Source organism: Carassius gibelio, chromosome B3 (assembly GCF_023724105.1).
Source record: "Carassius gibelio isolate Cgi1373 ecotype wild population from Czech Republic chromosome B3, carGib1.2-hapl.c, whole genome shotgun sequence".
Taxonomy (NCBI): domain Eukaryota; kingdom Metazoa; phylum Chordata; class Actinopteri; order Cypriniformes; family Cyprinidae; genus Carassius; species Carassius gibelio.
Window position 1 is genome coordinate 14,782,640 of NC_068398.1, and position 288,358 is coordinate 15,070,997.

The 288,358-nt window shown below is 37.6% G+C and overlaps 17 protein-coding genes and 1 long non-coding RNA gene across 27 annotated transcripts; 9 read left to right on the forward strand and 9 right to left on the reverse strand.

The window, feature by feature from the left end:
* Positions 1-7,901: 7,901 nt before the first annotated feature.
* On the reverse strand, positions 7,902-18,715 carry slc29a4a (solute carrier family 29 member 4a). 2 transcript variants are annotated; one of them, XM_052549847.1, is made up of 11 exons: positions 18,517-18,715; positions 16,072-16,297; positions 15,282-15,413; positions 14,720-14,833; positions 12,984-13,112; positions 12,773-12,847; positions 12,432-12,688; positions 10,286-10,409; positions 9,121-9,308; positions 8,790-9,030; positions 7,902-8,624 (listed from the first exon to the last, which is right to left on the reverse strand). In XM_052549847.1, the coding sequence occupies exons 2-11, from the start codon at positions 16,232-16,234 to the stop codon at positions 8,491-8,493; spliced, it is 1,557 nt and encodes a 518-aa protein (XP_052405807.1). In that variant the 5' UTR covers positions 16,235-16,297; positions 18,517-18,715; the 3' UTR covers positions 7,902-8,490. The 2 variants fall into 2 exon arrangements, with proteins under 2 accessions (XP_052405807.1, XP_052405806.1); XM_052549846.1 differs by having other exon boundaries at positions 12,423-12,688.
* An 8,106-nt stretch (positions 18,716-26,821) lies between these two features.
* Positions 26,822-28,693, forward strand: atp5mf (ATP synthase membrane subunit f). Its single transcript, XM_052553042.1, has 4 exons — positions 26,822-26,963; positions 28,150-28,257; positions 28,368-28,484; positions 28,565-28,693. Exons 1-4 carry the CDS (start codon positions 26,948-26,950, stop codon positions 28,591-28,593), a joined length of 270 nt encoding a protein of 89 aa, XP_052409002.1. The 5' UTR covers positions 26,822-26,947; the 3' UTR covers positions 28,594-28,693.
* Positions 28,694-28,978: 285 nt separating this feature from the next.
* cpsf4 (cleavage and polyadenylation specific factor 4) lies at positions 28,979-31,751 on the reverse strand. Of its 2 annotated transcripts, none has more exons than XM_052553041.1 (8): positions 31,264-31,751; positions 31,130-31,180; positions 30,881-31,033; positions 30,684-30,779; positions 30,439-30,532; positions 30,284-30,356; positions 30,023-30,187; positions 28,979-29,917 (listed from the first exon to the last, which is right to left on the reverse strand). In XM_052553041.1, the coding sequence occupies exons 1-8, from the start codon at positions 31,364-31,366 to the stop codon at positions 29,849-29,851; spliced, it is 804 nt and encodes a 267-aa protein (XP_052409001.1). In that variant the 5' UTR covers positions 31,367-31,751; the 3' UTR covers positions 28,979-29,848. The 2 variants fall into 2 exon arrangements, with proteins under 2 accessions (XP_052409001.1, XP_052409000.1); XM_052553040.1 differs by having other exon boundaries at positions 30,023-30,190; positions 31,264-31,734.
* A 1,620-nt stretch (positions 31,752-33,371) lies between these two features.
* Positions 33,372-34,983, reverse strand: bud31 (BUD31 homolog). The gene is made up of 4 exons (XM_052550831.1): positions 34,583-34,983; positions 34,252-34,374; positions 34,010-34,176; positions 33,372-33,592 (listed from the first exon to the last, which is right to left on the reverse strand). Exons 1-4 carry the CDS (start codon positions 34,674-34,676, stop codon positions 33,542-33,544), a joined length of 435 nt encoding a protein of 144 aa, XP_052406791.1. The 5' UTR covers positions 34,677-34,983; the 3' UTR covers positions 33,372-33,541.
* Positions 34,984-35,036: 53 nt separating this feature from the next.
* Positions 35,037-38,727, forward strand: pdap1b (pdgfa associated protein 1b). Of its 2 annotated transcripts, XM_052550828.1 has the most exons (6): positions 35,037-35,315; positions 35,502-35,593; positions 36,177-36,272; positions 37,652-37,770; positions 37,939-38,090; positions 38,188-38,727. In XM_052550828.1, exons 1-6 carry the CDS (start codon positions 35,303-35,305, stop codon positions 38,250-38,252), a joined length of 537 nt encoding a protein of 178 aa, XP_052406788.1. In that variant the 5' UTR covers positions 35,037-35,302; the 3' UTR covers positions 38,253-38,727. The 2 variants fall into 2 exon arrangements, with proteins under 2 accessions (XP_052406788.1, XP_052406789.1); XM_052550829.1 differs by lacking the exons at positions 35,037-35,315; positions 35,502-35,593; positions 36,177-36,272 and adding an exon at positions 37,136-37,439.
* Positions 38,728-39,136: 409 nt separating this feature from the next.
* On the forward strand, positions 39,137-45,604 carry shmt1 (serine hydroxymethyltransferase 1 (soluble)). 2 transcript variants are annotated; one of them, XM_052550826.1, is made up of 12 exons: positions 39,137-39,273; positions 40,051-40,149; positions 40,359-40,504; positions 40,650-40,765; positions 40,877-41,037; positions 41,472-41,553; positions 42,189-42,401; positions 42,479-42,595; positions 44,482-44,604; positions 44,714-44,830; positions 44,934-45,044; positions 45,126-45,604. In XM_052550826.1, exons 2-12 carry the CDS (start codon positions 40,063-40,065, stop codon positions 45,296-45,298), a joined length of 1,446 nt encoding a protein of 481 aa, XP_052406786.1. In that variant the 5' UTR covers positions 39,137-39,273; positions 40,051-40,062; the 3' UTR covers positions 45,299-45,604. The 2 variants fall into 2 exon arrangements, with proteins under 2 accessions (XP_052406786.1, XP_052406787.1); XM_052550827.1 differs by lacking the exon at positions 39,137-39,273 and adding an exon at positions 39,475-39,632.
* A 205-nt stretch (positions 45,605-45,809) lies between these two features.
* smcr8a (Smith-Magenis syndrome chromosome region, candidate 8a) lies at positions 45,810-50,761 on the reverse strand. The gene is made up of 2 exons (XM_052550825.1): positions 48,052-50,761; positions 45,810-47,911 (listed from the first exon to the last, which is right to left on the reverse strand). The coding sequence occupies exons 1-2, from the start codon at positions 50,178-50,180 to the stop codon at positions 47,464-47,466; spliced, it is 2,577 nt and encodes an 858-aa protein (XP_052406785.1). The 5' UTR covers positions 50,181-50,761; the 3' UTR covers positions 45,810-47,463.
* An 871-nt stretch (positions 50,762-51,632) lies between these two features.
* On the forward strand, positions 51,633-60,546 carry top3a (DNA topoisomerase III alpha). The gene is made up of 19 exons (XM_052553299.1): positions 51,633-52,055; positions 52,164-52,223; positions 52,300-52,373; positions 52,465-52,540; positions 52,651-52,759; positions 52,851-52,994; positions 53,084-53,254; positions 53,374-53,477; positions 53,591-53,665; positions 54,223-54,305; positions 54,391-54,598; positions 54,951-55,136; positions 56,741-56,870; positions 56,953-57,066; positions 57,159-57,324; positions 57,447-57,593; positions 57,701-57,823; positions 58,946-59,661; positions 60,241-60,546. The coding sequence occupies exons 1-19, from the start codon at positions 51,885-51,887 to the stop codon at positions 60,393-60,395; spliced, it is 3,012 nt and encodes a 1,003-aa protein (XP_052409259.1). The 5' UTR covers positions 51,633-51,884; the 3' UTR covers positions 60,396-60,546.
* A 527-nt stretch (positions 60,547-61,073) lies between these two features.
* Positions 61,074-73,948, forward strand: flii (FLII actin remodeling protein). The gene is made up of 30 exons (XM_052551565.1): positions 61,074-61,387; positions 62,154-62,264; positions 62,382-62,453; positions 63,209-63,289; positions 63,477-63,562; positions 64,013-64,174; positions 64,307-64,410; positions 64,516-64,691; positions 64,896-65,053; positions 65,156-65,240; positions 65,659-65,806; positions 65,943-66,076; positions 66,165-66,377; positions 66,504-66,683; positions 66,771-66,853; positions 66,945-67,019; positions 67,110-67,193; positions 67,272-67,443; positions 67,527-67,631; positions 67,992-68,183; positions 68,315-68,503; positions 68,595-68,734; positions 70,284-70,485; positions 70,635-70,789; positions 70,871-70,931; positions 71,037-71,165; positions 71,238-71,344; positions 71,896-72,001; positions 72,083-72,148; positions 72,256-73,948. The coding sequence occupies exons 1-30, from the start codon at positions 61,325-61,327 to the stop codon at positions 72,388-72,390; spliced, it is 3,774 nt and encodes a 1,257-aa protein (XP_052407525.1). The 5' UTR covers positions 61,074-61,324; the 3' UTR covers positions 72,391-73,948.
* An 818-nt stretch (positions 73,949-74,766) lies between these two features.
* On the forward strand, positions 74,767-84,203 carry znf598 (zinc finger protein 598). 2 transcript variants are annotated; one of them, XM_052552189.1, is made up of 13 exons: positions 74,767-75,113; positions 76,197-76,309; positions 76,886-77,015; positions 77,097-77,308; positions 78,327-78,547; positions 78,634-78,751; positions 78,825-79,000; positions 79,081-79,165; positions 79,929-80,764; positions 80,839-80,983; positions 81,451-81,501; positions 81,911-82,055; positions 82,404-84,203. In XM_052552189.1, exons 1-13 carry the CDS (start codon positions 74,796-74,798, stop codon positions 82,761-82,763), a joined length of 2,910 nt encoding a protein of 969 aa, XP_052408149.1. In that variant the 5' UTR covers positions 74,767-74,795; the 3' UTR covers positions 82,764-84,203. The 2 variants fall into 2 exon arrangements, with proteins under 2 accessions (XP_052408149.1, XP_052408151.1); XM_052552191.1 differs by lacking the exon at positions 81,451-81,501.
* Positions 84,204-84,949: 746 nt separating this feature from the next.
* On the reverse strand, positions 84,950-90,104 carry syngr3a (synaptogyrin 3a). Its single transcript, XM_052552192.1, has 4 exons — positions 89,917-90,104; positions 88,492-88,726; positions 88,096-88,241; positions 84,950-86,958 (listed from the first exon to the last, which is right to left on the reverse strand). Exons 1-4 carry the CDS (start codon positions 90,016-90,018, stop codon positions 86,755-86,757), a joined length of 687 nt encoding a protein of 228 aa, XP_052408152.1. The 5' UTR covers positions 90,019-90,104; the 3' UTR covers positions 84,950-86,754.
* Positions 90,105-91,179: 1,075 nt separating this feature from the next.
* gfer (growth factor, augmenter of liver regeneration (ERV1 homolog, S. cerevisiae)) lies at positions 91,180-94,637 on the reverse strand. Its single transcript, XM_052549861.1, has 3 exons — positions 94,386-94,637; positions 91,884-92,077; positions 91,180-91,765 (listed from the first exon to the last, which is right to left on the reverse strand). Exons 1-3 carry the CDS (start codon positions 94,596-94,598, stop codon positions 91,603-91,605), a joined length of 570 nt encoding a protein of 189 aa, XP_052405821.1. The 5' UTR covers positions 94,599-94,637; the 3' UTR covers positions 91,180-91,602.
* Positions 94,638-97,884: 3,247 nt separating this feature from the next.
* On the forward strand, positions 97,885-101,635 carry drg2 (developmentally regulated GTP binding protein 2). Its single transcript, XM_052552339.1, has 13 exons — positions 97,885-98,039; positions 98,285-98,383; positions 98,513-98,673; positions 99,118-99,207; positions 99,335-99,395; positions 99,482-99,572; positions 99,644-99,716; positions 99,933-100,023; positions 100,106-100,203; positions 100,289-100,454; positions 100,901-100,959; positions 101,211-101,264; positions 101,351-101,635. The coding sequence occupies exons 2-13, from the start codon at positions 98,320-98,322 to the stop codon at positions 101,435-101,437; spliced, it is 1,095 nt and encodes a 364-aa protein (XP_052408299.1). The 5' UTR covers positions 97,885-98,039; positions 98,285-98,319; the 3' UTR covers positions 101,438-101,635.
* A 904-nt stretch (positions 101,636-102,539) lies between these two features.
* Positions 102,540-142,836, forward strand: myo15aa (myosin XVAa). Of its 3 annotated transcripts, XM_052552336.1 has the most exons (64): positions 107,946-113,569; positions 114,365-114,447; positions 114,581-114,644; positions 114,904-115,013; positions 115,173-115,247; positions 115,954-116,044; positions 116,694-116,797; positions 117,000-117,063; positions 117,168-117,281; positions 117,361-117,522; positions 117,644-117,757; positions 121,474-121,532; positions 122,540-122,663; positions 122,777-122,872; positions 122,983-123,114; positions 123,214-123,339; positions 123,440-123,517; positions 123,602-123,756; positions 123,879-123,924; positions 124,012-124,136; positions 124,203-124,320; positions 124,727-124,902; positions 124,982-125,066; positions 125,155-125,208; positions 125,365-125,446; positions 126,400-126,530; positions 126,690-126,785; positions 126,991-127,226; positions 127,310-127,488; positions 128,010-128,082; positions 128,330-128,521; positions 129,191-129,297; positions 129,418-129,506; positions 130,165-130,288; positions 131,401-131,601; positions 131,719-131,783; positions 131,867-131,977; positions 132,514-132,592; positions 132,682-132,823; positions 133,017-133,107; positions 133,208-133,358; positions 133,443-133,558; positions 133,664-133,723; positions 134,362-134,437; positions 134,536-134,651; positions 134,939-135,057; positions 135,157-135,298; positions 135,383-135,494; positions 136,764-136,969; positions 137,065-137,207; positions 137,317-137,389; positions 137,861-137,933; positions 138,049-138,122; positions 138,255-138,337; positions 138,412-138,542; positions 138,628-138,722; positions 138,812-138,889; positions 138,982-139,078; positions 139,748-139,908; positions 140,066-140,199; positions 141,143-141,276; positions 141,367-141,500; positions 142,019-142,159; positions 142,308-142,836. In XM_052552336.1, exons 1-64 carry the CDS (start codon positions 108,035-108,037, stop codon positions 142,407-142,409), a joined length of 12,639 nt encoding a protein of 4,212 aa, XP_052408296.1. In that variant the 5' UTR covers positions 107,946-108,034; the 3' UTR covers positions 142,410-142,836. The 3 variants fall into 3 exon arrangements, with proteins under 3 accessions (XP_052408298.1, XP_052408296.1, XP_052408297.1); XM_052552338.1 differs by lacking the exons at positions 107,946-113,569; positions 131,401-131,601 and adding an exon at positions 102,540-102,881; XM_052552337.1 differs by lacking the exon at positions 131,401-131,601.
* A 512-nt stretch (positions 142,837-143,348) lies between these two features.
* On the forward strand, positions 143,349-178,947 carry llgl1 (LLGL scribble cell polarity complex component 1). 2 transcript variants are annotated; one of them, XM_052551915.1, is made up of 23 exons: positions 143,349-143,627; positions 145,066-145,163; positions 156,793-156,874; positions 156,996-157,126; positions 157,239-157,382; positions 160,537-160,699; positions 161,008-161,143; positions 162,261-162,315; positions 162,398-162,552; positions 163,195-163,412; positions 163,963-164,030; positions 164,296-164,449; positions 165,203-165,307; positions 166,196-166,488; positions 169,857-170,010; positions 170,123-170,264; positions 173,347-173,630; positions 173,708-173,972; positions 174,069-174,183; positions 175,199-175,275; positions 175,573-175,696; positions 175,775-175,880; positions 177,384-178,947. In XM_052551915.1, the coding sequence occupies exons 1-22, from the start codon at positions 143,547-143,549 to the stop codon at positions 175,851-175,853; spliced, it is 3,123 nt and encodes a 1,040-aa protein (XP_052407875.1). In that variant the 5' UTR covers positions 143,349-143,546; the 3' UTR covers positions 175,854-175,880; positions 177,384-178,947. The 2 variants fall into 2 exon arrangements, with proteins under 2 accessions (XP_052407875.1, XP_052407876.1); XM_052551916.1 differs by having other exon boundaries at positions 143,391-143,627; positions 161,011-161,143.
* On the reverse strand, positions 155,487-158,650 carry LOC127953021 (uncharacterized). The gene is made up of 2 exons (XR_008153093.1): positions 158,411-158,650; positions 155,487-157,453 (listed from the first exon to the last, which is right to left on the reverse strand). It is a non-coding gene; the product is annotated as an uncharacterized LOC127953021 (long non-coding RNA).
* Positions 178,948-179,636: 689 nt separating the features above from the next.
* Positions 179,637-184,014, reverse strand: ccdc97 (coiled-coil domain containing 97). 2 transcript variants are annotated; one of them, XM_052549766.1, is made up of 6 exons: positions 183,631-184,014; positions 182,502-182,654; positions 182,108-182,435; positions 180,529-180,768; positions 180,336-180,459; positions 179,637-180,108 (listed from the first exon to the last, which is right to left on the reverse strand). In XM_052549766.1, the coding sequence occupies exons 1-6, from the start codon at positions 183,727-183,729 to the stop codon at positions 179,970-179,972; spliced, it is 1,083 nt and encodes a 360-aa protein (XP_052405726.1). In that variant the 5' UTR covers positions 183,730-184,014; the 3' UTR covers positions 179,637-179,969. The 2 variants fall into 2 exon arrangements, with proteins under 2 accessions (XP_052405726.1, XP_052405727.1); XM_052549767.1 differs by having other exon boundaries at positions 182,502-182,651; positions 183,631-184,002.
* Positions 184,015-185,575: 1,561 nt separating this feature from the next.
* On the reverse strand, positions 185,576-242,145 carry cacna1ha (calcium channel, voltage-dependent, T type, alpha 1H subunit a). The gene is made up of 33 exons (XM_052552775.1): positions 242,015-242,145; positions 239,852-239,985; positions 239,385-239,482; positions 233,605-233,764; positions 232,177-232,489; positions 229,102-229,194; positions 227,388-228,183; positions 224,789-225,144; positions 210,133-210,284; positions 209,482-209,667; positions 209,163-209,280; positions 207,835-207,990; positions 206,414-206,501; positions 205,891-206,099; positions 204,427-204,804; positions 202,947-203,047; positions 202,736-202,853; positions 202,564-202,632; positions 202,295-202,479; positions 201,849-201,975; positions 201,640-201,765; positions 199,597-199,686; positions 199,298-199,490; positions 195,077-195,228; positions 194,654-194,763; positions 192,845-192,978; positions 192,672-192,742; positions 191,752-191,830; positions 191,062-191,183; positions 190,677-190,982; positions 188,868-189,036; positions 188,613-188,767; positions 185,576-188,525 (listed from the first exon to the last, which is right to left on the reverse strand). Exons 1-33 carry the CDS (start codon positions 242,105-242,107, stop codon positions 187,536-187,538), a joined length of 6,627 nt encoding a protein of 2,208 aa, XP_052408735.1. The 5' UTR covers positions 242,108-242,145; the 3' UTR covers positions 185,576-187,535.
* Between the last annotated feature and the right edge of the window lie 46,213 nt (positions 242,146-288,358).

A 288,358-nucleotide genomic window follows, 5' to 3' on the forward strand; every position in this document is an offset into this window, starting at 1 on the left:
TTTTTGTTGTAAAGTTGTAAATAAATCCGTATTGGAGTATGTTCTACTTTTTTTTTTTTTTTCTACCTCAAAATTTCATCTCCAATGTGTTACTTTGCAGTTGTGAAATTATGTTAAATTAAGTGAAAACTGTTCCTACACCAATTTATTTCCTTATATTGGTTCCAAAATATGACACATTCTGAATTGATTTATTTGGGATTTTCTGAGTAAGGTCAAGTTTTTTTTTATATTTATATTTTTACTATAACTATATATACATTTGATAAATATTTTAATGTAAAATATTTCATGTCAGAGCTGTGTTAGAATGTTTCAGTAACCAGACCAATTTCCCTTTGTGCAGAGTAGTTTCTAATAATAAAACAGCACATTTGTTACCTCAGCATCTGAGTCATTCAATAGAAATTAAATACATTGAGTTTTCCTACAATACATAGTGCAGTCCATTTCAAAGCATGAACACTGTGACAGACGTTAGTGGAACAGGAGAACAGTGACAAACCAGGTTTATAGAACAATAAAACCCACTTGTACTCAGCTGTGAAGCCTGACTGGAGAAGAGTTACAGCACAGCTTCGATTCATAAAATGACTTTCATTGAATTGTGGCTTACCAAAAGTGACGTCACAAGGTTTATATGCTCTCCTCTTCAATACAATGCAGTAATCCTACCAGCAGCCATTTCAGTGGACTCATGCTGGGTAGCTGTAAAATGGAGAACGACCATATATTGAGAGCTGATGGGAAACCAATTTTCTTTTCCTCGAGGGAACATATTTGATGTGGTTCTGGTGCCACGAAATGCTTTGAAAATTGTCTTGAAAATAATAAGCAGATAAAAAAGTTGTCCTAGAGAACCTGAGGTTTTATGGGCATGGTCAGTAGTGCTGTGAACACCAGTGCCTTCATTCAGTACTGTTAGACACTCCCTGGCTCAGATTTAAAAAAGCCACCTGATCTGAAATTCAATCCCATATTGAGTGCATGTGTAAGTGAAAATTGAGGTCACGCTAATCTGTGACTGTCAAATCATAATCCAATCCATAACCTGCCACTGAAGCCATATAAAAGTAAATGTATAATCCCATATAAGCCTGGGTTTTCACCAAAAGCCGGTAAACTACAGCTAATGCTTTGTGTGTTATAAAAAAGGAGTTCATAAGTGATATCCCAAATCAAGGTTGTACCACTTTTAACCGTAACAGAGGTTTAGCATGCAAATGCATGAATGGGACCTGAATTGTAATCATGACACTCAATTTGTATTCAGGACCATACAACACAATCATAATCCTGATTGCATTTGCTGCTCAAAATGGATCTTTTGCCTGCGCTTATCTCCTAATCCAGAAGTAAAAAGACAGGACGTGACGCGCTGAGAAAAAAAGAACAAAAAAGAGAAAAGAAAACAGAACCAGCATGTGGTCTCTGGAGTGATTCCTCTGTTACTTCTGTCACTATGAAATCAAAGAGCAAAAACGCAATGTCAATCACATTCTGGAATATCTCTAAAGCTACAAACTCATTTTTATCAATGTCTTGGAAATTGCCTTTACTATTTTAGGTTTTAATCATGGGGGATACATTTAGTGTGTTTTATTTATTTATTTTATTTTTGTATATAATAAATGAACAGTTCCCCCCATAATGAAAATCCTTAAAATGTACTCTTTCAGGCCATCCAAGATGTAGAGTTTGTTTCTTCATCGCAACAGATTTGGAGAAATGTATCATTACATCACTGGGTCACAAATGGATCCTGTGCAGTGAATGGGTGCCATCAGAATGAGAGTCCAAACAGCTGATAAAAACATCGCAGTAATCAACAAGTCATCCACATCACTCCTGCATGTGCATGATTTTTTTTTTAACTTCAAAAAGTTGCTTCAAGTACTCCATAACATCTACAATATTCCTTTTATCCAGTGAAAAAGTTCACTCCCTGTTGTCCACTCACATCAAAATCCACTGTTCTGTATTGTTTTTTGCTTAATCTGTACATAAAATTATTTCCTGATTCAGACAAGACGACTTTGTATTCCTTTCATTTTAAAAGAAATCCTGAAATGAAAAAAAAATTTGCCAAGTTTTGCAGATAACCACCTTGTCTTTTTGATGTTCGTTGCATAAAATGCTGGTTTGTTTCAAAATAAGCAATAACCAGCATAAACTAGCTTGGACCAGCATGGAAATTCATGCTAAGCTCAGCGGGGAAAACCTGTCTGATAACATTACACCCTAAGCTTTGTGCAAAACAGGATGACGTTAAGTTATACTTCTAGTTCTTAAACAATCTGTTTTTGTCTTGTTTCAGCCGCATCTGTCCTTCCAGTGTTTCTTTCTCCTGCTCTCCGAGTCATCTAGTGTAGCCACATTAGCACCTTCACAGTCAAATCCGACACTAAGCACTGTCTGGAGCAACTGTTTCAAATGTAACCTTCCCAGTCTGCTGATTACAGTCCCTGTATCCCTGCCATCAACTGGGTCATGGTAATTCAGACACCCACAAGTGGCTATTACAAGAGCCTTGACTGCACGATAACTTGAAACCAGCCGACATGGAAATGAATGAATGTGCTGCTACAGAACAGAACCTACAACATGAGCACCCCATCTGCTGGCCGAGGCGAAAATGACCCTGTTACTGCATACTATTCAGCATGAAAGATTAGAATTTGTGTGTCCAATTACATCACAGGAAAGCAACTATACGCAACATTTTTTTTTTTTTTACATTTATTAACAGTTGTAAATATAAATGTTTTAAAATCATTCTGACTATCTTCTGATAAGGCAAATGGCTTCTGTTTCTTTCCTGTACTTTCCCCAGTCGTCTGTTCTGGGAGTATGTAAATTTGGTGAGCAGGTAGAAATATTCCGCAAAAATAACATGAGCAATATCACACGTGTAGCTGTGTCACAGTCGTGCTGATATAGATCGATATAACATGGCTATGAGTGTGATATTGCATTTATACAACCATTTGATGCCACAAGTGTATAAATAAATAAGAAGCAACCATGGAGTGTCTAAAAACAACAACAACAACAAAAACAAAAAACATTTTGAGTGGGGAACAACTTCCTTAAACCACTGATTCAAATCTTAAACTGACAGTTTATCAGTTGAGCCAAGCCTAAGTTACTAATTTGAAAACATAATTTTGGAACTAGTCAGGGGTTTTTGAAACATAAAATAAAGTCCTTGCTTAAAATAAATAAATACATACATTTAAAAAATATTCGTTTTCTCACCTTCGGTACAGCGGTTGTAAGCCTCATGGTGAAAACTTCTGCACCTCTCTCATCAACATAGTTCATAGTTACGATAAAAAATATTTAGATTTTTCTTGTGGTTTTCCCCCAATCTAACCTTCTTAAAACCTGAGAGGTTTCTGTCACTCCATTGAAAGTCCAGGTAACCAAAACATCCAAAAAAGGCAATCCATATAAATCTAGCAGTTTAATCCAAGTATGCCTGTTGATTATTGTTTAGGTGTAAATAAAATCTAAATCAAATGAGTTAATTATATAAAAAATATAAAAAAAACGTAGGTTTTTTTTTTTTTTACCCAACCATTGGGTTACACATACTGGGTCACTATGTTGAGTTGTCTTAAAATTTGTTGGGTCATTTTTATTTTTATACTCAACTGGTGGATCAAATATGTTTCCCGCCTCAATGTTTCGGTCCAGTCAGCGACTCGCGGACATCAGCAGCAGCCTGCATGATTATGAAAGGTAAGTAACACCGTTGTTGCCATGGAAAATAAGGTGAATAAAGCATTAATGTTTTTTTTTTTAATCATCTGGTTACCTGAACTTGGGACAATATGAGGGTGAGTAGCCTAAACGATGACAGAATTCTTGAGTATCTGAGTGAACTTTAAATGGAAACAGTCTTGTCTTTTTGCAATTTTATTCCCAGCTTACTGTCTTATTAATTACAGACTTTTCACCAGCAATGTACATAGTTTAGAAATATACATGCTAGTAAAATTGTTTTATTGCAATGCAGCGTAAATACATAATAAATAAGAAAGTGTAAAACAACATGATCTTACAAGTAATTTTTTTAATTTGGTCAATATAAATAGTTTGAATATGTAATTTGTTGTTGAATTAGTCCCTTATATGATGATCATTAGAAATCTATCAATATAAAATGGGACTTGTCAGTACACATGCTGGCTAAAAGAAGTCATAAGTCATAAGACTGGGGCCTCAGTGTCTGGCATGCCATTAAACATTCAGCACTGTCTCGATTAGAAGTCTCACAGCGGGAAATCATTGTATTACGATGGTATGATGTTCACGATCTGCTCCATTCCTTAATAGTGCACCTCCTTGTAATCAGAGCATGTCTTTCAATGCTGAGACTCTCGCTCTGACATAGGCCTACTCACTGTATAAACAATTCACATGTCTTTTTCATGAGTAAAATAACTCTATTGTCTGTGTACATATTTCTTGGACCGTCCCTGGTGGAAAGTAACACATACACATCTCGTATTTGCTTGAGTGCTCTGACACTTGTGAAAATGAAACCGCTATCAGATATGTGCAGCCACGAGTATGTGTGTGTCAGAGAAAGTGTATGAATGCAACCTTGCCGATGTCCTTGACTCGCTGAGAAGCTCGCTATAAAGAACAGGAATATTCCAGCACAGCCGGCATGGGAACACAAATGAAGTCCCATACTTTCCCAAGGGAAGAGCTCTTAACAAGCACATTTAGAGACAATGTTGTGATTTTAGCTAAGAAACATAGTAAACTAGACAGCTAGTCAAAACAGTGATAACAGGACTTTGACAACAATCAAAGTCCTGTCCAGGGAGACAGACGGCAGTTTTCGAACTGTAACAGTGTGGAAAAGAGTTATTTCACTGCTGTGGAATACTTGATTCTGATTGGTCAGTTGTGGACTTCATTAGAGGACTTCATTTGCAAAAACAAAATCATGTTTTTTATTGTGTTATGATGTTTTATTGTGTTAGTTAGCTGTATTCTTTGTTATTGTTAGTTATTATTATTTAATCAACCCAACCGCAGCTTGACTGATATTATTTGAAATGTTGGAATGCAGGATAAAATGTAAAAAAAAACATTTTTAACATTTATAGTTATGTTATCTATTTTTACAAATGAATTCTTTATATAAATATATATATATATATATATATATATATATATATGGATTATTTTTTTAAATAAATTAATACCTTTATTTAGCAAGGATGCATTAAATCAAAATTAAAATTGAAATTGAAAGAAAAGATTAAAATGTGTCATGGTTTCCACAAAAGTATTAAGCAGCACAGCACTGACAATGGGAAATGTTTCTTGAGCAGATCAGCATATTACAATCATTTCTTAAGGATCATGTGACACTGAACACTGTAGTAATGATGTTGAAAATTTAGCTTTACCATCACAGGAATAAATTATATTTAAACTAAAAGGTAGAAAACAGTTTAAATTGTACTTTTATTTTATTGGTTTCACATTATCACTATTTTTTATTGTATTTTTGATCAACTAAATGCAGCCTTGGTGAGCATTAGAGAAAACATTTAAAAACTCTTAACTGACCCCAGACTTTTGAATAGTTGTGTAAAATTTTGAGTCAAACCAACGTTTCATTTAAACATTATATGTACTTGTGGGACGCTGTGTAATTAGGCCAATAACCACTCAAGGTGAGTCCAAAGAGACAAAGTTACCTGTCTGACTTTGTTCTATTGGTGTATACCCAGTTTAGAGGACAGCGAGCAAAGTGGGATTATAACAAAAGATAGAAGATGATTCCCAGTGATGAATTGGATGTCAGTTGGCACATCCTGGCCCGTTTAACTTTCACCGAGTTGATCCATCTCCTCTCCAGTTTTGGAGGCTGCTCAAAATACAGCGGCAGAGAACTAGAGCAGAGTGAAAAATGTTCAGGAACCGTATTAGACACCAGAAACCCTCCAGCGGCTAAACCAAAATAAGAAGCCTCACTGTGACCGAGACTACACCCTGTTTTAATTCTCGATGGAGTTAATTAGGCCAGCGTGCTTACAACACTTCTATACATAATGATTCCACAGTCCTTTACTCATGTGGGGATGGGACAACTGGGGTGTGTGGGAAAACGATAGCAGATAAATCCTCACACACTACAAATTCTTGTTATTTTATACTTGAGGGAAAGTCAGATTGTGGTGTTATAGCATTGTAATAACAGTAATAATAGCATAATAGCATGGCATTATTATTTTCTATGCATATACACATTTTATATTTCACATAGACTGAGGTAACTGCATTTAAAATATATATTTTGTGCAAAATACTACAAAAATATATTGTGTGTCTGTATAAGATGTTTGTGTGTGTGTGTGTGTGTGTGTGTGTGTGTGTGCGTGTCTAGATTGTGGTACTTAACTGGAGTCTATAGAGTAGTGGTTAATACATAATATAGACTACAGTATATATAAATTAAAATGCATTCCATAATATGAACAGAAATAGTTTTATATGTCTATGCACAATTTGATATAATGAACAGGTTAATGATTAATGCATGTTTAAACACAGTGAACTTTGTTGTAATTTGTGTGACACAAGTTTGACTTTCGTCTGGTCCATATTATATAGTCTTTTCTCTACAATGCCTGTCAATAAAACATTAAAGGCTCTGATTTGAAACCTCAGTAGAGTCAATTTATGAACTGGGGAGGGATGTGATCTCCCATCACCATCATGCCCTTGAGCAGCCTCAGGTCGCCCCCGGGTGACTGTCCATATAGTTAAAGTACTGCTAGTGACTAAAATATTTTAAAAATATGAAAATTAGCCCTTCCTGCTGCATGCAATTAAAACCTAATAATGTCACTGCTGTCATTATATTCAGTAGAATTAATTGGGTGAGGGCTAATACCAACCCAGCAGTTTCTCTATGAATGTATTAACTAAGAATAGGTCAGATAAATTGTCGACTGCCTAGAATTTGATTGCCTATTGCATTGCTATTCTCACAGAGTAGCTGTAAATTGTCTGGTGCCTTAATGGATTTGGGTGTTTGCTGATTAGCCCACCATCCTCGTGTGTTTACTGCTCATAGCAGCATATCACCGCGGTACAGAGCATCTCCAGAATCTTCTTCCGTTAAAACATCGTCAGTCGTCTGCTCTATGCATTGGTCCGAGGGATAAATTCGAAAAGACCATTGCACAGTAAAAAAAAAAAAAAAAAAAAAAAAAAAAACGCCGTGCAGCAGCGCCATCTGCTGTCTTGACAATGTTACTTTTTCCTTACACCATAGAAGGTACAAAATGTCCCCGCTATCTAAATCACTAATGACTGAAATAAGTCTTGAGAAATCTTATGTCTTTTGGAAAACTCTAGGCTCTATAAGTGGGAATAACTGCGGCCTGCATCTTTAAGGTAGGTATCAGCCAATTTTGTATAATCCTAATAGTATTTGGGAGACTATATCTATGTTTGGGAGTATTAATAAATGTTGGGTGTACTTTGAGTGTACATTTCCGTTTGATGCGGAATATAGGGCAGAAATCGCTCTAGGAATAGTTAAGATATAAATCAATGGGAATGACTGGTTTTAAACTAATTTGTGAACTAAAAAGTTAAACTCAAAGTTTATTTATGATTTATTATTTTTCAGCATGTACATTGTGTGGAAATATGCTTTCTTAATAACATTTTCATAATTTAAGTTGCTGCAGTTGCAAGATCAGGTTCATTAAATATCACAACTGATCTTTTCATATAAGGATACTTAATTGAAAATGGATTTCTGTTTCAGTGAAGGCGTATAGCAGTTTTAAATCAGACCTAATAGCTGTCATACACCCTAAAAGATAACCTCATTGAAAATGCGAAAGGAAAAAGGCAGGAACCTTTACAAAAGAGTCTTTATTTAGAGACGTTTACATTCAGTCGCCTTAGCAAAAAGGTCCAGAATCCATATTGCACGCAAAAGATTAAAGTTTTCTTTTTGGCAAATCCCTTTTACATGCATCTAGACATAAATGACCCTCATTTAGTACAGTTCAGAATATAGGCCGACTCATAAACGTTCATGTTTGTCTGTCATACCATATACAGCAGCACAGAATGTGGAGTCAGTCATTAAACCAGGAGAAACATTAAACTTACTCACTCCAGCTTAATCACAACACAGCTGACGTTTGGCATCTTAACGAACGCGCCACAGAACTTTTGGCAACATGAAAAAACACTCCCGGAGAACAAGAAGAGGCAACACAACTAAGCACACACATAACTCTTTACAGTGTCAAAGCTTGTTTCTTCATCCTTTTGACTACATTCACAGGCACACAGCAGTGCAGGTGGGCCAAAAGAAGCCTGCAGCAGAGGTCTGATTTATGGGAACTGCAGAGTTGCTACACAGAGTGGCAAAGGCGCCACCCGATGAGATTGATGACAGGAACAGACATGTTTTTTTTGGCTTGGACTAGGGTACTAGTACCCCTGGGTAAAGTTATAGCCAGTCTCTGAGTGGAGGCTGGAGCCTGAAGCAGTAAAACTGTAGGCAGCATAGGCGACCACAGAGCCCAACATCAGCCCAGACATGTAGGACACAGTCATTATGTTCCCTGTGTGAAATAAAAATCACACAAACTCAAGTTAATGACTGCATCTCTAGAGAAGAGATTATAAATGCATGCTTCTCAAGGTTTAGGCTTACATACAAGCAACTGTTCATCTGCATAGACTTGTGCATATATACTCTATGAATCTAAATGGGGTGATAGATTTACCTGCTAGTTCCCTCTGCTCAGGTGCCACCTTGCCTGCGGCATGAATCATGGGAACACTGCCAAAATAGCCATTAGTGATGCCCATGAGGAGAGAGAAGATGCAAGGCCATGCCGGGTGGCTAAAGGTGGGCTTCTGAGCCGGATACACACACATGATGAACAGAGGGATGAAAACTACTCGCACACACGAGCAGAAGAGAAGACGGGTCCCGTTCCATTCATACGGCACGGCTGCCACGATCTAGACACAAAGGAGAGACAAAGTTAGGTGTCAAAGTACGTCAAAGAATGTAGAAGATGATCCGTAATGTCATAATGTCAGTGAACATACTTTGCCCACAAAGTCGGATATGTTGAAGATGGCCATGATCAGGATGGGCAGCCATTCCCCCAGTGTGACATTCCTGATCTCCGACTCCAGTCCAGGAAAAAGACACAGCGTGATGAAGTAAGTGACGGCAATAGACAGCATGTAGGTCCAAATCACACGGGCCACCACATATCGATGCAGGATCATGTCTGCAACAGAAGGGGTCACTGCTTGATTAACCAATGATATGACTTTTTCAAAGAAATGAAAACTTTACTTCAGGAAGGATGCACCAAAAACAACATTTTACAGAAAATCCATTTTTCACATGAATGTGTTCTTTTGAAATTTCCATTAATCAAAGAAAAAGATGTATAATGGGTTATACAAACATATTAAGCAAAACAAATGTTTTTGACACTGGTAATAATTATAAATGTTTCTTGAGCAGCAAATCAGCATGATATCTGAAGGATCATTCGACACTGAAGACTGGAGAAATGATTTCACTGTGATTTCATTTTCATATTATTGTGTATTATATATTTTTTATATTTACATATTATATAATTGCATTTTGTATATATTTTTAAATATGCATCGTGTGTTATATTTTATATGTATATTTTATATAATTTATTAATATTATCAAACTCAAACCTTTGAATGGCAATGTTCATACAAAATCTTGATTATTAGGAATGCGAGGTAACTTATTATTTGAAAATAAACAGCACAATAATTTTATAATTCATAAAAATTTCATTGTGTGATTTCATTTTAATACAATTGTGTATTATATAAATTTTTTAGGTATATATAATATAGTTTAATTTATTTTTTTAAATATAAATGATGTATTATATTTTATATTAGTATATTATATAATTATTAATAATACAATTTTCAACCTTAAATGCTAATGCATGGTAACTGACTATTATCTGAGAATAAACAAAGCACAAAAGAAATAACACTATTAATGTATAATTTTGCAGATCTTCAGAAAAAAAAAATATATACATTTTGTATCGAAATAAAATATCAAGGATATTTAATAATATCAATGATAATCACTGATTTATTGGTATCAGCTAGAATTGTAATATTGATGCATTGCTAAATCATAATTAATTTGTTAATATGGATTGAGATAGGAAATACTGTTTTCTAAATGAAAACACACCTTTGATGCCTGGCCAGCTCTGTTTAATCTTTGGTTTGGGCACATCAAACCTTACGTAAGTGTTTCCTCCAGCAAAATCTGTGCAGCCGTCTTCAGCAGGCGAAGAGCCCACTGCGCCGTTACCCTTGAAAACAGACAGGACATCTGAACTATTCATACTGAATACATTATATATCCGTATAAGACAAGGGAGTGACTATCAATATTTTTCAGTTCAATACAGCAAAAACCTTGCATTTTTTGATGTAGCAAAAGAAAAAAACACACATCAGAAGCAGTGACCGTATCAAGCAGGTCACTGTGACTTTATAAGAGCGTGCAGTGCATTCAGATATTGTAATGCTTTTCTTGATGAACTAGCATTTCTGCAGGGCTTGCTTGAGAAGGGCCATTACTTGATTAAGTGTTTGGCTGAGCTAGTAAAACCACTCTCCTTAATTTGCTGAGAATAAAACAAGAGCATTCGGGTCTCACGAAAGTACAGACGAGGAACTGCTCAGGAGAAATACACCCTCAGAATAAAGCTCCAGCATAAACAAGCATTCGATAAATAAAAAAAATAAACAGACAACAATGAACAGTAAGAGTCTCTCATTCTAAGGTATTTTGTCTTTGCTAGAATAAAGCGCAGTCTTTAGTCCAAAAATCTTAAAGCAAATTGTACTGGATTGCTGATCTTCTTCACATTTTTGGGGTTCTCATAATTTGGGTAAACTTCTATAGTGGGGAATTTCTTCCCAATAGCATAATCCATGATCAGATTTCTATTTGAATTTCTGGAAGAAGATAAAGAAATCTTGAGAGGAGGAACGACTGAGTGCTTAGTCTGTCAGCCACAGGAAAAACACGAGGTTTATCAGAAGTGCTCTCATATATTACTCCACCCAAACTGTGTGTGTCTGAGTGAGCACTTCTCTCCCGCTCTCCCCGTGTCCTTCTCAGGGCCGCTGAAAGCACTGACCAGCACAAATGAAATGGAGTTATGGGAGAATTTCGAGAAAACACAGCTGAGTATGCGTAACTAAAACAGTCTTTTCACAGTCCAGCTAAATGAAAGAGCTTTACAATTTGTGTTTCCAATGAATTTCCTCACACATTTCCAACAGAGCGTGATAATGCTGCTGATTTATTTAATTAGAAATGGATTTCTAAACCATATAGCAGGGAGAAAAACGATGAGGACATATTTCTGCAAAAACTGACTACACATGTTGGTCTTGGCAACATAATGCAAAAGTATGAGACAGCTAGAGCATATTTACTATTCTAGACACCCTAGTAACATATGACTGGGTAACTTGGTAACCCTTTAATATAAGGAACAATTCTCATTATTAACTAGTTGCTTATTAGCATGCCTATTATTAACATATTGACTCTTTATTAGTAATTATAAAGCACATATTCTGCACGAGCATATTCTAAATCCCTCAGTGCCTACACTTAAAAGCTACCTTACTAACTATTAATAAGTAGCAAATAAGGAGTTTTAGTGAGAATTGGATCTTAAAATAAAGTGTTTCCTGTAATTCTTCTACTGCGCGACTTAGGAAGCTGAATTTCTCTTTTTGGATATTTTTCAGGTATAGATTTAATTGTTTTACCCTTGGTCAAGATTTTCAATATTAGAATAATTAGTGTACTTGATTACGAGAAGGAGCATGCTTAGAATAAAAAATTCTTAGAAACGTAATACTATTTATATAAATTATCTACATATTATTAGTGTATTATATATATTTTTTATATTGAGATATTGTATAACTGCATTTTTTATAATTTCTCGAACTATACTGTATTATGGATTATATATTTTATATTTGTATATTATATAATTAACAATAATAATAGTAATGTTTAATAAATACAATCATAATTGTATTATTCTATTTATATTGTGCATCACTGCAAATCAAGCTGTAATTTTGTCCAATTATGCAAAAAGAGAGAAACAGCTATTTAACTGTATGCACCAGAATTCATCAAATACTTTCTTCCCAAGATATTTTAGACGATTTTGAAATGATGAGAAAATTCAATTTGTTTCTTCATAAAAATGATGGTATCAGTATTGGAGAAGGACCATCAATGGTTTCATAATGACATGCACTTCTCACATCTGGCATGCAAAACTTACAAATCTTACTTCTTCTGTAATGACATCATGGTGGACCTGGTACTGGGTCCCGTTTTGTGAGTGGTCTTTGGCGTGGGACAGGCCCTGTCGTGCCAGACCCGTGTAGTACTTGACAAAGCGTGTCCTACGCACCAGGACGTGCAGGACAAAACACAGTAGCACCATACAGATGGAAATGAGGAAGAAGATGATGGTGTTCTTCCTCTCGTTTTTGATCAATATTTTGGTGAAGATACGACTGAGTGAAATGATCACTCCTGCCGTGCCTATACAGAAAAAAAACCACAGAATGAGAATCTTGGGTTTTGCATTTCACCCACACACCATGGATTTTCATGACCACATCTTACTCTCTCCGGTCATCACGCCCTGTGTGTAGTGCTTGGGAAGCATCCCCATGTATCCATAGAAACTGGACTGCTGCACTGGAGACACAATAGGATGAAAAACTGTTATGGCTGGAAATGTTTAACAACACAATGTGAGCCTAAACGGAGGACAGTCTCCCCAACATGCTTCTGCAGTCATGATGGCTTTGGAAAGAAAAGTATGAACAAATACCTGTACATCCAAAGGCCACAGTACCCATAGACATCAGATTGATGACGTACGACTGCTTCGTGGTGAACCTCTCCAGCCACAAGTCAAAAATGGTGACAAAAAGCAGAGGTCCAAGTGCAAAGAGGTAACCTACAAGAGATGAACTTGGATGTCAACAAATTTGAGATATCATAACTAAAGGCTGGAAAATACTACACAACTTTTAAACACTGGGCATCATACACTTACAGGGTTTGTAATAGTGACGGTATCTTACACTACACAACTGAGGATCTCACACTACCACACTAACAGACTTGCACCTTGTTGCTAGGAGACGCATGACAAACGAAAACAATGTGAGTTCTAAAATCAGTGTTCTAAAACACGTTTGATATCCTCTGACTGGATGGAATCAAAGTCAGAGTCTGTGACTATCATACACTATGTGATTTTCTATGAAATCTGCAGACTGGCTCTGATTTCTGGCAACTAGCATTGATCAAAACAGTAAATAATAGGATAATTGAAGCAAAAATTGTGTAGTGTATTCTGGCCTTAAAGCTGCAGTAGGGAACTTTTGTAAATATACATTTTTTACATATTTGTTAAACCTGTCATTATGTCCTGACAGTAGAATATGAGACAGATAATATGTGAAAAAAATCAAGCTCATCTAGCTCCTCCCAGTGGTCCTATTGCCATTTGCAGAAAGCCATCCACTGCCGGTAAGAAAACAACCAATCAGAGCTGCGGTCCGTAACTTTGTTTGTGTTTAAAATTTAGAAAAATTTATATAATAAGCGAGTAAACCTTGAATCCGTTTTCCAAACTGTGTTTTTAGCTTGTCCTGAATCACCAGGGTACATCTATAATAAGTGTTTATATTCGGACTATTTTAGATTGCTTCGGGGGTACCGCGGCGGAGTAACCCAGTACCTTTGTGATTCTTCATAGACATAAACAGAGAGAAGTAGTTCCGGCTACGATGTTCTTCCGCAAGACGCAAGCAGTTCTGTTTATTAACCGCTAGAGCGTCAAAAGTTCCCTACCGCAGCTTTAATAAATAATCTATGCACTAAAGAAAGTCTGCAGGACTGGTATAGAATTTAATCTGAAACAATTTTCACTCAGAAATTACTAGTAAATTGCACAAATAATTAGAAAGCAATGCAAAGCAACACTGAATTAAACACAATATATTTTTAAGTATAAACACTGAAATAGTATTTTCTTTTAATTTGCTTGCAAACAATATCATATTTGATTAAATCATAGAATTTGCTTTGTTTTTGGAAGGTATAATTAAAATATACCACTGATTACCACTGTACTCAAAATATATTTGGAATGATTATCTTTTCGACAGACAAAAGAAAGTCATCCAGGTCAGCATGAGGTTGAGTAAATTATTTATATTTTTGGGTGAAATATCCCTTTAAAAGGAAATTCCGTTTGCTGCTTTTCACATCACAGTGCGTGATGGTTGCCATTGAAGGGTTTGGGGCTGTGTGTGTTTTTGTGTGTCATCCGTCAGTCGGTATTGTCGTGGTGTAATTTTCCTGTGTTTATCTGCTGTTTGGGTTAGGCCTGAATGTATGCCGCCTCCGCAGTGTTTGGTGAGTGTTATTCCTCAGGTTGTCAGACTGGACTGTGGCCCCTCCTCCCTCTCCCTCTCCCTCCCCTCAGGTCAATCAGGGGATCCTCCCCCATCTCTTTGTGCTTACTGTCTGTCTGCTCTAAATAAACCCACTCACCTACAGTGATCCTGGTGTGCAGGCTCAGCATCTCCACCAGGACATTGTTTAGGATCACAGCTACTAGGGCCACAAGTATATATGTTAAACCCATGTCAAACACAATGGATGTTCCTAAAAGACACAGAAGACATGGAGGAAATGACCATAACGTTTTCTTACCATCATACAGGGACCATAAGATCAATCAAACTGATTTTGACATTTTTCATAAAAACACAAATGTCAAAACTGATTATCGTTATTCAATGAAAGTGCATGATGATCACTGGTCCAAAAAACTTTATTGAGCACAAAGTCACCCAATTAGAGATCTATCTATCTATGTATATATATATATATATATATATATATATATATATATATATATATATATATATATATATATATATATATATATATATATCAAAATATAACATTATAATGAGCAATTCTGGCAAGCACCATGAAAACACCAGTATGAATTTTTTTTTTTACTCTCAATCTTTAACAGATATTTCAACCATATTTTGTTTCATGTAAATGCTCCTGAAAATGTAGATCCATGAATATAATGGAGTACCTTCAAATTTATGGTGCAGGTAGTCAACATCTGTAATGAAGCTATTGTAAGGCAGCAGGAAGCCCACTCCGGCCAGGAGCATGGCAAAATAGATCCCATGGTAACGGTCGTCTGGAACAGGCTCTTCAAACGCTATGCACAGAAATAACACGCATTTGTATTCACAAACCACGAGTGAGAGTTATAAACACAAGTCCTGTCTGTGTTATATTTGTATGACATTTCAAAATATGTGCCTTTTAAATATTTGTCTCTCAGCCTGTGTGCTGTCTCTTTGAACTATATTTATGCATATTTATGAGACATTTGACATTTTGCTCTCTCTCTCTCTTTCTGGATGAGGAACTGATTGATGGAAGCACTTCTGTGTCTCTTGCTGGCTTCCTAATGGTTATAAAGCTCGAGTCCTTTAACACTGCATGCCTAATTTAAGAGATGGAAGAAACTAAATCATGACTAAAAATGTTAAACGTATATTTGACCAGAAGCTGAATATATCTATAAGCTTATAATCGAGCCTAGCAAACTCTAAAGATCAATGTGTATGTTCTCCTACTCCACTGATTTAATAAGCATGACCTTTGTAAGCAGGCAACATGAGGGGACAGACTCTCCAGCCTACATGATTACACATAGCTAGTACATGCCAAGTATTGTAACCCTTTAAACCAAGGCCGGTCGTTGCCAAACCAAAATCTGTATTATTGTACGAGCACAACTCATAGGTAACAGTGACTCAAATGACATTTTGTAGTTGCATTGAGGCTCATGGTATGCAGCAGAGACTCACCCGGTTCTGAAAGGGCCAGCACTCCTTTATCAGATATGTCTTTCACCTGACAGTCCTCTTCCTCCAGCTGATAGCTCTCGAAACTGAAGCTCATCACCACATTGCCCTCGGGAGTATGGCCAGGGGTAGCCTGTTTACGTCTCTCTACTCCTTTTGAGCCCATGGTCGCTCTTTTAAGGGCTGGAATATCTGAAAGGGCCTTCTTTAACAGTGTCGGAAATGTGAGCTGTAAGAGGATGAAAATGAGGAATGTGTGTGTAAGCAACTTACAAAACAGACTAGATGCAACAGATTACATTTAAAATATCTTGACAATCAACCTCAAACTTTAAAGTGTACTTAAGATGTTTCTTTTTTAAGTGTCATCATCACAGAAGAAAAACGTTAATATATATACACTACCAGTCAAAATATATTCCACAAAAATATTAGTCAGCAAAACTGTTTTCAACATTGCATTGATAGAAATAAGAACAACCAATCAGCATATTAGAATGATTTCTGAAGGATCATGTGACACTGAATCTTTGAAATCACAAGACAAAATATTATAATTATTTTAGTTAAATAATATATGTTAAGTCATCCTTTTGCTACAGTGTAATTATAGATTTAAGTACTGAGCAACATTAATTATGCATGTACTTACTATATGGTTAGGGTTTGGCTTAGGGCTACATGCATTTAATTATGCATAATCTATTGTTATTATGATAGTAAATAATGTGTGAAACATGGACAGTAAAATAAAGGGTTACCAAAATAATTTGTATTTTAAATATATATCATTTACATTTCATAATATTAAAATATATTCATATTTTTTGATCGAGCATTTCTTAATACAGTTTCAAATCAATAACACCATTATTACCGTAATCACATGATATAATGACAGTCTTAACAATCTTAAACAACTAAAACGACATCTAAAGATATTTCCATGTAAGTCTATTTTATGTATTAATCTGCATGTATCTCTGATGTTCATAAAGTTCAATATACTCACTATAAGCATTATGGCAAATTTGAGTTTTTCATATTAGTTCACTGAGATGAAAGGGGCCTGTGATGTCCAATTGGCTCTAGTGACTGAACAGTGAAGTGTAATAAAAGCATGAAGAGCAGCCTCAAGCCACTTTCTGTTAAATCAGCCGTGCCATGTGACATTTCACTTTTGGCTATATAGGCTCTATATGCCTTTGTGCAAGTAATGTCCTTTTTTGCTTTATTTGCATACGTATAAATGTGCATCACTAGTAGCCTAATGTATTGCCAAGGGATATATTGCATCCCTGTGTGATATTTTAGCACAGAGCAATGAGACAATCTAAAATAAATCTATATTCTCAATGCAAATCAGGTGCTTCTAGCGAGAAAAGCCTTAGCCAAGATGCCACGGTTGGACATGCTATTGATATTTTCCTCATCTTGGAAATCTGCCAATGTGTCCTTTGAAGAGGCTGGGGCTGGGAATGCACGAGTGGTTCAAAAGAAACGCAATCTTTGATATCAGTGTTACGTCACTGACTGGAGACTTGTTGGGCACATTTTGTGCCTTATCCGACTGTGTTGCATCGTGATGATTAAAAACCAAATGGAATAGTTTATTTTTTTGTAACCAAACACAAATACATACTGTACAAAAACATATTCACAAAGCTGTCATGTAGCCCATATTATCATAGTGGCTGATGTTGTGTACCTAAGACAGGCTACAGTGAACAGTGTTGAGACATGGGAATAACAAAGCACACCTGCTGAATGAACTGTCAAGATGTGTCACTTGATTATATGTGGTAATTTTCTATAGATTATCATTATAATATGCACTGGAAAGGAAGTCAATATATTATAGATATATTATAAAATATAATAACATGTATAAAGGCTTTCTAAAAAATGATGCAATGAGCCAATGATACAGGAGAATGGCTGATGAATGCAGATGAACAATAAGAGGACCTGATGCTCGCGATGATTAAGATGATTATATAGAGCTGTTGTGTGTTTAATATAAGTTAAAGTATAAATTTGTGGAAAATGTTAGTTAAAAAACAAGATGCTGTAAGACGGAATAAGTCTAAATTCAAACGATTTGCGAAAACTTTCGTATGAAAAAAACCAAACTAATCTCATGCGCTTTTCGCTAAACTGCTGTTTAATCAGCAGTAATCCAAAAAGAGCTCTGTACATATCAAGACGTTTTTAAGAGCGTTTAATCACTCTCTTCTTTTCTAAACACACCATCCCTGCGAGAAAATGTCACCTAATGTTATCTGCTATATCTGTAGGGTGCTTTGTTGCTCTCACTGGACTTGTTTTTGCTAGTCATACGATCAGATCGCAGCATATATTTCCATTATTCATCTAGCAGCGCTCATGCATCATTTTAAAGAGACAAACGCGACACAGTCATCCGAAAGACAACAGGTTAAATCTTACCCCCGAACAATTAAATGCGTCTTTCCTCCCTTATTCGCATGTTACTCCGGGTAACCACAAACCTTCTTTACATTGAAATCATTTTCATCGTAGGTGCGATGTTGTTTGGGTTCTCCGGTGTAAATATCCTCCCGCACATACACGGTGAAGAGGCACAGAGCAGCTGTCACACGCACACACGCACACACACACACACACACACACACACACACACAGGTCTGAAGCATCCTCCAGCTGTCTGCCAGGCTTTCATTATCGCTTTAAAGGAAACCTGCATTAGTGCACTTCATGAACAGCACTTATTTCCATAGCCTACTGCAATGAATAATAGATGAAAAACAAATCAATGATTACAGTGTCACACATGAAATATTTAAAAAGAAACTAAAACAAACCGTTACGTAGGCCTATAGATTATGGCAAGCCGTTTTATCTTAAAATATTCCCAGCTTTACTCGTAAAAATATCTTACTGGCCCCAATATGCATTCTAGGGAATTTGTGATTGGCATTGTGGTCTGCGTGATGGCAGTGTGTGTACACAACCACACAACCACCCTACAACGATAAAAATCCACCCAAATTTTTATCTACTAAAATCTTTACCACTTTCTCAAATCGAGCAAATCTGTCTGTGTTGAAGTCTTCAAATACAAGGCCCTCCCACGATAGTTTGATTGACAGAAGTGTTTCGGCACAGACTGGACTGGCATCTTACCTTATGCTGGGTACACACCAAAAGATTTTTTACATCTTATAAGATTTTCAAAAATGTGATAGACCACAAAAAGGAGGATTAAAAAATCCTATAGGTTTAACCGTTTTGCTCCTATAGTGTGTGGTGTACCATGATGTGACAAAGACATCACAGATCACACCACACACGAGCAGATTTTCAACCAGAGTCTCGACTGTGAACACAGGAAATCTCACAAAATCTCGCGAGACTTCAGAATAAGCATAGCAGACGATATGCAGGAAGAAATTGCAATGATAGTGTTTGGAATGATTTTCACAGAAAATTCACGGGGAAGAAAAAGAAAAGGGTTTGGGTGACGTCGTGGAGACAGCGGGAACACTGTCTGTACAAGTACAGAGTGAGCAAGACACCATGACTTCTTCCGTCTTCCATCATCTCGCTTGCTGATTGGATATTGTTTCGCTTTACGTGATAATCTCCAGAGCATGTGTGCCTTTTTGCTCGGGGTTCCCCCCACACATCAGGATTTCTGATCGTAAATATCAAACATGTTGAAAATTTTAGATTCGCGATCGAGGAGGCTCCGATGTTCTTCCGATCAGGTTCGGACACTCTTAACACACCTCACACCAAGGGACCATCTGATAAGACAATCCATGTCGCTTCCATTATGAGCGTGCATACCGCGCACCTACACCGGGTTTACAAACGTGATACAGACGTGATATGTGAACGGCCCCTTAAACAGAATAATAAACTCTAAGCACTGCATGCACCTTTTTTATTTGGTCTATTACATTAGTTTCAATCAATAGCTTTTGGGGGAAAAAACATACATTGGCTCCAGATTGAAACAAGTGGAATCCAGTGCAAACATTGTAGGTTAATTTTGTCGTTATTAAAACTTCTTAAAATCGTTTGGATAATCAGTGCGTTGTACTCGTCAGTACATGGTTGGGGATTGGATGTCCAGACAGCATTCTTGGAAAATATCAATGCTCAATCACGACTCACAATGAGGAAGGAGCATATGATAGATTGCTTTATTTGCATTTTAGAGAAATCAGTGGGACACCTTTGCATTTTGAATGTACTTGTGGGAAGGTCTATACACAGGAAGTTACAATGCTGCTGTTATATATCTGGCATCACTTACAGAATGAGAATGCAACAAAAACAAGGTGAACATGCAGTGTTCATCTGTCAAATGACCTGCCAAGGCAACGATGCCCTATTAAGGGTCCTCTGTGTGAAGAAGAAATGGACTTTATGTTTCCTGATAAATGGCATATCACACACTTATTCTGTATCTAAGAAAATGTCAGCTTTATGTTTTTTTCTTTTCAGGCCTTCTATTCAATCAATATTTAAAAAAGTCACCAAAAATACACATCAGGATGCTTTATTATTTAGCATTTACCAAGAAAAAAAAATACATGTTGTGCATGGCTGAGCTCAGAAATATTTAACACCAATCTAATTTAGTGAACTGGAAAATCATATTTTTATGTGTAAGTAATAAATCCCTTGATGGTGTTCCACTTTTATTTGCACTTGTTCATCAATTAGCATAGTTTTTGACTGATCACTTCCCACTTGTATTTTGCTGTCCCAGTTAGTATAATAAGAAACCATTGGTCATTAAACAATGTTTTTCTAGCTCTGCCTTTCAACGATGTAAGGTTGCTATCTTGTTCGCATTCAGAATGATTGATTTTGGATATCTTGTATCCAAAAATAAATAAATAAAAATAAATAAATAAAACAAATAGCTAATGTTCTGTTTGGCTGATTGATATTGATGAAGAAGCAATTCAATATCATTCAATCAATGAATCATCAGTTTATATATTTGTTTTCTCAGCAACATGTCTAAACACAAGGAACTGGCAAAATCAACCCTTTTACATGAGTTAAATGAGTTCGTTCTTTGTCTGGATGTTCTGTTTATCCAGTGGAAATTTCATTTCCTTCCCAATGTCATTTCCCCAGAAGGCCTCTGTGCGTGTGTATTCAGAAAGCTGACTGGGCTGTTTCATTACCTCCTCTATCACCTGCTCTGTTTTGCTATACTGTGCAGTTACAAAATGGCTCAAAGGCATTTGCCCAAAGCCAAATGGTAATAGCAGTCTTTATCATGTGTGTGTGTAATTTGACAGGATGGATGTTATGTGTATATTTTACATACTATATTTCAAATCCCTGGCATAACAATCTTGTAAAGGCTTTAAAACAAGTTATTCATAGTCAAATCCACATTCTCATACTCACCCAGTGCATTATTGACAAAGATATATACAGTGTTTATAATTCCTGACATAATTATCTGTAATGTCAAGCATTTACAAGTGCACTCAGTATTTTATCCTCAATAAAAGGTTTTAAATATAAAGAAATAACAACAAAAGACAGGATTACCAAAAAAGCTTTAGCTGACAAGGTCCTGAGTTTATCTCTGATCCTTCCAGTTGAGTTTTGAGTTGATCTCTTTTTATTCAGTTAAGTGCTACTATTAGGGCTGCTGTTTCAGCATATGTTGCTGCGGGAGACGAGTGATGAACCAGATCATGCAGGAACAAGTTCAGACCTGCTGGAGAGTAATGAGATACGGCTCAAACACTGGCCTATCATTAATCGTGTCTACTGCTGGGATTTGTAGCATATCGTCAGCTACATACTTCTTTGACAAACTGGTGGAAATGTTCTCACATATAGCATGCTGTGGAGCAACTGCTATAATAAATCAATGTAAGTTTTAAAGATTCAAGTTGTTATTCCAAAACGTTATTCAGTGAGAATACTAAGCAAAAACCCCAAATACAGTGCAAATTTAATGTATGAATTATAAAGCTGAAATGCAGATTTAAATCTGATATATAAGCAGTGTTTAAATGTGTGTGAGTAACTCTTTACATAAAGTGAAATAAATTAAGAAATAAGAATTTGTATCCTAGACCCAATAGGGAACATTTTCTAACATTGCAGCCAAGTTCTTTCAAATTTAGCTCAAAGTTATCTGATCTTTAATTAGCACAATTTGTTTTTCTGAAACATTGTCGCTGGACGTCTAACATTTTTTAATGTTACTAATTGTTTTAGAATGTTTAAAGAACATTCAAAAGTAAAATTGTTGTGATGGTTAACATTCACATAACCAAGAGAATTTTGTTAAAAAACATTTAAAATACTGGACATTTTGAACGTTCAGAGAACATTCAGAAATAACATTTTCATAATGTAATGGGAACATTACCAAAACATTCTTACATATTTGTGTCAGCTGGGATAGTGCCTTCTGAGCATAATCTTATTTGCAATGCATCCTGAACTGCTTATAACTGCAACTTTATTTCATGATTTTGAAACATGTCATACAACTGTGATTTTGTTTTTCATATTTGCATTATTATGTCTCATTCTCTAAACAGTAAATCTCATTATGATATCAGGAGGTGGTCTCCAAACAGACCTGTACCCTAGGGCCTCGCAGGACCATAATCCATCCTGGATGGATGTGAACAGTGACGTGCAAGTTGACTTCAACAGAACAGCAGAAACACTGCAGGGAATTAAAGTTAAATTATTTTCTTAGAATTGGAATTAGGTATGAGGGTGTTAAGGAGTCTAACAGCCTCAGGGAAAACGTTTGAGAGTCTAATAGAGTTAGTCTGTGTACTATAATATCATTTGTGAGCTTGTGGGAGGGTGAAGAGTTTACACGAGGTGGCGTTTGTTGTACCACAGGCCTTGTGCATGCCATATTTGTAGTATAGGTCTTTATAACAATTATTTTCTGTATATGTAATGAGATTGGACATTGTAAATTAAAAATCATTATATATGTTAATTCCCATCATGACAGTTATTGCAGGTATCAATGTATAATGCAAAACATAATAGCCTCTCGTCTCTGCCAGACAGATTTTTTAAATTAGCTTGTGAGACATGCGATGAGGAAAAATTTCTTGGACACACTGCAATGCCTTAACTTTATTAATACAATCTTCCTTGACTACTCTTATAAGATTAAAACAAGGGCTGTGTTCCGAATGCAATACTAGCACACAAAATGCTGCACTCCATGCCCTTTATTTTGTTATTTTTTAAAACAGTGAATTGAACAGTGTTATAAAAAAAATAAAATACATTTTTAATGTATAATAAAGCAAGTCGAGTTCTTAAAAATAAAATGTGTTATTGTGCATTTTTATACAAATTGCATAGAAATATATTTACATTATTATTTAAATTTGGCAGTCTAAATAATTCTAAAGAAAGAGTTGTTGTAAATAAATAAATAAATAATATATATATATATATATATATATATATATATATATATAACTAAACTAGTTTTAGTAAAATAAAACTTAAACAATACATTTTTTAAATAAAATAATATATACATTTCTCATTTAGATTTTAACTACTTTGTACTAAAATAAAAAAAATCTATTCAGACACGTTTTTAAAAAAAAAATTTAAACTAATAAAAAGAACAGAAATACACAATAAAATTAGCACAACTGTAACTAATTTTTAATTAAAATAGAATATCTAAAAAAAAAACTAATTCAAAAAATTAAAATAAAACTATGATCCTAAAATAATGCTGGATATTAGTTGTGGTTCAACCATCAAATGGCAGGTCAAGTTAAGTGCATTGCATTGTGGGATACAGAACTTAATACAGTAAGGTCAACATTACACTACTTGTTTTGGCAAATACAGTAGGTCATGGGTATCCTCTTTATAAAGTAAAAAAAAAACATTGTATATGATGCAGAAACAGAATGAGTAGTAAGGTATAGTATTCAATATGGAACCCAGGCAAATAAATAAAAAAGCAGGCATTTGATTGCATTAAAAAAAGAACAAAAAATGTGTAAGTCAAGGAAGGACAGATAGAATCCACTGGCACACGGGGAATTTAAATATTCTCTATCCTTCACACAGCAGATAAATGAGCTAGAACAATAACATTCTTTCCATTACATCATTTTCCTAATCACGAGGATTATTAACTTATTCAATTAGAGTGTGGAACTGAGATTGGCCTGATCTTCCATCTGTCAGCAGACATTACAGATGAACTAATAAACCTGGTTCTCTGAAAACCAGATCCAGATTAGAAATAATAGTATTATAAAATGTGATAACCCTGCTATCATATGTCCTACAGCAACGAAAGAATAAAATCTGCAGAGTAAACATATGGCCAGTGAAAATCAGAGCAGATATGTGAATAATGAAAATCAGTATAAGGTAACGGCACGCTGGACAGTGTAACTGCTGAAAGACTATGAACTGATGTCTCCTCTGATGTGCCTGCTGCACCATCTTAATTAAAATCTCAACATTAGAATTCTGCCTGGGATTTTTATGGCAGAGCGGAGTAATGAATGGCACTTATGCCTTTGACCTCCTGTCTAATGCGTCCATCCACCACATCTGTGTCTCTCATACATCCTAATGAGTTCCCCATGACAGCCTCTTCTCTTTCTCATTTATTGAATGTTACAGAATAGTTAGATTTGCACCACCATTTTGATTGTAAAAAATACCTAGCATTTATTTGTTGTAGCCTATGATTCTCCCTAATAAATGCACTTACGCAGACTGCACTTACATTGGTGGCCAAAATGATTAGACCACTAGTATTTTCATCTGCAGCTAAAAAATGTTTTTCAGTCAGTTATTTCTATCTTTTGCTGATGCTTTAAGAAACCTACCTGCAAAGCTACAGTATATTGTTAAAAGTTTTAGACACTTAAAAATGATGTAAATTGAGGATGCTGTCAAAAATAATGGCAGAGATAAAGATTCTTTATCAGTTAACTTCTTGGAGACGTTGCCACAGTTCTTCTGGATTGAGTCTGTCTCAGTTTGTTCTGTTTCTTCATGTTATTCCAGACAGACTGATGATGATGATGAGATCAGATCTCTGTGTGCAGCACTGGCTGCTGTCAGACTCCTCGTGCAAACAAACATTTCACTGGATTATTACAATTACTGGCAAAATGAATGTTTGAAAATGTAAACTGATATTTCCTACTGACACACTACAGCAAAATATAGAAAAAAAACGGACTTAAAACCATTTTTACTGATGAAAATACTAGTTTTCTAATAATTTTGCCCACCGCTGTATGCTGTATGGAATATTGTATATTGTATAGTATATAGACTGTAAATACATTATCTAAGATCTATCTATCCACTCAAAAGCTTTCAGATTCCAATACAGTTTTGGATTTCAGCCACATGCATGTAAAGATCTATGTGCACCTGAATGCAAATGGTAGTGGAAAAGACTTGGATTAAGGTTTACTCAGGGCCTTCAATGAAGTAAAGCTGTTTTTGTCACGTGTACTGTATGACTTTGAAAACTGACAGAAGATGAATCATAACATTTTGTAATGCTGCAAAATGAATTTTATTTGAAGGTACTGACCTATAGATATCCCCAAAACAGTTACCTAATTTTACAACAATCAATTCAATGACTAAAAGGATGTAGTTCGGTTGCTCAGAGAAGGTGATGTTTTACCACAAACCACATAAAAAGCTAAAGTTCTCTCTAGCAAAAAACAACAACAACAACATTATGATCTGCATCATGTAAAGACAAATGCAAATGTTCACATTATATATATATATATATATATATATATATATATATATATATATATATATATATATATATATATATATATATATATAAGGTCTTTATTTTGATTACTTACCACAAAGAACATGTCTTTTTTTAATTGAATTAATTACAAGGTGCTGTGATTAAATAATCTAACCAGTCGTGAACTAAATTTGGCTGTGAAAATACCCCCAAAAGGTCATTCAAACCTGTTATTGTGTTCAATGTTTAGGCTACAATGGCCTAACATAAAGTATGGGGCATAAAAGAAGATGATTCGAAAAACATCTCAGTATTTTTGTGTTTATGCAATGAAAGTAACTTGTGACCAAAACAGCTTAGTTACCAGCAGTCTTCAAAATACCTTCTTTTATGTTGTGCAAAAGAGAATAAATCATTCATGTTTGAAACAACATGAGGGTGAGTCATTTATGACATAATTTTCATTTTTGGGTGAACTATCCCATTAAAATAGGCTTTTTTTTTAGAACAAAAATAAAAACGTTCATTTAAAAATAAAAAAGTCAGAGAGGAAAACTACCCAAAACACCCCAATCCAGGTGAATTGATTAAATTGACTAAAGCTGTAAATGCTCCATAAAGCTGAACCTGCTGCTGTTCATTATTCTCCATCTGCACTCCTGCACTGCAGTGAATCTCCGTCACACACATAGACAGGTCACACACACAGCTCTTCAGACGCCATTTCCACAGAGATGAGCCTCCTTTGAAAACAAATGAATCAAACCGATGGTCCGTCACAGAAGCCTAATTATCCGAGCATAAAAAAATACAAAATAGATTGCAAATTGCAACCAATTGCAAGAAAACGTAGTTGTATTTATTAGCGTATATTTACTTTTGTGTAGCCCTGTATGTAACTTTGCTAAAAGTAACAGGTGATTAAAACAGATAAAACCAATTAAACAGGTTGTTTCTTTACATTAATATCAAAGTCAAAGAGCGACGTCTGGTGGTCACGTGATTTATAAGCCCCGCCCCACTTGTTTCTCGTTTACGTCACTCCATTTCACTCCCAGCGTCCTCCGCTGCAGCCCTCATCTTGAAGTTCAGAGCAAGATGGCGGATAAACCAGGTATGGTTGAATGGGACACGTAAAGCCGAGTATTATTGACTGTTGGATAGGAAAGCTGTAGCTGAATCGCTCTCTGTGATATATGTCTGTGTCTGAAGGCCTGCATGGAGTGAGTTTTTGTTGTGTGGTTTGTGCGCCGCTCAAGGCCTCGACGCGGACAGACGCGAGTCATGTCAAGGACTTTCATTAACATTGACCACACGGGCTTTCAAATTACATTCATGACTGATTATATTGTTCAGGACATGTATGTTCCTCTGTAGTGTTCTGTGAAGTATTCGTTAGGGAAGCATGTTTGTTAGTTAATGTCACAAAACATAAGTGAACTACTGCCTGACGGCTTTCATTTAAGACCAATGACTTCTATATAAATATAGCGTCAGTGTATGTTTTTGTAGGTTAACAATTCTATTATCAATGTGCTGTAAGTCTAGGATGTGACCAAATAAATTTAGTAAACTATAAAAATAACAACCATAAATATTGTGCAGTGGAAACGTTCTTGCAATAAGTATTTATCTTCTATATGTATAACATCGTGGTGCTCAGTAGTTATCAAATAATACTAACGTAGTACTGAAAATTATTCTAATATGTGTCAAGAGCAAACAAACATAACTCCATGGTGCATTTTCTGTCTGTTTGGAGCGACTTGAAACAAGTGCATTTTGCATAAAATTGACATTCTTTAGATTAGATTATGTAGATTCAATTTTATTGTCACTGCACATGTAAGGTACTAGGCAAGGAAATGTTGTAGTTAGCATCTAACCAGAAGTGAAATAAGCAGTAGGTACAGGATCTACAGTGTCTACAATGTTACAAATGTACAATAAATATACAGATAAGGCTGGGTACATAATTTAGAGATTTTTAAATACTATCTGCATGATGTACAGATAGTTGTACTATGAGCATATTATACAGATGGATTATGTGAAAGTGTATGTACACTGTAAACAGAAACTATGAACATAGTCAGAGGGCAGAATTCAGGAAGGAGACAGCTGTAGGGAAAAATCTTTACCTTTCTAATCCATGCATGCAACTATTATTCTTGCATTTTTACAACTATTTATTTCTCAGTTTTATAATGCACAGGAGACCTTGCTTACTGATTATCAAATAAAATCCAGTGAAATGTCTTTATCTAGAAGTGTGTTTATTTCGTGCATTTTTCCCCTAGTGGCCCTGGCCCAGAAGAAGCTCATGGACGTCAAGCTCGGACAGCTGCCATCGTGGCTGGGAACAAGAGACTTCACCCCAAATGGACTTCTTGGTAGTGTTCGTGGAGGTAACGACCAGTGTATTCAATATTAGAAAAGCATCTCTAATCAATATTGTAATGGTTTCTGTTTTTATATTAGCTGTTGCATAATATTTTCCCCAATCAAAACTTTTTAGGATACGAGAGATACTACAACAAATACATCAATGTGAGGAAAGGTGGCATTGGTGGAGTTGCCATGTTCCTTGCTGGTTACATTGCCCTGAGCTACCTCTGGGAATACGATCACATCAGTAAGTACAAACTCAGTGTATTAAAGAATCAGTTGTAGTGTGTCCTTCACTGTTGACTGAGTAAGTGTTTTCTTGTCCAGAGCACGACCGGTGGAGGAAGTACCACTGAAAGCCACTGGACCACTCAAACCTTGGCAGTGTGATCATCACACCTCTCAGCTTTCTCTGTATGTGACTGTTGTGACCAAGAATAAAATTACAGTTATTTACTTTGGACTCTTTATTCAAAGCATACACCGTGTTGGCTGTATGTATAAGAGCTTGATTATTATTCACATTTCTTGTGAAAAATTAAACGTGTATTAAATTGGGGTTTTAATACAGTTTTTGTATGTCATTCCTCAAGCGTTGGGATGGTTTCACTTGTTTTATAACAGATTCAGTAGTTGGCAAACAAAGGTGGTCAGTAACGCTTCAGCCATTCAAAAGCAAAAACCACATGAATAGTTGATATGTGCTACTTGTAATGTTTTATAATATTGATAAACTACTGGTTTCATAAATCCGGTAAATCTTTATTGTAAGAAGTACAACTCAACAATCAGTTTCATTTAATATAAACAAGTATCTTGATTGACTACAAAGCGGTGTCCTTTCTGCCTTGATACTTTTGGTTGTTAACAGAACATTTTCTCTAAAAACATACTTCGATCTAATTTTAGCATTGCTTTAGAGTTTAAGCAGTCAAGATGCTTGTTGCTCCAATACAAAAGACTATAAGGTTTCATGTGAAAGTAAAAGAAAAATCTATCTCATTGTGTACTAACGAAGATGCACTTGGCACATGGACAGTGAGGTAGAGCCACGTTTATGTAGCTTTTGCAGTGAAGAGTTAAAGAAATGGTTCACCCCAAAATTAAAATGTTCTTACCTTCGACCATCCAAGATGAGAATGAGTTTTTTCTTCATTGGAACAGATTTGGAGAAGTTTAACATCACTTGCTCACCAATGGATCGTCTGCAGTGAATGGGTGCCGTCAGAATGACCAAACAACTGATAAAACATTTTAAAAATCCATCTGCGTTAATGACAGATTTGTTTCTTAAAAACATGCAGCTTTTCACTTCACATTATGAAAATTGATACAAGTCATGTGTATTATTGTGATGCTTTTCTCAGCTGTTTTGACTCTCATTCTGACGGCACCCATTCACTGCACAGGATCCATTGGTGAACAAGTGATGCAATGCTAAATTACTCCAAATCTGTTCTGATGAAGAAAAACTTGTGGGTGGCCTGAGGCAGAGTCAGTTTACAGCAAATTTTCATCTTTGGGTGAACTATTTCTTTAATGTACCAGGAATTAAATATGTCCCTTTGCAAGTTATAGTCGCATTTATTGGAGATCCTTTTGTAGAAAACTTTACTGTCCACTCAAAAACGCCAGGTGTCCTTTTGAGCATTTGTTTGCATAATGGCCCTTCTCACCGCACTGGAAAAAGAAAAACATACTGAATGTGACTACATTTGTGGGCATCATAGTAGTATGCGGAGAGGAAAAAAAAGTTTTTATGCATAAATTCAAATGACGCCCCACCTTGTAACACGTAACTTGATCCAGTGGACGGGGACCACGAGGTCCACCCATGTTGTTAGAGTGCATTATCCCAACAGCATTCGGCATTCTCTGGTTGTTGTTGACATTGGTATTGGTTAACTGGATGAGGGAGTGTGAGGACCGGTTTGTGGGCTGCATGTTTTGCTGCTGGAGATTAAAATGAAGATGAAACATTAGTATTAAGGTAAACATTAAATTCTTTTGAGTCTAAAAATGTAAAAAAAAAAAAAAATCACAAACCTTTTGCTGAGACTGAGCCTGTTGTGGTAATGGTGGCTGTTCAGTTGCACCCATAGGGAGTTCAAATCTTGGGCTAGGAATTACATAATAAAAATGCATATGCTCAGAATTAATGCAGAAATGTGTATGCATAAATTGCAAACACAGATACTCACTGCATAAATTTGCATGACTTGCCCTCCGGGCAGAAGCCAACAAGGTAATTTACACAGATGACTCTTCTTGTGTGTCTGTGCCTGCAATCCGGACCTAAAGGGAAGGTGAAGATTTAAATTAAGTTACATTATTTAAGATTTACATTACCATTAGTAGAAAATGATTTATTTTCTTCCTATTACAATCAATTTTGAAATATTTGTAAAAAAATGTAACTTAAAAAAAAACACTGCAAAAGACTTACCATGCTTACAAAAGCCCCTATCATACCAGGGGCAATCTTTAATCTTAGATTCTGGGTCAATGTGCAAAAATGGACACTCTTTATTACTGCACTCCCCTGCAAAAACAAAAATACATTATTAAGACTAACTACACACAGACAGATAGATAGATAGATAGATAGATAGATAGATAGATAGATAGATATAAAATACTAACCAAATTTAGAGTAGAAATAACATTCAGGCATCTTTGTCATATCATATTCATGTAAAAATTCACATTGGTCTCCTTTCTTGCATAAGCCCCTCAGCCAGTGTTTGCACACCACGCTCTTTTCTCCACTGATGTGTCTGAAAGGACACATTCCACCTGTCAAAAGAGAAAGAGCTGTAAGAGTCTGACCGAATCAATAAACCTGATTAACACATGAAGTCCTTAAAGCAGTGTTTGGTTTGTCCCACATGCCTTTCATACAGGCGGCTCTCATGAAGAACTCGCACACAGCTGCTCCAGACTCTGAAACACAGCAAGAACAATCTGTGTCATTATCAACTGAACATTTAAAATACACATGAATCATAATGCTCATAATAACTTACTGTCCATTCCTGGGAAAGGCAGGGGCTGAGCGCCCAACTGTTGTTCGACAGCGATTTCAAGATCAAACTTGATGTGGTCGACACACGCGATTAATTCCTGCATGTTGATAGTATATTCTGCATATGCTTCTGACAAGCAGTTGAAACTCTTCTCTTTATAACACCTGATCAGAAAACTAAAACAAGTCTTAGTGGCTAACAACTTATCAGTTTGCCGTTGGTCAGGTTTAATTCTGGACGTAAAAAGAGAGAATAGCGAAACGGTATACAGATTTATTAGTTGGGTAAGCCGTTTTTAATGTAGCTCATGAGTAAATCGGTAAAGATAAAGAGAAACATTGTAAATAAACAGATGCTTTTAGAACCGTCTCCTTCCACAGCGCTGTTCGAGAGTGACCCCTGAACTCCAGGATCTACAACCGATTACCATCGCATCGATTTTCAGAGAACGCCCGAATGCGGCGTTTTAAATTGTATTTCTTATAAAGGGTGATACGTTTAGTCTTATTAATATCAAAAGGTGTGTCAATTATCTTCTAATTATTAGTCGTTGGATGGCAACTTTGACTGCACAAAGAATCTCCGAAAGGGCTGGTAATGATCGGGGTGTTGGTTGTTGATTAAAAGGTCTGCTGTGTAGTCACTAGCGCCATTTGCAGATTTGCAGCTCCTGACAAAGGCACTGTGACGAGTGCTGGCTGTATACCTGGGATTAACAAAATCTATTTAACAAAAAAAGATAAGATAACTGATTGAGGCTTACATTTCGTAGGTGTAAACTACCAGCAGAATCTGTTTTTGTCCCTTATTCTTAAAGAAATCCAAAACTTTAAAGATTATATTATGTCCAGGATACCAAGACTCCATAAAACTAACTTATTAAAACTAAACTGAATATTTTTGTGAAATGACAAAGCCTATTATGATTCTACAAGTATTTTCTGCTTATTATTAAACGTCTGGTTAGTTTGTTATATTGTTAGTGTTAGATTAGTCACTGTGTTTTAAAAGAACAATAATAATCAGTGTAACGTGAGTACCGTAATGATTACTTTTTTCAAGTAAGTAGTAAAGTAACGCATTACTTTTTAATTGACAAGAGAATATCTGAGTTTTCGAATAAGTAACACCAGTTACTTTTTTCCCCCATTTATTAATTGAAAGCTCTCCTGCCCCCATGTTGATAGAAATCGGGAGTGAGATGTTATTTTAGTTCTAGAATAAATGTGAACATGCATTAATTCTACAAAATTAAATTCAGTCACACACACACACACAAACAGATTTAATTTTTCCCCTCAGAACTAATAAAAGCAATTAAAAGCAGCTTAGAATAGGATTCAAAGCTGCATTAGTTAAATATGTTAAATAATACAGATATCCTTTATGTATTTAATCCCATTTTATTAACCAATTTACTGCTGAACTACGATGGTCCACTTACACAAAATAAACTAACATTTGTTCTTTTTTATTGCTAAAGGGTGTTGTACTTTCTTCTGCTTTCTATTGTACAGTAGTTTAAACAGAACACATTAAATTATTTCAAATATTCTCATTATTTGGTTCTGATGTGTTGGATTGTTTGAAATGACTGAATACACACAGATTTGTCCAGCAGTTATTAAGATGGTGAAATTCAGTTTCAATCTTTTGTAATAATTGAATAGACATGTAATTCTATATGTCATTTTAGTAAAGAAAATACAGACAAAAGTTGATGAATCGGGGAGATTTTCTCTTTTGACCCGGAGTTTTTTTTTCATCTTTGTTTTAAAAAAGAAAGTGGTAATTCTGAAAAGGTCAGGATATGGAGATGTACCCTCGTTCCTTCCAAGATAAAACTGATACCACCTAACTTAACGTTTCTAACATTAGTCTCATTAAAATATTATTCATAAACCTGCTAGTAGGGAGGGACTGATCTGAAAACTGATATAACACATAAAATAACTAATTGGAAGATTCATACAAAATCTTTTTCTACAAACACAAAAATTCTGATTTGTATCGGATGAAATATTCTGCCTTACTCCCTTTACCAGAACCTGCTTATACAACACACATCATGGAAGCACACACTCAAAGCACGAGACTGGACAGTGTAACCCAGAATAAGACCCACGGTTTAATACAAATAATGAAAGAAAAATAATAAAAATACAAAAATCAAAGCATACACATACAATCCGTTTCGAAATTGTAATGACAACCCAATAAATGTATTAAAAATACAAATCAACAATCAGTAAGTTCAAAACGTTGTTGCCCTCTTGACTCATCCAGAACATCCTCTGCATCCACAGTGAGTGCACTCAATGATACGACCCTAAGAAAACAAAACCACAAATTAGGAACAGTGGCACATTTACATTTAGTCATTTAGCAGACGCTTTTATCCAAAGTGATTTAACAATGGAAGCAATCAAAATCAATAAAAGAGCAATGATACACAAGTGCTATAACAAGCCTCAGTTAACTAAGCCTGTACACATAGCAAGGTTTTTTTTAATTATTATTAAAACAGAAAAAAAAATAGAAAAATAGTAGTGCAAGCTAGTTAGAGTCTTTTTTGCTTTTGTTAATTGAATAATAAATAGATAAATAGAATACAAAATATTAGAGAAGCTAGTGTTAGTTTCTTTTTATCAAGCAAATATATATATATATTTATTTTATTTTTTATTTTTTTACATGTGACGGATGTATTCGACTTTGAGTAATTAAAACTACTTGCATGACTTACCACTTCCAGCTTGCTCTTGGGAACTCTGCAGATGCAGTTTGTCCCGAAGTTTGTGTCGCGCGTCTGAATGCACCGCAGACAGCACAGATTTTCATAGCCCTGTTTTTTCCATTTGGCAATCAGATTCTTGTCTGCATAGCCCTCTCTGATGCAATATTCATAAAGCTCTGCGAAAGAAACTCATAAAAGTTAACAACTCACCTAGAAACAAACGTTACAAAAGATTGCACCCACCCCCACACCTCGACTGATGGCCTTCCTCTTGTAGAAGAGGTCGAAGATGTAGCGGCTGCGCTGGTGATGAAGTCTGAAGATCGGCCAGAGAGACTCGACCTTCCGCTTGCCCTCGTGAGGATCGGTCTCAACTGAAAACACCGCAGCAGTTTATAAACATCGGAACACATTCACAATAAAAGTTAAATAAAAACAGTACATTTTCTCATTCTAAATAAACGAATTACACGTGTGAATATTGATGTTAACTACACTAACATTCTTCCTGACGGATTAACCATCCCAAACAAACAATCGCCTCGTTAGCTTTATAGCTAGTTTGTAGCTTGCTGAACGAACCTTCGCGCATTTTCTGGTCCAGCTCGTCAAGAGTCGGCTCTATGAGCTCCCAGCCATCTGGAGGTGGTTTCCTACTCCTTTTCACCTTAGGCATTATGTTGTTTAAACAATAAACGATTGCCTTGGTTATTTATCAACAGCGAGCCGCTTCACGAAGAACTGCCACTGCCCGATGTCTGTCGCCGAGCGGGTGACGTAACTCCGAGGGTCCTTTCAGTGTGAATCGTCACGTCAACGAGCTGTCTTTGTTCTCACACATAAAACACTAACTATAATTATTTCCAGCCTTGTTTTTAATTGCTAAAGCGGAATGCATTAAATCATGACTATTTCACATATCAGCGATGGTTTTATTATGGTGAAACTGTGGCGTTATTCTCTCTTCCAGCATATTGCATCAGGCTAGGTGTCCGATCGAGTGCCTGAATTTAAATATAGGACCAGCTGGCTATATGCTAATCGATGACTGTACCTACTTAATCGTGGGATTTTGTATTTGCTTTATTTACTGTATCGCCCCAGAGCCAAATCAAACCACGTAACTATAATTAATTGCTGCCGTTCAGTCCGTTATCTACAGAGCTGGATACGCGCGCGTGTGGCGAAGTGTGGCAACCTGATATGACATAATTCATAACTCTACCACGTTTTTGTTGTGACTTTGAGTGTGCTTTAGTCGACTGTTTTTGTTTTCATATCCAGTCAAGTTTAATCGTCATCATGCCTAAAGGGGGTAAGGGATCGTTTGTTGTGTATGTTGTGGCTGTCAGAGCCTGGTCTTATGATTGACATTATATACTGTCTGGATGTTTGTACGTTTAAACTACGTCTTCTGTGTTATCAGCATATTTTCATTGATAACAATGTTATTAGAAAGTGATCTGCTTTTATTTTGTTTTTATTCATTTTTATTTTTTAGGGAAAAAAGGTGGCCATAAAGGTCGCATGAGAACTTACACAAGTCCCGATGAAATAGATGCTCAAATGAAAGAAGAAAAAGAACGAAAAAAGGTACGTTTTTTGCAGATTCACACAGAAATATAACAAATATTAATTAACATCAACCAACAGCATTTAAGTTGGGCTTTAGAATTTTTTTTTTTAACAAAATGAAAATTCACTTACTTTTTTCATTAATCCCACTGTCAACAATTAATTAATGTATATGTTTAATTTCTTTAAAAGTAATAGCATTTTTAATCAACAAGATCATAACAGTGATAATTCATACCACTCCAGTGAAACAACATTTCTCTGCCAACGAAAGGCAGACGTCTCCAATCATTAAGTCCACTTAATTAAACCCTGTCCTTTTGTTACAGTCAGCTGCACACTCGCATTCAGACAGCTCTCCATCCAGTCAATATATATATTTTTTTCAATAATCGGTTTTACTTAAATCACAACAGTGCGGAAGAAAATCTCTACTTCCATTACATCGCAGTTTTATGTAACAGTGGTCAAAAGCAGATGGTGACTGATTCTCAAGAGCGCCACTCACTTCAACCACTTTCTGATTCAGTGCCTATCCGCATGTCAAATTAGCTAAACAGATTCATCGCTGCATGTGCTGATGGTTTATTTTACACTGTAGAAGGAAGAAGAAGAAGGTGCAGCAGTGAACGACAACCAGAGCGAGGACAAACTGACAGCGTCAGGTTCAGAGGACAGTGACGATGAGGGGTCTGAGGTAAGTTTTCTTTTAGACTGATGACGAGTCCATGTTCCTGCAGAGCTGTCAACCTACTTATAGATCCATTCATCCGAGACGACTGTGGCGGGACAGAGACATTCAGCCAAGTGTCAGACACGCTCTCACTCAGTCTAATGGGTCTGACATGCTCTTACTCAGTCTCATTAATGTGGAATCTTATTGAGTGGAGCAGAGCATTGCTTTTTGATTAGTCACTGTGTTTGTAATGTAGGAAGTATATATAAATATATATGTGGGATGTCACACTCGCTGAGATCTGATGAATGTACTGTAGGCTGGCGGCACTTCAGCAGATGTTGTATCAAATAATGCGGTCAAGTTTCAGCATGAGCTTTTGTATAAATGCACAAAATGCCTATATGAAAACAAACTGATCTCGTCTCCATCAGTTTAATTTCATTATTATTATTTACTTGTATAGTATTTATTAATGTTTTGAATTAGCTTCTTATCTTTAAATTAAAATGTGTCTACGTTTTAGTAATTTTGTCATGTTTCTTTGTTGTATTTATTAGGTTTTTCTATATTTCTATTTAGCTTTTTTTTACTTTAGTTTTTATCACTTGTAGTACTTCAACTTAAACCTATTTTATTTCGGTTAGTTACAAGAGCATTTCTCATTTTCATTTCAAGTTTCATTTCAAATTTTTCATTTAATATTTGTTATTTTTGAAAATGTTTTAATGGGGTCACGAACTGAAAAACCTAAATTCCCTTGATCGTTCCTTGACACATAAGAGGAAATTTAACTTTAAAAACATCCAGTAAGTTTTAGAACTTGAAATGTTCCCGTTAGTTTAAAAACAGTTGTTATTGAAGGCCAAAACATCAGCTTGTGGAATGTTCTACTCTTTGATATAATAGTGTGGATAAGCTCCGCCTCTGCAGAAGATGATCAACACCTGCTTCTACATCGCTCCCTGTTTAGCCCCGCCCACTGATTAATGCATGTAGTGTTTACAAGAGAGGTGAAAGCGCAGGTCTATGCAGAAACCAAACAATTAAAAAGGCTGTGATGATGAAAACAAGACGATGTGCAGTGCCAAGCTGTGGAAAAACTGTATTTGCATTGCCTTCCTTCTGATCCCAACATTAGGAAAGAGTGGAAGAACTTTATGTTTAATGAAGATCAGGACGGCATCAGTAAGAAATTCACTTCATCACAGCAGCATCCATCTGTGAAAGACACACAACTGTTAGCCAATCACAGCAGTGAGAGTTTACTTCTGAGAGTCTACAATCTGTCACACCTGTTCAAACAGAGCGTTCTGATGAGGGAGGTTAAAAACAGGAAGGAACCCTTTAAGTTTTAGTTTCAGTTAACAATAACAACACTGATCTCTGTTTTGTCACAGAAAAGGAAGGGAGTTGAGGGCTTGATAGAGATTGAAAATCCCAACCGAGTCGCCCAAAAAGCAAAGAAAGTCACAGACATAGAACTTGAGGCTCCCAAACAGCTTTCCCGAAGAGAAAGGTAAGAGACACTGGGGTGAGTCCAGCTAACAACATTTTCCTTCAGCTACTGCATACCATCTCATTATTTACCTTCATGTTATGTCACAGTTCTTGTCACTGCTAGACATCTAGACACGTGAATCTGTCCCTTCTCCACTCTTTCAATAAGTTTCTTTTCATATTTCAGAGAAGAGATTGAAAAGCAAAAGGCCAAGGAGAGGTATATGAAAATGCATTTAGCAGGAAAGACAGATCAAGCTAAAGCTGACCTCGCTCGACTCGCCATTATCAGAAAGCAACGTGAGGACGCTGCACGGAAAAAAGAGGAGGAACGTAAAGGTAAATTGTCTGCATTAGTTGATGATGTTGAGCAACTTGTGTAAATGTATCGCTGGCAATCAGAGATTCATTATTGTATTCTTCTTTGTCACTGCAGCAAAAGAAGCAACGCAGGCGGCAGCAGCAGCGGCTAAAGGACTACATACGTTGTCTCTCAAATAATCCAAATAGTGGATTCTTAGAGGTTTTGATGCATTTGTGGACAGTATACAATGATATTGACAATGTTATTTTTGAAGACGAAGCAAAAGATAATGTGGTATGCTATAACACCGTGTTCCATTGAACAGGAATATATCAGAGTATATTAACCCAGAAAGCAGCCTTTTAATTGTCCAAATAAAATGCCTTTGTGAGAGCCCTGATGCTATCACTGAAGTGGCTAAATCTTAATGCTTGCATTCACTCAGTGATATTAGAAATATATACATATTTATTAATATATTAACATATTGCCACATGTAGCTGAGTCAGATTTGCAGTCTCAGTTTAAATGATTATTGTAAGGATAAACATGTAATAATCTGTCCTCAGTCAGATGTAAAGGACCTGGTGTATTTAGAGTGATGTTCTGATGGTATTCTCTTCTTCAAATAATGTAAAGAATAACATGCACCAATAAAATGTCAGAACCTTTTTTTTTTGAAAATGTATTTGCATTATATTGTCAATTGTTTTGTGTATCTCACTAGTATTCTTGTAAACCTTAAGAACTGTTTAGATTTTTAAGGTGCAGTTTTGTACTTCAGCACATTTTTTTTTCAAAATGTTGTAGTTGTTAAACATACTGACAGTCGGCATTTTTTTAATGCATAAGAAACATTTGGTCAAGTTAAAAAAATATCTATATATATATATTGTTACATATATTAGTATTATCGTATTGGACACTCCATACCGTTGCTTTCCACGTCCTAGAAAAGCCCAGGGTGACTGTAGCATGTATTATATGAGATATGAACAAAAATGGTACGTAATTTTTTTTTTGACGAAACAGAAGAAAAAGGAAAATGTGCTCTCTGTTTGTATCACGCCTTTCGTTGTGGGAGGGGCAGGATATCGATAAGCCACGCCCCGCATCGTGCTGATTGGTCTACAAATTTCGCGGACTTTGACACGAGGAAACCTAAAAAAGTTTTCACACAAAGCAATTTGGGTCGAACCATTAACCACATTTGTAAAGGTAAGTAAAAAAAGATTTTCATTCTATATATCATATATATATATATATATATATATATATATATATATATATATATATATATATATATATATATATATATATAGATAAACACTGTTTAAAGCTCAGGTAACGTAAAGCAAACGGTAGTGGATCAAATCCAAACCTTGTGACTGTCTGCATATTGCATTCGTCCCTTAGCCACACGTTGTTTGATATGTAACAGTTAACGTTACATGATGTATTTCGCGGGAAATAAAATTTAACCCTAAAGGCAGTAGTTCCGGTTTGTTTGTCAATAGCTGCAGATCTAAATTTACCTTTTCAAAGTTCTCTAACAGACGTGGAAAAACTTCTGCTAGGTCAGTGAGAGAAACATAATCAAACTTTGTTTGGTAATCTGCGCTGGTAGCTACTGTTGCATCACTTGATGGTCAGCTGAGCACTGTTGTTTACATACTGTTACAGTTTTTATTAATATTCTCCACTACCACTACCGTGTGTTTTTAATTTGCGTTTTAACCATTTTTGTTTTTAAATATATTTACCTTTCATTAATTTTAGTTTTTAGTAACTTTTTAACGTTTTATTTAAGCGTTAGTTGACTAAAAACCGATGACTGGATATCAGTCTAAACAAATTCATACTCCGCATTTGATACAAGGATACTCTGTTAAAGAGCTCAACTACATTAATACTATTATTACAAATTATGTAACCCAGTGTATACAGTTTGTTTTGCACATGGGGGAGTCTTCTAACTGTTTTTTTTTCCTCTAGAGATCATAAACTATGGCACAGATCAACGGCCATAACAATAAAACATGGGAATCTCATAACAAGATGATGCTGGAGCCTCTGAGCACAAATGATCCTGAGGTAAGTCAGCCTCTAGACTCCATCCAGTGAACCATGAATGATATTCTGTTGTGCAAACCTTTTTGTTTTGACTAGTTGTGGGGGTTATGATGAAATCTGCTCTCCTAGACTCTGATCTGCCTTGTGACATGCAGCTTTAGCCTAGCTTTTGCTTGGCTGAAGTTTGATTCATATCACAATGAATATAGAAATATTTCTGTGTGCACTAGGTCTTTAACATAATAAAGAAGGAAAAGAAGCGGCAGACGTATGGATTAGAGCTCATTGCCTCTGAGAACTTCACTAGTCGGGCTGTTTTGGAGGCTCTGGGCTCCTGCATGAACAACAAGTACTCTGAAGGGTATCCTGGTCAGAGGTGACTATTGTGTAATTACATTTTATGTACTGGTACAGTACAATTTTATGTTGTTGCATATGCCAATAAGATTTACACTGTGCACATAGACCTTGTGCATTAAAAAATGCTTCTTTTAAATTCAGACTTTGTTTGATGTTATCAGGTATTACGGAGGCACGGAGCATGTGGATGAACTGGAGCGTTTGTGTCAGGAACGAGCTCTCAAGGTGTACGGCCTGGACCCGGAGAAATGGGGAGTCAATGTTCAGCCGTACTCTGGTGGGTTTGTTTCTGTGTCACTAGACTGTTGCTGAAAGAGATGTTGAAACATATGAAACATTAACTCAAGCGCACGTTGTTGTTGTTGTTGTTGTTGTTGTTTTTCCTCAGGGTCACCTGCAAACTTTGCCGTATACACAGCCATAGTGGAACCTCATGGGCGCATCATGGGCCTCGATCTTCCTGATGGGGGCCATCTCACCCACGGCTTCATGACTGACAAAAAGAAAATCTCAGCCACTTCCATCTTCTTTGAGTCCATGCCGTATAAGGTGACCTCGCCAGAATCAACTGAAGTCATGTGAAAACGGACATATTTGTAATTTGGCTAGAGGGTCATAGTTGAGGGTTAAACATTTAAGAATTTTTTTTCTGTTATCTACATAATGGCAAACTTGTTACCACTGTCTAATTGAATTTCTGTAACCAGACAAGTAACATGGGCAGAATTTGCAGCATGCCGAGTGATTTGGTGAATGATGCCTTTTGTTAAAAATGATTCCAGGACTACTTTAATGTTTAACAGTACCGCCTTCAGTATGTGTGACCATTCCACAGTTTAAGTGGTGCGTTCTAATAGATGATCCTAGTGACAAATTGATCAACCTGCCCCACTACATGTTTAGAGTAAATACTAGGGCACAGAAAACCCTAATGCTGAGACAGCACTGGTGTGTTATACCTGTATTTCTTTGTTTTTGTTCAGGTCAATCCAGAAACAGGGATCATCGATTATGACAGACTTGAGGAAAATGCTCGTCTTTTCCACCCGAGACTAATCATTGCAGGTCAGTGCTGTTTCTTAGAACATCTGAGGATTTTTTTAAAAAAAAATCTGCAATGTGTAAAGCATTTATAATTTAATTAATATCATTAATAAAAATAAATAAATAAAATCTTACTTGAAAACCCTTTGTTCAACTATCTGTTGTTGTAATAGTGCTTCCTAAATTATTTTGAGGAAAAAAAATGAATGCCAACAACAACGGGAACTGATTTTATTTGAAGTTATTACATTTTATAACCACCAGTTATACCTGAAAATGTACCTCTTAATCTGATTTCATAATTTTTTTTCCTACCAAATGGGCTTTTTTTATTTATTTTTTTTTATAGAAAAATAAAGAAAAGTAGCAGTTAATATTTGTTCATTTATTTAATTTAATTCAAATGAATGCTAATGTTATCACTTGAATTAATAATCCAGTTTTATGACTTATAAAAAAAATTTGTTTTCTTTACATTTTCTACAGCACTTTGTTCAACTATCTGATGTGCTTTGTAAATCATTAAGCAAAAATAAGAGAGTCATTGCTGCTCTGATGGGCTTGTTAGAGAATAATATAAGTAATAAAAAAATGTAATTCAACATCAAAAGAAATGACAAACATCATGATTAAGGTTTCTGTGCACCATTGTCAAGGCACCAGCTGTTATTCCCGTAACCTGGACTACAGTCGCCTGAGGAAGATTGCAGATGAGAATGGAGCGTATCTTCTGGCAGACATGGCTCACATCAGTGGTTTGGTGGCAGCAGGAGTCGTGCCGTCTCCGTTTGAGTACAGTGACGTTGTTTCCACCACCACTCATAAGACCCTGAGGGGCTGCAGGGCAGGGGTCATTTTCTTCAGGAAGGGTGAGTTCAGTGTGAGATCACCTGCTGTTAAACTCAATCTAGGCCATTGACAGCACTGTCACTCCTGTGAATTTCAGGAGTTCGTAGTGTTGATGCAAAGACAGGCAAGGAGACCCTGTATAACCTGGAGAGTCTGATTAACCAGGCAGTGTTTCCTGGACTGCAGGGCGGCCCTCACAACCATGCCATTGCAGGTAAGAACTGACGTCCTCCTTGTCTTTAGATAAGGTTAGCTGAGATAAGATAAGTTGAGATAGTTATGAGGTCAGATAAGGTTAGGTAAGTTTGCATTTAAAGGGGTCATATTATGCTTTTTGAAAGAAATTTTGTGTATTTGTTGACATGCTTTAATATTCAAAAGCACAAAAAATGTTTAAAATACTGTACATTATTGTAGGTTCTCTATGCCCCCGCCTCTTTTCAAATGTGTTATTAAGTCCCTCCTTCTGACTAGTGCGGTCTGCTCTGATTGGCCAAATGACCCAGTGCATTGTGATTGGCTGAACACTGCAAGCACTCGTTGGAAATGTAACGCCACTTTCAATAATCGCAAGCTTCATCTATCAAAATTTTAAATGTAAAGACAGTTAATAATGTCTTTAGTGGCGTTACAGACACAGTCATGAAGCTCGTATGTGTTTGTAGTACACAAGCCAACTTGACTTTTTAAATTTGATAAAGAATATCTCTATGGATTTGAAACTTCAGTCTTTGCAACATTATAGATCTTCTTCATGCACCAAGAGCTTGTTACCCTCCAAGGAGAAAAGAAAAATTGAAATCGCATCGTATGCCCCCTTTAAACTAGGAATGTTCATGATTAATCCATGATCTGTTAATTTACATGTCAATTGAATAACCTTGCTGTTTAATTTAGTTCAGTTACCATCCAAAAATCCTGAACACAGCCAAGGAAGCACTTTATTCTGCCCTACAAAGGCAAAAGACCTGAATTCGCTAGAGTGAGAAACTTAGAAAAATTACTTTAACGTTTTTTTACTTGTCCAGCCAAATTAATTATAGGTAAGACGCTGGAAATTTTGCAATAATATGTTTTAGTCATGAAAATTATCTGCATTAAAAAATTGTGAGCTCAAACTTGATTTTTCCACCTATTTTGAAGTGAATGTACTCTGCATTTGCATTGTCTGCCAAACATGAGAAGACACACAAAGCCAAAAGGCAGTAACTTCCACATTATCAATATTTGGTTGCTGATCTACATTTACAAAATGGTTATTGTAACACCAGTATAAAATCTAGTGATCATGGGCCGTCTCATATCGGCTATTGCATATAGAAATGTGACTGTATTTAAGGTTGTTTTTTTTTGTGTGTGTTTTTTGACCATAACAAGCAGACTAAAAGTTAAACTGAGTGGATACTAATAATGTAATGTAAAATAATGCTAGACATAGTATAATTGCTTTTATATTGCCTAAACTAAAAGAACAAGACTTGAGGATTTATGTGAAATATATTTACTGAGAAAAATTTAGATGTTCAATACTTATTTTACCCGCTTTATATATAATGTACTGATTTTACCCTGAGAGTTAGTACTTGACTTAAATTCAAAGACGAAAGTAATATTTGTAATAAAGTCTTATTTAAATTAGACCGCAAATGTAATTAATTATAAATTACATGATTTTTAATAAGTGTTTATTAATATTATCACTAAATTTACTCATTAAAAAAAACTAATGTTGACCAATGATTATAAATATTTATAAAAATGGATTTAAAACACGTTTTATTTAACTGAAACCAGTATTAATATGTATTAATTTGATAAATTATTTACATTTATTAATGTTTCTACTTTAAAAAAAAAAAAAGACTAATTCAATTTTATGACAATTGATTGTTAATATTCCTGCCAGTTGACATCCTTAAACTGATTGCAAGTTTTTTTTCTACCCAATATATGTCGTTTAAATATTGTTTATTATTCTATAATTATTTACATTGTTTATTTATGTTATCACCTAAAATTATTATTTTTTTACTTTATGACAACTGATTATCAGTATTCTTGGTTCTGTGCTCTATTTGATTTGTCTGATGTGATGTGCAGGGGTTGCTGTTGCTTTAAAGCAGGCTCTGACTCCAGAGTTCAAGACCTATCAATTGCAAGTTCTAGCAAACTGCAGGGCTTTAGCAGCCACCCTAATGGAAAAGGGCTACAAAGTTGTTACAGGTGAGTTCCTTAAGGATTCAGTAAGGAATTCATAAATTATTCTTGAATTAAACCGTTGGCTGAGGGCGAAAGAGACCGGAATCACTTTATCTATTGTTTTTATATGTAGGTGGCTCAGATAATCATCTCATCTTGGTTGATCTGCGTTCAAATGGAACCGATGGAGGAAGAGCAGAGAAAGTCCTGGAGGCTTGTGCCATTGCCTGCAACAAGAACACCTGCCCAGGTGCAGTGGAAAAAAACATCATGTTAGACTTATTTTTGTATGTTTTACTACAACAGTCTAATCCGTTATTTCACTGATTCTTTTCCCAAAATTTGTAATGAAGGTGATAAAAGTGCCTTGCGCCCCAGCGGCCTTCGTCTAGGGTCTCCTGCTCTTACATCTCGAGGACTATTGGAGGATGATTTCCGTAAAGTCGCGGAGTTCATTCACCAGGGTGAGCTTTATGCAATAATGTAACATTTAAAGAATATTGTTCTTGATATTATAATTGACAATGTGTGTTATCTGCACTCAGGCATTGAGTTGACATTGGAGATCCAAAGAAACATGAATCCTAAAGCAACTTTGAAGGAGTTCAAGGATGAACTGGCTCGAAATGAGAAGTACCAACTGAAAATAGGTCAAATTCGAAAGGAAGTTGAAGACTTTTCTGGAAAGTTCCCAATGCCTGGGCTGCCAGAGTTATAATTGGGGTCTTTCTGACTGTTTGCTAAGATTACTATTGATTTAATGGACACAAAGGTCTGAATACCACTCAGCAGTCCACTGCAATCATCATGCACCTCAATGTGATGACTTCCCTTTCATATAAATCACCAAATGATCTATTTTGGCTATAGATTTCATTGGTTTTTCTAGTGTGTTCATCACGTTTTCTCTCACTTCTGTGGTTGCACCGGTTGTAAACTGAAGTGATCTATGAAAAGTTTTACTGTACACTTAAGTAATCTGTACATGCAGTGCAAATAAAGCCTGAACTATTGTAAATGTGAACATTTTCTTGCTGATTAAGTGTAAAATGTACATCTCACTGTTACTATTTACTCTAATAAGCTGACATGCGGAAGTCATTACAAATTCAGACAGAGACAAATCATGTGCCTTTTACTATATAATAAAGGAAAGTCTGTTTTTGCTGAAGGCACAGACTTGTGTGGCATGATAGGTATGATGCCATTTAATAATGATGCAAAACAGCTAAATCAGAAATAATTTAATGAAATTGAAGGCAGAGGAATTTCACAGTGGGCACCAACTCAAAGCACACAGATGACCCTCATGATTTACTCGACTTAACATCCATAAATATTTTAGCTTGAAGAAAATACCTCACCTTAAACCAGGACAAGCTCACAATACAGTCTTAAAATAGATTTGTGTAAAGTAGCAACAAAAATGCATGATTTAGACATTTATAGCAAACAGAAACGGCAAAAAGAAGTAACCTTGTGCGTATAATGGTATGGCTTATTCTCAATTCACATTCAACAGAATCTGCAATTAAATGCTGAGAAATCGGTCTCTGACAAATCGTTACAAAGGCCAATGATTACTGGGTAGCCAACACAACTTGCTATTAAGACACGTGTGATGAAACACAATGGTGGCAGTCAAGATCTGTAATTGTGGAGTACAACTGCTATCATGCAGTACTGGGAATAACAATTACAGACAATGTATTTTGGCCACAACCACCATTATTGTTCATTTCACATCACTGCAACAGCCATTAGAATGAAGTGCCACTTCATCCACACAGTTACTCATGCTGACGTTGACAATTTATATCCATTTTAAATATACCAGAAAGGCTGAACAGCACAACACATGAGATACAATGGAAGGGTCTCAAAATTGCCACCATATTTTGCAGTCTTTACATTTTTGTGTTCTTCAAACATGCAGAAAAGTTGTGTAACAGTTCTTCACAATGTGACAACTTGCATGCAGTGGTACATTCGTTCACCTCCTCACACAATTACATTAAAACACGAAGGGCAGCTGGCTCCATTTTTGTTTAACCATGCCTTTAACCTTTGTTCATTTTGGTATAGTAAAAAAAAAAAAAACATTAAGTTTTCCCCTCAGATTTTACGTCCCCTTAAGAGGGCAGAAAGAAAAAGGATAAATCGACAAATTTGCATGTTTTCCCCGTATGTTATTAATCAGTTTAGTGTATTAATCCTTTCTTAAGCTCAGAAAGCAAGTATCAAAAAGCTTATTACTGACCAATACATGAATTAACATTAAATTATCACTTAACTGAAATACATATAATGCTAATTCATTTTATAAAGGCTGCATATTGAGAAGAATGTGTATATAATAAAATACTGTTCTGTCGCCACGCAATTTACTTGCATGAAATTATGCTTGTGATTTTCATGCAGAAACAGTTGCTTTGCTTGTGAAGACAAAAAAGCATTAATTACGAAATGGGATACCAGGACCAGATTCATTAAATGGTTATTAGTAGTAGCAGTCAATGAAAACAAGCTTTTGACTACACACATTTAAACAAGCCATTTCATATGGCTTCTTTCAAAACAACTACTTGTGCTTAAACAACAGTGAAATTTTACAGAGTGTTCGTTTTATTTCATAGCTTTCTGTAAGGTCTTCAGACCTCAAGGGGAACCATTTTCTCCATTCTACTGAAGACGGATTGGCAATAGATTTACGCATGCAACCTCTACACTAAACAAACAGTCAAGACCACATTTTGTAACACCAGACGTTCAACCTGCTGCTTCCTCGAATGCTATGAAAAAAAAAAAAAGAAGGTGATTACATTCAATTCATTTGGTCTCCTGATTTTATCGGGGTTAATGTAGAACAGATAGTGGACACATTCAGATTTTGTACAAATAGCTGGTGGTGTAATTAAAACAAAAAGACTGGTTGGCCCCCTTCGAGGACCCCTGAATGTAATGCCGCTTGATGAGCTCACTCAGGTACTGGACGATTTTGCTCTCCTCCACAGTGTAGCCGAGCTGCAACAAGAAGTTAGTCCTGCGTGATGTTACCGAGCCCTGGTGGTTGATGTCCATGGGAAGGTGAATGTGATGGCAGAATGTGTAAAGGAAGGCCTTGGCTGTGAGCTGAGTCAACATACCCTGAACATGGAGGAAGTAGGTACTGCCACGTTTGATCTGAGTCCTGTGGTCTGCCAAATGGCTTACTAGTGTTCCTTTGTATGGCGGACACCGGAGGGTCTTGCTGTCACAGTCCAAAATGCTTATGTAACGGCTGTATCGATTCAGAGAATGGAGAATGCTGGATCCAGCCGGGGAGGCAGCTCTGGGGAAAAAGAGAGGAAATAACAAAAATAATTAACACTGCACTTTTGGTCACTGATTTAAAGCATTGAAAGCAACAAAACTGGCAGCTTTTGAAACCATGATACAGAGTTATCGATTGACTACAGGTCCGCCACATACCTCTGCAATCCAATGAGTTTCCATCTCTGCAGGTCGGTGAGCTGAAATGGCGATGAAAGCCATGGTTGGACGGTTTCACCGTACTTGCCGAGATTGGGAATGAAAATGAACAACGCATTGACTAGCTTCCTCACCGTGCCCTCGTCCACCCCTAAAATAACGAGCGTCCGGCCACTCAGAAGGCAGGAAATGGCTTGCTGCGCAAACGGATATTGCCTGATGAATCGAAGAGCGCTGTGACCAGCTTTCTTCTTCTGCTTCAGCGTCGCCGCATTGCCGTAGGTGAACGGAGACACAGCACGGTCAGAACTTGTGGAGGTGCTCATGAAGCTCGTACTATCGGAGACATCTTCGATTGTAATTTTTGCCACCTCCTCAGTGTTCAGTTCAGAAAAAGTCAGTCCCATGTTTGGGCTCTCTGCGAGGGCTGACTCTTCCAAAATGTAGTCCATCTGTAAGGCAGGGTCTCCCTGAAGAAGAGACAGAGGTTCTCGGTTCACCACGGTGTCGCCATAGCACTCCTGTGCAAGCTCAAGTAAAGGTTCCTCAAAAACGAAACCGTCCTGTCCAATACAGCAGGTGGGATCCACCGGGACTAGATTCCCGTCAGACGTCCTTTGTGGGACAGCAAGAGAGCTGGATGCGTTTTCAGATGGTGATGCAATGGACACCTTGCTCTTTCGTTCCAGGCCATCAAAGTAATTTGTCTGTAGACTAGAAGGACTGACACCTCCAAAAGCCTCGATGCTCTTGTCGCTACTAAAACTCCCTTTGGTCTCCGTGTCAGCAGCCTCTGAGGTTTCCTGCGTAATGTCAGATGTACTGGAGTCGGGACGCCCTTCCATAGACTCCACACCGGGCTTAATGTGATCTACATCTATGCAGGTGGTGTACGAGTCGAGACTCTGCGGCTCGCCAGAGAAGTTCAGTATAGGGACAGTTGGATTGTTGGAAGAAACACTGAAGTTCTTTGAGGTTCCTCCGAACTCCGAGTCGCATTCAGCTTCGAAGAGGAAACTAGTAATTCTCTGTTTGCTCAGAAGGGCCCTGTCAATCTGGCTAGTGTAAATAAGGCACAGATCTCCTCGGTATGACTTCTCAATTGTGTTTAGTTGCTCTAGAGTTTGGTGGAAAAAGCTGGCGTTGCAGAGTTCTTCCATCGTTTTCAAGCGTTTATCAAAGCATTTTGCAGATTTGGCCTTTATGAGCTGAGGCGTGTAAGAGGACTTTCTACTCTCGCATTCAGTTTCCACAGTCTTATCTGCAACCTCAGAATGATTACTGTTTAGTGAATCGTCTATTACACTCGTCTCAGCCGGTTTCTCGGTCTCGTGTTGTACAAAATCCCCATCTTTCTTTTTCCTGGAAGGATAAGATGTGATTTGCCTCAGCAGATCTCTGTGTTCATAGATGGACTTCTCCATATTGGCCAATTCATTCGCCTTGTCAATAGCTTGTGTGGAATAACAGCCATTGTTCTTTTTCTGTAGTTCAGCCTCTTTGTGCAGCACCGATCTGGTGTACTCCAAGTCTCTCAGTTTCTTTTCCAGCTCGTTTGCAAAAGCCTTCCTGTTGCCTGATTTTAAAAATTCGGAAGCCTTGGAAAACTCAGATGACAGTTCTTGAAACTGATGCATGATCTTCCTCTCGTCCGCGGAAATGTAGGCCATGCAGAAGGGGCGCACAAATCCGCGAGCCTCCAAATCGTACAGCGTCAGATGATGAACGTAAGCGAACGCCCCTTCCTTGGAATCACCCAGGACAACTTTTGAGTCCTCCACAAAATTGAGCTTTGGGTAGTTACTGCCGGGAGGATGCCCAACGAAGGACGCCTGGTAGTCCACAGACATGATGCGAAGGGAGAAGTAGTTAAGGTCAAATGTCCCACACACCTTGGGGTCATTGGGAATGGTGAGTAAAGGCTGTGGACCGACCTGTTCCGAAAATTCAGAGACGAGTATGAAATCTTTTGCGAATTTTGCATAGGATGTCTTCGTCCAGGGATTTGCACTGGCAGCGTGAGCAAACAAAGGCACAGTAAACTCCTCTGGAAGTGAGTACGGGTCCGTGAAAGAGTCCCCAAAGTCATCTTCTTTGGTAAAAGCCACCACATCTGGCGAGCCAATCATGTTCTCTGAGTATATAGAGACATCAGCAGAAATAGCCCTACCTACCTTTCCATGATCCGTGTCTGAATCGATGGAAACATAATATTTCACAAAGACTTCATTTTAAAAACACAAATCATAAAAACAGTGTGCACTGAGGACTCTGTCTTTGCAGCAGAGCTGGTTAGTCCACTGAGCCAGATCACGATCTGAAATAGATGAGCTTGAAGACCTTTGATGTCACCTGCCATAAATCTCACACATCTACGCTGCTTACATAAGCCTGTTTATAACCGGGCATCTATATAAGAGATCAAAACGAAGACCCCGCTGTTACAGTGCACTGCAGCTGCTCAATAAACCGACATCCTCTGACAGCAGCCATATTTAAACGATCGTAACCCTCCCATGTGACTGTCCCGACGAGGAAGCAGAGGTGTCTCAAAACCTAGAGGGCTCACTAGCTAGACAGCAGTTTGGGCACACAATGTGAGCGGACTCGGGAAGCTCTCATGCTGCCCAAATATGCGCCCTACGTAGGAATCTAACTGGGTTTTGAGTCACAGTCTGTTGCATTTGTTATGATGCGCTGTCTCCTTGTTCAAGGGGAGACTTTATATTAATCGTAACGTATGACACATACATGCAGATTCACGGATTTTAACGTATTATTATTTGTTTTTGATTAATTTAATTTCGTTGGAGAAATACAGAACACAGCAGATTACTGACCAGATTGCTTTACGGTATTTTTACGACAATTCTCCGCGTCAGGCGAGATATCGCTATCGAGATTGAAGTCCCTTTAGGAAGAGGAGAAATTAAGTTAATTATTACATGAAATACTCAAAAAGAGTGCTAGAGGAAGTGGGACATAGCTGATACAGGAAGATTGCATTATAAAATTAATTCATCAGTTAAAAGAACTATACAATTTTGGAAGATCTAGGAAAGATGAGGTTATTTTAAAAAGATTTGGGCACACAGGACTAAATGCTCCACTATACAAAATAGATAAACATATTGCAGTTGAATGTGTTTTTTCTTTCTTTTCTTTTGTGGGGTGATAGAAACAGTTAAAATGTCGGAAATGTAATATACAGAGATTTAAATTGATAATGAACTAAAAGGTAATAATAAAGAAAAGATAGCATAAATCGGATATTAGGAAAATGATTAAAAGAAGGTATCGATCAAATAACACTCATTGAATATATGATAGAAACAGGATTTAAAAAATACATTTAATAGTTAAATTAATAAATAAAGCAATGAACAGGGGAACACACGCAAGCTGGGTTTTTTGTGATGGGAGCTAAACACGCAGCAGCCAGAAATCAGCTTGGGTGAACCCGAAATAAAATGAACAATAATTAATATGAATAAAATATCACATAATAAAAATAAATAAAATAATATATGAATAGAGACGAGTGAATATTAACAGTTGGTGGCGGTATGGAGCGGAATACGCCAAAAAAAAAAAAAAAAATCCAAAGAAGAAGAAGACGACTACGGCGCCACAATCAGAAGTTTTTACCGAGTTGATTCATCTGCTGTGTTCATACTTTATTAATAACATTTACACAGATTCTTTTCCGTTTACACTGATATGGCTTATCTCAGTTAACGTATAGTTTGTCAGGGTTTTATGCTATTGAACAGTTTGTTATTTTGATGTGATGTCCGGAGTGTACAGTGATCATGCGCCGCTAGATCACAGTTATGAACGTTGTGTTTAGATCTCTAAGAGTGACAGTTGACCGTCGAGTTTATAGACACATATCTGTAAGCATGATAAGACGCACACAGATTAAGAAAGTGCTCTGTGTTGCTGAGAAAAACGACGCAGCTAAGGGCATCGCAGAGATCATGTCCAACGGTAGATCGAGAAGAGTGAGTGACCTTATAGTTATTAAACGAGTTGTTATTTTTGTCTGTCTAATGTTGTTCGTATGTGCATGTCATGATCATCACTGGTTATGAATCTTGTTTTCTTGACAGAGAGAAGGCTACTCTGTTTACAACAAAATATATGAGTACGAGTACCACCTCTTTGGACAAGTGAGTCGTTTTCTTTTGGTTAATTACTACATATAAGTAGTAGTACATATTGATCATAGTGTTTATTTGTTCACAGAATGTAACCGTAAGCATGACATCTGTGTCAGGACATCTCTTGAGTCTTGAATTCAAAGCTCCCTTTCAGAAATGGTAAAAAAAAAAAGTGATATTTCTCAACACATCTCTTTGATTATACAGGTAAAATATTCAGTTAAACTTTGTCATGTGATCTCTTTCACAGGCATAGTTGTAATCCAGTCCTGTTGTTTGATGCTGAGGTGGAAAAGTACTGCCCTGAAAACTTTATACCTATCAAAGTAATAATTTTCGTGCATGCATTTCAAGATTTTTTTTTTTTTTTTTTTTTTTTTTTTGTAGAATATGAGCATGCACTTTATATTTTAATATATGTATGTGCATTTTCCAGAGGACTCTGGAGAGAGAGGTGAGACAGTGCCAAGCTCTGGTCATTTGGACTGATTGTGACAGAGAAGGGGAAAATATCGGCTTTGAGGTCATTAATGTTTGCAAAGCAGGTAAGTTCAGTGCATCATGGTTCTAGCTATTCACTGTACTGGTGCTGTGTATCTCTAACACCCATTTAACATGGGATATCTTTTAATGAAGTGAAGCCAAACCTTCAGGTCTTCCGTGCACGGTTCTCTGAGATCACCCCCAACTCCATAAGGAGATCCTGTGAGACCCTTACTGAGCCGGACATCAACGTCAGCGATGCGGTGGACGTGAGACAGGAGCTGGATCTCCGCATTGGTAGGCAGTTCAAAATAGAGGAGAACATAAACGCAAACCACTGCATTTCAGACCATGTTGACCAGCATATGTACTTTGTGTTTCTTCAGGGGCTTCATTTACCAGGTTCCAGACTTTACGCTTGCAGAAGATTTTCCCACAATCCCTCTCTGATCAGCTCATCAGTTATGGCAGTTGTCAGTTCCCGACCCTTGGCTTCGTGGTAGAGCGGTTTAAAGCCATTCAAGCCTTCGTCCCTGAAACTTTCTTTAAAATCAAAGGTATTCTTGTTTTTTTTTTTTTTTATTTACACACTTCACATTTAATATTTTTGAACCAAGTACAAGAAGTGCTTTGCAATGTCGTTACTTGTGCTGTCTGTGAAATATCTCTTTGACAGTTGTCCATGAGCCTAATGAAGAGGAATCGGTTGAATTCAGCTGGAAAAGACATCGTCTTTTCAATCACACGGCATGCCTTGTGCTGTATCAGATGTGCATGGAGGTGTGCGCTTCTGCTCGACTTGTTAAAAATGTTTTTTAAAACCATACCTAAGCTTTGTAGTTCATCATTAAGTCATCATACGTTTCCTGTGTCTGGTTTGAATCTATTCGTAGGATCCGATGGCGAAAGTGATATCTGTAACAAGTAAACCAAAAAGCAAATGGCGACCTTTACCTCTTGACACTGTGGTAAGTCATTGAAAACTTGACAGATTTTAGACATTAAAATATTTGAAGATATGGAAAAAAAGTATGTATGTGGACACTCAGACATCACATCCACACACTACCATTCAAAAATGTGAGTTTAGTACAATCTTTTGAATGTTTCTGAGAGAAATCTCTTATGCTTGCCCAGGCTGCATTTATTTGGTAGTAAAAACTGTTATTACTGTGAAATATATTAGTATTTTAAATAACTGTTTTCTATTTTAATCTGTCTTAAACTGTAATTTATACCTAATTTATTCTTACAGTCCCCAAATTTTTGAATGGTATTGTACTTTTGGTCATATAGTATATGTTATTCAACTTCACGCATAATGGTAAATATAGACAAATCTGACAGATTTGTGTACACAATGATCATTAGCTACTGAAGTTAGTATAGCTTGTAAATTGGCTTATACCCATTAAGACCCAAAAATGAGTACTAGTGCTGCTGAGTGAGTTAAATGTGATCAACAACTGAATTAATGAGAAATAATGTAATATATTTGTTCATGGGTTTTAATTTCTTTCTCCAGGAACTTGAAAAACTGGCTTCAAGAAAACTGAGGATAAGTGCCAAAGAAACCATGAAAATCGCAGAAAAGCTGTACACCCAAGGGTATGATAAAGCGAATTTCATCCACATGTCTCAACAGCATGTCTGTTGTGTCCCTTCCCAAATCAGCCTGTCTGTTTCCCTCCAGGTTCATCAGTTATCCTCGTACTGAGACCAACATGTTTCCACAGAACCTGAACCTAACCACGCTGGTTGAGCAACAGACACAAGATAATGAATGGGGAAATTTTGCTCAGCGCATTTTGGAAAGCGGTGGGCCCACACCTCGAAATGGAAACAAATCTGATCAGGCCCATCCCCCCATTCACCCCACCAAATACACCAACAGTTTACAGGTAAGCAGCCTCTCTGTAGGGCTGTCGCGGTGAAGGAATTTCCCTTGCATTAATTTTGAGTGGCTCAATAGCGCGATATGTAGTATTATCCCCATATAGTCTATATACATATATATATTAGTGCTGTCAAACAATTAATTCTGATTAATCGCATCCAAAATAAAAGTTTTTGTTTACATAATATATGTGTATATACTGTGTATATTTATTATGTGTATATAAATACAAACACATGCATGTATATATTTAAGAAAAATCTGTTATGTTTATAAATTAAATGTACTGCGGTTATCATAACAACGACCAAAGATTTGAACACGACAGTGTTGTAATTATTTTTCTTTTTTTAAAGGGAAATGAAAAGCGGCTGTATGAGTTCATAGTACGTCACTTCCTGGCCTGTTGCTCCAAAGATGCTCAGGGACAAGAGGTGACGGTCGAGATTGAAATAGCTGAAGAGAGATTCTCAGCGAGTGGATTGACGATCATTGCTCGCAATTATCTGGAAGTGTACCCTTACGACAAGTGGTACAATAAGGTGGATGCCGCTCAAAACAGAACACATTTTAAAGCTTAGCATATTGTTTTCAGTTAAGAAACCATCTGATCATATTTATATTGCACTTACTAGAGAGACTGGAAAACTGGGTCGGGCTTTCTGGGATGGTACTCAAATGGTTCAGGTCATACTTAGAAGGGAGAGGTTATTATGTGAGTCTAGGAGAGCATAAATCTAAGTGGACGTCCATGATATGTGGAGTCCCACAAGGCTCAATTCTTGCACCACTCTTGTTTAGCCTGTATATGCTTCCACTAAGTCAACTAATGAGAAAGAACCAAATCGCCTACCACAGCTATCCTGATGATACCCAGATTTACCTAGACTTATCTCCAAATGACTACAGCCCCATTGACTCCCTCTGCCAATGCATTGATGAAATTAATAGTTGGATGTGCCAGAACTTTCTTCAGGTAAACAAGGAAAAAACTGAAGTCATTTTATTTGGAAACAAAGATGAAGTTTTCAAGGTGAATGCATAACTTGACTCTAGGGGTCAAACAACTAAAAAAATCAAGTCAGGAATCTTGGTGTGATTCTGGAGACAGACCTTAGTTTCAGTAGTCATGTCAAAGCAGTAACTAAATCAGCATACTATCATTTAAAAAACATTGCAAGAATTAGATGTTTTTTTTTCAAGTCAAGACTTGGAGAAACTAGTTCATGCCTTCATCACTAGCAGGGTGGACTATTGAGATGGGCTTCTCACCGGCCTTCCCAAAAAGACCATTAGACAGCTGCAGCTCATCCAGAACGCTGCTGCCAGGATTCTGACTAGAACCAGAAAATCTTAGCATATCACACCAGTCCTCAGGTCCTTACACTGGCTTCCATTTAGGATTGATTTTAAAGTACTTTTACTCGTATATAAGTCACTAAATGACCTAGGACCGAAATACATTGCAGATATGCTCACTGAATATAAACCTAACAGACCACTCAGTTCACTAGGATCAAGTCAGTTAGAAATACCAAGGGAGTCTTCCTTTAGTTACTATGCCACCCGCAGTTGGAATCAGTTTCCAGAAGAGATCAGATGTGCTAAAACATTAGTCACATTTAAATCTAGACATAAAACTCATCTGTTTAGCTGTGCATTTATTGAATGAGCACTGTGCAATGTCCGAACTGATTGCACTGTATTGTTACTGTTTATTATTTAAAATCATTTTCTATTTCTAACTGTTTTTAAATTCATTTTAAATAAGTAAATGATTTAATCATTTTCAAAGTTTTAAAATTGCTTGTTTTATTTTTGTTATTATTTTTCTTCATGATTACACTTTGAATTACCATTGTGTACGAAATGTGCTATATAAATAAACTTGCCTTGCCTTATATTGTAATACAAGCAGTTTTACTGTATTAAACATGAAAAAAACAGTGTCGGCAATGCATCAGTTAGAATTAGAACTTCAGTTTCTACTGTGAAGCAGCTCTTGTTAGTTCATCTGACCTCGATGGACTGACACGCTTTGGCAAGCTCTTTTTTGCCTAACTTTGTTTCAAATGATGTCACATCAGTTTCACTTTAAATGCCTTTTCTGTCATTAATTACTCACCTTCATGTCTTTTCCCCACAGGTTATTCCATTATATACGGCTGACACCACGTTCCAGCCCACAGCGATTGAGATGGTGGAAGGACAGACCAGTCCACCACAGCTTCTGACCGAGGCTGATCTGATCTCGCTAATGGAGAAACATGGCATTGGTACTAAAAATCTGTCAGTCCAGTTTTGTTCCTTATTTTACAACATGAGGTACGTGACACTCAATTTGAGTTGTTGCTGCAGGTACCGATGCAACACATGCTGAGCACATCGAGACCATAAAGAGTCGCATGTACGTGGGGCTGACGGCGGACCAGAGGTTCCTTCCTGGAGAACTTGGCATGGGTCTCGTTGAAGGTAGCAAGATCAGCATATCGCTAGTACTGAAGTCTTTACAGAATGGTTAGATATCTGTGATTTGTGTGAAACTGAGTGTAACATTGTTTCAGGGTATAATTCAATGGGGTATGAGATGTCTAAACCAGACCTGAGAGCGGAGCTGGAGGCTGACCTTAAGCTTGTATCAGAGGGCCGAAAGGACAAAGCCTCTGTCCTCAGTTATCATGTGGCCAAATACAAGGCTGTTTTTATCGAGTCTGTGAGGAAGGCAAAGAAGTGAGTCTGAATGTAGCACTGCAAAGGTCAATGAGATCTACAGCTAAACTTTAGTTCGTTCCTACTGTACTCTGTGTAGTGGGCAATTACATTTCACATACTAATTTGAAACTTTTCTACAGGTTGGATGAGGCTTTGTCAAATTATCTGGGCCCTGCTCAGGAGATTACTGAACAGGAGCAAGGAGATATGGAGATACCCTTACCAGTGCGAAAGTGTCCACAGTGTAACCGTGACATGGTCCTGAAGAAGAAGAAAGACAGCACCAGGTGAGACAACACCGTGTGTTAATACCTGGAATGGAAATAATTGTAGTTTATTCATTTGTTTTTTGTGCCTCCTCTTCTGATCACACTTTTTATGTCACTCTGTGCAGGATGTTTCTTTCATGTATGGGATATCCTGCCTGTAAAGCAGCTGTCTGGTTTCCAGACACCGTTCTGGAGGTCAGCAGAGATGAGAGCATCTGTCCAACTTGCCATCCACATCCAGTGCATATGTAAGGATTGTGCTTCTCACGTCACTTTGTAATCTTTTTAATATCTTGAAGCATTTATAGTACTGTTCAAAAGTTTGTACTCAGTAAGGTATTTTTTGTAAAAGGTGGGCTAAGCAAGTTTGAACGCTCTTGTTTTGACCACAGCATCAGATCGAGTCCCAAACACACTTTTAGCCAATCAGCAGTAAGGGGGCGTGTCTTGATGCAATGATAGAGAGAAGAGAGGACGGATATTAGCAGATTGACTATACATAGAGAGAGATGGCAGATACAAAAAAAGAGAGGAAAATATCAGAGAAATTTGTTTTGGTGCTCTCAAATATAGTTTGGCAAAAATTCCTAAGTGCACCTATTTTTGTGCAGCAGGGATTCACTAAATTGATCAGAAGTGACAGTAAAGACATTCACAAAGTTACAAAAAAATAATTTTTTAAATAAATGCTTTTCTTTTGAAATTTCTGTTTATCAGAGAATCGTGATGCATCAGGTATCTAATGATCTCTGAAAGCCTAGCTGATTTGAAATCTGCTTTGTCATCACAGAAATATATTAAAAGAGGAACCAGTTCTTTTAAATAGAAATAATATTTCCCGATATTACTATTTTTACTGTATTTTCAATGAAAAAAAAAACAGCCTTGATGTGCATAAGACACTTCTTTTAAAACAAAAGAAATCATGCTGACCCCAAACTTTGAACAGTGTTGTATTTTTGGTAACATGTTTACAATAAGGTTTTTATGTTAGAGTTAGTTTATGCAGTAACTAATATAAAAAAAAACATTGGATAATACTTTAACAGCATTTAATATGTATTTATATCTATATTAATTGTGTAAATTAACTTAAATTGTAATATCTTTTTTTTTGGTACTATAAACAAACTTGAATTATCAACATAAATCAATGTATTTGTAAGCTAACATTAACCTAGATTCAGAAATGTAAAAAAAAAAAATCTTATCTAAAGAATGTTCTAAATTTGTTAGTTCATGGTTTCTACTGTATTGACTAATGCAAAAAAAACTTACACTAGAGAATCGTGGACAATGAGGGTGAATTAACAAAGTAAATATGGTCATTTTAAATAATGTTTTGGTTATATTCATAAAATCCTTGACAGGCTGAAACTTAAATTCAAGAGGGGAAGTTTGCCACCTATGATGCCCCTTGAGTTTGTTGGATGCATTGGAGGATGTGATGAGACTCTCAGAGAGGTCCTAAACTTGAGATATATCCGAGGAGGAGAAGCAGATTCTGTCTCTCGGGCACATAACGGCTCTGGATCAAATCAGCATCAAGTACCTAGAACCAACTCAGCACCTCCATCCAGGGTTACACCTCCAGCACCCGGAGCCAACGGCAGCCGCCCCCCGGCCAGTCTGCCTCCTCCACGGGCAACACATCCACCAGCTCCAGCCCAGGGTGGTGCGATTGTGTGTAACTGTGGTCAGGATGCCCTTCTTCTCACTGTTCGCAAAGAGGGTCCTAATCAAGGCCGTCAGTTTTACAAGTGTAACACAGGAGACTGCAAGTTCTTCCTGTGGGCTGATCTGCCGGCTGAGCAGCCAGCGTCCGGAGGAAACAGGGGACCCATGACTCAAAATCCCCAACCTCCCAGGCCCTCAATTGGCTTTGGGAATGTACCTCAGCAGAGGCAAAATAACAGAGGATCTGGAGGTGAAGATGGTGAAACTATGTGTAACTGTAATGAGCCTGCAGTGACCAGGACCGTCATGAAAGATGGGCCAAACAAAGGGCGAATGTTCCACACCTGCGGGAAACCACGTGATCAGCAGTGTGGGTTCTTCCAGTGGGCCAACGAAAATGTGGCTCCAGGTATAATGCATATCTGTAATGTTTTGCACTGAAGATTTTATATACATAGGCAAAATATGATCAGAATATGCTGAATAGGATCATTCATACATGGACTGCTGTTCAGATATTTAGGGTCAGTAAGATTTGTTTTAAAGAGATTCATACTTTTTATTCAGTGGTCAAAAAGTTGGACAGTAAAAACATTTATGTTAAAAAAGTTTTTTTTTTTTTTTAAAGTTGTTTTTAAGCTTTCTATTAATCAGAAAATTGATCTTCAGCACCAAATCAGCATATGATAATGATTTTTGAAGGAGCATTTGGCACTAAAGACTGGAATAATGATGCTGAAAATACAGTTTGCCAACACAAGAATACATTAGATTTTACATTAAATCATACAATAAATTTAAATCAAGTGACCACATATTAAACATCAAGTATGTTCCAAATTGCTCTGATTGTACCACATTTTGTGGTGGAAAAAAAACAACAGGCATTGTTTTATATGGTTATTATATTTCAGTTGCCAATAATTCTTCAATATTGTCTTTTTTTTTTTTTTTTTAATAATCATTTCCATTTCCTGTCACTTTTTAGCCACAGTTTTCTCTGGAGGAAGTGGTGCCCGACCTCCTGGGAACAAAAAGGCCAGTACTTCTTCAAACAAACCTCCCACGGCCAAAAGGCCAAGAACCTGTGGAATATGTCATGAGCCGGGTCATACACGGGTCACCTGTCCACAGGGCAAATGAAAAAAGAAAAAAAGAAAAAAAAGGTTCCTGCTATTTTTGTAAAATAAAAAAAATACTTGTAAATGAAATTATTCTTATCATACGTTTAATTATTTTTATGTGTATAATACATTGTATTGTGTAAAATAAAGTTATTTTAAGTAAAACATGACTAATCTTTTGTCTTCATTTATTCTCATTAAACGAGTAAATTGTTTAACACAGCAATGTGTTACACAGTCTGACATTTACTGTACACTACATGTAAAATGCTGAACTAAAAGGTTTATCAGAAAAGGTTAATAATGCATTCTAAATACCATAACTGGTCACTTTTTACATTATTGTCTCAGTACAGTAAGTAGTTTGAAGTGAGTAGTGAGGAATACTAAAGAACAATATGTATTTCATGCAGTTGTTTTCTGTTGTTAAGTAATTGTTAAAATGCAGTATGTGTTGTTAATATACGTTAGGCATTTATAACATCTGTAAGTATATATAGTTGAGGAAGTTGCTTTGTGTAAGTGTTTGTTAAATGCATACATGTAACGTCAGTGTAATTGTTTTATGGACTCGGTAGTTTAAAATGCTTAAAATAAAAATAATTACACATATAAAAATCCCCAAAATAATCAGTGCCGGAGTCGAGGTTGAACTGGGGATGTTACGATGGACCCATTGTCCCAGAAGAGGCATGTAACCAACCCTTCAAATCTTTGGTCTCAGGCCTGTCAGTGAGTCTGTAGCACTGCAAATGATTCACTACAGAATCAGCACGGACGGGTTTAACTAACAGTTGTTATTGTATCGAAACAGAAAGAAGTATTTCCGTGGGTGTCTGGTAAGGATGAGCAGATGGGCTGTACTTGTGTTGAGTGTGTTTGCTCCACCAGCAGCCGCTGCTGAACAGAAATAGGCTGAGACTGCTGCCATATCTTCCTAAATTAGACATGGCCGCGACCGGAGTTCTCCCCTTCATCAGGGGAGTAGACCTCAGTGGGAATGACTTTAAGGTAAGAGCTCTGCTTCGAGACGTCTACATGTACTGTGTATTGTACATAAATCACTCGCTCAAGCGAGGAAAGTGTTGTTAGGTTCGTCAGGGTTTCAAAACAGGTTGAGCTAGCTGTGCTAACTCTGTTAGCTTTAGTAGATACCCTGGGCGTTAGCCGGCGACTTGACCAAATGTGTCGCCGTCAATCAAACTGTGCGACAGCAAGGAAACGACTAGAAGTCTGTCGGCGAGTCAGATGTGTTGGTTGAGGCTTTGTACTGCGTCTGGCCTCGATAAATAAACAGCTGCTGACATGGGCTTTCAAAACATGCTGGAGCTTCTTTTAGATTAGATAGAGAGTACAACATACCATATCAGTAATGTATATGAAAAATAAGATTTTAGTAAAATATGTTCAATGAGAATTATTTTACATGAGTGCCTTAAGCGGTATTACACAAGCTCTCAAGTGTCAGTTCACTTGAGTAAATATTGCACTGATTCTCTGTGAGTCTCTGTCTTGTATGAAGCCACTTCAGTCAGATCTGCTCATCTTGAGATGACTGTCAACAGCATGCAAGTCTCATGTTGTTGCTATAGTGAGCACCTCCCATAATCTCTCTGATGAGTTTTTGAAATGACATCATTGCACCAGGTTTAGCTTGATTTAGGCTCCAGACTGACATCAGTGCAGCAGATCCATCAAAAACTGCCAAATCACTCGTATGACTCATGGTGGTCAGATCTGAGACTGTAATGCTTTTTGTCTCTTCTGTTGAACGCAGGGGGGTTATTTCCCGGAGCATGTCAAGTCTATGACCAGCTTGCGATGGCTGAAGCTCAACAGAACGGGGCTTTGCTATCTTCCAGAGGAACTGGCCTCCCTACAGAAACTGGTGATTGGCAACTGAAACACTTGAGTCATAATTTCATATTTTGCGATTAGACTGTTAATGCTCATTCTTGGGTCTTTTTTTATTTTATTTATTTTTTGCTCTTTTGTGTGAAATCAGGAACATTTGTCTGTGAGTCACAACAGCCTGACGACGCTGCATGGAGAGTTATCAAGTCTTCCCAATCTAAGGGTAATGTGAAATATCTCGTTCACATGTTCCTCTGTCTACTTTTCACATAAGTATGTATATATATATATATATATATATATATATATATATATATATATATATATCTATATATATATATATATATCAAATAATTAATGTAACTGTTTACATGCACTTACTTTCATAAGTTGGGGGTCTGAAGGTTTTGTCGTTGTTCTTTGAAAAGAAGTTAATACATTTTATTCAGCAAGGATGCATTAAAAGTAAGGACATTTATGACATTACAAAATATTTCTATGCATGTTTTTTTTTTTTTAAGTTTTAAAGTATTACATTTTAAATAAAAGCTGTTCTTTTGGACTTTCTGTTCTTTAAAGACTCATGAAAGGTATATCATGGTAAAGTGTTAAACTGATGATAATAATAAACATGTTCTTGAGCACTTAAAATCAACATATTGGGATGATCTCTGAAGGATCATTTGACTATGAAGACTGGAATAATGGAGCAATTCAATTTCGCAATAACCAGGAATAAATAAAAAATATTTTATTTTATAAAATATATTTTATCTAATGTAAAATATTTAAATACATTTTGTTAAATAAATGTAGCCTTGGTGCGCATAAGACATCTTTTAATGTCCCAGAATCTTACTGACCCCAAATCTTTGAAACTGTATTTTAAATCACCACAGCATTATTTTCCACAATGTCTCTGTATTCATTTTCAATGCACAGACCAGCATTTAATCTGCTGTTGTTGTTCTGCTGCAGGCGGTTGTGGCCAGAGCAAATAACCTGAAGAACTCTGGCGTTCCTGATGATATTTTTCAGCTGGATGATCTTTCTGTGCTGGTATGTGCAGAATTACTTTGTGTTTATGTCTCTCTTGGGTGGATGAGGTATATATCTCAGCTAAGTGCAAAATCATTTCATTTTATGTAAACCGGTGTGTGTCTCGATTAGTGTAACTATGTGAATTTGTCATGGATTATGCGCTGTATTATGTGTGTTCAGATGTGTTCTTCCCTCTTCTGTTCAGGATCTGAGCTACAACCAACTAACAGAAATCCCTCGGGATTTGGAGAACTCCAGAAACATGTTGGTCTTAAACCTCAGTCACAATAGGTATGGAAGTGAGGAATAATGTTCATGTTTTCTTTTATATTTTGATCTGCTATCATGGTGTTTTTAGGAGGATGATTTGGGGGGCTAGACTGAGTGCTTCTGAAGGAATGGAAAAGAATACAGGGATCCTGAGACGTTTTTAAAAGTTGGAACTATTTTTAACTTCACACACCTTCTTAGAAATTCTATGCACATGGCACAAGATGCTGAAAACCCAATGGAGCGTCCATCTATATCAATGGTTTTCAGCCGTTTTACCTTCAAGGCCCTCACATTGTCCACAACTGAGTTTGAAGGGCCCATGACTTTTCTAAGTGTTTGTGATTTACTAGATAAGAATCGATGCTAATGATTTTTGAATCAAAACGATTTCAACCGTGGATTTCTGCGAAGACACAAATATAATCGGATACTCGCTCATCTCTGATGTTTGCTCTCTCTCTCTCGCAGCATTGATAACATCTCAAATCAGCTGTTCATTAACCTCACTGATCTGCTGTACCTGGACCTGAGTGACAATAATTTGGACAGTCTTCCTCCTCAGATGAGACGCTTGGTCCATTTGCAGACCCTCATACTCAATAATAATCCGCTTATGCACGCGCAGCTGAGGTAAGACAGATGGTTTTTATGACTAGTTTTATTTCCATCTACGTATACTGCCAGGCTACGTTCATTTCAGATGAGCTCATTGTGGTATCAGCATTGCCTCTGATAAACTCTTGTGTGCCTCTGTGGTAACAGGCAGTTACCTGCTATGGTGGCCCTTCAAACCCTTCATTTAAGAAACACTCAGCGTACTCAAAATAACATGCCCACGAGTCTGGAGGGCCTCACTAACCTAGCAGGTAGAGATCCAGGGGTGTTACTGTGCTCTCTGTAAAACAGTGTATCATCAGAGTCTGTAATGGCTGTTGCTCCATGTATAATGAATCTTGTGTGTTTCTGTGCAGACGTGGATCTGTCCTGCAATGATCTGACTCGAGTACCAGAATGCTTGTATTCGCTGGCTAATCTCAAACGGCTGAATCTGAGCAGCAATCAGATATCTGAACTGTCACTGTGTATAGATCAGTGGACTAAACTCGAGACGCTCAACCTTTCTAGGAATCAGCTCACATCCCTGCCTGTAAGTCCCTCAGTGCCATAAAAAGTCAAACAGAGGAACGTAGCACTTATCCGATGTTGTTTGGCTTTGAAAGTGTTTTTGTGCATGTGCAGGAGATAATGCTTCATCACGTTAATAGTATCGTCATTCAGCTTGCATTGATATATTTGATGGCTTGATGCTAATCTTGTCTTTTTTTCTCTCTCTTTTTGATGTGATATGCAGTCTACCATTTGCAAGCTGTCTAAGCTGAAGAAGCTGTATGTGAACTCAAACAAAATAGATTTTGATGGGCTTCCATCTGGTGTTGGAAAATTGTCCAACCTGGTTGAGTTCATGGCTGCAAATAATAATTTGGAGCTTGTTCCAGAGGGGCTTTGCAGGTGAGAACTGACACAGTTTATTGCTAATTTGACTTTTATAAAAGCCAGTGTATATGAAGTTAATGATGATGATGATAATATGTGGCTCTTTGATTTGCTCAGGTGTGGAAAATTGAAAAAGCTGGTTTTGAACAAGAACCGGCTTGTGACATTACCAGAGGCCATTCATTTCCTCACTGACCTGCAGGTAAGAACACTTCACTGAAAAAGGAAAAGACCTCTTCTTCTCATTACCTACACTACCATTTGGGGCCGGTACAATTGATTTCCTTACCTTTTTATAATGTTACAAAAGATTACTATTTTAAACAAACGCTGTTCTTTAGAACTTTCCGTTCATCAAAGAATCCCGAATGATCACAGGTTCCACAAAAATATTTACCAATTTTCATAGGAACTTTTTCCTGAGCACCAAATCAGCATATTAGAATAATTTCTTAAAACATAGAAACCTGTTATTTTAAGAGATTTCTCAAAATAAAACAAAAAACGTTTAATTATATTGCCAACGCCAAACGTTTTTTTTTAATACTTATAAGAGTAAAGAAAAAAATAGTTAATAAATGCTGAATAGAGTTGTTATTGTGACACTTATTGTTTTTTAGGTTTTGGATGTCCGTGAGAATCCAAATCTAGTAATGCCCCCTAAACCAGTGGACAGGACGGCCGAGTGGTACAACATAGACTTCTCTTTGCAGAACCAACTGCGATTGGCTGGTGCGTCTCCAGCCACTGTGGCAGCAGCTGGTGGAGGTACAATACATCTTTCTCTCTCTCTCTCTCTCTCTCTCTAAGAGTTGTGGTGGTGTTGCTGTGTGTATGTGCTTAATTGTTGTTAGCTCAATATCCGTGTCTCAGTGTCTTATCTTAATCTTTGTGTATTATGCAGGAAATAACCCAAGAGACCATATGGCCAGAAAAATGAGGCTAAGGAGACGCAAGGACTCGACCCAGGATGATCAGGCTAAACAGGTGCTGAAGGGAATGTCAGACGTGGCTCAGGAGAAGAACAAATCCATCGAGGTAAGAGAACAACATAGCTCATGGGGGAAGCTTTACAATGGTGCAGGTCATAACATTCCTGGTCTTCTTGTGTCTCACAATATTTTAGGAGAATGGAGACTTAAAACACTCTGATCTGAAAACCAAACGATGGGACAAGAACCTGGAGAAACCGCAGCTGGATTACTCGGAGTTCTTCATGGAGGATGTGGGCCAGATCCCTGGTGTCACCGTTTGGCAGATCGAAAACTTTATTCCCATCCAGGTGGACGAGGCCTTTCTTGGGAAGTTCTACGAGGCAGACTGTTACATTGTTCTCAAGGTCAGGCCTGTGCTTTTTTTTATTTTCTTGTTTCTTAAATGTACTGTAAATTACGTTTTTTTTTATTTTTTTTTATGAGATTTCCAACCCTTTTTTCAATGTATGCTTTGTAATGCACGTTTGCAGACGTTCTTAGATGACAACGGAGCCCTGAACTGGCACATCTATTACTGGATCGGGCAGGAAGCTACCCTTGATAAGAAAGCCGGCTCTGCCATCCATGCTGTCAACCTCCGTAATTATTTGGGAGCTGAGTGCAGGACTATCAGAGAGGAGATGGGAGACGAGAGTGAAGAATTCACTGCAGTCAGTAAAACAAACACTGTTTTCTACACAAAACGATGTGTTTTTGCATTATCAGCATATATTTGTTTCTGTACTGTGTCATTTTAGGTGTTCAACAATGAGATTTCTTATATTGAGGGTGGAACTGCAAGTGGATTTTACACAGTAGAGGACACTCAATACCAAACCAGGTGCCCCACCCAAAACAACACCCAGCACAGCCTCTCCAGTACATCCCTGATCTGACGTGCCCTAATCCCGTTTGTTTTGTGTTTTGGGCAGGTTGTACAGGGTTTATGGGAAAAAGAACATCAGATTAGAATCTGTGCCTCTGAAAGCGTCCTCACTCGACCCCCGGTGAGTTTAACTTGATGTCTTATGTATTTTGATGGGATTGATTTAGTCTGATAATGTTTTTTTTTTTCTCTCTCTTTCTCTGATTTCAAGGTTTGTCTTTTTGTTGGACACTGGTCTTGAGATATTTGTTTGGAGAGGAGGCAATGCAACACTTGGTGGTACTACAAAAGCGAGGTAAGATGCCAACAAATAAGTCGTTTCCCCCCTTTCTGTGGTTCAGATTTGTAGCTTTATAGGTTATGTTATTTATAGGTTATTTGCTGAGAAGATCAACAAAAATGAGCGAAAAGGCAAAGCAGAGATTACAACTTTGATGCAGAATCAGGAACCTCCAGAGTTTTGGGAAATTCTTGGGGGACAGCCCGAGGAAATCAAGAAACATGTCCCAGATGACTTCACTCCTGTCCGACCCAAGCTCTATAAGGTCAGGGAATGGTTTATTATTTGTCGTGTATTCCTTTCCAAAACAACTTTGTTTTTATATTTTGTGCTGTTTTGGTCTGTTAGGTTGGTTTGGGCTTGGGATACCTTGAACTTCCTCAGATCAACTACAAACTCTCTGTGGAGCACAAGGACAAGCTCAAGCTAGATGTGGTTCCCGAGCAAAGACTGGTAATGCGGAGATTTTCACACTGCTATGGTTTGTCATTTACATAATGATTTTAGCAGAATAAAAATTGAATATGTACACTACCTTTCAAATTTTGGGGTTGATGAGATTTCTTTAAAAAACAAATGAATACTTTCATTTAGCAACAAAGTTTGGTGACAAATTTGTGTAACAGTTTGAACTTTTTCAAATAAATGCTGTTCTTCTGAACTTTGTTTTAATAAAGGAAATTGAATAAAATAAATGAAATAAAATATTTAAAAAATATATTTAAATAGACAATAGTTCATTTGAAGTTTTAAAACCTGCTGATTATTAGTGTTGTACTTTTTTTTTAATTGCCCCTGAAAATCTTGTTTTAGGTCCAAGGCCTTTTAGACACTAAAGGAGTCTACATCGTAGATTGCTGGTCGGATGTCTTCATTTGGATCGGCCGTAAGTCCCCACGTCTTGTGCGGGCAGCTGCATTGAAGCTGGGCCAAGAGGTGTGCAGTTTGCTCCATCGGCCAAAACACGCCGTGGTCATCCGCAATCTGGAGGGCACAGAGTGCCAGGTAAAACTGACAAAGTAAAAGAATAAAAAAAACTCTTTGACCCTTTTATTTACAGTCATTCTTTTTTAACCAAAACCACTTTATTACAGAGTGGTCTAATTCCTGTTATATTACCATGTTCCACTCAACAGGTCTTCAAATCCAAGTTCAAGAATTGGGATGACGTGTTGAAGGTGGATTATACCAGGAACGCAGAGAGTGTGAAGCAAAATGAGGGCTTGAGTGGAAAGGTGAAGAAGGATGCAGAGCAGAAGGATCAGATGAAAGCCGACCTGACAGCTCTGTTCCTTCCTAGACAGCCAGCAATGCCTCTCACAGAGGTAAGACCTGAATGAACCGCTCTTTAAACAGCCCAAACTTTCATATTCTGCTACTGAAATTCATTGTCTTTTTGGGTTGTAACTGTGACAGGCGGAACAGATGATGGAGGAGTGGAACGAGGATTTGGACGGCATGGAGGGATTCGTTCTGGAGGGGAAGAAGTTTGCCCGTTTACCAGAGGAGGAGTTTGGGCACTTTTATACTCAGGATTGCTACGTCTTTCTCTGCAGGTTGGTCAGAGGGTTTCATTAAAATTAACTGCAAGAATCCACCAATTCTGAGATGGAAACAATAATGATTGCTAACTAGATTAAATAATAAGACGCCAAAAAAAGACATATCACAGCCTTTCCATTAAATCTCATCCTCTTTGTGCTGGCATCAGTTTATATAAATAGTAATATATTTTATTTAAAGGCACCTTTCAAGGCACTCAAGGACACCATACAGTTTAGTGGTGATGATAAAATCAAGACAAGAATACAACAATTATATTACAGTAAATAGTTTAAAATTGATCAGAAAAAGCTAATTTAAACAGGTGAGTTTTAAGACATGATTTAAACATAGTCAGACAGACATTGTCGTATAGATTGTGGAAGAGAATTCCAGAGATTAGGAGCAGCACAACTAAATGCCCTAGACCCCATATTGGCTAAACAAGCAGAAGTTACAACAAGTGAAAAAGATGAAGAAGATCTGAGGGTACGCTTTGGGGTGTGAATATGAAGCAGATCAGAGAGATTTAGGAATTATGAAGATGGTAGAGAACTGGAGTGATATGCTCAATGGAGGAGGTTCCAGTAATTATACGGGCAGCTGAATTCTGTACCAATTGAAGTTTGTGAAGAAGTTTGTTAGGCAGACCAAAAAGAAGAGAGTTACAGTAATGAATGCGTGAGGTAACTAGAGCATGTACAAGAACATCTGTGGAATTTGGGGTGAGAAATGGACGAAGGCGGCTGATGTTCCGTAAATGGAGATACGCAGACTGAGTAATATTGTTCACATGCTTTTAAAAAGATAATGTACTATCAAAGACCATTCCCAGACCTTTTAACCTATGCATATTAAGCCCTGAATCCACTGCACGATTTTCGGCTGTCCCAGATGAAAGATGGGGTTTGTAAAACAGTCCTAACTGGTGGTCCTGTGTCGTCCAGTGAGAGAGGTTCAAAGTCAAGACCAAAGACTGACAACAATACAGCATGATCACCACACAGTGTGTTTGCTGGTACAATGCACACTTACTGACCAACCAATAAAAATGCGTCATGAAATCAACGCAACATGGCGCTAAAACATAAAACGGCTTAACTCAAGCTCTTATCCCTTCCTCTTTTGCCGCTTCCACTTTTTTCTGCACACATAAAAACTACAACTGCTAAAGTGTGATTTACCCTGCTCTTTTTGTTTCCCATTATCACATGCTGATGACGTTGTATTCTTCTATAATAATAATAATGTCGTAGTGTATGAGTCAAAAGGTGTCATCATCGTACAAGTTTTTTAAATCCATTTCACACAGTGTGACATGCAATGATCTTATAGGAGTGCTAAAATAGTGCGGTGTGTTTTGAGCTTTACTGATTTGTACTAACTAAACAAAAAATTACTTCATTGTTTTAGATCATTGGTCTCAATTCCCGGAGGTCCACAGCTCTGCACAGTTTAGCTCCAACCTTAATCAAACACACCTGAATGAGCGAATCAAGGTCTTCTGGATCACTAGAAACTTCCAAGCAGGTGTTCCGAGCAGGATATTTGTGTGTGTTTTAGGTACTGGGTGCCAGTGGAGTATGAGGATGATCAGGAGAAAGACAAAGACAAAGAGGCAGACGATGAGGACAAACAGCCTGAAGAAGACTTCCAGTGTGTGGTTTACTTCTGGCAGGGCCGTGAGGCCTCCAACATGGGCTGGCTGACCTTCACTTTCAGCCTGCAGAAGAAGTTTGAGAGCTTGTTCCCAGGCAAACTGGAGGTACCACATGTTTGCATGGTTAATCTACATGTTATGAAATGAAACTTCATAGTGTTCATCCTGTTGCCTTGATTGTGTAATCCTCATATGATTCATGAATGTTGTGACTTTTGTTTTAAGCAGACATCATCATCTTGGGTATATTTCAGGTTGTGAGGATGACCCAGCAGCAGGAGAATCTTAAGTTCCTGTCACATTTCAAGAGGAAGTTCATCATCCACAAAGGCAAGAGGAAGCTAAAAGTGGACAGTGTGCAGCCAAGCTTATACCACATCAGAACAAACGGAAGTGCGCTGTGCACCAGGTAACTATATGATATGTCCAGTTAGCATCTCTTCATCTGCTGCTTCTAAAGTAAATTAATTTACATGTGTGGTGTTTTTAGGACTATTCAAATAGCCACAGATTCCAGTAACCTCAACTCTGAATTCTGCTTCATACTGAAGGTAAACAGCAGTGTACTTTATACAAACTGTTCATGTGATGTAAATCATCCAAGCTAATTTGCAGTGGTTTACAAACCATTAATAACTGAAACATTATTTGTGTAGGTGCCGTTTGAAAGTACAGACAACCAGGGAATCGTGTACACGTGGGTGGGCCGAGCAGCAGACCCAGACGAAGCTAAACTGGCAGAGGACATCATGAACACCATGTTCGACGACACCTACAGCAAGCAGGTTCATACAGTGTTTACAAAAATCAAGACATGCATATAATACCTCAAACTTTTCATTTTCCCTTTTCTTCAGGTGATAAATGAAGGAGAAGAGCCAGAAAATTTCTTCTGGGTTGGCATCGGCTCACAGAAGCCATACGATGAAGATGCAGAGTACATGAAATATGCTAGACTCTTTAGGTGAGTATTTCATTTCAGTTTAGTTTATTAATACGCTATTTGATACGCTACTGTTTAAAAGTTTGGAGTCAGAAACAAATGGCTTTTATTCAGCAAGGATGCATTAAATCGATCAAGAGAGCAGAGAAATTTATAATGTTCCACTGTACGTCAAATAAATGCTGTTCTTTTGAACTTTTGATCAAAGGATTAAAAAAGTATCATGGTTTCCACAAAAATATTGAGCAGCACAACTGATTTAAGCATTGATTATTATTATAATTAATGTTTCTTGAGCAGCAATTCTGCATATGAGAATGATTTCTGAAGGTTGTATGATGCTGACAATTCAGCTTTTACATCACAGGAATAAATTATAATTTTAAAAAGAAATTCAAATAGAAAAAAATATATATAAAATATATATATGGTACTGAGATTTAACAATATTATGGCTTTTTGATCATTTGTAGCCATTGTGAGAATAACCATATCATAAATTTCTTACCAAACCCATATGAAATACATTCACATATTTCTGAGGTATTAATGGAGTGGTCCTTTTGTCTCAGGTGCTCCAATGAGAAGGGTTACTTTGCTGTATCAGAGAAGTGCTCCGACTTCTGTCAAGATGACCTGGCCGATGACGACATCATGCTTTTGGACAATGGGAAAGAGGTAGAGCTCGATGTTTGCAGCCGAACAGATTCTCTAAGCAGTGATTTCTGTTACTGAGCTGTTTGTTTGCTTGTTTGGCAGGTTTACATGTGGGTTGGCACACAGACTAGCCAGGTGGAGATTAAACTGAGCTTGAAGGCTTGTCAGGTCAGTTTTATTGTACACCAGCACTCATTTTTATCTTTGCATAGATACACGCTTGTCCTCAGGCCTTTCCCGTGCCTGCTTAACATTGGTGTCACCCCTTCAATCAGGTCTATATTCAGCACATGAGGTCCAAGGATGCAGAGCACCCCAGAAAACTGCGCCTGGTGCGCAAGGGCAACGAACCTCACTGTTTCACCCGCTGTTTCCACGCATGGAGCACCTTCAAGACTGCACCTGCATAAATCAGCCTCACACCTCACACACAGCCTGTCTGAATACAGTTTGAGCAAACAGCACTACTCACAACAGACCATACATTATTAATGTGCACTGCATCACTCTCTTTAAAAAGCTCAAATATATATATTTGCTAATTGAATTTTATATTTATGTGTAGATTTTAGGGGTGCTCCGATCACGATCGGCCGATCGTTAATGTGCATCTCGTCAGTAAAGCCGGTTTTCTAATCAGCGGTTAATTCCATCAGGTGCGTGATTTCACATAGAACAGCTGTTACTACACAGAGCCGTTGTTAATAGAGAGGATGCGCAAATCACGTTAATTTTCAGCGTTTTTCGGCGCATCCTCTCTATTAACAACGGCTCTGTGTAGTATCAGCTGCTCTATGTGAAATCACGCACCTGATGGAATTAACCGCTGATTTGAAAACCGGCTTTACTGACGAAATGCGCATTAACGATCGGCCGATCGTGATCGGAGCACCCCTAGTAGATTTCAAATCAAAGGAAGAGTGTAAACGCTACAGCACTTGGGTAGGCGTTACCTCAAGAGATCAGATGCTGTATTCCTTAAGGGATGTTTTCAAGAAGAACATATCTGTTGAGGGAGAGTCTACAGTCTACATTTTTAACCATCTGGCTGCACAAGTGTTGTGAATTGTCATATCTGTTTACATTTTCTACATTTGAAGCAGTTATTTTAAAGACGTCTCCTTACATAATTTGTTTGGATTACACTTTTCATGTTTTATTCTGTAGATGCATATCACATACTGCCAAAACTCTCCATTATTGAAAGCACAACACCTATGTCTGTTTCAGATATCACCTAAACAGCTTTTCTTTTCTTTTTTGGCCTTTGAATGTGTCTTTCCATTAGTTTGATTTGTTTTACCTTTGGGATGTTGACTCTAAAGCCAATGCTGATGGAATAATGAAGTGCACAGTTTATGTGGGATGTATTTTCAGTTATTTACATGTCCGAATGAGAATGTGTTTTTATGCCCTTTAACCCCCCCGTACAGCTATACCAATGAAGCAGATAACTGAGTGGAACCCAGTGATTTTAATGAAAAATGCAGTCTGTAACCAGCAATCTAGTGGTAGCAGAACAACAGTGTTACCATGATTTGGTCTTCACATATCGAGGCTCTTTGAGCTATTTAGCTGACAGTTTCATACATCACAGATTGTGCTTTTAAAAATAAATAATTTTTAAAAAAAAAGTTGAAAAAGTTATGGTCCTTATTGCTACTTGATAGTTTCTTTTGAATTTTGAATATTTGTTGAACTTGGACAGGGAAATTTTAGTCAATAAAATAAATATTCTTATTTTAATTATGCTGATTGAATTCATTATGGCTGTCATGAAAGGGATTGGGAGAGGTAGAATAGCTCTTTGATCTATTTTGTTTCCTTCTGTCACCGCAGTTTTTTTTTTTTTTTGTCTGCATATATAAATGTATTTCTATGTGTAGAAATATTTTCTGCCACTGATTTCATCTGCAGATGCTCTATTTATGTATTTTGTATTGAATAAAGTTTCATCGCACATCTGTAGCTGACTCTTATGGAGTATTTGTCATTGTATACATGCATGTATGGTGTTAAAATATTAGTGGTATCACATTCACTGCATATATACAAGTAGGGGCGAGTTAATTTGGGTTGTTATTGATAAAGATTTTACCAATTATGAGGTGACTGCAGTCAATACTGCAATTTTTATAAAAAAATTATTATTTTTCATCTAGTCGTGCTGAACAGGAAAAAAGTTTCGCAGTTTTTAGGACTGCTCTAATTTGTGTTATGAAGGAAATTAATACAGAATAACAGCTGAGAGCAAAATGTGAGAGTAAAATTTTTTATATTATTAAATAATATTATTTTGGTAATTAAAATTTGTATTTTTTCTCGTGAAATTATTTTTTCTATATAATGAATATCAAGTGAATATATTATTTAAAAAAATATTTTATATTTTTTTTATGAGAAGAAATATGCCAAAAGCCAAATTATACTATAACTGTATTTATTAGTAATATGTATAATTCCTATTATTTTTATAAATATTTTTTGTTTATTAACATTTAATAAAGCCATGTTAATACAGTGTTAATATCATATTTTGATTTAAATATAATTTACATATTCCTATTGTTATCAAAACTACATTTTTATTTATAAAGCATCATATTGTTTATCATATTAGCATTCAATCGTGTTGATATAATAATATTCTAATATTAATATAATTACATGTTTACTAATATTTATACTAATCAATCATATAACTATAATTATTATATTATTATCATGTAATCCACGCAAAAGCTATGCGGTATAAAAGTCCGGTGTATCATAATCAAAGCTCTTCCTGTCTACGTCCAGCCTGTCGCTCCCCACAATGCACTGCGCTGAACGATCACGCGCACAGGAGCGCGCATCACCCGGCCTCGCCGCCCGTACCGTCGTTTACCAGCCGTCCAGATTCCGGCGGACTACAGCGAGAACACTCCCGCAGCACAACCGGCCAGTGCCTCCCGACAGTATGAGGTCGAGCGCAAGGAGAGACGCGGAAAACAGCTGCGTGCTGTGCTGCCAGGACATCGAGCTGTTCGCGGTGGGGAAGTGCGATCACCCCGTGTGTTACCGCTGCTCCACCAAGATGCGCGTGCTGTGCGAGCAGAACTACTGCGCCGTGTGCCGCGAGCAGCTCGACAAGGTGAGAGACAAGGCCGCTCCACACACACACAGGGAGCGGCCGTGTTTGTCGCGTCGCTAGCCCGCCGTGTGGAGAACTGGTCAGGAAAGCGTTAAGATCCGGTGTCATCTTACACAAGTGAAACTGTGTGACTAACTGTTGTTATGACTTCTGTTTTTGGTTGTAGACACACGTGGAACCTTGTTTTTGGTTTAGAAGTGAGCTGGTTTAGCGTACTAGCAGGGCTCGTTTATTTATCGCCTGACGGTTCCCGTGCCAACCGAGCGGCTCGCTGACGTCAGCTGGCTACAGTCGGTCCTTCACGCGGGTTAACACAGGAGTTGAGTTCTAAACCATCTGAAACGTAAATAAATACGCTTTCTGTTGATGCGTGGTTTGTTAGGATATGACAATATTTGGCAGAGATACAACTATTTGAAATCTGAAAATATTGAGAAAATCGCCTTTAAAGTTAGCAGAGTCCTTCGCAATCCAAAATAAATTTGGATATATTTACGGTAGGAATTGACTACATATATTCATAGAACATGATCTTTACTTTATATTAATGATTTCTGGCATAAAATAAAAATGGATAATTTTGACCCATACAATGTACTGTTGGCTATAGCTACAAATATCCCCGTGCTTCTTATGACATATAATATATGATATATGAGAGGCAAGGATATATCTGGAACAAAGTTCAAAACAAAAAAATTTATGTATATAATTAGACGTGATTTTGGGACAGCTCAGCTGAATTGTGCTGTTGTGTAATCAGCTTGAGATAACTCTGAATCTACTGGTCAACGTGTGCTTTCTGACAGCTGTCAGCGTGCGACGTCATGCTGACTTGCGTGACTCACGTGTCAATCAGTCGCGAGAGCGCGCATCTAATTTGCCTGTTAAGCTCAAGTTACATTAATCAGCGAGTCTGAAAGTGTAAGCATTTAGTGTTTAGTCCTTTGTGATTAATTGACAACGTTGTTCATGCTCTAGGAGGAGTGTTGTATTCTTTAAAAAAAAAAAAAAATTTCTTCAATTCTGTAAATTCTGTAAAAAAAATAAATGTTATTATTTTTTATTTTTCTGATTTTCCAGGTGGTCTTCATAAAAAAGCTTGAACCCTTTGCCGCTCTGAACATTCATCAGTACCAGTTTGAGAAGAAATATGACGTATACTTTGCAGATGGAAAGATATATGCACAGTTCAGGTATGAACCTTTTTTTTTTCAGCAGCGATGAGGAAAAACGATCCTGTTGACTAATCTAAATATGAATGCATTTGTTAGGTAATTGTTTCAACTGAACATTCATTGTAGATTGAGAAGTTTTAATGTAAGAATAAATTGGATGACATATGTTCTGAAAATAATCAAGGCAGGTTTCCCACGTTTTTTTATTTATTTTTTATAACCTCAAAGGAAAATGTATTTAAAAACTATGCTTATGTTCCTGAACATATTGTATTAAAACAATAATGTAACACTGCACAATAATTAACTCTGATATTTACTGAAATGTGTTGTGAAAATACCTAAACCTATTAAAAATATGGCACAGACTTTGATATTTTTTAACTTGACATTAGTTGAACTAGTTTTACATGAACTCATTACAAGTCAGTGTCAACTCTGACGTCATCTTTCGGCAGTTTGTTTTGCCAAATAAAAAGTGCATTTAAGTCTTGACCATATCACGTCATTGCAAGTCCTGTTCTTAGGCTAAAAATCAACAATATTTGAAATATGTTCCTTAAAAGCTCTTTTTACCTTTTGCAACAATTGCAGGAAGATTTTGTTACATGAATGTCCACAGTGCCCAGAACCAAAAGTGTTCTTCAAATTTGAAGAGCTAGAACAGCATATGCGGAAACAACATGAACTCTTCTGCTGCAAGTTATGTGCAAAGCATCTGAAGGTAAAGTATTGCATTTTAATGAATTATTATTTTGTTTGCACACTCCTTATTCCTTCAATGGATCATTTGCTCTGTGTACAGATATTCTCATACGAGCGGAAGTGGTACAATCGGAAAGAGCTGGCTCGACATCGAACGCAAGGGGACCCGGATAATACTTCACATCGTGGCCATCCACTGTGTAAATTCTGTGACGATCGATACCTGGACAACGATGAACTATTGAAGCACCTGCGGCGAGATCATTACTTCTGCCATTTCTGTGACGCTGATGGAGCTCAGGAGTATTACAGGTAAAAGACCACTTCTGTTTCACAAATTTTTTGCTTTTTTACTAAACTGGTTTATTTCCAGCTGCAACTCATTGTAGCTATGTTTACTTGAGCTTGCACTCAATTGAACTGAAAAAAATTTCATATAAACCCCTCAATTGTTTTAATTGAGCTCATCTTCAATAAAATTTCAATCAGATTGATAGGGGTGGTGTAGACCTGAAAACATCCAAAAAGTTAAGGAGAATGAAAAAAATAAAAAGGAAAAATTAAGCATGTACATGAAAATGAGTGGATGTAAACTTACCTAGTGTAGGGACTATATAAAATCTGTTTAGTTTTTCCTCAAATCCTGTTTAAATTTTCTTGATTTCTGATTGTTTTTTTTTTGTTGTTGTTTTAATTTTTTTTGTTAATGTTTTAATGTCCCACTTTAATGGTTACACTTTTTTTTTTGTTTTTTTTTTTTTGTTTAAATTATTATTCATTGAAATAATGACCTATACAACGTAACCATTTTAAAGCCCCTGTTTCTCAAATGAGGTGTTGAAGTTTCATGTTTTTTGGTATAATTTTTCTGGATTAATTTTTATGATTTATTTATTAATTTATTTTTTTCTAATAATAGGCCATGAGCAAAATGTATGTGTGTCTGTGTTGTCTGTTTTAATTGTTCTGGATTTATGGTATAACACATGTATTATTGGTGATTAACAGGCAATATAAGGCATAAAACGTTACCATTTTAGAAATTAATTCTCATTTAATAAAAATATTCAACAATATGGGACTATTCAAAATAGGTGAAATGCTCGTAAATTGATTCTCAGAGCAGCTTTGGAGATGAAGTTTATGTCCTCATATAGTGATGTGGCAAATGCTAAAAAACAAACCACGAGCATCACTCATGCTTCAGTGTGTGTACTAACTAGGGCACTCATTTAGACTGAGACATGCAGACTTCATAGCAGTCTTTTTGCACTGTAATATTCACAGAATTGTTAATTCACTTAATTTAAGTATAATTTTTGTCCTATAGCGATTACCAGTACCTCAGCGAGCACTTCAGAGAGAGCCATTATCTCTGCCAGGAGGGCCACTGTAGTACAGAGCAGTTCACTCATGCTTTCCGCACAGAGATCGACTATAAGGCTCACAAAGCTGCTGCCCACAGCAAAAACCGGGCCGAGGCACGGCAGAATCGGCAAATCGACATTCAGTTCAACTATGCATCCAGACAACAACAACGACGAAATGACGGTAAAGCTGAATTTGCTCTTTCTGAGACTTTGATATAAATCATGGGTGGCATGCCTTAATCAAGTCCAGCTGGATGTCTGTTTTAGGTCTGATAGTTGGTGGCGATGACTATGAGGAAGGGGATCGCTTCAGCAGACAGGGCAGACCAGGAAGAGCACGAGCTCCAGGAGGACAGCAGAATGTCAGGAGCTGGAGATATAGTCGGTAGGTCCTCATCAGTGCTGCATTCTGACATATGAGCGAGCTCATGGAAGACTGAGAGAGATGTTATCCTCAGAGAGGAAGAGAACCGAGAGATCGCAGCTGCTTTGCGAGCTTCGATAGTCAGCCACCAGGAAGAGAGAAGTCATGTGCAAGAGAGAAGCAGTGTGAAGCCACGCAAAGAGGAAAAGATGGAGCCTGATGACATGAGAAACAACAGAAGCACTGCCAAGCAGACGAACGAAATGCAAGGTATGGCAAACCAAAATGTGTCTGTTTGTTTGTTCATTTATTTGCAAGTTGATGAAATGGCAGATTTGAATATATTTCAGCTCGACCAGTGAGGAGTAATCCCCCTTCGGCTGCTCAGGACTTCCCTGTTTTAGGGGCAGCTGCACCTCCAGCCCCAATTCAAAGGTACGTTTGACCCATTTTTAGAAAGATGGGTCTCTTATGTATTTTTTCCTGCATTTAGGAATAGTAAGATTGCTTGCTTTCTTGATCATTTATTTTGTCCAGATATGAATTAATTCACATTTGTTCAGTGACATAAATACACTGCTTTCTGTGATGGTTTTTAATGTCTGTGTTGAAATTTAGATTTGTGGGGGACATAGTCAAAAACGTCGGGCTGATATAACGGTCTTGCAATTTTTAATTCAAATTAAGCTAAAAATATTTTTAAATGTTAGAAAAACTTAAGCCTAAAAGAAAATTAGATATGTTTCCTTGGCTTTTAAAGTTAATTAAATCAAAGCTAATTTAAAGAAAAAAAAAATACTTAAACCTCAAAATAAAAACATAAAATGTAACAAATGTTTTTAAAATAAATGCCAATTCAAAAATGTATTCATTTTAAACTAACACTAGCTTAGATCGTTATTTTATAAAAATTGCTTTTTTCCCTCCAAATAATAGTCACGTGGTGCAAACGACATGCAAAACATACACCACTTACAAATTTTTTTTTTTTTTTTTTAAATGTCTCTCTGATTTGTTTAGATATTTTTATTACATTTTTTTTTTATTATTATTATTTATTTATTTATTTTTTTAACCCAAGCAATTTCTGCAGGGTGGGATCACAGTTGTGGGTATATGCAACAGCAAAGAATTTGCTATTAAACATTGAGCTTAATTTAATAAAATCACCGTAATGTCTGTCTCCCGATCATTGCAGCAAGATCAAACAAGCGTCTGTCCCTCTGAAGGAAGATGATTTTCCAAGCTTGTCTGGCTCCGTAGTTTCCTCTCCAATGACACCTGCATACACAAATCAACCCAAGAAACATTCGTCCTTCCAGGAGGAGGACTTTCCTGCACTGGTCTCCAAGATCAAACCACTGAAGCCGCAATCAAACACAACGTCAGCCTGGTCTCAAGCAGGAAGTAAACCTGTGGTGGTTTCCAATAAACCTGTGGTTCTGCCCACCAAAACAGCTCCTACGGTCTCTTCATCCATACTGTCCGCCAGTGACCCACCGCCCAGTGGAAGTGTGCCTCAGCCTCTCACTGCCTCCTCATCTCGCCGCAAAAAGAAGCTCACATCTGCTGAAACCCACAGAGCTCCACCTAAAGTCAAATGTCCGTCCTCATCGGATGACGAGGACCCCCAAACCGGTAAAACGGCTCAGGAAATCCGCACGGTACCGACTATGCTTGACATCTCCACTTTGTTGACCGTAAAAGATGGCTCCTCTCAGCCCAACCCCAAAACCAATAAGAAAAAGAAACCAGCCACAGCTTCATCTCTGGGTTCCCCCTCACACACTTTTGAGTCCGTCTCCAAAATGGCTCACAAAGAGAACGTTCCCGAGACGAAGCCACCAGACAACAGTCTCCCCTCCAAAACAAACTCTTTTATAAATGGACTCGTGGAGAAACCAACAGAGGCACTGTCCCCTACATCATTTCCTGAAAATATTCCTTCCCCATTAAAGCAGTCGGTCACCGACCAGCCTCCTCCACCCAAAGAAGAGGAATTTCCAGCACTTATCTCCAAAAAACCTCCACCTGGTAAGCTGGTTCCTTTCCTTAAAGAGGCCGTGCCCAAAATGACACTGTTTCTAAGTGCGTATTTGTGTTTTCAGGCTTTAAAAGTGCATTTCCGTTGAAGAGCACTCCGAATGTGCTGCCACCGCCTCCTCCTGGCCTTGGGCCTGTTGTCAGCAAACCTCCTCCAGGATTCACCGGCGTCCCGCTCAACAGTAATGTGGAGGAATCAGCTGTTAACAGGTCAGAGACTGTGACATGTGCTGTTATACGTGTGTGTGGTTTCCCCTGTTTTGAGTCACTGTTGTATTTTGAGCACATGAAAGTTGACTGTTTTGCAGGCAAGTAGTGTTTTTAAAAGTCTTAGGCCTGGTATTACAGACAGGGCTTAGGTTAAGTCAGGATTAGGCCATAGATCAGTTAGGACATTTAAGTTTATAAACATGCCTTAAATAAAAACACTATTGGCATGCATCTTAAGACAAAAAAGGGTCAGAGCAGGTTTCTTTCAGTTAAAATGGCTCAGACATGCATTTTAGTCTGGGTCTATGAAACGGAGGGTTGTTTTTTATAAAGCCAGAATATGAGAGAATGTTGATCTAATGCTATGTTAATCTAATTCATACTTTTTGTAAGTATTAGTTGTTGTTGTTTTTTGTCCACAGGCCAAAATTCCCTTTTTTGAGCTTTTTCTTTTGGTCTTTTTGCAGTTCTCCTGAAGTGTCATATCAGTGTAACCACAGTTATGAGGAACTTATGAGGTTCATCTTGTTAGGAACTTTCTTTGACGACCAGATGATGTTCAAATATTTTTAATTACTCCTATTCTTTTCTGTATTGCAAATTTGATGTACTTTTTTTACATTACACTCCTATTAAATAATAAGAACAATACAAGATATCACAAGATGATAATCACAAATGTTGTCAAATCATCATATCAGAATGATTTCTGATCATCATGTGACACTGAAGTCTGGAGTAATGATGCTGAAAAAATCAGCTTTGATCACAGGAATAAATTACATTTTAAAATGTATTCAGATTTAACAATAGATAATAGTTTAAAAATTCACCAAAATTCTACTTTTCTAATTTTACATTTAATTAATGATAAATTATTAAAGTGGTTTAAGTGCTTTATCTCATTAGGTGTTGTTTTTCTTTCAGAGTGACACCTGCTATTGGATCCTACCTCATACCTGACAATTTCCAGCAAAGAAACATGGACCTTATTCAGTCTATTAAGAATTATCTTCAAAACGATGAAACCAAGTTCAATGAGTTCAAGAACTATTCAGGCCAATTTAGACAGGTAACTATCCAACCAAGACCATTTAAATTCAGTTAATATTACTCCAACATATTATTATTATTATTATTATTATTATATATATGAGTTTTGCTAGTTGAAGCAAATTGTTCTAATTCCTTTGTAATTATTATGTATTTCTATGAGCTTGTTAATTTCGACGTTGTTATATATTTTTAATATATTATTTCCTAAATACACTTGTTACATACTGCAAGATCCTTTTAAATTAACTAGTGAAGGAAAAAAATGTTTCAAAAAAGTGGAAACTAAAGAACCTGATACACGCTGCCTTACACATACATTGAGTCGTTGATATTTTCATTGATCTCTAATTTTCCTCCTGAGCAGGGTATAATCCCTGCTGTCCAGTACTACAAAAGCTGCCAGGAGCTGCTAGGAGAGAATTTCAACGGGGTCTTCAACGAGCTGCTGGTTCTCCTACCAGACACTCGCAAGCAACAGGAGCTTCTCACTGCCCACGGAGACTTTAAGGCTCTCGAGAAACAGCAGCAAGGCTCCAAGCCCAAAAAAACCAAAAAGAAAGCCTGGCAGACAGGCACCACCAGCATCAGTCTGGATCTGGACTGCCAAGTGTGTCCCACCTGTAAGCAGGTGCTGGCTCTGAAAGACTTCAACACCCATAAAACCCTACACATCGGCGATGAGGACTTCCCCTCTTTACAGGCCATAAGCAAGATCATCAGCTAGCTGCTAGCAGACGCACATCCACGGCTCTCTGTGACACAGCACCTAATGTTAAGATGCTTGTCTGGGCTGCAGTGCTAATGTTTACTCCGATTGTTCATTATTCAGAAAGTTTAGATGACACTTTTTTTCGAAGGGGAAGGATCAACCCCAAAAAAAGCAAGTGTAACGGTTTTGAAGAGAAAACAGTTTAATCTACTTGAAAGCTTGAGTTCTAATGTTGATTCATTTATTACTCCTCCAGTTCATCTTTTCCATCAGGTTTTCCAGTGCTGTTAGCATGCTCTTTTTTTTCTTTTATATGTGTATATATATAAATTGTAAGGTTGGTTGCCTTTGAAAGATAACCTATTTATTTCAGAACGCTCCTTCTGTTTGATTGAAATTGATTATTTCTCACTTCGGTTTACAAACTCTACAGTACGGAAAAATAAAATGGGTAATGTATAGCATTTCTTACAGTAAGCTGCAGTGATCTGTCTACTGACTTTTGACAAATTGACATTTTTTGAATGATTGTTTGTGTAAATAATTTGCAATTAAACAATCAAACCAAGGAACGAAATGCACAGCTCCATACTCTTTAGGCCACATGTGATTGTCTTTACACAATTAAATCGGTGTGAGGATATTTCACCTGCCTTAAAATATACAGGAAGATCCAGAGGGACATTTTGAAAGTTGGTCCGATGGGATCAGACTGGAATGTTTTGTATAAAATACAGAATTGGTACAGATGGATAATTCTTTAAATAATTTTTTTGGTTAGATTTTTGTCTAATACCATAGTGCTTGTGCCTCTTAAATACTACTTCACAGTCCAACAGGGTTGATGTATGGCCACCTTTTCTCATCTCTCTTTCAGGAACTGCTGTTTGTGCCACAACCTTGTGGTCAACAATTTGCAATGTGTCAGGACATATCTGCAGAAACAATGCTGGTCAAACATCATCTACCTTTAGATTAAGTTGTTCAAGTTTGTGTATTTCATCTGTTTGTTTTGTGCTAAATATTCGAAAATGTTAACTACAGAGATATTTAGAGAAAACGTTCGCGCAAAAATGAAAATTCTGTCATTTTTAAGAGGCCTTTTATTACATGGGGTGCATAAGGAGATATTCGGCTGTTAGGGACTGAGGACCTTATTAAACATTCACTTTCATTTTTCAATTCACTGCCAAACATCTCCTTTTGTTCCACAGGAGAAAGAAATTCATAGAGGTTTGAACAACAGGAGGGTGAGTGGGTCATATTTGAGTCTTAACTGACATATGTTTTGATTGTTAGATTGGATCTTAAGGTATATTAATTTTATTTTCACAAACTCAAGTTTTCTTTTTAAAACTGTTAAAACTTCTTAAACTTTTGGATATATCTGTATGATGAACTACTTCAAGCAATTAAAGGAATAGGTCTCCCAAAAATAAAAATGTTTAATATTTATCCCCAGGCTATTTATCTGGCTCACCAATGGATCCTCTGCAGTGAATGGGTGCCGTCAGTAAGAAACAGCTGATAAAAACATCACAATAATCCACAAGTGAGCCACACTCCTCCAGATGTTCATTTTACAACTTTAAACCATTGTTTCTGGTCAAAATAATAAGTACGTAATCCAGAATCACTTTTCAGAGAATCAAAAGTCTAGCTCCGTATAGTCTATCTTTGTCCTCTCATATCAATCCCCAATCATATCAATTGGGTTGGGTTTGTTTAGGACTGTGTATGTATGTAAAGCAGGCTTGACCTGTGCATATTTCTCTCCTGATTCAGATTGAGAAGACTTTTTCTTTGAAGCAAGAAATACAGTATAATGGATAGAGGACTTGTATTTTAGCTGAAATCAACAGTTTGAAGTGAAAAACATTTAAAAATGTAGCTTTTCAATTCACAAGTCATTAATTTATGACTGGGGTCATGTGATTTACTTGTGGATTGTGATGTTTTTATCAGCTGTTTGTATTTTCATTCTGATGGCACCCATTCACTGCAAAGGATCCGTTTGTGAGAAAGTGATGTAATAAAATGTCTCCAAATCTGTTGTGGTTGGATGGAGATTGAGTCGATTTTCAGCAAATGTGTGAACTATTTCTAATGTAGAAAGTTCAAAATATTACAGGGTCTTGATTTCAGAACAGAATGATCTCTTAATGGTGTGTGAGAGTCTGTAAAGAGCACATTACAGGTGATCCACTCATGAAAAACATGTCTTTATTTTCATAATGTCTGGCAACCGCAGGCTGAAGACATTCTGACTGACAACGACAAATCTTTTGTGTACATCTTTCAATCACAAGATGGGATATATTGCCAAAATTTTACAAAAATGAAATAAGGCTTTTATTTTCACATCTCTTTATCATCTATAATACTTTTTTAGAGGTGCAAATTATGATCCAGCAACACATAACTCAGTGAATCGCTCCAAAACTGTGCCATGATATTGGTCCGTGAAGAATTTTAACAGGAGTGCAGACTTAAGTACAGGAAACACAAGACCCAGACCACTTTCACAAACATACTCCATTTACATGTTCTGAAATACAATCACTAGCATTTGTGTGTGTTGCTCTATCTCTGAACACAGAAACATTACCAAAATCTACCACATGTCAGACAAAGCACTGATGATCACCAAACAGCTGAAAAAAAAAAAAAACAAGCCAACTGATGAATATCTAAAGGGTGTCTCAAACTAATTACTTTGCAAACCACTGCCATATGCATTGCTGTTCAAAAGCTTGAGGTTGGTAAGGTTTTTTAAGTCTCGTTTGCTCCCAAAGCTGAATTTATTTGAAAAATACACTAAAAACTAATATTCTGAAATATTATTGGGATTTAATATTCTATTTTAATGTTACTTAAAATGTAATTTACTCTTGTGATGTCAAATCTGAATGTTCAGCATCATTACTCTAGTCTTCAGGGTTACAGAAGATCCTTGAGAATTCATTCTGATATGTTTATTTGCTGCTCAATAAACATTTCTTATTAATATCAATGTTAAAAACAGTTGTGCTGCTTAATATTTTTTTTTTTCAGGAATCTTTGATGAATAGAAAGTGCCAAAGAACAGCACTCATTTGAAATAGAAATCTTCTGTAACATTACTGATGTCTTTACTGTCACTTTTGATTGTAAATATGTCTCATTGCTGAATAAAAGCATTCATTTCTTTTAAAAAATGACATTTTACTTACTTGCTAGCAATTTGTAATGTAAAAAAAAAACACACAAAAGTGAAGTAATTGTCCGAGGTTGTAACTGTATTAATAAAGCATTTATATTAAATGGCAGTTTTTATGTTTGTATAACCTCAGTTTTAAAATGCCAACTGATTGTGGCTCTGAAAAAAACTAAAACATTTGTTTGAAATCTTTTTAGTGGGATTCATTACATTTTTATATTCTGATATAGTCAGAAGTATTCACTCACTGTAAGCTACAAAACTCCTTTTAAAATAAAATCTGACTTTGTCGTAACACTTTTAATGGCTTCACTACATCAAACACTGAGTCAACAACATTTTGATAAACCTTATCTACAGCAAAAGTCTTACCCTCTTTTAGGAAAACCACCTCTGGGAAGCTTTTAGTTGGAGAACATGTAAATGTGTCAAAAATGTTTTGGTGATTCCATGTTTCAGATATTGCACTTTATATACAGTACCCAACAGCATTATGGAAACTCAATATATAAGGTATTGTTTGTGATGCATGGCACTTCATAGCTCTCTAAATATAACACATGCAACCTAACCTTTTTCATTTTTAAACAACACTGATAAACCTCAAACGGTTTCTTTCCAGCTGACAAATAAACACGTAATATTCTGAACGAAAGTGAATTCACAATCAACATATTCTTGTACAGAAGTTCTACCTATGAACATTGTCACACCACTTCAGTGTGAAGACCAGTGCCAGACATCAACACTGACTCCGACACACCAAAGACATCGCATGTGGACTTTTGTTAGGCACCAGTACAATTTTCAGTAAATTGGCACCTGGTAGGCTGGGGCGCTGGAGTCCAGGTTTTCGGTGAAGGGTGGGCTCTGGTATGTGTCGCTGGGCTCGGTGCTCGGGCCGGTGGGGTAGGGCTGGATGGGTGGGATGCCGTCCACGTGCTCTGTGGTGAAGAGGGTCATGTCGGTCCCTAGCATGTACTTCTGCACCGCTCTCACGGTCAGACCTGCCTGAAATACAGAGAGGAAGCACATGGTTAGTATCGAAGTCTTCTTAAAAATAACTACTCTCAACTCGGACCACTTGTACTGAAGAACCCGGGAGTTTTTTTGTTGTTGTTGTTTTTTTACCTGAAGGCACTGCACTTTTATTGGTGCCAGAAAATTTCTAGTACTTAGCATTTAGTTTTGTAGTTTTGTCACATGGCTAAATGTGTATCCTTAGCAAACATGCTGAAACATTATCACAAAACTTTCAAAACATTATATCAATTTAAGGTCTTTCTGAAGAAAATATGTGTTGAGTATCTATCTTTCAAATTTTTGCGGTTTGTAAGATATTTAAAAAGAAAAATTAAAACAACTTCAGCAAGAGCTCAATAATTTAATTAATCAAACTTGACAGCAAAAACTTGTATAATGTTGCTAAATGTAATGTTGCTGTTCTATTAGTACAACTTAAAATAACTTAAAATAGTTTTCTGTTTTAATGTTAAAATGTAATTTGTTCCTGTGATGTGCAGCCGTATTTTCAGCATCATAACTCTGATGTGCTGCTTAATATTTGTGTGTAATTGTTTTTCTTAGGATTCCTTGATGAATAGAAAGCTCAAAAGAACAGCATTTATTTGAAATAGAAATTTTTGTAGCATCATAAAATGACCTCACTGTCACATTTGATCAATTTAATGGGTCATTGCTAAATAGTAAAAATATTCAAAATCTTACCCCAAACCTTTAAATGTTACTGTATCACGGTTTACACAAAGACATAATAAATTAATAAATTATTCTAAATGGTAGTGCTTGTGTGTATTTCTAAAGATGAATCGATGCAACAATTGCTCAAGATCAAGACAAGTCCTACATTTCACTCTTGTTCAGTAACTGTAACAAACAGCTCGGTTTCGTTCACATCAGGACACGCCACCAAACACTATTCTCATCCTCATCCACGACGGCAAGGGAAAAGGAAGTAATTCTATTATATGTTCCCCTGAGTGCTGAAACCAGTATGTAGAGCAAGCTAATGTCACTGAGATAGGTCATGATATAACAACTGAAATCTGCACATCCTGCCATTTCAGCTTGCACAAAGTGACAATACAATGTGTTTTCATTTGTGTGTAGAGAGTTCTGCTCATTTACCCAGGTGAAGATGGAGAAGAAGGAGAAGGTGATGGCAGCTCTGGCAGCATCCACTCCCTGATTTAAGGGCAGCTCATCTGGTGTGGTGCGCTGCCATTGGTTGGCCAAGAAGCAGAAACAAACAAACCACAAAAACGCCCAGAAACCTGTAATCATGCGCAAAACACAACTATAAGAATATATTACAGCAATAATTTCAATAAAATTTACTATACTGCCCCCCCCCCCAATGTTGTTTACATAAATGAATACAAAAATCATCTTAAGGCAATATAGTATCCTGCTGTTCAGTTTTGTGATCATGAATCATTGCCAGACCCTTTGAATGATTCACAGCTTAGAAACAGCAGTCACAGAGACAGTGTCAGTCTGTTTTGGCATGCTCTTATTGTTCACCTGAAAATCCAATGTCCAGCATCACTGCCTTCTTCCTGTCTTTAATACTGCTGATTTGTTGGAACTTCATGTCAAGGATAATGAAGAAAATGCATGCAAGAAATGCTATGAGCCCAATCGTGGTTCCATAGTTGCAGGCATTGTTGTTCTTGTTGAAAACACAATAGAGCCTCTGACTGCCATGGTTGACATAGCCTTCATTTATTATGGATCCGAACACTACCATTGAGAAGATCTGCAAGGGAAAAGATACACCAGTTTTATTGATGTTCTTTTTTTATGATAACACTGTTAAAGCCAGTATAAATGACAATAAATAATTAAATACCATTACAATAATTAATATTATTCTATTTTCTGGCAGTTGACATGAAGTGTCATCTAGGAAAATCTATCAATCAATATTTTCCACTTGTAATATTTTCCAAATATTGTTCTGTACACTCACAGAAAAAATGTACAAGCTGTCATTGGGGCTAATATGTACTTTTAATGTACTGATACTTTTACATTAGGCCTACTAATTTAAGGTATACATATTTTTGTATTTTATTTTTATATTTGAGAAGATTTTGATGCTTTTTTATTTTACAAGAAACAAAAGCTTTTGACTGAAAGAGAACTGTATTGCAGAAAGCTATGCTCCACTGGATGTGTTTGTCTGACGCAAATAACATCAAATGGAAGTAACAGTACATGCGCGTATAGTAATGAATCAACCAATCAGAATCGAGGAGCCGGCCAGAAGATGACTGTGGCTGCGGTTCAAAACACTAGTGAGCTGCCTAAGTAGTAGACAGCATTTCTGAGCAACATAGAGTGATGCTCAAACACATGCGATGCTCAAAATGAGGCGGCTGCGCTGACTATGCTTTGAGACACTATAATTATGATCTTACTGAAAAACCTTATGCCATAATAGAAACGTTCATCCATGATATTAGATTAACTCGTTTTGCTTTAATATAGGTAACTAGCCTCATATTTAAAATAGACTATTATGTCTTGTTTCGATGTCACGTCTAGTGATAGACCTATGGATGAAATCATACATAATAATACGTTATAACGGTATTACAAACGAATTCATCCTGCCACAATAAACCAAACAAGAGCGCCTATGTTTCTAAACATGCTTTTCATTCTAATCGAATTCGAATTCATTCTAAGTCATCATTCTAAAAGGAATCACATCGGTGATCGTCACCAGAGGCAAATAACGCTTCATGGCATCAAAACGTCCATAGTTTCAATATAAACTAATAACCGTATACAAGCGTCGTATTTCCCAGTGACCTAATTTAATTATTAAATGAGCGCGTGATGAAAATGTTATGATTATGATACGTTCTGGGTTATTCTCACAGAGCAGATTTGTCTCTTCTAGAGCAGATGTTATTATTTGTAGGTAAATAAACGTCTCACCCATGATAATATTCTGAGGATGGTCTGCGGCTGTTGGATAAAGGCAATAGGGTCGAACGCAGCCCCGGCTCTCCCAGCACCAAACGAACCCACTCCGTCCATTTTCGTCCTACTGTTCTTCAGGCTCTGGGCTGTGGGTCGAGGTAGGCATACACACACACACACACACACACACACACACACACACACACACACACCACTGCCTGTCAGAGGCGTGCGCAATCTCTCTGTGATTCTGTGTGTTACATTGTCTCAACAGCAACATCTACCGACGACATCGGTTCCTCAGCTTGGGGACCGTTAACTTCTTAATAGAGCAGGGCTTCAACTTCAACTGTTGGAACATTTTGGGGAAGCATGCAGATATTTAGTCATGGAAAGGGTACTATTTGAAGATAACAGTTCCATAACCCAAACAATATCATATAAATCTATATGACTTTCTTTCTTCAGTATAACATGTTTATAAACTGCGTATGATTAAAGTCAATGGAGACACAAGAAAGTGTTGAAGAACATTAGGGTCCTGTCAACAAATAGTGTCATTCGGGATTGAAATGACATTGTTTTGACTATCACAACATACTTCAAATGAATGAGTGTTATTCCTAAACAATCATGCACTCTGTCTTTATAATTCTCATCATAGTCTTAACACAAATGATAATGCATAAATAAAATTAACATTTTCATGATAAGGAAAGCAATGTGAGAAAACTAAGCTATAGCATTCGGGACATAATACTATAGCCTATTCTTGCCACATTTGTTAACAGCAAATAAGGATGCAAATGTTTTCTTGATTCAACTGAGTATGACCATTTTTTTTTTTTTATTTGTATAATTTATTAAGACCTCTAAACCATTAGTATTCAACTAGGAAACCCCATAGCACACATTCATGGAGACCATAAGATGGCTTGAAATTATTACTAACACAAACAACATTACTCTTCACTGGAAAAGGTAATATTATATAGAGGACTATAATTTTTTCAGTTTGACATGAATGTCTTGATGTATTTGTTTATTACAGACACACCTCTTTTTAGTACACAAGACATTCATTTAAAGTCTGGTGTGGTGTGGATTATTGTGTTTTTATCAGCTGTTTGGACTCTTCTTCTGATGGCACCCATTCACTGCAGAGGATCTATTGGTGAGCAACCAATTTAACGCTGAATTTCTCTAAATCTTTTCAAATGAAGAAACAAACTCAGCTATATTTTGAATAGCATGATGGTAAATGAATTTTCAGCAATCTTTCATTCTTAATCTATTCCTTTAATTGCCACTCAACATTTCTGTCAATAACATATTCTAGCAGAGGAATAGTCAGTTATTGTTTTACAATGAGGGAGTTAAACTTGAAGTTAGAAATACTGAGAACCACTGCTCTAAACAAAGCTCATCCAGTTGCCTCTGGGTTGTTCACATCCACAGAGAGCTCAATAATTACAAAATAACATGGGCCATAATGCCATACTCTTGTAAACAGCAATGCTCTTGATTAGACGCACAATACAGAAAACTATATATGAATAAATCACTCCATCAATTAGTGCAAAGTCAAAATGTATCATGTTTATGCATGGCTCCTGAATGGCACTTGCAACGAAAAGGACAGGTCCACAGAATCAGTGTATGGCTGCATATTGCTCATGTCCATGATTGTGTTGGAGGTTTTTAGTCACAAGATCCATCTTTCCAGCCATCTCGCCATCGCTCATCCACCTTGCTGCAGTCAAACTCTGGCTTGCCTAATCGGATGTTGATGTCATTATGGAGGCGACACATCCACTGTGAGAGGTTGTGCCGGCTGCTAGCATCTGGTTGATTTGTTTTCAATCTGACAAGAGACAAGATCATTGAAACATATGCAACCAAACACAAATGATAACAATGCAATGCTTCTGGTGAAATGCTAAAGGACAAACATAAAAACCTAAACAATAAATGATGACAACCTTGATCGCAGGTCCTCTGCACATTCATCACATGGGAAAACCTTTGAGAAGAGGTTGATGAACTGTGTCATCTCCCCCTGTTGTTCTGTGGTCGGTGCGTCTGGATAATACGCAGCCATAGTGTGAAGAAAAGACCATGAGCTCCTGCCCAGTTCCTCTCTGTCCAGAGGGCATTCGACAGCCGCCCTGCTCTCCTGTTCAAAATATCACATGACTGTTTACTGTTAAAGCACAACATTATTGCGTGAGAGCCATTTACATTTACACACTTATATTTATGCATAAGGTATACATTTAAATCAGACTGTGTGTTTCCTAAGAATCAAACCTATGACTCTGGGTTGATGCAATGCTCTGGCAGCGGAGCTATAGCTCTTGAAAAGTAACCATAACCATGATTGCATCTTTGTTTTTAAACATAATATTCCGCAATCTATTTTTCTTAACAGAAATTAGGAGTACTGATTGATATGAATTACCACAATTGATTGTCTGATGTGTGTACATCCCTAAATGAAAACAATAAAGAAATATGTTTTCAGTTTTCATCTCGATTTTGTATTTGTTTAGCATTTATATAAAATATATATTTTAATATAAAGAATTTATGTAAAAGTTATTTTATTATTCTATTTATGTTATTAAATTATACACTTATTATAATTATTAATAATGTATTAAGGTAATTAATTGAAAGTTATCCTGAGGCCCCCTTGAAAGTATGTTGTGGACCCTGGTTGAGATCCACTGTAACAAATTATGGCATTTTATTTTAGTAACCATTATTTTTAAAGAGTATGACCTATATATATATATATATATATATATATATATACATACGAGACCCACGCATTTCAACCCGTTCAACCGCTCACACGCCACACCTTGTATTTCTCACGCAGAGACATTACGAGGATAACGCCCACCAAGTTGCGGTGCTATTTTTTAAACCGTGAAGTGAGTTCCCCGGAGGCCCTGCCACGCACCAGCTAATCAAATAAAATAAAAAATAGCTACCGATCAGCCAATCAGAAAAAAGCATTGCTGTAACTGGGTAAGATTTTCACAGGCTCGTGCGCAACACAGATTCAGACGCTCGCTGAAGTATGTAACGTAACGGTTACAGAAGAGGACAGCGGCTGTCACATTTTAAATTATTTACATCTCGCCGAACTAATTTCTACAGACTTTTTGTCCAACTCCATTGATTTGCCAAGACAATGACCCCGATTTTCACTATATACATTTTTTTTTCAATATATGAATTTAAAATTTTTTCAAAACAGTCTAAGATATTTTTTGGTCTGATGGTTATTATGACCTCGACACTAACGCAATTTTGACAATCGGCAGTAGCTTTTGCGCCTATTATAGCCCACTATTATTTTTTTTTATAGCTAACGTTACAGTTTGAAGAGGATGCGGGGCTACTCTGCAGTTTTATATAATAGACTTCTATAATAGGCCTATCCATAATACTTGTATGCCAGTACACATAATAGTTTGAATTATTTTAGTTTTTTCTTTCCTTTTATTTTTACTGCACAACATCCTGTCCCCATTTTGAAAACGTTTTGACTAGGCTATTTCATTATATTTTATCCAATGTATAATACTGATTATTGCATTCGTCTATTTCAAAGATGTCAGGGAAGAGGCAAAGGAGCATTCTTTCATGCTTTGCTCTAAAAGATCAGCTCCCTAAAAAGGTGGCTGGGTCAGAAGAGGAGACTATGGAGAAGACAGTAGTGGAGGCAGTGGAGGTGGCAGTTAGGGTGCCAGTAGAAGATGGGTCCATGGAAGAGACTGTGGAGGATACCGTAGAGGAAACAGTGGAGAACCCACTGGAAACAGGGGAAAAGGGAGGGTTAAGTAGAGCAGCCACCTATAGGTGTTCCTGAAGGAGTGGTCAACCCGATGGCCATTCATCACAATGGGAACCACCAGCTATTTTTACTGGTGCTTAGTCTGCAGACAAGAGAACTCCTGTGTCCATCAAGGTGTGAGGGACATAAGCAGGGAGGCTTTCTAAAATAGCTGCATTGGTTTTAGTGCTCCCTCATTCAAATGCATATACTGAGAGGGTTTTCTGCATGGTGGGATTAAACAAGACCAAAACCAGGAACAGTTTAGCACTTGATGGAACACTGTCATCCATCATGACAGAAAAATGGCTGGCCTGGAACCAGGGCTTCAAATGGGAGCCACCAACCCCTGGCCTCAAAACCAGCTACCAACACCTACAATAAAAAAACACTGACCATTATATATATATATAAACCATTAACTTACAGTTAAGCTATAGAACAAGGCAGGAAAAGTAAAATTACATAATTTGAAATGTCAAAAATCTAAACCTTTGCATATACACATTTCAAAGCAAGTTCAGAAATGATTATGATTTCATTCAGTCTAATTGTGTTATCACATATATTTGACTTCTCCCGACTCTGGGATGTCGTAGATTTATAGTTTTATATTTTGACAGTAAGATCTGTTCACCTGCGCCACTGAAGCGGAGGACGTCTGTTTCTGCAACTTCATCCATGATTTAAAATCCGTACAAGCTCGGCACGGTTTCTTTTTCAGCTCTCCGGTAGTGGTCTGATCCTTAGTCGTGCTGTCCTCGGGCGGTCTTCCAGCCACGGGGAACGGGAAGCCCTCCATACGCGAAGTGTTATGCGTTGAGGACCGCGACCCGGCAGGAGTTGCCATGTGGTTTAAACTCGGACAACGTGTTATCAGAGCCTGTCCACGGAGAGCCTTCCCACTCCCTATTAATTCCTATTGTATCGAATTTTAAAGTACCACCAGAGCTCCACTGGGGGCGATCGCCATGAGTGCAAAATGAATGGGAGTCTATGGGGCTAGACGGCTAAATGTGTCCCTTTCACCCGAATGCCGTTGAGAAATATCAGATCTGATTGTAGGTTTTGCAAGTTCAACATGGGTTATAGGTCGAAAGTTGAATGAACGAGTACTTATGTCTTTCGATTTCTTACAGGTTGAGTTGTTGTTGCCCATAACACCTAGCATTCTGCTAATGAATGTGAATGTGTATGACGTCATTGACATTTTAAAAGACTTTTTAAAGCAAATAAGTGACTCTAAAAAATCTAACACCCAGCAATGTGTAATTTCTTTGCATCTCCTTTCGAATGCAACATTCAAATTACTAGACAAAAAAATCTTGAGAAAAGAGGATTTTGACCTCCATTCATTCTGCACTCGTCCTGTGAGCGCCCTCATATGGAATCAGAGTGGAACTGCAACCAGTTCAGAAGCCGGAAGTGTAGTGAGAGTGAAACTCTCCATATTAGACATTCTCTGGTGTTATGTACTACCAGGGTTGCCAGATCTCCACTAAGAAATCCACCATCAACAAAACAGGCCTGAAAGCAAACTTGTTTTTACATGTTTTTATTGGCGCTGTCGCAGTCACAAATTGAGCATTACAGCCATCTACTAAGGCAATGGATCGGAGACTTAAATCCCCTTTTCCCCAGACCAAACCTATCATGGCTCGAGCTTTCGATGCTGTTCAGCTCCTTCATCTACAGCCCAAGTCCCTCCCAGCCCAGAGAAGGGGAATAGCAATAATAATAATAATTTATATTCTATTAATTAACTGAGTTCTTTTCAGAAATTTCATTAATAGACTATCGCTGCCTGTATTGGATTCAAAATAAATTTTTAATGTTAATTGTTGCTTGCTGTTCTTCTGGAGGTCATGGATTAGTTTACTTCTGTCCTCACTGAATAGTAGATGTTCTACTGTTTCTCTGACTCCACACCAGTCACATATTCCTCTTGGATGTTTTCCTATAGTCCTGGAGTTTAGATGACTACTTGGATCTTAACCTGGTTTCTTTATAGGGATAATTAACACCTGTTTGCAACCCTGGGGTAAACAAAATTTCAAAATGTACAAAATTTCAGAATAATTCTCAATGAATCATCACTTAACTTTTTTCATATAAAATAGCTAATTCCGTCTTGTCCAGGGGTTGAACTAGTTCTGGAAATAGTTCTTTTTATTTCCCTCATATATGGATGCTCTATTTCTCTCTCATATCCACAGTTTTCTTTGTCAAGTTGACCTTTCCTCCATTTGCACCTGTTTTTAAGCCTGGCCAATTTAAACGTTCAAAAAGAGTTTAAAGCATTCAAACACAAGACGAGGAAAACTCAACTGAGTACTTGCGCTATGTTTGGTGCACAAACAGAGAGCCTAAACAGCAACATGCACAGAGCTCTTCTTTGCGTCCTCCTGCACCTGAATGAACAAATGCAAATCGCAGTTTAATCATGCAAACAGAAAAATATGTGAAAGAGCCTAATTCAGCAGCCCTGTGGTGTTCTGTGCACACAGGGCACACGCAGAGAGATGCGTCTCAAAGCACTTGAAAGCCGAAATTCGCCTCTTCTTCTTTGTACAGACAGATACATACACTCACTGCTCTTGACTGAATTACTTTGTACTTTTAACAATAATTAATCCACAGTCAAACCAAAAATTATTTGGACACCAGATTACATTTTTTATATATATTTTTTTTACTTGTGGTTGCAGGACACTATAGTTCATTCATGTGAGTGAGTAGCAAAATAAAATAAACTGTGACATATTATACTCAAAAATTCTTCATACAGTGGACTACCAGTAAAAATTATAAAAAAAAAATATAGGACCAAAAATAATTCAGGCACTTCAACCTGACCATGTTTTGCTTATTTTGTTTTCTTTTTCTTTAATTGCTAATGCGACCTTTTTACAGACTGAGCAAAATTAATTTCTTGGTAATTGGCCAACAAAGTATTGATTGAAATTCATGTTTTATTGTTTCTGTTTTATCTGTTTATGGTTTGATTTTAATGTTCAGCACTTTGGTTAGTGAGTCTGTTTTTAAAAGTGCTTTATAAATAAATGAACCTAAACTTTCTGAATTTTTGGTTGATTGTTATGCATTACATACCTTTCTATAAAAGTTATCTGTCATTAAGATTCATTTGTTCTGACACAGTTTAACTCTTGAGTTCTTTTGAGTCATATTTTATTACCATTTTCTAAACTGTTTGCAAATAAACTGTGATAATGTGAGAAATGTTGAAGGTGTCTCAATAAATAAGAGAAGACATGTAGTGCTATTTTACATTTGGTTATTCGATTTCTGTAATTAGACACCTAAGAACTTTAATAAACATTGTTTATTAACACAAAGTGCCCACTGGTACAACCTAAACCCCAGCTGTTGCCCTGCACACAGTACAAACTTGACTTCTGTCCAACAATCTTAAAGCTCATCACTGTCTGCTTTCCCACTGTTTTTTGTTTTATAGCTTTGTTTTTCTGTTCTTCATTTTACAAAGTCCGTTTTCATACATAAAATTAATATTAAAAGCGGGGTGAATCAAATTATTTGGTGTGGTGGTAAACTCTTATTTCTTAACTACTTAAAAATAACTATTTACAACTATTTACAGTTTTAAATATACATATTACACATATTTCTGCACACAGTCTCTTTGCCAGTCATATGAATTGTCTGGTGTTAAATATTTGAATACAAGCAAGTTTGAGCTCTCCATATTTTGTTGTAAAACCAGGGACTTGGCAACCCTGTGTTGAATGAATCGTTATGTTGAGCCGGATCTTCTGACTGAGCGTGCTAACTTAAGCGATTCACACGAACTGATCTAAATTATACATAAACAGCTGATCTGAATTATTCAGAAATAGCCAGATTTGCCATCATTTAGCTTTATTAGAACAACCAAATGGATAATATGAAGACGTAAATTATCGGCTGAGGTAAAAGATTAATTAAAACTATTCTTTGAAACGACCGTTCGATTGAATCGATTCGCTGAAATGAGTCAGAATTGAAATCCAACCACTGTTATACGCATCATAGGAACGTTTGTTGTTGATGTAATTGACCTTATGTCAATTATCCAGAGTATGTCAACAACGGGTAGAGATATCATAACTGGCATTTAACACCAAATTTATGTACTATATATAAAAAAACGTGTTCTGGAATTAAATATTAAAGAATTGTTTTCACATCGGAACAATTTCTCCGCAGCACTGTCGGCCAGCGGAGGGTGACGTCAGCAGCAGTCCATGCAGCAGAGCTCGTGCCGCTTAAAACTGTAACTATCAACAGATTAACTTCTACAGATACACGAATGACAATATCTAATACTTTCTGTAGAGTGACATTTATATAAGTAGTCGTTTGACATGATATGTGAATGACAGCTCAATCAATGCACAGTGTTTGATAAGTTTGATAGAAGTGCCTGCTAGCTTAGCCTACCACTGACTACGTAGCCAGAGAGCAGATGCTCTGGACACTATGACTGACATGCTTTCTGTCACACTGTAATGTTCACAGGATTCACATAAGCAAAACATCACACTCGAGTGAAAATGGGGATCTTGGAGAAGATCGCAGAGATAGAGAGAGAAATCTCTCGAACACAGAAGAATAAAGGCAAGCCAAGATTTTTCTATAAAAGTACCGTCATAGGCTTTTTGTTGTAGTTGTTGTTGCTGCTGTTGCTTTCTATCTGTTTACTCCTAACCAATTAAATCCTGAGTGGTTACAAACTTGTTTTTGCAGCAACTGAGTACCATCTGGGTTTATTGAAAGCCAAGCTAGCCAAGTACAGAGCCCAGCTCCTGGAGCCCTCGAAGTCTGCTGGAGCCAAAGGAGAAGGCTTCGATGTGATGAAGTCTGGGGATGCGAGAGTGGCTCTGATCGGGTTCCCCTCAGTCGGCAAGGTACCAAACAACATCTGCAGTGCAACATGTCACAGTACTACTGAACAACACTTGAAAAGTATTGTCACATTTATAAATGATAATATCCTACAAGATAGAACTTTTATCCTTGAAAGACATTATTTTACGACACTATGCAGGTGACTTTACTAAAGACAATGATAAACAAGAAAGCAAGAAAGCAAAGAGAATGACTTGAATGCATTTAATTTATATAGACTTACTTTAAATACATCTCTTGCTTTCATGTTTTTTCCCTTTCTCCCTCCTATTTGTGTCTTATGCAAATGATTAACTCTTATTTTTCTCTCTATTCTGTTGACAATGTGTGTACTACTGTTGTTAAATTTTGTGTTAAATCTGCAAACATTTTTTTAAATATGTCAATACTATATTTTTTGCACTAAAATCAGAGACCTGCTCTAATTGATGGTGTTTTTGCAGTCTACATTTCTCAGTTTAATGACAGCCACAGAAAGTGAAGCAGCTTCGTATGAATTCACCACCCTGACCTGCATCCCCGGTGTCATTTCGGTATTATTTATTCCAAAATATTTTTCCTTGCTCTCTGTTTTTATGTATATCTTATTTCTGCGTGTTGTTTTTTGTTAATATATTAACCAGCATGATATTGGATTCATTATTACATTTTTAATTCTAGTACAAAGGTGCCAACATACAGCTGCTGGATTTGCCTGGTATCATTGAGGGGGCTGCACAAGGTACGTTCATGTGTGTTTTAGAGAGTAATGCACATTTTGCATATGTATTATGGCCTATCCTTGTTCTGTGTGGGTTTGTTTTAAAGGCAAGGGCCGAGGTAGACAGGTCATTGCTGTGGCCAGAACTGCAGATGTGGTCATCATGATGTTGGATGCGACTAAAGGAGATGTTCAGAGGTGAGTTGGAGCAGCGGAGAATGTTTGCATTATTGCTCTGATTCTTTGACGATTGTGGTTTTGTTTTTTAGGGAACTTCTGGAAAAAGAACTTGAATCTGTTGGCATCAGACTCAACCGCCCAAAACCAAATATCTATTTTAAGGTCAGTGTTTCAGTTTTTATTTTTAATGTCAGAGTTTGTCTAATAACCAAAATGTCTTTTTAAGTTCATATCCATTTTACTCTCTTCAAAATAACATTTTTCTTAACAAAAATAACTGTTTAGTTGAGAAGGTCCACGAAGCAGTTCATTTTAAGTAGATCTTAAGGTGTTTTTAAAAGAAATGTATTCCTCACTTGTGAAATATCTGTTTTTCAGCCTAAAAAAGGAGGTGGGCTATCGTACAATTCAACGGTTCCCCTCACACACTGCTCTGAGAAGCTTGTTCAGCTCATTCTTCATGAGTACAGTATCCTTTGGCATTGTTTATTCACGGTTTCATTCATTTTCCTCTAATAATGAGTGACACATTAACCTTAACATGACTGCAGAAATCTTCAACGCTGAGGTTTTGTTCAGAGAGGACAGCACTCCTGATGAATTTATTGATGTGATAGTGGGCAACAGAGTGTACATGCCTTGCTTATATGTGAGTGTATATTTCAGCCTGATGCAAAGCGTCTCCGTTTTAATTATGTCAGCAAATGATATAATGAATATCTGTCTTATTACAGGTGTACAACAAAGTGGATCAGATTTCTATAGAGGAAGTGGATCGTCTTGCTCATAGACCCAACAGTGTAGTGATCAGCTGCGGCATGAAGCTGAATCTAGATTATCTCCTGGAGCAGTTATGGGAGGACCTGGCTCTGATCTGCATATACACCAAGAAAAGAGGAGGTAAGCTTTTTTTTTGGTCCCAAATTTATAGTAATTTAAGATGCTTTCATGCGTTTTAGCCTCTTGTTGTCCAACACAATACAGGTGAATATATCTACGAGATTTGTGCTCTATGACAAAGCTGCTTGTTTTGTATTAATACATTCGATTAATTCATTATTTGTTGTAAAGTATTTTAATTTTGTTAATTATTTATTAGAGCTTTTAGTATAAGCCATGTCTGTTTGGCGTCAAACAGATTTTGGTTAGTTTTCATTTTTTTGTAAAGTTGTCTGGCGAAAGGTTCACATTTGAATCCATTTTAAATTTAGATCATAATTTAATTTGTTGCATTTCTTTTCAAAGCTTGTCTTAAAAACTGAAAAAAAGAGCGTATGTTTGAATTTAGTGTTTTTATTCTTTGCTCTTTTTTTTTTATTAATATTATTATTTTTATTGTTGTTAAGAACGCCCAGATTTCGGTGACCCTATAATCATGAGACGAGGAGCATCAGTTGAACATGTGGTATGTCTCTGTTTTGTTGTCCTGTGACACCTGCAAAAAAAAAAAAAAAAAAAAAAAAAAATTATATATATATATATATATATATATATATATATATATATAACTATAGACAGTAAATGCTGAAGTGTTGTCTAAAAATATATTTATACCTGAACATGTTTATTTCTATTTGATTGTGCTCTCTAACTAAATCCTATATATTTTTAGCGTATCAAGATCAGATTCATGATTGTGTTTCTTATTTCTTCCAGTGTCACAGAATCCACAGGACGTTAGCTAGCCAGTTCAAGTACGCACTTGTCTGGGTAAGATCCTTCTCCTCCTGAAGTGAAATATACTCTTGCTTTTGTTCCATGCTTTTGAGTAGCACTGCTGTGTTTTTGGATTACAGGGAACAAGCACAAAGTACAGTCCTCAGAGAGTAGGACTGACTCACATCATGGAACATGAGGATGTCATTCAGATTGTGAAGAAATAAAACCCAGTCCTCGGATCCACTACAGCATCAACAGGACTTTTGATACATGCATAACAGAACATTTGTTTTTTTGTTGACAGCTACATCGCTTCATGAAACTTCTCTGAAAAAACTGTGATCAACAATTAATAAGCGATTATTTTCTTTAAGAAAATCATCTCCCTGGCAAAATTCATTCTAATAAATAATATTCAGATCTTTTGTTTTACTTTTTTTCTTCGTAATACGGAAAATGGTTCTTTCTTACTAAACTAAATGCTACATGTACAGTGTTTGAGACTAAATGAAAATTTTAGTTGTAATTTAATACACAGAAAGTGAAGATTTGTCTTAATAAACTGAACTTAAAATATTTAACATTACGTTTTAGATATTTTATAGGGTGCTAACCACATTTTGCGAACTCTTTTGTACAGACGTTCAGAGGAAGCTCGATGGGTTAAGATGCATAAGAAACGGCGAATGTGTATGAAATCACTAGGGTCAGATGAGAAGGAAGCAATGACCATCATAAAGATAGCACAAAACTTAACATTTGTAGATGTATTCCACCAATCCTGGGTCTGCCGTATTTTACAATCCTCTAAAACCAACATGTCATAGTCTAAAAAGATCAGAGTTCACTCTTACTCTTACCTGAAGCACTTAGACAACAGCTCTTGTCCAGCCGATCCGTACTAGTTGAGGATAGTTCAAGAAGATACATCAGGTTCCTCTTAAGGAGCAGCAGCTTGTTGAATTTAAACACACTACAGATCTCAACAGGTATGTTAATTATTTGATCTTTTTCTTGGTTTATGGTGTTTTAGTTAATCATTTAAATCATGCAGGGTTTGGTTCATCAGTAATGACCCGGGTGGAGAGCTGATGAGGTGATGTTTTACTGCACATATCCAAGGGTCATTAACACGTACACTCACTCTCATCGAAAGACATGAAACTCAGTATATTTAACTTTCTGAGAGAGTTTTAAATGAAGGGTTCCCAGCATGAATCATTAATAAATGCATACTGTTTTGATAAAGTATGGTTATATGGTGAGGACTTTCTCTGATTACAGCAGAGCACACTGTTAAAGTCCAGCTCAGAGGTGACTCAAGAAACACTCTACAAGATGTGAACGGTTAGCTTTCTGTGTTCATCTGAAAACCTAGAGCTGCCCACTCTATTCATTACAGAAAACTAGTATAATAGACGACATTAAATATGCATGCTGAGGCGCTCGGGCTGTAGACACACACAACGGACAAGTGTGGAGCGGGGAAATATCAAGCCGTTGGAAGGCTGTTCCACTTCAGGCTTGATGGGTCCTAATGTGTAATTAGCCTACATTTCACATCGCTAAAATGATGAGCAGGATGGCAAGAAACTGTTTTGGAATAACTTGAGAAGTGACATTTCTTCGCTGGAGTTGCTTTGAATGAGTTCGGCTGGAAAGATAATGGTAAGAAGGACGAGTGAAGTGCCAAAGCGCTACGCTTGTGAACATGACACTTGATGCTGGGGCCATATGGTGCTGTGTGTGTGTGTGTGTGCTCTCAGAGCCCGTGTGTTCCAGCTTTTAACTCTCCATTCTGAATCATTCACTGCTTATGAGGTTTTTAGAACCATAAAATAATGTTTTTAGTATTGCAATCTGACGTTGCATTCCTTAGCTTTTATTGAGCAAATGTATTTTGCTACTAGTAATAACCTGCACGATCTCTCATTAAGTTATTGGTCACAGCAGCTACGAAGAAGGAAAGAGACTGAAAATTGTGGTGTTTATAATTTGGGAGTATGTGCCTTTCTGTAGGGAGTGTATTTCTTGTGTGGTATTTCAAACAGAATTATGTAAAACTTACATTGTATTTATATTGTCCACACGGTTGCTTAATTGTGAAGTGGAAAGCATGGAGCAACAGATTATGTGATCTGATGCCATGAATTTTAAATATGACATTCATTTCTCGTCTTCTGAAGAGCTCTTGCTGCCCCCTGCTGATTCATCAGTACAATGTCAGGGAAAATGGTCAAATACAGAGGTACAACAGCTTGTCAGTGGGGAAGCAGCACTCAGATATACACCTGCTGTTCCTTTAGTGCTCCTTAAAGGTTCACCTCAAAATGACAATTTGATCAAAATGTACTACCATCCAAGATGTAGATGAGTTGGTTTCTTTCTCAAAACAGATTTGGAGAGATTTAGCATTACATCACTTGCTTATCACTTGGGGAAGTTGTGGCCTAGTGGTTTGAGAGTTTGACTCCTAACCCTAATGTTGTGGGTTTGAGTCTGAGGCCGGCAATACCACGACTGAGGTGCCCTTGAGCAAGGCACTGAACCCCCAACTGCTCCCTGGGTGCCCCACTGCTCTAGGTGTGTGTTCACGGTTTGTGTGTGTTCACTGCTGTGTGTGTGCACTTTGGATGGGTTAAATGCAGAGCATTTCTGAGTATGGGTCACCATACTTGGCTGAATATCATGTCACTTTTGCTCACTAATTGATCCTATGTATGGAATGGGTGCCGTCAGAATGAGAGTCCAAACAGTTGATAAAAACATCACAATCATCCACAAGTGATCCACATGACTCCTGTCTATCAATTAATGAGCTAGTTTAAGATGGTCCTGAGCTGGTTATAAGCTGGTTATGAGCTGGTCCAAAGATGGTTATAGGATGGTCATGTGCTGGTCCTAAACCACTAGCTCCTGCTCAACAACGGACCATCTTAAACCAGTTCAAAGCAGCTGCCATGCTTCAAAACATACACGACCAGCATATGCAACAGAGAAATCGATCGTTAAAGTGTTTAACTTTAAACTCAAACTTCTGGCCAAAATAGCTTAGTCCATAATCCATAATAGTGCTTTTTTTCAGTTAAAAAGTATGTCTGCTGTTGTGTTCTCACATCAAAATCCACTGATATAATTGCTTATAACTGTTTCACTGTTTTTATCTGTGCATATTTCTCTCCTGATTCAGACAAGACTTTTTTTAATGGAGAAAGCAATATGCATAGAGAACTCATATTTACAACCAAGCAAAGACACGTACAAAAACATGTAGCTTTTCATTTCACAAGAAATTATCTGATGGACAGTAGTCCATGTGGATTACCTGTGTATTATTGTGATGTTTTTATCAGCTGTTTGGACTCTCAATCTGACGGCACCCATTCACTGCAAAGGATCTGTTGGTGAGCAAGTGATGCAATGCTTAATTACTCCAAATCTATTATGATGATGAAACAAATTAATTTACAACCTGTGAAGCTGCAGTTTTATATACTGGTACTTTATTGAACAATTATTGGCATTACAAATACTGAGAAAGAAGGAGCTTTAATAAACTATTTTTTGAACTTTTTGTAGATGGACCCTTATTCAAGGCAAGAACAACATCTCTGCAGCCACTGCCTGTTAGCCATTAGCTTGTAATTGGGCTCAGCTGGTTTGTTTACATAAAGAGCCAGACCTTTGGTTTCTAGAATAATAGAAACTGTATACCTGCCAGTTTCTTAGATGTATATAATGATGCTTTTTTTTTTGTCATGTAATGCATATTGTCCAAATCAGGAAACACGCAAGTCGGATTACCATTGCTTTTGTTCCATCATAGCACTTTGAGAAGATGACTGTTTGTATGCGGGCAGTTTTTGCATCTGAAAGAGGGCAATTAGGGAGAGGAACCACATAATAGATCAGCCCTCATATGAACATACAATGAATTGGTCAAGCATAGTTAAACGCAGCACACTGAGAATGGATGTTATATGTCAGAACATTATATTGCGATGGATAACTTTGAGCACCTCTTTTGGAAAAGGGTTCGGATGTAATAATTATTGAAAGCAATTTTTAAGGTAAGTGTTGCATCTATTGGCATGATTGTGACAATACTTTTTTGAGACTTGTTATGCTTTAATGATCTATGTTTCTTGTTAAATGGTAGTTTGGACTACAATTTACTTTACTAAAATATTATAAATATACATAAAAAATTTAATAAATGGAGTTGAATAATTTGATGGTCTTATATGAAAACCACAAGCTTATATTGAAAATAGGCCTACTTTTTATTTAAAGCCTTTATATTTTTATGTATACTTATATATTACTTTCATTATGTCTTTATACAAACTTTATACAAACAATATATCTTGGTCATTTGACCACTATTCTATAGACCCCAGATGCCCTCTTTAGGATTTCCCTTCATCATTTATTGATTAATGGCTGGTATTGCCAAGCAGGAGGAGGTTCATTTCGCTAATCTAACACTTTGTTTGCTTGTGCATGATAAAAAAACTGCACTTGTGTGGTGTAGCTTTATTGCACTAATTTAGATAAATCACTGACACAATAAAAAGACAGTTTAAAAAGCCATAGTTTATTGTTGTTGCTTTTACTATTACAGAGTAAAAAAACAAAAACAAAGCGTATTTTCTTCAGTGACTCTGAAGTGTCACTTACCACAAGACAATCAATAATTAATTGAACATTAAAATGAACAGCAATTTAAAGGTTGGTGGATTTTACAGTAGATACTGGCATCTTTTAGAGGCTGTTGTTGCAGTCATTTCATGTGAAAAAGATGATGTTTGGCATTTATCTGTTTGGTGTGAGACAATGCATTGGTTTAGTCACTTAGATAGCTTGTTTCTAACCATTTATAACAACACTGAAATTTAATCTAGTCCTCCCCTGAGCCTCTTGATTGTAACCTTACCCAGCACTTACCCTAGGCTTCGATTTAAACCGGTTCATTTAGGGTTTGTGGTATGCATTACGTCTCGTCAGGGACACAAAGCTATGCGTCTACACCAATATTTTGTTTAGCTTCTCTTTATATTTACCCTTATATAGTTCCTAATGAAAGTAATGCTGGATATATCCTGCTGAAAAATAATCTGACTTTTAGGAGTGCCATTTAATAATGAAACAAAACAAACCAACTTGTTATATCTTTTATTTTGCATGTTATTAATTACATTGATTGTCATAACTAATGTGCATTGAAAATGGATTGGAAAAGCCATAACCTCTTCTTGGACTTGTTTCAATGCATAACCGCTGAATAGCTGATGCACTGTAAGAGGCCAAATTACTCAACTTAAATTACACTGATAACCATCTCTTCTAGCAAGGAAAATGACAACCAAATTAAATCATAAAAAAATATGTTAAGTGCAAATTTCACCTACATGTAATATCATAAACATATGCAATAATTGCATGGGATAGTGAATGTATGAAGTTAACAATGAATGGGGTCACTCTATATTTAGAACTTTTCCGATTAATATTTCATTATTTCTTAGTGAACTGAATACAGTCCAGCCATTAAGAATTAATCCCTACCAGTGTCATGAACTCTGGAATATTAAGTAGTCAACAGAGAAATAATCATGCAGTTTAGTAGATAAATTTGTGATTTTAATCCATGATAAAAACTGCATTTTCTAAGAGCGGACATATTAAGGTACATATGTACCAGACGGTTGATCGCATCATAATAACGTATGCTGATACTCGTTTGAATTTTCTCCTGCTCAAAAAAATATATTTAGACGTGCTAATTACTCTCCAAAGTCATCCAGCCAATAAAGTACAACATTAAAAAACATATATCATGTCTGTCTAGACATGCAAGTGAAAATATACTTTGCACATATAATATATTACAATTTTATTTATTCTAAATAATCCTTTCATTCAAATGATTTCCATCTCCAATAGTTCTGTTGGATGGTTGATAATTTTGCTTTAAATTAAAATAACATTCTGCAAGTCACTGCTCAATCAAAAAACTGAAAGTAAACTTGTCTGGCACAACAATAAAAAAATTACAAGGTAAAATTGAAATTGGTTTGGTACTCTAATAATATTAAACATTTAACCCACCTCAGATATGATGGAGGAGACATTCCACTTCGGTCAGTATCATTACCATACTTAGGTTCTATTTGGAAATGTCCTCAGACACAGTTTAGTAACAGCTCAGCCAACGTGCATTATTTATATAGGAATGAGCCAAACAGATAATGTTACCCCAAGTCAGTGTAGTTGATACATTTAAGGTGCCCTTCACAACTATCACGGGGAGCCCTCGCATACTTTCAGAGACATGCATCTGGAGCTCTTGAAGGACACTACCTGCAAAACTCAAAAGGACTAAAAGTGTAACTGGAGTACTTTTCCCAAGGCACGAAAAAGCTTGTAGCACATGACATTCACGGATGCCTGTTTCGTCTGTGGGAAATCTCTTGCCAAAATTAGCACTACAGCCAAGGGCACAACTCTGTCGGACATTTCTGAAATGTAAGGAATTCACCTGTAAGGTAGAGTCCTGAACAAAAGAGCTATCAGCATTTGTGTTGGCCACAAAATGGCTTGTGTGTTAAGTGGCAATGCTTTTTCTTATACTCAAAAGACAAAATTAGACATATAATTAATAACTTTTTTGTGATGTAAGTGATCTACTTGCACTTCATTCTCATTTACGCTATGTTGAAGCTGTATTACACATTTGTATAACAGTTTGAGTTTTCTGTCACTGACCACCCATTTTTGGCAAAGTGGCATATATTGCATGATTCTTGGAGAAGGACAAAATGCCACCAAAGAAAGCAGACAAAGCTGCACCTAAGAAAGGTGCAAAGGAAGATACAAAGGCAGCAAAAGATGATAAGAAAGGGGGTAAAGGAGGCAAAGGGAAAGAGGATCCAAAGAAAGGAAAAGGAAAGGGCAAACAAGCTCCTAGTGAATCTGAGGAGGCCTCTGAGGTGGAAAGGAGTGAGGCTGAGGACAGTGAAGCAGTGGATGAAGAGGATGTGCAAAGTGAGGATGATGGTGGTAAAAAGGGAAAAGGAAAAGCTGCTCTGAAGGGAGCGTCCAAAGCTATTGCTGTAAAGGCTGTAGCTAAGCCAAAGCGTGGCCAGGCAGCAGAGGAAGGTGTTGATCCAAAAACTGGTAAGCGTGCCAATATTAAGGCTGCATCCAAAGCTGTGACAGGATTCCAACCTGAAGAGAAGAAGCCACAACTTCAGCTAGGTAAAATGAAGGACATAAACCTGAAAGGGGCCTCTTCAGCTATGATGGGCTTTGCTGTTCAGGGTCAGCAGAATGTTCAAAAGACAGAGGATGCAAAAGCTCATTTAAAAGGTGCTTCTAAGGTTCTCTCAGGTCTGACAGGAAAGTCCCCATTTTTTTCAAAGCCTGCCCCCAAACAGTCTAAAAAGCTAAAAAGCACATCTAGGCTTTTCATGGGACTATCTGGCAGCAAGAAGAAAAAAGGTATGACACCAAAGGCATTACAAAGTACATCAAAGTTGTTTTCAGGTTTTGGAAAGTCCAAAGCTACAGAAGATAAAAAAGAGGAGGGAGGAAGAACACTCTTATTACTCACTATTGGTGGAAAGGCAAATAAAAATGCAGCAGCCACCTCTGGACTGGGAGGCAAATTCAAAGGCTTTTTTGGTAAAAAGAAAACTGGAGCTGCACAATTCAAGAGTAAAGGATGGGCTCTGGGGAAGATAGCAGGAGCAACAAACTGGCTAACTAACAAATTCATCTCATCCAAAGCATCTAAACGACTCGGTCGCTCTGTTCGTTATGACAGGTCAAGTGTGGGGCAATATCACGGCTATCAGAATGGAGGTTATGAATATGATGAGGATGAGTTCAGCTATGAGGAAGATGACTATGTTCAAAGCAGTTATAGCAGAAATAATCCCCGGGGACGATATAGAAGCAGAAATCATGACAGCTATGGTCAGGGGCGCTACATCAGAGGACCACATCAGTATGACTACTTTGAAGATGACCAGGAGTATTATGATTATCCTGAAGATGAGTATGGATTCTATGATGAGGAGAATGAATACTATGATCCAGTGTATGAGGATGAGTATGGAGATGTGTATACTGATGAAGATTATTATGATCAGTATCAGTATGACGGAAGACAACCTTATGGTTATTATGATGATAGAATTGACTATGGTTACAGGCAACAGAGAATCGATGAATTTGGATACCCTGTTGATGGTATGGAATACTATGATGAAATGGGTTATGCTATGGAAGATGAAATTGGCTACGTTGGTAATGATGGGGAATATTATGACTATGGATACTATCCAGAACAGTTTGACTATTATGGTGACCAACAAAATTATTATAGTCCCTACGATGGTGTTTCAGAGGCCTACATGATCTATCCAGGTTATCAAAATGCATACAATCCAAACCAGTACATGTACAGTGGAGAAAACGCTGCAGTTTACATTGATCCTCAGATGGCTGTTAACCAGCCATTTATGTACACGGTGGAGGACGTCATGGAACAACCAGAACCCCCAGAAATGTACGGTAATGAATATGTTCAAATACCAACCCAGGGTATATTGACTGAGGATTCATTCAGATTTCCAAGACCACAAGTTAGACTTTTTGGAAAGGAAAAACTTGAAATTTCAAGTCCAGTTTCTCAGATTCCCAGGAGTGACCATGAGATGTTTCCAGACCAATATGAACACCAGCCACTTGTTTCACCTATGAGCTTTCCTCTATATACTCCACAGCAACCAGAAGCTGTACAAAGGTCATTTTCTCCCACCCCTATATTAATTCAGCAAGGGCCAGCACAAATGATACCACCTAATAGTCCCATTTTAACCCGATCACTCCAAATACCATCCTCGCCTGTTCTTCAAGCAAGACCTTTTTCATCTACAATGCCAGTGTCACCTGTCCTAAGTAGACATTCTTTTGGACCTGTTGGAACCGTACCACTCTCAACACCAGCATCTCCAGTTCTGTCCGCAAGGAGATTTGATCCAACTATGGGTGATCCAGTCTCTCCCTATTTAGTCTATACAGATCCCATGTTTCAGAGACTTGATTTTCCACATGAAAATATTCAACCAGTAACAATGAGACAATTTAATCATCTCCCCTCACCACAGCTCTCCTTAAGACAAAGCAATTTTTCAACTCGAAGCAGTCCTATACCTCACCAAAGATCTGATATGTTTGAGGAAATGAGTCCGAGGTTCTCACCAAGGCAGTCTAGAATGTTTGGCCCACCATCATACAATAATAATGCACAAAGGCAGTTCTCTCCTATCCAAAGGAGAAAATTTAGCCCACCTTCTTCTCCACAACCATCCAGAAGAGCGCCATCACCATTAGCTTCTGTAAGGGGAAGATCTCCAACTCCCCAGAGAAAGCCATTTGGTTCTAGAGCACCATCCCCTCTTGTTAATGGAAGAGAGAGCCCACCAATGTCTCCACGAGGCTCAATGAGAAGAAGAAGTCCTCCTTCTTCACCTAGAGCAACCCTGAGGAAAAGTGCTAGTCCTACCCCTCCAATAAAATCTCGTTTCAGGCCTATTGGTAGAAGCAATCAGGAGTCTTTCATATCATCAAGATCTATGAGGAAAAGCTCTCTTTCACCACAACCATCATTACGGAGGAGGAGCCCTCCACTGTCTCCAACAATAGACCGACAGTCACCAGAGGAGAGGTCTCCATACCCACACCGCAGAGCCACATCTCCCATCCAAAGACCCCTGTCTCCAAGACCAATATCTCCATTCGCTTCTAGACCTCAGAGACCTCTTTCACCATCACCCTCAGCATTTTCTGGCAGAATCCAACATGACCCACAACATCTGCCTACTCGTTCATCCACACGTAGATTCAGAGGATTTGGTGGGAACAAAGTGCCAATGGGAACAGTTAAGCCATCTCCTGTCAATCCAATTTTTCAAAGAAAAGGTCATCATGGTACTACTCAAATGCAAAATGTTGCTCCATTTAGATCATCCATCCATAATGCATCCATGGGTTCAGGAGCTTTAAATCAAAGTGCTAGATCCTCCCCCATCATGTTGGCAAGACAAGGTTCCAGACCAGCAGGGTTTCAAGACTCGAAGAGATACTTTCTACCTGGAACACCAAATCCACAAAGGGTTTTTCATAGACCTGTTGGGAGAGGGCGTCCTGTTGTGAGAGTACCAATAAGTCCTGTTTCTCTCAGGCAATCAATAAGAGGCCAGAGCCATCCTCTTGTAATGAATGCTCAACCATCTTTTCCTCAACGGGTTCCAATAAAACAGCCTGGAATACCTTCACCGCAACTCTCTGTGAGACATGTTACAACCCCATGTCCATCACCTCAGCTTTCAGTGAGAGCTGGTTCACCAATGTCTGTACATTCACCAATGTCTGTACGATCTCCATCGCCGATCCTCTCATCCTCTATACAGAGAAATGCTATGCATAATGAATTAATCAATCGTGCCTCACTCAGATCACAATTTTCTTCGAGTATCACTCCTCAGCCTCAAGTAATAAATGAATTTGCCCAGACAGTTCAACAAGGCTCATCTCCTCTACTAACAAATGCTTTACAGAACCCAAATCTTGCTGCTGCTTCATTCAGTTCACCTTTTCCAAGGTTTAAATCTCCAATGTCGCAGGTTAACCAAAATTTATCTCAGAGATCTTCTCCAGCCTTAACAAATGCATTACAAAATCCACTTCTCCGTAATGCCACTTACCGCTCACCTCTACAAATGTCTGCATCTCCTCATTCTATAGTGGCACCTCAGGAGGTTCAGGTAACCAGTCAGATTTCTTCTTCAATGCTCTCTAATGCACTGCAAAACCCTTACCTACGTAATGCGTCTCTCATTTCCCCACTGCAAAGAAGCACATCTCCTTATTCTTCTGCGGCTGCTCAGCCGGAACCGCAAAACATTTTGCAGTCATCTTCAGTGCTAACCAATGCACTAAAAAATCCTCAGTTACGCGGTGCATCATACATCTCACCTCTTCAGCGGAATACATCTTTATATGCTCCAGTGATGTCACAACCCGAACAGCAAGCATCTGTTTTATCAAATGCCCTTAAGAATCCTAATTTAAGAAATGCATCCTATTCATCTCCTTTACAGAGAAGTCCTTCTCCTTTCCAGCAAGCACAGGATTATTCTTCTCCTTTGTCAAATGCATTAAAGAACCCAAGCCTTCAAGGTGCCTCCTTTCGACTACCTGATACATCAATAATAAATAGGAATTTTGGAGGCAAAAAAGAGGAGACTACTACATCTGTTCTGTCAAGTGCTTTGCAAAACCCTAATCTCCGGAAAGCAACTTATAGGCTCCCAGATGGTACAATAATATCAAGAAATGAGCCAGCACAACCAGCTCCATCTCCCTCAATGTTATCCAATGCTCTTCAGAATCCTAACATTCGAAAAGCAAGTTACAGGCTTCCAGATGGAACACTTGTATCCTCCAGCACTGATGAAGCTGCGGACACAACAAATTCCTCACCATACCTGGGAAGTGCTCTACAGAATATTAACCTACGTAAAGCATCCTATAAACTACCTGATGGTTCTCTCTTTTCTCGAAACCAACCAGCAGAACAGTCATCCTCTCCACTTCTTTCAAGTGCTCTTCTGAATTCAAACCTTCGTAAAGCTTCCTACAGACTTCCTGACGGAACCCTTTTGACTAAGAGCTCTGAACAAGAACCAGAGAAATCTATTTCATCTAATTTGTCAAGTGCACTACAAAATGTTGGTAAGGCCAACTATCGCTTACCTAGTACCGCTGGCCTGTTTAGAAATCCAAAACAAGAGCAAGCTCCCCCTTCAATGCTGTCCAATGCCCTTCAGAACCAAAACCTTCGTAAAGCATCTTACAGATTGCCTGATGGATCAATCATGACAAGAGGTCAACCAGCTCAAAGTGAATCTCCCACATCACCCTTTCTGGGAAAAGCCTTGACGAATATTAACATACGCAAAGCATCCTACAAGTTGCCGTCGACACTGGGACGTTCTCCAGAGGACTCAAGGTACGCAGTAGTGACCCCTCAGATTCAGGGCCAGTCTGGTGAACACTGGGCTCAAAATCAAATACTAGATCTTCATGAGCCAGATGATGTCTGGTCTTCAGAAAGAGTCCTCCCTCATCATACTGTTCAGAACCTCACAAAATGGTCCATGTATAGGGATGAAGAACTGGAGAATTTTGTCATCCCTGTGTTTCCTGGCCAAGAGACAGATAGCACAGAACCTGCATGGCTCCCAGATAGAGAAGGCGAACCTCAAGGGAACTGGTATGACAAGGTAACAACTGGCATATGGTTGCTGTTTATAAGAAATTGTTGCTTATTTTGTAATTTTTTTGTTGCTATCTAGACTTTACCTGCGAAATTGTTGTATGCTAGGAACAACTTCATTAGAAAAATATCTGTGCCATTAAATTGATGCTATAGGATGACTGATTTAAAGCTTCAGATTAAATTATTAGATTAGAAAGACTGAAATTATGGTTAAAACTATGGGTCAAAAATAATGCCAGGCAAATATACAAAATATTATGACTTGTTTATTTATTGGATATTAGACAATATAGACTATGGATAACTGCATGGATGGATGGATATTTTTAATATAAAAAAATCAACTTAAAATATAAATGACTAGGCAAACTCAAAACAATAACCACAATGTACCAAAATACACCTGCTATGCCAGCTATATTACAACAGCATACAGGTATCAACAGACCTTAGTCTGACCTTAGCAGCATATTATCTTTTTTTGATGGGAATAAAAACAATTATACGAGAGACAGTAATACACTGTGTTCAATTGATTGTGCATGCCAGTTGTTGATGAAATATCTTACAAAAAATCTTTCAGTTGACAAAAACTCAATAAATCCATGCATGCCATTGCAAAGACTATACAACTTGTAAGCCTGTAACTCACAACTTTATTTCCATCTTTGTAAAATTCAATATGACATCAACCCTGAAATATAGGGTAAGGAAATATAGTGAGAAATATTGGCCTTATATCATGATTGGTTTACACATTGTTTACACAATATTTGTCTTTTACTGGAATGCTTTTTAGATGTACTCAATTCGAAGTCTGCCCACAATGTTGTACCGTGAATGTGCAGAGGAGGATGGCTTTGAGGACATGACACAGCTTGAGTATGAAATTACTGAATATGATGAATGCTATTTAACTACACACACACACACACATACACAGAATATATTATAACTGAAATTTTTCTTTCATCTTTAAAAAAAATGCTTCCATTAAGAATAAATCTCTTTCCAGGGAGCTACACGAAGGTGCTGTGTTACTAAATTTGAAGAAAAGGTTTGACCGCAATTTGATATATGTAAGTAACTTGGGAAGTCCACTGCATATTTGCATATCTTAGTTATAAAGAAACACATTAATGTACTATTCATGTGTTTCGTTAGAACAATGAAGTATGTTTAATAAAACCACTGGTTAAATAAAATTGAAATGCAATTATACTGTAAAATGTGTATTGCTAAAAAAAGAACTTTAAAATAAAAAAAATTCTAATTAAATGAATTAATGAACTGTTATCAAAAACTGATTATAAACAAATAATTTTCATTTCTTCCAAGACTTACATTGGAAGCATCCTGGTGTCTGTTAACCCATACAAGATGTTCAACATCTATGGAACAGACATGGTTCTGCAACACAAAGGACATGCACTTGGAGAGAATCCTCCGTAAGTTCATTCATTTATTCAAACAGAAACTGAACAAATTAATTAATTTATATTTTTTGCACCACTTTTTTAAAATGAAATTTCTTATCAATGCTAGACTAGTTTGTTATATTTCTACTTTTTTCTAATGTTTTGTGCTTCTCCAATTTTTGTCTGCAGACATCTATTTGCTATTGCAAATGCCTCATACACAAAAATGATGGATGCCAAAGAAAACCAGTGCATTATTATCAGGTAGGATTTAGGTAAACATTTGATTACCGCACAGAATGTACAGTAAGTGAACACTGTTGAACTAACCTAACTCATAATAATCTGGTATGTTAAGATCAAACAAAGGAACTGTCAGAATTCAAATGGCTAATCTATGTCAGAGTGTTCCTGTGGCTCAAGTGGAAGAGCATTGCGTTAGCAGCACAAGGTTTTGGGTTTGATTCCCAGGGAACAACTGTTAGGTAAAAATAGCCTGAATGCGCTGTAAGTCGCTTTGGATAAAAGCGTCTGCTTAATGCAAAGGCATGCAATGCATGTCCTGTCACCTCAAGTAGTCTTTTACACTGATGAATCCATCAGTGTCAGTTCTACTTGACACAACTGATCGCCTGGAACACTTTAAACCTAGCTCTGACGGAGACAGCTGTAAGGAAAGACTACTGATGTCTAGGCCATGATTGCACCAGCAGATCATGTCTCTGTGAAATGCACCCATGGCTGTTCAGAGTAGCTGGAACGACAGTCAAACTCAAGCATTCGATTTCACCTCTGTCTGATGATCAGACACCTAGCTCATTACTTAAGTGCATAGCAAAAGACAAGGAAATTCGTTTCTCATGTGCCAAGCCGCATTCAGTGCCAATTTAAAGTGCAACTAAGTAGTTAAACTTGTAATTTAGGGGGGTTACAGTCATCATGTGATTTAAATGTGCTTATTGCCTTTCAGTGGGGAGAGTGGCTCTGGTAAAACAGAGACCACGAAGCTAGTTCTCCGGTACTTAGCCGCAATACATCACAAACAGAACATCACACAGCAGGTATGAGTCATGCTTATAAACTCTTTAAAACTCTTAAAACTGTTCATATACAATTTATAACTCATCTTTTCTTCTTTTTTTTTACTTTTATGCAACAATACAGATTGAGGTATTGTACTTCTGTATGGCCTTCTGTTGTTTGCACCCTATATGTCGCATGGGTCGTTGCACTTTGTGATATGCAACTTGTGCAAATGTAATAGAGTATTAAAAAAGGATGAAAAATGTACCAGAAGTTGTGAATCATTTATAGAAATTTAATTAAAAGGACAACGCAACAGGAGAACGTGTGTTGTTCATATTGTTCAAGTCATCATATGCACATTTTGCTATATAGAAATAGTAAATATTAAGACTTGTCAAAAAGATTGTATCTTTAAAAAAAAGTGTATTTTGTCTTATCGCACTAGCAGATTTTTTGACATGTTATAAACAAGCTCAAAAACAAGTGAAAAATGCAGTATGCAGTAATACAAAATACACTCACATTCAAGATATAATCTAGGAACGCATGTCTCAAGCATTGTTGTATTTTAGATAGTTTTAGGTCATTTAACAGGAATTGACAGGATAGTACTTTGCAATGGTGTGCAAACTACAGCAGTTTATTGCTAAATCCTTCACACAGTTTTGTGTTTATGGCTTACAGATTCTTGAAGCAACTCCTCTTTTAGAGTCTTTTGGAAATGCCAAAACCGTACGGAACGATAACTCCAGTCGATTTGGGAAATACATGGAAATATTTATGGAAGAGTAAGTTCATCAACATCACATTTCTTTACTGTGTTATGGATACACCTAAGAGGAAGCACTTCTTTGGAGTGCCTTTACAACTGAAAGAGGACAACGGGGTAAAGATTAACACGAGGCTAGTTAAAAGGCCTGTATGTTGGCGTACATGGGTTAAGTTGTAAATGACATTTTAATGCTTGTCTGATTTTCCTGCTTCAAACAGAGGGGTAATCAGCGGTGCCATAACCTCACAGTATCTACTTGAAAAGTCCAGGATTGTGTTTCAGGTATTCTTCATAACGCTCTAATGGACATTTAAAAGTTCATCATTCAATAAACCAATTCTTTGCAGAAATCTGAAACGTTAATTTCCTTCGTTTTTATCTCTCAGGCCAAAGATGAAAGAAACTATCACATTTTCTATGAGATGCTTGCTGGCCTTCCTTCACAGCAGAAACAGTCTTTATACCTTCAAGACGCAGAGACGTATTATTACCTCAATCAAGTGAGGCCTGGTCCTTGTAGGAATAAACGCCTCAGAAATTCAAAAGTGCTGCTGTTTGACTGCTCTTTTTGGTTGCAAGGGTGGAGACTGTGAGATTGTTGGCAAAAGTGATGGCGAGGACTTCCGCAGGCTCCTCAGCGCCATGGAAATACTTCACTTCAGCGCCGAAGACCAGAGCGCTATCTTCAGGATCCTGTCTTCCATCCTCCACTTAGGAAATGTCTTCTTTGAGAGATATGAGGTACAATGAAACTCAGTCTAATGTGTCCTGCTCAGTTGGATTTCCCTCATGGTGCTGTGTTATGATGCTCTTTTTCAGTGGTGCCATAAGTTGAATATTTTTTTACTCCATATCTTGGCAGACTGAATCTCAGGAAGTGGCATCAGTTGTGAGCGCTCAGGAGATCCGAGTGGTGGCTGAAATTCTACAGATTTCCCCCGAGGGTCTACAGAAGTCCATTACTTTTAAAGTCACGGTAAGAAAAAACCATCTTGGTAATGGATTCAGTACTAAACAAAACATTATCATCTGTTGTATAACACAGATGCTTCTGTTTTTGGATGTGCTTTATACTTAATTATAATTTCTGCATGATATCCATTCATCCTTGGCACTAAAAAACTGATGTAAAGGTTTGAACCTTATTTGATATACTGTATGTAAATTGCAAAATCCAATGCATATTAATATCTCTTATGTATAAAGAAGCATATGTGTTTCTTTAGAACTTCGAAGTATTGTTTTGAAACCACTGGTTTAATAAAATGAAAATGCTATTACACTGTAAATATATTATTAATAAGAATTATTTCTGAAAAATATTAATAAATTAATTACATTGATGAACTGTTATCAAAAGTTGATAATAAACTTTTGTTTCATTTCAAGACTTGCAATGTCAGTAATAAAACAAAAACAAAAAAACCATCCCAAACTCACATTTAACCACTTTTACATATTTGCCCATGTCATATCATTACTATTATTATTGACTGAATACATTTCATAGCATACGCCAGCACTGCTAAAGATGCACCTGTATTTCAGTAGCAATGTAACACAGTATCCTTATACATTATCATTATTTAATTGCATTGGATAATAAAATAAAAGATCAATATAAAATAGATTTTGTTTTCTCAGAACTAGCATTATTTTTCGGAACCATTTTTGTGTTACCTTTTACAGATTATTTTTACTGGATGTAGGAAGTCAGTTTCCCTCAAGCACACACAGGCGTGGTTCATCAAGTGAACATGTTACACTAATATTTCACCACAAACAATAGATTTTGAACAAATGTTTTGTTTTTAAATGTTTATTTAAAAAGCCATGCTGTCTCTCTCTATAACAGAGGAACTGTTTCGTCATAATGACATTCATACAGTTTAAGTGTGACTTCATGACTTAGTGTCTTTATACCCCGGTTTCATAGGCTTAAGCCAAGTCCCAGAATACAATGCATGCCTGAGCTGTTTTAACTGAAAGAAACTGGCATTGACTGATCTTAAAATATGTCCGTTCCATTGTTATGTATCAAGATGCACAACAGCAGTGTATTTATCTAAGGCATGTTTATAAAAGCTAATTGAACTATGGCCTAATCCTGGTTTAACCTATCAAAACAATCCTAAAAATTTTTGCAGCCATTGCATATTGTGTTTCTCACGAACTGGCACTGTTTAAGATAGACTGGACCCGAGGATATTAACAGGAAGAGTCAGTGACTCAGCTCTAGACCTTACATGACCTCTAGGGAGACCTTACGTCAAGGTCCCGTACCAAGTATCAACATACTGTTAGTGAAGGATTTATCATTACATCGTTTTATTCTTGGAAACAAAACCATCCAAATGCCAAGACTGTTCAATTAGCTAGCAACACAAGACACCAAGAGAAAGCCGCAAATGGTGCGTATAAGCCCTGAATCCCTCAGATAGTATAACGTGCCAAGTTGATTATGCAAGCCATATCACTGTTGTGGGAGCCGGTGTAACCCAGTCAGGGAAAACCCTGGGCAGAAACAGACAAGGGGCCCTTAAGCCACATCAGCCTCCCATCATAGACTGTGTTACAGTCTTGTGTGTAGCAAATACCATTCAAACCTCTGCAGGGGTGCCATCAAGAGGTCTGAAGCAGTATTAACGCTGCCAGACCAGCCACCGCAAACACATGCAGCTTAGTGCTTTTACAGGAATTACAGCATCTCCAAAACCTAAAAGGCTATTCTACTGTGATCAAAAGGGCTGTGTACAAAGTTTTACTTTCTGGAGTGCAACAGTGCTCACCCACTTTTTCAGCAGACTTAGTTTCAGAAGTATTTTTCTCATTCATTTTTTCCCCATAAGGGTTTTAAATGAGGCTTTGTTATAACTAAGTTACATAAGTTAAACTTACAAGCCAGAATAACAACATAACAATTATAACAAAAAAGTGTAAAAATTTGACAAAAAGACAAAAGTATAAGACTGTACTAAATAGCTTTGATTAAGAAAAAATACAATCCCATGAAGCATTGCGAATGACATAATCAAATAAAAAACTATGAAGAAACAAAAATTGATTCAAAGATAAAGAATATGCTTTACATTCATTGCAAAATATGCATATTATGCATATAAATATTAAAATACTTTTAGAGCATGGGGAAAATGTCTCATCATCCGTCATCATTTGCAGTGCTTCATGGGACTGGGCTGTGTGCGATTTGGTGGTCATGATTCTCTGATTGGTAGAAATTTCTCTGAAGAATCATGGGTAATGTTGTTTTCCATCAGAAACTGCTTTTGAACATTATTATTTAAATATGTTGAAATAATGTGGGCTAAAGGCATCACAGTAAAGTCCCCTATGAAGAAAACACATGGAATTTTAGCTTCTGGAGCCCCATTTTTGCACTCTGTCCAGATCTAGTAGTTATGGTATTGACCAACAGGGTCTAAATCAACCATGCTAACTAGCCAAACCTTGACAATGTTATGACAAAGACAGTGTGAATGAGGGATGGGACAAAAAGATTTAGCTGTTTACATAAGATGATACGATGACAGAAAGCAGCTACAATTACATGCTACATATAAAGCTCCTGTTTAACAAAACAAACAGAGAACATATTTAAATGACTGCTCCTAGTCAAACCTGAGGTATGTTTGAAACTATCCAAAGTTCCGCACAGACAAAAGGAAAAGTCTTTAAAGTTCCAGCGTTCCTTATCCAGTAAAGGGTCTGGAAATGAAGGAGCATCCAAGTTTTTTAAAATAACAAGTTGTTCCCTTATGAACTCCATATATCATTTTCCATCTGAGGCATCTAGAGTTGATTCTTCCACCTTCCTCTGATGGAGACCATCAACATATAAGTATTTTGTTTCAGCATCTTTCCTCACATCAGAGCCACACCAGTTCCTGATTTCAGATGTATCATCGAAAAACCTTTCATATGATCCTTCACACAGCATCTTGTTTCAGATCGGCCTTTGTCTCAGTTGGTCTTGGATAGAGCCAGTGCTCATCAGTGTTCACAGTCCCACTGCCATGTTGAAATGTGCAAAGTCATTTAGACTACTACTCATGGCTGCTACTGTGACACCTCTAAAGGCTCCTCAAAGTAATTTAGCTAATTCTTTTCATTAGAGAAACAGCTACTACCTATGTAACAGGAGAGGACCATACTCAAAGTCATTTCGCTTTGTCCGACTGAATTGCTCGGTGATCTCACGCTACCGGGTTTTCTTATCTGATGAAACCATTAAAGCCCTGCTTTCAGACATCGACACCAGAATTTTATCCCGCTAAGAGACGGATATATCCAAGTAAAGTGAACGAGAAGGGGAATTTTTCTACCACAACGTTAAACTATTTAAGGAAGGATTTTTTATTTAAAGGCCTTAATGTCATCAGTTGAAGGGGATTAGTATTGTCTTGCCACAGATGCCGGGGTGTGTTTACATTTACCGACACTAGCGCTGTGGGCTGCTCCTCGTAACGGCCATATCAATTTCACCTGCCTACTGATGATAGTGCCTTAGTAACATCTCATCTCAAAGAGATCAGCAACATTTGAATAAAGCTGGTCTCCAATGAAAGTGGTGTGTTTTAATATAACAGATCATGTAAGTTTACTTCTTTCAGAGACGTTGCTACAAGTATTTCTGATTATTCTATACTTTTTATATTTGTATTTGCTTTATAGGAAACAATGAGGGAAAAGATCTTCACCCCCTTGACTGTTGAGAGTGCAATTGATGCCAGGTAGAAAAACTACAATGCATTTCTATATGCTAGCCTAGACATTCCTACTTGCCATAAATAAAATATTGCTTTATTTATTTATTTATTTATTTATTTATTTATTTATTAGTTGTATATTATCTAAAGCTTCAGCCAATTCCTTACAAATGAAACAATTGGCTTTATGATGATTTTACAACTTCTGCCAGTCATGGAATATGCCATGCCCCTCTTTCCATAAACCGGCTTGGCGTATCCGGGGTACAGTGTTGCCAAGACCAAGGTTGAAGCAACCTCAGTAATGTTATATTTAGCCCCTGGAATAAAGCAATAAGCCCAGTGAAGCCATGGTTTACTGTGAATTTATAACAGCTAAGGGGCGTTATATAAATTCACTGTAAATCATGGCTTCACAGGGCTTATTGCTTTTATAGTGGAATTTACATCAGCTTTGAACACGTCTCAACCAATCAGAATCAAGGACCGGAACTATTGTTTCATAATGTGAATTTAACAAGGGAAACCCTGCCAAAAAAACCCCATGTATTTTATCCCCAGCATGCAAATTTTACCGGGGGACCCCCAAATGATTGACAGGCAGAAATCCTTCTGATTGGCTACATGAGACTATAGGGCCATCACAGATAGCGTCTCGTTATGACATGATCATTTTCTGCATAAAATCACCTAAAGCAACTTTAAGTGAAGTTGTGTGTGAAGGCACATTTACTAAAATTAAATAAAAATGAAAAAGAATGCAATTTAGAGAAAAAAATGGTTAATAAATAATACAGAGAATTAATTAATTAAAGGCTATGAAGAAATAAGAAATATGTAATTGAATAACTGAACAGATGTATTAGTTTTAGCATCGCTGTCATGAAAAGTTCCCTTCAGGCAGACATTCAGAGAGCGTCATGCTTAGAGATGAAATGGACAAGCTGCATGTAGGGATCTTCAGATTGGATTGTATAACTACTGAGCACTGAGGTAATCAAAAGATGGTTATTTTCCCTCTCAAACAACAGAGATGCTGTTGCCAAGATCCTGTATTCCCTTCTGTTCAGCTGGCTAACAGACAGAATAAATACGCAGGTTTATCCTCGGAATGAAGCACTTTCTATCTCCATCCTTGATATCTATGGATTTGAGGTATGGCGCTGTAACTGGTTTGCTCGCCCCAGTAAAAGCGTTTGCTAATACTCTATGTTGCTGTAAAATGTGAATTTAGTTTGACTGAATTACACCATTTTTGTGCTTTCTAGGACCTTACCTTCAACAGCTTTGAACAGCTTTGCATAAATTATGCAAATGAGTACCTTCAGTTCTTTTTCAACAGGGTCATTTTCAAAGAAGAACAAGTGAGCTGTCTTTATTCACTCTAATCCTCTGAGAACTGTAGATGAGTAAATTGCCTGCGGTATGCATCTGAAAAGCTTTTTTTCTGAAAATTTTCTTTTGAATATCCAAGGAGGAATATAACAGAGAGCAAATCAGCTGGGAAGATGTGCCTTTCTCTGACAACCAGGCCTGTATTGACCTTATTGCAGCAAAGCCACATGGGATACTCCGAATTCTCGATGACCAGAGCGGGTTTCCCCAGGTGTCGTTTCTTCTTAATGTTCAGTGTTTATTTCTTCAGCACTACTAGTTTGCATCATTTGCATTTGAATTGTCCTGCTTTTGAATGCATTTCTTCTAGGCTACAGACCACACCTTCCTTCAGAAATGCCACTACCACCATGGCAACAATCCACTGTATTCCAAGCCAAAAATGCCTCTCCCTGAATTTACTATCAAGCATTATGCTGGGAAGGTCACATATCAGGTGCATTTAAACTACTTGCCTTGAGCCATCGAGTATTTGAATTATTCCCTAATAAAGTATAAGTGGAGGAAAGGACCAAACTTTCTGTGATGCTTCACAGGTTCATAAATTTCTGGATAAGAATTACGATCAAGTTCGCCAGGATGTTCTTGACCTTTTTATTCAGAGCAAAAACAAGGTGAGAAAAATGATTCAGCTACCATTAGCTGGGAATTACATGACCATAATAAACCTTATGAACCTTGCCCCACTGTGGTTTTAGATGGTTGCATATCTCTTTATGAGCTATGCTGAGGCCCTCAACCAACAGAAATCCCATGTTGGGAAGAACAGCACAGTAACGCGGCGCCATCAGGCCTCAACGGTGGCGGCAAAGTTCCAGCTTTCCCTCATGGAGCTCATTGAAAAGATGGAGAGGTAGACCACCTAAACTGTGCATTACGCTGTCTACATGAATCTCTTCTTGTTGTCTTTGATTGGTTCCAGACCCATGTAAGTTATTCATCACCAAGTACTTCCTTCTCCTTTCATACTGACAGAGCCAACCCATATTTTGTGAGGTGCATAAAGCCAAACCAAAACAAGGTAAGGAGCAGCAATCACAGAGGTATTAAGCTATTTGCATCTTGGCAGGAATTGAAGTTGACTGAGAGGATGTGTGCAACCCTGCAGGAGCCTGGTGTGTTTGACATGGAGCTGGTCAGTTCCCAACTCAACTATTCGGGGATTCTGGAAACAATTCGAATCAGGAGAGAGGGCTATCCGATCAGAATACCATTTGATGTCTTCCTTTTCAGGTAAGAGCTAGGGTTCTCGAAATAAAATGAGGCAGTTTGACTCAAATTGAATTAATTTGTGTTTAGATACAAGTCCCTGCTAGGCCTCAAACAGCCTCCTCCTGCCAATGGTGAAAACTGTGTCATCATGTTGGGGAAGCTTTGTCCCGTTAGACCAGGAGCATTTCAAGTTGGTGTCACCAAGGTGAGCATGGTTATGATAAGCACACCTAGTCTCAGCTGCATCTGAAATCGCATACTTCCCTAGTACTATATAGCAGGGTTAAATCTGTATTTGAAAAGAGTGTTGTGTTCATAAAACACTGGGCGAAAAGTACCTGGATGACTTACTATTTCTGGTGAGATTCTGCATATCTGATGGACACTTTAACATCCCACGAGGCCATGGTAGATGAGTTATGAATGTCAGTGAAGCTGTAAAGTAGGTACTAATTCAGAATAAGTACCTACTCATGAGGGATGCAATTTTGGACAGACCACCCGCAGGTAGTCCTTGGCCATGGTATTTTACATCATACACCACACTGTGAAATGTCTGGTTACATGAGGCTACTCTACATGTCTTTGTTTTTTTGCAAATTGCGCATTAGTTGTTCATGAAAGAGGACATATACTTCCTGTTGGAGAGCAAGAGGGACCGAGTAAGGCATGTAGCCGCACTGACTCTGCAGCGTTACGTCAGGATGTTCTTTGTGAGAAAACGTTATACGGCCTTCCGCATGAAGATCATACGCCTGCAGGCCCACTGCCGAGGCTTTCTCACAAGGTACAAGCTATCATTAATCACTCAAAATGCTTAGGGCTGCCCCTTTTGTAAAAATATTAATTTTACATGCTTTGCACAGGAAACGGTACGTGAAAATGAGAGCTAGCCTGGTCAAATTCCGCTCTCTGATCCATATGTACGTTGATCGCAAGAGATACATCAAGGTAAGAGCAATGCAGTTTCAGTGCGTGGTGATCAGGCTGAGCAATAATCCCACATTTAATAATTTTACTTCTTTCTCTTTTATTTTAGCTGAGATACGAGGCCAGGAGAAAGGCAGAAGAGGAGCAAAGGAGAATAGAAATGGTTAAAATGATTATCACTGTCTAAATGGACCATATTTTAGTGTATTTCTTATGCCTACAGTATATAGGGGAAATTAGTCTAAAATTATTTTCACTGAAAAAAACTTATACTGATCAAAATCTGTTCTGAATATTACATTATATATTTTATTTGCAGGAGCTGTCTAAGCGGGAAGTGGTCAACGTCACTCATCTGGTCATTCCAGCTGAACTCGGAGCATTGCTGCAAGCAGCTGCCGGTACTGGCTTTTCTTATGCTGAGATACAATAATATAATATAATATAAGTGATATTGAACTTTCTGTTATCAAAGAATCCAAAAAATATATCAAGGTTTCCACGTAGAATCTTAAACAGCAAAAACTGTTTTCAACATTGATAATAATAAGAAATGTTTCTTTAGCATCAAACCAGCATGATAGAATGATTTCTTACGGAGCATGTGACTGTAAAGGCTGGAGTAATGATGCTGAAAATTACGCTTTGCCATCACATGATTAAAATGTATTTTAAAATGTATAAAAATAGAAAAAAGCTATTTTAAACATTAATAATATTTCACTATTTATGCTGTTTTTACTGTATTTTTTTTATCAAATAGAAACAGATTTTTGGGCATAAAACATAAAAACTCTTACAGAACCCAAACTTACAGTACTGAACAGTATTGTGCAGATTTGTGAAGGTTACTTTGGAAATGTAATAGGTTACAGATTACAAGATAGCCTTTTTAAAATACAGTAAAATGTCAAATGTAATTTTAAATGTTATAAGTAGTGTAAATATTGTATACTGTCATGTAAACGTTTACATTTGATTACTCATTGATAACTTTTCAACTGTTATTCATTTTGAAACATTTAAAGCAGTCACGGTTAACCTTTCAGTAGTGCTCAACACTGACTACTGTCAGACTTTCGAAATCCTTCATCACTTGAATTAACATTATTTATGTGATGTAAGATTATTATTGTGTGAAAATATTCAGATGTAACCGCTGACCTTTGTAATCGCTGACATTTTCATAATTAACTTTAATTTAATTAGCATCTATTTATAGATGCATCTATTAAGTAATTAAATGACTTAACTCTGTTTCATGTCAGTAGTTTTTCCAACACTGGAAGTGAATATACGTATATAGCATGCACTGCCTGTCTAACTTCTCACCTCTGTGTTTTGTTTTTTTTAGGTGGTAGAGAGTTCCATTCTGATTGCTTGGCTTTAGTGCAGGCTCCCACAGTTCAGGTGGAGTCACAGCTCACGCTACCTCTTGATATCAACAACTACACCATCTCCAAATTTGTCCAGATTAACTTCAAAGTAAGACCTGCCTAAGCAATATATTCCAAATTCGCAAATAAGCTACAATAAGCAGACAATTAATAAAATAAGGAGACTTTAATTTTTTCTGGACTAACTAACTGGATTAATTTATAAACTGTATACTAAGTATGTTTTTATATTTGTATTAATAAATAGGAGGCAAAGTTTGGAATGTTAACTGCACCTTTGAAGACACCACTAACCCACATCGATGAGGATCTTACACATGACGCTCTAGATGTCTTTGTCATGGTACACTGCATTATATTTTGCTGAAGATTTGGCCATTGTCATCTATAATCCATGCTGTAAAGCTCGAATGTTAGATCTGGATGTGAAAATACCATATGTTTTCTCTATTGTGAAACTGATTTTTAACAGTAAACCCTTCAACACATGTGCCATAAGTAAGAGTGATTTCAACTTTATTAGCATTGTTGTATCTTACACTTTGTAGATCTTGAGGTTTATGGGTGACCCACATTTAAATGGTGCTCAGGAGAATTTATTTGGAAACTACATCATCCAGAAGGGGCTTAGCAACCCTGGCCTGCGGGATGAAATCTTATGTCAAACTGCCAATCAGGTTTGGAGAAACCCCAATCCAGATAACTCAGAGAGAGGCTGGCTGCTGCTGCTAGCCTGCCTGAGTGCGTTTGCACCTTCAGCCAAAATGGAGAAATACCTTCTGAAGTAAGCAACACACCAATATTTACATTGAACATGTCACAAACTACATTTAAGCCTTCACTGCGTTCTGGCTTTGTATGTTTTAGGTTTGTCTCAGATCATGCCTATAATGGATTCAAAGCTGTCGGCCAACACAAGCTCATTCAAGCCATGCAAAAGTCCCTGTATGGACCGGAGACAGCTAGGACTTACCCATTGTCCCTTCTGGAATGGACAGCCAATAGGAAGAAAGCAAACATGGTTTTGCAAGTGCACTGTTTTGATGGTGAGTGTCAGTTTCACTTGCATTGTTCCTGCAACCTTGAATCAGTGTTGGCCATTTAAAACCCTTATCAGTCAAGGCCCATTTCAGTTGCATTTACCTTTAAACCTTGACCAAACTTTAAAGGCCCTATTTTAATGATCTTAGCATATCGTCTAAAGTGCATGGCGCAGGTGCACTCAGGGCGTGTCTGAATCCACTTTTGCTAGTTTAATGACGGGAAAATGGTCTAAACGAGTTGTACCTATTCTCTTAATGAGTTGGGCACACTTATATAAGACAAACTCAATAGATAGCTTACAACACCTGACAGGGTCTTCCATCATCGTAATCCCTTAAATCAACCAGGCAGGTTCCTTTGTTTCTTTAAACCCTCTAGAGACAATTGTGCAAAGCGCATCTACAGTATATCAGGTGATACCTGATCTGTAGTGATGTGCAGAATAGAGCAGTCATTTGTGTGTAGTCTTCACTCATGCATGCCTATCAAACCACAGCTCTTAAGAGTCATGTTGTATTGACAGGGACATCTTTCCTTTGCCCTGTGCACTCCTGGACGAGTGGGGAGGAGCTGGCTGGAGATATTCTACAGCACAGGTACACAAACTATCTGTATTATGTTCCTTCTGTTGTTTCACTTTGCTCGGTTTCAGTCAATGCAAGTGTTGTAATCTTACCATCTATTCATCATAAGGAGCTTTTTAATATGCTGCATGCCATGTCATTAGTGCATGGCTCTTTCTTTCGAGCGTGTTGGGATATGTACAGTCCATAATGAGGCCTTCATTATCTCTGCCATCTGTAATTTGCCTGAAATGAATAGTCCCATTAATTGGATCCGCAGGGGTGTGACGGAGGCCTGGAAGGGGTGTTCTGTCATCATGAAGGAGCACGGACAGTGGGCGGAGCTCGCAGGGCACGATTATGTAATGGATTTGATCGCAGACATGGAACTGATGAGAAATTTTCCCAAGCAAAAATCCTACTTCATCATCTCCGCTGAGAGTCCCACCAGAACTAGGCCCAATGCCAGCCTGTCAGTATCTATATGAAATTCTTGCATGTTTACTGTACTTCAGGAATGGATTATGTATGCTAATATGAGACATGATCAGAAATATGAATGATATTTTAATAGATCTGTTTTGCATGTAGTTTAAAAGTGAGTGTGCAATTTCTGTGGCATTAGAGGCTAATGACTTAACAAGTGCCACTAGTTGCACAGAAATTACAAAAAGTACATATTTATGTTATGATTAGTTTAAATAATTTCTGTTGCTTTGCTAGCTGATTTGTCAGTTGTCTTGGACTTTATAATGACATTCAGTGGATGGTTTTTAGTTACAGATGCCATAGTAGAAATTCAAAGCAATGAGTTATTAATTCCCCTAGTAAAATTGTCCAATAACAGGGAGAATTTTGGGATACAATGAATATCATGCATAGCTCAGCATCCTGTGGTCCTAATAAACTGTCAGTGTGCTATCTTAGAAACAACCTGCTCCATGTAGAATTAAAAAGTATTAAATAAAAATATACAAATATTTGTTTTGCATAAACTTTTTTAATGAGCAAAAATTACTTTTTTTTCAAGTAAAGTAAACGGCTAAGTATGTTTTATGTATAGTTATTTTCAGGGGAAATATTTTTGCAGTGTTATTGTATTGTTTTTTTAATATTTTGTCCTCAATATGAACTTTGACAGGGCTCTGTTTGGAAGCGGGTTTGATTCTGATGATGACAGCTCACTTCTGCTCCCCCAGACAATGCCAAGCTCCAGTCTGCCAGATTTAGATGGATATTACAGCCACGGTCAGCTGTTTTGTGTGTGTGTGTGTGTGTGTGTGTGTGTGTTTTTTGGCTAGTTTTTAAAATGCTTTTACATATTCTGTTCTGACCCCCCCCCCCAATAACTGTCATATAAATATATAGAAACAGACTTCAGTGAAGCACCCACTCAGAAAGGCATGGACAGATACCTGGACAGCTTGTTTGACCCAGTTCTGTCTGATGGTAATGGGGTAAGTGTCTCATGCTCATTTATGCCTAATTCAAATAAATGTAAATGTTATAGAAAACTATATTATTTGGAAGTTAAATGTAGCTATTTAAGGAAAGAAGCTTAAAAATATAACATGAAATCATGAAGAAAACAACTGGCCACTTGATCCTCATAGTGTAAGTGATTGAGTGGATCAAATTTGCTCTGTGGGCGCCAGGTCCCCTGCACTGGAGGTGATTAAGTTACCACTTTACCGTATTTCTCACAGCATTGAGCATACTTTATTTTTTGCCTTTAGATTTATTATTTTGGCGTTTATATATATATATATATATTACCTTTTGTTTGTTTGTTTTTTTATGAGGGGGGGCACTTGTAAATGAGGGGGGGCACTTGTAAAAAAAAATAAGCATGGTAATTTTTCCGTCAAAAGGACTAGGTAGTTTAAAAATAATAATTCTTTGCTCACTTAAAGATCCTAGACTGGTATTGGTAAACAAGACTCCTGTGGTCTAGGCAAGCATGGCTCTGTCTCCGTTGCACTATTAAATGGGCCATGCCCCTCTCAGAGAGTATAAGGTACTCCCATGGGGAGATTGATTTCTCGTATGACTGAGCTGGGAATGATCCAGCCCTGAGTTGAGAGCCTGTTTTGCTTTGCCTTATCTCTTCTGCAGGATTTTGAGAAGTCATCCAGCATGTCCAGCCGTATGAAGGGAGCCGGTGGGATTGGAGGGCAGGATGGGGACATAGAGAAGCCCCTCTCCAGCAGGCCTTATCCCCCCGGACTGCAGCCCGGTGGTGAGCTCTGCATCTGTTTTCTTTCTGCTCTCTCCTTACCACACATCAATGATGCATGGGTACCCTAGGGTCAATTGGTACCTGAAAGCAATCAATTGCCGGATAAACATTCAGACATGCAAATTATTGTAAACCGCACATTTGCAAATGCTTTGCATGATAAATAATCAATGTACAATTTAGATTGATTTAATGCTTTGGTGATTTTAAGGGACTGTGGCTTTTGGTGATGGGTGTTCCATGGGTCATTCTACATGATGGGTGCTATTTGTGTTCCTTAAATTTGTATGTGTAAAAAAATACAAGAAAAAAAAAAAAAAATCTTTTCAAAGCATATGGCATCTTTTGCTACTTGTACATTTTTTTAACAAAAAATCCAGAAGCTTTATTTATAAATATGATTATTAACTTATATTAAGATTAAAAGTTATTTAGTTACCTTAAGGTTTGTTTTGTTTTACTAATTCAACTGTAAAATTGTCAATAGTCTACTGTTACATTTCTGAAGACATAATTATGTAATATGTTTCCCATTTGTGTTATTTGAATCAAATAAATGCTAATGGAAATAAATTATAAAAACGTATTCCATTTTTAGCAACATTTGTCGTTGTTGCTTAGTTTAATTGGACGTACTAAAAAAACTACAACTAAATAATAAACTAAAACTTAAAATAAATAAAAATGACTAAAGATAGTATAGACATATAAAAAAACCAAAACGTAATAAAAATGTCATGCCAAAAAAAGCTAAACAAAATGACTAAAACAGAAAATATAATTAATAAAAAAATAAACAATATTTATAACAGTATCATGCATAGTCAGTGATATTTAAACATGCATATTGTTGAGAGTCTGTTCTGTGTGACATTTGTGCAACTTAATTGAATTCAAATATCTTTTGAAATATCAAAATAAAACACAGAGTGTTCAGTTCGCTTTCAGCTATACTGGTCATATTTATTTTTAATAGGGGTTGGTACAGCTAATTGGGCTTTGTCTAACCTCAAAACTTTATAGCCAAGCCAAACCTTGCATTAACTCGTTTGATCAAGACATGTTAAAGGGGTAATTACGTACTGATCCTTAGCCATATTTACTATCCTCAGCGGTGCCAGTTCTACCTGTTATGGGAGGAACAATGATGCCACCTATACCTATGCCAGCTATGTCTTCTGTGCCTCATGCACACGCCTCTACCGCCGTACCTTCAGTACCCTCAATGCCAGCTATGCCTTCTATGCCAGCTTTCCCTGCTATGCCATCTTTGCCGGCTGTGCCTAATGTGCCACCATTGCCTGATATGTCAGGTATGAATGCTGCATAAATGACGCTTTCTGCTGATTTGTTCTCTGGGATCATTTTGTGAAAGACAGCGCTGTTATTATAATCACAGTTATTAGAATACATCTGCTTTGTCTCTAAAGGTGTAGATCCAGCTGTGTTAGCACAGCAGCAGCAAGCCATCATCAACCAGCAAGCGATTATACTGGTGAGCACATACAGCATGACTTCAACTTGTAGTTAGCTACAGCTAAATGCGTTTGACTACTGAGCTAATGTGATGTACCACAGGCTCAGCAGATGACAATGCAAGCCATGGCCCTCCAGCAGCAGATGTATAATTCAGCGCAGCACACACACAGCGAGCATGTGCCAGCTCCCCGTTCCAGCCAGTACAGCCCTGTGAGTATCTCGGAGTACTGATTACAATATAGTTGATAAAAGATTAGATATGAAGTGTACTTTTTGAAAAAAATAACATTATAATGGCATATACTATCGAAGCCATATTAGCACCAAATTCCCACATACACTATTGTTCAAAGGTTTGAGGTTGGCAGGATTTTGTTTATTTTTTTTAAAGACGTCTGTTATGGTCTCCAAGAGTGGATTTATTAAATAAAAAATACTGTAAAACGGTATAATTGTGAGCCAAAATTGCAATTTAAAATAACAATGTTGAAGGCAGCATTTGTTCTCAGGATTCTGAATAGAAAGTTAAAAAGAGCAGCATTTATTTGAATTGAAATCTTTTTGTAATATTATAAACTTGTCGTCAGGTAATGCATTCTCGCTAAATAAAAGTATTAATTTATTTAAAAAAAAATAACTGACCAAAAAATTTTGATCAGTAGTGAACAGTTGTTAAAATAAACAGTTAGAAAATTCAAAAACTGGTTGTCATCATTTTTAATCATTACATGTCTTTTATTTTGAAGATTAAACAAGAATCTGGACCTGTTTCCTACAAACCAACCCCGGCTTCTCCACCACAGAAATCTTCACCGCGACAGTACAGTATGTCATTAAATCAATCCACATACCTTCATGCTTAATTTTACTCATTAAAATGTCTATTTCATTAGTATGTTGATATGTTTCCGAAGGCCCGACTAGAAGGGATCCACCAGCGGGAGATGTGGTGCGAGCCACGGTCTCAAACTCTGAACACTTAGAGCCAAGTCACAACATCAAAGACATTATCAAGCAGTACCAAACAAACCCTGTCAAACCAGCCGAGACAGCCAGGTGAGACATCCACATTTTCAGATCCAAAAGCCAGTTCCACGTCTTTAATAATGAATGACCCGAACTGAAAACCGATCCACATGTTCTCCTTGACCTCGCAACAAAACATTCATAAAATATTAACCAAAAGAGATCTTTAAATTAGAACGGAACAAAGGCCAAAGCTCTAAATGTGTGCTGGACTTCAATGCAGGAGGGAAGCCAAAGTGTTTCTGAAGAAACCAGACCCCCATGATCAAGCGATGATGATTCTTAAGGACCAGATGAGTGCTCCACCTCCACAGGTAGATCGCTTATAGATTGTTTACAGATAATGATAAAGTCATATGTTTTGGTGTTGCCAATGCGGGAAATGCTTAGTATGTTGGTATCCCACACAACCAGCGAAAGAAAACCTACACGCCAGTCTCTCCGTCATCCTCTGCTAAGGAGTTGGATTATGACGGTGGGGCACTGAAACCAGCAAAGAGCATCAAGATGCAGCGATCACCTCCTGTGCCAGCTGTTAGTCAGAGATTCCCAGCACCTGCACCTGGTAAACTTAGTCCATCTAAGTATGTCAGTTAATTTCCGTTCAACGTAGAGGCCGTATTAGCATGGCTGTTATGTTGCATTACAGTATCAAGGGAACTTCCGGTAGAGGAGGAGAATATTCAGACTCAGCTACACAGGAGGAGCAGTGAAGAGCACTACACCTACACCAATGTCCCATGGAAGATCTACTTGAGGAAAGAGGCCAGTGTCATTTGTGTTGGGATGGGTTAATGGACACAGTGCCTTTGCTCGGGAATATGGAAGTGATTGATTATGAAACTTACAATTTTTGTCATCTGTTTTTAGGTTTTTTATCCCAAAGACAGCTTCAACCACCCGCTGATGTTAGACCTGTTGTTCAAGCAGGTTTGATACGTTTTTTTTTTTTCAGTTCACTTTGGTATTAGGGCTGTGAAATCAATACGGTTCCTCTTGTCATTTTATAGTTGACAATAAAACATTCAGTTCCTGAAGATTAAATAATAGGTCAACGTGTAACTTTGTTTGGATGGATGAAGTGTGCATGAAACGTGAGGCATAAATATTTACTTGTATTACAACAATCAATAATACATCAATGATAAATAATAAATGAACACCCCATAATGAAGTAATGAAACCCACTTTAGGGACGTAATCTGTATAAAGAGATTTAACTTTGATATTTATTTAACAGCCATAATTTAAGCACGCTACTATTAAAAATATTGGGATCAGTACGTTTTGTTTGTTTTTGAAAGAAGTCAGAAGTTTAAAAAAAGATAAAAAGCATTTATTTTTACTTTGACTTTACTGTCGATCAATTTACTTGTTGAATAAAAGTTGTTGAATAATTATGGATAATGAAAGGTTCATATTTTGGTTTTGGGGGTCCCCAACAACAGGTTGTCGTGTCAATTTTCAAAAATCTATAATAGGGTAAATTTATTTGACTAGTGTTTGTAAAGGGAATTGTGCTGGTTTTACTCTTATTAACCATATTCACTATTAAACTTTCATCTTAGATTGTCCATGACACTTTCTCAGAGGCTTGCATTCGCATTACAACAGAAGAAAGGCAGAAGATGAAATCCCTTTTTGGTATGATTTATGTTCTTTATCTTACATACACATTTGTCTCGTGTAATATGTGAGCACTTCCTGCTGAGAGGAACATTTTGTCTTCTGTATCGTGACAGTGGAGCACAACATTGACACGAATGCCACCATCCAGGATGAGAATGTGAAGAAGAAGATTGTGCTTGCTGCAAGAGACACGTGGGACATCTACTTCTCACGCCTCTTCCCAGCATCTGTAAGGAATCTCTCTCAGATAATCCTCGCTGAAAAAACCTATGTAGACCAGCATGCATTTCAGTCCTGGTCCAGGCTGGTTTATGTTGGACGGAGTTGGTTTAGCGGGTGGACCAGCATAGCACACTGTCAAAATTATTAAGCATGCTTCTGGTGAAGCTGGTTGAAATGAACATGAAGAAGTCATGTCTTGCATGTCAGCATCTAAAAACACTGATGTTTTAAACAGGCATTTGCTGTATCATAATGCTATTTAAAACAAACCCAAGTGAAAATCTTCCTGAACAGGGCAGTGTTGGCACAGGAGTCCAGGTGCTGTCTGTATCTCATAGAGGGATCAAGCTTTTGAAAATGGTCAGGAGCAGTGCGGTCGCTCCAGACTACTTCAGAGTTCTGCGACCCTACAGGTACCAGAGACTTTAAATGACTTTGAGTGACGGCACCGCCATCACACCATGGATATTTTTAGTTGTGGATGTACTGTGATCATTGTTAATGTCTTACAGCTACACAGACATCATGTTCGTCACCATTCCTTCCAAAAACATGCTGGAGTTCAACCTCACCAATGAGAAACTGATTCTGTTCTCTGCCAAAGCTCCTCAGGTCAAAACCATGATTGACTACTTTATCACAGAGCTGAAAAAGGTCCGTTCTCGCACACATTGGTTTGCTTCGGAGATGATGTGGTGCTGTGCGTTAATTGTGCTCTCTCTCTCTCTCTCGCTCTAGGACTCAGACTATGTCGTTGCTGTGCGTAATTACATTACAGATGACAGAATGCTGCTCAGTTTCCACAAAGGAGACATCATACGCTTGCAGAAAATGGAAGGCCTAGATTCAGGTGAGACTGCTTTTAACCAGTCATGAAGACCTGACATTACTCTTCACATTTGGGGGAAAGAGACTAAATGATTAGGACAGCAGCTCTGAAATATAACACTTGAAGACACACATGGGTCAAGAATGTAATCTATTAATTTATAAAAATAAAAAAGTATATGTGTATAAATAAATAAATGAATAAATAAATGAATAAATAAATAAATATATATATATATATATATATATATATTTCTTTTTTATATACATTTTACATCATTTATAAATTGGAACATGCATTTGCTAGATGATTACTACATTAATTTTACTATATAATATAATATAATATAATATAATATAATATAATATAATATAATATAATATAATATAATATAATACTTTTTAAAAGTTAGGTTTTTGTTTAAAAGTCTCTTTTTAAATAATTGTTTCCTATTTGTAATACTTTTTTAAAATTTAATTTATTCCTGTGATGGTAAAGCTGAATTTTCAGCATCAGTACTCCAGTCTTTAGTCACATTATCCAAAAACTTTCCAATATGCAAATTTGGATTGGATTTGTTGCTCATTATTTTGAATGCTGTTTCTTAATACCAGCCATTTCTTGTTATTATAAAGGTGGAAAACTGTGTTGATTAATATTTTGTAACAATTGTGATTCAGATTTTATTCAGGATTCTTAAAAAAAAAAAAAAAATTCAAAAGAAAAGCCTACATGTGAAATACAATCCTTTCTAATGTCATACTGTCACTTTTGATCAGTTTTGGTCAATTGGATGTGTCCTTGCTGAATGAAAATATTCATTTATTTACAATTTTTTTTTTTTTTTATCTGTTGTTTATTGATATAGGCAAATAGTATATTGGGGATTCAAAATACGTTGTACAAGGCACAATAAGTTGTTCATCTAAGCTCTGTGGCTGTTTCACAGGCCAGTGTTATGGTTGCATAGTGAAAAAGAAGGTGATTCTCCTGGAGGAATTAAAAAGAGACACACCTGATTTTGGTGGGTCGTGTGTGGACACTTGAATGGAGTGCTGTTTTGTGCTTTCTTCGTGTGCTGTTTCACTTAGCAGTGTCGTTGTAGTTGAATTGCTTGCGTGCAGACACATCTGAAATTCTGTGTCCCTATTTGCATGTACAGAACCTGTCTTCCTTCCCCAAGCATGATGGTTTCACTGCTGCTTTTTATACCGGCGCTTCAGTCTGCTCTTAAAATGCCATGCTACTGTCCCGCACACTTTCACACACCATTTCTTGTATCGTACTAAGGCTGGAAGTTTGGGGCCATTCATGGGCGATCTGGGGTTTTTCCTGTGGAGTTTGTTCAGCCAGTGGCTGCTCCTGACTTCATTAACATTCCTGTGGACAAGAAAGAGGAACCCAAGAATAAGCAGGGTCGCGTGGCCGCCTCAGCAGCTGTGGCAGTGGCTGTAGGTTCTGCCGCCGCAGCCCATGAACTCGACCGGTCTATTGAGGTATATGTGTTTAACAGGCACATCATCTGAAATTCAGATTTACATGTATCATAGACCCTTCTGAGTGGCGTTGTGCTGCTGCACCTCACCTCTAGGTGGCGTCTTCTGTCAGTGAGTATGCAGAGGCCTACGCAGACCGCTCTGATATGGACATCGATGAGAGGATCTTGCAAGACAGCCAATACAACATGGTGGAGTTTGCAAAGAAATATTTCAGAGGGGCCCAGAGAAAAAATGGGTCAGTGGATTACATCACAGGGGAAACTGCGAACTCATGTTTTCAGTTGCATAGCTGAATTAAAAGAAAATGTGTAAGTGAAACACTGATGCAAGCTTCTGTTTTGCAGTGATTCGTATAAGAAAAAGTCAAAGAAAACAAAGGAATCCAGGGAACCATCAGAAATGGTGAAATTTTCCAAGGTATAGAATGAGTAGCATACAATATTCTAACATTCTTTACTCAATATTCTATTATAAGAAATGGAGATGGGGGTTTTAAGGACACAAAACGACTTTAAAAGTGGTCTATACATCTTGTGCACTATATTGCAAGTCTACTGAAGTCATATGACCGCTTTGTTTGTCAAACAAATTGAATTTTAGGTTGTAGTTCACAAAATTGAATAACTCAGTGGTAAAGAACCATCTCAAAGAATGAGATTGATGAATGTATATTGGTGAATATAATGTCATTTCTTTCAGTGAGTAATGACTACTATTTAAATACTTTTTGTTGTTGTTGTTGTAGTACATGAGGGTGAATAAATGATGATGAAATAATTTTTTTAGTTTAACTATTCCTGTAAGTTTAAAGAAAATTAAGCAAGACCTTGCAAAATGATCCATATTTCTGATGCATGTTCTTTCATCATTTTTGCTTTGGTTATGTAGTCTCCCATTCAAGAGTCCCTAATCGAGTTCACTGACGAAAACATGAACAAAATAGCTGCAGAGATTTTTCTTGGTAAGCAGAATGTTCATTCAGTGTGAACTAATTGAGAGACAGATATTTTTTACTGTCATCTATAAAAATGTTGTGTTTACTATATAATACAGCTTAAATAATTCTTATCTTGCAGCTATAATGAAGTTCATGGGAGACTACCCTATGAAAAGCCAGACGGAGCAGGAGATTGTGAGCACCATCCTAAGGGTACGCAGCTCTTCAAATAGCGCGAGAATTAGACAAGAATTCCCATCATGAATTATTAAGATAACAGGACAGGAATGTGCTAAATGTCTTTAATGCCACTGCGATATGCAATATGAATAACCTCTGTTGCAGCTGAGTGGCGAGTATGGACTAATGAGGGATGAAGCGTACTGCCAAGTCCTCAAGCAGATCACAGCGAACACCAGCTCCAAGACGTAAGAGCCTTTTTCTTTCTGAATAATGAAACCAAACGGCCTGGGTCATATATGATCTTTTCTGTATTTCACAGGGAGAGTTGTCAGAGGGGCTGGAGGATGCTGTACATCCTCACTGCATACTACAAGTGTTCAGAGGCGCTTAAACCTTACCTGCTGAAGTACCTTCTAGACGTCTGTGCAAGTCCAGGGGTGCACTTTCAAGGTATACTGCTGCTTTAGCTACATGTCACAGCTGCTTCACAGAGAAAATGATGACTGATGGTTACACAAACATGATATATTGACAGGTATTTCCAAGGCTTGTGAGCAAAACCTAAGGAAGACGTTCCAGTATGGTGGACGTGTTGAACATCCTAATGGGATGGAATTGAAAGCTATGCTGGTTAGTTGCACATAAACAAATTTTAATGCAAATTTTAGGGACATTGTCAGCAATTTCTGCTTAAATATGCACAATCCAACGTTTTCAAGGCTGGAAGGAGTTCCAAACGCCAGTTGTTTCTTCTTCCTGGTGGAATTGAACGCCATCTAAAGATCAAAACCTGCTCAGTATGTTGACTGTATTTATTCGAAACTCGATCAACCATGTAATTCATTTAGCAGGAAAAATGTGATTCTCATTCGCTTTTGTTATTTTGGAGGTTGCTTTGGATGCCATTGAAGAGCTGTGCTATGAGATGGGTCTACATAAACTTGAAGCCCTGGATGAATATGCTATATTTGTGGTCACAAACAGAGGTGAGATGACAAAAAGGAAAATACATATTCAAAATCTAATATCAGATGGTTTGTAGTAGCTGATATGGTAGTTATCTTATCTTATGAAACGAAAGGGTAATTTTTACTTGGAATAGTTCACTTAAAGATAAAAATGAACTCACCCTCAGGTCATCCAAGAAGTAAATAAAATTTGTTTCTTCATCATGGGAACAGATTTGGAGAAATTTTTGTCAACTGTTCGTACTGTAATTCTGATGGCACCCATTCACTACAGTGCATCCATCCATTGGTGAGCAAGTGACGTAATGCTAAATTTCTCCAAATCTGTTCCCATGATGAAGAAGCAAATTAATCTACATGCTGAATGCCCTGGGGGTGAGTACATTTTTCAGCAAATTTCCAGTTTTGGGTGAACTCTTCCTCTAAGATGATAAAAGTGATACAAATACCCACATGGAAAGAACCTATATGAGGATATATGCAGTTTACATGAAACCTATATTCAATTTATATGCACATATATGCTGCATATATGTACATATAATATAGTAAAACGGCCAATTTTATAAATGTCACATATATTAAAAACCTTTATCAAAACCTATATTAAAACATACATGTTTATATAGGTTATTTCCATGTGGGGATTGAAAGCTGTATTCTCATGTGTTGTCAAATTTTCTCCAGGTCAGAATGTTTGCCCTCTAAACAAAAGGGAGTACATCTTGGATGTTGCTACAGAAGCTGAACATGTTGACAGCAACTACAGTCTGTGGTTTCGAAGAGTGATCTGGACGCAGCCACTGAAGTTTGACAATGAGCTCGGAGTCACTATGCATTACAATCAGGTACATCAGCCAGACTGATTCAGTTTCCCAGACGTTCCTTTCACGTCCTGTGCTGCTTATTGCACAAGTTACAAAGATCTGAGGCATTTGTTCTCAATTCGTTCTACGTTTTCTCTGTTCAGGCTACTCTAATCTGATCTTCATTCACATTTTACAGGTGTCCCCTGACTACTTAAAAGGGCTGCTCAATGTTGTCCCACAGGGTAAAGCCAGTGAGCAGCAGCTTCAGCAAGTGTCAAAACTGGCAGCTCTGCAACATCGTGCCAAGGATTCGATCCACCTGCCAACCTCGTAATGCAATTAATCTGACTGACATCATATCCTCAATTTATCAACCAAAGAAATAACTGACTTGTGTATCAATGAAAAACTTAAAAAAGGGCACATTTAGCCCACTGAACTTAATGACCATGATAAATCTAAAGAAAATAGAATAGAAAAAAATAGAGCAAGCTAGTGTTAGAAAAAATACATTTACAATGTTTTTTTTTTCAAATAAATGGTTCTTTTTATTTTCTGTTTATCAGAGAAAAAAATGGTATCCTCAAAAATATTAATATTAAACAGGACAACTGTTTTCAACATTGATAATAATGAGAAATGTTTCTTGAGCACCAAATCATCATATCAGAATGATTTCTAAAGCATCATGTGACTCTGAAGACTAGAGTAATGATGCTGATAATTCAGCTTTACCATCACAGGAATAAATTGCATTTTAACATATATTAAAACAGTCATTTTGCACTGTGAAAATAGTCTACATTGTTATATTATTAATGTATTTTTGATCAAATAAATGCAGCCTTGGTGGGTATAAGAGACTTCTTTCAAAACCCCCAAACTCTGAACTGTAGTTTGAGATATATATATATATATATATATATATATATATATATATATATATATACTGTATCAAGCTTGGTTGCCATCATTCTGGTCTCTTAATGAGCTCGCTAATTGCCTGCACGTCAAAGAAACTTGCAGGGAAATACAATCCCAAGGATCAATACTAGGTTTGAGGGAGAAATGAGTCACTTTGAATAGATCTGTCCTCATGTTAATTACTGTGCCAATAATTGTAAATAGGTCAAATTCACAGTTATAAAAACACAGTGTTGTGCTTTTAATTGTTTAGTTGGCCCCTGATGGAGAACAGCACCTGTTTGATGTCCCTCAGCTAATATAAGTTACCTCTTCTATAGACTAACATTCTCTTGTCCTCTGCCGTCAGTCATGAGGTTCAGGAGTATATCCCCTCCCAGCTCTTCGGTCTCCAGCGGCACCAGCAGTGGTTAAACATGGTGACCCAGCACATGCAGCAGGTGCAGGCCCTCACTCCTCATCAGGCCAAAGCACAATTTCTGGGTGAGGTCTTGATTTGGGAGAACAGACAGTGTGAATACGCACTGCCTTTTATTCCAAACACTGATTGTTGTGCTTGTGTGTCTGTTTCAGGGCTCGTGAGTGCTTTCCCCATGTTTGGCTCGTCGTTCTTCTACATACAGAGCAGCAGTAATAGTGCTATCGACACCCCCTGCATTCTGGCTGTCAACCAAAATGGTCTGAACTTTCTAAGAAAAGATACTCATGTAAGTTTAACCCCTTTATTTCCAATGCTTACTAAATGCCTAACCTCCTTGGCAAGTGTTTTTAGGCTGTATTTCTAAAACATATTTTACTGCATATTTTAAAATAATAGCTGACCTAAAAATTTGAATTCAGTCACAATTTAGAAAGTCTTGAAATGTAAATAAGTCTTCAGTTCATCAAGGCTGTATTTATTTGATAACAAATACAGTAAGAACAGTAATATTGTGAAAGCAGCCATTACTCCAGTCTTCAGTGTCACATGATCCTCCAGAGGCCTTTTTAACATGCTGATTTGATGGTTAAGAAAACTTTCTCCCCATTATCTACATTATTATTATATTTTTCAATGATGGGGTTTGCAATGATTCAGTGATTAAATATGTCATCTGCTTTGAAACTGCTAAAGTGTCCATTTTACTGTATATTTCCAAAGATTTTCCAATTTATCTGCATTTCCTCCCATGATATTATATAACGGTCACATATAGACGTCACAGCTGTTTTCAATGTTCTTCAGGAGCCGATGGTGAAGTTTCCGCTGAAGGAAGTCCAGTCCACCCGTACACAGAGGCCCACAGCTGGCTCCAGTTACCCATATGTGGAGATAATGCTGGGTGACCTAATGTCTCAACGCATTACACAGTTACAGCTGGACCAGGTATGGCCTTTGGAATATATGATTACAAACCATCACATAATCTAATCGTGCAATATCTGCTCATTTTAATGCACTTTTAAGGTGTGTTGTGTACATTTTCTCTGGGCCTGTGTGGGCGGAGCTTATTCCTGTGTGTTTGACTTTACAGAGTCTTGAGCTGTGCCGTGTTATCGCCATGCATATGGAAAACCTGCTGTCCGTACGAGAGAAGAGACTTACTCTGCCGCCCAGTGAAATCACTCTGCTCTAGCTCAAATTATATTTATATTACTTTTATGGCAATAATTGCAATCAGACACTATTGAACTCCTACACGTCTAAAGCCAGCTGTCATTTTTGCCTGTTTGCAATTTCAAAACCAAGTTCCAAGATGAACTTGTTATGCACAGTAATTTGCATGGATTCTGTTAGGTTGAACATATGGGCCTATAATTGAAAACAGTATAGTACTACCTCTAGTTCTGGACATGTGATCAGCAAGACTTTATTTTTGTATGAGAGAGTTCCTCTCTTAAATACGGATTTGCACTACTTGAGACTATTGTATGTTTTCAATATTTATATATTGTTTGCATTTATATGTCATGTGGATTTGAATGGGAAATTAACTATATGCACAATGAATGTAAGTGTAATATGAAGTCTTTATTCTAAATAATTAAAAACATCACAATTGACCTGTGTTTTCCCCCAATTTATTGCATATTATTTATTTACAGTACATGCACAATTTGAGGAATCATACATTGAGTGATATATTTTAAAAAGCACTACTATCGAATTATTAAAATTAAATTATTATTATATTAAATTTTTATTTTAAAAAAATGTGAATTGAAACAATGCTTAAATAACAGTAAATTATAAAATAAAAATATATAAATATTACTTGAAAAACTAAAACATTTCAAATGTGGCCTGGAATACGTTTAGGCTGAAGCACTAAAATTACTAGCTGGTTATGAATTAAAGTTTAAGTTTAAAGTAAATAATTCTAAAATAACATGATTTGATTGGCTGGTTTATCCATGCAAACGAAATTGAATCGCTGCCAGCCAATTCAAACGTGTGAGTAAGTAAAGCTGATCCAGCGGAATACTGATCCGTGTTTTCCACACGCACGCTGGCGGTGGGCGTGGTTTGGTGAATTGGTCACAGATTCTTGCATTCTGATTGGCTCTCCCAAGTCGTGGTTCCTCTGAATTGCAGTGTGGTCAAACTGCATAAACGCAGAGCTAAAAACTTGCATGGCTTCAGGAGTGGATACGAAAGAAACCGGAGCTTGCATGAAGGATCACATTGTTTCTCTGCACCGATTCACGCCTAACGGCATTTATATCAATCTGAGACGGCGCGCGCTGTGATATTTCTCTGATTCGGCTTCAGGATGATGAAGTTTAGGTTCAGACGGCAGGGAAACGACCCTCATCGAGAGAAAATCAAACAGGATCTGTTTGCATTCAATAAGGTACGCGGGATATATAGCGTTCTCTCTCTCTTGAGCATGCATGCGGTTTCGCATTGCATTGAAAACATTTAATTCAAGCAAATGCATTCACACTTGGCTTACTGTGAACGTGCTTTGTTACATTTACTTTATCTGCATTAACATGCATTTGATAATATGGCAATGGTTTACAACTATCATGGCCAGATATGACGATAAAAGTTGTTTGAAACCGTAGATTTTCTTTTTGTTAGTGAACAGTTGGACTTTTATGGCTTCCAGAGAATGACACATATGTTGTGTTTGCGTATAATTTTCATAATATTGAATATCTTCGTCAATGGAGCTCATTAAATTAGATCGAGCGTGTTGTCTGTTGTGAGTGACCTCAAAGTTTTCTCGTGTTTGTGACTTTAACCGTTACGAACGACTGATTATCGATTGACTAATACACAGAGATATATAATATATTATCATTTATGGTTATTTATTTTTTACTAAAAGCTCAATTTATTTAGTTCAATGAGTGGTTTATTTGTCTTGTTGAAAAATAAATCACGTGTGTGTATTTCTGTTTGTTGCTGAGCCTTGAATGTATCCTGCAGTGGTGCTGGCAGATTTAGGGTGATTGTGGGGATTTCTAGAGCTCTTAAATCATAATGAACATGTAACTGCTCTCCTGCCAAAAACATAGAAAGTGTTTGATTGTAGGCTCTTTACTGATGACCCAACTCTGGCATGCACCATTACAGCACAATCAAACATTTCTTCCCTCCTCCTCCTCTGTGTAAAGGAAAACGGGAGGAAATGAGAGATCTCATATTATGCATGTTTTTAGAGTAGCCTATTAAAGTGCCCACTTTCGTTCATCTCTCCAATGCTGCTGCTGATGACATTTATCCACAGATGGTTTAGGAAAAACAGAGCGGCGGTGTCATGCTGATGAAGCGTCATGACACTGTGTGTAATGTTACAGGAAGGTCCTGTTATTTATCATGTCATACTTTGTCAACCTGCGAAAAGTGATCTGCATCATTCGGCCAACTTCAAGCCTTTTTTTTTTTTTTTGCTTAAATTTGTGTGTTGATTAAAGGGGACATTTTTAGAATTGCCCAAAAACCTGTTTCTGCAAATCTCTTTTGAAGGCTTGTGAAGATGAATTTTGCATTGTCTGTCAGATCTACTAGAGTTCCTTCCTTGCTATTTTTGGTTTTGCATTGTATTTTTTTTTTTTTTAAACAAGGAAATCCTTTTCCTGACAAGACTACTGAATATATCTCTTGTATTGTTAATTGTAGCATCAGGGCTCATTAGAAGTCAATGAAGTATGAATTAGTTTCTTTTTTTTAAGCTTAGCAGAAAAAGAGGGATTTCAAAAGTCTATATAATGTACATTACATATGAATTTGAGTTCTGAATGTGTGATTGTTTTTTTTTTCTCTTCTCTTCTTTTACTCAGACAGTTGAACATGGATTCCCAAACCAGCCAAGTGCTTTGGCCTATGACCCCAAACTGCAGCTTATGGCCATTGGAACTAAATCAGGGGCCATCAAAATGTATCCTTTTGTGAGTGCTTTCCTCAAACAGAGTGAATGTAGTTTAAGAATTTTGTTAATATACTCTACTGTTGAAATGTTTGGGGTCAGTTAAAGTCACAGTTAGGACGTTTACATTGGCTTTGCAGAATTAACTATTCATCTTAAAAATGTCTCATAGTTTCCACAAAAATATGAATCAGCTCTACTGTATTTAACTGTTATAATAATAGAAAATGTTTTTGAGCCGCAAATCAGCATAATGTAATGATTTCAGAGAAATCATGTGACCGACTGAAGTGATGACTGCTGAAAATTCAGCTTTGCATCACAGGAATAAATCACATTTTAGAAAAGCTGTTTTAAATTGTAAGCAAAAGAGGCTTCGCTCAAAAACATTAGCTAAATAATCTTACTGACCCCAAATACTTGAACTGAAATCTATATCTACTCAAAATTGTGTACTCCCCTTCTCTGTTGTTTATCTTCCCCATTCAAATAATAAATCAAACATTTAAATGAAATCAAAAATTAAAAGAAATCAAAATTATGTATTTATTTTGATAATGAACTGTTTGTGTGGACTATAGTGAGTCTCTCAATTGGCTTTGTGAGCTGCATCTGTGATCCTTGAGTATTCACTCCAAATCATCCATTAGAACAAGTTTTTAAACAAATTTATATATAGGTGCAATTTCTACTTGTCTGTACGATAGTGTGTCCAAACTTTTGTAAGAACTACTGGCAACACCAGCTTCTTAAGTTTTTTAATATTACAATTTGTACATCTTCCATAAAATGTTGAGAAAGATTTGGTCATTTTGATTTCGTCAATACAATTCAGTGAGTGAATGTCCTAGTTTATGGTTCACTGATTGTGATTGATTACTCTGGATGGATGGCTCTGTTGTGTTGAAGACTTGAGTCATCTGCGTTTGTACACAATGCGACTCATTACACGTGAAAACTTGGTACTTTCAAAAAACCACACTTTGCTAAATTGTCATAATTACAGTCGACACTGTCCAGGCCTGAATCTTTGAGTCTGTAGAGGGTAGAAGGAATGTTTAGGAGGATACCATCAGAGTGAAGTGTTATTATCTAGTCCTTCTGAACCGGACGGGTCAGACAGGCCTAGTATCATGGAATACATCCAACATTCTTCCACAGTCACGCTTGCTTTTTTTTCTGTGATGGAAGCTGAGATACGGGCAGAATCAGTGATGATATAATGATTGTGGTGGTACAGTACAGGTCTTTGAGCTTTGGGAGGCTGGTAGTGTCAGGCACAGCCCAGCTGAGAGACGCTCAGTCTGGAGCCTTGACTCACTCGGGACGGGGCGGGGTCAGTGGGAGGGTGCTAGCTGTGGGACGGCCCAATCTGACAACCTGCCACTCACCAGATCTGAGTGATTTTCTGTCAGCTCTTACAAACTAATACCTCATCCATCAGACGAGAAAACTCATGATGGAGAGAAGACAGGGACTGGTCGGTGTATATAAAGAGGGTGTTCTGTGGTTGAGTAATGAGAGGTTTGGCTTTGAAAGCATTTCGTCTGATTGGGTGTTGGAGGGGGTGTGATGAGAGATCAAAGTTTGGTTTACCCTGTCTGACTCCATCCTTTTTAAAACTGGATGTCTTTGAATAACATTTGGGAATAAGGTAAGGTTCAGTGTTGGTGAATGTCTCTCTTCCGTCATCAAGAGTTCTCTTTGAGAGACTTTTAAGTTCAGACGTTTGCTCATTATTTTTTAACAAGGAAAGCTGAATGACTTGGTTTCACGCTAGCTTGTTTTGAGAGAAATTCTGCAGAATGCATTTAAACATGGTACAATTATGCTAAAGCATAATCCAATTAGTCAACATATTTAATAATCCAAGAGATCCCAGAGCTTTTTAATTTAGGATCCTGCTAGAGCAATATGAACAATCTCAAGACTTGCTGAAAATGTTTTCCTGTGAAATATGAGAGGGAAAACAAAAATTAGTTTTATATATATATTATTTTACCTGTCATAAGGCTTTTAGTAATCTATGAAAATAAGAATAAACTTGAAGACATGACTTTAAGCTATACAGATAAACAGGAAAATATACTTTTTTTTTCTTTCTTGATGCTGCAGCAAGAGCAGCTTTATGGCTATATTAAATTAATAAATCATTGACATGGAACATTAGTGAGTCATATGTTGGTTCAGTAGCTGGATTTAGTGAGTTCATTCAAATAAGGATTTGTCAGACTGATTTGAAACACTGACTCTTTTCGAACACCTCATTAAAGTTGCAATAGATGTTTTCTGTATTGTGAAGTACTTCTGAGTCTAACAGACAAGTTGTGCTATTTGTGTTTACATGCAGTCTTTGAAGTGCGTCAAAGCTGAAAAGCAATGCGGGACACGAAAGTTTTGCCCACCAACAAACTTGTTAATTTGACATGAGCTGACATTTACACATGAACTATTCTTACACTTTGCGTTTAATTAACATTCATGCAATCGGTGGGGGATGTGCACTTCGTTTTGAAATTAAGGTCTTTCCAGTTCTGTGTGTATATGCTGAATTATACAGTATCTGTTGATTCCATGTTGCCCTGCTTATGTCTTTCTGCACTCCTGTCTTTAATTCATTCCTATGGGTCATGTTAACTTGGGCTGAATCAATAGCCATATCCTGCTGGATCAAAAGACTAGCAAGTTCTTTATGAAAAGCTGATAAATTGAACACAGCATACAGTCGTACAGCATTTTATCAGTTCCCGTGGAGTTATTTGATTAAGCTGTCAGTGCTTCCTTCATTAGTTTTGAGAAAACTGGAATGCTTCTGTGGTTTGATAAGCTCCATTTTATCTGGATTGGTTCCAGCTCCAGATGTGTGGTTTGCACATCAAAGGCTAGATTGCTGTGATGTGCATAGCTCTACAGCCCGGGTCGTCTCGACGTCAGATGTCAGAACGGCCAAGTCTGAGGTGCGTCTGATCAAGGGTGCTGTCATCAGAGTTTGTTCAAAGACATCATTAGCAGAAGCTCTGGATTCATTTATTATGCGACAAAGCCATTAACTGTTCCATTAAAGTACCTGAAGCTGAGGTGTGTGCTTGATAAAAATGATCAGATTGTTTCTCCCATTGTATTTTAAGGTCCAGATAGATATTAGCAAGCCATTTGTAGGCAAACATTCCTGATTAACTAAAAAATGGAAATCGGGGTGTGTTATGAAATTAAGTATTTTTATGCTATTACTGCTATGGGCATTTTGAATAAACTTTAAAATCCAACCATTTTTATGAGCCTATATAAAACGTTTGCTGACCTTTTGAAAGCTTGCCTTTAAATGAGATGTTTACTGTTGCCTTTTGTTTCTTGGCCTCAGTTTAGTGAGCATTCAATGAAATAGGAGCCTGTCTGATCATAAATGTGTCTCTGCTGCCACCACAAATTGAGGCGCAAGGGTGGGTACTATATTTTAAGGCTGAAGGGGAGGACAGACGAGGGGGTTTTAGCAAGGCGAAGTGGAAAGTAATGGGACTGCTGGGACAGAGGAGCTGTTGGAAGTGTGGGGTTCACTCCTAAAGAATGCATGTGGCTGTGCCCTAAGTTCACTCTCTGCTGACAGAAGACATTCCTCTGCACTTTTGTTGCTGGTCCTCATCTCAAAGACGTCTTTTGAAATGGTTTCCCGGGCCACCGCTGGAGCAGGCTTGTAATCAGGATGTGCTTCAGATTTTAGAAGCGACAGCTTTCGTGATTGACAGTGTCTGGCAGGCTGAGCCATGTAACTGTCAGAAATGCTGCTTCTGTTGTCGGTTGTGGCTGTTCTAAAATGAGGTGCGGTCTGGTCCTAAAAATGAATTTTTGTCATTACTATGCCCCCCCCCCCCTCTCATTTGTTCAGTGCGCATTAGAGCTCATTAACCTCATCTAACAGACGCCATTTATACTCCGATATCACAATGGATATGAATGATCATCGGCTGCAACGAAAAGAGGTCCCGTGTATAGCATTTGTTGGTTATCGTATACACAAGATAAAAAGATAAAATCCCTAAGTAGTGATGTCCAAGTTGTTTCTATTTTTGTTGGACAGGGAAGGAAAATTGTGTAAACTGTTCTCTAAAACTCTTATTAAAATAGTATCAGTTTAATTTACTATTTAAAATGTGCTGATCCACGTCAATAGATGGCAGTGCAGCATCTAATACCACTGTGGTATCAGTATTTATAGCACACAAAGAACAGCAATGATAACGTGAGCTAAAAACACTACAGAGTGTATCTTTAATACAGTAAAATAATTGCTTTAAGATGAGTTTTTTGGATCAGTAGTTGAAAATATTTTGATATTGGAATAGAATTACGTGTTTAGATATCTGTGGTTTTGAGACAATTCCAATGTCTGTGGTAATATGCTAAACCATAAAATGACTATTAAAAACGATGATTTAAGCAACTTTATAGCTCATATAATTCAAGTTTTGACAAGTCTTATAAAATGATACCATTACAGTTCAGCATTTAAACCATTTTCAGTCAAAATTATAAAGACTTAGATGGAGATAGGATAAAAAGAAAATGGCATTGCAAATTTATTTCCCTTCAGAGATGCATTCATATAAATTCCCAGAGTCCTCAGAATTGTAAGATTCGGATGGATGGCTTGTTTCAGTGTGAGAATGGCAAGTTTTTATGAAAGGCAATGTATTTGGCAGTATGTTTATTTCTTCAAGCAACAGCTGTAAAGTATTAAATTGTTAGTCTGTGAGAAGGAAATTATTAGAGTCATGCATTTTATGAAATCTAATCTACGGAGGAGCAGCATATCTACATCCCACTGTTAACTGACCCTACGCAAAGACCCGCCCCTACATCCGACAAGCCATGGTGCTCTCACGCCACACCTCTGGTTCTCACGCAGTGAAAAATAAATCCCAAAGCAAAGAGGAAAGTGACAACAAGCAGACAGACAAGACAGAGCAGCTTACTTTTGGTACGAAACAAAGTCTCTGCTTTTCAAATTTTGTCTCTTGCCTGATAACCAACCATTTCTTCCTCTTTACTATTTATTATAGCACAAAATAAACATGAATGAACATTGGAAGGTACCTTATTTCAACCACAGAAAGACTCCAATATACACACCATTTTCAGACAAAATGGCCAATTCGGCATTATGATTGGTCAGATCACCTGTCAATCAAACTTGCTGCGAAGAGTGAATTAATCCACCATCCTTTTCATTTTCTTTATTTTTTTTTAATTTTTTTTTTTTTTTTTTTTTTACATTTTCCTCTTATAAACTATAGACCAGTTTATCAACACAATCTTTTGCAATCTAGACTACAATTACCTAACTACTCACCCTTACCCTATGCAGCTGCTGAGGTGGGCTGTTCGAATAACGTAACTATTGAATCTGTATACATGCCAAATAAATGCAAGCTGCTTTCATGTGTGAAACAAGCCCAGGGTTGTCACGACCAGTATCAAAAAACATTAGTGGGAAAATTAATTGACTAGTCAGAACAACCCTTACAGAGTCTTTCGGCCTCCTAATTTAATGCATTTCTTTGTATTTGGTATTAAGCATCTGCCAAGAATATTACTAAACACACATTAATGTCTAGAGCTGCTCTTCTGTGTTAATTGTGCAACTAATGTGCTGTGTTCATATAATTCTTGGTAGATCTTCAAAATGTCCGTCATCTTTCCTATCATCGGTTGTCTTCTCGATCAAGCGATAAGTGGATCTGTATGCATGGACTCTTATCCTAGAGCGCTAGCTATCTGTTTTCCTCTCCCGGCGGCATTACTGCAGCTCTCTGATCTGAGCCAGGGAGTTTGCATCTATGCCACTGCAAACACTCAGACATTTGTCTGGTCTAGAGGCATAGCCTTATCACAACTTTTAGTTTGGCAGATTGCCTCAAGAAAGACTGATGCTCTCACATTTCACATTCTCGCATTGGGATGTCCTCTCTTCTGATTGAACACAGCTGAGGAAACACTCCAACGCCTCTTCATAGGTTCATTCATAACTGCTCTATCGGTTGCTGGAGCCGTTTCTTCCCGATGGTTTTAGATGGTGCTGCTGAGGGAAGTTGAAATGTCTCTTTGCATATCTTTTCTCTCATGTGTCTCAGCCTAAAGCCATTAGTATTCTGTTGTGAGCCTCACGGACACACACAGGGAGCTCAAAATCAGTCCCCTTCCCCCCGTAGTGCTCTTCAGCGGCCAGTAAGCAATCTATAGACCTTTGGAAACTCGAATAGTGAAGAAGACTCATTGAATTCTGTTTTATGCTCATTGCTGCCAAACCTTTCTACTTAAAGGGTCTCAATTTATTTACAAATTGTGGCAAGTTACTGGATGGGAAAGGGTTCGCCTGTGGCTTCTTTTAAAAGGACCTTTGCCTGTTTTAGAAATAAGCAGAACTGGCGTAGGAATCTCCTTCCAGTCAGTCTAATCAGTTGTGACATGAACTGAAAATGGCCATGCACTATGGGTAACACAAAGTTCACGGTTCAGTCTTTGTTGCAAGAACTACAGTTTCTAGAACGGCTTGCTAAGCCAAAGTTCAGCTGGAGCTGCTGTATGCCAAGCATTTCATCATTTGCTGCTTTTTCTTTACTTTTAGAAGGAATTTTAGATTGCGTTCATGCATGTCAAATCAGATGATACTTTTAAGCAATGTTATACGAGGTTAACAAGTGACTTAGTATTTCAGAAATGGTGGATACTGTGTTTTAGCATAAACCGGTTTGGTTTTCGTCCATTCAATGACTCATACAATAGGCATCACTTATAATAGTTTTTTTCTTGTTTAGAGAAAACCCACATAATTACTTAGGTTTGTCTCTTCAATATAGGACAACGTATGTTTACTGCATTAGACTTTGGACACAGTGTCTGCTGTTTGTCACTATTCAGACCGTGAAATTGCATTATTCTTTGCTAACTAGTTGTTAGCGCTTGAGTGAGTAATTGCTGGGCATTGTTGGGACTATGTGGAGGGGAGATGGTCAGCGTAGGACCTCCAAGAGTGTGTTTGGCTTATGTTGTAAGAGCAGTCTGGGGCCCTGGAAGGGAGTTCTGATTGTTACATGACTTTGAGATGTTAAAACTCTTTTGTGGTAATGGAGAGGGTGGAGAGTAGCTATAGTGTGGCTAAATATTTATATTATTTGGATAATGATGAATTTACGTAATTTATTTTGAATGTGTTGTTTCCTATGGGAAATGTATGCTTAATTGCATTGAATGTGCATCGGATTATAAGTCTTACTAATGAAAGGCCGCTTAAGTGTATACTTAAAGTGTACCATGACCACTTTCACTTAAGTGCCGTTTATAATGTCAAAATTAAATGTTTTACTTTAAAGTACTTTTCAATCATTGGTTTAGTCTTTTGTTGTGCTTTTAAAGTAGACTGTACATTTCAAAATGTTAAAGGTGTCTTATGATGTTGCTAAAAAGAATATTATTTTGTGCATTTGGTGTAATGAAATGTTTACGCTGTTTGCGGTTCAAGAAACACATTATTTTCCAAATACTGTACATTATTGTTGCTGCTCTATGCCACACCTTTCTGAAAGACGTCATATTTTACAAAGTTCATTGGTCTGAAAAGTGAGGTGTGTTCCAGTACGTTGTGATTGGACGAACACCTCAAGGGTGTGACGGATATCCCCAGTGGGGACATAAAGGGGAAGTTGTGGCCTAGTGGTTAGAGAGTTTGACTCCTAAGGTTGTGGGTTTGAGTCTCGGGCCAGCAGTACCACGACTGAGGTGCACTTACTTGACAGTCACAAGCCTCCGGGTTTTCATCCAAAATATCTTAAATTGTGTTCCAAAGAAGAACGAAGCTTTTATGGGTTTGGAACGACATGGGGGTAAGTGATTAATGATAATATTTTTTTTAGGGTTGCATATCCCTTTAAATTCTTTTGAGTAGTGTTTTTTTTTTTTTTTTTTTTTTTCCTCAAGTAAGAGTTTCATTTTCACAAGAGTTATGCCAAATTACATTTGTTGTTTGCTCACCCTTATGTAATTCTGAACTCCTGATATTGTTGTAGAACACAAATGGAGATGTTTAGGAAGAATGTTAATGTAAAATGTACATTTTTTTTTTTTTCTATACAATAAAAGTTTCTCTTATATCTCTAAACCTGAAGGTACTCGATATCCAGATTAGTAATTTAAAAGGAACATTTTCAAGTTTGTAAAGACTATGATCTGTTTCTGTTTACATTACTGTAAACTGTATTCTTTGGCTATAAAATTGGTAATTTTGATCAAATTAATTTGCATTGCGGAGTCTTATTGGCATCTAATACTAGTTTGACTTTCATGGATTACTTGAGAAAAGAAATTTCTCAAGTAATCCTAGATGCCGTCACTATCTTAAAATTCATGTTCTTTTGTGTCTTGAGAATATCAGGTTCTGTTTTTAGTGTCTGCTTGTTACTTCCAGTGGAAACACTAGTATTCACGGGAGACATGTAGCTGAAGGAAATTAATTCTGAATGCAGAATTCAGAGCATGTCTGAAAGACGCTGTGAGCGAGGATGTGAAGGTCTCTCAAATTAGCTTGTCCAACACATAAAAACCTGCATGTGTCAGAGTTGTCAAACGGGTCATGATGAATCTTAAAAAATGGTTCACCACAAACAGGAAATCCCTTTCTTTCCTCATGTCAACAAACCAAAACCATGCTGTGCCTGCTCAAAAAGCAGCCATCTCGTGGTTTGTAATCTCTCCGCACCATTAGCAATGCACTGAGGTGGGTTGGCTCAGAAAGGAGGGTTTAATTCTTGTTTTATTGACTGTAGGGGGAGTTTTTGCGGGGGAAAAAATGACAGGGGCTCTCTGTTCATGTTAATGACCTGTAGAGTAATCAGAGCTTAGTGTGAGAACTTCACAGATGTTTCTACTTCTCAGTTTAATTCCCACACTCAACACAGAGGCCCTGCACTCCCAACATGCTTGACACATCTTTCTGTGCTCTATGCTTGGACCTTCTTTTGGTGTACGACTTTTTTTTTTTTTCACCTCACTTATTGTATCCATTTTCCCCCTTTCTCTGTCTTCCCTTTTTCTCTGCCTATTGTGCAGAAGCATGACATAATCCTTAATGGAGTGGAGCTGATCAAAGGGTTATCCTTGTAAAAAGAAGAATATTAACATTAGTAGTAACTTATTATTATTTTAATTATTCTTTAGCTCATGTCCTACCTCATAGTACTTGCAACACCAAAGGTCATGGGTTTGATTCCCAGGGAAGACAAGAACTGCTGATTAAAAGCAAATATCAAATGCATTAATAGAAGTTACAGGAAGCTTTACTACACGAGTGCATTTATATTATTTATAAAACGTTATTTTGCTACGGTCTACTTTATCTCACTACTATCATTAATTACTCTTACTACTCTCACACTCATGTCATTCCAAATCTGTGTTGAAATCTGAGAACTTTCTGGCCCTGCATAGACAGCAGTGTGACTACCACGGTAGAGGTACATTGTTAAAATTGTCCATGTATTTTTATGTTACATGGACTATTTTATGTTATGATGTTCTTACTATCTTTCTGGGCCTTGAATGTGTCAGTTACTCTTGGATTTCAACAAGAATATCTTCATTTGTGTTTCCGAAGATGAACGAAGGTTTTACGGGTTCGGAACGACAAGAGGGTGAGTAATTATTGATTGATTATTTTTGGGTTTATGATCATTATCTGATGAACAACATTGTCTGAGATGTTAACATTACATTTCATGTTGGGTTATGGATAATTGGTGTGAGATGTTACATGTTTTCCAACTTTTGACCTTTTCATAATGTAGCGTTTTTTGGGGCATACGAGCCCCTTCTGCAAATAACAGTACATGTATGCCTGTTCCTGTGTGACATAATCGAGATGCTGCCATGGAAACCAAGGGGACTTCAGAATGGAGCAGTTCGTCTGGGGTGCTGTTTCAAGGGCCTGGTTGTGTAAGACATTATGGGCTTGATTAGGCAGCAGCTGAAGTGGCTCTCAGAGCGCTGCGTGTGAGGTGGCTGGGTGACGTGCGGCACTGCCACACAGTCTGAGCTTTTGTTCTGGACTCAGTGGAGCTGACAGTGTGTCCTGTGCTCCCCTCGCACCGTGACTGCAGCTCTTCTCATTAGTCTGAATCCGATGTACCTACCCTGCCTCACGAGCAAGTCTGCAGAGAGAAATAGCTTGTGTTCAAAATCATGAGTCCAGTCCAACCCTCTCCAAATTAATCCAAAAAACAATAACATTTGGGTCAATATAATGAAAATGCTCGCTTGAAAGTATTTATTATAAAAAAATAAAAAATAAAGAATTATAAGGAATATTTATTTAACAATAAATAATAAACGTTTGGATGAAGTCTGAACACTTTACACAATTAAAATTTCAGTCGTTAAATAATTTCTTCATTTTTTTTCTTGAAGTGAGCCAACATTGCCCCCTCAATAAACAAACAAACACAAAATGCATGAAACTTGTGGCTGTTTGAAAATGTAATGTTTCTGTTATTCAGCATACTTTAGTTCAGTATTGTGTGGGAATGCATTTATCTTTTTGCTCTTTGGTCAAATAATAGCACTTGTTAAACACGTTCAGTTTATTATTCATCAAGCTGGAATAGATGGTCCGGTATGGGGCATTACATTGTGAAATATGGTATCTAACACAGTGTTGTTGGGGTTGTATACTGCACATTTTTGACAGTATGGTGGGTCTTGTTAAGTGCATGCTTTGCATGATACATACCATTAAATGGTATGCAATATGCATAGTGCACTCATGCTCTTAAAAAAAAAAAACAGATTTACTTTTAAAGGCCTACTGAGTTTCGTTATTCTGAGGATGTCTCTTTCTTCCTGCAGAGTTTGGATCATTTTACGTGGATCAGATTTGACCTAGATATCCACTCTTTTGTTATGAGAGTGGAAGGCTGTGTAGTTTTGTAATGAAAAGCAGACCACAATAGCAGTCCAGAAATCATTTGAGCGACCGTCTCTTCAAGAAAATCACGATCAGCTTTGCCAGCTGCTGTTGATGTCAAGCTGATGTCAAGCTGAAAAAGAGAAGTGGGAGATATCTGCTTATTCTGGAGACATTTATGATCCGATTGAGTGTAGGCCAATCCTTTTGATTAGATTTTGGCTCCGTTCTTAGTATGTAGTTCACTGGGCTGTTTAATGAGCATTATACAATTATAATTAATTCCCTCAGAGAATCCTCTGTTTCCTGAGTCATTACACAGTGTTGCTTCATGAATATTTTTCACAACATTCACATTTAGCTTTGATTTGGCTTGATTTCCCTTTGAAAGAAACAAGAATAAAAGTATGGGCCTGCTTGATATATTGTGACAGTATCAAATGCTAGACATTAAATTTAGGTTTTTAATCTTATGCATTAGATATTTCTTGTAAACTGTAATCTAACCGCCCCTTAATTCACAATACTTTTAAAGTAAAGTCATTACTTTAAATCCACAGTGTGTATAGTGAGCATGTTTTTTTTTCTTTAAGAGAGTAAGAATTAATATTTGATCAATTGAAAATTATAATTGACTCCATAATAGATTATGAAAGCCTAGTCTGAAGATTGTTCCCTTGACTGCGCATTAAGATATGGGGCTCCTGGGGTGGAGATGACTGGCCTTCATAAAGACACCGCTGCCGTCACTCAGATACACTTTCTCTATGGACAGGTAAGACCATGTTTCAGTCATTGTAGCTTATTAGGTGTTGGCTTTTATTTTGAAAGTTGCCATTTGAACGGTAGGGTTGTGCCTTTTAAACCATATGAGATGTGTTTTTTTCTGTTTATAGGGAAGGATACTTTCTTTGTTGGATGATAACACCATTCACCTATGGGAGATTGTGCAGAGAGAAAACCGATCTCATTTGGTGGAGGTTCACAGCTTCAACCTGCCTGGCAGGCCAGGCATCGAGAGCACCAGGTAAGGTTTTGTTCCTTATTCTGGTTGCATTTCCTCACATTTTGCTTAGTGTGATGCCTTTTATCATCTTGTCCAAACTATGACCTTTATGCTGGTTTCTTCTCCTGTGTAGTGCGACACGTGTGACCGTCATGTTGTTGAAGCTGAGCTGTGAACTTCTTGCTCTGGGCACTGAAGGTGGTGGGGTGCACTTCCTGGAACTGCCCACCCTCACCTTGCTGAACAAGTCGCTGTTCCAGGATGAGATCATGCAGAGGTGAGAGCCGCCCTTCCAGTGTTGACCTTGTCATGTCATCAGCTCATCCAGATGTTACCACTTTACTATAGCTGCAGGAGTATGAAAAGGCAAGGTTTTTGGGGGGGCTCTGTTCAAATGTGCATGTGTAAAACTGAAATCTCAGTTATATTACACTTAACATTTTTAAGTCTCTTATGCCTTCCAAGGCTTCATTTCTTTGTAAAAAATATATAAATAATACAGTAAAAACTACAGTATTGTGAAATAATTTTAAAATAACTTTTCTGTCTATTTGTTTATCATATATGTAATCTAATTTATTCCTTTGGCAAAGCTGAAATTTCAGCATCATTACTCCGGTCTTCAGTGTCACATGATCCTTCAGAAATCCTTTTGATATGTGACCCTTGATCACAAAACCAGTCTTAAGTCGCTAGGGGGCTATAATTTTAGCAATAGCCAACAATACATTGTATAGGTCAAAATTATCTTTTTTTTTTTTTCTTAAAAATTCTGATTAGTAATATGCATTGCTAAGAATTAATTTGGACAACTTTAAAGGTGATTTTCTCAGTGTTTTGATTTGTTAGCTTATTTGTTCAGCTTTCAGATGTATGTATGAATGTATAAAACTCCATTTCAAAGAATTGACCTTTCTGACTGGTTTTGTGGTCCAGGGTCACATATGCTGATTTGCTGCTCAATAAACATTTCTCATATCTTAAAACCGTTGTGCTGCTAGATATTTTGATATTTGATAAACTGTAATACATTTTTTTTTTCATGATTCTTTGAATCCAAATTTGGAAATCCTTAGTAAAAATATAATGTCTTTTATATATCTTCATTTTTGATCAGTTCACTGCATCCTTGCAGAATAAACTCATTTATTAGTATAACCCTAACCCTGTCTGCAACCACTCTGAAAAGGATTTTCTAAATGTTTCTCAGGGGACAGCGGGTATTTTATTAAGCCTCTGTGACTCAGGACGTCTACACTGGACTCTAATAAAGATGGCTGTGCAGGCAGATTCCACAACACTTACCTCATAAAATAAGCATTTGGGGACTCCCACCCCATCTGAGAGGACTGTGCTTGAGGTTAATGAAGCTGCAGCAAGACCTTTTGTTTATTTTCTTTCCCTCCTTTGGCCCCATCCGAACCGCTTTTGTCACACTTCTCTCATACACTTTGAACTGGGAACGAATCAAAGTTCCTGATGCGCCCCTTCTTGCCCCCAGCTGTGGCTGTCTGTTACTCTGTCAGTAGGTTATATGTAGCTTGAGCTTTCCTGTCCCACTGCCAAGGCCCAGACTTCTCACCGCAACAGTTAGACGTTTGGAGTTCAGAAAGACCTCGATCCCCGTGATCTGATGGGATCTTTTTAAGCTGCTGCTATCTATTTGTTATTGTAAAGATAATACACTTTTCGTTAATAATAAGAAACTTGTTTTTCCTAAAGGCTGTATTTATGTCTGCTACAAGGCAGGAAATCACACTAACTATTCATCTTACTCTTTAAAGACGTTATTTAACTCTCAGATAAATTACAGCTTTCCCGGCGTGCTCTTTTGCAGATATAGCCTGGGTGGTTCATCTGCTTCGGAGAGACCTTGAACTGCTCATTAACTGAGCACAATTTAGGCTAATGGGCATCCTATCTGAGCCACTGGTAATAAGTATGTGTCAGCCAGGAAACTACTGAACAAAATGCTTTTGTACCAAGTGCCAAATCTCTTGGGGCCCCAGCCCGAGGAGGTGTTTAAAATGGGGGATATGAGCTTTGCACACTCATCTTTGGGAATCAGCAGGATCTGGAATGCCAAAATATAGTTTGTGGCTCAGTAGAAAAAAAAGCATTGTGAATTGTTTTTCATAAGACATGGGGGCATCTAATGTAGTATACATTTGAAGACAAGAATGGGTATTGTTTTGGTTTTAGGACAAATTTGATGAAAGGTTTTGATCCACTTCAAATGTGGACTACTTTAGCTTGGCATGTATGCGAGTTTTGATTTCTTCAGAATACTTATTATGATTACAAATGGTGTGCTTGCAAGTATGAAACCTAATTATTATTATTAATGTCTGAAATAATTAAATATTCAGATTAATTAACATTTTAAATTATTATTTTATATTATTTCATAATGATTGTATTAGTGTGTGTGTGTGTGTGTGTGTGTGTGTGTATATCTATCTATCTATCTATCTATCTATCTATCTTGCAAAGACCATTTGGAAATCATAGTTCAGCTCATTAGAACCTTATAGCCTCGTCCTGCACACTTTCAGTTTTTATAAAATTATCTAAGATCTAAAATCGCAAGATCTTCCATTAACTTTGACAATTTTAAAGTGATTTCCTTGTAAAACCCTCATGTTGTTTGTGTGAAAGTTGTTTCTTTTGGCTGTTCTCATCCTAAACCAAGCCACCAGAGGACTACTCCAGTCCTTCTTTTCCAAGCGCCTTCCTCTCTTCCTCTTTCCCTTCATTGCTGCATCTCATCCCGACTCTGTGGGTGTACCATGCACATTCCAGCTCTTGAATCCATGCCACAGCCACGGAGGAATCCCGGACTGTGGCTTTTGATTGGTCATCGTTTGTCTGACTTTCAAACTGAATTTAGGCATGTCAGCGTCTGATAATGTTGTCAACTTCTGCCGTGTTATTTTTGCATTGAAACCACTGATATTTTTTTTTGGACTTGTTTATTGAACTTTGTGTTTTCTTTCCGTTCACCCCGTTAGACTTTGCAAACATGAATCAAGAGTAATTGTTACCAAATGTTCGATACATTGTTTATTCATCATTCGCTGAACCCTGAGACCTGCACATTTTTCCATGCAAAATGCTTTTCCACACAAGCCTGCATTTGATTCGGATGAGAAAGAGTGCCGAGTGAAGTTTTGCTGTAAAGGTTTTCTGTACTTCACTAGTGCTCTGTGTTTGCTAGTGTGGTTTGGTACAAAGTAGTGTGTCCTCAGATTGGGGTTCTTCTCCAAACAGAAGTGCAGTTGGGTGGGACTACAAAGAGGATACATCTTCCCATACATCTTTGTGCAGCGAAGTACTTGGTTTTGTCATCAGTCTGTTGGTTTCCTGAATCTTCTGAATTACAGCTTGTTATTTGTAAAGTCATTCACATGTCTGGTTATTCCCCTTTTCAGCGTTCCAGAGGAGTACAAGTGTGGAAAATCATTGGGGCCCGTGGAGTCCCTGCAGGAACATCCACAAGACTCTGATAAAATCCTCATTGGTTACAGCAGAGGTCTGGTTGTACTCTGGGACCTCAACTGTCGGCATGTAGACAACCTGTTCCTGGGAAAGCAGGTGGGTTTGTTTGATGTTTCTCAAATGGTTTTCAACACTCGTTTGGGTTGTGGTTGAAATGCAATGAATTGATATAAAATCATAGACTTCAGTGTTTTAAAGTCTCTGTAAATGTCAAATATTTTCAAAAGTGATCAGGTCAAGAGATCTGTCCACGGTTCATAAAAACTCCTTTAATTCCATCTTCAAATCATCAGTGCTTAAAAGTTAAGATGTCCAGCTGGTTTAACTCGGATCTTTTGACTTCCCTTCATCATCTTTGGTCGTTCTCTGACGCTGTGTATTGTGTGGGACTGTCACTCTTGCAGCAGCTGGAGAGTTTGGTCTGGGAACGGTCCGGAAACAGCTTTGTTAGTTCCCATAGTGATGGCGGATACATGGTGTGGGCTGTCAGCAGCAGCAATCCCTGCACTCATGACCCCATCTCATCCACCATACCATATGGTGAGCCATAACACATGCCAGTTACACACCCTTCCCTTTTTCTCTTTGGTTCTCACACACACAGATTGTTTGTTAGCAGTAAGCTTGTTTACATGTGCAATTACAATGGTCAAGTTACGTTTTCCATCTGTCTGTCCAAGTGTAAACTATCATTCATAAGTTTGGGCTCAGATAAAATGTTTATTTATTTTTAATGTCTACTTTTATTCATTAAGGATGCATTCAATTGATCAAAAGTGACAGTTAAGGCATTTTTTTCATATAAATGCTGTTCTTTTGAACTTGAATCCTGAAAAAAATGCATTAGTTGTCGCAAAAACAGTTTTCAACTATGCGGCAATCATATTAGTATGATTTCTGAAGGATCATGTGATGCTGAAGACTGGAGTAATGCTGCTGAACATCACAGGAATGAATTGCATTTTAAAATCTTGATTAAGATATGATTTTTTTCCATATTTTTTTAATATTTCACACTATTACTCGTATATTGTTTTTTACTGTAGTAGCGACCAAATAAATGGAGCGTTGGTGGTTGAAAGAGCTATCTTTCATAAACCTTAAGAAAAATCTTACTAACCCAAACTTTTGAGGCCTATCGTTGTCAGATTAATGGAAAAACGTTGGACAAAGCAAAGCTGTAATCGCTATTACTATACAAGTCAGACTAAAGTGTTTACATTTAAGACTCGCTATCGTTTTATTCTGGCCGAAATGAAACATTTAACATGCTTGTAAATGCATCTCCTGTTTTGGGCTGTTTTTAATGGAGGTACAGTAATTCCAGTAGCCATAAGCTCATCGACGACTGGTCATGCTGTAAAGATTGCTTAACTTGCACAATGCCAGTAAAAGTTGTTCTATACCAAAGCTTAGAGTCCGTTCAACTTTTGTAATAGGCCATTAAAATCCTTCTCCAGACTTATTAAAGGGATCGTAAACCTCAAATGCACTCTTCACTATTAGCTGATGGTTTGTTGATGCAAACCGCTTGGGGGAACTACGGATATTTTCCAGTTTTTACCCTGTACTCTTCCAAGATTTCTGTAGTTTTGGTGGTTTCCCTTAAACTCGGTTTGTCTTTCTGTTTTCCTCATTTTTGTGTTGTTCATCTCAGGCCCCTTTCCCTGCAAAGCCGTGAACAAGATCCTGTGGAGGACAACAGAATCCGGGTGCGTGCTGTAATGTGTGAGAAATGAAATCCCATGATGGCATGTTTTCGTTCTCTCAGGAGGGTCTCCTCTGTGTCTGTAGAGCTCCTCTAGTGTTGTTCAGTGGCGGTATGCCCAGAGCCAGCTATGGAGACAGACACTGCTTGACCATCCTCCAGGACAGCAGCCACGTCACCCTGGACTTCACCTCGCGTGTCATCGACTTCTTCACCATTCACTGCACAGCCAGAGAGAAGGGTGAGCCGGCCGCCCATGGGGCCTTTTAATGTTTAAAGATTTGGGCTGATAGCTGAAAAGATGGGTGGGTGGTTTGCCCTAACTCTTATTTTGAGCTCATAACTTCAAACTTCAGGATCGATCATAATAAGATTCAGTTTGCTGAAAGTTGTACTCCAAACTGTTTTATTATACAACATGATCTACCTAGTGTTTTTAAACATCTCTAAATCACAATAACAGCTATTATTTATTTATTTATTTATTTAATAATGGATGGTGGTTTTTTTGTGTAATAATATATTTATATTTATTTAATACTACTACTTTATTTATTATTATCATTATACTTTTAATAATATTATTATACTACTACTAATTATTATTATTTTTGTTGTTGTTGTTGTTGTTGTTATTATTATTATTGTTATTATTATTCAATAGTGGATGGTGATTATTGTTGTTGAAGAATAATGTATAGTAATTATTTATTACTACTATTATTATTATTTTGCTTCTGCAAAATAATAATAATAGGTTGGTTCTGCGGAGCTGTTCATGTAACAAGTGTCCTATAAATCACTGATGCTACATGTGTATGCTAAATGTTTTTATTTTGTGTTGTTGTTGTGCATGGACTTCAGTTATTTTTGTGCCTCGCAGAATTTGATGACCCATCAGCGCTTGTGGTTCTTTTGGAAGAGGAGCTGGTAGTGATTGATCTTCAGATGGCTGGCTGGCCCACTGTCCCTGCTCCTTATCTGGCTCCTCTGCACTCCTCCGCCGTCACCTGTTCATGTCACATCTCAAATGTGCCGCCCAAACTGTGGGAGAGAGTGGTCAGTGTGGGCCAGCAGCAGTGTCCACTGCAGGACTATGAGGTGGCTGAATTAAAAGACCCCATACAGAAACTCAAAACTAGCACTTTTTTTTTTTTTCTTTTTTTTTCACACGTGTCCTCGTTTTTGGTTTAACAGCAAATTGGTCAGAATGGATTTAAAATCCACTTGCAAATTCTGGAGAATGTGTAAAATGATGTGTTGACATCTCCATAACTGACATATAGCTGGCTTTCATGCTTTTACATGCGCATCGTTTTTCTTTCACTTCAGTAAATATTTGCAATTAGTATAACATCTGTTATGTGTATAACATTATCATTATAAAACAAACGCCACCCTTCATTTTTTTTGTCAGGGTTATATAAATGAACTGATTTAATACAGCACGCTCGTACTGTATTTTTGGATTTAATAGCTTAGTCTTTCTGAAATGGATTTTACTTCACAACCACCAAAAAGACACAAACCAGCATCAAAGTTCTTATTTAATGTTATTTCATTAGCGTTTTAAAGTTTGCCAGATGTTTTAGTTTTTTTTGTTTAAGTGGCCGCCCTGAGTGTGTTTTTTTTCCCCTCTGTGTTTTGACAGAATTGGCCAATATGTGGAGGGAAAAACTTGGCAGCTGATCCAAAGCAGAAAGAACTGATGTTAACTGGGTGAGTTTATTTAATTTTTATTTATTTACATTTAAATTTGTATTTATTTACATTTTAATTTATTTACATTATAATTAATTTAAATGTATTTTGTTTTATTCTTCACATCGCTAATGAGCATAAAAATTAAGTTATCTGAACAGCTTCTTACATTTTTTTCTTCAGTGTTTTGATAAAACGTCCCACAGGCTTGAATGAAGACATTTGTGTTTATTTGGATCAGTTGTCAGGATGATGTCTGCTTGTATTGGTTTTCTTTTGTCAGTCATGAGGATGGTACAGTGCGTTTCTGGGATGCGTCAGGAGTGTCGCTCAAACCGCTGTACAAGCTGAGCACAGCCAACATCTTTCAGACGGACTGCGAGCACAACGACAGCCTGACGCAGGCCGGGGAGGAGGAATGGCCTCCTTTCAGAAAGGTCAGGGATTTATGGCAGATCTGATGATTTCTTTGACTTTTAAAACAAAGCTTAAATCACATCAGCTGAACACCGGGACATTATTTTATTTAGGTTTACTTTACTCACTGTTTTCTTTCAAAACAAGGGAAGCTTTAGCAACATTCTTGATCTCTCCCTTCTGTTTTTTTTTGTTTTCCTAATTCCTTCTCCTCTTCTTCAGCTTCTCCATAAAACACCAACTGCAGTCTGGCGCGTGGCCCACTTTAGCATTTGGGATTCACACTGGACTCGATTCCTTATGCACCTTAATTTAAAGCAGACTGTCTGTCTGACGACTGAAATACTTTGCTGAAGATGAAGCACATTGCTGCTCTGGATGGCACCTCTGCGTTGCTTTTGTTTTTCTCATAACATGCACATTCTTCTTTTCTTTGTTCTAGTCTTTGTCCGCAGCTGTTTGGCTGGGATCAGACGTTATTGAGGGTCAATGTGTCTAGAGGGGAAGGAAATGCAGTCTTATATGGTTACAGATTGCATTATATTGCTCATAATGTGTGGAGCTATATGGCTGAAGCTTTTTCTTTAAGACTGTATAGACGGTATTTTTACTTTTCTTTGGGATGTGGAAGATATTTTGTTGGACTTGATTGGCTCAGGTGTGTTTTTGTACTAAACGTCCCTCATAAAAGGGATATTGCAGCTCTGTTTGTGCAGCTGTAAGAATTGATGAAGAAGAATAACAGTCCGTGTTTGCTTTTCATTTATTTCCAGGTGGGCTGTTTTGACCCATACAGTGATGATCCCAGACTAGCAATCCAGAAGATCAGCGTCTGTAAATACAGCGGAAAACTGGTGGTGGCTGGAACTGCCGGACAAGTAGGATCACTAATTTTTAATGATTAATGCAAATATATTTTTAGTTGGCTAGCTTTGTCAGAGATTATTTTACTATAGGGAGATGAGAGGGTCTTTATTACTTACTGTTGGAGAAAGTGTAATGGCTAACTTGGATCACGTGTCCCTTAATAACCAATCATATTACAGCCTTGACATTATTTCAGTTGTGCGACACTCATTCGCCGTTTACGGATCCCACAGGAATGAATGGGAAAAGTGGAGTAAGCTGTATCTCGCCTGTAGCAAAAAGTCAGTGACTTCTCTTAAAAAAAAAAAAAATACATTTGTGGTAAACTCTAAACCTAGTTCAATCTAAAAGTATTGTTTGGTGTAAAACATGTTGAAGATTAGCAGATAGGATGTCGATTTATTAAACGATAAGCTAAGTTTCCTCTAAAAAGCTGTTTATATAGCGTCATGAAGCCTCTCCTCCATTGACATCCATGAAAAAAAATACAATAAAATTGCCTCTGGTCTCCTTTCCCATATACTGCTAGACCGGAAGTGTTAGCTTTAACCGTTTTTGCTGTGTGTTGTCTAAAAATGCTACAACCTAACCATAATGAATCCTCATAACCTCTTAAAGTGACCGTTCACCCAAATATTTAAATTCTTTTATTAAATTATCTTAAACCCGTACGAACTTTGTTCATCTTCAGACAGAAATTAAGATATTTGAGAGAGAGACCGCAACACAACTACCACATTTAAGACCCCGAAAGGTAGTGAAGACTTCATTAAAATAGTCCAAGTGACATCAGTGCTTCAACAGTAAATATGTGAAGCTACAAGAATGCTTTTTGTGTGTTGTTTGTGTTGACTTCTCAAAAATAAGTGATCATGTTGTAACCCATACTGTGTTCACAGGTTATAGTTCTGGTTCTTAGCGATGAGAAGTCTGATCACATGATCGATGTGGCCACGGTGGACCTGCTCCAGGACCGAGAGGGTTTCACGTGGAAGGGTCATGACCGGCTGCCTCCTAAGAGCGGCTCAGTAGTGTTTGCTCCTGGATTCCAGCCGGTTGTCCTGGTGCAGTGCATGCCCCCCGCGGCCGTTACTGCAGTAACCCTGCACGCAGAGTGGAACCTCATCGCCTTTGGCACCAGTCATGGCTTTGGCCTCTTTGACTATCATCGGCGAAGTCCAGTGCTGGCGAGGTAACTCGTGGTGCCATTCAAAGCTGCTGTGTTACTTTGCCAAATGCTTGTTAATCTGTGCTTCAAATTGAAAGAGATTTATCTCCTTTGCTATGAAGAGATTCAAGTTATTTGAATTGGGGTTGGCTTGATTTTTTTTTTTTAAATGAACGCTATTTAATAGCAGAATTAATTAAAACATGATTGTGTCGATGAGCATGTCTCATTCATAGATGCATTTCCAACTAAATTTGACATTATTTAATGACACCAACATAAAAAAATTAACAAGAAAGTGGAAATGTATTGCATGTGTATTCCATTAATTGTTATTATATAATATTCTTGCATACTCAGCATCTGCTTATAATAACCAGCCCAATTATAAATGTATTGTTAACAGCAAAAACTATAATATTATAATGATGATTGACTCATTTCTTAAAGATTTTTATTTATTTATCATTAATACTTTTGTTAAAGTAGTTTAAACATATTAAATTATTATTAACAACAATAAATTATTATTATTATTATTAATAAGTTATTGTTTTAAGGAAATTAAGTATAATTATTTAAAAGTATTTATTATTACCATCATTAACCACAACAATATAATTTTATACATTTGAATTACTTTAATAAAAGTATTAATAATAATTCAAGTTATTGTTTTAAAGAAATGTATTTATTATTAACAAGAACAAAGATATAATCGTATACATTTAAATTACTTTAATAAAAGTATTAATAATAATACAAGTTATTGTTTTAAAGAAATGTATTTATATTAGCAACAACAAATATATAATTGTATGCATAATACAATTTTATCACTTTAATAGGTATTATTATTAATAATAATAATACATTTTTAAATAATACATTTATTTTAAACAATCAAATGAATTTATTATTATTATTTACAATATTTCATACATTTAAATTACTTTAAAGTTAATAAGTAATACAGAAATGTTATTTAAAAGAAATGTATTAAATAGGGCCGGGACTCGATTAAAAAAATTAATGTAATTAATTAGAGGCTTTGTAATTAATTAATCGAAATTAATCGCATTTTAATCGCATATAATAACCTGAGAACAGTGAGAAGTAATTTTTTTTCACATGGATTTATATTATACCATTGAATAATGACTGAATACATAAGCTTAAGCAACAAAATATTGTTTATTTTTGTTCAACCAAGTTTAGCAGACCAGTGCAATTTTTGCCATTTAAGTGTAGCAATAGCATATTTAGAAACAATTTAGAAATAGTACATTTCAGAAATTCAGGAAGCTTATAGGTGCTGGAACCTTCTGTAAAGTGTTTTTTTTTTAAAGTAAAACACAATACTGTCAATTACATTCAGAACATTGGAAACCCTGACTATTAGAAAACCTCTCTCTGTTGCTTCAGAGGCCATAACATCCAACCCTCAATAACCTTGGCCAAAACAATAAAGTGTTTAACATAAACTGCCAGTTGCACCAACAAAATAATACATAGTTCAACATAAAGTGTAAAGTCCACGCTAGCTGCTATATGTTTTGCATTGAGGTGATACTTGAGGCTCAATGTGTGCTGGGGTGATATGCGAACGCTAGTTGGTGCTCCAGTATAATCGGTCCGCCAAAACTCATCCAGTGAGAAACATTCCGCGGTGCAAAAATATGTTATTAAAAATGCGGGAATTTTTTCTGTAACTAATTAATCTTAATTAACGCCTTATTTTTTGTGTAATTAATCAATCTCAATTAACGCGTTAAAAGTCCCGGCCCTAGTATTAAATATACAAAATATATTTGTATAATTATATTACTATTATTAATACCTTTATTAAAGTAATTTACTGCTAATTTAATTTATAATTATTAATATATTATGTGTTAAATGAATTAAATTAATTTATAAGTGATAATTAATAATATAGTAATGTTTTATTAGAAGTATTTTTAATAGTAATAACTGTATAAAATAACTAGAGATGTTCCGATACCCTTTTTCTCTTCCCGATACCGATTCCGATACCTGGGCTCAGGGTATCGGCCGATACCGAGTACTGATCCGATACCTGGGTGTATATCTGTATATACAGCTGTATATACTACTAGCCCTGTGTAAATTGCTAGAATTTTTTTATGGTGTGCTTCAGACAGATCCCTCAATAAAACATGAACAAATACATGGTGAACTACTGTATTTATTACAGTATTTTTATTATCTAACATGAATTTGACAGTATTATTTATTTTCTTATGCAAAAAAGAACTTCAAATGCAGCCAAAAATCTAACACCGCAAACTAAAAAAGGTATTTAAGTTTTACAATATAACTGTATAAAAAAAACTGCAACAAATAAGTCTAGGAATATAAAAAAAGATCTATTAATCAGATAATCTCTAACAAGTAAAAAACAAGTAAAAAACAAGCAACCATCTAGGCATAATTATTATTATTATAGAGATGTATTATTATTACTGTAGGCTACAACAGTAGCTTTATATATTGTCAATTTACTCATGTAAACCAAACATTTATTTTAATGGGCTGCCATGAAGATCTTTGAGTGTCTGTGTTTATGATATGACAGTATTCTCAAATGAAACGGTAAATTCTCATGAAGTGACGGTTTATGCGTTCGTGTCCTCATGACACACAGCAGAGACTACAAAACAGCGAGCTCTCGCGCATCTGTGCCAGTCACCCACAGAGATGTAGATTTTGCGGGAGTAATATTTAAATAGTATTTTGCAGTTTAATATTCACAGACACTAGTATATATTCGGCTACTGTCTGGAGCCCTGCGTTTTGACTTACACGGAAGCGACTGAACGCAGTTGCCGGTACTGAATATACTCGAGAGTCTGTAACTACCGGTACTACAGAGACATACTGCTAACCACTGATCTATAATATAGAAGCGGCTTCACTGTCTTTTGGCAGTTTAGAATGTGATGAGTGATCCAGTCATATATAGATAAGGGCTGCTAACGCGTTTTCATTTCTTCTTCGCTGCTCTAAACAGGGGTTGCTTGTGGCAACACAGCACAACTTCCTGTGTTTTCAATGCATTTTGAGCAGCGAAGAAGAACCGTGCAGCGGTTAGGCAAAGCTTGCGGTCATAACTAGGTCTTTTTTAAGAAAATGGTATCGGATCGGTATATGGGTTCATGTACTCGCCGATGCCGATGCCAGAATTTGTTGTGGTATCGGAGATATTTCCGATACTAGTATCGGAATCGGAACAACTCTAAAAATAACTGTATAAAACTATAATAACAGTAAAGATACAGTGCAAAAATAACCTCATAGAATATAATAAAAAAATCTGACTTTGTTTGACTGTACTTTGCTGTAAAAGAAAGTTTTGCATTTTTCCATAGGTGCACTCTACACCCCAATGACTCTCTGGCTATGGAGGGCCCGCTGTCTCGAGTGAAGTCTCTGAAGAAATCCCTGCGCCAGTCCTTCAGAAGAATCCGGAAGAGCAGAGTCTCGGGGAAGAAACGTGTTGTGGTTAATAGTCCCACCAGTAAAGTGAGTGTCTAAAGAAACCCCATATACATGCATTACCATGTTACAGGTTCTTGTGATTGAAGGGGATGTTGGTTATTAGTCTCCTTAAAGAAGCTCATCTTGTCTTCCTCAGGTGCAGGAGGCCAACGCTCAGTTGGCGGAGCATGATGCTGAGGTGACGCCAGTGCAGAGACGGATTGAGCCCCGCTCTGCAGACGACTCTCTGTCTGGAGTGGTGCGCTGCCTCTGCTTTGCTGACACTTTCCTCAGAGATGGTGAGTCCTGTGGGGGAGGAGGGTTCAAATATGGCACAGTTCAGACAGTGCAGCTATTTTACTAGTGACTAGTTTTGATGTAACTGAATTTGACATTTACATCTCTACAGGTACTTCTCAATAAATTAGAATGTCGAGGAAAAGTTCATTTTATTAATTCAACCCAAATTGTGAAACTCATGTAGTAAATAAATTCACATGCACACAGACTGAAGAAGTTTAAGTCTTTAGATCTTTTAATTGTGATGATTTTGGCTCACATTTAACAAAAACCCACCAATTCACAATCTCAACAAATTAAATATGGTGACACGCCAATCAGCTAATTGACTAAAAACACCTACAAAGGATTCCTGAGCCTTCAAAATGGTCTTTGACAACCATTGACACCCTTCACAAGGAGTGTAAGTCAAAAAAATGAATTGCCAATAAGCTGGCTGTTCACAGAGTGCTGTATCCAAGCATGTTAACAGGAAGTTGAGTAGAAGAAAAAGAAAGAAAACAACAGAGAGAACCTCAGCCTTATGAGGATTGTCAAGCAAAACTGATTCAAGAATTTGAGGGAACTTCACAAGGAATGGACTGAGGCTGGGGTCAAGACATCAAGAGCCACCACACACAGACGAGTCAAGGAATTAGGCTACAGTTGTCGTATTCCTCTTGATAAGCCATTGGTCCAAGTCCTTTTTTCAGATGAGAGCAAGTTTTGCATTGCATTTGGTCCTAGAGTCTGGATGAATTGTGGAGAAGCTCATAGCCCAAGTTTCTTGAAGTCCAGTTTTAAGTGTCCGCAGTCTGTGATGATTTGGGGAACAATGTCATCTGCCGGTGGTGGTCCAACCAAAGTCACTGCACCCGTTTACCAATAAATCTTGGAGCACTTAAATGCTTCCTTTTGCATTTCATTTTCCAGCAGGATTTGGCACCTGCCCACACTGCCAAAAGCACCAAAAGTTGATTTAAATGACCATGGTGTTGGTGTGCTTGACTGGCCAGCAAACTCACTAGACCTGAACCACAGATGTGAATATATGGGCTATTTTCAAGAGGAAAATGAGAAACAAGAGACCAAACAGTGCAGATGAGCTGAAGGCCACTGTCAAAGAAACCCGGGCTTCCAGACCACCTCAGCAGTGCCACAAACTGATCACCTCCATGCCACGCCGAATTGAGGCTGTAATTAAAGCGAAAGGAGCCCCTGCTAAGTATTGAGTAAATGAACATACTTTCCAGAAGGCCAACAGTTCACAAAATGTTTTTTTTTTATTGGTTTTAGGAAGTATTCTAATTTGTTGAGATCGTGAATTGGTGTTTTTTTTTTTTTTTAAATGTAAGCCAAAATCATCTCAATTAAAAGAACCAAAGACTTAAAATCGATGCCCACAGACTGAAGTAGTTTAAGTTTCACAATTTGAAACAAATTTCACATTATTTGTGAATTATTCTGGTTGAATTAATAGTTTGACTTTATCAATTGTATACATTTTTGTATTAAATCTTTATTTTTAATTACCATGCTGATATCAGTTTTGCTGTTGATCCGATTCCAAATCTGAGTTTTGTCTGTCCTGGGCTTTATATTGTTTAACCTGATCAAGGCTGCTGTACACTCGCCCACGTTTGTGTGTTGAAATGATTTAGGCTGTCACTTTATATTACCTTGCCTGGGTCACAGGCACGAGGAAGCCCCATTTCCCTCATCTTCCAGTATGTGACCTCGTGACTCAAGCAGACTCTTGCACAATTGTGATCCAATCGTGTTTGTGGAGAGCCGAATTTTCCATGAGGGAGTTCTGAACAAAGTAGTATTGTTTTATTAGTGCAGTATATTTAAATGGTTTACAGTCATTGGGGAATAACTTTTACATTTGTACTGTGCAGTTATGAGTGTGAGTGGTTTGCTATTGGAACGTAATAATAGGGTCAGGTTAGGTCACTATTGTGTGAAACAGCTGTGCTGACTGAAGAGGGAAAACTAAAAAATGTGCTCACAAAATACTTAGGCCACCAAATCAGGTCATGGAGAGTGCTACTAATAAGCTGGTAAGTTGATTCAGATGTTAGAAAACAGATCCAGAGCTAGGGTGGGCACATGGAGCAGGATTGGGAAACACTCGCTGGAAGATCAAGATTCATGTTCTTTTCAATCCTTTATTTCAAAACGATGCTTGCTTAAGCCATAGTTTGGGGTTGGTACAATTTTTATTTTATTTTTTACATTGTTGAAAGAAGTCTTGTATTATTTGATCTTAAATGCAGTAAGAACCCATAATAATGTGACTATTGCAATTATAATTTAAAATAAAAGATGAGTATTTTAATACATTTAAAATGTTATTTATTCATTTGACGGCAAAGCTGAATCTTTAGTAGCTGTTATGCTGCATGATCCTTCAGAAATCATTTTAAATTTGGTGTTAAATAATTGTTTCATAAAATATGCAATGTTTTCAAGAGACATGCATTAAATAAAAAATAGTTTTTTCTAACATTTATAAATGTATTTTCTCTTAAAGCCTTTCTGATCAGTCTAATATGTTTCATGAATAAAAGTGAATTTCTTAATCAATTACTGACCTCAGTCGTTATGTTAATGCTCTTAATATGCTAATAATGACATACCCATTCATGCTTAGTCTGTTCAGTTTTTTTCCCTTTTTTTACACTACATTTGAATACTTTAGTTCCATTCATTTTCATTTTGTCATCATCAATAGTAAAAAGATGAATTGAAAAGATGAACTGAAAGATGAATTGTAAGACATAGTCCAGTAATTATTAAATGTTAACTTTTTTTGCACTTGCCAAATGTTAAACTAAATGTAAAAGTCTCACAATCTGTCGACATTTGAACACTGAGATGTACCCCTCTATATAAGAGTATGTCAGTGTCAGTGTTTGCTTTTTAAAAATGACGTTGACAAATCACTTTTTTTTTATTTATTTTTTTATATATAAAGTAAAACCATATCTATCGAACTGGCATGCATGAGTTTTATAAATGAGACTCCAGGATCTTAACATTTATTGTTATGGCTGCAGGCCACCTGGTTGACAGCATTACTTTTCCTCTGTTACTCAGGAACGCATCACGGACCTACAATGTGGGCCGGCACGAACTCTGGCTCCGTGTACGCATACGCTCTGGACGTCCCCTCGCAGGAGAAGTTCTCTGAGCAGAGCGTGGAGGCGCTGCTGGGGAAGGAGATCCAGCTCATGCACAGAGCTCCAGTGGTGTCCATCGCTGTGCTGGATGGCCGAGGGAACCCTCTGCCGGAGCCGTACGAAGTCTCCAGAGATCTGGCCAAGGCCCCAGACATGCAGGGCAGCCACTCTGTTCTCATTGTTTCTGAGGAGCAGTTTAAGGTTGGGTTATTCGCAAGTAAATTAAACTGGGTAATTAAAAAAAATGGATTGGACAACCTTTCTTGTGCTTTGCGTAGGTTTTCATGCTGCCTAAAGTAAGCGCGAAGACCAAGTTCAAGTTGACCGCCCATGAAGGCTGTCGAGTACGAAAGGTGGCGCTGTCGAACTTCACCAGCGTTAGCTCTGAAGAGTACTCTGAGAACGCTCTAGTGTGTCTTACCAATCTGGGTGACATCCACGTGTTCAGTGTGCCAGCACTGAGACCGCAAGTACACTACGACTGCATCCGCAAGGAAGACATCAGTGGCATTGCTTCCTGCCTGTTCACCAAGACTGGACAAGGTTAGTAGTTCATTCTCAAACAGCATGTAAATCATCTCTAGCTTTGAGCTTTTCCACATGAATGAGATTCAACTGTGTTGTCTTCAATATGATTAGGGTTCTACTTGATTTCCCCCTCGGAGTACGAGCGCTTCTCTCTGTCGGCTCGTGTGATCACCGAGCCGCTGTGTCGAGTGGATGTGGAGCGACCTCATGATCTCTCTGCTCACAGGTAAACCAGAGAGAGTTCTGACCAGGTGCTGTGTTCCAGAAAATTGACCTTTTAATATGCTATTGTTTTGTATAAGGGATATTTTACTGTTGGCGCTACTCAAGCGATTCTCGTAAAATCATCATCCAATGGGTAAACTTTATTGTGTAACCTAGACTTTATTTCTCATTCAATTGGGTTTTTTCCTACTTTAGTTTTTGATGATATATGACGTGTGTTGGTATTAAGTTTATTTGCTTTTACACTGATTTTTAAAACTTTTGTTGAAGTGAAAGTGACAGTTGGAAGACATCATTGCCATTAATTGGCAGCAAAATAATAAGAATATACACTGTCAAGATTAACAGTCCATTAAAAATAACGAAATGGAAAATTTTAGTCATTGAATTTAATTACATGCATGCATGTTTTGGCAGTCAGACCTTAATATTCCTTATTAAAGTACCATATACAAAGACATTTTCCAAAATACGTGTAATCAGCAAGAACACACAAGTTTATCAAAAGTGACAGTTAAGACATTTTGTAATGTTACAAAAGATTTCTTTTTCGAATAAATGCTTCTCTCTTGAAATTTATATTCATTGAAGAATTATTAAAAAATGTATCATGGTTTCCATGAAATATTCAACATTAATAATAATAAATGTTTCTTGAGCAGCAAAATCAGCAAATCAGTATGATTTCTGAAGGATCATGTGACACTGAAGACTGGAGCAATGATGCTTAAAATACAGCTTTAACATCGCAGGAATAGATTACATTTTAAATTATATTATAAGAAAATTACATTATTTGATTTTACTGTGTTTCTGATCAAATGAATGCAGCCTTGGTGAGCAGAAGAGACTTCTTTCAAAACATAGAAAATAAAGGTTTGAATGGTAGTGTACAGATGGGTAATTTTGGTGGATGATCATGTTGAAGAAATTAATCATGTCCCAGACATTTGGGGAGAATAGTAATTCTGCATTTTCAGCACATTTGAATCATTTCTTCTTTTTTTTTTTTGCAGTTCCAGCTCGCCGCTCCCAGCACAGGCGAATGGAACACACAGGACTCAAGCGGAGAGCAAGGCTGCTGAAACTGAAGGTAACCATTCTGATGGAAAATAAATGTCATTCTTCACCCAGCTAGCTGAAGTTACCAGCATTCGTGCGGTTTTGTTTTACTGGAAATTATCATTTTTATGACTGGAGTCTAATTTATGTACTTGATGTTTAATGTCTCATACAGTGGTTAATTTTTCTAAAACTATGATCTCACCCCTTTTGTGACAACACAAATCACACTGTCAGAACACGCATTTTAAGAAATGCAATGAGCTCATTGCTTGGGCTGAAAAAAAAAAAAGCGCTAAAACAGGGTCCTGTGTGGCCATTCTCTCAGGGCTCTTTGATGAAATGCGGAGCGCCTTGTCCTCGCCCGTCCTGGATTCTCCAAACAGCAGTGCTGACGTCACGCTGGACACCACTGGCGAGCTCACCGTTGAGGACGTCAAGGACTTCTTAATGTGAGCACTCTTTACTCCTCTATTCTGGTCTAATAGAGTTGTTTATTTTGGGCTCCCCTCGATGATTTGCCTCTTTAGGAGTGTGGATGAAGCTGAGAATAACTACAGGAACATGACTGAAGAGGACGGGAGGCCTCCTGGAATCCTCATCAACTGAGACGAGCCGGCAGACCGCGCGCTGGAGGTGAGGGAGCATTTACAGCACCAGCAGACACTGTGGCCTGTTCAGAGTAGACCTGACTGACCAAATGGACAATGCTTAATGTGGAGATCCGTGCTAGACATCTGTTTGCTAAAATTGTTTAGGATGTGCTTTTTGTTTTGGTGAGGAGGAACAAAAAGTACTGATGAAACCACACTACATTGATCAGTAGTGTGACAGTAGTACAAGTAGCAGTATAGTGTTTTTTTTTTTTTGTGAATCATAAACAACATCTGGTAAGGTTATGTCTACTGTAAAACTGTCAGAATTTCTCTCTCTCTCTTCGCAATATCATTCTTCAGATTTTGGTGGGTTGTATGGTCTTATACCCACTTAACCCCTTGTTTTTTTTTTTTTTTTTGCTAAGCAGACAGAGGCTACAATTTTATGTTGTGTATGCACCGTAATGAATTAGTGTTTCTGGTTAAAGATGATTTAGTATTGGGAAGTCTGATTCATTGTAGACAAGTGAATTCGGTGAAGTTAATTTTTTAAGTAATTTTTTTTTTTATTAGCATGGTCTCAAATGAATCCGCTTGTGTTCAATTAATTCATTAATGTATTTATTACAGATCCACGTATATCCCTTAATTTTCATGGTTTAATGCATGATTTGGTTAAATTCTTCTATTACTCAGCATTATTCTGTTTTCATGTACATGTTAGATTAGGGTGTTTTTTTATTTTTATTTTTTATTAGTGATGTATTCGTGTACTTGGGTACATTCTGTTGCTGAGATTTGTATTGTTTTTTGAGTCCGATGAAGCCCGCTTTGTTTGTAAAAAAGTAAGTGATCGCAGAAGATACTGAAGTATGCATGCATGTTGAATGTATTTTTTTAACTACTTTCTGGTAGTATCATCTTAAAAGGGTAGCAACACTGTAGTTTAACTTAGTTAGCTTACATTGCTTGTAATGCTGGAGTTTCAGATCATTTAAATGTCTTGGTAAATGATGGTTAAAGTAAGCAGAGAGACAAAACCATGGTGCTTCCTGGCATCTTGTGTGCATAGTTGCCAGAGATTTGTTTGTTGAGAGTATTCTTCCCCTGCCTCCTGCTTTGTGACCTTAGTGTGTGAATGACTGTCTCAGTTAACGCTTTACTTACTGGACTTAAGGTTTTTCCCGCAGATGTTGACGGAGTGTACTCTTGTGATTTCTGCAGTCCATATGCTGCAAGCTGATGCTCAGAAGGGCATCTGCTTCTCTTATCTTCCCTCGTAAGGCCCGAGGCATTATTATCTGAGCTGCTTATGCACAGAAAATTAAGAACAGACCACACATTTTCCAGTGTTTTCATTTAGCCTCGGACATTTATGTTGTTTATTGGAAGGAAAAAAGTACCACTTTGCCTCCTTGTGGACATGTTTGTCAGTGCAGAATGGTTTTGTTATAAAATCAAACCGTGTTTTTGGATGAGTGCCTGTGATTACATGTCATTGCATCAGTATTTAAACCTTAATGGAGATGTTGTCTTTTTTTAGGAGCAGTTATTGGGTGAAGACTCATCTGCTGAACTCGTTACTTCTGACTGGATCTTGACAGAGCAGTTTGTGACTCCGGAAGTTGCACCAAACATTGGTCATGAAGTTTTTACAATGGGAATGTTGCACTTTTTTCCCCTGTGCCAAAAGACTGAATGATTCATTCTGTTATCCTCTTTTTCTTCACCTTTCCTCCAGTTTTCTTCTTTTTTTCCTCTCTCTCCATCAACCGTTGGTTCCTTTGGACTGAAGGCCACAAAATGGTACATTTGAGAGGTGACTTTTAAAGGGAACTGGCACTAAAACAGCTGAGTTGTTGTACAATGTCTGTATGCAGTCAGGGGGCTACTTGCACTGAGCCCATGAAGGTTTTCTTCTTCGTTTGTCTTTTAACATTCCTCTTTTGTAACGACATCTCTCATCACTCTAAGTTTATGCTAAATCAGATCAAAATTCCTACATTTAGATCACATCGCTGCTACAGTTCATGAATCTCTAAGGGGATTTTGGGGCGACCGACTGCACAACAGAAAATAACTATTCAATCTTAATTATGAAAAAAATAATAAGTGCCCTGCTCATTTATGAAGGTATATTCTTTCTGTAAGAAAAGTGTTTGCTTTTTTTTCCCTCCTGACAGCCTTTTCAACAATATCTATGATACTGTGATGGTTTCTGACCTCAAATCAGGAGTCTATTGAAAAGTTGAAGTTTATGGACCCTGTGGGTTTGATAGAGATATTTTCCTCTCATTCAGTCGTCTTTATTATTGTTTTTAAATAATGTCCCTTAACCACTTGCCATTGTAAGTAATTCTGGCAGTGAACTGTGAAGTGTGTCATTTGAAGGAATATGGTGTGTAACCTTGGAGTATTCGCCGCAGTAATCCTAACCAGTTTTTGGCACAGTGTTATTAACACGGTATGAAGGAGCTAACGACTTTTTCTATTTACACAGTATTCTTTAGAACAATTTTATATGGCTTATAAGGGTTGGTATTTTGTATTAGACATTTCTAACATTGCATTTTGTGGAGCGTTTCAACAGTTGTGTAGTATTACAAGAAATGACTATAATATAGGCATTAGTGTAGCTAATAGAGGGAATAAGAGACATTGAGGGAATAGGAAAAGTGTTGCACAGACATATTTGAATGAGACACAACTGGCTCCTTGGGTCAGATAATGCAGATGTTAGTCCGAGTGCTTTTAGAAGTGAAGTATGAGTTTTAAAGTGAAAGGCTCTATTTACATTGTAATTACAAAAAAAACTGCACATAACATTTGCATAACATAACTGCACATTGCTTGGGATAGACGCATTGCCACATTTTCTCCTTGCATTTTCTGCTTTTTTTTTTTTTGGGTTATATGTCAAAGGGACCTCACTAATTGTAGTTGTTGAATTTTTGTTTGTATATTTGCCTAGCATAATCTTTACTTTCCATCCAGCACCTATCCTGTGAACATGTATTTAATTTGTATTTTTTTGTGTAGAATTTTATTTTGAGATATAGCAATGCTAATGAAATCTTGAATGTTAATAAAGTATTTACTCCACAGTTTATTGACTCTTCAGTGTGGTTTGTGGTCAAATTATTATTTATTTGGCATAGTTCCTGCTATTTACAGCCTATGAATATACTTTAATATATATTGTAATACATGGCTATAAAAAAATGAAATAAAACAACCATGTTTACTTGCAGATAGATGGTTATGACAACATACTTTAATGCATCACAGTAAACCAATTTCAACCAAGTTATGTGAGATTTTACTAGAACAGATTCTATAAAAATGAGTTCAAATGAATGATGAAATGATTAGACTAAGTTCAGTTGCTGACTCGACTTGAAAGGTTTCACTATCAGTCAGGGATTTAATTGAAATGCAAATTGTCTTACTATCATACTTGCCCATATAACAAACATTCAGTAAATCTTTTAATTGTACTGAAATTGAAACCGAAAAAAAATCTAATCTCAATGTAGCAATGAATGCACTTGTTCACTGAAATTTGGTAGTTGACAAGTAACATGAACATAGATTTAGTTCTAATATATGTGGGGATATTGTATCTTATTAGATCAAAAAGTTCATGTAAATTGCTGCAGTATATATTAATTATTATTAATGGTGCAAATAGTCCATGTAGTCTTTCAGTTAATGTGGGTTTGATCATTAGGATTGCAAGAGACTGCATGCATAGTTATACAGATGAACATGAAAAAGTGAGTCTGGAACACTGCTGTCATGCCCATGTGTTTTATTATTAACCATCATGAAAAAATGTGATTCCTACATTCTGCATGTTTTTTTTTAAATATGCTAATCAGCCTTTTAAAATGAAAACACTCAAGTCTTCCAAGGTAAGACCTAAAAGGTTTTTTTTTCTTTCAAAGAATTCTTTAAACATGACCACAACATCATCTTGAAAAGCGATGTACATTTTATTAAAGACAACAAAGTGCTGATCATCACATTTAACCTACACAAACAAATATCAAGCAGTAGAAATATGATCAATAATGTACAAAAATCTAAATTCCTTTTTCTGTTGTGAGAACAAGCTATACATTAAGGGCTATTGCATCATATCCTCCTCTTCTTCTTCCTCCTCCTCCTCCTCCTCCTCCTCATCATCATCTTCATCAAAGTAGCGCTCCTCTGCATCATGACTTACAATATCCAGGTTATCATAATCTGGATTCTCATCCACTTCACTGCAATGAAAATATCAGTTATTGCCACTGTAATTAAGATACATATTCATATTTTAACATTAAGAGACAAGGTTATGTACAAACTAAAATATGGGCAATTGGCTCTCTACACTGTAGTTCAATAAACAGCAACAACTGATTTGAAAAGAAATACACCCTGTAATGCAAGATTTGTGATTTCGAGATTCAAAATCTGAGACCTATGTGCACAAGCACTATGATTTGACCTGTAGTTGAAGTCATCTTTGCCATCCAGGAAGCGCTGATGCATTTGACTGAGGAACTCCTCTCTGAGCATGGCTTTCTCTTCTGCATTTGGCTCCCACTCTGCCTGTCCGGGCTCGTTGCTTTCTAAAGCACACAATAACACAATCATCCATAAAGAAACACCATCATGAGTCAGTCAGTGGGATCTCGCACCTTCCTCCTCAGACTCCTCCGCTGCACACTGCTCTCTCTCCTGCTCCTCCTCCAGGCGGCTCTGGATCAGTTTCTCCTGGTAGGAGTTGATAAGCAGGTCAGAGAGCCCCCCCGGGCCGCTCCTCATAGCCTCCTCGGAGCGCTGCAGGATCTCGTCTTCGCTGAGGTACTGTCCGATGTACTGCTCGTACAGAAGCGGGTCTCGCACACGCATCTGCTCCTCGCTGAAGTACTGGCCCTCTGCACAGATACAAACTTATCAAAGTGCTCTTCTAGCAAGGGGCAGGGGAGGTATTTGATGGATTTTCTTGCCTTGCTTTGATGAATAATTTCATTTAACAAGGATGCATTATATCAAACTGAGAGTGAAGACATTTATAATGTTAGACATGTCTCTATTCATCAAATGATCCTATAGAAAATGTATCAAGTTCCCACAAAAATATGAACTGTTTTCAACATTGATAATAAGAAATGTTTCTTGAGCATCTTATTTTGGGCAAGTTTCACACTTACTATAAAATTAAGAGATTAATGTTAAGAATTTTGCAGAGTATAACTTGGAGCTTGGATGAGGGAAACAATTACAGTTCGATCCAAAAGATAGTTTTAGCAACACAGCGCAGATGCTACAGAACACAGTTAGCTGACTAGCTTTACGACTTCAATATATGACTTCACAGGCATCACTGGCTTGTACTTTCACATCCATAATATTATCAATCGACAGATTATTGCTGGTGTGTGGTTTGACTGCTGTAATTTTTTAAGATTTCATTTTACTGTAAGGTGAGCTCAAAGGATACACTACTATGAAAATCACACAGCTTCAGTGTGACATCAATAAGAAAAAGTATAATTTCATAGTTAGTAGTGGTTCATAATAAAATATGTATGAACTTGACACATGACTTAAATTATTTATTTTGCTAAATCTTGTCATTTTAATAAATATTACATAAAAACGTATTCGAAATAGTTTCTGCTTCCATTAAGCTCAGTGTGCTCTCTTTAAGCTCTTCCCCACTGAACGTTTATGTTAATACTTCATAAACAAACTTTAAATAATAAGTGACGGTTTAAACGTTAAGCTAATCGATTTCCTATAGATTCTGTCAACTCAAATCTGCAGACTGGCTCTGATCTTAGACAACTACTGTGAACTTCTCCAGACTGTGAATCAGAGGAAAATCGGCAGAAAAATTGTGTAGTGTATTCTAGCCTAAAGAGCTGACAAAAAAAAAAACTACTCTTGATTTCTTTCTTACTCTGTAATCTAACAGTTACTCGATGCATGCAGCTGACAAACACAACCTTGGAACAAAAAATCTCAGAAATGAGACACGGCAATGTTCTAACAATCATAAAGTACATATTCAATACTCAGCAACTTGTGCCAGTCTAATGATCGACAGTATGAACTATGCTGGTACAATCTGTTAATAACTAACTAATTAATACATAAAAGAAAAAAAACTATTTAGAAACTCAACATGTGACGAACTGATATGAAAAACAGCGAATCAGATTAAAACTCCGGCTGGTGTTTGAAAAAACAAAACAAAGAAAGAGTGCTCACCCTTCTGAAGAGCACAAAGAGCTGCATAACGATGGTTGCGGATGCGTTTGCGGTCTGCTGTGCTGGATGCCCGTCTCTGAATCTCCTTACAGTAATACTGTGCTCTGCAGTCGCTGCTCAGCTGTGAGAAAGCCTCCATGTGCTCCGGCTTCAGATGGGCCTGATAGCGCTCCAGGAACACCAAGGGCTTGGATCGGTACTGATCCATTAAAAGCTCCTTCTTCTCCTCCAGAGTTAAGTCTGGCTCTCCCAGCTGCTGGCTTTTCACTGGACTCCCACTGGCTGCTATAGCCGCGATCATCGAGCTGAGACAGCTGGGTGGCTCCTCCTGCAAGCGCCGCACGGTTAGACTCGTGTGTAGAATTATACTGTGTGAACACAGATGAAACCTCACCTTTTGATTTGGAGAGCTGCTTGTTGTGTTGTGAGCCTCTTTGACATCTGTCTCAGGAGCAGGACATCTGTCTTGAGCTGCAGGTTCAGTGCAGCTCTCAGATGCGTTGGGTTCAGGGCATGGCTCGATTTCTCCCCACAGTGCTGTCTTCTGCTTTAGAGAGCGGTGTCAACAGAGATTCAAGAGGTCAGCATCCTTTGGTAATTGTAAAGCCACCCCCCACATGGCTTTGGGGGAATTTGTGGCCTAGTGGTTAGAGAGTTTGTTTCCTAACCCTAGGGTTGTGGGTTTGACTGAGGTGTCCATAAGCAAGGCATCGACCTCCCAACTGCTCCCCAGGCACCGAAACATAAATGGCTGCCCACTGCTCCGTGTGTGTGTTCACGGTGTGTGTGTGTGTGCACTTTGGATGGGTTAAATGCAGAGGACGAATTCTGAATATGGGTCACCATACTTGGCTGTATGTCACGTCACTTACAAAATGACTAGATATTATCTACATCTACAGGGAAAAGCAAGAATTTTGTCATTACTGTCACTTTTCTTTCTCTTCCTATTTTTTTTAAGTTGTGATGAAAGATTGATTTTTTTTAGTAAGAGTTGGAGTTTAAGCAGACTGAATGATTGGAAAAGCTTTCCTTCATTCATTGCCAGAGAAAAGTTTGCAATTTCACTGACAGCTCGAAAAAAAGAGACATTTGGACTAAAATATACATCCACGTATGCAGATTAATCATTCGCAGCAAGATCAATAGCAAGCTTTTAGAAAAGAGAATTGCCATTTCATGAAAAGTTTTAATTTTATTTAATAAATAATGTTCTAGTTGTGCGTTACAACTTAACCATCCATATCCAAAGAAGAATTCCTCATTTACAAGCAAATGTTTCTCTTTTCATCACGAAATCTAATGTTTTGTTCGTCAGTAAAGGACTATCTTGAAATATGCACTCTGATTAAGCACATAGTAAATAATTAAAATGTAGTCACTTAGCTTGAGTTGGCGCATTGCAACATTACTTGTCTGATAGCATCTATCAAATCTTGCCAAACTGTACTTTTCATTAAGCATGCATTTCATAAACGGCGTCCCCTCCTGTAGCAGATGTCCATGATCTGAACACATCTCACCTGTACAGGTGCAGAGTCTGGACATCTCTGTCTTGTCCCACAGCTGCTCATGTTTTCTCCCTCCTGGGGTTTGACACATGGCTCGATTTCTCCCCACATTTCTGGTTTAGCGCTAACTGTTGTTGATATTTCTGTCTGTCGTTGTTTTATTCTACCAAAAAATACCAACGCTAATCCTACTAAATGTGTAACTTACTGTACTGTATCAGTAACACTTGGCTAAATTTGTAGTAGGAGGATATATGACAGACACTCGTACCACTTAATTAATTTGATCATTTTACATCAGTCCGTTTTCTTTCAAAACAAAAAATAAAACGGCCAAAACGGCGTTTTACGTTCTGTGACGGTCAGTGTAGCCACACTATTAGTTCCGTGTGGAACACTTTCATCGCTAACTGTTGGTTCCATTTATTCCAACATGTGTTAGAACTGTCCGGGAGATGGCGACAAACGACAGAACACTGTTCTAATTCTTGTGCTTTTGACCAGTCCTAAAATAATGATTATAGCGGCAGAGATCAAGGATCATTTAAATGAAAATTAAAATGCCGCATCTTATAGGATTTAAGGAGTTTTTTTGTTTTAATCATCCAGTCAGGTAAGTATAGAACAGCGCATCAAAAAACATTAACATTTGGCCAAAATTTCAAGCAGCGAATTTCAGTCAACTTCAACTTTTTGGACGAGGTTTATGAGACTTTTTTATACTTTTATCCGTTGGTATGCTTGACTTGATACATGTAAGTTAGCCTACTTTACCTTACTTTAACTTTGACGACTGGAAAGTAACAGTATAAGCAAATTCTTTAAAACAGACTGATTTTAATCGAATGAGTGAATCACAAAGGGGTCCATAATATCTGGACAGCTTTCCGTTATACCGTTCGCATTCTCATTCATTTTGATGACAGCTGCTCGGTTGACATAGGATCCCCAGAAGTACCTTAGTTAATTAATTATATTGAATCATGGGCACGGGGGCCATTATGGTTTCTGGACCCCCTGAATAGCATGTTGACTTTGGGCCCTCCACAATCACGTTCTTGGAATCATCCTAAATTTCCCCTGTTATGGGTTAATGACTAAACCCTTTAATAGTGACTATCCTAAAATAAGAAAGACAGCAGACAGGGTGTGTTCATTTCAGCTGGGTACTCTACTTTAATTTTAAAGATTTGCAGTCTGCAAAATGTTGCTCACATCCATTTTATGTAAATTGTAATGTGCCTATGAATACTCAGCCACCTTTGCAAAAAACAAACAAACAAAAAAACTTTTTATAGTTGCATTTGCCAGATGGTATGGTTACTACATTTGCATCTACAGGTATCCTGGCAATGTATGTCTGCATACAGGTGAAATTTGGGAGTCAACAGATCTTTTACTATGATCATATCCACTGGTTGAGTCATGATGTAAGGAATACTGCTTCTGAATCCAAGTCTCTACTTGTTTCATCTAAGAATATTATCTCAACAGCTGTTTATGAGTTATGCTATAGTTCATAGGTTCACAGCCTCCTGGATACCATTTTAACCATTAATAAAAGATGAATCGCTGTCTAGCCATCTTGAGATTTCATTGTGGAGATATAGTTTACAATAGTGTATTTCATGCTGGCGGGTCTGAACTGACTCCAGTTTTTATCTTATCTTTGCTTGTTTGCCCTCGTTAAAAACACAAGACAAATTTCATCTGTTTGAAAAAAAAAAAAACATTTTTAGGGATTTTTAACACTATTTGAACTGTCTAAATACATTTAAAAACAAATGACACATTTCCTTTTGCTAGAAAATGTTTATCTGTAGATGAATATCCCTCAGATTGTGTAGAAATGTAAAAAAATATAATTGTATATAGCTTTTTAAACACTTCTTCCGTCAAGTCATATAGTTGCAATAACGAGAGACAAGGACAGAGAAATGACTACCATCACAAAAGCTTGAGGAAAATGCTTTGATTATTTATTGAAGGGTTAAGGACATTAGGCTGCTTGATGGCAAAAGCTCATATAAAAAAAAAAAACAGCTAAGACTATCCATCTCCCCAAAGTGATTTAAACACTTTAAGCAGTTATTTACTACTCCTTCCATACAGTTCTATCATTTACTAAATAGCAAAAAAAAATTTTTAACTCTCAACAATCCTCTTGCAAAAACATGGATCTAGTACCGTAAGATACATGAAACACTGCACACATTTGTCTCAAAGTCCAATCTTAAATTGATGTCAGATTACGTTGCCGGTTATGAGTACATACTTTTATCAATTGTAATCATCCATGATATTTTCTTACTTCTAAACCTCTTGCCCTCAACTCAACGTAGGCTATCATAAAATATTGCATGAGACAACAATAAGTGGGTTTACTCATTTTCTACAAAGAGGAATACCTTGTAATTACATCTCAGTGCAATTAGATTAGTCTACAAATGGAAAAAATCTGAAAATTGAAATATCAAAAAACTTCAAAAACAACCAGATGTCTGTATTTCTAAATCTCGCAATAACATGCAACCGATTTTCCCTCACCATCTTTTGAGGAGAATCATAAATGGAGGAAAAAAGTAAATATTAGCACAGCACAAAAGCTGCATCAACTATTTTAAATCTCAGGTGATACATTAATGACACTGGATATGTAGTTGTGTGAGTTATATAATTTGAAGAGCAAGATTTGCAGGTGTCATTTACCTGTAATTTTTCCCAAAAACATGGCTTAGTTTAACTATACATAAATCACAATGATCACTTCTAAAAAAATAAATAAATAAAAACATTCCTTTGTATTCCTTTCATTAAACAGTTGTCTCATTGTTTCACAGGTGCCACTTCAAAGCAGAGCAGATCAAAAAAAAGATCAGACGTGTGCTGATATAAACTCCCTCAGTCTTCTGCTTTGACAGTTATAAAGTTTGAAAATCAGGAGAAACAGAACAAGGTCACATTTACATTTGAATTACTTCATCCGTCACATGCAACTTGTGCCACAGCCAAGGGCCACAAAGTGTTAAAATATGTTCTGTTGTGGTTAAATTAGGTTACAACGTAGAGTGTAACAGAAATCGTAATATACATTTTGAGATGAACCTGAGCATGGTAAAGGGTTGTGTATGTGAGATGCACGTTACTGGCTATGTTTGCTTAAAAAGTGAGTAATCTAACTGGGTAAACTTACAGAAAAAAATAATAGTGTATTGCACTCAGGCTACAGATCATTTGTAGTTTGGTTCTCATTGGATCTATATTATACAACACACCCCGTCCTCCCAATAGAAAAATAAAAATCATCTCAATATCAGTAGGCCTAAACAGACTAGAATTGATCCCACAGCTATTTGATTAAAAAATTTACATTCACAAGAAGACAACAGAGGACAATTCAAATTGATATGTGCAAAAACAGTATAGATCTCTATAAAAAATATGTGCATATGAATAGAGCTCGTTTCTCCACTAATACAATATGTTCTCTATTTACACATCATGAGTCAATAAAATACATAACATGTACAGTTCTTATTAGTCTTTTAATCTGTTTACTCTTGTCTTTACAGAAAACGTTACCAATGCTCATGACAAAGAGAGGAGAGACTGACAGATATGATACACAACACTACACATCCTGAACTCAAATCAATGTGATTGAGCACTGGGATTAAAATAAGAACCAGAGTTCCATTTGGAAACCTGAAATTGCATATCCCATGTTCAACACAGTCAGATCAAACACTGTTCCCCGCTAGGATCGCTTGCCATTCCTGGCTGGCTTTCATGATGATATTACATCTGAAAAAGAAACAAAGAAAACTTTGGCTACAGAAAGAGGTCGACATCCCCCGTTCAACTAGTTGCCGCACCCTTGAGTGTGGACGGTAAAATTTGGCTAAAGCCGATGTCCCTCATTGGGCTGTCCTGTTTACAGAGCTGAAGTCCGTTGATTCTTCGAACCGGGTGTCAAAGGGGGGCGGCTGTGAGCTTTCACACAGAATGCCTGCCAGTCCGCCCATTGGGGTGGGGTGTGGCAGGGACAGATACTCGGCACAGTGAGAGGGGTGCCGCTCTACTTTGATGAGCGGCTGGGTAGACAGCTGGTTCTCCAGCAAGTCCAGAGAGTCCCGCTGCAGGGCCAGGTCGTAAGATGGCGTCCTCCTCCGTAGTAGCATGCTGCTCTCCGACAGCTTTTTCATGGATGCGAGAGAAGCAGGAGCCCCTGTTTCAAACGGGGGCTCGATGGAGATACAAGGAGGGCTCATCTTTTTCTTACGAGGAATATGCAACGACTGTCCACGCATGGGAACGTGCCTCTTCTCACTGAGTTCTTGACCAAACAGCCCTTCATCTACTGAAGAGCAAATCTCAATTGAGTGCCTGCGATGGTCATCGGTACCATAGGGTTTTTCCAGAAAACCCTCTGTGTCCACGCTGAAGCACTTCTTCGGGTCTTTGATGCTTAAGTTGGCAGCACTGCTGCAGTTCTTCACGGGGACGGGAAGCAGCGTCCCTGAGGTGGTGTAAGGAGACAGGGAGTGACTCCGGGCTTCTGCCTGAATCCCTACCCACAGCCGTGCTGTACTGTTGATGTGGCGGACCTCCTCGTCCGTTGGATCGGCGGAATCGAACATGGAGCCACTGGGACTGGTGCTTCTGCTGCTGCTGGCCAGGCTGGGAGGTGGAGAAGGGATATTGTGCTTGCTATGGGGCAGCTGGAAGGTACAGACACTGGAGGCATGTCCACGTGGGGGCAGCAACGGTGACCCCTGAGGGATGCTGGGTCCGGCGATCCGAGGAACACGCAGCTTGAAGCTGCCTGTAGATATTCCTGCCTGTCTGTCGGGGTTGTCTTTGGAGTCGAATCCTTGCACGTTGACGTTGTCATTTTTAATTGCCTCCTGAAAGAATAAATGAAAGACAACGTGAATTGCATGCATTGAACAGCAGTGAAGCACTTAATACGGATGGAGCGAGGGAGAGTATACCTGTCTGTGTAAAGTCCTGCCTATGCTGTGGGTTGGAGAGGGCATGGGAGGGGGAATCTTGGGGAGGTAGTTGAACTGGGAATGGGGAGGAACACCGGGGACCTGGAGCAGGGAATGGCTTTCGCATGGCTGGGAGTGGACTGAGGTGATTGAGCCTACAGGAAAGGTTAATGAAGACTTTTCATAAGTTTTTTCCCCCTCTTTCGATAACAGTAAATATTAATACACAAAGTCATGTACTCTGATTCTTTATACCTAATTCAAGGTACCCTTGACTGGCTTCCACTTCTTCTAGTGGATAAGGAGCACTGGCTGGCCTCACAGGGCGAAACATGTAGCTGTCATTGGGCAAAGAGTGCATCCTCGACACAGACATTTTCCGCGGAGAGAGCAAATTCTCCTGTGTTCTTTGTATCCTATCATCCTGTGGAAGAGAAATGTATTCTTCTGCTTTTGTGCTTTTGCCCTCGCACATAAACTCACAAAGCTATAAACACCTAGAGCCAAGCTTGCTAGGTTCATTCACCAGCTCGCTGCAGCTGACAAAGCAAATACACTCATTGCCAGAGCAGCCCATGAGGGGTAACAAATGTTCCTGGCATCCCCGCAGAGCCTCACTTCTCACTGTCCACATCCCCTCAGCATATTTTCTGTGTATTGTGACAACTCAGCACCCAATAAAACACAAATGCAATTTTGTTGCCCGCAGCTAACTCGGGCTGCTCCTTATAGAGTTAAAGGGTTAATTCACCCAGATAGCTAAATTATGTAATTAATAACTTACCCTCATGTTGTTTCAAACCTGAAAACCTCCGTTTATCTTTGGAACACAGTTTAAGATATTTTAGATTCAGTCCGAGAACTCTCAGTCCCTCCATTGAAGCTATGTGTACGGTCTACTCTCCATGTCCACAAAGGTAAGAAAAAATAGGTATCATCAAAGTAGTCCATGTGACATCAGAGGGTCAGTTAAAATTTTTTGAAGCATCGAAAATACATTTTGGTCCAAAAATAGCAAAAATGCCGAGCCAGATAACGAACAATAGACTGACTCGTTCACGAGTGAAGAACCGGTTGCATCGGTGTTCGGATCACCAGTAGTTCTTTCGGACAGTTCGATTCAATAAACCGGTTGAAGAAAACGGTTCACCGGTTCTTTTGCGCTCGACGTAATGGCGTCATTTGCGATGATTGCCCTTGATTCAAGCCTTCGGTTTACCCGCACCCATAACACTAGCACAGAATCAGTTCAGAATCAATCACCAAAAGAATCAGTTCAGTTCAGACGCCCTGTGTGTCGGTCGTATTAGAGATGCGAACCGTTTAAAATGATTCAGTTCGATTTGGTGAACTGAATGATTCGTTCGCGAACCGGATATCCAGACTGCTTTGTTTTGAACTCTCTCTCACAATGGACACGGGAGAGAAGACGATGCTAAATAAAGTCGTTGTTTTTGCTATTTTTGGACCAAAATGTATTTTCGATGCTTAAAAAAATTCTAACCGACCCTCTGATGTCACATGGACTACTTTGATGAGGTTTTTCTTACCTTTCTGGACATGGACAGTATACCGTACACACAGCTTCAATGGAGGGACTGAGAGCTCTCGGACTAAATCTAAAATATCTTAAACTGTGTTCCAAAGATAAACGGAGGTCTTACGTGTTTGAAACAACATGAAGGTAAGTTATTAATTACATAATTTGCTATCTTGGTGAACTAACCCTTTAATGGTGCTATATAAGTGCAGAACTAAACTAAAAAAACAAATGGGTTAAAGTACACTATGGCTAGTTCATTATACCACTTTTTTTTTGTCAAGGCCCCCAAAATATGATGATCCCCCAATGAAAGTACTAAAATATGAAAGCAGGTATATATTTTCATGTATAAAGAAAAATATTAAGTGTTATATACCCCTGGAGTTTCACAGATCCCAGTTTGAAAACCCTTCATTATACTTAAATGTCATAAAATCATGGTTTAACTAAAAACAGTCTTTCTATTCAACACTGTTTATTAATGACTTGGCATGTAAATGGGCAAACTGTGGCATGTATACCTGTCCAGGTGAATCTGTGTGTGGTCCTACATAAGTTGCCCTTCCTTCAGGCCCTGAAGAGCTCCCTGCTGAGACATTGCTGAGACGCCGAGCCATTTCCATCTCCATCTCAATCTCAGCGTCCATTTCTGCATCTTCTTTAGCCTCCTTATTACTCTCCTCTAGGTGTTTCATCAGTACGGCCACCACCACGTTAACCAGCACAAACTGAGCCATTAGCACAAAGGTGACGAAGTAGATGGGGGAAACCAGGGGCAGATAGCTGAAGCAGTTACTTTCATTTGGAAGGCACTCTCGCAGAGTGTCCTGCAAATATGCAACACGTTAATGCATAAAACTGCACCTATAAAACACTCTCAATGCAATTGGAAAAAGCACTGTATACCTTCATTATGCCATTCCAGTTGTCCCCCGTCGATACTCTGAATAACGTTAAAAAGGCCATTCCAAAGTTCTCAAATGTAGCATGTCTGCTTAATCCTTCGCATGGGTTGTTGTCATTGCATTCTAAGTTAAAATATAGGTAAATAATAGTTTGATGACAGTCAAATACTTTTATACACAAAAAGCATAGCTAGACTTTCACTGAATGTGTTGCTAAAAGTGGAGATAACCTGACAGAGTCTCCTGGGTTACCATTAAAGAAGCAAATGAGCTGTTACCCCCAGACACATCTGACACAATAATAAGCATTGATTTTAAAGCTGAAGGCTAATGAAAGTAATTAGAGTGCTTGCCCTTTAATAGAAAGCATAATCTTGTCATTCGTGTTCCAGAGGCCTCTCGCAGGGATATAAGTAGCATAGAAATGTCTATTTGAGCCTTGAAGCACAAAAGCGCTGCCATTGCAGGAACAAGCTCCAAAGATCAACAGAGCTAATTTAGGTTCTTCTCCAATTATCACAGCACTGTATTATTAGGAGAGCTCTCAAACTATAAGAGAAGCATGCCTTTGGGGACCAAATTTAAGCATTTCTGAGCCAAAAATGAGAGTGGCAGCTAAGGTAGAGCAAAGCCGCTAGAACTGTGAAATGGAGAGCTCAGTATGAACAGTGAGCAGGATTGCAGCACTGACCTAGTTTCCCAAAAAGCTCCACGCCAAGTGCCGCATAAATGAAGAAGAGGAGCATAAACAGCAAGCCCAGATTTCCCACCTAAAGAGAGGAAGCGCATTATCACAGTATGTTATTAAACAATCAATCATTGGGGGTTACATCGTGTTATAGATATTTTATCTCCAACTTTCTCTCCGTCCTCCCCCATGTCTTACATATCCACACAAAGACAAAAACTAATGCAATTGTGCAGTACATCTATATCTCTTTAAAGCAAAATCACACACACAGCATATGGTATACATTATAAAAATGTTTTGTCAGGTAATGTTTTGTCTATAATACACTATGCAGTATATATTTATACATTGCATTATTTATATATGTATATAGAGTTACTTTAGCTGTTACAACATTATTCTCGGTAACACTTTAGGGACCAAATCTCACTATTAATTAAATGCTTTTTTGCATGCATATTACTAGCATACTGGCTCTTTATTTGTACTTATAAAACACATATTCTGCAAGACCATATACTACATCACTAAATTTGGCTCAATAAGTAAACTATTAAAGTATTTAGGAGTTAACTGAGGCAAAAGTCATAGTTAAGAGTTACTTAATAGCGAGAATTGGAGCATAAAATAAAATGTGACCTTATTCTCTACATCATAATATTTTAAAAGCACATTAGTCTAACCTAATGTATTTGGCAATGTTAAATAAAATATATTAAAAGGCAAAAAAAAAAAAATGTCAAAGTAAAAAAAAAAACATTTTTAACAAGTTATGTATAAACATATAAATGTAATATAACAAATATAAATACAATATCACATAAAAAATAATATAAATATTTGTATAAAAATAAAAATATATATGCATTATTAAATAAATACATGAATGACTTAATGTAAAAAGACACAACAGTAGTTACCTGTGGTAAAGCTTGCATAACTGTGTCTAGCAGGGATCTCATGCCTGTAGCCATCTTCAAAAGCTTCAGTACTGTGGGCAAAAGCACAAAGAAGCACAAATCGAACCCCAAAAATCTATTTGTAGTAGAACATGCAAATCAACTTTTTTGTTAACTAGCCAAAATTAGAGTACCTCTGGCTATCCTCAGCACCCTCATAATGCGGATGATAGTGGGGTTGATTGGCAGTGCTGCGTTCATCTTGATCTCCTCCAGAGTGATGCCCATGATAGAGAGCAGGACTATGGCTAGATCCAGCTGGTTCCATCTGCCAGCACATTACAACATCATACACTTAAAATACAGCATCCAGCAACGAGCATGGTTTAGCTAATCGGTTTTTGAGCATTAGGCAAGCTGAGCAAACAAACCGTACACAGATTTATGAGCATATTGCAAATAGAACAACATACTGTTGATTGCACCTGTACATGTGCCATTGTAGGATTAATGATAAGCAACAGGGATCGTGACTCCTTTTAATTTAGCACATTTCATGTTACTGAAACAAATGATTAATCTCGTTCCCTATGCATGATAGACGCCACATATTAAAACATGACTTAATCACACGGTCACGCTTAATTACAAAAGTGTTTTACAATGTGTTACTGAGGATAGTGAAGTTGCCCTGTGATAATATACATAATTCATTTAAGGATTCAAGTGCTTGATTACGTCCAAACCAAACACACTGCGATAAGATTTAAGCAACAAGCAATTCGTCTGTCCACACAAGACTCATCCTAGCTACGCGATGCAACAAAATCAATCAACGATCAATCACAGCCAATCAGAAGAGCACATGGGCGGGCTCTCTCTGCATGCGCACTGCACTTTTAACAAAAAAGGGTGACTGATGCCATCTTTGGTATGGAAGTTTGTTTCCTTTCATTCATTTTCAAGATCTGAGGTACTGTAAATTATCCACTGTTGCTTACAGTATGGTAATAAAGGTCACACTAAATGGTGTTCGATCTCATATTTAGACCCTTTAAACATTAAATAAAGCACATAATCAGTACCTATGTTGTCTATGTTGTTGTAGCCACAATGTCGCAAATAAAAATAGAAACATTTCTAAAATAGACAATACTGTCACTCATCGTGTATCACCTTCACGGCTGGTTAGAACAAAAACACTGATTAACATGGAAAAAGATACCTTTTATGCACTTCTCAACGGTCTTTTGTTAATTTCAGTTATATTTATAATATTGCCAAAAGAACAAAAGTCCGAAGCATAAAAGTCGTTTACATAATCCTCCTTTTAATCTCTCCCACCCTCTTTTATCCCCTTAAGAATACACATTTTTATTGTAGTTCTTCATTAATTACTGTGAATTATTTTTTTCTGTCTGATCTGAGTGAGAGTCAGTCATGCTTTGATCTCATGTCTTTGTTGGCTTGAATAATCAATCAGTGCACAGCATCTCTGAATGAAGATAAAATATATTATGCTGCACACAAAGCTGATGGGGTCTTTAATGAACTTTATTGGCTTAAGCATTTAGAAATTAATGCATGACTACAGATATCTAAGAATACACGTATATCCAATGCACAAAGAGAGCATGAGATAAGGGACAAGGTCACTGAGGGGTTGGGGACCGAAAAGACTCCCCATAGACCTTCTTAGAGAGACTTTAGTATCAGGATTAAAATTAGAATAAGAAGGCTTAGTTAAAAATAAATTAGTAATGAGAATGTAATGTATATAGCAAGTGTAATATCCTAATACCATCTAAAGTGCACAGTAATAAACACTTGAATCCATAACTGTTTTGTAAGTGAATATATAATCATTGTAGGACATTGTTTCATAATATGAGTATAAAATGGATTTTATTTCCAGAAATGTATTCAGTGCAATATTTGTATATTGTTTCTCTTATTTACAGTGTATTCACATTCACATAGAGCCATACATTAGGTCAGAATACCTGTCTTTGAAGAATCTCCGAAAACCAAATGCCACAAGCTTGAGTAAAGCCTCAATTATGAAGACGATGGTAAAGACATAGTTACAGTATTTCAGTCCCTCTTCAAGGTACTGTGTGAGATAGAAACAGTGATTTCAGCCGTTTTATTGCTGCAATTTACAGGAAAATAGTATTTTGACCACATTTAATAATGCATGTATGTCTTTGCATTATATAAAAATATCAAACTAGGGGGAAATCTCGAGGTAATTATTTTTAATTGTCTTTAGAACAACCTTAAAAAAAGAATATAAGAAAATTTATTAGAATGCAAAATATCTGTAACTTTATTCTTAAGAATGATTTAAATGATGAAATGCAGCTTCATGCAACTGTAGATCACTAGATCAAACCAATTGAGATTCAAAGTGTTGGTAGACTCACGTAAGGCTGATTGAAATGCTCAATAGACATAGTGACCACATTGATGCCGATGATGCAGGTGATGAAGAGATCCAGGTAGTGGTTGGTACACAGTGTGTGGATGTAGAGCCGGGCTGGAGAGTAATCTGCATAGTACGGTCTCTGCTGGGCCTCTGTTGATACAGCCATACAGACAGACAGCAGAAGAGTCAGTGCGGGGTAAACACAGATAAACCAAATCACTGATGCAGAGGAAAAAGGCACTGGGTGTGTGGGGACGACTGCTGCAGAGAGGAACGCTACTTATCTTGCCACCATTGGGATATTATTGCTAAACTATCCGTTTAAAGTCCTCTCATGCAGCACTTGTGCCTTAATGGGTTTCAAGCATGCTGCTTTGGTGAACATGCCGTTGTAAACATGGCAGTATGTGGGAGAACATATGAAAGGACTTCTGTGAGTAGCACAGGTTACGGGAACATATTGAGTGTTTCTCAAGGAGAGCTTAGAGGTCGACTGTTTATCGATTAGTTGTACGGTGTGTGATATATTGGACATGACAGCAACCATAAAACTGATTTGAGTTTGAATCTATCTTTCTGAGTCTGCCATAAAAGCATGTTTACAGGTAAATACCGTATGCCAAGAGAGAAGCCTTTGAGCGACTGAATATCTGATTGAGATATTAAACATGCAGGTACAGCACGAGCATTAAAATGAAACATCTCTCCCTAGCAGATACCACAGTCATGGCCACCCTGAAAGTCGTACGTAGTTGCACACAGAAACAGCCTGTCATTCAGTATGATGGGGTAATGGCAGGCCCGGATGGAATCTGTTGACGTTTTCGACGTGTTCTGATCTGAATTTGGGGAATATCTGATTAATTATGTACTCTTAGTAATAGCTGAAAGATTAATTATCAAATTAGTCCAAATGTTTAATGGATGAGCTCAAGGGTAGAGCATTTTATTTTAATTTTGAAGAAATCCGCTGAGCTTTCTGTGGGTGCAGATTCCGTGTGGGTCTGAATCATGAACAGATCCACAGATTGGTGATTTGGACATGTTGTATATAGAAAAATGTTTCTTCAACTTCAGGTACCTGTGTGTCCAAAGGGGTTTTTGTTGTTTATATCCCGACTACGATCATCTAAAAACGTGTGAAATGAACAGTTGAGCTATTTAATGCATGCAATTGTTTTGATCAAAATTATTTCCCTCACTTATGATGTCATATTCGTTTATTAAGTGGCGTGTGTCTGTGAACCGGAAAATTAAGATTAAGGCCTCCTTAAGTTGTTGTAAACATAATATTTTATCATCATGATTTCAACTGGAATACTATTCAGCACAATACACAATCTGAGATGTGATGTGAATTTTCATAACAATTCTCCTGTGATGTATGACAAATGTGTCCTACGAAAAATATTTTCTTAAAGTCCACATGGCCACAGTTGAAGAAACACCTTTCTATACTAGGGATGTCCCGATCTGGATTTGCCTCATTGAGTATTGGTCGATACCAAGTTCTGATCTGATACTTGTATATTCCTAGTGTTTATGCATGATTCAGGTACATTAAAGATATTACAATTAACCCAATGTACAGTATACAGAGTTGTGCAGAGAGTAAAAGATATATGTGTATGTGTGTGTGTTTACATATATAAGATATATACTCTTATAGGACTACTGATGTAAATTTCTTGCATTTTATATATACAATAAGCAGAATTATTACAACATAAAGGTAAGAAAGTGGAGATATATTTAGAAAGCATGAAGCTCTCGTCTGTCAGTCAAATCTGAAGCAAGACGCAACCCATAGCAATACATTATGGCAACGAAGTCTCTGACAGTCTGAAGGCAGATAAATGATAAATTTAAAAAATAAACAATAAAGTAAACGTGTGCATCAGATATCCCTTTTTTGGTTTTAATTGCAGTTAAGCATGCACATTTGAGCTTCTTCATTTCCTTTTAATGGTGGTTGGCAAATCTACTTAGTACGTGAATACTGCCACCTACTGCAGTTCACTGGAATTACAGCTTATGTATAATACTGATCGGGCTAAGGAGAGCTGAAAAATGCTTCATCACCCCTTGATCATGATCCTTGAGATCGGCTCGGGACTTCCCTAATTTATACGAATATTTGCCTCCTTTTCTTCCCTGTCCTGCTAAATGCCCTCTGCATTGAGAACTGTTTTTCAAAACGTCCTTCGATCTATCCCAAACGAATGCCTTGAGGGGTTATTTGAATAAATCCAGGGAAATAAAACAAAACTCAACAGCTAAGGACTCGGCTATGAGTACTATACGTCACAGTCACATACACGATTAATCCCTTGACTGCTGTAAAGGCTGAAGGAGCCAAGTGTGACAAACGTTGATAAAACTGTCAGCTTTTATGCTAAAGATCATTCATCAGGAAGCTTTGCCCTGGCAGGCGAGGTGCTTAAACAAAGAACACACTTCTTCATATTTATTCGTTCAGTCACTTAAAATCATGGCCGGCATTTTTAGATTCCTTTATGCTCACAACCAGACAACCCTAATAGTGGCCTCAATGTACCAAACTGACTTAGACAGCCAGACCACAGGCAACTAACCATATGCAGTCTCTCAACTGGATAATATGATGTAGCTTTCCTTGATGTAATATTACATATGTTTGAATTCAGCACTCTAGAATTGATATCATTCACCCCCCCAAACTGTCACAGACCCAGACAGCAAGCAGTATTTAATGCGGGCCAGATGTGGGCCGGATCTGGGCCGACACTACACTATGTGACTGTCTTGGGGAGCAACTACCTCCTCTAACATCATTGTTTCTCAGCATCCACTCTCTCCTGAGTTTCTTACCCCTTTGGATGCAATACTACTAGGGGTTTCAATCAATTCAAAATTGTAATCATTTAACTTTGCTGATTAATTAAATTAAATGCATTTATCAGTTTTTCATAGCAAATCCCCAAATGAAGATAAATCAAAGACACAACAGGAGAGGACTGAATCCTTGAATAAAAGGATTCATAAGCCTATCACTGCCCAACGGTCCATAGCAATCCATTTTGCAATGGAGTTTGTATTTGTCTGATATATACATTTGTTCAAAATTTGGGGTGAGTTAGATTTTTTTTAAGAAACTATATACTTTTATTCACCAAGGAAGCATTAAGTGAACAAGTCACAGTAAAAACTTGTTACAAAAGACTTCTATTTCAAATAAATTCTGTTCTTTTGAATCAGGAGAAAATAATTTATCCTGGTTTCTACAAAAATATTAAGCAGCAGAACCGTTTTCAACACTGAGGATAATAATAAATGTTTCTTAAGCAGCAAATCAGCATATTAGAATGATTTTTTTTGGATGTGGAGTCGTGGCCTAGTGGTTAGAGAGTTTGACTCCAAGTATGGGTCACCATACTTGGCTGAATGTCACGTCACTTTCTGAAGGATCGTGTGACACTGGAGTAATGGGATACATCACAGGAATAAATCAAATTTTTAATTTATTCTTGATCAAATAAATGCAGTTTTGGTGAGCATAAGAGACTTTGTTTTTGAGACTTAAAAAACATAAATAAATAAAAACCTTACAGACCTAAAACTTTTGAATGGTAGTGTAAACTTGGTGGTCATTTACAGAGGATGCACTCTTGGTCCAAGTACACATGCAGACTGACATTTTTGGCCATTGCGCTACGTATCGTGCCATGATCATAATATATTAAAAGCAAATTTTTCATTATTACATGCAAGAATGGGCAAACAGCCTGTTATCAGTAAGCGTTTTTTAGCAAGGTGCATTCATAGCTTGAATTGTTTTGATGGTAGGAAAATGAACACTTAACTAACAGTCCTAATTAGTACTAGTTCAAACTTATAATAATTGATGACACTACAGTAAATAGAGTATTCATAGAAAAGAAGCTCTGCTGCTTTGGCCATGATGCTGACCCCATATTCACTTTGCAAACCTGGCTTGTCATGCAGCATTTTGTGTTGCGGGCATCTCATGCAGGAACATGCTGCAGTCCATCACAATCCAAGGCTGACATCAGATCAGTGCCAAATTGTGCATTGTTTTTGAATGTCCTCAGCCTTTCGACTGCTTCTGTCATTTAAAAAAATTAAATAAAAACTCTTGCTCTAGCTTTCTCTCTCAGGCTCTGGAAGCAGGCAGTGCTCAGAAAAATAGACTACCGACCAGACACGCAATTCGCCTTACTCCTGCGCTTTTTCTCCAGCAGTCTCTGCCTCTTCTCCTCACGCAGGCGCGCCTCCTCTTCCTCCTGGTCCTGACGACACTTGTGGAAGTTCTCCACCACCACTCCCACAAACATGTTCAGCACAAAGAAGCTGACGATCAGCAGGAAAGAGATGAAGTAGAGGAGCATCCAGGGGTTGTGATTGCGCTCAGGCTGCAGGTGTGAAGGACAGGAAGATAGAGGACACATCCATCATTTTACAAATTTGGAAAGTTATAGATTAAAGCCATGTGCCAGAATGAGCAAAGCGGATCCAAACCTGCATATCCACCCCTACAGCGTCCAACCCATCATACATTATATTGACCCACCCGTCCTTACAGGAAAGCACGAACAGCGACATGAGAGCCTGCAGAAGAGAGACCATCATTCATTCAGTGCAGTTACAGAGCTCATAATGACAATCTGGGAATCATGTCAACCATATTACTGCAGACAACATTTGCCGAAAGTCCTATAAAAATGAAAAAGCAACATGACCTCACTTTTTCACTCAGCTGATCGCTTTATTATGCTTAAAGGGACAGTTCACCCATAAATGAATTTTCTGTCATTAATTACTCACCCTCATGTCATTCCAAACCCACAAGACCTTCGTTCATCATCAGACACAAATCAAGATTTATTATGAAATCTGAGAGTTCTCAGACCTTTAATAGACAGCAACACAACTACCCCGTTCAAGGTCCGGAAAGGTAGTAAGGACATTGTTAAAATAGCCCATGTGGCATCAGTGGTTCAACCTTAATGTTATGACTCTACTAGAATATTTTCTAATCTAAGAAGCACTGATTAAACTGATATTTTAGTAGCTCTGGTCTAACTATAATGGCAAACAAATAATGGCAAACTCTTCAAATGTGTTTATTTTTTGTGTAAGGCACCACAATACTCAGTAAGAGAAAGAGTTTAACAGAACTATGACAGAACTATGGTTTATCTGCAATGAACAACTTATTAAAAGCAAATTTATATTCAAGTATTTCATGCATAACAAAGAAATGTATCTATTTAACCTTTAGTGCAGGAGGATGAAGTCATGTTCTTCAAAAACATAATAAATCAAATGCACTGAAATTTGTCAACATCGAAAATAAAAAATAAAACCTCAAAAGTGCATAGGGCATAGAGAGTTCTCTGAAATTATATAGTTTAACATAAAATAAATAATAATTAACTTAAAATGATTTCCAGTTTGCACTACTCAAGATGTCATATCTTTTCACTTGTCTCTGTTTAATGTCTATTTGTTATATGAAGGCATTAGTGGGAGATTCTTGATAAACAGAAGCATCTCTGACTTCTCATAGAATATCTTTTTTCATCCATAACATTTGCAGCAGCAGTTCACTGTCTATTCTGGGACAAGGGGCTGACAGGTATTTCTGTGCAAGTGAGGCAAGGTGTGGGAACTGGGATTTATCTGACTTAGGCTTAGCGCTAGTAGCTGCTGCCACAGCTGCTTCACATTACATATTCTTTAAGAACAGCTTTGCAGTGATGACGAGCTTTCAAGTGAGATATAAGATTTGTTTGTAAGTAAGTAACTTTGTCATTTGTAAGTAACAAGCTTTGCAAATAGCAATGGTACTGTCCGCAATGCCATGAGCACGACACAGTTTTAAAGCTGCAGTCACTTTCACTTGGAAAGCGGATGAATCTCATACAAATAAGACTGATTGATTAATTTACCAGCAAGAGTACTTTATTGGATTTAGTTATCGGATATAATTTATTTATTGGAGCAATAAAAATGATCATTTTCACCCATATAGCCTGAAAATGTATCTGTCAAATAAATATTGTGCATCCCAATAAAAAATAAAATAAAGTAACTTCTGTGACAGTCCTTGATGCACATTCACAAGAATACCATGATGTACCCATGCGTTGTGCTACTCTCGTGAACATGCATCGAAGGCTGACAGGAAAGAGAAGACACTTTTGAATAAAGTAGTAATTTTTATTTTCATTGCCTCAAAATGTATTCTCATAGCTTCATAATTTTACAGTTTAACCAGTGATGTCCCATGGACTATTTTAATGATGTCCTTACTACCTTCATTAGCCTTGAACGTGGTAGTTGTGTTACTGTCTATACAGGGTCAGAAAGCTCTCGGATTTCCTCAGAAAATCTTTAAAAAATAATCTTAAAAATCTTAAAAATCTTAATTTGTTTTCTGAAGAAGAACAGACGTCTTACAGGTTTAGAACAACATGAGGGTGAGTAATTAATGACAGAATTTTCATTTTTGGGTGAACTTTTGCTTTAAATGTGTGCAAACCAATGAATAACACTTACCTGTACCAAGTTGTCAAAGTTGTACTTTCTCCGAATCCATTTGTAGTTTGCGTGAAGGCAATCAGACTTATTGGTGATGTTTTTGGTGTCGCCACCTTCACAATGGTAAAACTTTCCTTTGAAGAGCTGTAATTGATAACATCGCACCTGCGTTATCTGAAAACCCCTCACATTTCTTCTGAAAAGCATGTAGCATTTGAAGTAATTACCTGAACTCCAAGAATGCCGAAGACAATAAAGAAAGCACAGCAGATCAGCACAATGTTCCCAATGGGCCTCAGCGACGTTATTAGCGTTTCCACCACAAGCTTCAGTCCAGGAGCGCGACTAATCACTCTATTTATGTGAAAAAACAAAGACGATTGAATTCCAGGAACATTTATGTAATGGTACAATTGTCTGGTGCAAACCATTAAGATCGATAAACCTCAGCTTAGTCTTACCTCTAAAATAATACAAGGATAATAGATTTAATTTTGCAACGCTTTTTTCGAATCGGTAAGTGAGAAGGGGCTTTTAGCGTGTAGACTCAGGAGATAATGCAACCACATAATTAACCTTCAGTTCATTCCTTAACTGGAGCAATGACCATGTAGTGGATTTCATTCATTGTTTGAGTCTCAGAGAGGCGCGTTGTGACCTTTCGCTGACTCACCTCAGCGGCCGCAGAGTTCTCAGCAGACGAAGAACCCTCAAGATGCCAAGGATTCGGTTTCCACTAGTATAGGCCAGAGAGACCAGAATGTCAATGAGAGAGACAGAGACCAGCACCCCGTCCAGAACATTCCAGGTGCTCTGCAGATAACTGTGCTTCCCGGCGCAGAAGCCAAGGGCCACCACCTTTAACACAAGCCATATCACATCTGTAAGAAGGGTTTGTGGAATGAATACTCCTTAATTATAGAGACAAAACCTTTACCATACCTTCACAGTCATTTCAGCAACAAAAATCACAGTGAAAACATAATTGGAGATACTGAGGAACTTCCGCTCCTGAAATGAAGAACAAAAGGACATACTGTATCGTACAACCAGCAAGCACCACAACACCAAATATTAGATGAAAATGGCCAAGACTGCACTTAAGCAGACTTACGGATGGCTGAATAGAGGGTCTTTCCAGAGCAATGGTAATGCAGTTTAAAAAGATGAATACCAAGACTACATGATCAAACAACTTGTGAGAAATTAACCTTTGACACATCACCCGAAACCTAGGACACAATTGTATAACAATATTACATTTCAAAATCGAATGTGAAAGTGTAATTGGTAAGCAGCTGTTGTTGGAGATGGCAAAGGCTTACTTGTTCTGAGGGGAGAACAGGTAAAGGGACCACTCTTCATGATCTTTACACCACTTAGGTTTATATGCCTCAAACGTCCTCTTGAGACGGAAACAGAAGCTCTGTAACCCACAAGAGAGATGTATAAGCAAATTGAACAAGAACTATAGCTAATTACTACAGCTCTAAACACTAACTACAGCATTGTCAGGAGTTTAAAGTGTTTAGTGCAGATAAGAACCTCCGGTTATAAACATTACGCTAATGGTCTTGATTCAATTTATCAGTGAAGAGGGATTCAAATAGATGCCTGTTTAAATCTGATGAGTTTATTTTCCAAATGTGTTTTCTGCAATATACATTTTGCACAATTAAAATCCTTTTTGTCTAATTGATGCCAGGTACTTGGCTAAAAGATGGATTCACTTGAAGAAATGACACTGTGAATGAGCTGTAATTATGCAGATGGTAATACTATTGTTGGAAATCATTATAATAACATTTCCAACTATCTTCCAATTGTTCATAAAAAGCACTGACACTTTAATGCAGTTTTTATGGACTTTTTTCCATGTACTCATTCAATTATGTTGTTTCAGTTAACGCCATGCAGCAGCTTTCAACAACTGAAAGTATTTTTCAATAGTAGTGGCTCTATGATGCATAACTCAAATTTATTTAGCAAGAAAAGAAAAATCAGGAACATAAAATATACAAATTGTTTTTTGGGATTTATTCATTTAGCACATGCTTTTTCCAAAGCAACTTATCATTAATTAGTTTGGAGTTGGTAAGATTTTTTTTATGTTTTTAAATAAAATCTCTTATACTCTCACCAAGGATACACGTGAATAAACATAAACGGTAAAAACAACGATATTGTCAAATATTATTACAATTTAAAATAAAAATCGACTTTCTATATTACTTTTCTATTTTAATATTTTTCTAAATGTTAAAGGTGACTTTTTAAGCAATCATTACCTCAGTCTTCAGTCGCAAATGTTCCTTCAGAAATCAGTATTATATATTCTGATATATAATATATAATGTCAAAAGAACAGCATAGAAGAGAAAGATTAACTTTAGGTTTTTTCTTTTTAAAAAATCCAAATGTTTTGACGATTATTACTATCCTGAAATAAGTAATAATAAAAAAAGAATAAGTTGTGCATGTCCAGACTTTTGACTGGTTGTGTATGATAGTTGTATGTAAGCCTGTATTGTAGCCCTGTTGGTTTCTGTTTATTTCACAGCACTTGAAACACAATTTCAAGACGAGGCCTCTTGAGTGAACAGATATCATCACTCTGACACCAGTAAAGGTCACTTTTCACCCACCAAGAAAAACAATTACTGCCTTCAGACTACGGTGCTGAATCAATCACAGCATGACAATTAGTCTCCTCACAAGACAAACCCCTGGGAAGACATCTTCGAAGAGCAAGTCATAAGCACTGCCTGACTATAACAAACAACACAGCATTTAACCATAACTTACATCATCCATGTCCTCCTCTGCAATGGAGTCTTCCTTGCTGAGGTTGGCGGAGAGGTCAGTGGGCAGGTGCAGGCTTCTTCCATTGCAGTCGTGGTAGTCTCCCATCGAGCTGAAGCTGGGGGTTTGGGGCAGCTCAGGGATATCTAGAGAGCTGGGATGCTGCAGTGAGCCCCCACTGATATTGGCCAGCTTCTCCCCGTCCAAGTCTTCGTCCTCAAAGCTGCCCCTGCCGTCCCCAGACAGCAGAGACTCTCTCTCCCCAGACGTGTCCTTCCTTTTCAAACTCGGCGCCCGTCCTAAGCTGTTCCAGCTTGACCTGCGGCTGCCCCAGTTACTGCCTGAGCCACGGGGGTGGCATGGAGATCTTCTTGGGCTAGTCTGGGATAGTAAAGGAATATGCCTACGTTACACATATTGCTTGTTCCTGTACTACAGTCAAGGGCATTTCTAGCCGTTCATTATTTCTGGGGCACATCGAAAAGTGTCCCCATGCATATTAATTGGCTTGACCTGCAGGAGAGAGTTGTTTATAAGCTGTACACACAATAAAAAGCTGCTATGTCGCTGACAAACAATAGAAGACATTTGCAAGGTTTGTTTCCTATAGTGGATTTAAGGTACATATCCACCTCATCCATTCTTTGATTGTTTGTTTTCTGTCTCATAAAGTTTTTATGAGTTAAATTGAAGCATTTGACTGATTAGATTAAAAGCGTCATTCCTTTGTAAAAATGGCATCGTTCTGATTCTAAGCAGCTGATAAAAAAAGAATACAGTTTTATTAATAATATTTTAATGGAGAACAGCAGTATTTTACTCAGGCTCATGGCCCTGTGTCTAGCAATGCCCCTGACTACAGTCAAATAAATAGCAATGAACAGTTGCAAAATAGCAAAAAAATATTAATAATAATTACAAAATGGCATTTATGCATTTGACAGACACTTTTAAAGAGACATTACATTAAAGGTATGAGTCAGTGACAAACGATGAAGAAACAAAAACAAAGTAAATAAAGAAAAAAATATAAAACGTGTGCCAAGTTTGTTTCATTTTATTTTAAAAAAGCATACCACTTTCAGGAAAGGTTTCAATTAATTGAATATAAAAATATCATGCGGTGCAACTATCAAACAGAAAGTGATGTCTATACACCAAGTGTACACATACTAATCGGGTTTTAAAATATATTAAAAATATTTTCTACATTACTTTGTCAAGGTAAAATATTGTAGAAAGTTAAATATCATTAATTTGTAATTAATAATTCTATTTTTTTACTTGGTGGAGTAGAACATGACATTACGTAGAAACCTGAACTAACCTACGTATGTCATAATGACAACTGAAGACATCACTTCCTGTTTTATGTTCTTTTCACAACTACTGTACTGTATGCTCGAGCAATATGGGACGTCACTGTAATGGACAACTAATTGTTATTTAACAGCTGTTTTTTCTTACCAGGGACTTTTGATCAAAAGCACTTGGATCTATTGAGATGCCACTTCCCCGTCTGGACTCGGTCAAACCAAACACTGACTCGGGGCCGAGCGAGCTCTTGGGAGTGGGCATGGGGGTGGCGGCAGTGCGCATGATGATTGGAGGGGGCAGAGTGCCTCGAATATCCACATGCCCATTCGCTGACATCATCAGAGAGTACATCTTCAACTCTTTTATTGGAAGTAAAAGGGGTTATTCAAAGAAAGTCATCACCATACAGTAAATAAAATAAAAAATTATATCCCTCGAATGACAAAGTAGTAAAGGTAAATGGAAGAAGGACACATAAAAGGCCCCCAGGAGATTCATATATGTGTAATGGTGATGTGGCTCTAGAGGACCACTGTCCTCTTTAATGGGGTCTGAAATGAGCTTAATTATATGCCTGAATGAACAGGCTAAGAACAGGGGAAATCTATGTTGTGTAAAAAGTGTGCATTTTACATGTTAGCCGGCAAAATGTTTATGTGTCAAAGAAAGTAACCTGTAGCTCGTAATTCCCCCATCTTCTCTTCCTCTTCAAAGTTCACCGAGCGCTTTTCCTCATCCACATCTGACTTGTTAGCATCTCCCTGCAAAGCACAAGAGCTTTCTGTGGACAGCTCCCAGTATTTCAGTAACCGCTCAGCCTACTAAAGTGTTATTCAGGATGCAGTGGAGCCAAACAGGAGCCGCTCTCTCCGAGGACGTCGGCCCTCTGGCATCAACAACACACTGCCCTTCACTCAGTCACAGCCTGCTGTGCATACAGACAGCTGTGGTGCCCATATTATCACTACTCTGCTACCCTGTCAGACCTCGATTGCGGTTAGGGTTGTGCAAAGTTTGTGTTTGTTTTAGCCTTTGCTGGTTTACACCTACTAATAACAAGTGCACAATTCACACAGTCCCCAGCATGACAGATGGGCCAAACACTGCAGCACTGTATCAGCAAAGCAGTTTAACTCCCCAGACTATCTGGAGAAGGCAGCTACTTTGTTTGTGCACAGATCTGCATGCTTAAGAAGCCAAATTCTGTAAATCCCTGAAGCACAAGTTCAACTTGTGTGGCACAGGTTTACCTTCTTCAAGGAGCGACCACATTTACATATTAGCTACATATTTAGATTTTGAATTAACATATATAATGTACAGTATGTTAGATTTAATTCCTATTCGATATTTATTTAATTTCTATTTTAATCAAATCTTCATCTTAGCTGTAGATTTAGACATGGAGTTGATTTATTGGTTTATAAGATGTACGTTTTGATGTTTTATATTTATTTTTATACATTCGTGGTGTCAAAAAATAACAGTTAAATGAAGCATATTCTTAACTTTTTTACATTTGATGCAGTATTTATTAATTTATTTAAAGTGTCCCAATATTTTGACAGTATTTTGATAATGTTTTGGATGTTTGGATATAAATTGGCTTTACCTGGATTACAGTTGTTCACTAGCTATATGTGCAATAAAAAACTGCTTTGCCACTATAACAAACATTAGAAGACATTTACAAGTTTATCCACCTTGTCCAACATTTTTATCTGTCTTATAAAGTAACCCATTACCATTTGGTATAGGAAACCAGTGCAGACGATTCAGTGCCTGAGTGAACTGTTCAAATGAATCAAACTGAATCACGAACAATTGTAAAGTTTGACTGATTAAATCAAAAGAGTCATTAATTTGCAAAAAAAAAATTCTTTTTAATTTGGATTCTCAACCGCTGACAGAAAACACACATATTGACTGCCAAAATATCATTTGGAAGAATGATACTTATTTTTATGTTGACTGCAGTGAGCAACGAAGTTTAACTCCACAGACTATCTTGAGAAAGCAACTGCTTTGTGCACATATCTTTAGAAAATAAACACTTCTGATACTGAAATAGATGTGTTATTTTTTTTTTGTTACCTCTGCCTGAAATCCCTCCACTAAGATGGCCACCAGTAGGTTAAAGAGCACATAATTCCCAAAAGTCATCAGAGCCACAAAGTAAAGAGCTGCCCATGGCGTAGTGGAAGCCATTCCATTATAGAGGACCACGTTCCAGTCTTCCTGAGTCAGGATCTGAAATACAAACATAAGCAGTTTGAGAAACAGAAGAACACAGAGAACGGCTGAGCAAATACAAAATCTGTGATGTATCAATTACATGTGCAATAGTATAGTGTGTTTTTTTTTTACATGTAATTTCCTGCATCTGAATTATATAGTTGGGGACATAAATACAGAATTTGATGCCGTAGGTCCAATACTGTAAAAAACTATTCAAAGTTACTTACTGAAGTAAAAGTAATTGGCTGTCCCAGTCTAGCAATTAAGTCTTTTTCCAACTACAAAATAATGTTGTGATAATCTAATGAGAGTAGCTGCAGTACAGCATTATACAGATACAGTGCAGGTTCAGCTTAATCACAGGAAATAATGCACACAAAGGCCTTCCACTGCAGTCAGATGCATAGTAGCTACTATATAGCTCAAGATTTTGATATGGAGTTTATAGGTTTAAGGGATATAACAAATATGTATAATATCATAAATAATCCTAACCTGAGAGACATAAGCAGTTTAATTATTTATGGCCAGTGTTGGGGAGTAACTAGTTACATAACAGTGTTATGTAATTGGATTACGAAATAAAAGTAATCCATTACATTTACTGAGAATTTTATTTTAAATTAAATTCCAGCTACTTATATGATAATGATTACAAAGGAGGTTACATCTAAATGTTTTTTTTTTTTTTGTAAAGAGTAGGATATGTTAAATAATATTCATTTGTTGCTTAGCCTGTTTTGATGTGCACAATGTTTTTAAAGGCCATTTAGTAAAGTGATGCTATTTCGATGCTTTTGATTGGTTCTCTTGTTTGAATCTGCAGTGCACCACTTCTGTCAGTTATTCTATATCAGTCCACAACCTGTCTGAAAGCTGCTTAACTGATTAACAGTTTAAAACATTTGCTAGAAATTCAGATATGTAATCACAATGTAATCAGCTACATTAATAAAGTAACTAAAATAGTTACACAACTTAATACATTTTAAGTAGGGTAATTTATAATCTGTACCCTGTTACATTTCAACACTGTTTTGTAAATGCATGTTACTTACTTTTTTTTGTAATTATTCAAAACATTTACAAGCAATTTCTTAGTGAAAATTGTTTCTATAGCCTTTTTGTTTTTCAGTGTATGCATTGCCTAACCCCAGCACAGCCAGTACAGTCTCCCTTCTGACCTGAAACACAGTGACAATGGCCCACAGCAGGGAATCAAAGTTTTTCCTGTCTGGAATAGTGTCTCCATTCTCCGTTTTCAGGCTGAATTTGCATCCAAAGAGATGCATTCCAAGAATGCTGTATTGACAGTAAAAGAAAAATGCAATGTATAAACATTTGTGCTAATTCCAGAATTATGCTGATGACAAGACAACACATTTTTTACAAACACAGATTAATGTTGCAGAGTGTTTTCTAAAGTCAAGATTATGGTCTTGGTGACACTGCACACCAAGCTCGGTTTTCATTGGCTGAGTGAGTTGTGGGTGTGGTCTGCACCTGAATGTGAAGATGAAGAGCATGAGCAGCATGCAGAATGTAGCCACGTTGTCCATGGTCTTCATCAGGACCACCAGCTGTCTGCGCAGTGCAGGGAGGAAGCGCACCAGTTTGAGCACACGCAGGAGACGAAACGTCCTCAGCACTGACAGACCCCCATCCGCCTGCCCTATGATCTCCCACACGCTGTCACAGAAACACATGCTTATATGTAATTGCATTCCTATATATAATAGTTCGGATAAAATAAAAAGAATAATAACCTCAACAATGCTTACATATGTTTAAATGCATACAAAATAATTTCCCACTATCCTCCTTGTAGCTTATGGGTAGCTGATGCATAACATCCATTTTTTTTAATTACTAAAATTTTAGGTCATTTAAATATATTTTTTTGACAGTCCATATTTTTCATTTCATTATTGCAAAATATAATTTTATAAAGCATATTTTAAGCATACACTAAATATTTGGGGACAGATTTGTAATGATATTTCACATTACTGTTTTTACAGTATTATTATCCAAGTAAATCCAGCTTTGATTTATTTCAAAAACATTAAAAATGCACTGCATGTTTAGTAAGCTTAGTATTTTATTAAGTATTATATCAGATATAGACACATATAGATAAATAACATGTCTTACCTTATGACTACAATGATCCCATCAAAGATGTTGTAGGGGTTCTTGATGTAGCCAAAGATGCCGAAGGCCAGCAGTTTGAAGAGCATTTCGAGGACAAACATGCTAGTGAAGACGATGTTGCTAATCTCCAGAATGTTTGTCAGCTCCTCAGGCTGTGAGAGGAAACAGAGCCACACCTCATTACCTTCTGCAAGCCAAAGTCATGCCAAGATACTGCTGGGAATATAACATATGAGAGCCCTTAATCACTGACCCTCATAATGGCACCTTCACACACCTTTACTTTCACAACATCACATGAAACACCCGAGGGTGGGAATCAGACTACTGTATATAAACACAGAGATCTGCAGCACACTCGAATTATAAATGAACAGTTTATGTAACACAATACCTCTGGGCCAAATAATAAAGATTTTTTTTCAAGCAGTTACGATTGTTCATCTTCACACAAACCGCTCCAGGGCTGAGGTTAAACAAGCAAAATAAAACCCAAAGCATTATCAGCTCTTTTCTTTAGAGCAAAGCAATGCAGATCAATCAGACGGACATTACCTCTAAAACCTATCCATCATAAGCAGTTTCAGGACCAGGGAATTCGTTTCTTTACATTTGCTGATGCAGACTATACCAAGAACTGAAGAATTACTGCTACACGCTTCAGTTATTTAGCATAGTGCAAATCAATAAACACATTTTAAAGGAAGCACAATGATACTGTATGAGCCTCTTGCATCTGTTGTCCATTATAAGAGCAGAAACCCTCACCTGGATACTGCTCACATTAACACACGGTTATAAAATCAATACGTCAAACTGTTAGACAATCACCATCACTACTGGCAAGCGTCACTGTGTTAAACATGTCCGTCTAGAAAGATAAAACCAGTGTACATTATTTGAGCCTATATAGGGTTTCACTGCTCTTGTCTTATCAGTTCTTTTAAAGACACATGAACCTGCATTGGTGCATTAGATATCATTAAGTAGCCTAACAATTCAGTATTTCATAATGTTAATGTAATTTCTACATACACAAGTTGTATAAATGAACATGAATGTATTATTAACAAACGTGATTTAACAAAGAACTTTATTGTTAATTGTTACCAATGAAATATGTTTCTATTAAAATCGAAGCTATCTATACTTATCTCATATTTGAAACAAACCTTTGCCGGTATATAAACCACATATCCAGCAAATAACTGAGGTAAAACTGCACTGAGAGGTCACCACTAGGGGGCTCCACGGCCTCTGCTGTCTGCATTGATCTACATACATTAATCAACATACTTCATGAATATTTATATGCCACTTCCCCAGACTGCTTGTTACCCAGGAACAACAGATTAGTAAAAGAATAATGAAAACCCTTCATTATAGCCTCTTTTGGCTGCAATGTTAGATTAGACAAGAATTATCCGCCCTACGGGCATCAATCATTGGTTCTAAACAATTTTAGCATCATCAGTTTAATAGGCTATTTGTACATTGGTAATGAAAGAAAACAAGATAAACCAAACAAGAGAAACATGCTAGCAGTGTCAACATTAAACAGATGGTAGTCACATTTTCAGTGGGCAAACTTCCAGTTAAAGCTTACAATTTATCCAGCATATATACATAAACAGATGTGCTTGTGTGTGGTGTCCAACAGGTGGCTTTATGAATCATTATTCCAGCAGCGGACTCCACTTCAGGTGCCAAGATAGCTGAAGTGTGTTAACTGTAATATGGTTTGAAATAAAAATATGATGCTAATTTGCCAGAACAACTCTGAAGCGACAGATTCAAAAACATACCATGGGGCAAAAACATTGTTTAGTGTAATTTTCCTCAAAGTGAGACACATGCCATTGTGCAGTGCCATAGACTGAGCCCACTCGTGATGAATTCTAAACACATTCTTCCAGCCTGTGAATAATTTTTCCAAGAAAATGGCGCCTTTTTACAGAGAGGATTCGTGCATTTCTGTTTTAGAAAGTTATGATACTATGATACATCCTAACCAGACAATCTAGCTCATCTACAAACAAAAACAAATAGGGATAGTTCACAAACTAACAAACACACAAACATCCTCACAACCAAAAAACAAAAATTCTGTCATTATGTACTCACCATCATGTCATTTCAAATTTGCATGACTTTTTTTCTTTTTTTCCAAAGCTAAATGTGACATTATTTTGACCACTCTTCCACTATTAGAAATAAATGTTCTTTATTAGCATTAGAAACTTTAACATCCATGGAAAATTTTCCATTCCACAAAAGCTGCTTTATACTGGAAAAAAAGCACTTTAGATCAGTGGTTCCCAACATTTTTCAACTCGCGGCCCACACAACCAAACACATATGTTTGCGCGGCCCACTAATAACTTAGTACTCAGAAGCTAGATTTTAAACTATATTTATTGAATAAACTAGGGCTGTGCGATATGGACAAAAAAAAATAAAAAACTCGAGATTTTTTTGATCAATTTTGCAATTGTGCTTTTACAGTCATAAATGCATTCAGGATTAATTTGAAACATATTTCCAAAAGAAAACCAATCAGAGCTTTATCAAAAAGTTGTAACATCTCTAGAACAGACATAAGTCAAAATTATCACTATAGTGAAGATGTAAAAAAATGTATAGACTTGTGAAAAAAAAAAAAAAAAAAAAAAAAATCCTGTATACAGGGACTTTTTTTTCTTTTTTGCCATGCATTGTTCATAGAGCTCATTAATTGTAGCGGTGCCTCAGGTGTTTGCAGTGTGTATACAGTATGTGTATGCGGTCAGCAGTGAGAGCGCATAAATATAACGCGAAAGCACATTAAAATAATGCACGAGTGCGAATCTCTCTGTTCGCAGCAGATTTCCTTTGCTCTGTCACAAAACCGGTCGTGCTTGCTCAGATACACGCTGCTTTGCGAGGAGAGAGTGTGCACACTTAAAACGTGTCTCCTCTCACTTAAACTGCATCCTGTTCACTAACAAATTCACTCTATGCTCATGTGTTAGACATGAATTATTTTGGCACGTTTTTATTTCTAGCCTTTTACCGCAGTGAGAACGCTCTGATCCGTCAACATTGGCTCAGAAAAAAGGCGCATCACAGACAGTGTGTGAACCTGGAGTTAGGCATATGCGCACGCTCAAATCGTGATTTTAGGACGTTTTCTTTTAATCGCACAGCCCTAGAATGGACAGGAAATGAACAGAAAATAATTGGCGGCCCAGCTGCAATACCACTAGTGGGCCGCGGACCACAGGTTGAAAACCACTGCTTTAGATCATTTACATATTTAATAATTAAGAATTTGTTCACAAATCAGATTCTTGAAGTCACTGATTCAACAATACAGACACTGCGTATACGTAAATGTGTAAAAATGTTTCTTATACAAATCTATTATATGAGGTTAGTAGAGGAATATGGTGAATGGACTATTGTTATGATACTTTTATAGTGCTTTGTTAAGCCCTTTTAATTAGGTATGCATGATTAATATCGCCCGATATTTAATGCGAATCTTGTCAGAAAAGCCCGTTCTGTAATCAGCAGTAAAGCACTACATGTGCGTGATTTCATGTGGAGCAGCATTTACTATACAGAGCCGTTACAAGCTGTGCAAAATATGATCGTGGTTTTGCACAGCTTGTCAGTGAACAACAGCTCTGTATAGTAAATGCTGCTCCATGTGAAATCACGCACGTGTAGAGTTTTACAGAACTGACATTACTGACAAGATGCACATTAGATATCAGGCGATATTTATCGTGCATCCCTACTTTTCATGAGGGTGAGTAAATTATGACTCCGACTGAGTCATTTACACTACACACAAATCGAATATCCATCCCAGCTTTCCTGAACATGGTCTGTCTGAGTGCAAAGCTACAAATTCCCACTGCACATCAAGCACATTTGCTGGACAGACCAATGGAAAAGCAACGACAGTGAAAATGCATGTTGGGACACTGGGCTTTCAGTGGCTGCAACATGGCAGACTACAGGAAAGTGATGTTTGCAGAGAATGGCTGCACTTCTCCAGAGGGAGTCAGCCGTTGCCCCATTCCTCCATCGTATCCCATGATACATAACACACATCCCCCACTTCTTTATGAACCTCAGAACGCAGAGCAACTCAGAAAAGGCAAACGGAATGAAAAAGAACAACACCGTCTGTGACTTTCATGGCTATTTGAAATAATGTTAATCATTTTACAGCTCTAAAACTTTCAATGACCAGCACAATCCAAAGATAAACAAAGCATGATGTGTTTGATAAATACATGTATGATTTTGATGAGAATCTGAGTGAAGCTATACACAGATGTGCTTTGTAAATAAATGAGTATTTGATGCATAATGTGTCAATGAATGTCTATCTTACATACTGTTGTAAAGGGTCAACGCTTCTTTTACAGTGTTTAATCTTTGATGACTCTAGTGACATCAAGTTGAATTGCAATATTTTTGGGCAGCAAGACTGTATGGAGTGAATTTTGTGCCAATATTCATCAAACAAACTGACTTTCAAACAAACAAAAAGTGATTTGAAAATACAAAACTCTATATGGGATATATTTTGTGAAAAATGCACGCATTTGTGAGAAAATCAAGCCAAGTTTCCTTATAAAAAGGCAAATGAGTCTCACAATTGTAACACAATACATATATTTGTCCATATCTCTGCATTTTCCCTCAAACAGAGTTTTGTATTTGCAAATCACTTTGTGTTTGTTTAAAAGTCAAGTTTTTCTTTGCAAAGCAGATTGTGTTGTTTTTACAATATGCTGGATTTGTTTGATGAATATTGTGCACAAATTTAGCTCCATACGACTAGTCTTGAATCAAGTCATACTTTTTTATTTTTTTTCGAATTGTGAAATATAAACTCACTGTTGTGGGTTATAAAGTCAGTATTGCATGACTGTATTTTGAATTTTAAAAAAATTCAATCCACAACTGGACTTTCTAACTCACAATTGGAAGATATTTATCACACAATTCTGTTGTGCATTGTGAGAAAAAAAGTCCGAAATGCAAGACAAAAACCGGCATTTTCGAGAAAAAGTAAGAATTTTGAGTATTCTGACTTTATAACTCACAATTCTGACTTTATAACATGCAAATGCGAGTTTATCACAATTCTGAGTTAAAAAAAAGAATTGCAAGACATAAACCCGCAATCGCAAGAAAAAAACATCAGAATTATGAGATAAAAAGCAGCAATTATTTTTTTTTCAGTGGTGGAAACCGGTTTCCATACTACAGAATACATTATTCACTTGAAATTAGTTTATTATTCAGCTAAATTGATTAGACAAAATAAGACTGTGTTAACAAAAAGTCTAAGGGCTAAGGGTTTAACCAATTAATGAAGAGTGGAAACTAATGAAGTTTGGAACATTTTTGGTGATACATACAGCACTCTGGCAAAATAATTAACAATAAAAAAAACTATTTCCATTAAAAACTATCACTTTGCCATTGGTCACTGAAACAAACAGCCCAACCTTAAATTCACGCCATTGTTACAATGTTGTGCTGGTCGGGATGTTCAAACAAAGCAGAGACATGTTTTGTTTTGTGTTTACACCTTCTAGAGATCAGCCAACAAATGCCATACAAATGGCTTCAAAATACTTTTAGAAGGAGAACGGTACATCTCAATGCATTGATGTGTCAACTTCTCAAAAGTATTTCATGTGAGCTATTCAGCCTCAGAGGTAGTGAACATGTCTATAATTTATCAAGGTGAAATAACTGTATGTGTAGTGGAGACGTGTGTGTCTTCGGTGAAGGGGTGAACAGTGGCGTAGGCTCTGTGAAGTGACTTTGACTGATGCAGTAATGAAGACTGTCACTGGCCCCATGTAAATCCGATTAGGTGGCTGATTGACTCAAGAGTGCAGACTCTGCCGAGTGGCGGATCTTTCTCCCGCTATGCTAAAAGCATTCAGTATATAGATCAATGTAGCCAGATTTATCTCATTACTGTTATCCTCCCTCAATAAGTACTATGGAAACAGTGTATTCCAGTTGCTAGCAGTACTGAACAAACACCTACTGTACAGTATATGGATAAGCCTTGAACCATTTGATTTTAAGTAAATGGCAATTACTCTGTAAACAACCTGTCGATCACATTGTGCAAAGTATTAGCTAGAGGCAACATCTTGCAGTTACATTATTTTTTATTTATTTAGAGCATGTGGACTATGAAATCCTGTTTCCAAATCAGAGGAAACAATAAAAAAGAACCGAGAGAAACAAAGTCACAAATGTGAAATTTAAAGTTATATTGTCAAATATAAAGCATCATTTTGAGATAAAGTTATATTGTGAGATATAAAGCCACAATGGGAAATCATTTATTTTGCAATAACAAGAAATAAAGTCAAAATGTCAGTAAATACATTTTCAGTTGTGATATACTGTAAAAAGTTGCAATAACCTTTTTCGGTTTGCTCTGAAATGGAAACAGCTTTCCATAATGGACCGTATTTGTGTCATGGCGACAATTTCACATGAGAAACACATTTAGAGTAAATAAATATATAATGAAAGACTAGCAAACAAGCAAGCAGCATCACAAACAGATGCTTAAAACTATCAGACATACTAAAAAAACAACCATAACTCAAAAACACTGCTTACAGGAACTCTGCAAATCTTACCCACAGAAATTAAATTGACCACACAATCACAAGAAGTTCTTCCACCTATAAAGGTAGACTCACCTCAAAAGACACTTTACAGCTTCAATAATAACCATTTTACTGTAGAAGTTATGTTAATTATTTAAAACAGACCTAAGAATTTATATGCAAGGTTCCAAATCCCCAAATTACCATAACAAATGTCTGTTAACTCTTTTCACCTCTGCTTCTGAAATAAGGATTAAAAGATCCTAAAAGATCTTGGCTTAATTAGACAACATGAACTGCTCTTTAAAGTAACATAACGATTAAAGGTTTTCCTTCAGAAGCAGACGTGCTATCTAGGACCCACATTGGTATTCAATAAGCTAAAGAGCAACTAATCAATCATTTATAATCACACATAATTATATGTAGGATAAAGGGGTTGTTCAGATCTATTATTAGCGTACTTACCTCCAATTGTGAATATTGCTCTTTCAATGATGTAAAGTCAAGTGCACACTGCAAGGTGCAGCTGAACCGTATTTCTACCAGAGCTGCTAAACATTACTTTAACAACAATAGCTCTCCAAACGGTCTTTTAGCAAAGTTACAATATTTAATTTCACACAAGTACTACCCACAGTGGAGTTTTCAAATCTAGTGCAATTTACATTGAGCAGAAATGTTTTTTTTTGCTGGCCATGTTGAGCAAGTGTTTTTTTTTTTTTTACCTTTCCTGCCCATTTTCAAGTTGTCCCACCATAAAATATGCATCTGTGTCTGTGTGTGTGTCAAAAATACAGTTTTTTTTTATGGTAAAAATACATTTACAATTATATAAATGAATAACAGTAATTGACAAAAAAAATAATTTCCAAATGTTTAATTTAGCAGGCTTCTAGTCTACAGCTCAAAATTTATTAAAACAATTTACTGGAAACAATGAAATATAGGGCCAGATTTACTATCAGCTTGCGACAGTGCAAACCCTTATTTGGCATTAAAAATTACTGTTTTTTACTAAAGACATGAATCATCAGCTTGAATGATGAGCATGCGACCTGGATATAAAAAGGGCGCCTTGAAACCATGACAATATCCTTTTCGTCTTCAGGGACTGTTTTGTCTGATTTAAACATCTGCTTACAGCGAAAATGAAACGCACATCTAAGGCAAGTCCTAAAAGTTTTGTGAAATGTGTTGACCCGTGCCCAAGACATTTGTCGCCGGGTGACACTCACGAGATGTGTGTGTACTGTTTGGGTGAAGAGCACGCACAGGATGCTCTTGAGGGAGTGTCCTGTGCAAATTGTGAGCGTTTTCCTATGAGAACGCTCCGCTCTCGTCGGGCTCTCTTCTCGAGGGAAGAGAGTTCAGCGTCTGGTCCTCGCGGATCGGGTACTGCTCGTGCCGAGGCAGAGCGGCGACGCGCTTCATGGGGCTCCCAGATGGAGCTTGCTGACAGTCTCGAGAGGGGTGTTAACCTCTCGGACGCGTCATCGGCTGACGAGAGTGAGCTGCAGGTGGATGACGGAGACTTTTCTCCTACTAATACTGCAGTGAGTGCTCTTTGGGCCGGGCAAGAGATGGCTGAGGAGGATGATTTAGATCCTCAACCTCGTCAGCCATCCTGCCCCGTGTACGCAGAGTTGGTGGAAGTTATGGAGCACGCCACTGACAAACTTCAGTTGCCATGGCGGCGCGCTCAGGGAGAGATCGTTCGCGGTCGTTTGGATGATCGGTTTCTCCCTGAACATAGACCACCAGCTCAGCAGAGCCTTCCATTCCTTCCTGATCTCCATTCAGAGATCGAGAGGGCATGGAAGAAACCGTACTCTGCCCGTATTCATCAACATCAGCGGGGTTACTTCGCTGATGTTGAGGGGATTGGTGAGTACGGTTATGTGTCGATGCCGCCCGTTGACGAGACGTTTGCGAGATCTCGTTTCTGGGCGGGTGTCGACACTAAAAACTCAGACTCTGCCATCCAAGCCCCTTAAAACCACGGCTCGCTTGAATGGCAGAGCGTGAAGTGACTTTGACTGATGCAGTAATGAAGACTGTCACTGGCCCCATGTAAATCCGATTAGGTGGCTGATTGACTCAAGAGTGCAGACTCTGCCGAGTGGCTGATCTTTCTCCCGCTATGCTAAAAGCATTCAGTATATAGATCAATGTAGCCAGATTTATCTCATTACTGTTATCCTCCCTCAATAAGTACTATGGAAACAGTGTATTCCAGTTGCTAGCAGTACTGAACAAACACCTACTGTACAGTATATGGATAAGCCTTGAACCATTTGATTTTAAGTAAATGGCAATTACTCTGTAAACAACCTGTCTATCACATTGTGCAAAGTATTAGCTAGAGGCAACATCTTGCAGTTACATTATTTTTTATTTATTTAGAGCATGTGGACTATGAAATCCTGTTTCCAAATCAGAGTAAACAATAAAAAAGAGAGAGAGGGAGAGATCGTTCGCGGTCGTTTGGATGATCGGTTTCTCCCTGAACATAGACCACCAGCTCAGCAGAGCCTTCCATTCCTTCCTGATCTCCATTCAGAGATCGAGAGGGCATGGAAGAAACCGTACTCTGCCCGTATTCATCAACATCAGCGGGGTTACTTCGCTGATGTTGAGGGGATTGGTGAGTACGGTTATGTGTCGATGCCGCCCGTTGACGAGACGTTTGCGAGATCTCGTTTCTGGGCGGGTGTCGACACTAAAAACTCCGACTCTGCCATCCAAGCCCCTTAAAACCACGGCTCGCTTGAATGGCAGAGCGTACACGGCAGCAGGTCAGGCTGGTGCTGCCCTTCATACCATGGCAGTGCTCCAAGCCTACCAAGCTGACCTGCTGCAGGATCTCGACCAGGGGGCAGGGCTGTCCCCTGAGGCGGTGGCTGAGTTGCGCCGGACCACAGATTTGTCCCTCCGGGCCACTAAACAGACTGCTGCCGCGATCGGCCGATCGATGGCGGCGATGGTGGCCACAGAGAGGCATCTGTGGCTCAACTTGGCTGATATCGGGGAGAAAGAAAAATCCCTTCTCCTTGATTCACCAGTTTCGCCTGCTAAACTTTTTGGTGCTTCCGTTGAGGTGGTGGTTGGAAAGTTTAGGGAGGCGAAGGCGCACTCAGCTGCATTTAAGACCTGTAAACCGCTGAGATCCGGGCCCCAGCCCAGGCAGGCGGAGGACCTGGTCCGTCTTGGTCTGAGGACCGTAGGCAGGACCAGAGGTCTAGTGTCACCTCTCGTGCCCCCCCTCCATGGAGGAGTAGGACACAGAGGAGGCGAGCCTCCCGCAAAAAGAGGGACTTAAGGGAGGTCATTCAGCACAAGCACTGCAACGCTCAGCGGAAGTAGGGTTTGATCTCCTTGGAGGGCCTTTTCTACCAGCCCTCTCCCTCTTTTTGACTCCCCAGGCGTTTACGTTACACCAGCCCTGGGGATGTGCCTTATGATGAGAACTATGTTCTGATGGCCTGCCGTAGCAACTGGTTGATGTGAGCGCCTCTTTTAGGCATGTAAAAGTGGTGGACCCCAGATTAATTGAGAACTCTCGGCGAGTCTTCACTCTGCACGCCGCAGGTGAACTTTTTGGTTTGTTAAATTCTGTGTGTATAACTAACACTGATTGTATTTCTCTACAGACCTTGTTCCCTGTATAGACCTAGGGGGTCATTCTTAGAGGAGCAATTAAAGTATGGACTTTAGGGCCCTGAAGCCTCCCCCAGTTGGTGGCTAGAACGAATTAGGAAGAAGCTCAAAGAAGATTTGGCTTCTGTGCTGAGTATGTGATGGCCTTCCTGTCATAACATTTTATATGCGTGGTGGGCCACCGCTCATTTCTGTTTAGCCTCAGGGCTATTAGTCACCCAGGGGTAAAGTAGTTGGTCTTCCTAAAAAAAAGCTGGCCTAGGCTATGCTAGGGATGTTGGAGGTGTGTTGCTAAGTATAGCTGCCACATTCATTATGTGTTAGGCTTCCTCCCCTAGATTTCAGCCTCCTCCATTAAATGGGAGTTGTTGGCCAAGGCCCGCCCCTTTCTCTGCATTCAGGGGTGATAGATTAATGCAGGGTGGTAGCTGAGGTAGGATCAGTCTGGCAGGGTTAGGCCATCTTTCGCCCTACAAAATGACAGTTTTTCAGACCCTACCGAACAGAGATGTTTGGGCCTCTAGAGCTGGCTCCACTCAGCCCGTTGAGCTAATCTCTCGACCGATGGGTTGAAGTGGGTTGGCTTGCAATTTAGCCTCCCCGCTCCCCTAGGCTCGGCGCAGGACAAATGTAACCCCTGGAGCCACTTGCAGGCCCGCTCCCTGTCTAACATTGCAGGGGCATATGGTTGTTACTCCCCCGTTAACTCAGGGTAGTTTTGAGTAGTCCATTCTCACCTCTGTATTTATCTACCTCACACCACGATGGCTCCGGTTGAGCAGGGAGTTCTAAACTACATTTCATTCCGGTTTTTGAACTCCGCTCCCTTTGAAGCCAGAGCATAAAGTAGCAGAATAGACTCGCTATCAGCTAGTAGGCTCAACCAGGCCTCCTTGTTTAGACTGTTTCAGGTAGTAGGCCTCTTCAGGCCTCCCTGAAGGTGGGCTCCCACATTTTGTGGTGGTCAGGTAGTAGGCTTTACTAGGCCTCCCTGAGGGTTTAATCCCACATACTGTGGTTACTAGGTGGCAGGCCCCGCAGGCCTCCCTGAAGTTGAATTTCCGCTTCTTTGAACTGTCAGGTAGTAGGTCTCATAAGGCCTCCCTGAAGGCAAAGCCCCAAAGACAGTCAACTGGACTGCCAGTCTGGCTCACTATCAGCTATGGTTTTCAGGTAGTAGGCCTCTCCAGGCCTCCCTGAAAGTACGCTTTCCTGCACTGTGTTTATCAGGTAGTAGGCCTCATTAGGCCTCCCTGAAGTTGAGCTCCCACATACTGTGGTTGTCAGGTAGTAGGCCTCACCAGGCCTCCCTGGAGTTGAGTTCCAAATGACTTTCAGTTTACACTTAAGGTGGTTATCTGGTAACAGGTAGTAGGCCTCTCTAGGCCTCTCTGTAGGTGAACTCCCACATATTGTGGTTATCAGATAGTAGGCTTCACCAGGCCTCTCTGAAGGTGAGCTCCCACATACTGTGGTTGTCAGGTAGTAGGCCTCACCAGGCCTCCCTGGAGTTGAGTTCCAAATGACTTTCAGTTTCCACATAAGGTGGTTATCTGGTAACAGGTAGTAGGCCTCTCTAGGCCTCTCTGTAGGTGAACTCCCACATATTGTGGTTATCAGATAGTAGGCTTCACCAGGCCTCTCTGAAGGTGAGCTCCCACATACTGTGGTTGTCAGGTAGTAGGCCTCACCAGGCCTCCCTGGAGTTGAGTTCCAAATTACTTTCAGTTTCCACTTAAGGTGGTTATCTGGTAACAGGTAGTAGGCCTCTCCAGGCCTCTCTGTAGGTGAGCTCCCACATACTGGGGTTGTCAGGTAGTAGGCCTCTCCAGGTCTCCCTGGGAGTAGTTTCACGGTGATGCTGGGTTTTGTAAGCTAGTGGCCGCTTACTTTCAGTTTAGCAGTCCTTTTCAGGCAGCTACCGAAGGTGAGCTTGCACCCTGGCTCGGCTCAAGTTTTTATTCTCTGCTACGGGTTCCCTCCTGGAACCTCTTTATCCTGCTACAGCCTGGTTGGCTACCAGGTAGATCTTATGCTCCCCTCACTGTGTGTCAATGTGAGTATGTGGTCTCCTGATTCTGGTCAGTCGGTCGTAGGCCTCTCATGAGGCCTCCTAGTTAGATCAGTCCTTAGGCCCTCACAGGCCTCCTCAGTGTTTTTGAAACACAAACACTGGGTAGATCCGTGGATCGAGTAGAGAAACTCCCCTCGTTGGCAAGAGTTGTAAAGCACTATGCTGAGTCATACTCTCCAGGATATCCCGTCTCTAAGATCCGGGCCGAGTGGTTCACTGCCTGGTCCGCAGTTCCTCGGGCTGGATGCCTTACTAAAGGCAAGTGTCCAGAGGCTCTGTCTTCGGACAGACAGGAAGTGGTAGTGACACCAGGTCAGGCCTGCCTGGTGGCATTTCAGGTGGTACATTCCCCTGAATAGTGACTGGCTGGGGTTCCCTCGGGTTCCCTAGCCACATTCCCTAGAAGGGACCCCTTCTAAGAAGTTGAAGTTGTGGTCCTAGGCCCTTGAGCAGGCCCAGGTAGACCTTTCACTAAACTATGTTTATGGAGGTTTTCTGTGGTATCATATAGCTTGGGCTATGACCGTAGGGAGTGCTGTCACTGACAGCCCTGTGTGACCTGAGGGTGAGTGGTTCTAGCGTTCATTGAATTGCTGGTTCTGACAGTTGTCACTGCCATTGGGCATGCACTCCCTTTAGCATGGCAGCGTGGGTATTTCGTTCCCCATAGCGTCGATGACGTATTGTCGAAGTTCCCTTCGAAAGGGAACGTCTCAGGTTACAAATGTAACCTTGGTTCCCTGAGAACAGGGAACGAGACAATACGTCTCCCAGCCATGCCTCAGGGTCTGCCTGCCAAACAGTCCCTTCAGACGAAAGGATATTGTCATGGTTTCAAGGTGCCCTTTTTATATCCAGGTCGCACGCTCATCATTCAAGCTGATGATTCATGGCTGTCGCCGGTCAGCATGATTGCTGTGAGTTGATATTTGATTTCAGACACCTGTCACACCTGAGGCGTTCCCCATAGCGTCGATGATGTATTGTCTCGTTCCCTGTTCTCAGGGAACCAAGGTTACATTTGTAACCTGAGACGTTATTTTTGCCACTCACCTTACTGAATATGCATTTGTAGGAGTTTCTCTTTCACTCTGTAAATTTATGGGGGGGGGGGGCGTATTTAAATGGATCACACAACGCAATTTACTAAGATTTGCATTTGTCAATTTACTGGTAAATTTACTGGTACTTTGCGGCATTATTTATTGCAGAAAAAAGCAAAAAAAAGTCTTAAAGCAGGCAGTAATTTGCGCTGCTCTTGGTAAACTGCACTGGTCATTATGGAAATGAGAGGTTGTGTCAGTGTTCTTTAATGTGCGCATTTTCAGTAACTCACACGCAGAATTTTCCATTGATGTTTTTAAGGTAATTGCGCTCTGGTACATCTGGCCCATAGTATACTGTACAAATTATCACTTTTTGGAAAATTGTCAGCTATACACAGTTGATTCTTCTAAGTCTTTGTCAGCTCCTTTGACTGCCTCATTTGTGTCAGAAATTTTTGATGACGTTTAAATGAGAAGAATTGCGAACAATTAGTACACTACAAAATACCAAATGTTCACGTTTTCAAGACATAAAATGCATGTTTCTTGGCACTTGAATCAACTGGCTGAAATCCTGGAAGTAGGTCATCGGGCCACCCCTAATGTTAATCCAAGATTGAGTATTTATTTTATTTATTATACAACAATGTCAGTGAATGTTTAATTTCCCGTCATAAAAAGTATTCGGTTTATATACAAGACTCTACAATACCAGCACATAAAATGTCAGTACTGTAACCACTTTATATGATATCAAGCATCCACACACATTGCTTACTGTGAGATCTCTATCTGATTGGCTAAATGTCAAACCACAGGATTAGGTATGAAACCAAGAGTGGTAACATCACAACTCAAAACAACACAGCAAGGAGAGATAGAAGTGCAGTCCGATGCACTGCAGCACAATACGGTTATATAAACAGGAGATCTGTTCACCCAATAAAGCTATGAATCCTCATCACTGTTTATGAATGAAAAATAAATAGCAAGCTAATCCCAGCACATACCACCAATGAAATTTTGATAAGGAATATATTATTATATAGTCTTTTTTAATTGCTTTGTTTCCATACAAACAGTCATTACAAAAACCATCCTTTAGTTTTTCCTGACCACCAATCAAAATTAAAGAAATATTATTCCTGTCTGACAGTAGCAGATGAAAAACACATGGGATAGTTATGAAAAATCAGACTATTCATTAAAGAAGCCACACTTGCACTCACCTGCTCATGGTATTCAATCCCCATACTCAAGGTGTTGATGAGGATTGCAATCATAATTCCTCGATTAAAGTATTTGCTATCCACTATGCGTCTCAATCTGTCCCGGAAGTCTTCCCAGTACTGAGCCAGGCAGTTACGCTCCTCCAGGATTTTATGATGGGATGCACGGCAGGGCTTGAACTCTGCTCCATGGGAGAACTCGTAAACCACGTCCCCTTCTGATCTGGAGTAGTCTGAATCACCGAGCTCCCCATCCATTGACTCCAGGGCCCTTGCACAGTACGGGCAGCTCAGGAGCTCAAGAAGCAATGGACTGGGCACAACACCAGCCACCTGCAGCAGCACACGACTGTGGCCTACAGGGGAAAAACAACAATTCAACAATTAGTCAAAGCAATTAGAAAATGCAAAAGTATTGCATTTGCTTAAGATGCATCTTTTGTACAAGGGTCATATCTTCCACTGATTTATTTTTTAAATAAAATGTTAATGAAGCATTTGCCAAATGGTACTTTTGCATAAAAAGTAACATTCCCCAACACTGAACGCTTATTTGTCTGTTCTCTTGTGCATTACTTCCTTCTGGATTGAGGACATCTCTCAGGAGGGACTGATTGTGCATGATGTCTAAATTATTCACATGAGTTATTCTACCTGGTGTCTAATAGCCACAACCAACTGAATGTTTATTGCAAGGTTGCTTATTTGAATTATGACACACTTAACTGGTTCAATTTAAGCAGTCAAACCAATAAAACCAGTTACTTTAGCTAGTTTATTAGTCCTAGTAGCTTGCTTATCTTGCCATGGTCATGAAAAATAGGCAGTGCTCTATGTGTTCTGTCCAAGTGCTTCCCCCTCTCTTGGTCCTATGATCTCACAATCTTAAATAAAACTAATCGGTCCAATCAGAGGATGTCTGTGGCTTTACTCTCATACTAATGTGTTTCCTGAGGACATAATCATACACAGTGGCCCACTTTAGCCTGTGGTAATGAGCTGAAGTGGAGGTGACTCAAGCTGCAATCAAAAATTATTGTTGGCAGAGGCAGTGAGTTTGAAGTAAACATGCAGTATATATTCCTGTTGACAGAAACCCACAAATAGTCATTCTGTAACAGACTGATATAGAAATGAAAACTGGCTTGAGCATGAAAGAAATGCCTTGGTTATCTGAGGCTGAACAAACAACATAACGCAAAACCAAATGCACTAAATTCTATTGTTTCATTCCAAACATATACAGTACTGGGACCCTGTGCTAAATTTGATCACTGTAATGACTTAAAGTGTTACACATTTAAAGGCATAATACAACAAATTAATTTTCTGTTTTATAATCTATAATAATCTTACACAAGCTTTTATGTGAGAAACAACTTCATGTGAGGAACAGGTCGTGTTTTAAAGGGATAATTTACTCAAAAATGAAAATTCTGTCATCATTTATTCATCATCATGACATTCTAAACCTTAATGACTTTTGTTCTTTTGCAGAACACAAAAGGAGATTTTAAATCATACTTGAAACTAAAGGGTTACCATTTTTATATGGACAATAAAAAAAAAAAAACTATATTATAAAACATATATAATTTTATGTTTCACAGAAGTAAGTCATAAAATCTTAGAGCATGAGGTTGCGTAATTGATGAAAAGTTTGTGAGTAAACCATCCTTTATAGTCATATTATCTACATGTCACAATTGGTTACAAAATGCACAAGAGCCAGTTGCTGTCTCCACTCTCCAACTAAGTTTTTCACATTTTTGAAGCGTATTTCTGAGTAAATAATGAATGACATTTTTTTTTTTTTATTATAATGAGTAAAACAGCTCACATAATGAATGCCACTAATTGACATATCACTTCTGACTTTTGGGGTAAAAAAGAAAACTGTTAACTCCTTTTTGTTCCAGGTCCAGCATCTTGCCTCATATTCTGTGCCCAAACAGTCAACACCCATCCGTTATACAAAAAACAAAACAAAACAAAAAAAACCTTGAATGTGCATTTTGATTTCTCTGGCATTAAACTCCTCAGTCTAGTGCATAACACCTTGAGAGAATATTTGCATTCAAGTTAAAATAGTTGTATAGATATCCAGCAAGTGACATTTGGCATCACTGATGCCCTAAGACCACATAATTGAATGTATGCAAAGGTGAATTAAATAATCATAAAAAAAAGTTATATGGCTTAAGATTGATATAATTCTTATATTTTTATATTTGAGTTTCTGGTTACTGCTAGAAACTAGAAACCCCAGAAGATGAGATCATTGGAAACCAACTGATATTTTCCCTCCAATCACAGTGTAAGCTTACTGCCTATCCGTCTGACAAGAGAAATCAAACGCTGGCATTGGATTTCAAAGTGCTTGCTAGCCGTAATCGCTACTGGACTGCTGGCAGTCGCCTCACTCCTTTAAAGATTGTTAATGACTTTAACATTTGAAAAACTGATTTTCTGTCACACTGGTAAAGGGCTGCCTAACAATCACTTCTCAGAACGCCTTTCATTATCTTGAAACAGGCTATGTGAGGTGACTACAACTAGATCTGATATGAAGTGGAAACCATGGCTATGAAAAACTCACTATGTTCTCCCATGAGCTGGTGCAGCTTCTCAAAGGGATCAGTCGCATCACATCCCATATTTGCATCCGACCCCCTCCTTCCTTTCCCTGCAGAACTGCTGCCCGTATAGCTGCAAATGAGGGAGGGCAAGATGGTCGGATAATTCATCCCGCCGTTTAGTCGCCCGAGCGCTGGCACACTCACAGCGGTGCTTGTTTGGCCTTGCGGGGCCTCCTGAAAGTCCCCTTGATAAATGCTGTGCACTGACTGAGTCCTGGAAGAAAGATTGTGCATGCCGGTTGGCTGTGAGGACACGGTCAGTTGCGACCCCGTTGCGATGGACCTCATTTCCAGAGCCTCGCCGGGCCCCGTAGCGGTCACAGGACTGGGGCTGCCATTGCTGAGATGACAGTGCTGCCGTTGGTGCTGTTGGATGAGGCTGTGGATGGAGCGAAGCCAGTGTCCGCCACCCCTGTGCCTGCTGTGACCATTGACCCCCCCACCGCCACCTCCTCCTCCTCCTCCTCCTCCTCCCCCGCTCAGCCCGCTGTTGGGGTTCACCTTCTTTCTGCGCTTGCTCTGCCAGCCGCTGTAGATGCGGGACGTGCGGCGCTTCACCTTGCGGTACAGGTGGCTGATGTACCTGAGCATCTCCTCGTAGCAGCTCCCAGGCTCAGAGTAGCTGGCGAGGGTGCTGTCGTTGGAGAGGTAACGTGCTCGCTGCTCCTGCATCAGCTGGTTCTCACGCTGCTTTGTTTCTGAGAACTGGGTTGCTATTACAACCAGGCACAGGTTGATCATGAAGAAGGAACCCACCTGGGACACACAGAAGCCATTTTAGTTTATCATCATGAGCTAACGTAAGAAGTCTTTAAAGAATCTCTTTAATGCCTGTTTTATATTGTTATATTCTGAAACATTGTTACAATTTAAAATTTAAATTTGAAAATGGTTTTAAATGTAATATAGCCTAATTTAAAAATACGATGACAAAGCTGAATTTTAAGCATTTTGAGCATACTCCAGTCTTCAATGTCACACCATCCTTTCCTTAAGAAATCATTCTAACATGCTAATGAAGAAACATTTCTCATTATTATCAATGTGAAAATAGTTGTGATGCTTAACATTTTCATAGAAACCATAATTCTTTCTTGATTGTTTGATGAATAGAAGATTCAAAAGAACAGTATCAATTTAATCTTTTGCACCATTATAAATGTCTGTTTTAATCCATTTAATCCATCCTTGCTGAATACAAATTTTAATTAAAATAATTTTAATCTTACCTACCCTAAACATTTAATGGTAGTGTATATTTAGGTATATTTTGCTCAATTCAGCAAAGCTGTAATTTAAAAGGCATTCTCAATTCTGAATTTTAAATAATATGGATATAATAAAACAGATCTATTTGCAATTTTACCTATATATATATTTAACAGAGCAGGGCTGAGGAACATTTTAATCCCCTGTAATGCCATATCTGTCTCAATTGTAATCTGGTAATTACCATTTCCTGCAATTCCAATTTAAATTTCTGAGAGATGTAGCACTTCATTTCAAACCCATAAACTGAATCAAAGAGTGAATTATGTCTAACCCTGATATTAAGTTCACAGAAATACTAGGACTCTGCATGTTGCAATTGCCAGCTGCTGCTCTACTCTACTCATGTATGCGGTGTGAAAACAGACTAAAAACATTAAATACTTTCAATTAGCATATACTTACTATAATAAGCAATATAAAATATATAAAATTGTAAAAGGAGTGGGCATCCATAACGTAATACATGATGTCCACCCATCCTTCCAAAGTAATAACCTGCAAAAACAGAAGAGAAACAGAGATCAAATGAAGATAATATGCTGCGAGACAGAAGATCCAAATGATCATTATCTTGATCTTGGCCAAGAAGAATAGCAGTCTCAGGTGCCTGGCCTCACATTTCTAACTGTGCAGATGGCTGGTGGCTCAAACACTGAGTTTTGAGAGTTCGTCTGGGGAATGAAAAGCCTTGCAAGTTTAGCATATTGTTTTTCTGCATGTTCTTGAATAATAAATGATACATGAGTTAAACACATTCAAATGTAGAGCGCTGCTAATGCACCTTGACCTGAGGTAAAGTTTCAATCAGTTACATTAGTGTAGACTCTCAGATCAAAGGCGTCTCTAATTTGTATCTTGAACACAAAGGGTTAGACACTAAAGCACTTGTAATTGCACTGCTTCTTCCCATCATCTACAGATTTATTTTGAAATGTTTTTAGGAGATAAATACTCTCCAGTGAACACAAAGTAGTAATGACATATATAGTCTTACAGTTCATGGCACAGAGTGATGCCAGAGGTCTGATTGTTAGTTTGATCGCAGTAGTAGTAGTATTGCAGGGTTAAGTCTGTTAGCATTGAGTAATTTGTTTTGGAAGCTCTGCGCCTGCAGCACTGCATTTCATTCTCATCCAGCTGAATCATTTAGCATTAGACCTCATGTTTGAACCCCAGTTCTTTCTATGCTGTCTACTAGATTCATTATCTGCTTAAAGAAAATAAACATTTTGGTATTTACGGTAAAGAGATCATTTTTTGTTGTTCACATAAAAACAAAAACATGAGTCTTCTTTTTTAGATTTCTGCAGTGCATCCACACAGTTGGCTTTAAAACAGCTGATTCAAAACGTATCCACATTTACATTTTGCAAATGCAACTACTGCTAGACACACATTTTTACATAATTTATTATGTATTTAGCCTACTTTACAGCCATACCAAGCATAATTTCAAAATCTTGCTTAAGAGTCCAGTTGGGTTTAGTTTTTAATGGATGTCAGACTAACAAAAACTTGTGAGTTGGATTGTTTTCAGCTGGTAACAGCACTTATATTCTTGAATATTTCCTTATGTGGGTGTTTCTTCAGCTACTGGCACTTTTGGCCAAGTGGAATTTTAGTAAATAGACTCTATCACTAGTTTAACTTGTCCTCTTAAAAGTCCAACAAACCTGCATCACTGAGAATCCTGTCACTTTTGTCATGTTTTCTGACAGTCATGAACATGCCCATCACAGCGCTGTTTCCACCACACCTCAAATAATGCATTACAGTACGCTTTATGGCATTCTATGATGGAAAATTTAATGAAAATGTAAATTTTAACACTTTGAGAATGGCCAGCTCCGGGTTAAGGTTAATCTCATAGGTAGCACTTTATGCATCCAAAATACACACAATTGACCCTTCACAAAAACCTGCCCCCAAATTTTGCCATTTTGTAAGAAATTCAAACAATGAATACCATTTTGTGGCTCTTTATTTATGTGTCGTGACCGATCGCTGTAGCACCTCAGTTCAAGCGGCACGTGAACCGATCATCTCTTTCTTTTTACTAGTTAAATCACAAAATTAAATTAAATTAAATTCAAGTTTATTTGTATAGTGCCTTTTACGATACAAATCATTGCAAAGCAAATTAAGTTTCTACAATATTTAGTCGTAGCTTTTTAGTGGTGACTATCAGTTTATCTGCATATGACAGGAATTTTCTGAAAGATTTATACAAGACATAGTCAACCAGACGATAAAAACTATTAACAGCAATTATTATATGATGCAATCACACTTACAATGTGGCGCTATGATTGGTCAGATCACCTGTCAATCAAACTCCAGATGAAGGGTCGATAAATTAATATTTTCAGACTCTTAACATAATTAAAAAAATTACCTGATCTAAATTGATTCATAAAAATATTCTACTATAATTTCATCAGTGGCAAAATGCTAATAATTTGTGTAGATGATGAAATAAATACATTTTCAAAAAATATAAACCCTACAATATTATTAACAATATAATTTTTATTCTTTGTTTTAAAATGTAAAAGGCTGTAAAATGGATTTTCTTTTTCAAGACTGAAAGTCTGGATCTGGGACAACTTGTAAAATAATCAAAAATAAATGATGGCATGGTATAAAGTTTCTATTTTGAAGTAACCACTATCTTGCCCATAGATCTTGCCGAAAAAGTGCCAAAAGAAACATTATTTTAGAATGACCTGCTCCCGGAGGTGTCATCTTATAAGTACAATCCAGATCCTATTAAGATCTAATGTTGACACAGGTGAAAACCCTTCAGGCCCTCTTTTATAATTGCATATCCTGTAATGTCATTATAACCCAGCCAAAAGGGACATCACGTGACTGCCCCACTTGTAACGATCGGACAAATGAGACTGACATTCATTTCCAACAGATGGAGCACAGGTCTCATTGTATGTCCGTATGAGGGGCCCAATGCGCCCCTCCAACAAGGGCATGACTGCACATATTAAATATGCTTAAACAGGGTTTGTGCCACCAGTCCGTCTGTGGTGATTCAACTCTGCTGATGAGGATGGATTGGAAGTACAGACGAGTTAATATGTGACGGGAAGCTTTTTCTTTTCTGATTTAATTTCCACAGGCTGCGATATAAGATATCACATTACCATCGAAAAATCTCATCACTTTGCCGAGCTCCTCCTGAGCAAGGGGCAGAAATGACTAAAACAGACATTTGCTCACAGAAGATTCAATTATTTGGTATGGCTGAAGCGTGCTTAACAAGACTTTGTCCTTTCAAGATGAAAATCGAGTAATAAAAGGTTTTTAGCCTCATCTATCTTTGGAATAACTAGGGCCTTTGACTTTAGGGAAAAGAACAATGATGCTTACTAATGCATTTCCATTCCCACAGCGCTCAACAAAAAGACCATTGGCGACATGGAAATGATCTGGATTACAAACAACATTCAAAGAGGAACTTACCTGGAATATCGCAATCCAGGCATATCCAATATTATCGAAGTTCACTGCCCCTTTGTGAGGGTTGAGCTCCCCGGGTTTACACTCACTGTAATACTGGTTCCAGTTAACACAGCTGCTGTTGCCTGTCCCATCCAGGCCAGAGTAGGCATGTCCCGGTGGAGATGCATCTAAAGTGCACTCGACACCCTCCTTGAGGTGGGGCACCTGATTACAGCGCAACATGCCGTTCTCCTTATTGGCGGAGCAGATGAAGGGGTTCTCCTCACCTTCTTCATTCATGTAGTACGGGCTCATGTGTGACAGATTATAAAGGCTGTGGAAACACATGGAAAACAATGTGGAATATATGGCATGTACTTAATAAATAAGACACACATTATATGCTCAGAGACCACACGGCATGTTCTTTATCTTTACATGAGTCATGTACACGAGAGGACCCCCGTGACTGTGTGTCAAGGCCAGTAAGTGTCTTAAAATATCACATAATTTTACCCTTTTTATGACAAGGCAAGGTTGGTGCAGGTTGTAAAATGTCAAGTGGTGCCACTCTCCTAAAAGTGGACATCTATACATTTTTATAAATGATATTGATGTAAACGTTCACATGTACTCAAGAACGTGAGGAAAATTGCAGTTTATTACGGTTACACCACATGACATGTTTAGAGTCATTAATTTAAGATTTAAAATGGTACTAATGTTTTAATTAATAATCAAGTCAGAATGATGTTTCAGAGGGAAATTTCACAACCAGGGTACCTGGGGCATTAATTCAAAATAGAACATTTTATTAAATGTTAAACATTTTTATTAAAACAACAGAGAGCCACAGAGAGTTCGGGAATATCATGTCACAGATGGTACTTCTAAGTGACACAAAAAAATGAAATCATCTGTATGTATGTAAAGACTGATCCAGGACAATATGATATACTAATATAATTTTATACTCAAAAAAATAACTTTCATGAAAACACTTCACAAAGGGGCATTTCACTGGCTCATATTTCTAAATAAGACCTGACAGGTGAAAATGCTGTTACTCTAGCATCAAAACACATGCATTCTGAGAGCAGTAATTTGTCCCATTACGGCAAAATATATGACTTATAATTCAACTAATTTTGATGACTGCAGTCTGCACTCATCAAAGCCTCTCAAGGGCTATGCTTTTACCCATATACCTTTGTTGGAGGTGTGAGTACCTTCAGCGCTCAGGGACCAATGCTCAGCACTGATTTTATGCCAGGGTGCAATGTTCAGTTTACAAGACTGTCAGCGGCTGAAATGCCATTGCTTCTGGCAACAGTTGGCTGCCACTTTGGATCATATCGACAGCGCTGACATGCTCCCAGCGGAGAGAGGGTAAAGGAGGAGAAGAGGGGAAGAAAGCTGCCGGTTAGATAAGAGCAGGACGGTACTTACGCTGTCACGTTATCTGGCATGAAACACCGATTCCTAAGAAGACCAGCCCACAGCTGCACCCCAACTATGCCGAATATAAAGAAGACAAAAAAGCACAGCAGGAGGACGTTGCCTAACATAGGCAGAGTATCAAGAAGCAGAGTCACCAGTATCCTCATACCTGAAATACAGAAACACAGACGCGACACCGTTTTAGTTGTTGTGTGCTTACTCCATACTGCTTTTAGGATTTGCATAACATGCTTAATTTTTTTAAGTACAAGTATAAACAGCTGACAGACAAGTATACAGATTAACGAGTCAATATTTTAAGGTTATCATACTCGCCTGATCACTGCTGACCAATAACAGTGTTGTATTTATATTAAAATCTACCAATCGCCAAGTTGAACTGTGAATTACTTGAAACTACATAAAAAAACATGTTAGACCAAAAGAATTCTCCAGATCAGTCAAACATAAAAACATTATTTAAAAAAAAAAAAAACATTTTCAGATAATTTTGCTACCAAAACCATAGATCAGTTTAATTAGTTCCTGTGGCGAGTGGGGCGGGGCCGAGAGGCGTGGGAACGAGGAGTGGGGCGCAGGTGTAGCTCATCTCCAATCACTACACCTGGCCTCACTCCTCGTTCCCACGCCTCTCGGCCCCGCCCCACTCGCCACAGTTCCTAATTGAAAATGTATTGAACAAAAAATCTGTAGTTGCCTTGATGTTGATGTTCTCTGAATGTGTCATTTTGCATTCAGTGAATGAACAAATTAAAACATAAACTAATTTTACTTAAGGCAAATTTTACAACAATAGTTGAAAAAAACCCCAAATCTGAATGCATCTTGTTGCATCGACTCTTGTTGTCTTAACAGATATGCCTTTTAACATTGTATATGGTGAAATGGCAAATGTAGAACGACACCTTTAACTTAAATCGGTCCCACTTGTCATAATGCTTGACAGAGCACAGAAATTGCATATTTTAAATGGACTGCTGATGGATCACAGGGACTCACTGAGTCAGACTTTAATGGAAAAATAAGACTTAAACCACTGAACAAATGTCCATTCCCATTATCCCTCACTGCAGGTTTCCACTACCACTGATAAAAGCTAACCACCACTCAGAACACCATAGCAACCATACAGCAAGACCCTAGCAACCACACAGCAATGTGCTAACAATCACTCTATCAACCACATAACAAGGCCCTGGCAACACCCTACAGTAGCACTGTGGAAGTGAGAGAAACCCTCACATTTTGAGTGGATACAGAATTCTTGTGTACAACTGAAAACTACTATAATAGCAAAAGCTTAAGGGATGTATTACACATGCTAATATAAACTCACATCAGAACCTTCAGGCAGCTAAAAATGATACTATTCTAAAGAATACAAACACGCCTTTTAAAATTAATCATATTAATGTATGTGATTCAATGATTTAGTCTAATGCTGTTATTTTTTAACAGCTAACACATTAAATCTGACCATAACTGCTTTATACTTTTCCGTGGTATTGCTAAAACAACTGTTTGCACTCTTTTAGTTAGAATATATTAATATCGATAAAAAAAGATTATGAATGGGTATAATTTAGTCTCACGTGTACAGTATATTGTCAATGTGAAATGTAAAAAAAAAATATTCCTGGCAGTAGAAGGGAAATGTCATTTGCACAAAAAAAAAAAAAAAAAAAAAAAGACCAAACGAGGGATCCCAGGTTTACTGTAAAAACATGCCTGTGGCAACATTTGAGCAAAATTATATTTCATTGTTTCTTGAACGCTTTGCAAAAATGTCAAAATATCTAGACAGCGGTGCCAAAACAAAGTTTATATAAGGGATGAAATCAATCTGAAAAATAACGTAATAATGTATTCTAAACCTACCTAAAACCTGTATTGTTTACAAAAGCAAAAGTGAAATAAAACACATTTGCTGAAGAAAACAGGACATTTTAGTTTGCTTCTACAAGTCTATGTTTCTACAAGCATGTTTTCCAATGAGCCTATGTAGGTAGAGGACAGCAGGAAAGAATTTTTCAAAATTCTCAGAAGCATGTGACAGGATGTGGGGGAGTACATGAAGTTATTTTATTATTTAAAGATAAACATGTTTTGATTTTAATGTTTGCATTTCCTGTTTTTTTTGTTTTTTTTTAGTTTGAAGAAAATACAATCTGCTATAAAATTGCTGTTCACTTTTGAGATTAAGTGAAATGCATCACAAAAACATTTTAGTCAATTGACTAGAAAACAAACAAAATAGAGTAAAAGGAAAGTCATGGATGCATATGTAAATCAGCTGCATGTGTCACTGTCACATGGCCCAGTGATCAAGACAGACCGTTGTGAACTGTGTTCGGTGACACACTAAAACTGTCAGAAAGGATACGCCCGAGAGCATCAGCATTCAGGATATCTCAAGCGGAATGAACGCCTGTTTACCTACAGATACTCATACTTATTTCAGATGAATCAGTCCTGTCTCTCACTCTACTTTCTTGAGATGACACAACAATGGTAAAAAAAAACTGCACAAAGACACCCACTGAAAAAGCATAAAAACATCGGCAAACATCAATGTGAGAAGTGCCCCCAGAGAGGAGTGATGCATCCGGTGGATCCGAGTGACTAATGTGCTTGAGGTGGGTGTGTGGCTGATGTAATTAAAGTGTATGATATGGAGAGAAGAGGCCTTAAATGGGCCTGTCTGAGTGTGGATATCCCCTCGATGGCCTGCAGCCCTCCCTCCAAAGACAGTGTGGAGCCACACCGTCGCTTGGACACTTTTAATGAACCCCCTGGAGATACGTGTGGTCACATAGTGGAAGTGGATGAACACGCTAACTCACTTTTGTGTAAACAGATAGATAGAGATAGAGATTTTCTAGCTTAGTATTTGAATTACAGCTTCAGGTGTGAAATGGCATGTCGGCAATAACAAAATAACATAGACACACACATACAGTACACTCCAACTAACATCCACAATTCACTCCAGAGAATCCTAATATCATTCCATACTAAAAGCACTTCTGCTGGCGGCAACAGTCCACCAAGACAAATAAATCACGGTATCTCGTCCTCCATCTGGGCAACAGCAGAGTCATTAAAGCTGATGTGGTGGGGCAGAATTACTCATACTTTAAATCTCCAACGTACTCCAGGGACGTGTCTCAATCCATCTTGTGTAGTAAGTGCACTAACCAGGGATTCTGCTATTTCTATGGCTGTCGAAATTCAAGTGCACTAAAATGTTTGCTCTCCAAAAATGGGAAATTCACTACGTACAGTACACTTCTATATACACTACCAACATCTACATTTAAAAATCTATGTACATATGTGGTGTATGTTTTCGAGAGATTAGTACTTTGATTCACTAAAGATTCATTTAATTGAACAAAAAAGAGAAACATTATAAAGACATTTATAGTTTTACAAAACATTTCGATTTTAAATATTAGGGAATGCTTAAAATGTTAAGCAGCACAACTGTTTTCTACATTGATAATAATAAAGAGTGTTTCTTGAGCACAAAATCAGCATATTAGAATGATTTCTAAAGGATCATGTGACATTGAAGAGTGTAGTAACGTCCAGCACAGGAATAGATTACAATTTAAAATATATTATTGCAGTAGAAAATATTTATGCTAAATTGTAATATTTTACAATATTACCGTTTACTGTATTGTTAATCAAATGCAGAAAGAAAAGAACAAACTTTAGAGCAGACCTTTGTCTGTGTAGAAGTCTGTTAACAGTAATGAGAGGGGACACTATGATAATGTTATATGGTCTTTGACTTATGGGACATATTAGCTTGTTGTTTTTCTAACAGACAAGGATCTAGAGATCAAATATAACTGTCAGTCCACCACACAGAGACTCATTACTGGAAGAAATATGCCTCTCTCAGTTTGTGGGGCATGTTCTGCTGGGTAATTTATGGACTAGTGTGTTCTGTAAGTTGTCTTTACTGCACACAGGCTCATCACGTGATTGGCTGAAATGATCTCTGCTTCACAAGTCATAGATCAGGCAGCTGTTTTCTCCTTTCATCACAGATGAAAGGATACATAATAACATCTCTGAGTGGCAGGCAACATCCACAACTAAAGATCACCCTGCTGGAAACACCAGGTCTAACCAGCCTTTAGGTTGCTGAAGCTGAAGTACATTTTCCCGTCATGTGCTGCGTTGTTTAAATAGCAAATGCATTTGTGCCTATTTGTGCGCCAATCTGTGTGTTCAGGCGCATTGTTTGGCACGTTGCTATTTTGAGAAACAGAAAATAAACTGCACCATATACCAACTCAAACCTGGTCTAAATATGTTTCTAAATATTTTCAATATTTTTTTATTTGTTATTTAAAAGCGCATTAGTAATATGCGCCTAGGCAGGTGCACAATGTGCATACACTTTGTGTACACACACAGGGCACACAAACATTTTTAAGAATTAAAAATTACATTCCGCCATGTAAATAGTGAACCCACTATGGCACAAGCGGAACTGGCTTTTAAAGGGGACTGGAGGTGAGACTCTGATTGGTTTACTGAACATTATGCCCAAAAAAAACCCATTTCTCATTAAGAGAATAGGGACACCCTGTTTAGACCATGCGGCTGGGCACGCCGACCATTTTCCCGTCGTTAAACTAGCAAAAGTGTATTTGGACATGCCCTGAGTGCACTTGCGCCATGCGCTTTTAGACCACACACTTACCGTAGATCATTAAAAAAGGGCTCTATGAGCGGTTGTGTGCAAATTGGTGGGCGGGACAAAACAGGCAGTGATTTAGAAGCAGGCGTAGATCTTCTCTCGTTTTGGAAAATTGGCTTCAGTATAAGCTGTTTTTAGACTACTGAGATCTGAAACTTACATATATATATATATATATATATATATATATATATATATATATATATATGTATATATATATATATATATATATATATATATATATATATATATATATATATATATATATATATGTGTATATATATATATATATATATATATATATATATATATATATATATATATGTATGTATATATATATATATATATATATATATGTATATATATATATATATATATATATATATATATATATATATATATATGTATATATATATAAAGATCAAGGGACTTTTGATTTCTGAGTTCATGAGCCCTTTAACCTGGTTGATAAATATGTTTAACCCTGCTATGTTGAAAACCCTACAGCACTTTTATTTTTCCTGGTCAGAAATGATAGTTTGGGGAAGTGTGGCTTTGTTCCATTTAATGATAAAGACATTTCAAAATAAACTTCCTGTTTAAACATTAAAGGACAGTCATGTGATAAACTGCTAATTTCTTAACATTAATGAGGCCTATGATAAATCCATTTCTAAAAAGAAATGCAAAACCTGTCCTAACTGAAAGAAAAAAAGCTGCCAGATTGAATCCAATATTTGGTGATAAAATAGCATAATGAGAATTTTATGAACTTGTCTGTATGCTGGTCATTTTTGACTTTGAAAAACACAAATGTAACAAGGTGGAAAAACATTGGGAAGTTGTAATACCCAGTGTGAACAGGGTCAGTTTTAGCCAAGTTTTAGCCCAGTGTAATGACATTATTTTTTGTGGAAAAAGAAAATCCTCCCCGGGTCAAAATGACCCGAACACCACCAGAAGCTTAAAGCACATAAACCATCTTGAACCAATTAATCACCATAAATAGCCCATTTTATCTGGATTTCCCAGCATGACCGACACTTACTAGGAACTCTGTTGATGGCTCGCAGGGGCCTGAGCACTCGCACAGTCCGGATGGCTGACAGGCTGGCGTTATGACCGTCCAGTGAATACTCCATCATCCTGAAGAAAGCAGAGCAGAGGAAACATAGTGCAAGCGTCAGACACTAAAGGTCAATCTCTATAGCCTTTCTTTCTGTCGATCTTACATGAGGATAATGAAAGAAAAGAGGTTTTAAAAGTGAAGTCTTCATGCATTCATCACTCTTGTCAATTTAAAGGTCATTTTAAACAACAAAGGGAATGTTTTATTAAATGGTTAATGAATCAGAGCACTAGGAAATCTATTTTTTCAATCTAAATCTGTCAGTAATTCTATTTCCCAACTCATGGCCTATAAATCGAGTGGTGGGTCCCTCTTGACCAGCTTTACCGTGGGGATAATGGTTGAATGCATGAGTGACAAGTGAGAAAAAAGGCGGGATTCCTCACCCTGCCATGACAATGAAGAAGTCCAGGCGGTTCCATGTGTCACCAAGGTAACACTTTGATCCAAAAATCCCCAAGGCTATCATTTTGATGACCATCTCCACAGCAAAGAAGGCGAAGATGCAGTCATCAAATGCCTGTGGACACAGATCACATCCAAATAATTACATAGTAGAACAGACATTTTAAACAATTATGTATCAACAGTGTTGTGAAGGTAACTATGATACAGCTTTAACAGGAAATACTGGCATCTAACAATGCCTTGGAAAAAACAGTTAATCTTAAAAAAATAAAGCATTTGCATAAATAAAATAGGAAGAAAACAGTTATTAAATCAGCATGTGTACTATTCTGTGTCCTAAACTCCTGAAATATTGGTGTCTCATATTTTAGAGCAGTCGATGCAATTTGGGAAAGAAATCAATCAAATTTTCAGCAACTTTAACAGATTAGTTACATTTATTTTGTAATTAAATTACATGAATTCCATTACATGTAACTACTTACTCCCCAACACTGTATACATGCTTTTGCATTTGCTTCCCTAAATAAATGCTGCTTTCACACACATATCTTTTTACCCCAAAAACCAAGATTTTTCTTAGAAAAAATTAGCTTTCCCCTAAAAAAAATAGGCATTTCTTGCAAAAGCTTTTTTTTACTAATTCCTTAAAAAAAATGCCACTTTTTTGCAGAAGTATCCATACCAAAATTTAACAACTACAGTATCTTACAGCAAATTAGGAGTTTACTGGGGCAAAAGTCGTAGCTAAGGGTGAGAATTGGTCCCCAAAATAAAATGTGACCTTTTTTTTTGACAAAAGTATTACATTTACCATTAGAGACCTTGAGTTCACACACAAAAGCAGTGAAACATAGATTTTCCTCCCACTTCATATTATTTTCATCACAAAAATGTTTCAGGTGAATGCAAGGTTATTAGGGTGAACGCAGCATTTTGAGAAAATACAAAAGCACTGACGTATAATTTTTCTTCCCTGTTCTTCCCACCCCCATCACTATGTCCTTTTATGGGTTCTGTACAGATTTCTGTTTCTGTTGCTGGAAAAGTTAAAAATGGGCAGAGAACTTTAAATGTGCGTATATAAATTTAGGCAACATTTGAGCAGTTTACAGGGAGAGAGTGAAAAGATCAGCTATGATTCATTTTGTGTAGTATTTTCAGCTCTGGCCTCAGCCGACCCGATCTCCTAAATCCTGCTGATGCTGATGTCAGACTCTTCTGGACATAAAAATTTCCCACAGTACCATATATAAAACCCAGTTTACTTTGGTGGGAGCGTGGGCAGGATTACAGAGAATTACAAAACTAGAGAAAAAATGCCTCAGTCTCAGATATCTGGCAAAGGTTCCAGTGACCCCTAAACCTGTGCGTGCCACAAAACATGGGCCAAACGCCAACTCAGTGCTGAGACAGTCCTAAAAACAGATACTGGACACAAAAATAATAAAATAAACAAATAAAATAAAGGGTTAGAAATACATTTTAGGACCAATGGAGATGATGTGAATTCTGATGTACAGAGGCCCCAAAAATGTACTTGGAGATCTAATCACACCAATATTATTTTATTTTTATTCAGATACAATTTATATTTTGAATTCATTTGAAAGATTTAATTAATGACTTTTTTATTTTTCATTTTAAACTTAATTTAGCTGTTTTTTATTTTATTTTTAATATTTCCTTTTAGTTCAGTTAATATTTAATTATTTTCTAGTAACAAAAATATTTTTATGTTTTTAGCATCAGTTTTACTTAAATAAAACAACCATGATCCACTCTTAAAATGCATAAATGTCTTTAGGTTTCAAATGATAAAACAGAAACGTGGAACATAGTGGAACATGTGATGAAGCACGCCTAGTATTCTGCAGGTACACCTGCTTGAACTCATTAATTTTACAAAAAAATTCACCTTGAAACTAGTTTGTTTTGAAGTAATGCATCAGAGAAGAGAAGTAAGTACCAAGAAAAGCTCTAGCAGCTTTTGATGGTTTGATGTTATTTAATGCAATGCAAATATATTCCAGTTTTAAGTGTCCAAATGCTTTTCTGGAATACTGTATCTTGGAATGAGGTTTGAAAAAACATCATCACATAACAAGCTTTCTCTCGTTACATAATGGAGCGAGACGTACCTGTAGGACGACACACCACTCCGACTGGCACTTGAGGTCCTCACATGGCTGGAACATGCCCAGAGTCACACAGTTCAACAGAATCACCAGCATGCTCACATGCTCAAACCATGTGCACAAGAGTCAAGGGAATATATCGCAGAGATTCGTTGATTCTGGATTGTGCTCTGTCAATTGCAAAGAACTGTCAATCCACAAAACATAAAGATACATAGATAATATTGATTTTGTTGATCCCTTATACTTAGCTCAGAGCAACAATCCGGACGAAGCAAATTAAAAAATGCAAGGACATTATTGCAAAACATTGCTTCCTTCTGACTGAATTTTAATTAAACTTCTAAAACACGATTAACAAGTGCAAAGCCTATTATACACAGATTAAATAAATTAGGTTTTATGTTTTTCTCTTTTAATTTGAGCTGTTTGGTTTCCTCAAGGCCAAAACACAAACACAGAGGTGAAATTAAATGAAAATGAGGTACAAGACAACTGTTAAAGGTCTGGAGGTGTCTTAAAAGTTTAACAAACCACAGGCACTAATGAAAAGAAAGGGAATAATTCATATTTCAAGAAAAAAAAGCTTGCATTTTAAGAAATCAACATTACACAGTTTTTGAAAGACCAAGACTCCTCACCAAGGAGCCATTAATTTGATCAAAAAGTCATTAAAAACATTAACACTGTGAAATATTATTACAATATTATTAAAATAACAATTTTAATATTAACTTAAAAGACACAATTTATGAATTAATTATTCCTGTTTTAGTAAAGCTGAATTTTTAGCATCATTACTCCAATATGCAGCATCACATTATCCTTCAAAAATCATTCTAATATATTGATTTGCTGCACATTAAACATTTATACAGATATAATGCTTAACATTTGTGTGAAGACTACGATTTTCTTTCAGGATTCTTTAATGGACAGAAAGTTCAAAATGACAGCATTTAAAACTATTACAAATATCTTTCCTTTAACTATCAATCCATTCAGTACATCCTTACTAAATGAAAGCATTCATTTCTTTCAAAAACAAACAAATGAAGAAGAAATTGTACTGACCCCATACAGTAGTGTATAAGAGACTCTTTTTCAAATGAGTAACAGTAATACTTTCCCCTCATTTTATCACGAGTGGAGGACTAATGCTTAAGATATCAATAAACTATACAGCCATAGCAGCCATGTCCAGCATCCAAGCAGGCGAAAAATGTTCTTCTCACTACTTAACTGCTGAAATATTTAGAGAGTACAACAGGAACAGGGTTATGCTGGTTCCAGCGCTGTCTGAGATGTCAGATGGCATAAGAGCTGTCAGCGATGAGGCCGAAACAAGCACGACCCATTAGCACCTCCGTCGGCGCTGTCCGTTACACTGAAGATCACGACCAAAGTGTCCATCATGACCAGCGGCAGTCACGCATCACGCACGCCCAAATCAGCACCAACAACATCCACAAACCCTTCCGGATGCCATGTTGTCCAGATCATCTCTAATCATCTGGCCCCGCTCATACACAATCTTTAAAACACCTGAGCTTTCTTAGGGTTTAAAAACAACAGCCTTGTTACACCAAGGGCTTCGCACCTCATGTTTTATGCAGGTCTGCTCATCTAAATGGGACAAATGACTGGCACTTGCTATGCGACACACAAATGAGAAATTTGAATAATGCTCATTTCCATAAGCCATCGCAGAGCTTCGGCTTGTGGGCGTCGTGATGTTGTGTTCCCTCACAATGGAGAGGAGACTGAAATCAGGTGTTGATGATGAACCCTGAGGATCTTTACGTCATCAAGCCTCTGTCGGAGCTTCACAAACAACAGAAAAGGAGTAAAGGAGAAAGCTCTCTAAATCTCTTAAAACACTCTTTGAAGGTTTTCTATTCAGCTGGCACACAATGGAGTAAAAATTAGGCTTGGACGTGATTTCCCAAGATGGACAGTGGCCACCCTGGGGTCCGAGAAAAATCAGGATGTGGAATGCTTTGATTAGTGTTTCTTGATTTCAGTCATTCTTCCAAGCAGATCCGGGTCCCAAATCCCACTTCACAGGCCTTTCTGACTTGCTCAAAGATGTTAACGCTCTCCAGGGAAAGGCGGGAAATGGAGCGGACTTTAATAAGTTATGCCAGAGGTTAAGAGACCTGAATGGGGCACACAGAGCAGTTAGGGTAACTCATGGTGAAAGACACGCTACAGTTCCCACTTACGGTCTACAGTCTGAGCGGCTTAAATTGATAATCTGTCACTTTATAAATAATGGTCTGTTCTCATGAAAGGAACTAGCCAGTTTTCCAGCTCTACGGTCTATCCATCCCCTTAAAGCAGTGGTCGGCAACAGCAAAAGCCAAAACTGTCCCGCCTGCAATAATATCTGGCCCACGAGGCAGTCAGATTATTTAGCTTCTGAAAATAGGTCTGTCATGATTACTCACAATCACTTCATCTTTAGTGATTTTGCCTTCAACAAAGCAACGTTATTGCAGTGCAATGCTTTATTTTGAGATGAATTAAGAGCTTTTATTTTGAAAAGTTCAAAAGAGTCTATTATATTCTCTCACCAGCTAGCTTCATTACTCTGCTCACAACTTAATAGCGCACCTCCAGCATGCAATAAAAAAAATTTAGTACATGAGGATGCCAAGGAATAATTCTGTGTAAAAGTAGGCTATGTCAAATAATTATTATCGTAAGTTAGGCTTTAAAATGATACACATTTATTATTCATAATATGGAAAGAGGAAATAAAACAGTTTGTTAAGAGCATGACTCAAACATGCCATTAATGAGCTACTTCAAGTCCTCTTTTATTTTTTGACTAATTTTTGTCCATTCCGCATCTCCCACATTTGTGTGTTTTAGCAAGGCGTGTTTCAAGTTGGTAAATGAAGATACTTGCCAGCTTGGGTGTCACTACTCAGACATAAACCCGGACACCATGACACAAATTTGACTTTTTGTTAATGACCGCCCTACTACAGGATTTATCACAGTGTAACAGCTCACTACCAGTTACAAAAGACACTGTAACAGTCTGTCACAGGCAATTCTAGTTGTCCAAAACAGTCCAAAAAAACTGTTAAATAAAGCACGCGCATCCATAATAAAACCTCACTCAGCTCTGGGGGGTGAATGAAGGCCTCCTGTAGCGAATCCCTGCATTTTTGTCAGAAAAATATCCATATTTCAATTGTAATTATATGTCAAAATGGATCTTATTATGAGTATTAGGGCATCCAGCAGCATGAACGCCTACTAGCGACCAACAATACAGCCATCTGGTGACCTGCCGTGATAAAACTGCTATCACTGGGAATGGGGCATTACATTACTTTTACTCTTTCTTTATACAGCAATAACACAGAAAACTTGGCTCGTCTCGAATGTTTTTTTTTTTTTCACCTGAAGCCTCCAGTTGTTGTTTTCAGATCAGCTCTAGTAATGGGGCTTATGGCAGTAATTTACTGGGCTTTCTGCAACATCACAGGAAAGTTGCGTGACTTTGATGGCTAGATGGAACAGTGTTTGTGCAAGAGATTGTCTGTCCTTGAAGTACTCATCCTGCCAACTAAGTGGGACACAGTCACGGCAGACTGGCTCCTTTATCACGTTCTCTTGTGAACATCTGCCATATGGCTGCGTTGCAAAATATGTCTCTGTGTTAGAACAAACCTTCAGCATTGCTTTTCCGTGGAAGCTGCAGCTACCGCCCTGATTGAAACCCACTAACATGTAAATGCGTGACTCACTGGAAAACTATTGATGGAAATCACACTTTGAACTTAAATTCCTGTTATTCTAGCAGTTGGCATCATGTCGCTGAATAAATAAGGCATTTAGTTGGCAATTAGTAAGTAATAGTAATAAGACATAATTAACAGAGGTGTTCAATTACATATTCTAGGTGCTAATGTGTGTTTTTGGCACTGCTGTTCAGATTATCAGCAGAAGTTCCTTTATTTATATTCTCTGATAGCTGCTGATATTATAACAGTTTGGTAAAAAATACAGAAAAGATTATTCTGGCAGAGGTGAGTAATTTTTGCTTCACTTTTGATTTCTCCCAGTGAATCAAATATTTTGAATCTGTTCACAAAAAAGAGATTTGTTCAGTGAACTGCATATTAAATTATTGCACCAGTAGGTGGTAGGGCTGATATATTTTTTTAAAATATTAGTCAATATTTCAAATAAAAATTTACATTCGAATGCAAAAAAGTTTTTTTTTTAGACGTACGTTAAGAAGGCAGCCTAATCAGTGGTGCACGAGATACAATGACAATTTAAGTGACATTGCATTATAATGTTTCTGTAAGCCTATCCAGTTGAAGCTACTAGATGCAGCACTGCTGCGTTGTTCATTACAATATTGCGAAAAAAGAGAACATCAATGCGGAGAAGATCTTGTTTACATAAAAACTGAAACCAAGCCATTCACACAGAATGCATATTTCATGCATTTTCTAGACAGACATCTACAGTATCAGCGTTGCACTCACGTCTCGCACAAAGGAGCTGCATGTTTAGGAAGCCATGCAAAAATAATGCAAGCTTAACTTTGAAAAAAAGAGAGAGACTTTATGGCAGTTTTTTTTCCCAATTCCACTGCATCTCATGTTTTTAAATGAAAAATGTACTCTGTTTAACTGACTTTCCGACCGTTGTATTAAACTATGCATACATACATGATACCGTTTTGTTTATAGTTGTTTAAGCAACTTAATTAATTATAATTGGTTCATAAACATTATTTTAGACATTATGCACTTTTTTCACAGATAGTCGTTATATTTGAATATCTTTGAATAAATTTGCATTAGTAATATTTTGCTCAATGCATCATCTAGTGGCCTCAGAAGAAAAGCCAAAAGCTCTACACCCTAGTTGAAATTATGCATTTTAAATGTGAAAATTATTTTAATTTTGATAATACTTAAGTACAAAATTCGATTTTAGTTTTTCAGACATTTTGACGGCCCTAGTAGGTGGTAAATTAATATAAAGAGAAAATACTGACCAAACAGATTTGTTCACAACAGAAATACCAGTAGCACTTTATTTTACAGTCCTGTTCCTCGTGTACATACTAATGTAATTACAATAACTAGGTACTAACCCTGAACCTAGAGTACCCCTAATCCTAACCCTACCCAGTTTAGTTACCATATATTACCAGTACTTTCTTAGGTTATACACTTTAAGTACACTGTAAGTACACGTACTGTAAAATAAAGTGCAACCGACATATCTTTCTCTAAAAAAAAAAAAAGATTAATGCTTTTTTAATAATGGCTCAGTAAAAGGAATCAACCTATACAGAAAAAAAACATCCTTTTTATTTATAAAAATATCCTACAATGCTAAAGCTTAAAGTGAGGTTTCCTTTTCTGTGAAACCCTTCAAAATGACAAATGGGCTTTCTCTGGGCGCTGGTTTCACCTTTACTTGGCACTATCACAATGATTTAAAAAAAAGGGACTCTGAGCAACAGAAACGGGAAGCCTCACTATTCAGTGTCACTGCTAACAATTGGATTATTTGCTTGTTGCTAACTTAGGAGAAAAGGATTGATGAAGCCATCACACTGATTAAGCCAAGAGGATCGTCACAGCCTGCCACCTAGACTAATGGCCTCACTGACACAAGGTTGACCGGGTTCTCCTGATTCAGTCAACTCATCACAATGCAAGTGGAGATGCAGTTCTCCCCTCTGCTGTGCGTTCATTAGCAGAGAGCAAATTCAATCAAGGCAGTCTGTAATAATATTTTCCAGCAGGGTCAGAGGGGCTAAACCCTAGGGACAGACACAATATGGTTGCACTCTTCCTGTTATGCAGTACCTTCCGAACTCTTTGACTTACAGTATATGAATATTAACAATAAGCTTGTATTGTAATTCTGAGAAGCGTATTTATTCAAAAATGTACCAGACAGAATTATTCTCTGGACAAACTCAGGCACTTAAGGCTTATTAATTATTGAGTTTAACTTGATTTACACAATGGTAAAAACACTGACAGGGTGCAAAATTGGATGTTAATAATGAGCTGAAGTTAAAGAGAATGAGAGTTACAGTAACTTGCACAAGGGTGACATCTGGAAATTAATGTAGATAAAAATCTTTTTGTCAAACAGGATACCACAAAACATCAAAATACATTACAATCATGGCTATATATTTATTCATGTATGAGCTATTGTTTTTCCACCAAATATGGTTAATTCCTTGATTTGTACAATTTTTCATGTTATATTTTGTAATAGTGGTGTTGTTTTATTTTGTAGGATATTACAGACTTTTTTTTCTCACCCAATATTTTAGAGGCACTGCCTCCCTTGATATACATAAATACATACATATACAGTATATATATATACCACTATAGAAAATCTAATCAGTGAAATTGTACTGCTCAATTATGGCAGCTGTAGGAATTTTGATTCATGCTAATTGAATGTATGTACTCTGCAAAACTATTTGTCAAGATTACAGTTTCCATTTAAGTATATATGAACTGTACATGTATGTCTATTACCTACACAGAAAATAGCAAAGTCATTAGCAAGCTGAGTGAAATGACTTGCCTTAAAGGGACTTTGGGGAGACTTTAATGGAGACAGCAAACCCCATGCCTTAAAAACACTGATTCAGCATACTATTCATGAACTGTGACACTATAAAGATGGGAGGGAATGGGTCCCGGCCTTGAAATACAATAAAGCCTTCCTGCTTCAATAGATATATCAGGCTGTGATATTGTAAGCGGCTTCTTAGAAATAAGATAATCTCATTCTCATTTCCTGTGCTCTCCATGCACCACCACTTAACGTCATTAATCCTTTACATTAAATACTGCTGAAGGTCTGACCTCTTTATTATCCGTTTCTCCAGCGGTGGAATTAGCCCACTGCCAGATGTCAGCAGTAACCAGTATAAGCCATCACAAACCAGCATAAACTAGTACAGAAACTCCCTCTAAGCTGGCTCTTTCAGCTTGGCGTGTGATAAAGTACCAGATTCCACAAGCTGAGTGGCTTTTAATGATCATAGATCTGGATAAGTAAAAGGTTTACAGAATGCAGTTGCAAGAAACGAGGCATTTATCATTGTCAGGTGGCTGAATTCCCACGACAGATCCAGCGGATCTGAGAACAGCACCAGGCCAGCTGTACCGCAAGAAAACCTGCTGATCACATCCAAACCATCATCACTCCTCTTAGTCTCCACAACATGCTGCTAAATACTTTCATCTGCTGGAACAATAAGGTGAAACGCTCCCAGGAGCAAAGACGAACTCAAATTATCAGCCACTGGTGAACCAGAATCCGTGAATGCTTTTGTGTGCAGAAAATAGAGGTCACCGTGTTTGATTGACAGGCAAAGTCTCTCCTAACATAATAAAGTGACACAAAAACTCAAGTTTCTAAACAAATTGCACTGATACAGCATATATAGAGCATGCAATAAGGGCAAAAGGTCAATTCATGCATTATTCGGTATTAAAGGATTCATTCACTCTTGAATTAAAATCTCCTGACAATTTACTCACTCCTATGTCATCTAATATCTCTTTCTTTCTTCTATTGCATTAAAAAAACATGTTTTTTGAGGAAAACGTTCCAGGATTTTTCTTCATATAGTGAACTTCAACATGGATCATTGGCGTGAAGGTCCAAGTTGCAGTTTCAAAGGGCTCTGCACGATCCACAGCCGAGAAGTAAGACTCATATCTAAAGAAACAATCAGCCATTTTCATTTTTTTTTTTTATTAATATAATTTTTAACAACAAATTAAAAATTAACAACAGACTCAAGCGTGTGGACTTTGAAAGAAACCGAATGCATATCTTTACTCTATTCAGTTTAGCAAGACAGTGACAGTGTTTGTAATTTCTACTTGCTTTTGATGCGACCTGACACACACATTCAGCGCAATCAAGTGTCAAGCCGTTAGGTGACCAGACACCAGTGGGCGGGGCTTATGGTGAGAAAAAGTCTATTCGTCGATGTCTTGCTGTGGAGGCGCCTTTCACCTCGGATCCAATCTAGCTATTTTTGGAGCTTGATTAAATAAATACTTTGTTTATATCTAGGAGGACGTTTTAAGATATGAAACTTCCAGGATGTTTTAATGGTACTAAGACCCTTTATATGTCAAAAGATCAAGGCAAATTTGATTTCTCATGTCATGACCCTTTTAAAACCTTATACAGGAACCACTGCAAATTTGAGCCAGTGCTGCCCTCTACACACTTTCTGCAGGGTCTATAAATTACAAAACCTGGCAACCCTTTTGAAAACGTCTTCAACTGAATAAAAGGCCTTCCCATACGGACAAAAACAGATCAATTACCACAGCGCCCATGATTCTTGAAATGACATTTTCAGTCTTTAAAAATCAATTACTGTGGCTCCTATCCAGCATAACAATACTGTAATACAAAAATCATGTTAGTACTCAAAGCTTGCGCAAAAAGGTCCAGACCATCATTCCCCGGAAAGAAGTGATTTTATTCTACCAGGGAGAACAACTAGCACCTTGTTGTTTCCCTGAAGAAAGACGCTGTTTTTTTGGCTGAAACATTTGTCTCGAAACAGATGATGAGCACTCACATCTTCCGTGGTAAAGCGTTCAGCTGACTGCAGCGTACGTCTGAGAGTCAGGGAATATTATTCATGAAAGGTTCACATTTCTCATTTTTCCAAAAGAGAATTGAAATCGTTACGTGCAGCGCTGAAGCTATCATGACGTTCCCTTTGGGCATGTGCTGCTCTACACCTATATACATCATGTGTAGGTTCACATTAGTGCGTATGATCTAGAGAGCAGGCCGAGGTGAAAGTCATAGCACTCGACGCACATGTGTGACGTGTGAGAGAGCCCGGGGCTATCCAGGAATAGTCAAGCATCTGGAGTTATAGCAGACCCCTGAGTCGACCGCTGGCTTCGCTAACGTACCGCTCGTCCTCTCTGCTAAACCAAAGTCTGTTTACAGAGGACGTGCAGCGGCAATTAAACAAGCCGCGTGTGGTGCCCCTCCACTGTGTCCTTGAGCTGAGATGCCGTTTATTTCAGCTGAACCATCGCAGACGCTGCCAGCTGTGTGCATAGTAATCTGGATTACAGTATTACTCCCCTGCCAAACGGGAGAAGAAACAGGCACAGCAGTGACGTTAAATAAAAGGTTATCGAGTTTTCCAATGTTCAAACTTCATGGACACTGCAAGTGGAAGTGCAAGTTTGGCACACAAGAACACTTCTATCACTATAATGGTGTGTATTACACTAATGTAAATCACTACTAAGTACTGTTTTTTACTTCTCAGTTGGACAGTTGTGTTATCTTTAGGAGTGCCGCTTGTGCAACCTAGAAAAAAAAAGGGTGCATGATGCCCCTTTTTGTGCAGCAAATGAAAAAGGCTATCAGGAACAGAGACAACAGAGATAGCCAACATACTTCTTGTTGATTGCACCGATTACACTGCTTATAAAAAAAAAAAAAGGCTTTCCGACTACAACGTTTTATAGTTTTGTGGTTGCTTGGTAACAGCAGGAGACTGGGACAGGCCATCTGCGGTGTGACACACCAACAGAGAAATGATTTATACAGGAACAGAGAGTGGAATCACAGACTGACACTTTATCATTAAAGTCCTCGATCGGCATCTGAGATCCAGCCCACCTAGACTACCACTAGAGAGAGTGGGAAGCTGCAGTGCTGTTGTTTCGTGTCTTCTGCGCAAGATGAATTTATTGCAGAAATGAATATTGCTGATTGACTATATACTGTATATGGAATAACACTGTAAGTAGTAAGCAGCAAATGTGACGCTGGACCACATTCTTAAGTGTAAATTTTTAAAAACTGAGATTTATACATTATCTGAAAGCTGAATAAATAAGCTTTTGTTTGGATAGGACAATATTTGGCCAAGATACAAATATTTGAAAATCTGGAATCTGAGGGTGCAAAAAAAAATCTAAATATTGAGAAAATGGCCTTTAAATTTGTCCAAACGAATTCTTAACAATGCATATTTCTAATCAAAACTTAAGTTTTAATATATTTATGATAAGAAATATATAAAATATCTTCATGGAACATGAAAAATCAATCATTTTGACCCATACAATGTATTTATGGCTTTTGCTACAAATATACCCCAGCGACTTAAGACTGGTTTTATTGTCCAGGGTCACATATGGACAAACATAAAAAAAATTAAATTAAATGTGGCTTTGCTTTCATTGATATAAGCTAAATGAAATATACATTTACTGGCAATCCTTTTAAAAGCAGCTGCTTAATCTCGCATTAATGTGATTATAGTTACAAAATCCAAACAACGTTTCTGACTCAACCTTTATTTTTTGGATCCAGTTCTTAGCTATAACAAATCCGTTACTACTAACTTTTATTATTTTACTTCTTTTTAAATATAATCATACTGTGAGTACTGTACTGTTGAATGAACATATTTCCTACCAAACAAAATATGTCCCAAGAAAATTGTTATAACGCTCCCATTAAATTATGAAAACATTATTTTTGAATGTTCTCTGAACAGGCCTGTTAGCTGAGAGTTTGGCAATGGTAGATTTATTTAAATAGCAAGATTAGTTCAGGAATTATATCATAGTGAGTGAACTCGAAAAAAAAGAAAATCTCTTTCCAACTCTGTAAATAAGAAAATTCGTAAAAATATTTGACAGTCTATTGTAATCCAATTTAGCATTCAAAATCTGCTGTTTCAGGTAATGCCAACACAATATATCTATGGTATTTAAAAATAAAAGCAGTGGATATTGTTCAATTCTCATCACAGGATTATATTCATAATGAAGTGGTTTTAAAGATGTCCACACCAACATAGACTGCAGCGAACAAGCTGTAAACAGCCAGTAAGTAATGAAACATTAAAAATTTCCTTTGATCCGACTCACTTTTCTGCACTTTTAAATACTGCCCCAGATTCAATAATCTCTTGCTTTTTGCAGCAAGGCAAAGAACATTGAAATTACCCCCCTCTCACACAAGAGAAGAAAAGATAGAAGGAGGAGCCACAGAGAGGGAGCACAGAGAAAAATAATCAAATTTGCTTCCTCTTTGGTTGTCTCCACAGGAACACACTAAGTGTTCAGCTGCTTCCCTTCTTACAAATCCATGCTATCTAATATTGGATTAGTCGAGACTGGAAAAAAAATCCAAGATGGAGCGCTAAACACCTTACGAGATATTTCAATGTTCTTGTCTTTAATGTGTCTATCTTCTGTTACTTCATTCTAGTATCCATTACACACACATAATTACAAACAGTGCTCTGTAAAAGCGCCGTGTGGTTTATGTTGTTTGTTGCATTAAAAAGGTAAACGCAACCTCATCCGTGCTGGCAGTGTTCAGCAAGTTCATTGGTGGTTATTTATCTATTATCATATGCAGACCCTGCAGCTCGCCTGTATTAATAATTAAATCAACAAATTATATCTATAGAGTGTAAACAATGGTGTGTGATATCTCCAACACTGTAATTTCACAAAACAGGCCTATAATCTCCTGCACCCTGAGCGCTTTACTGTCTAATGTCCTTTATACTGTTCCTCTGTCAGTGCTCTGTTCAAAAAGACAATAAATGCAGAGATAAGAATCTCAACAACTGAATGATAGTGCGAGTGGTTTGGCACAACATTTTAAAGGGATATCATCAGGGATGTCATCATTTACACACTTTCATGTTACAAACCTGTATGAATTTCTTGACTTCACTCTTCTCAAGCTTTTAAGCTTCAAAAATGACGAAAGCACCAAAAAAGTTGTATTTTTAAGCATTGTTTGATTCACAGACTGACATTTAAGTCTTTTATCACTAATAATCTTCCAGTGAGCTGTTAACTTCTGGTTGGGCAGGATGTGTTGCCAAGATCTTTGATAATTCTGGTCATGACAGAAATCCATTTGTAATATACTTATACATATCTACATCTGCAACTCCCTGTCTAGGGATTTTGAAGTGAGTGGATATATTCATAGATTAGCAATAAAATCCAGTGTTGCTAAACTGGCCTATGAATGATGCTTATGGCAAGTGATCACATTTTTTGCACACTATGATTTCCTCAGCAACCAGCTTCTGTGACTATAAATGTAACCCCTCTGAATGAGAGAGTGGGATCCATTTTGTGCAGCAGATTGAATTTTAGCCAGACAAAAGATTTGTCACATTCTGGCTTGTGCACTTTAGGAGTCTTTCAGAAGTGGGACAGGCACAACAGTGGTGTAGGAAGGCTGTGTGAGATGAAAGCGCTCTCTATATTTTGTCCCACATCTGTTGATGATAAACAATATTTCCATATGTCCCTTGCCTGATTTGTGTGTGGAAATTAGCAACTTATGTAACATAATTACAAATGGTTCAGAGATGGAAAGGACAGCCTAATTATTGTGCACCATTAATTTAAGCATTTCAGAAGCAACATGCCATGGACCAGTTTGCATAATACAGTATGACACTACCACTGATGAAAAAAGGAAGCAGGTGCAGATATCAATCACAAATATTACAGCCCACGTACACTAGTAAGCTCACATCATCAGCTGACGCTTTCCATAAACACGCAACATTTAGAAAAAATCTTAGGAAATGTATAATTTTGATGTGAGTGGAAAATAGGAGATTTTTTTTTTGGAGTTATTTTTGACTACGGATTTATTTTGTTGAGAACGATAGTTAAAATTTCATAATGATGTATTTATTTCATGCAAACAAACATCTTATTTGTGGATTATTGTGCAGCTTTTTTTAGCTGTTTGGACTCTTAATCTGACGGCACCCATTCACTGCAGAGGACCTGTTGGTGAGCAAGTGATGCAATGCTTTATTTCTCCAAATCTGTTTTGATGAAAAAACAAACATCTCAGCCTCAGAGTAAATTTTCAGCCAATTTTCATTTTTGGCTGAACCATTTCTTTAAAGGAGTGATGTACGAAAACAGAGAATAAGATATCCACTTGATTTTCACGATTTGCAAATATTTCGTTTTGATAGCTTACCATGTGTAAATAAGTGATGGAAATAAATAGTTTTCAACATGATCAATTCAGACGTATTTATGTGGCTTTTATGGAGTCAAAATAATGCCTCCATAAATAATAATAATAATTGCGTACGTATATAATGTATATACGTACGCAAAAAAATTATGATTTGCAAAAAAAATAAAGTTTTGCAAATGAAAATGTAAGTATTGAGGAAAATAAATTTGCTTTTTGCAAACAAAAAAACATAAATGAAACAGAGCGAAAGCAATGATTTTGCAATACATATTTTCCACGGTCATATCTATTAATTTATCGGCAGCGCTGCTTTTATTTTGCGTGTCAATTTAGTGTGAGCTTGCGATACCGTTTTCCCTTTGCGCTTCATTTTTCTGCACGTCTCTCTTTGTGGCACTGTTTTGACATTGGGGAGGAGTCAAGGGATGGGGGCATGTAAGTTACAACATGCCTCCCTGGAAGGGACGTCATCGGCCCGAGATGCAGCTCACTGATCCAGGTCCTGTCATGATGAGCGAGACTTTCAAATGGATCGTTTCTTTTTATTCAGTAGCATTGTGCGCTGGCGTCCTCCACAAGTTAAGAGATTTTAAACAAACACTTGCAGCTAACCAAATGAAACAATACACATTTTAATGCTACAAAAGTGTGCACATCAAGAGAAATAAACAGCAGATGTTCATGGTAACAACTTCTTTAACTTGAGCAAACGCTGCGAATACATATACATTTGTTAATAAATTTAATAAAACGAAAACATTAATGTTTTAATGCTATAGAATAAAAAGAAACAATCCACTCGAAAGTCTCGTGCAGATGAAGCGCAAAGGGAAAACGGTATCGCAAGCTCAAACTAGACTGACACGCAAAATAAAAGCAGCGCTGCAGATAAATTAATAGATATGACCATGGAAATTATGTATTGCAAAATCATTGCTTTCGCGCTGTTTCATTTATGTTTTGCAATTCTTAATTTTTGTTTGCAAAAAGCAAATTTATTTTCCTCAATACTTTAACTTTCATTTGCAAAACTTTATTTTATTTAGCAAATCATAATTTTATTGCGAATATATATAAGGCATTATTTTGACTCCATAGGCTTTCTACTTCTGCTTATCTTTCCAACTTGAATGAATCACATCAACACTCTTCCATTAACCTTACTGCCTCGCTTACTGCTAAAAGTCATGTAAATAAAACATGCATTCATCTTTAAAACTAAGTGCCCCAACAGCTTCTTCAAAAGTTTTACTCATTAAATAGACATTTAAACAGATGCACTGGATCAATACCAGCGCATCTTCAGCGCAGAATCCGATTGGTCCGAGGCTATGTTTGTGCACTAGCGCAGAGGATGGGAATCACACAGACACGCAATTAGCACGACTCCTGGTTGCCATGGAGATATGTGACTGTGCATCTGCTTGAATGAGAAATTCCGTTTCCACAGTCCGTTAAAACGCCCACGTATCGTTTGAGCTGTTCGAAAGCTCCCCTGCATATTTGAGCATGCTGACAGATCCACAAAGTCTGTGCCGCTACGACGCAGTCTAACTCCTTTTCACAACTGCAGAACTTTTTATTTGATTTTTTTTGGTCGTTCAGTCACATATCAAGGGAGAAGAGGAAAACGGTTTGCGGAGACTCAGACTGTATTAATCACGAAGCGTGGCTTGGGGTTTCTCTTCCAACGGATGCACACATGTGTCGATTGCACAGGAGAGACGTTTGGCAAGTGCTGTCACGTCTCACACTCCTCCATAATCTCCAAAATGGTGTCCAGATCTACAACTGTACTCGTACAGATAATGAAACCCAGGCTAAGGAGTCTGCCAAAACGTTCTCCTCCATTTCTCCTTCATTTTACAGCTTTAAGAAATGTAATTTGCGATGGTTTGATTTCCTTAATGTACTGCCCCAACCTCTGACTTAGCAATGATACACCCTAGATCGAGTTAGCCAACAAATCCCCTCTCTCTTCAGGGAGCTCACACATATGAAAACGCTTACACACGTGTATACGGCAGGAAATATGGATGTAAAATGCTGAATTTCCCCCTCCTAAATGTGTCTTAGGGCAGCTGTGTTACACAGCAGAAACTCTTTATACTGTTCTGCCTTGATGTCCCAGGCAAGATCTCATCCTTTTATGCCTGTCGGGATGAATGGGCTTCTGCGGTCAATCTCAGCTGTAAGCCACACCAGAGGAAGAGAGGACAGAGGAACCGGCGTGGGCTTTCAAATAAAGGCATCATCACCCTGCGTGCTACCCTTTCAGGCTCTGGAGACTGCTGAGGGAGACCGGAGCCCGCAGTGGGTTGAGTTTCAAGCCGAGCTGATAAAAAAAAGACACCCCGCATCATGATCATTCCAACAGAGAGGGTACGTGCCCCCTCCAATTTCTGAGTGGATTTTGAATGCAGCCTGCGAAAACCCAAAAATGCTATCTTTGATAATTAAGCTGCCTTAGTATAAGAAGTGGTTCTCTAAAACACTGTGGTAGGAATCAACCATTCACTTGTCTGAATTCAATCTGATTCACTCCGTTTCCTACGCATCTTTTCCTATGGAACACAGAAGCTCACAGAAATAAAGGTAGAAAAGCTATTACTGGGGTGGTATCTTTTCAAAATAAGATAGATAGATAGATTTCAGTATACTTGTTGGAAAGGATCTTTTTTAACTACCGGTAACACCGGGTTATTTTATGATTTAAAAAAAATTTAATTATATATTTGTAAATATATATTATACATTCACTAATATAATTTGGTTTTTGGAAAGTCACAGGCCATCAAATGTCAAATTATCTGATCATTTAATTTTGGAGTTTTGTCATGAGGGTCTTTAGGTGCTTTCTTTATTCTAATTGTATACTAACTATTTACCAGCTGTACTAAAATCTACTAGACTAACACATCCTACATACAGTCAACTGCTACGATGATTTTCCACCTTTAGTCATGTGTTTTCTTGCCTAGGGCACCAACTAAGACAATATTGCTCCAAAAAAAAAAAAAAAAAATTAAAATAAAAAAATCAATCAATAAAGAGTGGGTACGTCAAAACATAAGCATGTTTGGGTACTCCCTCAGCTTGTGAAACAAAAAGAAAGGTACCAATGCTTTGTCAAAGTCTCAGGTCTGGTTCTGTGGGTGGACTATCTGCCGTCTCTCTACAGTCAATCTCCTGCAGAACGGCTCAGCTGTAATGAGCCTCAGAATGATGTGGGTTCCAGGGCGCCACGAAACAAGGTTAATAAATAACTCACAGCTTTAATAAAACAATTGTGCTCAAACAGCCTCCAGTACATCATAGATGTTTTTTTATCTCCATCTCTTTGCCCAGCCACTTTATCTCAGGTTATTAGTTCATTGCACCAAAGCAGCAATATGATGCTAATATGAAGATATGGAATCGGTGTGCAAGTAAAATGTGACAATGATACGTCACTGTGAATACTGTTTACTTTTCTCATGGCCTAGACTGTCAAGTGACATAGTTGCATGCTGGTAACGAATGTGTCATGACTGGAAGATGCTGTATGAGGCATGTATGAGAGTGTGTGTTCGGCAACACACTTGCTTTCCTGATGCCACCGCAGAACTTCTCGGCTGTGGACTGGTGGGAGGCAGTACACTCCATTAGAACAAGATTGCATAATTTGTCACGATGTTAAAAGAGACACTTTAAGGTGTCTCAAAAAAACAAAGAGGAAGACAGGTAACCGGAAAATGCTGATATTATTAACTCTGTCAGAATGCTGATGAGGTAAAGACTTAAAAGGCAGAGTAGATGAAATCCACTGAGCTTGTCAGCACAGATACGTCTCTGTCTTTTACTTTGATGCTTGCAGTAATATTTTAAACTTGTTTCATCGCTGCGTTCAAGTGCTAAAAGTGTTTATGATTAGTTAAAAGGCTTGCTCTGCAGTTTTTTTATTTATTTATGTTGTTCTGATCGATATGGCAGTCATATGACTCCTAGAAGAGTGAATGCATCTTCACATGAACATGAATGTTTTAGTTATTGATTCCATTGTTACATCTATTCACTGTCAGACATGATTTATTTTTTCCTCTGTGTAAAAGTGACCAATTGCAACAAGTTACAGAGTGATAGTCAGACAGTCATGTGATGTTAAGATGCTGAGCCAACCTTCTCCATGTAAAATAAAGTTTTGCACCTTTTTTAGTCTACTGGTTTGACTAAATATATTCAGCCTATATGATATAATGTTGTACACAATAAAAAAAAAATCAAGGGTACTGTTACATTTTTTTTTATTATTAATTATTTATCTATATATGATTTTGTATATGACTTTAAAGGGGTCATCGGATGCTACATGCACTTTTACAAGCTGTTTGAACTGAAATGTGTTTTGGCAGTGTGTGTACACATCCACAACTTAATTTTTTTTTTAGAACTTTCTCAAATCGAACAATCCTCAGATTCCTGTCTGTGTGACATCACAAAATCAGGCCCCTCCCACGATAGTTTGATTGACAGTAGCGTCTCAGCTGAAGACGCAGTGGACTACACTTGTTTCTGAAGGGAATGCACACCCAATCTAAAAGCATCTGTGTTTGTGCGATTCTTGATCCAGCTTCACCATCAGAAGTGAATGGAAGGTTTTTTAATGAATCTTTGTAAATCACCTTTACTAATAATGTGCTAATTAACAAGTTTCACAAGAATGCAGCTTAAAGTAAACAGTCCCTCAGTGAGAGGCTCAGAAGAGAGGGGCGGGGTCAGCAGAACTTTACAAATGATCAATTTTAACAGAACAGATGCTTCAGTGTAATTTTATTTATATTATATTATTATTGATATTATTGATATTAAATATATTCAGATTTATATTGTTTTGGGACAGTTTCACAATTATAAAACACATTATTAAACACGAAGCAGCAACACAGCAGTATATACTTATTAATCTTGGCAATATTACTGCTACACATTGCTCCGGGCAACATTAATTGACACTGATTACATTTTACAAACTGAATTTGCCCAGCTGCTAATTGATAATATTGTTTGTCATCCTTTATTTGACAGCAACGGGCAAGATTATGATTTGATTTCCCCCTTTAGGCACAGATGAAGTAAAGCATTAGCTCTAAGTATGTGGTGTGTTCAGTGGTCTGTGTTCTGTCACATTCTTTCTTATGACAGAGGCCAAGACACATGGGTGTCACATCCTGCAGCTCAAACCAAAGACAGACACTGCCATGCATTCAAACGGACAGGGTTTCCCAGGGCTCTATTTTTCTGATTACTCTATTGACAAGGACTCCAAAAGTGCGTCACTGCAGATTGTCAAGCCCCACTTGATGGATGAACCCACGTTTGCATGCGACCAAAGTCACTTTTCCAGAATCACACAGGTTCTTAAAACTCATTATAGCTGTTACAAAGCAAGCTCGCAAAACACCCTACAAGAGGTGCTCAAGGATTGCCATTAACATAATCCTGCGGTCTGAATCACACAAGAGTTTTCATTTGCATTTTAGCAACAGGGGTCCTCCGGTGTGTAAAACCTTTAAGGTAGACCAATAAACTCATACAAAGGAGATTCAAATTAATGTAGTACAATCGGTTTCTGTACAACAGTTCATAATACACACAATCCTGCAAGCTTCCTCTAAGGCTTATGCAAATTCATGACTGTATGAAACCAGTATACGTTTTAAGTGACGGGGCTGTCACACTGTAATCTCGAATCCTGATAGACACACTCGTCCTCTGTAGAGACTGCACTGTGGCAGACATTATGCAATCCTAGCACTATGATTTCTGCAGCCAATTAGGAACTTCCTGTATGACGGTGTAACAAAACCTTGTTTTTCCCCTAGACATTGCATCCAATAAAGCCCACACAAAATATTATGGGTGGTCAAGATTGGTCATGCAGTTTGCAAGGCTAATTATGGGTGTGTGGCAGAGCGGCGGAGCCAATGCCACCTCCACACTCAGCGGCACCATGCGCAGGACCTGAGATTCAGAGAGGATCACCTGTGGAGATCTGGCGCACAGTTAGATAACGCCGCTCTGACACAGAGAAGCTCAGTCTGGGCAGAGAAAAGCGTGTGAATGTGCTGTGTATATCTGTGCTAACCCTGCGAATCTCTTTTGCTCTATGACTTTCTTATTCAAAAGCTGGCACTTCTTTTTCAGTACTGTCTGCCTCGTGCTCAGTATGTTTTTATTAAGGTGACCAGATATCTGAAATGAAAACTGAAGACATTTTTGTATGCATCTTTTGTATACAATTTGCAGTGTTATTTTCTATTACTTATAGTATAGAAATAGTATGTAAATTTATATATTACTACCATTTGGGCTTTATTTATTTATTTAAAAACATGTTGCTTATGATCACCAAGGCTAAATTTATTTGATTAAAATACAGCAAACCAAAAATAATGTGATATATTATTACAATTTAAAATAACCATTTTCTATTTTCAAATGTCTTCAGTGTCACATGATCCTTCAGAAATCAACATTAATATATCATAAAGCAAGAAGAAGAAGAAGACGCCTCATGCTCCCGCTTGAGAAGACGCACAACAGGACGTGCTTAGGAGAATTCGAACAGTTCGGACATTGCGTGAATCAAAGGTAAAAAACAATATAAATACTGTTCAGTTCTTGAACAGACCAGTGTTAATTTTGACAGCAAATTCGGATTTAGTCTTAGTCTTAGTCTTTTGAATAACACACCATTTAGTTTTAGTCACATTTTAGTCATCTGAAATGTTTTAGTCTTAGTCTAGTTTTAGTCGACTAAATATCATAAGAGTTTTAGTCTTAGTCTAGTCTTAAGTCTTTTAGTCTTAGACTAGTTTTTTTTTAGTAGAACAAAGTCAACTTTGTTGACTTGACTAAATGTTTCCATCAGTCTGTTATGGAATGGTATTTATAAAATAAACATAAGGCCTGCTCTCAATGAAAAATATACATGCTCTCTGAAAAAGATATGCATTCGTCCTGAATGATATGCAATGCATATGACATTCTTTCAAGATGGAAGTACAGTATTATTGAAATAGACAACCACCTATATTATATTTGTATTGTATGTTCATTCTATTTCTTTATTTGTGCTATTTACACAAAGTTTAAATTTTTTTAAGTTTGTTTTTGTTCATTTAAAATAGCACTGCATAGTCTTCACTGTAAAATAAAATACACAATCAACCAAAATGTATTCAGACACCTTCAACGTTTCTTACAATATCACAGTTTATTTGCTGTAGTTTAGAAATTGGTAATAAAATATCGCAATAACTCAGGGTTAAACTGTGTCAGAACAACAAATTCATCTTGATAATGTCTGATGCAATGCTTAATTTGGTTCAGTCTGTGGTGTGAAAAGGTTGCATTAGAAATTAAAGAAAGAAACACTTAAGCAAAACATGCTCAGGTCCCTAATATTTTTTTTTGTTTTTTTTTTTTTAGTCACTAGTAAAACAATATAATCTATTCTGTCTGATTTTAGGATTGACTTTGGATAAATTCTTGTTAAAACTATAAAGTAATTCAATCAAGAGCAGTGAGTGATTTACTTTCATTTTCATACAGTAAAGACACTGACAGCAGAGCTACTAAATTAGGCGCGGTCACTTTAAGAGACAAATGCATCCATTATAAAGATACGCATCCGATTTCTTTCCAACGCTTTACTTTCACTGAAGACATAACTACAGACTTTTTCGAACACACTTTCCAAGACGGGTATTTCGACATATTTAGTATGTATTTGTTGTCGGTACAAAAGCAAGAAGACTTTGAGACGCGTCTCTGCTTGCTCCCTGAACACCAGAACACCACGCTGCTGAATTGAGCTCTTTCACTTTTCGCTCTTTTTCTTATGTTTATTTAAAATGCGATTTGTATTTGTTCGTTCAGGGTGCAGGAGGACCCAAACGTCCTGAAAGAGAGCTCGGTTCAGTGTTACGCGAGTAACCAGCTGCTCTGCTCAGTTCAACTTTCCCGCATCGCGGGGCTGAAGCCAACTTGATGTGTTGAATGCTTGGAGAACGTTATAAAACGTATTCTTAAAATACACATTTCTGTTTTAATAAATGCTCATATTAAAACATAGCATTACACATAAGTAGGTACAAAAATAATCAGTGATACATTTACGACCCCATAAAAATTTGGGTCGCAATGGCATTTCAAAAGGTCGCAGTGTAGTTCCCTGTGTAAACAACTTAACTGTTATGAAAACGTCCTCGAAACTGTGCGAATTTCTGCAAACTCATCTTTGTTCTCTTTTCTGTGTAACTGCTGCTTTGTTTAGCTGTTGCGCTTGCATTTGCCGCAGCTTTTTAAAATGGCTCGGCTGCTTCTGCATAGATCAACCTACCCTCAAAGATTCGCACTGATTGGATCTCTTCTCCATTCGTCCCTCCCATATATTTTCGTCTCATTTTTATTCGTTGACTAAAGTGTCAGTTATATTTCGTCACGATTTCGTCATCATATCTGACTTTTTATTTAGTTTTTATTTAGTTTTCGTCCGTGAAAAAGGTTAGTTGACGAATATTTTTCGTCATAGTCTTCGTCAACGAAATTAACACTGGAACAGACCAATCGTTTTGTGTCTTTACACATCAGTGTATCATCACGAGCTGCAGGGTTTAATTTGGTTTTGTTTGTGTATGTTTTTTCTGTTTTATAGTATGTTTTAGCCATGATTCCCATCTACTTACATTATAAGACTGATAGACTGCAACGGTTTGAGTTAAAAATCTTAGTTTGTGTTCTACTTTTTAATTATGCATATCCGATATATTTGTTTCAGTGAGGTACTGTAGCCAGCTGTATTGTTCACTCTGCTGAAATAGTAATGGTCATTGTATAAGGTGTAGCATCACTGAGCACAAATGTTCCCAGAACAGGTGCAGTGTGTCGTGACATACTCGGATGATGTCTTTGTGTTCTCGATGGTGTGTGTGCTGTACTGAACCAGCTCTCACAGGTACTCTCAGTTAATCACAGGTACGCAAGCATGTGCAGAGCGTGATGGATGCCTAGAAGGCCCACTCCTCTCCCATTTCAGCTGTCACACAAGGACCACATCAGTCTTGGCAACATTTACATCTCTCTTCAACCCCACCCATCTCCCACCCCCCAGCAAACAGACTCCCTGCGGTGCAAAACATCAGCGTAGTACGCTGAAAGGTCAGTCCTGTCAGACCGCCCCAAACAGCTTGTGATTAATCAGAGCGGACACGTCTCTGTGCACCTCTCCCAAAAAAAAAAACTTTCTTTCAAAACGCTTGTCTGCAGGCCAAGCCATTGCATAATAATTTAACTGTCAAATTAACCTGCTAATTCAGAGTGATTAATACTTAAAAAAAAATTAAAATATTTCATGTGCCCTGACCTGTAGGTAATTTCCGCAATAATTAATTTTCCTACCACAGGAGCTTGAGGTTCCTGCTTAAAGGGGTAATTCATTGCTGGCAAGACGGGATTTTAATAAAACTTGTCTGTCTATGCAGTAAAAAAAGCCAAAAACAAATAAAATTGGTGCTATGTGATTTCAAAAAACGGAAAAAATTGCTATGGTGTTCCCTTCTGCCAAAACTCCCGAATTCACTTTTAATACTGGCTCCACATTGCTGTTGACCTGAATATTCGTGGGTGAAATAAATAAATAATAATACAGTAGTTTTAACAAAAGCCCTGGAGCTCTCAAAAGTCATTTTATGACATGTCAATGAACTTTTGCTGACAAATAAACGGGGTATCTGGGTGAAGAAAAGAGTACACATTGTTCATTTACAAGTTACTACACACACTGTAAAAATACTAAGCTGGTTGAATATCTGCCAGTCTCACCAAAACAAAATTACACAGATCAAACTAAAAAAAAGTGTATTTTTCAGTAACACTTTAATGCAGGGACCAATTCTCACTATTAAATAGTTGCTTATTAGCATGCCTATTGTTAACATATTGACTTATAAAGCACATTTTCTGCATGACAATATTCTACATCCCTAAAAGTGTGAAATGGATTTAAATACTGTAATTCCTAAATTTTCTACCCCTTTTTCGCTCAGCACTGTCGCTAATGAAGAGTTTTTTACTGAAGCCATCAGCCAATCAGTGTTTTCATGTCATCATTTGTCCATAGCCCCAGAGTGATTAGTCACATGACACTGATGAGATTACAAATTCTATGCTTCCAAAGGGGGCTACAACTGCCATTGAGATAAATGGAAATTCTCTCTCAAGGCATTTTACATCAACTTGTTCAGCACGAATAAATATGTATCAACCTATTTTTATTTTTCAGCCAGCAGTGTACACCATAATACTCACAGTGCAAGACGTATACTGCTGCATTCATTACTCAACAGCTTTTAGCTGGCCTAATCATTTCCATTTGACTGCATTTGTTTGTTGTTCCCTTTAGTGCCTTACTGAAAATATAAAAGCATAAATATGTAATTCAATGCAAGAAAAAACACAGAAAGCTGAACACTTGATTTTATGGCACTTTTATCAAATAACATGGAGCGCGGACCAAATGTGGACCACCATTAAAGGATTAGTTCACTCCTGAATTTAAAAGTCCTGATACTTTATATCCAAGATGTTCATGTCTTTTTTTTCTTAAGTCGAAAAGAAATGAAAGTTTTTAAGGAAAACATTTCAAGATTTTCCTCCATATAGCGAACTTCAATGGGAGCCAACAGGTTGAAGGTCCAAATTGCAATTTCAGTGGATCTTCAAATCACAGCCGAGGAACAAGGTTCTAGCTAAACTATCATCCAATTTCTAAAAAAAAACGAAAAAAAAAAAAATTTACTTTTCAACCATAAATGCTCATCTTGTACTAGCTTGACCTCACACATCACGTAATCACGTTGAAAAGGTCGCAAGTGACAAGTAACACTAGCATTTTTAACCGAATTACACAGACAAAGAACAAACCACACGTGACCTTTCCAATATGATTTTGTAATGCTTGGCGTTGCACATGCGCACTGCAGAACTAGTGCACTTTCTTTAGAACATGACCAATAGTTTCACTAGATAAAACCTTATTCAACTTCAACTCATTGGCTCCTTTTTAAGTCCACTATATGGAGAAAAATCCTGAAATGTTTTCCTTAAAAACCTTAATTTCTTTTCGCCTGAAGAAAGAAAGACGTGCATCTTGGATGACATGCGGGAGAGTAAATTATCAGAAATTTTTTATTCTGGAAGTGAACGCATCCTTTAAAATGATATGACAGCCTGTGAAAAGTGTTGTTTTTGCTGTAAAAAACTACTGTCTCAGGGATTGAAATGGGACCGCTATTGATTGCTGTGTTCACAGTCCTGATCTATAACATAGCTACGAGGTCACTTACACTTTTCAAGTGCAAAATGCATCTTGAAGGGACTACAGAAAGCTTCGTTCTCGGATTCATCCCCTCTCCGAGCTGAGTGAAGCCATAGACTTGCAGGGTTATAATAGTTTGCTGCCGGATCCATTCACAGAGGTTCAGCAAATACATCTCTCTCTGTCAACCAGATTTAACTTGCCAGTGAAGCATTTCAGAGCAACCCCCATACTTCTCAGAAAGTGATATTTTCTCACTTCCTGTGCTCACACTGTCCTCCAAGTAAGGGCACATGCAGATTGAGGAGGATGCTGTGAGGAGCCTCCTCATCCAGAGCTCGTCCCTTTTGCATCTAAAACGAAACCGCACTTGAGGAGTTGTTTATGCATATTTTATCTGAGCATGAGCGCTTCCAGAGCAAATAGAGACAGGCAGGCCTCTTGGCTGAGATCTGGTGCTTTTTTTCCTTTTATTAGAGGTAAAAGAAAACGTGGCTGATCTGAATCAGTGGGTCTGTGATCCACTGTGAGTTGACTCATTACAGACTCTTCTCTGGCATGCATCCACAGCAGACGTGGCGACACACACAAGTGTACTGTGATCAGCTCTCGACGGTCTGATTAATCTTGCACAAGCCCAGGTGAACTATAGAAATGGCCTGGAGTTACAGCAGAACTCGTTACTATCATGGCCGAAGCCGAGTCTGTGTATGCGCCAACTTTTATCCCAACGTTGCCTTGGTTACGAGCTTCGCAGACTGCGGCAGCGGTGCCAGATTCGGCGTGTTTGAATCAGGCCAGATCTGGCTACTCCTGCCTAGGGTCCAATTAAGGCAGCTTTCTTTGAGGTTCCAGGGGATCGGAGAATTCCCCCGTCCACATTAGAGCTGCTGGTGTCCACAGCCTGACAAGCCTGTCAGAGAGTAGCACAGAGTAGCAGCTGGAAGACACACATGCTACAAGGATGAGGGACTCAGAGTGCTGCAGCTACCATGCAACACATACACACGTGTTATGTTCATTACTAGACACTATTACTGCATTATTCAAAGCTGACATACTGTAACATGGACAACAGGATTTTCCCTTCTCTTTAGAAAAATAAAAGAAGCACGACACAGACGTACAGTAAAATGAACTTGAACTAGTTCTTATAACAGACATTAACTTCACAACCATGAGCATATATGACTATCCATATTTACAGTATTACATTTTTTTTATTTTGTATATATTATCCACGTAGGCATTCCAAGTGTTATCACCTGACGTCTTCCAAGCCACTGTGACACGTAATTAGGATTGGGAACCAAAAATTGGTTCTGTTTTTGTTCAAGAACCGTAACTGTGAGCAAGTTTTAAGTTTCGGTTGTGAAAACGGCTGTGAACAACCTTGTGCCGGCATTTCCTGTAAAAGATGTTACAAGCCAAATAACAGAAATGCCGCACTGCCTCTTTAATGAATGAATTAAGCACATTGTTTGCAATGACGCGTCGCGTTTTTAACTGCCAATCACATTTTTTTCCAAAACTGTACGAGCACTCGTGCCTTTGATAACTGTGCACGTCGTTTTGTCTGAATTTGCATGTACCGGCAGCGTACAGCACCTGCCACCACTAAATTACACTTCAACTTCAACTTGGACCACTAAATAAATAGACTGCTATTGTTATGTAAGTATGAGGGTTTGATTATTTAATATACGGTGGAACAATGTGGAAACCACTCATTGCATCACACCATCTCCTGACAGCATTATTATTTTTAAAATATGGGGTTTATGGAGTGTGTGTATACATGGTTATAAGTATAACAGTTTATATTTCACTAATTTAGGGACATGCTTGATTTGGACATTGCTAACCTTTAAATTAAGTTGACAGTAAGTAATAAATAGTATTTAGCATTGTGTAGTTGAGTATTGTGCATTTTTATAGTTGTTTAATGATTTTAATGGAACCAGAACCGGAACTGTTAGGCAGAACCGGAACCGGAAAATTTCTAACGATTCCCAGCCCTACATGTAATGATGCATACATTATAAAAGTCAAATTACCCTCCGAGGAAGGGAAGTTACAACAAACTTGTGTACTTCATTTAACTTGCTGTGTCCTCTGGATAATTACGACGACATCAACATAAACAGAGCCAAGAGTGGAAATGATGCAACGTGCTCATTACCCAACTGGCCCTAACCATCAGGAAACAAATGCTTTTGACTACCTGAGCATGAAATAGAGCTGTGAGTGTGTGAGGAGCCATGGCAGCAGAGTCTGGCCTCTTAATTACATTTCCTCAGAAGGAGAAATGGTGCTGCTCAGACGTTCCACTGCGCTGCACATTATTATATTGAATGAGGAGTATCTAGGGGTTTCCAACCATTCCTTTGTTAATTTTAGTGCTCTGTAAGTCCACCTATCTTTCTACCCCCAACAACACTTCCATAACCATTACTGGCCGACAATGTGTAAGTCAACACGAAGGCACAGAAATGCAGCCATGATAAAACTTAGGATGACCAAGTGACCGCCGTTCAGCGTTGACACAGTTACAGCTTTGTTTTTGACAGGTGTGTATATCTTATCATAACTGAGGCAGCGTTTGAGATATGAGAGCTGACACAGAGCCAAATACTGCACATCATGCTTGGGACAGAAAACGGATGAAAGCTTTCTGCTCCATCTCTTTAGGGAACTTTTATTATCACGCATCCCAAGGTTGTAATGTGAGCGGTTTGGAAGCCGTTTCCATTCCTTGGCAAACCTTATATGGCAGAATACGGATCTCAATAATGCCAGCATTTTTAATACCTGGAAGAACAGGAAGTGCTGTCTGCTTTTGTCTGTGAAGAAGCGGCTCATTGCTCTGTGTCTAGAGGCACAGGTCATCCCAGAATAGACTAGATTCTTCTTTAGAGCGATAGGAGCTATTTGGAGATATTTAAAGATAAAGGCAGCAGCACCCACAATAAAAAGCGTCTTTGTTGGAGAAGCAGTCTAGTGTTAAGTGTAACGCATTGAGCCATGGTGCTCATATGGGTGATAAAAGTTTGAGTCCAGATTTAGATATTTTCTGATTCTGTTCCCTCTTGACTCCTGATTGTTTCAAGTCTTCCTTGTATTAATATACTAATACTATACATTTTTCAAAGCTATCTCCAATATCTCTACAGAGTCCAAAATGAATCATTTATTTCATGTTACTGCACTAGCATTCAATAATTGTTTTTTTTAATTGATACAATTCAGAGGCATTAAATTGACCAAAAGTGACAGAAATAATGCAAAATACAGTTTAACATACATAATCATCTTGGACTTTTTTACACACACACACACACAAACACACACACACACACACACTGTATATATACTGAAATTAAAATGAGCAAGTCTCCATCTCTCTGTGAAATGTACTTGTTACCCTTTTCTAAAGTTCATAAACATTGTATTTTGTCCTTATAATGTTACCAACGACTGGTCAGTCACTCAGTTTTAGTTACCAAAACCAATTCTAACACATTGCAGGTTCTTTTTTTTTTTTTAAATGGCAAGAAGTGCAAGAAAACTATCAAACTAACAAAAAGTCAAAATAGTCTATGTAAGCGCATATCTATATCTATATATATATATATATATATATATATATACACACACATAAAAATCTTTACTTTTAGATCTTGCTCTATGCTAAAAAGAGAAAACCCAACAGTAATCAAGATTTTTTCATACAATTGGGCTTTTTTAGTCCACATGCCTCGAACTCTATTTTCCCCTTCACCCTGAAAAGTGCGTCTGCTGCTGAGATCCCTTTAATGACAGGAGTATCGGGAACAATTCATAAAGATCGTGTTCAGAGCAATCCGGGACTATCAGGGGCCCGTCTGGGCTACAATCCAGCCGTCACTGCAACTATGAACAATCATTCAAGCTTCTCATTATTTTTTAAAGGATTCAATTACAAGGTAATCAAACCGTGGGAACGCTACTCAAAAGTACGTAAGAATAAATCTCAGTCCTAATTGTCGGTCAATGCCTTTTTACAGTCGTCCGTGTAAAACAATACAAACACATAAACATTAGGCCCTAACGGAGAGATTCTTCACAGCGAGGATTAACAAACTGTACTTTACAGGATATAAACACAGTGGGAATGTTCCTCTGTCTTCTCTCATGGAGTTTCACAAGTTTGGAGCACTGGCCCTCAGATGACTCCTCTCAATCATGTGAGACTAAACCGAGCATGACATACACTCTAAACTTGAGAGAGCTCTTGAAAGGTAAGTGAATAAGGTGGGCTCAAATCGAGAATCATAAACAACACATGAGGGCACGTCATATTTCAGCAGCGGTGTGAAAGTCGCATGTACGCAGAGGCGCATGGAAACCCCTCATCCTTCCTTCCTTGGACAGTCTGCCAGAGCGCTTGGGGGAGGAATGCTTACAAACAGTAACACTCTACACTCGGCACAGACAAAGGAATGTGGCGTTTAGAGTAAGGGAAGATTTATTTTCTGATACCTTGCCATTTTTACATTTAGAACACGCTAACACGCTCTGATAATTTACCTAATTAGGAATTGAATCCTGAGCGTCATGCAAACATCCAGCCGCGCCGAATGAAAAACAACAAACACACGTGTGTAAATACAGCCCTGATGCTGAGCAACTGCAAAACAAGCAGCCTGAGCCGTTCGTCTGTTTTTTCTGAAGCCCCCCGGGTGGTCTCGTTGTAAACCGGGTGAGTTACGCTATAGGGCCGTCTAGTAAGGGTGCCAGCTAACGACCGTCCACCTGTGTGGCCTCCCAGAGTCTTGATTTTAAAGTCAACCTCCATAAATCTCCCATTCGTCATTAACCTGTGATTATGAATAGGCCAAATGCGAGCTATTTATACACAATGGTAAGGTCATACGCTCTAATTTGGCTGTGGCACACGGAGGTGCAGAAAACTCCGATAGAGATAGTTCAGCTAATAATAAGGTAAAGCACAGGGAGGCACAGCAAGCACATCGTTAAATATGAGCAAATATGACAGCTGTATTAAAATAGCTCTCACTGCCATAGGACATTTCTGTTACTCGCACCACTAAGATGAATTGTGACATGGCTTCACAGGGTATTTCTCTTCTGCCCTCATAATCATGTTAACAAACGTCCACTGCTGTGGTGCCACGTGTAACTGATATAATCTAAAGAATCGACCCTGTAAAACTTGAGTCTCTGATCACATACAGTAGATCACGTTTATTGTAGTTTTGATTTTAGTATGTTTTCCAGCATACAACTTTCAAAAAACTTTAATCTCTGTTACAATATCTTCTGATTTTTAAATATCAAATCAACAAGCAAAGCAGCTAAATGGAATATCTTCCTTTTTTAAAAAGAGGTCAACACTTAACTGGTTCAATCCCTTTAATCCCTTGGCCCTGTCCAACATTCACTATGACATAAAATGTAATTAAAAATCTAAATGCAAATAGATTCAAACATAAAATTGTATTATATTTAATAGTGTTTTTCCTTGGTTTATTTAATTTTTTATGTAAATGTTACAATTTTGTTATATTTAGTAAATGACTGTCTTGTGATGTTTTAATTAAAAATTTAATAGTAATTAAAATTCTAAACATGGGCTGAAACAAATCAAACTGAACAATTTAAAATCATGTAAATAAAGGGAACTATTTGCTAAGGACTTTAAACTGACACAACTGGAATCGCTTAAATCTAAATCTATCTAAATATTTATTAATTTAAATAGTTGTTATCGTAATATAAATAATTGTTATAATTATAGCAGATCAACACAACTTTTGACATTTTAAGATATCTACAAAAAATGTCCTCAAAAAAGTATGGAAGCCCATTTCCACCACATAATAATAATAATAATAATAATAATAATAATAATAATAATAATAATAATAATAAAACATTTACAAATAATACATTTCATAAAAAACTAAATTATAAAGTAAAAGTGATGACATAAGTCATGTATATAGAAAAACTGACATAAAAAAATCATAATAATTACATAAAAATGTAACTTATGGAAATAAATGACTTTCAGGTTTCATAATTTTGACTTTTAATCTCATAATTATGACTTAGTATGTGATACTTTGACTCATATCATAATATCTTCTTTTTTATCTTAGTATGTCATAATTTCAGTTTTTAATTATTTTTATTTATTTTTTTTTTACAATGACTTGGGTTTTTCTTTCTTTCTTGTGTCAGAATGGATTTCCATAAAAAAAATCCATGCAAACTGTAGCTTTATTTTTAAGTTCCATGAACAACTTCTTTGTTTAACACTGTACTTTAAAATAGAAGGTAGTAATATCTGATATCCTTAGAGCATAACAAACAGAGACATATGGCCAAGGGGGTCAGACAGAAATAGTCAAGTTTTCCTTGTTGCATGTAATGAGAAATCATTAACTTTGGCCGTCTCTCTGTGCTAAACAAAGAGATGGGCGGCACACGGTCAAGACAGGAAGTGTTAGCACTGGACTGACTTCAGGGCCATGAAATGGAACAAACAAGATTAGGGCATAAACGTAGGCGTCCTGTCAGATAAGCTAATATATGCTCTGTGACATGTAGCTGTACCTCATGGCTACCCGAAACATTAGCACAGCCCTCTCAAGCGCTCCCAAAGATAAGACGACCGCATCTGCCTCTTCAAACATATCGCTATCAGCAACTTAGTAGCCACTTCAGCTAAAATAAGCCATTTAATGTACAAACGCTGGTTGCTTTTTGGGCCATTTCAAAAAAGCTTTTTATCATATACAAGTGGATCATGGTAGACCGAGCTGGCAAATGTGAGCTCTTTTATACAGTAATAATAAAGCTCCATCTGGCCTAGTGGGAAGGCTAATGAGTATCAACATTTTTTTCATTACATCATTGACATTAGCTAATGTGCTTTTAAATGGCAATTTAAACACCACTGAGTTACCACAAAACGCCAGCCATTACAAGTCTCTCTGTGGGGATGCCTACCCTGCATAAGTGCTGCATTATATTTCTTTATATTTTTATAAGGTCAAAAGCAATTACGTTGCATTAAAACAACACTTTGGAATGAACATAGAACTTCAAGAAAAATAATAGAATTCTATTTACTACACTTTTTAACACTCTATGATTACTGGAATTACTTTTCAAGATGTAGTCGAGTAATGTAGAGATTCGTCCCTGGAGTACCCTTCGGTTAAGTGCCTTGCTCAAGGTCAAAATGGGTTCTCTAGCTCAATGACCACTTCATTTGTGGTTTGAACCTGCAACTTTGTTAACCACTCAGATTTTGTTGGCCTTGTTATCTATGTATAAGCTCTGAGCTATCAACATATCAGACTGCTGCAAGTCTGACTGTAGAGTATAACAGTCAAATTCAACAGTCAACATAAAAAGTCCCATTGGCTTTCACTATAAACTTAAAAAAATAAAAAGGAGTTTTTGCAGTAATGCTATATACAAGAACCATTTTGGGCTCCCTAAAGAACCTTTCAGCAAACAGTCCTTAAAAGAACAATATTTTGGAACATTTTAATAATGTTTACCACAATAAAGAACCTTTGTGGAATGGAGAGTTTTCTCAGATGTTAAAGGTTCTTCATAGAACCAAAGATTCCAAAATGAAACATTATTTTTATGAGTAGAGAAATAGATTTTATTTTTTTTACGATAATGCATTAACCTTTCAAGACAGCCCTACTATCAGCTCAGAGATTAAGTGATGATATTTGATTCTTTAAAAGACATAAATCAAATCTAACTAATTGCCAACTTTCCAGTAAAGAACTAAACACAAAACGAAAACCACACCAAAAAAGCAATGACATCCATATCGCATGAAGCGTTTTGAATGTAATCAAGGTCAAACTACTTATATAATTGTATATTTTTTATATTTTGCAATATATGTCAAATACATTATTTGTGTATTTGTCTAAGTACATTATTATTTTCAAATACATTATTCTTGAAACAAATGCTTTATTTCCAATCCATAGTTCATTCCTTCATAAAAGGTATTAATAATTGAGTCTTGAAACCTTGGCTTTTTTGCTCTGATTCAACATTTATAATTTGATAATTTCAGAACTGGTTGATTTGATGCATGACTTAAACTCTTTATTAAGAAATTACCTGACATCCCTATGGAGAAAACAAATGGGAAAAATACCTCCGGAATCGAGGCTGCTGAAAAAGTGGTAAGTATAAATTCTGATAACTAGCATTTGGAGTAAAACAACACATGATCATATCCGTGATTGGTCACACTTTATTTTAGGGTCCAATTCTCACTATTAACTAACCATTAACTATGACTTTTGCCTCAATTAACTCCTTATTTGCTGCTTATTAATAGTTTATAAGGTAGTTGTTAAGTTTAGGGTATTGGGTAGGATTAGGGATGTCATGCATTATATGTACTTTATAAGCACTAATAAACAGCCAATATGTTAATAATAGACATGCTAATAAGCAACTAGTTATTGGTGTGAATTGGACCCTATACTAAAGTGTCACCTAGTGATTAAACTGAGGTACCTAACACGACTCCAGAGACCTTTTGTGAGCCACCTTAAGACTTCAGAGCAGAAGGATCTATCGTAGTTTATTGTTTGCTTGACCGACACAAAAGAACACGGCGGATATAAATTGGTCCAAATGGAATTTTTATTTTGCATCTTTTCCTCTCCCACCCCAATTCCCCTTTGCCCCCTCTCCACACCATCTCATAACCCAGGTCATTAATAATGTATAATATTGACTCAGCAAACCCCATTGCTTTCGGGATGAAGGGGTGCTGTACTTTATCTTGAAGTGTGAGGCATGAGCTCGTCTGTTGCCTGGCAACCAGGTTGTTCCTAGTAAGAGCTTCTCCTCAGAGAAATCCCCTCATACTATAATGCAGTGAAAGCCCAAAGTGCCGCCCACATGCCCCTCCCAACTTACCTTTGATGAAACTACATACAGTAATAATTCATTACCAGTGCAAATAATGCACGCAGGTGCAATCTGAATGTTTTCACTGTAATGGGATGCCCTGAATTACAAGTATCCGTGTGTCATCCCATAAAAGCCCAGTTTTAAATCTGATCTAAATACAGAACGGACATTGTCTTTCTGTCATGTGGTAAAATACGCTGCTGTGCTGAGAACACGCCTCGTAAGCCCCGTATAAACTAATGGTCCACATTGCCATGACAACCTCAGTGTGGCGTACAAAGACCTTGCCTTTAGCACCAGTTTTTGCAATGCAGTTTTTATTTATTCATCAGTTTTTGCTTTCATCGTGCACAGAGAATGCAGTGCACAAACTCACATGATTGACAGCCAAGCAGGAGCTGTAGCTTACATAAAACAGCAAGACCGGTTAAGGCAGGTGTGAAGATGTGGGGAACGGTGCCCAACACACAGTTTCTATCTGACTATGAAATCACTAGGTTTTTCTAATACAAGTAAGAAAATGCACTTGTTTTCAACCTATGACTTATTTTAAAAAGATATTTCACCCGAAAAAATCTACATTCTGTCATCATTTGTTCACCCTCATGTTGTTCCTAACATATATATTTTGAGGAATGTTTCAATTGTTTTCATTCATACTGTGAAAGCCAATGTGGTCCAAAACAACACTGGACTCTTTTGACCCTAGTGAAAAATAAATATATTAAAATGTATTGGAAATAAATGTATTTCATGCTAAGTGAAACAAACGAATGAACATTTATGTACTTATACCCTGCAGTTGTATTGTTTGTATACTAAACTGGTAATAGTTTAGTCTGTTAAATTGGAACAGCTAATTTTAACTGTGCGGAAGTAGTGCTGAAGTCCAACTAAAGATATACTGAAGTATATTTGAGCGTGTTAAAGTAGAACTATTGCAAGCACACTTTAAATATCTAGCATTTAAAGATGGATATTATTCAAAGATCATACGGTCCTCGTCAATAGTGACATCAAAACACATTTTAGGCTTAATATTATGAAATGAGCATTGTGCAAAAGTAGTACTCCAAATCATCATTTTTATATCAGTAGGTCTTGAGTGCTATGTCAGTAAATATGTTAATAGATTTGACCTATACTTTGTTTGAAATAAATTTATTTTACAAGTATTCATTTTTTACTAGGGGACTTTCACTGACTGAGAAATTATTTTAAAATATCTTCTTTTAGGTTTTATATAAAAAAGAAATAACAAGAGATTGATGTAATTTTGATGCAGATAAGAGAATGATGCTAAAGTGAAGATTTGAGCGAGACCAATATGTTGCACACCCAGGCAAATCATTCCTTCCCATACAAGAAGTGCAGTAATCGTTAATAATTTAATTTCTGGATAAGGCCGAAGGAAATGATATCAGATGGACAGATATTTCATCACAACAGGAAAGATCAGCATGCACTCCTTTTCATCCTGATATGTCTGGCAGTAGATTTAATGCTGCACAAAGCGACTCCAAAACTTGTTTAAAAATTAATATTGTTTTCATAAGCTTAACACCATAAGACTGAATATTTAGAAGTCAAGTCTCTTAAAGAGATCTCGTGCATAAAAAGGGCATTAATCACTATCCTCACAGAAATAGCAAGACAAACAGAAGGAGAAGGATGACAATGTAACAACAAAACTCAATTCACATCAGAATTTACTCTTGAGTGCATTTAACATCTGCTGAACCAGAAACATAAAACATTGCTTTATTGTCATTTTCAATCATCTGAGCCTTGCCCTCCTTGTGTCCAATTGTCACGCTCAATGTACATTTCAAACTGGCATCAACACCTGATCCGCAGCTTTTAACACACTGTCATTTGTGTGTGGTCTACATTCAAAGTGTGAGATGGCAGCTGAATCAACACAATAGTGAAACACTTCTGTCAGAGAGGAGCCCGGCTCGACAGCATGCTCCTGTCACAACTGGCATTATGAGCAAGACTCACAAAAAAACTCAAATACAGACACAGCCCCGCAGATAATAAAAAGTAGGAGTGCTATTGAGAAAAGCATGGTTTTGCTTGCTTTTAAAGACTCACTTTCAATTCCACAGATGGGAAATTTTTCCATGCCACTGTTGGCTCTTTCATGAGCCTGGAATATATCCGTCCCCCTCAAATGGAGTGGGTCCCAGTTGGCCGCCGCTCCCCAGGGAGGTCCACTGCGACCTAAACAGCCACCTCCCACCAGCCACTCAAATATCATCCTTTCAGTTCTCACCTCGCATAAACACTTCACAGAGCCAGGTGGATTTGAGGTTCACCAGAGGGACCCGACCATGGCAGTCTTCAAAATCGATCGCCACTTAGTTTTTCAATTATGCCCTTTGCTTTCCTGCCTTTTGTTTATAACCGTCTGTTGAGAATAAATCACACGAGTCTATTGCACCTCGCCTTACAGAACCAAATCAATAACCGCTGAGATCACCAACACCTTAGAGTTTTTGTGACATGTAGGATATATACATTGAGTGAATGAGTAGAAAGGATTTTGTCTTGTTGTGGGACCTGTTGGGCCCAGTGCCACAAGCTCACTCATAAATATGTTAATATGCAACAGGCTATTAAATACTTAAACCGTTTTACCTAGTCATTAGGATTTGCATATTCTCAATCAAGAGGATACATTAAAATCTATATGCTTGACTCATAAATATTAATTACGTGATGTGATATGCGTCTTGATTTGCTAAAAAGCAGGTAAGGAGATGCTAGTCATACTAGGGACTGATCTACTTTAGAAAAATGCCAGTAAAGTGAACTTTTTTGCTAGATGGTTATTCACTTCACATGCTATACACAATAGATTATACAATATCCATAAACAAACATAATATAAGAACTGAATGCACAGGTGGACTTTAGGCTTTTAAATACATAAATATGTTTTCGTAGTCAACAGGAATTGCATATTTAACCAGAGGCGCAGCATCAAAAAACTAGGGGGAATATTACAAAACAAAAATATACAGTATGTGCTTTGCTTATGAATATTAATTATGTGATAGGAAAGTTGGGCATATAAGCTTGGCTCTTGTTTATTAATTATGTGATGTGATAAGTGCCCTGATTTTGATGAAAAACAGGTAAGTCGGTGCTAGTCATGTTAGCATAACCGCTAACATCTTTGTTGATAAACTTAGTTGGCAAAGGCTGTGACTGGGACTCTATTTGGTTCATTGTCTGTGTAAAAACAGCTGATTAATCTCTGTGTTTTTTAGTGTGCTAACCAGCTAGCAAAGCAATTCAGTTGACTAGCTCTTAACTAAAACTGTTGTTTTTATGTGTTTTTTTTAACTGCTAATGCATTGTTAATCTAATCTAATAGCTAATACCTCACCTTATTTTCATCGTCAATAGAGCTGAATTAAAATCTTGAATTATTATCATGCATCTTTGTCTTTATTGATGAAACTGATGAGCACTGATTACAGCAGTTTTGCATTTTACTTTGATTAAAATTCTGCACACATATCAATATAGAGAACTGTTGCTAAGATACCCATTTTCTTACATACTCTGTCTCTTTAAATAAAGAAGCTTTAAATCACTCGAGAGAATGATGTTCCAGCAAGCAGCATTTTAACAGCAGTCTGAACAGTATTGGCCATCCCAACATGTTAAACTTGTCCAAATTGCTTTTGGGGAACAGGCTGCCACCTACTGTATCATTTGTAATCTTGAAGCCAAGTCTAACCTGCACATCCTGATTGTCGCCCCTCAGTGACTTTGGCACAAGTAACTGTTGTTCTGTCATTGTTAAGCTTGAGACCCATTACCATTATCTAGACGCAAACACACAGTGTCATAAAAATGCCATCCAGAGCTTTTACCACCCCTGAGGATCAGTATGAAAGTTTAAATTTGCATTGATGTTTATATTTGTGACCTGACCCAGTGCTGCAGATCCAAAACAGTTCATAAATTTGCGTTGTGTGTACAGGCTGTCCTTTAAAGGCACAGACGTCCATGGCTTTATCGCTTCTGTACATTTGAAGTCATAAAACAGCGAGAAGACTTCGACAGCAGATTTGTACGGACCTTGTTAGTTCAACACCATTGCGCTAAACACTCTGCGAGCCGCAGGCCTAAGGATATACAGAAATCCAGCTGAACTGATATTAATCCTCAAAAGCTACTCTAATCAGCATGCTTTGGCTGTGACTGACTCCTCTTCTCCATAAGCCCTAGACCAATAAATCATTCAGCTTCCTTTCCTATAACTACATTCAAAGTCTAGAGGTTACACAAGCACCGGTTCCCATCTTCAACCAAAACAGCATTAGATCTCCAAATGTCCTCTCCAATTTAATCCTTTAAACACAATGCAGATGCAATATGATCGTCCTAAATCAGATCTTACGGTAGGCTTATGACTCTAAGCTATAAGTGCATTTGTTCCTGCCCTGAGTGGGGTTTCAAAAAAATGAACATGCTGAGAGACTGCAATCTCTCTGTGTTTTCTCTGTCTCTCATCCCTTCTCTGCTAGCACAGACTTTCTTTGTTTCTTTTGTGATGCACAACCCATGACCTATCCCACAGCGCTGAGCTTCAACATCAAACCGAATGATGCACACACATGCTTCCATTTAATGGTGAGAAGTTGCTCTAAGGGGAAAAAGATAAAAGCCTGCAGCAAGACAAGCTGGTTTTGAGCTAGTGTACAGGAAAACATTGGTAATCTGCACCTTGTATGATGCTGAGCAAAATCTGGGATTATATAACACTATGAAGCCTCTTGATGATATTTGGTTCCATATGAACACGGAAGCTCATGAAATTAATCTAGTTTTAATCCAGTTGCACCCAGTTAAACAGTCTTTCTCAATTAGCACATCTTTTCTTAAAGAGACATTCAGTTCATTGAGTAATGAAAATGTAAAAGTAGTATTGTTTTGGACCCTGTTGACTTTTTACTGTATAAAAAAGTGAAAGCATTATTCAAAAAAGCTCTGTGTTCCACAAAAGGAAGAGAGCCACACAGATTTAGAACAAGAAGACTTCATTTAGATTTTTGAGTGAGATATCCATTTAATACATTCCCCACCTGAAATTGCATGCTTCCCTAGAGTAGGTGATAGAACAATTTGAAAAAAGCAGTATGTCCGAATTCACAGTATTCATAAAACAGTATGTAAATAAAAGTATCTGTATATAACTTACTAGTTCCTGTAAGATTCACACAATGGACACTTTACTACCCCTGTGACGTGATGCAACTGGCACTGGTAGATCACATGACTGATGCAGTATGTCTGGACTGAACTGATGCTATAGACATTAATACTACACAGAACATATTTTCAGAAATTTAAAAGAGAGAGAAATTTACTCAAGAGTGTGTGACTTTAGATGCAGCGTGCACACGCACATGGCAACATGCCTGCTCTGAACAGACTAAATGTTGTCATTGTGGTCCAGGTGTACTCCTCAACAGGATACTCGCATGGCAACATGAACATTGCACACATGATCTATATATGAATTCACAAAAACACATTTATGCCTTCCTGCTTGAAGGGCAAGTGCCTCTGCAAACAGGACTGCAAATTCAATTGTGTGTTTTGAGAGAGGCTCTTTTGAACTATTCAGGCTAAAATTTAAAAAAAAAACAAAAAAAAAAAAAAACTAGGCAATAATGATAATATAAATAAGTGGAATTGTGTTTAATTAATGTAATATTTCACATAAATTTTTTTGGAGAAGATTTGGCACCGATTTAAAAAAGGACACACACACACACACACACAGTCCCAGTTCTGCCATTGATGTCTACAATATGTCAGAATACCAATTAATCATCACCTCAGTGTTATGGCCTTGCAACACGTGCCTGAGGGCGGGAAAGCTCATGTATGACTAATCAAAATAAAGATGATGCATACTTTCATCTGACAAGCATGCTTATTTGAAGCCTTCATTCTGCTCTGCTACACTAATGCTAGCATATTAAACTGACCCAAAAACAGCCACACAAAAAAACTCCCTTTTTTTTGGTTAGAAGGCTCAGTAAAGCAGAAGAGAGATCGGAAGACAGAACCATATATAAATGACCCAAACATAAATAATAAACAAATATAATAACCAGCAGTTTTAAAAATCTAAATTTCCTTTTGTGCCTTGATGTGGGCCGACAAATGTCTGATGATCTTGACATTTCAATTTTTGTTGTTTCAGTACATTTGTCTAAATAGTCAGTGGAATAATGCAGTGAGGCACATTGCAATTTCTGTAATGTTGCAGAGCTGCATACTTGGTGCATAGATCCTAATGGAGATTATAATAATCCAACATACATTTGAGCAACGAAAGCTGCCATTTATGTGCATTATATGCAAAGTGCCCCACCATGAAAAATGTTAACAACTAACATAAACAAGATTTCAACAGAAAATGCATTTGCACACCACACTTAGTAGTTTGCAAAACAATCATGGAAATAATAAAAAAGGTTTTCCATATCCTCCAAATATCCCACAGAGTGCTTTCTGTAGCAGAACCACATGACAACAAATCCATTAAGTGTATCCACACTAATCATGGCTCTAATTGCACACTTTACAGCTGTCAGTCAAGAAGTGATGAAATACATAATGCCCTTCAGACCACAATGTGGCCATCATAAATGTAATAAGAAAACAATTTCAGCCCAAAAGTAATTTACTTTATGGCTAAGCAGGAAAAAGCAAACCACAAAATGGAAGGAAGTGCAGGGCACAAATGAGGCCAGCAAGTCCAATTCATCATTAAAAATGAGAAACCATAAGCCCTGTATATAATCTAGATCATAAAGCAATATCTACAAAGTGCCAGGCTGCATTTTGTGCATCACTTCAGCAGAGCGCTTGAGCCACCCCTACAGCTAATGAAGCTATTTATAAAATAGTGCTCTTAATTGCAACACTGCCAAAAGGACGCATCTTTGGGAAGCCTACACCGTTGGGAGAACGAGATCAGCTCTTATTTGCTGAAGTTTCCTGTCAAAATACATGCAGGAAGCTGCAAGCTGCCACGGCAACCAGCCAGGCATTCAGCATACACCTACAGATCTTAATTGATACCGAAGTCCTTTGAGGTCCAAGAAACACAAAATAGTAACTGATCGATTATTGTGCAGGATTAATGCCGGAGTTGTCGGCGTACTTTTCAAAAACCACATACTTGACTTCTAAATAGTAGATGGAACATTATTTAAAGGATATGGGTTGCAAACCATCCTGAGACACCAGCTCCGTGGACGAGTGGTCTGTTTGATGCAGAAGAAGACAACAGGCGCAAGCGCCGGGTAGGGGGGCTGCTCCTCCTCATCCGAGACCAAATCCGGAGTGGGGTCCCGGGCCCCGGTCCCCTGTGCCTGAGAGCTCTCATGGACGGGGATCCATGTGCTGCTCTTTTCCTCGTCATCTCCGATTTCCTCACTGGGACCGGGCGCCCGGTACAGGGCTGAAATGGGAACTCTTACCTCTCCTCTCTCCAAGTAATGAAAGTGTTCTCTCCCCTCGCCATCAGTCATGATAAAGCGTCTGACAATGGTATCCTACAGTTAACAGAACAAATATGCCCAATGAACAATGACTGTATGGCAAGCCGATTTAACAATTATTCATTAAAACTAACTAGCATCTGTTTTATGTTCCCAGTATTTATTTTGGAATACTAGTAATGATCTAACAGTAAATATTATCTTCTTCAATTTCAGTAGTACCTATTCATTAGATATGGGTACTTACTAGAGTAGCGGCTATTAGTTATTCAGTTAAATAGGAATTTTTAATTTGCTAGAAGTCACTATCTCATCTTAAATAAGTAACTACTTCTCTGTACAATGGTAACAAATGGTTGCCAATGAATTCTAGAGAGATCTATGGTTATAGATGTCAACTATTCATAACTAGTATGTATAACCGTTGTTGCCGGTAGCATTTTACTTCTAACTATTAGGCACTAGTACTTATTTGTAGTCATTAGTTTGTTTCAGCTTTACTAGCACACATTTATTCTATAATTAAAAATGTTATAGCAGAACTATATAGTGACAAATTGACAGATAGTCACTGGATATAAGTACTATTGTTTAACAAATAGGTATAGCATCAAATTAATAATTATTAGTGAAATAGTGACTAGTAAAAAATCCTTAGCAATTATAACACAATATTAAATCAAGTACTAATAAAATATTAGTCCATATGGTTGAATGTTAAATCGGCTTGCCATACATGTATTAAATGAAGGATTGTAGATTGTCACGGTTTTGTACAGTGAAGAGAAAAGCGCTTGTCAGATGAATCAGATAGATCAATATCAAGCTTCATCACAATTTCCTATAGTTTTACATAAACAAAAATAAAAGGGACCATGAATCGGTACATATAGTCATTAAGTTGCTTAAAAACGTTTTCAAAATTATATCTCAACAAATCTGCGCACAGCTGCCGTAAAAAAACCAATGCTCTTAAGAATATTTATATCTGCCTCCAGTATTTCTATTTTTCTACACAAAAATATACCCCGACGGAAATTGATTTTAAGCACAACTTATAAAACAAAACAAATAAGTTACCTTATAGATAAGGAATTGGAGGTTCCCATAAGCATCTCCTTTACTTTCAGTGTTCCGCAGAAAAATCCGTTCTGGTAAGAGACTGAGACTCGCTGCGATCCATTTGTCTCTTTCAAATGCAGTTTCTGCCTCTTAACGATGATTAAGTCCTTCGATTTTCTTTAAAATGAACGAATCTTAAGAGATTTATCCCAAAACATGTCAGAGTATCTCAGATGTGTAGCAAGCAAAGCCATTATCCAAAGTAAAAACTGCTAAAGGGTTTGGCGCATCTATGTTGGTCGGGATTCTCCCTTGATGTGACAAGCCAAACTTCTAGTGAGCAGAGCGCGCGAGCACGTGACGCTTCCTTTGGCTTTACCCGCATTACTTCACACATTATACTCTTTTGTCTTATTAACACAGGATATCTTCAGAGATGCTGAAACCATGTTTAGATTGAGATTAAATCGTGCAATTTGATATTACATTGATGATAACTGAAGACTATCCACTGAAAAGCCACACGGGAAAATCTGACTACAGTTAGCCTATTGAAAATAATAAATGTTTACGCATAAAGAAATAAATTAGGATAAATCCGTTCAACATGTTCAGAGATACTCACCTTTGTTTGGGTGCAAGTCTCAGCTTCTCATAAAATGCGTGTTTTTCTCTTGCCAGTCACTCAATATGTGTCAACAGTCAGATAGCCAACCAAAACCCAGAGTCCAATATTTATAAAAAAATATAATAATCAAGATTTACGCCAATTAATGAATGATTTGAGACTACAGAATGGACTTAAACCGATTTTCAGCTCCTCCTATTGAATTGTCACCGAAGTCAGACAATTTTACGTTGGCGACAAAATAACTATAGTTTCCTATTTGCACATAACCATTTAGTTTTTGTTGCTACTGAAATCTATGTAAAGAGTGGCAAACCAATAAAACAAATATGTGTTGGAGCTGACAATTCAGTTGTGACAGAAAATATGGCATTTTATTAAATATTTAGGCTATTAAATAACAGTTAATAAAATGTATTAAATCATATTAATCAGGGTGTGAATTATGGGGGCATGAAGGCTGTATTCTTCAGGGTAATTCGGACCCTGATATTAACAATAATATAATAAAATCATCAGAAGCTGGTTGACCTTGTTGAAGAAGTAAAGAAGACTTCAAGATAAAGAATGACTTTCATATGACCTGATTTTATTTAATTTTTAAATGATTTTAAATAAATGTTGGTGTAAAAAAAAAAAGAAAGAAAGAAAAAAACGAGACAGTTGTGAAATCAGCTGAGAAAATTCAATTAAATAACATTGCTTGTTAAAAAACACACTTTCTATTAGGAATACATGCTATTATTGCATAAACTACAATAGTTGTACTATCTTGTAACTGGGACAGTGTACTCAAAGGTATACCTTTGTACTTGCTTTAGGGGTAAAGGTGTCCCTTTGAGGGTGCAGCCCCAGTGAAAAGATGTGGTACCCCTAAAGGTAAAATTTTTACACTTTTTCCCCCTGAGAGTGTAAGTTGGGCACATCTTTTGTCTAGTGTCCCAAGAAATAGGTAATATGCATTACACACACACACAAAAAAAACAAAAACAAACAAAAAAAAACTTAAATTGAGTATATTGCTGTTTTTAACATTTCATAAGAGTTGGCTATAGGCTGGTTAAATATGGCATTAAAAATGTATTCAAAGCTCTTGCATTTAATTCATATTTGATAGGATCATATGTTTCTGCATAGTATCTTTAATAATCCCTGCATGCTTTCCTATGGTTATGAATAATAAGCCATTGTTTCAGTATAAATCAATACTGCCTCCAAAAGGGTTAGACGTTCTGTAAAAAATCTCAGAGAAAAGCATTGTACAATACAGTATCACTGTTTCCATAGTATCTAGACTCTCAGCAAATTAACTGTCATTTTGAAGAAGATCACCTCCAATGGATCAATTATTTCACATGGATAATCAATACACTGCTCCGAGGAGAATGACCTCTTAACTTCGGGGTAAGCATGTGCTCCCTACTGATAACAGCACTGGGGTCTTACTGGATTTAGATTGCACATGTGCTGTAAAACAGCAGTGAAATATATATGGACTGAATGCATTATTGAGAGGCAGTGGGCGAGTCTACATGCTTTCCTTCCACGCTCAAGTTATCTTGTAAATGAGTATAGCAAAACATAATTTGAAAAAAAAAAATGCTTATAATGAATATCACATGAGCCCAGCTACTGCAGAAATTCACAATACATTAACATCAGACATAAGACATGAAGCCAAGGCATCAATTCATGTGCCTATCCATTTTATTTATTTATTTATTTATTATCTTTTTAAGCTATTACAAGAAAAATGTTTGTATATGTATATGATTACATGACATTTAAACAATACACTATATTATATACTATGCATTTTGTGTACATGTGTTTATATTTCTCATTCTGCATTTTCATTATTACATATCTCATATTGTAATAAGGAAGAGCTTGTATTAAAGAGCAGTTAATTACTAGTCTTTAAGGACTTACTGAGATGTCGAACTCTACACCATCACTTGTTTAAATGAGGAAGATAAAGATCATAGATCTATTGACAAGTCTGGAAACAGGTGTGTGTCTTAAATTACACTGAAATGGATTTGATGATTGCTGGGGCCAAGGGGTTGGCACAGTTTGGTGAGCATCCAACAGTTGTGCTGTGTCAACTAAAGCTGCTCCAATATCTGTGGTGAGAGAATCTGACGCGCGCTCACAGACGGGGGGATGCGAGCAGCACTCTCGTCCTGTCAGTCATCCCTTGGGGGTTTAATCCTGTCCCGCCCCCAGTTGCTCCCCCGTTCCTTCCCTTACATCACTGCAAGTCATTCTAAAAGATTCTTGGATTTTAAGGATTCTATGAGTTTTTACTGGCACATGCACAGTCGATATTTGCAAGCAATTTACTGTAACAGGTCTGTTTTTCTTTTCAAGACCTTTCAGAGAGGAGGTTCAGTTTGATTTGAACTGCATATTTCAAAGGCTGCCTTCTTTCCGCCTCACATTATGCACTCATCCAGGAGGTACTCAAATATTGCTCTTATCCAAATGTTCTATCAGGTGTTCGGAACACTCGGCTCCTTCAACCACTCAAACGTGTCACGTCACTGGTGTCTTCTGAATAGCAGCTGTACATTCCGATCTGTAAAGCTGCTTTAACCCTCTAGTTTCATTTCTCCAGGCTTCGCATCTCATTATCCTGGTGGTCGAGGAGCCATCTGGACAGGGTCATCACTTCCTGCTGTTGTGCTTATAAATACAGGGAGGCCGACTTAAGGCGGTGTCTTTTATTAAAGCCATTGATAGGACGGAAATAAGTAATCCAAAGGGCATCAATTCCTTATTATACAACAGGTACTGGTTTTCTAATCTGCTTAATCAGGGGTTCTCCAACAGTGCCGATATTTAGTATAACAGCCTGTTTTCTTCTTCCCTAGTTGAGGATTTGAGCTGCATGTTTTTATTTTCTTTACTGCGACAATCTGAACATGGCTCGTGGATCCAGAGCCAGTTTAACACAGATAATAATTCTTTACACAGGCATCATGCAGATTTCTTTTGTTTTGATCTTCCTGAACACTTTAATCCTCCAGTACAGAAAGAGATAACTGATCTTCCAGACATATCAACAATAAAGCTGCAACGCCAACATCTGTGGACAGAGTGATTACGTTCAGTTTTTTGAGGATGAAAAGGCAGAAACATTTCAAGCATCCATGGGAAGAAAAACAGTGGTAATGAGAATGGCCTTCACTGATTCACTAACAAGCTGAGGCTGGAATAACAAACTGGAATGAAAAGAGAGGACAAAAATCAAGCTGATATTCATCCACCGAGCCACCGCCCCCGTCAGCATTGTGTAGTCACAAAACCCATAGCCAGTAGTTCTCTAGACAGAGGTTTTGCTTCATGACTCAGGTCTGACACTGGGCCATCAAGTGACAACCAACCCATATTAATCTAGTCTGGTTTTGTTAAATGTCTGAGGATGAGGGCATGTCACAAAACCTGTTTATGCTGGCATCTGTATGATTTGGCTGCTTCTAGCAAGTGACGAGTGATGAGTGATGAGTTTGCACCAAAATACTGAGAGTATGATTGGACGCTGACATTAGTAACTTTTCCCCCCTCCCGTTTGTGTTCTATAAAATCCAACCAACCTGGATGTCAATATAACGTCAGGTTGACGTCGAACAAATGTCGCATTTTGGTTGAGAATGAAAATTTGGTCAACGTCAGTATATTTGATGCCAATTTGACGTTGAACTATCGTTGGG

Coding starts and splice junctions, on each gene's coding strand:
- slc29a4a (XM_052549846.1), bottom strand. CDS start 16,234: ATGGGCTCAAAAGGAGTAGAGAGACGTAAACAGGCTACCCCTGGCCAT. Junction 15,414..16,071: donor GCTGGCCCTTTCAGAACCGG/GTGAGTCTCTGC, acceptor TTCTGTGCATAG/CGTTTGAAGAGCCTGTTCCA. Junction 8,625..8,789: donor TGAGCAGAGGGAACTAGCAG/GTAAATCTATCA, acceptor TATTTCACACAG/GGAACATAATGACTGTGTCC.
- atp5mf (XM_052553042.1), top strand. Junction 28,258..28,367: donor TCTTGGTAGTGTTCGTGGAG/GTAACGACCAGT, acceptor AAAACTTTTTAG/GATACGAGAGATACTACAAC. Junction 28,485..28,564: donor CTGGGAATACGATCACATCA/GTAAGTACAAAC, acceptor TTTCTTGTCCAG/AGCACGACCGGTGGAGGAAG.
- cpsf4 (XM_052553040.1), bottom strand. CDS start 31,366: ATGCAGGAATTAATCGCGTGTGTCGACCACATCAAGTTTGATCTTGAA. Junction 31,181..31,263: donor GCCTTTCCCAGGAATGGACA/GTAAGTTATTAT, acceptor GCTGTGTTTCAG/AGTCTGGAGCAGCTGTGTGC. Junction 29,918..30,022: donor ATCAAGTTACGTGTTACAAG/GTGGGGCGTCAT, acceptor TTCTTTTTCCAG/TGCGGTGAGAAGGGCCATTA.
- bud31 (XM_052550831.1), bottom strand. CDS start 34,676: ATGCCTAAGGTGAAAAGGAGTAGGAAACCACCTCCAGATGGCTGGGAG. Junction 34,177..34,251: donor GAGGAAGGCCATCAGTCGAG/GTGTGGGGGTGG, acceptor TTTCTTTCGCAG/AGCTTTATGAATATTGCATC. Junction 33,593..34,009: donor CCAAGAGCAAGCTGGAAGTG/GTAAGTCATGCA, acceptor TTGTTTTCTTAG/GGTCGTATCATTGAGTGCAC.
- pdap1b (XM_052550828.1), top strand. Junction 37,771..37,938: donor CAGCTTTCCCGAAGAGAAAG/GTAAGAGACACT, acceptor TTCATATTTCAG/AGAAGAGATTGAAAAGCAAA. Junction 38,091..38,187: donor AAAAGAGGAGGAACGTAAAG/GTAAATTGTCTG, acceptor TTGTCACTGCAG/CAAAAGAAGCAACGCAGGCG.
- shmt1 (XM_052550826.1), top strand. CDS start 40,063: ATGGCACAGATCAACGGCCATAACAATAAAACATGGGAATCTCATAAC. Junction 40,766..40,876: donor CAATGTTCAGCCGTACTCTG/GTGGGTTTGTTT, acceptor GTTTTTCCTCAG/GGTCACCTGCAAACTTTGCC. Junction 42,402..42,478: donor GGTCATTTTCTTCAGGAAGG/GTGAGTTCAGTG, acceptor TGTGAATTTCAG/GAGTTCGTAGTGTTGATGCA.
- smcr8a (XM_052550825.1), bottom strand. CDS start 50,180: ATGATTGGCTCGCCAGATGTGGTGGCTTTTACCAAAGAAGATGACTTT. Junction 47,912..48,051: donor AAACTCATTGGATTGCAGAG/GTATGTGGCGGA, acceptor CTTTTTCCCCAG/AGCTGCCTCCCCGGCTGGAT.
- top3a (XM_052553299.1), top strand. CDS start 51,885: ATGAACGTTGTGTTTAGATCTCTAAGAGTGACAGTTGACCGTCGAGTT. Junction 53,255..53,373: donor AACTTTCTTTAAAATCAAAG/GTATTCTTGTTT, acceptor TCTCTTTGACAG/TTGTCCATGAGCCTAATGAA. Junction 59,662..60,240: donor CAACGAAAATGTGGCTCCAG/GTATAATGCATA, acceptor GTCACTTTTTAG/CCACAGTTTTCTCTGGAGGA.
- flii (XM_052551565.1), top strand. CDS start 61,325: ATGGCCGCGACCGGAGTTCTCCCCTTCATCAGGGGAGTAGACCTCAGT. Junction 63,563..64,012: donor TTAAACCTCAGTCACAATAG/GTATGGAAGTGA, acceptor TCTCTCTCGCAG/CATTGATAACATCTCAAATC. Junction 67,194..67,271: donor GGTGGTACTACAAAAGCGAG/GTAAGATGCCAA, acceptor TGTTATTTATAG/GTTATTTGCTGAGAAGATCA.
- znf598 (XM_052552189.1), top strand. CDS start 74,796: ATGCACTGCGCTGAACGATCACGCGCACAGGAGCGCGCATCACCCGGC. Junction 76,310..76,885: donor AAGATATATGCACAGTTCAG/GTATGAACCTTT, acceptor CAACAATTGCAG/GAAGATTTTGTTACATGAAT. Junction 77,016..77,096: donor TATGTGCAAAGCATCTGAAG/GTAAAGTATTGC, acceptor CTCTGTGTACAG/ATATTCTCATACGAGCGGAA.
- syngr3a (XM_052552192.1), bottom strand. CDS start 90,018: ATGGACGGAGTGGGTTCGTTTGGTGCTGGGAGAGCCGGGGCTGCGTTC. Junction 88,727..89,916: donor TCCTCAGAATATTATCATGG/GTGAGACGTTTA, acceptor TTTCCCTTGCAG/ATCTTCTCAATGGTAGTGTT. Junction 88,242..88,491: donor GCTGGACATTGGATTTTCAG/GTGAACAATAAG, acceptor GCATGATTACAG/GTTTCTGGGCGTTTTTGTGG.
- gfer (XM_052549861.1), bottom strand. CDS start 94,598: ATGGCAACTCCTGCCGGGTCGCGGTCCTCAACGCATAACACTTCGCGT. Junction 92,078..94,385: donor CCTCCGCTTCAGTGGCGCAG/GTGAACAGATCT, acceptor TATTTTGAACAG/GAGAGCAGGGCGGCTGTCGA. Junction 91,766..91,883: donor GCAGAGGACCTGCGATCAAG/GTTGTCATCATT, acceptor GTCTCTTGTCAG/ATTGAAAACAAATCAACCAG.
- drg2 (XM_052552339.1), top strand. CDS start 98,320: ATGGGGATCTTGGAGAAGATCGCAGAGATAGAGAGAGAAATCTCTCGA. Junction 98,384..98,512: donor TCGAACACAGAAGAATAAAG/GCAAGCCAAGAT, acceptor TTGTTTTTGCAG/CAACTGAGTACCATCTGGGT. Junction 100,960..101,210: donor GAGCATCAGTTGAACATGTG/GTATGTCTCTGT, acceptor TATTTCTTCCAG/TGTCACAGAATCCACAGGAC.
- myo15aa (XM_052552336.1), top strand. CDS start 108,035: ATGCCACCAAAGAAAGCAGACAAAGCTGCACCTAAGAAAGGTGCAAAG. Junction 116,798..116,999: donor ATGGAAATATTTATGGAAGA/GTAAGTTCATCA, acceptor TGCTTCAAACAG/AGGGGTAATCAGCGGTGCCA. Junction 142,160..142,307: donor CACAGTTACAGCTGGACCAG/GTATGGCCTTTG, acceptor TTGACTTTACAG/AGTCTTGAGCTGTGCCGTGT.
- llgl1 (XM_052551915.1), top strand. CDS start 143,547: ATGATGAAGTTTAGGTTCAGACGGCAGGGAAACGACCCTCATCGAGAG. Junction 160,700..161,007: donor ACCTGTTCCTGGGAAAGCAG/GTGGGTTTGTTT, acceptor TCACTCTTGCAG/CAGCTGGAGAGTTTGGTCTG. Junction 174,184..175,198: donor CATGATCTCTCTGCTCACAG/GTAAACCAGAGA, acceptor TTTTTTTTGCAG/TTCCAGCTCGCCGCTCCCAG.
- ccdc97 (XM_052549766.1), bottom strand. CDS start 183,729: ATGTGGGGAGAAATCGAGCCATGTGTCAAACCCCAGGAGGGAGAAAAC. Junction 182,436..182,501: donor GCAGCTCTCCAAATCAAAAG/GTGAGGTTTCAT, acceptor CGGCGCTTGCAG/GAGGAGCCACCCAGCTGTCT. Junction 180,109..180,335: donor AAAGATGACTTCAACTACAG/GTCAAATCATAG, acceptor TTTTCATTGCAG/TGAAGTGGATGAGAATCCAG.
- cacna1ha (XM_052552775.1), bottom strand. CDS start 242,107: ATGCTGGTGATTCTGTTGAACTGTGTGACTCTGGGCATGTTCCAGCCA. Junction 225,145..227,387: donor CCAGCTCATGGGAGAACATA/GTGAGTTTTTCA, acceptor TTTCCCCTGTAG/GCCACAGTCGTGTGCTGCTG. Junction 209,281..209,481: donor CTCTTCATCTTCACATTCAG/GTGCAGACCACA, acceptor CTGTCAATACAG/CATTCTTGGAATGCATCTCT.